General features: G+C 50.5%; 14 protein-coding genes, 1 long non-coding RNA gene and 1 other non-coding gene across 55 annotated transcripts in view; 11 read left to right on the top strand and 5 right to left on the bottom strand.

The window, feature by feature from the left end:
- Positions 1 to 11,097: 11,097 nt before the first annotated feature.
- Positions 11,098 to 14,072, top strand: LOC114231698 (uncharacterized). 13 transcript variants are annotated; one of them, XM_054726975.1, is made up of 6 exons: positions 11,098 to 11,196; positions 11,454 to 11,555; positions 12,907 to 12,986; positions 13,403 to 13,470; positions 13,722 to 13,781; positions 13,910 to 14,072. In XM_054726975.1, coding segments are annotated over exons 2-6 (366 nt in total). In that variant the 5' UTR covers positions 11,098 to 11,196; positions 11,454 to 11,554; the 3' UTR covers positions 14,067 to 14,072. The 13 variants fall into 13 exon arrangements, with proteins under 13 accessions (XP_054582950.1, XP_054582949.1, XP_054582955.1 ...); XM_054726974.1 differs by having other exon boundaries at positions 11,099 to 11,186; XM_054726976.1 differs by lacking the exon at positions 11,098 to 11,196 and adding an exon at positions 11,207 to 11,284.
- Positions 14,073 to 16,662: 2,590 nt separating this feature from the next.
- Positions 16,663 to 17,767, top strand: CCL27 (C-C motif chemokine ligand 27). 2 transcript variants are annotated; one of them, XM_028146168.2, is made up of 3 exons: positions 16,663 to 17,118; positions 17,266 to 17,395; positions 17,591 to 17,767. In XM_028146168.2, the coding sequence occupies exons 1-3, from the start codon at positions 17,049 to 17,051 to the stop codon at positions 17,745 to 17,747; spliced, it is 357 nt and encodes a 118-aa protein (XP_028001969.1). In that variant the 5' UTR covers positions 16,663 to 17,048; the 3' UTR covers positions 17,748 to 17,767. The 2 variants fall into 2 exon arrangements, with proteins under 2 accessions (XP_028001969.1, XP_008140390.1); XM_008142168.3 differs by having other exon boundaries at positions 16,665 to 17,118; positions 17,263 to 17,395.
- Positions 17,768 to 17,836: 69 nt separating this feature from the next.
- IL11RA (interleukin 11 receptor subunit alpha) lies at positions 17,837 to 28,092 on the bottom strand. Of its 5 annotated transcripts, none has more exons than XM_008141948.3 (13): positions 28,020 to 28,092; positions 24,605 to 24,704; positions 24,254 to 24,314; positions 22,871 to 23,040; positions 22,625 to 22,739; positions 22,440 to 22,472; positions 22,188 to 22,354; positions 21,094 to 21,257; positions 20,130 to 20,271; positions 19,686 to 19,805; positions 19,461 to 19,557; positions 19,135 to 19,217; positions 17,837 to 18,264 (listed from the first exon to the last, which is right to left on the bottom strand). In XM_008141948.3, the coding sequence occupies exons 2-13, from the start codon at positions 24,702 to 24,704 to the stop codon at positions 18,248 to 18,250; spliced, it is 1,269 nt and encodes a 422-aa protein (XP_008140170.2). In that variant the 5' UTR covers positions 28,020 to 28,092; the 3' UTR covers positions 17,837 to 18,247. The 5 variants fall into 5 exon arrangements, with proteins under 5 accessions (XP_008140170.2, XP_054582948.1, XP_054582947.1 ...); XM_054726973.1 differs by lacking the exon at positions 28,020 to 28,092 and adding an exon at positions 27,953 to 27,972; XM_054726972.1 differs by lacking the exon at positions 28,020 to 28,092 and adding an exon at positions 27,727 to 27,799.
- Positions 28,093 to 29,552: 1,460 nt separating this feature from the next.
- Positions 29,553 to 33,021, bottom strand: GALT (galactose-1-phosphate uridylyltransferase). 2 transcript variants are annotated; one of them, XM_008141949.3, is made up of 11 exons: positions 32,869 to 33,021; positions 32,400 to 32,569; positions 32,096 to 32,171; positions 31,958 to 32,006; positions 31,703 to 31,832; positions 31,477 to 31,533; positions 31,180 to 31,302; positions 30,767 to 30,899; positions 30,581 to 30,664; positions 30,100 to 30,254; positions 29,553 to 29,869 (listed from the first exon to the last, which is right to left on the bottom strand). In XM_008141949.3, exons 1-11 carry the CDS (start codon positions 32,957 to 32,959, stop codon positions 29,789 to 29,791), a joined length of 1,149 nt encoding a protein of 382 aa, XP_008140171.2. In that variant the 5' UTR covers positions 32,960 to 33,021; the 3' UTR covers positions 29,553 to 29,788. The 2 variants fall into 2 exon arrangements, with proteins under 2 accessions (XP_008140171.2, XP_028001973.2); XM_028146172.2 differs by lacking the exon at positions 32,869 to 33,021 and adding an exon at positions 32,661 to 32,700.
- Positions 33,022 to 38,298: 5,277 nt separating this feature from the next.
- SIGMAR1 (sigma non-opioid intracellular receptor 1) lies at positions 38,299 to 41,198 on the top strand. Of its 2 annotated transcripts, XM_008141952.3 has the most exons (4): positions 38,299 to 38,587; positions 38,722 to 38,922; positions 39,054 to 39,146; positions 40,147 to 41,198. In XM_008141952.3, exons 1-4 carry the CDS (start codon positions 38,437 to 38,439, stop codon positions 40,371 to 40,373), a joined length of 672 nt encoding a protein of 223 aa, XP_008140174.1. In that variant the 5' UTR covers positions 38,299 to 38,436; the 3' UTR covers positions 40,374 to 41,198. The 2 variants fall into 2 exon arrangements, with proteins under 2 accessions (XP_008140174.1, XP_054583222.1); XM_054727247.1 differs by lacking the exon at positions 39,054 to 39,146.
- Positions 41,199 to 46,925: 5,727 nt separating this feature from the next.
- Positions 46,926 to 53,331, top strand: ARID3C (AT-rich interaction domain 3C). Of its 2 annotated transcripts, XM_008141957.3 has the most exons (7): positions 46,926 to 47,237; positions 49,091 to 49,163; positions 50,876 to 51,059; positions 51,212 to 51,501; positions 52,293 to 52,475; positions 52,708 to 52,797; positions 53,231 to 53,331. In XM_008141957.3, the coding sequence occupies exons 1-7, from the start codon at positions 46,926 to 46,928 to the stop codon at positions 53,329 to 53,331; spliced, it is 1,233 nt and encodes a 410-aa protein (XP_008140179.2). The 2 variants fall into 2 exon arrangements, with proteins under 2 accessions (XP_008140179.2, XP_054583434.1); XM_054727459.1 differs by lacking the exon at positions 52,293 to 52,475.
- Positions 53,332 to 54,301: 970 nt separating this feature from the next.
- DCTN3 (dynactin subunit 3) lies at positions 54,302 to 61,036 on the top strand. 2 transcript variants are annotated; one of them, XM_008141958.3, is made up of 7 exons: positions 54,302 to 54,440; positions 56,005 to 56,089; positions 56,784 to 56,870; positions 58,552 to 58,635; positions 59,836 to 59,894; positions 60,494 to 60,553; positions 60,730 to 61,036. In XM_008141958.3, the coding sequence occupies exons 1-7, from the start codon at positions 54,345 to 54,347 to the stop codon at positions 60,817 to 60,819; spliced, it is 561 nt and encodes a 186-aa protein (XP_008140180.1). In that variant the 5' UTR covers positions 54,302 to 54,344; the 3' UTR covers positions 60,820 to 61,036. The 2 variants fall into 2 exon arrangements, with proteins under 2 accessions (XP_008140180.1, XP_054583546.1); XM_054727571.1 differs by having other exon boundaries at positions 59,836 to 59,922; positions 60,730 to 60,819.
- A 563-nt stretch (positions 61,037 to 61,599) lies between these two features.
- RPP25L (ribonuclease P/MRP subunit p25 like) lies at positions 61,600 to 64,120 on the top strand. 2 transcript variants are annotated; one of them, XM_054727129.1, is made up of 2 exons: positions 61,600 to 61,787; positions 63,276 to 64,120. In XM_054727129.1, the coding sequence occupies exon 2, from the start codon at positions 63,309 to 63,311 to the stop codon at positions 63,798 to 63,800; it is 492 nt and encodes a 163-aa protein (XP_054583104.1). In that variant the 5' UTR covers positions 61,600 to 61,787; positions 63,276 to 63,308; the 3' UTR covers positions 63,801 to 64,120. The 2 variants fall into 2 exon arrangements, with proteins under 2 accessions (XP_054583104.1, XP_054583102.1); XM_054727127.1 differs by lacking the exon at positions 61,600 to 61,787 and adding an exon at positions 62,499 to 62,566.
- A 26,361-nt stretch (positions 64,121 to 90,481) lies between these two features.
- Positions 90,482 to 121,074, top strand: CNTFR (ciliary neurotrophic factor receptor). The gene is made up of 9 exons (XM_008141961.3): positions 90,482 to 90,535; positions 103,119 to 103,203; positions 107,608 to 107,841; positions 114,492 to 114,609; positions 114,742 to 114,908; positions 115,986 to 116,149; positions 119,640 to 119,820; positions 120,753 to 120,921; positions 120,999 to 121,074. Coding segments are annotated over exons 2-9 (1,119 nt in total). The 5' UTR covers positions 90,482 to 90,535; the 3' UTR covers positions 121,000 to 121,074.
- A 16,977-nt stretch (positions 121,075 to 138,051) lies between these two features.
- Positions 138,052 to 140,126, top strand: LOC103286464 (uncharacterized). The gene is made up of 2 exons (XR_008558204.1): positions 138,052 to 138,410; positions 139,309 to 140,126. It is a non-coding gene; the product is annotated as an uncharacterized LOC103286464 (transcript).
- Positions 140,127 to 140,185: 59 nt separating this feature from the next.
- Positions 140,186 to 241,307, bottom strand: DNAI1 (dynein axonemal intermediate chain 1). 5 transcript variants are annotated; one of them, XM_054726705.1, is made up of 22 exons: positions 240,706 to 240,763; positions 219,137 to 219,210; positions 215,612 to 215,848; positions 173,213 to 173,245; positions 171,803 to 171,901; positions 171,528 to 171,608; positions 168,957 to 169,083; positions 168,580 to 168,695; positions 168,199 to 168,318; positions 167,100 to 167,159; positions 165,662 to 165,796; positions 163,345 to 163,429; positions 159,880 to 159,997; positions 159,556 to 159,599; positions 153,154 to 153,401; positions 148,346 to 148,435; positions 148,122 to 148,209; positions 147,411 to 147,490; positions 146,096 to 146,244; positions 145,879 to 145,978; positions 143,475 to 143,660; positions 140,186 to 140,483 (listed from the first exon to the last, which is right to left on the bottom strand). In XM_054726705.1, the coding sequence occupies exons 3-22, from the start codon at positions 215,651 to 215,653 to the stop codon at positions 140,385 to 140,387; spliced, it is 2,100 nt and encodes a 699-aa protein (XP_054582680.1). In that variant the 5' UTR covers positions 215,654 to 215,848; positions 219,137 to 219,210; positions 240,706 to 240,763; the 3' UTR covers positions 140,186 to 140,384. The 5 variants fall into 5 exon arrangements, with proteins under 5 accessions (XP_054582680.1, XP_054582679.1, XP_054582678.1 ...); XM_054726704.1 differs by lacking the exons at positions 219,137 to 219,210; positions 240,706 to 240,763 and adding an exon at positions 241,224 to 241,307; XM_054726703.1 differs by lacking the exon at positions 219,137 to 219,210 and having other exon boundaries at positions 240,706 to 240,794.
- FAM219A (family with sequence similarity 219 member A) lies at positions 190,707 to 241,096 on the top strand. 4 transcript variants are annotated; one of them, XM_008141971.3, is made up of 6 exons: positions 190,707 to 191,140; positions 233,651 to 233,699; positions 236,606 to 236,708; positions 236,937 to 237,017; positions 237,659 to 237,713; positions 238,280 to 241,096. In XM_008141971.3, exons 1-6 carry the CDS (start codon positions 190,724 to 190,726, stop codon positions 238,433 to 238,435), a joined length of 861 nt encoding a protein of 286 aa, XP_008140193.2. In that variant the 5' UTR covers positions 190,707 to 190,723; the 3' UTR covers positions 238,436 to 241,096. The 4 variants fall into 4 exon arrangements, with proteins under 4 accessions (XP_008140193.2, XP_008140192.2, XP_008140190.2 ...); XM_008141970.3 differs by having other exon boundaries at positions 238,277 to 241,096; XM_008141968.3 differs by having other exon boundaries at positions 233,651 to 233,750.
- On the bottom strand, positions 194,496 to 196,431 carry LOC129151555 (uncharacterized). The gene is made up of 3 exons (XR_008558205.1): positions 196,415 to 196,431; positions 195,448 to 195,647; positions 194,496 to 194,650 (listed from the first exon to the last, which is right to left on the bottom strand). It is a non-coding gene; the product is annotated as an uncharacterized LOC129151555 (long non-coding RNA).
- Positions 241,308 to 241,513: 206 nt separating the features above from the next.
- On the top strand, positions 241,514 to 251,489 carry C15H9orf24 (chromosome 15 C9orf24 homolog). Of its 7 annotated transcripts, XM_054726708.1 has the most exons (8): positions 241,536 to 241,617; positions 241,715 to 241,790; positions 245,296 to 245,440; positions 248,022 to 248,137; positions 249,081 to 249,156; positions 249,398 to 249,632; positions 250,807 to 250,893; positions 251,334 to 251,489. In XM_054726708.1, exons 1-8 carry the CDS (start codon positions 241,598 to 241,600, stop codon positions 251,437 to 251,439), a joined length of 861 nt encoding a protein of 286 aa, XP_054582683.1. In that variant the 5' UTR covers positions 241,536 to 241,597; the 3' UTR covers positions 251,440 to 251,489. The 7 variants fall into 7 exon arrangements, with proteins under 7 accessions (XP_054582682.1, XP_008140195.1, XP_028001982.1 ...); XM_054726707.1 differs by having other exon boundaries at positions 241,514 to 241,790; positions 248,025 to 248,137; XM_008141973.3 differs by having other exon boundaries at positions 241,515 to 241,790; positions 249,398 to 249,627.
- A 4,476-nt stretch (positions 251,490 to 255,965) lies between these two features.
- Positions 255,966 to 258,545, top strand: MYORG (myogenesis regulating glycosidase (putative)). Its single transcript, XM_028146178.2, has one exon. It carries the CDS (start codon positions 256,332 to 256,334, stop codon positions 258,471 to 258,473), a length of 2,142 nt encoding a protein of 713 aa, XP_028001979.1. The 5' UTR covers positions 255,966 to 256,331; the 3' UTR covers positions 258,474 to 258,545.
- Positions 258,546 to 266,520: 7,975 nt separating this feature from the next.
- Positions 266,521 to 277,259, bottom strand: part of NUDT2 (nudix hydrolase 2) — a 13,271-nt gene continuing 2,532 nt past the window's right edge. For 2 of the 5 annotated variants that reach the window (XM_054727536.1, XM_054727537.1), the window contains exons 2-4: positions 276,170 to 276,244; positions 269,001 to 269,141; positions 266,521 to 267,071 (exon numbers count right to left, since the gene is read on the bottom strand). In XM_054727536.1, the coding sequence (XP_054583511.1) occupies positions 266,755 to 267,071; positions 269,001 to 269,127 (444 nt within the window). In that variant the 5' untranslated portion in view covers positions 269,128 to 269,141; positions 276,170 to 276,244 and the 3' untranslated portion in view covers positions 266,521 to 266,754. Of the gene's footprint in view, positions 267,072 to 269,000; positions 269,142 to 276,169; positions 276,271 to 277,259 lie in introns of all 5 variants that reach the window. The other 3 variants (XM_054727533.1, XM_054727535.1, XM_054727534.1) reach the window with 2 other exon arrangements.

Genomic DNA, 277,259 nt, shown 5'->3' with positions numbered 1-277,259 from the left:
TTAGATAATTGACTAAGGTCGTAAAGGGTGCTGACTATAGATAAAGAATATGGCGGTTGAAGGGCAACTATGGAAAGAATGCTTTGTCCTCAGGCAAGAGGAAGTGGGCCTAGTTTCAGTAACTTACTGAAGTAAGGTCAGAGTTAATCCTTTGACCAACTCTTGGCTCCTGACAGGCCTTGAGCTCAGTGCTCAGCCATCAATCCCACAATCCTGTTTCCGACCCTCACTGTTCAATTCTAGGCAAGATTTTTCCTTACCACCCCACCCCCCACCCAAAGCCTTAGTTCCCCCATCTGTCAGGTGTGTGTGTAGGTGGGGGGGGGGGGTGGCTTAATTTTTTAGTCCCTCCAAAGACTTGACTCATGAAACTTTGGGTCCCCCCTGTGGTTCATATGGGCTTCCCCAAAGTCACACGTGTTCATAAATGTCGCCACCTCCTGGGGCCACAGGGAATCCCTCTGGGAACGTAGGAGAAACAGAGACTCGGGAAGGGAGATAATCCAGGAGCTGGCGAGAATGAAGAATTTAGAGGAAGTCTGGGGGCAGACACCAAAGTCCCCGAGAGAGTAGGCATGCAGCCCTCCCCACCTTTTCTCTACCCAGTGCCTTTCCTCCTGGCTTGCTCCCTTCCTTTTGGACTCGTGCCCAGCCACCAATCCTTCCTGAGCACCGGGTTTGTCTTCTTATCGCCCACCAGAAACATGAGCGCTTGGCCCAGCACTTCAGGACTTGTCCTGACTCACCCAAACATTCTCAGTTCTGTGACTTCATCTGATCAACACCTGCTCTCTGTTTCACTATAATTCACTGGTAAGTGTGGCGTCTTTTTTTCCAATATGTTTTTATTGTTGTTGTTTTGCTAATATATTTTATTGATTTTTTTTACAGAGAGAAAGGGAGAGGGATAGAGAGTTAGAAACATCGATGAGAGAGAAACATCGATCAGCTGCCTCCTGCACACCTCCTACTGGGGATGTGCCAGCAACCAAGGTACATGCCCTTGACTGGAATCAAACCTGGGACCTTTCAATCCGCAGGCCGACACTCTATCCACTGAGCCAAATCGGTTAGGGCTGTTTTGTTTCTGTGTTTTTTTAGAGAAAGAGAATAAGGGAGAGGGAGAGGGAGAGGGAGAGGGAGAGGGAGAGGGAGAGGGAGAGGGAGAGGGAGAGGGAGAGGGAGAGGGAGAGAAACATCCATAAGAGAGAAACATTAATGAGAGAGAAACATTGATCAGCTGCCTCCTGCAGGCAACCAAGCATGCGTCCCAACCAGAATCAAACCTGCAAGACACAGGATGACGCTCAACCAACTGGGCAACACCAGCCAGGGCTGTGGCATCTATTTATCCTGAGTTCTGGTGGGCCAGAAGCCAACCTGCCTCCCTGACAATGATGAAGCTACCAGCCTGCTGAGGGGTGGTGTGGACTCCAAGTTCCCCAACCAGGATACAGGGTACAGGTAGCCTATTGCTACCTGCTTATAAGTAAACACCTTTCTCTCTAGGGCAATGGGTCACCAACCAGTGGTCCACTGGTGGTCCATGAGGTCCGAAAGGTTGGCGACCGCTGGTTTAAGAGAACCTTTCACATGGTGCCTGCTACAGGTTTAAGGCCAGCAGCCGAGTGATACCTCTCTACCCAACAGCCAGCATCTCCCTAAAGGGACCTGGCATCCCTGCCCAGGGAGCTGCCAGCTTCATAGGTGGATAAAAAGCTCCCTGTCCTGTCTTTTTTTTTTTTTTTAATTTATTGTTGACAGTCCCTGTCCTGTTTATTGATAAAGTTCCCAGGGCTGGCACAGAACAAGCCCCAGGACTTATCTGAGTAACAAAACAATGGAATGAGCATGGCTCTTTCCCACGATGCCCCTCCCACCCACACCTGGACCACATCCAGTTCTCACAGCGGTGTTGTGGGTGTTTGATCAGAGCCAGCCAGCCCCATGCAGTTTTGATCATATTTTCATCATCTCCTGTCAACTTCTTGGTAAACCCCACCCTTGTGCCCCCCTTCTCTGGCCTCCGGGAAACTCAGAAACAGCCAGAAAACCTTGGAATTAGTCTCACAAAGGGACAGGATTCCCAAGTAGGGCGTTTCCTTCAAGAGCCCCTCTGTAAAATTAAGCAGGCACCTCTCTGATTAGAGAACTGCCTCGATGGCCCCTAAGACTTCACCCACGCGGAAGGAGATGGCTCTGTAGTACCAGTTAATTCACCACTAAGTGCTTAATAGGTGCCGGGCACTGCTTTCGGTGCGCCTGACACTCGCATGTAACTTACCAGGGTGGACAGCGGGTAAAGCCGCAGAGCGGAGGGTCCTCGCTGGGTAGTTTGGCTTCAGAATCGGTACTACATAGACTGCCTCTCTTAGTTGACCCATCTCCTAAGTAAAAATGAGGGGCAATACAGCAGGCCCAGGTCTGAGGAAGCGGCCCTCAGGAAAAGAGGGAAAGCCGTTATTTTGAGGTACTGACCATGTGTCAGCCTCCAAGCTGAGTCCTTTATGTGTATGACATACTGCAGCCTTAAACAACCCTGTAAGTTGGGGATCACTGGTCCCATTCTATGTCTGAGGAAACTGAGTCATGGAGAGGTAGAGTGACAATGCTGAGATTGCAGCCCAAGTCGGTCTGATGGGTAGCACTTGGGAAGAGGGCTGGGGTCTGGGATGTCCAGTTGGGGTGGAAAGGCTTGACCTGCTAGGAAGAGTTGGGGGAAAAACAAGAAGAGGAGCTAAAGGCCTCAGGCAAGATCCCAGTGCTTGAGGCAGACACAGAGATGCCCCCTGGAGGGCCTCCAGCCTCCTGGGCCTCTCCAGCAGAAGGGGAACTGGTTTCCCCAGAGTCTCCAGGAGGAAGTAGGCACAGTTTCTTGAGGCCTGCCCAGGCCTCAGTTTCCCCAAGTGGAACAGTGGAGAAGGGATCAGGCTACAACTATGCCCACCTTCTTATCTCCATTCTCAGGGAGTAACAGAGGCCAGGTGATGTTGCAATAAAAATGGGAATGAAGGGACAGGGCAGGGTTGGGATCCGGAGGGTGAGAGTAGGGGCAGGACCAAGGGGCCTGTGGGCAAGGCTTCTAAAAGGTGCAGGCCTCGCGGGGGCGGGGGGGGGGGGGGGGGGAGGGGGTCCTGAGCCAGCCTGGTTGGACCTCTGCAGGGCAGAGCATCTCACTGGGATGGCTTTAACCCCCAGGGCTCTGGATATTAGAACCGTAGTCCCTGGAAATCTGTAAATCTGTAGTCCCTTGAAAGACGCTTCTGATTGGACAAGCTTAAGTCATGTGTTCAAATCCTCAAGAGTGGGATTAGACTCCTGAACGACCCACTTCAAGGACCACTTCTATCTCCTGAGGGGTCAGGAATAGGCAGGACAGGGGAGAATGACAAAGATTAGGGCAGAGACTCTGAGGATCAGAGTAGATGAGTGAGTCAGACACCCAGGCCTGCTTCTGTTCCTAAGACCCATGGCTCCAGGAAGGTGAGGGGGGGGGCACGCAGAAAATATGAGCTGCCCTGGGCTCCAACCCTCCAAAGTGGGTGGCTTTAACCCCCAGGGCTCTGGATATCAGAACTGTAGTCCCTGGAAATCTGAACCCAACACTTACCAAAACCCCAATCACCTTGCCGATCCCATACCTGTCAGACCATCATTTCAAGGATCCTCCCCCAAAAGGAGGCCAACCCTTCCCACAGGGGCACAACACTCAAGCCCTCCATCAATTCAGGAACCCTGACAGGACCTACCAATACCTATTGGTGTCCCCATTGCTGACAGGACTCCAATAATGTCAACGTCCCCCCATTACTATCAGGCCACCATTCCTCCTGGGAAATCCTAGCACTGTCAGGAACACCCATGCCTGTCAGGCAGGACAGCATCACTGCACACTCCAGGGACACCGTTTTCCCTGGAGTCTGTGTAAATGGCACCTCCTGGCATGGCAGCCCTAAGTATCAGAGTGGCTGTTAGTGTGGGGCCCTCAGCAAGCTCAGAGCTGCCATGATATAGAGTTACCCCAATCCATAAAAAGGGCAAATAAACAAATGTATCAATCAGGATTCTTACTAGATGATTTAAACAGAAAAAAAGTAAGTTATTAAAAAAATCCCTGAAGGTACAGAAAATGAAAGAATAAGGGGGCTAGGCAGCCAGAACCACTGGCAAAGCATGCAGTAGAGCCAGGACAGTCCAGACAGCCCTCCAAGACAGCGTGGTGGCACAGAAGGGGGTGCCAAATGCCAGTACCACCCTAACATCCAGATAACTGATGGAACAAGGTCCCATGTTTTAGGGGACCTTGTTCCATCCCTCTTCCAGTCGTATCTCTGGACGTAGCATAAACAGTACTCAAGGTTAAGGGCGCATGCCCACCTGGAGCAAGTGCTTCTCCTTCCAGACCACATTTCAGGAACTGAGAACTGGAGTATTTTCCCTGCACAAAAGGCCCCAAGCAACTTCAAGAATCCACGCAGACCTCTTCCTTAGATCTGTCCTTCCCATGATAGACTATGTCATTGCTGTGTACACTACGAGGTCCAGAGAATGACCAAAAGGTAGCTAATGCCAGATAACATGAGAGAAACTTGTATGTATGGGGCTGGAGTGTCTACATCAGGTATATGAGACCCTTCGTGGTGCAATTGGAACTGAGGGTAGTAAGGGAAGGAAGTGGGTGGACAAGTTGGGACTGGAGCTTGGATCTCCCCTTGCCACATCTCTCCATCAAGGAACTCCAAGGATTCCAAGAATTCTAAATTTAAACCTGGTCTTCAAGTTGTTTTGAAAGTATGTTTTTCAAGGTAGTAAGAGAGACATTTTTATTTGGCAGTCTGTCAGCTTGATTTGTAACTTTTAAATATTTAGGTATATGCTTTGTGGGCCTCCATTTGTACTGTCGTCACAAGCCCTTCAAATATTGGGTGATCAGCCTGCCAGCTTCCACTTCTAGAATCACAGCTCAGCTGCCCATGAAAAACAGACATCACCTCTGCCACCACTCCTACCACCATGAAAATCGATGTTCTACTAACCCTGCTCCTTTGCATTACTACTAGCTTCCCATTCACAGTCCTTGAAAGGCACTTCTGATTGGATAAGCCTAAGGCATGTGCTCAAATTCTAGCTGGAAAGGAAGCTAGGAATATTAGTATGTGACCCTTAGGGGGTTCTACCATATGTTGGAAGGTAACTAAAACTCATATAATAGGAAATTCCTTAAACCATAGAAAGGGGTTAAGTTTGTGGGCAGTGAAAAAAAAATCTCTATAGTCCACCCTATGGCTATCCTACATCAACATACATCCTTCTTCCCAAATCCTAGACTCCTTAAAAATTTAAGGATATCACCTAACAAATATCTGCCTCAGTCAGCCTAAGCTGCCATAACAAAATACCATCAGCTGTGTTCTCTAAATAACAGAAATTTTATTTTCTCACGGTTCTGGAGGTTAGAAGTTCAAGATCCAGATGCCTGGTGAGAGCCCTCTTCCTGGCATGCAGATAGCTGCCTTCTCACTGTGTCCTCTCTCTTCCTATTCTTTTAAGGCTACAATCCTATCAGATTAGGACCCTACCTTTATGACCTCATTTAACCTAAATTACTTCCTTAAAAGCCTATCTCTAGATACAGTCACATTGAAGGTTAGGGCTTCAATTATGAATTATGGGGGGGGGGGGGGGGAACACAATTCAGCTGGGAGCAAAATCCAATTCTAAATCCAAGATCTCAGGCTGACATCCAATCCTTTTCTAGTATTGTTATAACCTCATCTCTCTATTCTGCAATACCTGAAAACCACCACCACCAACACAGCTGATTGGTCAGGATAGATTGAGTTATGCTACAGTAATAAATGACACCCAAGTCTGAGTGGTTTAACACAACAAAATTCTATTCCCCATACATACCAAGCCTGCTGTGGGTCTAGGCGGGTCTTTAGTGCAGCTGTAGTCCATGTGGTAGTTCAACATTCCAGGCCGCCTGGATCTTTTGGCATGCTCCTTCTTCTCAACAAATGTTTCCATGGTCGTTCCAGCCCGGTAAAACAGCGAGGAGAACCTTGGTTTAAATGCTTCTATCCACAAATGACACATGCCACTTCTGCACACAGTTAATTGGCCAAAGTAGGTCACACAGCCATGCCTAACTTCAAGTGGGTGACTGCCAGGAAAAATAAACCACAGTCTTCTATTTTATTGATTTTTTACAGAGAGGAAGGGAGAAGGATAGAGAGTTAGAAACATCGATGAGAGAGAAACATCCATCAGCTGCCTCCTGCACACCCCCCACTGGGGATGTGCCAGCAACCAAGGTACATGCCCTTGGCCGGAATCGAACATGGGACCCCTCAGTCCGCAGGCTGACGCTCTATCCACTGAGCCAAAATGGCCAGGGCTAAACCACAGTCTTGATGAGCAGAAGTACTCTTACCACAACAACCTATATTGAAGAATGGAATAAAGGAGGATGACAGAAAAAGGGAATCAGTTAAAGAAATAGTGACATTTCACAACCTGGAAGGAAGTAGGAATAAAAGCTCTAGTCAACAGTTCTGAAACTGGTCCTGGGACTTAATTAGCATTCATTCCTTTGTTTTTATATTAGTTTTCTATTTCTGTATAACAAATTGCCACAAACTTAGCAGCTTCAAACAATCCAAGTTTATCATATCCTAGTTTCTGTGGGTCAAGAGTTCAAGTACTTGTTGACTGGGTCCTCTGTTCAGGGTCTCACCAGGCTGAACTCAGGTATCAGCCAGGGCTGCAATCTCATCTGAGGCTCAGAATCCTCTTCCCAACTCACTGGGTGCTGGCAGTAGAGGTTGTAGGACTGAGGCCTTGAGTGCCTAGAGCTGCCTGCCACGGCCTGCTGCATGGCCCTCTCCACAGCAAGCCAGTTTGCTTCTTCAAGGCCAAATAAGAGCATTTGCTGCGGCTTCTTACTTCTTATCTCTAGACACTTTTTACAAGGGTTCTCCTGATTGGGTCAGGCCCACCCAGGGTAACCTCCCTTTTGAGGAACTGAAAGTCAATGGATTAGAGACCTTAATTACACCTGCAAAATCCCTTCATTTTGCCTTATCTAATCACCTAATCCCATCATATTCAAAGGTCAAATGTCCAAAACAAAACAAAACAAAAATCCCTTCAAAGCAAGATTATACAGGGCATGCACACCAGGGGGCAGGGATCTCAGAATTCTGTTGACCGTACTTTCTCTATAACTCATTCCCTTCATCCCCAACTGGCACTTCAGCTGGCTGACATTCTGTGCTGCTAAGGAACTCAAACCTTCACACTCAAAGGATGTGAAGCTCCTAATGGTCCTGCCTGATTAAGGTTACCGGAGTCTTCCATTAACTTTGACCACTGGGCCTGGCATCACTAGGAAGTATCCCAAGTACCCCAAGGATTACCCCCATACACATAGCTTCTTTCACCAATTACCCTTCCCCTGCCTCACCCACACTGGGATTAGTCACAAACCCCTGTCCTTCCTCTGAGCCTTTGCTTCCTGTTCATTCAACCTGGAATGTCCTCCCTCCTGCCTCACCCATCTTCAAGGCTCTTCGGAGCTCCCTCCTCCATGAAGCCTCCCCTACCTTCCCTCTGAGCTGATGGGGCTCCTCATCTCCAGCCACATAGCTCACCTTCTGCTTTGGGTTCAAGGACCCTTGTTCCCTGCATTTCTCCCAAGCAAGATTGGTCCAAATCCAGGAACCCTGGATCCAGAGTGGCCCCAATTGCAGGAAGTAAAGGAGGGGGTTGTTAAGGAAACTCTGGCAGTGATTTTACTTCAAGCTCCAGGGGGTAAGGAGGCAGGGAAGGGCGGTGTACTATTGCTCAAGAGTTACCCCATTCTGATGTCCAGTCACCTCTGGAAGTCCTGTGCAATGTTCTACCCACACTCTGGCTAAGGACTGCCCCTCTGGCTGGCCAGCAACCTCTGGTGGAGGTTTTGGACAAGAATGGAGTGTGAAGCAGACCTCTTCCCAGGATCGGGGACTTTCAAGAGCTGATTCATCTGTTTTCTTACTCATTTCCAGCTCACTCCTGGAACAAGACAACTCAGACTTCTCAGGCCAGAGCCCCCCTTCCACAGCCCAGGAGTCGCTCATCCTGTTTTCTCTGTTTACCAGATGCCCTCTGCAGGCCCATGAGATTGAGGGAGCCCCATATCCTCTTTCCCTTTGCATTGGACGACCCCTGCAGGCGCTATGAGGTTGAGAGCCACAAAGTGATGGATTGAACAAACAGCTAGCGGGCACACACACAACACACACACACACATGCACGAGCATGCGCGCTCCAACACTTAATCCACCTATGCGTCTGTCCACACAGTCAAATAATCAGTCACACAATCACTTACATACACAAGGACACAGCACAGATAGTTAAGCATATACATTATCACAATACAGATACAAGGGTATAGACAGACACACAGACATAATTACACACAGACATGGGCACACAGACACTCACTCACACATGGACACAATCTTTTCTCCTAGAAAGGAGTATTTGTTTGGGGGAAATAGGTTGAAAAGCTATCTGAGAAACAGGGCAATATCCTTGAGTGGTGGACTTAAGAAAAAGGTGGCTAGAGCCCGGCCAGCGTAGCTCAGTGTTTGAGCGTCGACCTATAAACCAGGAGGTTACAGTTCGATTCCTGTCAGGGCACATGCCTGGGTTGTGGGCTCAGATCCCCAGTGTGCAGCATGCAGGAGGCAGCCGATCAATGATTCTCTCATTATTGATGTTTCTATCTCTCTTTCCCTCTCCCTTCCTCTCTGAAATCAATAAAAAGATATTTTTGTTTTTGTTTTTAATATATCTTATTGATTTTTTACAGAGAGGAAGGGGAAGGGATAGAGAGTTAGAAACATCGATGAGAGAGAAACATCGATCAGCTGCCTCTTGCACACCCCCTACTGGGGATGTGCCCGCAACCAAGGTACATGCCCTTGACCGGAATCGAACCTGGGACCTTTGAGTCCACAGGCCGATGCTCTATCCACTGAGCCAAACCGGTTAGGGCTAAAAAGATATTTTTAAAAAACAGCCAAATGAAAAGATGCACAGGGCGAATTGTGAGAGGGTCTCTCTCAAATGCTCTCTCCTCTTGGAGACATGCAGGGCACATCACCCTCCCAGCACATTGCTTCATTCACCGAACAGGAAGTTCCATGAGCTTTGGTGTCCAGAGTTTTTATGGAGATTCCATTACATAGGCATCATTGAGCCACATGACTGAACTCAATCTCCAGCCCCCTTCTTTGGAGGATGGGCTGGCTCAAAGTCCCACTTCTCCAAGGACATAGTTGATCTTTCAGTGATGCGCCCCCATCCTAAGTCATCTCGTCTCCTAACAAAAACTCAGGTGTAATCCAAGGGGCTCATAAATAACAAAAACACTCCTATTACTTGGAAAATTCCAAAGATTTAGAGTCTCTTGCTCAGAAACCAGAGACAAAGGTCAGTGGAATCCTCTCTCTATATATAAAAAGCCAGTGACCGGAAGGCTATAACGACCAGAATGACCGGTCGCTATGACACCCACTGCCGCCAGCAAACTGGCCCCATCAGGAATGGGTCCAGCCAACCTCTCCCAGCCCCTCCCCCGGCTGGCCCGCTCCCAATTGGCCTTTCCCACCCCGATCAAGGGCAAGGGTGATGGCCAACCCCCCCATGGCCCCTCCCCCTGGTCAGCCCCACCCCAGGTCACCCCCCAGCCCCATCAGGGGCAGGCTGGCCAACCACCTGTAGCCCCTCCCGCCAGCCAGTTCACCCCCGATCAGGGGTGGGGCTGGCAGGGCAACCTCCCACAGCCCCTCCCCTGACTGCTGACTCCCAATCGGCCCCCCTCACCCCAATCAGGGGCAGGGCCCACTGGCCAACTGCCCTTGGCTCCTCCCCCCAGTCGGCCCAGCTCTGATTGGCCAATTAGGGCAGGCCAGCTGGCCAACCTTCCATCTCCTCCTCTCAACAGGCCGGGCCCTGATCCTCCCCAATTGGGGCCAGGCCAGCAGGACCCCATTTGTGCACGAATTTGTGCACTGGGCCTCTAATATTATATAACAGAAGGGAAGAAATTCCTGGACATAAAGAATGAAAGCTTCAGAGGGCCATAAATAGACAACATCTACAGCCTCACACAGGCTCACACACACACACAGCCACAGGACCATCATGGACTCCCTCACCATCACTATCATTCTTCTGCTCACTTTCCCCATCCAGCCTCACAGTCTCACACAGGCTCCACACAAGCAGAAAGACTCCTGCAACCCATACACTCACTGCTTCCAAAGATTCTGCACATTTGTCCATCTCTGGCTGTCCTGCATGGCCTCCTGCACAGCACCGCTCCCCTCCTCAGCATACTGATTTCTAGGTCTCCCTTGGAAAGGATAGAGGGTAAATGGTCAGATGAGGGGCACAGCTGGCATCTGGGAGTCTGTGCAGGGGACTGTGAGTTTAAGTCAACACACAGGTCCAAGTGAACCTGAGAGTACACATGTACCAAATGGATGTGCCCTTGTGATTGTGTGTCTCCATGTACCGTGGGTATATCTGTGCATCGTGTGTGCTCCTATACAATCTATACGTGGGCTTCTGTGGTGTGGGTACCTATGTGATGTAGATGTGCCTGTGCCCCAGGTGTTCCTATATGTGTCAGTGCCTGAATGGGTCCAGGGGCCTCTGGCTATCCTTCTTACTAGAGGCTCTGTCTCCTCTATCTTGGTTTCCAGAGGAAGAGAACAGTGTACATTGGGGAAGGTGGAGAGAGAAACACTAAAGCTGTGGCACTGGACACAGGTATCCTGAATTTAGTCAGGGCTATGAGCTCCCCACCTTATAGTCCCTCAAGCCCTAACACCAATACCCACTCGCTCCCAGTCCTGTGTGCCAACAACCCTGAGGACACTGTCTCTTGGTGAACCAATACCCAATTCCTGGGAACATTTGTGGTATCTTTTGTTCCTATCTCCTCCTCGAGGATTGGCTGCCAGGCACTGTTCGCCTGTGAGTGGGGGGTGGAGAGTAACCTGTCTCCTCCTCCTAGTCACCTCTTTTATCACCATCTTACCTTTCTTCTCCTTGAGCATGACTGGAGCACAGCTTCTCCTCCACACCTTGCTGAGCCTCTTCCCACACGGAAGCCCCTGAAACAGGTTCCTAGAGGTGGACTTCAGTTTCTACCCTACACACCCAGACCTTCCAGGAAACTGACTTCCACAGCTGCTCTATTCTCCCTGACCTCTGACTCCAGGTTCACCATGCTGGAGCATGCGCACCCCCAGACCAGGCCTGGGGGACCACATCCAGAGACGGCAGAAGAACTCTGCCAAGACAAGCCTGCCCTCTCCAGCCCTGCGTCCTCCCTCTGAGCTCCTGCCCAAGACCCCAGCCCATAACTTTGCCTCTCCTTCCTCCCCCAGAACAAGTGCCACAGCGTGTAGCCCACGAGAGCTCCAGAAGGAGCCTCGTGACCGAGTGAAAGGATGTGAATCACTGCTGCCCTGGGGAACCAAAGATCAGAAGTGAGAACCAGTTCATCAGCTCCTCTGCATCGGACCTGACCCAGCCTGGGCAGGACCTGGAGTGTGAGTGTGAGTGTGAGTGTGTGTGAGGGTGAGTATGACTGGAGCACAGCTTCTCCTCCACAACAGTCTGCAATGCTTCCAGTAAAGCCCAACTGGTACCCACAGATCTATCTGTCACCTGTCTGTGGCCCAGGCAAGGCAAGACAGGAATGAGAGGGAGAAAGGGGGCGATGCAGGGAGAGAGTAGATATAGCCATTCTCCACACTTCAGGCTGAGGGAACTTTCACTTCACTCGTTTCTAGTCACTCTCTCTCCTATAGTCCAGCCACAGAGCTCCCGTCCTCCCTCCAAAGACCATCTGGGGCAGCTATTCCCAACCTCCCACACTCGGCTAATGGCTCCTTCCGGGCTCTGTCACAGCACCCTCTACTGCGCCTGGCCAGTCTTCCGGGTTTATTGTCTCTTTCAATCCCCCCATCTCCAACCCAGATGATAAGCCCTCTGAGGGTGGAGACTGTGCCTTTCTTCTTCTTTTCAAATGTTATTTTAGAGAGAGGAAGGGAAAAAGAAATATTGATGTGAGAAACATTGATCGGTCGCCTCCTGCACACACCCGACCTGGGTATGTACCCTGACCGAGAATAAACCTGCCACCTTTTGGTGTATAGGACAACACTCCAACCAACCCACACCAGCCAGGGCTGTGCCTGTCCTCTTTACAGTTGTATCCCCACACCCAGCACAGTGCCTGCATGTAGCAGACACTCGATAAATAGCTGTTGATTGAATGACTGTAGGAACAAAAATCACAGGAAGGTAGGTCTCAGCCCAGATAGGAAAGGCTTTGACCCTCTGGCCATTAAGTGACTTGGCCAAGGCCACTCATCCGAGAAGTATTTTCATAGCCTGGCCTGTCTAGACTGAGCCCTCTCTGGAGGCCTATTCCTCCTCAGCCCAGGGTCACACAAGTAGAACAGGGCAGACAAGAAAAGGCCATCGTCAGGGCAGAAGCCAAGGAGATTGAGAGGAGAAGAGGGAATTGAGGAAAACAGCACTGGACAGCGTCTCAAAGCTCTTTTCTTTTTAATATATATATATATATATATATATATATATATTTTTTTTTTTTTTTTTTTTTTTTTTTTTTAATTGATATATATATATATATTTTTATTGTTGGTAGTATTACAGATATCTCCGATCCCCCCACCCCCCAAAGCTCTTTTCTTGCTGCCTATTACTGAGGTCTCCATCTCCCAGGGTAGAACTCCAAAATCTGACTCCATCCTTACAAAGGAGAGTCCAGAGCCTCCCATCTTGGCAATAAATACCAACTTGATCCTTCAGTGATCGGCCCTGCCTCCACCTCCTGGAGACACTTTGACCCCGCCTCCTCTGAAGAAATGCTCTTACCACGCCCCTTCCGGGTAAAGGGAGCCCCGCCCCCGCTGCGTGGAGTCCCTGTGACGTCACGGTAACGGTCTGTTTCCGGGGTGGAGCCAGGGAGGGCGGAGTTTAGGCTGCGCCGACCCCTCAGCCCCCCTCCAGGTGACCCAGCCCCCGAAAATCCTCACCTGGGGCCCCAAATACCCCAACCCCATGACCGCAAAGCCTGTCGCCCTGACCCCCTAACTGCCGCAGGCCCCTGCGGTGACCGACCTCCTAATTCCATAACGTCTCGTGCCTCCGAAATCTCCCTCCCCACCCCGCCCCGATGTGCAACTGAGCCTTCCCGGGGGCACCTGCCTCAGGTCACCCGAGAGCAAGTCAGGCCGATCCTGAGAATGACAGAGAAGGGGGCCGGGAGCTGGGAAGTGCTTGATCCGATCATTCCGCCCCCCAGGAGACGTTCGGAGCCCGAGACATGCCGGGATTGAGGAGATACGAGGTGGCGCTGGAGGCGGAGGAGGAGTGAGTGGAGGCGGGTTCTGCGGGGGAGAAGCTAGCGGCTCGGGGTGGGGGGGAGGGCGCGAGTTCTCCGGGGGCGGGGGGAGTGGAAGGGGTGGGGCCCCTAAAGGGGCGTGGGCTGGGACGGGAGCCGCCTCCCGGAGCGGGGCGGGGCGGGGCGGGGCCTCCCAGGGGCGGGGCGGGGCCTCCGGGAGACACGCGGAGGGTGCGGGGTCAGCCGCCCCGCCTGGCCCGGCTTTGCCTTCTCTCTGCAGGATCTACTGGGGCTGCTTCTACTTTTTCCCGTGGCTGCGCATGTGGCGGAGGGAGCGGAGGTGAGGGGGCTGCGATACCGCGGACCCTCCCCGGGCACGGACGAGGCTCAGTCTCGGAGCACAGATCTGGGCGGGGGGCATCCGGGAGACCCCGCCCAGCCTCACGCCCGTGTCGGGTCGCCCCACAGCTCGGCACACCCCCGGGAGCCGAAGCTGGAGCCTCTGCGGGGCCTGATGAGCTGTCTGTCGAGCGGCCTGGGCCCTGTCCCCCAGCGCTCGGGGCTTGCCCTCCCCCGCCGCACACCCGCCGCCACTGCCCAGCCAGCCAGTGCATTAAAGGTTTAAACCGCAGCCACCGCGCGTCCCTCCTGACTGCCGCCGCTGCCGCCACGTTTACGCTGGGAGCCCCTCTCCAAGCTGGCTGTGTCCTTAGCTGGCAGGGCCTCTCTTCTCAATAGGGTGCCCCTGTTATATCTAAGGGTCCCCCATCAGTATCAGGCCTTCATTACTGTCAGTGACTGCCCTTCACCCCCTACACCTGCATTCATCACTGAGTGGCCTGTGTGGAGGGTTGGTCTTCCTTCCAACTTTATTCCCACATTCTTGTGTTCTCACAACCCCAGCTCTCTGTCGGCTACCACCGTCCTCCTCGCTAAGACTGTGCCCGATCTTCTTTTCCTAGGAGTGGATCTAAAAGATCTTAAGGCCAGGCTTGAGGAAGTAGGCTGTGAGGGGAGAGAAGGAGTCCTAGAAGCTGCCTCCCTCGGCCTGCCATAGGGAAGAGACTTAGGACTGTCGGAGGGCTTTCCCTATAATTAATGCCCCAACTTCCAGCTCCTCCGTCTGATCCCAAGTTTAAAGACACTTGGCATCCACCCACCTAGAAGTTCTTACTGCTCCTTAGGACAACCTAAGGGCCACTGTCCCCTGTCATCCCTTTCTCTCTTGTGACCCAGTTGACCCACTATCTCCTAAAGTGCTGAGGGTCAGGGACTCCAGTAGGCCAACACCCCCATCAGTTAGGGACTGGCCCCCCGGCACCAGAAAGGGCACTAAAGGATTAAGTTAAAGAGACAGCCCAGTTTGTGGGTTGGGGGCAAAGCTAACTTTCAGCCTGGCGCTGCCCCTGCCACAGCAGGTTGTGGCTGAGGAGACTCGGCCCTGTCTATGGAGAAGCCAAAGGGAAGAGATGGGTACGTACCTGGAAGAATTCATTTCTTGCCGTCTCGGGTCTCTGGACTGACTGGTCCAGGAGAGACCATAAAGTGTATGGCAGACAGACCGCTGACGCAGATCGGTGACAAGACGATGGCCCCTCAATCACTGCACCCAAGCTCTGGGCCACAGGTCCAGACTGGAGGGTGGAGAGAGCCCCTAAGGCCTCTGGCACTAGAAGTTCAAGATGTCTCTGGGTTGTGTCCACCTTCAGAAATGGACCCGGGTCTTGAGCCATTTTATCACAATGTCTACATCAAGAACCCTGTCAAAAGGGAGTACCCTGTCTAGCCCTGGGCCTATACCTCACCAGGAAACTGTCAGAATTCCCGAGTATCCACGAGGCAATTCCCGGGAAGGGCCTTCAAGTTCCACCCTGGACAGGAGGGAGAAGCTCCAGTTGTTCAGCCTGAGAGGGGGACTAGTTTCTGCTCTTGGAGACGATGGTCCCTCCTGATTGCTGCAGCAGAGCAAGTTGCCCAGCAAAGGTGTGAGTCCCCAGGCCAAGAGAAGGCCTGCCCCATAGAAGGTTAAAACAGCGGAAATGCTGCAGACGGCACTCCTGCTAGATAAGGACTTGATTACTGGGTTATGACTCAGTTTATATTTCAAATACTGAGCAGGACTTGAGGTTTGAAATCCCCAGACCTGGTGTGGGAAATTCTTCAAGTTGCCAGGGGCACTAAACACCCTAGGCCAGTGGACGGCAAACCGCGGCTCGCGAGCCACATGCGGCTCTTTGGCCCCTTGAGTGTGGCTCTTCCACAAAATACCACGTGCGGGCACGCACATACAGTGCGATTGAAACTTCGTGGCCCATGCGCAGAAGTCGGTTTTCGGCTCTCAAAAGAAATTTCAATCGTTGTACTGTTGATATTTGGCTCTGTTGACTAATGAGTTTGCCGACCACTGCCCTAGGCAGTTCCCAGCTTCCTGGAAAGGACAGCAGGAGGAGTTTCTCTTTGAGGGGTAAGGGGAAGCAGGGAGTGAGGGCTGGGTATGGGATTAGGAGAGAAGGGACAGGAAGTAGATGGGAGGTTGGGGTGTTAGCAAGAAGATGGGATGCAGAGGGCGTAGGTGTTCCTGGGTATTACTGAGCCTGGGTGGGGAAAGGGAATGTTTTCCCAGGCCCACAGTGGAGAGAAGCTAGAATTTGAACAGAACAAAAGAGAAGTAAGTGAGCTCTTGAGTCTGATGTCTCAATAAGCCAAGGAGGGACTGAGTATGGAAACGCCAGGCCAGGCCCCTTTTGCCAAGAAGCTGGCATTTCTGGGACAGGACTAGGCAAAAACAGAAAGATTTCTTGTGGGGTTTTTTGTTTGTTTGTTTGTTTTTACCTTAGCAGCAACCTGGCACCAAAGAACTTTTATCTTCCCTTATCTACCCTCCTTACCCACCCCACCCTTCCTTCCTGTCTCATCTTGCTAGAGAAAGCAGCCCCCACCTCAACCTCTCCAAGGCACCCCAAATACCACCAAAGGGGCCTTCCCAAACACGCCTGCTGAGGGACCTGTTCCCATCAATTTCTCCTGATAAGATAAGCAGGCTAGGGCGGGAAGTGGGGAGGGGAAAATGAAGGCAAATTGTGCTGGCTTGCCCTCAGCTCCACCCTACCCACAACACCCCCATCAGAATTTGTGTGTGCTAGTCTGACTGGAATATTGTGAAAACAGCTGTGTGGCAGTGGGATTTTGCGTATAATTGGGGCTGCATAATTCTGTCTATGGTTGTCTGACCACGTGAGGTTGATCGAGTGAGGTGTGACTGTGCATGTGCAGCTATGGGTATATGACTATGAATGTCCATCCTTGGATGCCACGGAGGATTCTTGGCTGCTCTTATTCAGTCACTGTACCTTCAGGCCCCACATCATGCACTATCCCTCTCCCCAGCTTCTCTGCCCAGGGCTTAGGAGCCCATGGGAAAAGGCTTTCCTAAAAGAGGAAGGGGTCTCTGGCACAGGGGTCTGTGGCAACCAGAGCCCAGGAGTGTCACAGGATGAGAAATCCATCCTCACCTGCCTCTGACTCACCTGGCGCCCCAGGTTAAAGGTATCCAGATAAAAGATAGAGGAGAAGGAGGAGAGAGAAAGAAGTATCCAGGCTGCGCAGCATGAAGGAGCCCTCACCCACCATCAGCCTCCTGCTGCTACTGTTGCTTCTGATCCCAGACTCGGGAGCAGGTCAGTGCTTGGGGGGCTAGAAGGCCAGGGATCTGGGTGAATGGGATGGAGGGGAAAGGGGCCCAGGAAGTCCAGCTTCCAGCTGTCTGATTGAGGGGTTTTCGGTCAGGAGCCCTCTGAACATGTGGCCCCATTATTCCCTAGCAGTGCTACTGCCATCCAGCACTACCTGCTGTACTCAGCTCTACCGACAGCCACTCTCAAGAAAGCTACTGAGGAAGGTCACCAGGGTGGAACTGCAGGAGGCTAATGGGGACTGTCACCTCCAGGCTTTTGTGTGAGCTCTGACCCTGCCCTTGATACTGATCCCTGACTCTGACCCCAGTCCCAATCCCTGACGCAGATCCCAACCCCAGCCCCAACTGCTAATTCGGATGCCAGCTCAGGTTGTCATCTGGCCTCTGCCCCTAATCCCTGGACCCTAACCTAATCTGCCAACTATGACCATGGCTTTGGGCCATTCCTTTCCCAGGCTTCACCTGTCTCGACGCAGTGTCTGCATCCACCCCCAGAACCGCAGCCTGGCTCGATGGTTTGAGCGCCAAGGAAGGAGGTTCCAGGGGACTCTGCCCAATCTGAATTTTGATCTAATAGGGAAAATGGGCCGGGACCCCCAACAGTCAAAATAATAAAGCTGGATTGAACAATAGTCTCTGGTTGTGGTCTCCAAGTTCTATGTATTCTCCTGTGAGCCCTGAACCTGAAGCTGGGAGACATGTAAATAAAGAACCTCCTCATTCTCTTTATTCACACCTTCACAACCCCCACCAGGGGCAAGGCAAACAGCAAGGACCCACACACACTCCCCAGATATGTACATACATACATACATGCAGAGAACACATGTTCCCTGCCTCACATACACATGGGCATACATGGACACAGATATACACATCTATAAACATTCCACTGGTGAGCCTCTAGCTCTGGGATAACATCAGAGGTCCAGGTACCTTTCATCTGGCAAGTTGGAACAGATAGTCTCATAGAAATGAGCTCCAAACAAAACTTCAGCTGAGACACCTCCCCTCATGAGGATCCACTGTCCTGCCTGGGTTCTATCTGTCCATCCATCCAAACCAGCAAGACAGAGTTATAGGTGGAATTAGCTGAAGTCTTCCTGGGTTCTCTATAGGTTTGGGGCTCCTAGAAAAAGGAAAAGTAAAATCAAGGGAGATAATAGGACTAGATTTTGGCCCGGACACCCTGAGTATGAGGAAGGAGACCCAGCTCTGAGCTTAACATTCCTGGAATGAATAGGGGAACCTAGCTCTGAATGAGCTCCAACACCCTAAAAATGAGGGAGAGGACCTAGCTCTGGTGCAGGCACATAAAGAATAAGGGAGAAGCCAAAACCGGTTTGGCTCAGTGGATGGAGCTTCGGCCTGCGGACTGAAAGGTCCCGGGTTCGATTCCAGGTCAAGGGCATGTACCTTGGTTGCGGGCACATCCCCAGTGGGGGGTGTGCAGGAGGCAGCTGATCGATGTTTCTCTCTTATCGATGTTTCTAACTCTCTATCCCTCTCCCTTCCTCTCTCTGTAAAAAATCAATAAAATATATTAAAAAAAAAAAAAAAAAGAATAAGGGAGAAGCCCTGGCCAGGTAGGTCAGTTGGTTAGAGCAACGTTCCAATACACCCAGGTTGCGGGTTTAATTCCCCGGTCAGGGTACATGCAAGAAAATAAAAATATAAATAAAAATCAGTTTTAAAAAAAGAATAAGGGAAGGAGGGACCCAGCTCTGATCCAAGACACCCCAAGAGTAAAGATAGATATCCAGCCCTGAGCCTAGCACACTGAAAATGGGGATGGAGTCAATCTAGGAGCCCAATACCCTGCAAGAGAGGGAAGGGATCCAACTCTGAGCCCAGGGACTCAAGAATGACAGGTCCATCCCTGAGCCCAGACATCATAAGAATGAGGAGACCCAACTATGATTCCCAATACCCTTATGATGACGGGCCTACAATGAGGGCACACATCTCCAAGGCCAAACCTCCTGGAGGTCCTACTCACCTGGAAGCTTGTCCACTGGAATCATCGGGCCCAAGAAACCAGGCTTCTGGGGTCCATCTTTCCCATCTGGTCTCAGCCTCAGCCTGGAGCATAAAAAGGCAGCTGTTTTCCTGACAATGTGGGGCATCTCAGTCTCCTCCAAAAGGGTTTATTAGGAAAGGTTAGGAGAGGAATCAGTGAGAATCATGAAGTTGAGGAGAAGAAAGAAAAGTAGTTCCAGAATCATGTTCAGTGGGAAGTCATGAGGGGTGGGAAAGGGTAGGGTCTGTGGGTATCTGAGCATCTGTGTGGGATCAGAGCCTAAGGCACCAATGACAGTCACTTACCAGAGCCCCAGTGCCAGGGCCCCAGCTGCCAGTCCCAGGAAAGAGAAGATTCCCAAAGATGCTAGGACAGCTACCTGCTCCAGAGGGTCCCTGTGGACTGGAGGGGCGGGCGGGGGGGGGGGGGGGGGGGGTCACATGTGAGAGTGAGCCTGACCAAACTCGGTGCCCCCTTCTCTCTAGAACTTTCCCATCCTCTACCACCTCTGCCCATCTACCCAAGCTCACCAAGTGGCTGTAGGTCTGGCAGGAGGGAGGGCCTTGGGGGAGCAGGGCTGTCTGCTTGAGGCTCCTTCTCCAGCTGCATGTATGGCTGACCCCCAGCTGGTATCTCCTTAGGTAGGGGCCCTGAAGAGAGGCAAGACCGGAGAAGAATTGTCCACACAGGGTAGAGGCAGAGGCCAGGGCCTGCCAGTTGAAGCCAGGGCCTGGCTTGGACACAGGGGCACGAAGGAAGCAGAGCCTGAAAGGCCAGAGGCAATTTCTGGAGATGTAACAGGGGTGGAGGCTGAGGAGCAGGGCTTAAGCTAGGACAGGGCTGCAGGCATCCAAGGCTGAAGCCTGGATCAGCAATTGCCATGCCTATGTGGGCGGGGCATGTGCCACGCAGCCCTGTTCGTGCCAACCTGTCCAGCGGAGGGACAAGGCGCATTCCTTGGTTCTGTCTCTCACCAGTGCTCGGAGTCCCCCAGGCCTCAGGGCTCCAGGCGCTCCAGGTGCCAGCATCCAGAAAGTCCCGGGCACTGACCCGGACAGCATGGGGCAGCCCAGCCACAGCATCTGTGATCACCTCCTCCAATCCAGCTGGCTCCACCTGGCGGTGAAGATGGTTCACCATTGAGTTACCCAGATTATAAGCACTGAGCCTCCCTGGCCCGGGGCCCCAGTCTGCAGAGTACCCCTTCCTCCCTGTCCTGTCCCTGCCAGCCTGGTAGAGCCATTTGGGCCTCAGGTAGAGTGGCTGGTGGTATCAGGTCTACACACAGTGTTTGGAAGACAAAACTACGTAGTGTTTACATAGACAGGCTGTGCTGTCAGACTGCCTGGGCTCAAATCTTCCGGGGTAACCTTGAGCCTCTCTATGCCTCAGTTCCTTCATTTGTAAAACAGAGGTGAAAACACCTCAGTGAAATAATGCATATACAAATGTGTGGCTTGGTGCCCGGTGGGCAGACAGCGCTCAATGAATATTGGTTATTATCTGAGGCAGCCACTCCCCAGACGTGATGCGGCCAACCTCTGGCATCTCCCGAGGTGGGAATTCACTACTATCTTTATCTGGGATATGAGTGTTTTGTATCTGGGCATATGGATGAAAGACACTTCCAATTTTAGTATATGTGCTGCCCAAGTGAGCACGACACTTCTTTTCCTAGAAAAGTTATTTTTAAAAAGCCACTGCTGCCTTCCCACAGATAGGCTTACATCAGAGTTACATCCCACAGGACAGAGGCTTGGTTTATTGCTCCCTGCTGCACCCCCAGCACCCAGCACAAAGCCTGGCCCAGGGGAAGCCCTCGCTATGGGGAGGCAACAAGGCTCCAGTGACCTGCCAATGCCAGAAACCCATGCAGAACACCAGAAACATGAAACCAGAGACAGGACCCGCAGCCCTGGGACACACTCCAGGCCTCACCATGGACCAGGTGGGATGCTGCACTGGACGGTACTGCAGCCGGAACTTGAGCAGGAAGTGGGGCTGGCGGGGCCAGGAGGCAGGGTATGTCCAGCTGGCACGCAGGCGGCGGGGGTAACCAGGTACTGACTCTACCCGCAGCCCCTGGGGTGGGTCAGGACGCACTGCAGGTGGTGGAGACACAAAGTCAGGGCAGGTGACAGGTACCCATCCCTTACCCACCACCTCCCAAAGGAAGGTGTGTGTGTGTGCTTAAAGGTACCTGAAGGAGGCACTTCCAAGGGGTTGGGGAAATCTTAAGCTTGGTCATCCTTTAGACTCAGGACCTGTCTGTTATCCTTATTATAAAATGAGCTGAGATCTGGAGACAGGTTTTTGAAAGCTTTGTTGAGTGTTTTTTTTGTTTTTGTTTTTTGTTAATCCTCACCCGGGGATATTTTTTCCATTGACTTTTAGAGAGAGTGAAATGGAGAGGTAAGAGACAGAGAGAGGAAAACATTGATGTGAGAGAGACACATCGATTGGTTGTCTCTTGCACATTCCCTGACTGGGCCAAGGATTGAGTCTGCAACCAAGGTACGTACCCTTGACCAGAATCGAACCCACAACCCTTCAGTCTGAAGGCCGACACTCTAACTACAGAGCCAAAACAGCTAGAGCTGTAGAGTGGATTAAAAAGTAACCCTGCTTTCCATCAAGGAAGAAGATGACTTAGCCCAAATTCCAGCCAGAGCTTTAGTGCCCTCATCCCATGTACAGATCAAGAGGAAGGAGGGGCCAGTAATGGCTTCCAATGGACAGGGAGGACTTGAGACATGGCTGCCTTCAGCTCAGAGCTCAGAAGCAGAGAGACAGCTCTGAGGCTAGGCAGCTAGGAAGGACTTGTGCGGAGTGGGGAGTGGCAACAGCCCTGGGCTCTGATCGCCTTGGCTTCTTGGTCTCCACAGGGGCCATCTGTGTGCTGAAACAGGGGTCCATGTTGGGAGGGAACTGTCTGGGCGCTCTGGGGAGTTCTGTGTTGGGACATCTGTACTCTGGAGTCTGTTGGAGTCTCTGCGCTTGGGATCTGGGGGACTCTAGGGCTGGGTACTCACAGATGCTCTGCAAGCTCACATCCAGCAGGCGTGTGCTGGCTCCCAGGGGGTTCACCTCAGTCACATTGATTCGGTACTGGCTCCAGAACTCTGCCCCATGGACCACACAGCGGGCAGCCCCTGGGGGGTCCTGTGGGCACGGCCAGGGCCCTGTAGATGGACTTGTCCTAGGAGAGAGGAAGTGGTCTTGGGCTTTGGAAATGCTCATTGTGGGATCCAGCTGCAGCCCCCAGCCTCTCCCTCAGGTCCTACCTCTGGCCATCAGCTCCTGGCACTGTCTTCTTCCTGGCAGGGAGGGGGCCATCTGAGGTCAGGTAGGAAAAGAGGGTCCTCCCTCTTTCTAAGGCATTCCTCGGAACCTCCCTCCCAGCCTCCCATACCCACGTTGTGCTGGCACACTTAAATGTATAGACCCACACACCCCATCACGCACACACCTGTAGGAAGTAAGGTAGCGGGTGGGTAAACCGCTGACCTGGCTGGGACTCCAAGCGCAGGAGAAGTTCTCATAGTCAGCTGCTCGGCAGGAGACAACAGGCCGAGCTGGGGGGTCTAGAGGCAGAGGGTGCAGCTGGAGACTGAGAAGTCCCCAACCTCCCATCTCAGAGGGCTTACTCAGGACCCTGATTCCCTCAGGAGCCCCATGTTCATCACTGCCACCCAATACTCCCTCCCCAACTCACAGCCCAGCTGCAGGGTCACTGTGCCCCCAAGTGCACCATCCAGGGTCCGGCAGATGTAGGTCCCTTCGTCAGTGCTGTCTGCCCGGGCTAGGACCAGCTCATGCCCCAGCCCAGAGTCAGGTCCCTGGAGCAGCCTTGTCTCCCCGTCCCGAAACCAGGACACGGGGGTCCTGCGGGTGAGACAAGGTGATGACGATAGACAGAGGAAAGGTTTCAAGTGTAAGTCGGACCATGCCACAGCTCTCCATTGTCTTCTCACTCACCTGCATTAAAACCCACACTCCTTTTGCTGATTCACAAAGCCTCTGGTAACTTAGCCCTTCCATTCCTTCTTCAGCTCCTCCTTCCACCCCCTCACCTACTGTACTCCCATCCTGTCCAGTTAGCCTTTTTTCTGTTTAAGAGTGTTGAGCTCCAGTGGATAGAGCGTCAGCCTGCGGACTGAGGGGTCCCAGGTTCGATTCCGGTCAAGGGCATGTGTCTTGGTTGCGGGCACATCCCCAGTAGGGGGTGTGCAGGAGGCAGCTGATCGATGTTTCTCTCTCATCGAATGTTTCTAACTCTCTATCTCGCTCCCTTCCTCTCTGTAAAAAAATCAATAAAATATATTTTAAAAATAAATAATAAATAAAATATATTTTAAAAAGAGTGTTGAGCTCGCCCAGCTGGTGTGGCTCAGTGATTGAGCGTCGACCCATGAATCAGGAGGTCACGGTTCGATTCCTGGTCAGGGCACATGCCCAGGTTGCAGGTTCCATCCCGGTGTGGGGGCGTGCAGGAGGCAGCCAATCAATGATTCTCTCTCATCATTAATGTTTCTATCTGTGCCTCTCCCTTCCTCTCTCTAAAGTTAAAAAAAAAAAAAAAGTGTTGAGCTCATTCCCACCTCAGGGCATTTGCACTGGCCTTTGACAGAAATGCTTCTACCTCGATCTGTGCCTGGCTGCCTCCTTCCTGACCTTCACAAACCAGCTTCAGTGTTACTTCTTCAGAGAGGCCTTTCCTGATTACCAAGAAAAAGGAACCACTCAGTGATCCTCTTCCAGGGCACTCTCTTTTAATTTTCTGCCCAGCAGGTATCACTAGCTGGCAAGATTCTTATTTGCTTATTGTCTGACTGCCCCACTGGGATGTAAGCTCTATGAGGGCTGACGTCTTGCCTGGCTTGTGCACTGCTGTATCGCAGGAACTAGAAGAGACCCGGCACTTAGCGGGTGCTCAATACATGTTGGTTGAAATTGTCTGCTGAATAAGGATGGTTTGAAGATTAGGACAGATACAGAGGTGACGATAACAGACACCGGGCGGGGGGGGGGGCATGAGGACTGGGCAGGGTCAAGAAAGGGTCATGAGTGTCGCCCCAACAGGCAGGAGGGCACTTACCCAGCAGTCACTCCAGGGCAACACAGCGTCAGGGACCTTCCAGGCTGTCCATACTGGACCCCTGTGGAGGGCACTTCTGAGGAGAGGCTCTTCCTTTCCCTCTCCCCAAACACCCCATTTTATGAGCGTGAAGGGGTAAGGAGTAGACTTTTAAGCCCTGGGTAGAGTCATTGGGTCAGAGTATCATGTTATAATGTGGAGACAGAGGTCCGAGGACAGGTTAGAAAGGGGATGTTGCCAGGTTGAATGTCAGGAGTTTGGGGGTCACAGATGAGATTTGGGGTAGGGGGGGGCCACCTTGAAGGTGGCAAGCCATACATCAGAGTTGGGTTCATGCAGCGGGGTTCTCACCTGGGGGGCCCCAGGCCTGGGGACAGGAGGAGGAGGCGGACACTAGGGCTGCAGCCACAGCCACCAAGACCCTGCTCAGTCCTGAACAGCTGCTGCTCATCTGTGGGGGGGAGAGGCAGTTTCAGCAACCCCGTACCCCCCGAGATAAGAGGCTAACTTCAGCTTCTTCCTCTAAACTGTGGCTTTCTAGGAGGAAAACTGAGGTACCAAGTTGGGGTAAGAATGTCAGAAATCACTGGGGGATCTGATCTAAGCTCCCCCTTTCCACCACACATCCCTGTGCTGTGCATATGCCACACACACACACACACACACACACACACACACACACACACACAGAGTGCTGTGCGCGCACAAGCACACAAACACACCCTCAGTCTCCATCTCAGTCCTGGGCTTAGGGCCCAGAACAAAAGCTGGAAGCGACAGACTGTGCCAGCACCACCCCCCTGCACCACCCTTGGCGCCCACCCCTGGCACCAAATGCCAGCACCGGCTCAGTCATTCCTATTAACTCCTCCAATCCAGCTGTTAGGAATCCTGGCATCCACCTGGCCCAAAGCTAATCACGGCCTCTGACTGACCTGAGGCAGCCCTCACCATGGAGCTGTCATGGTGGGTCTAAGCCCACCCTGTACTCCTGCCATGGAGCCTAGCCCTGCTCTAGCTGCCAAGCCTTTTCTCGCCTGGGCCTGCCTGGCCTCCTGCTCTGGCTCCTTGGGCCACTCATCTGGCCCGACTCTGGAGTCTTGTTGGTCTCAAGCCTGTGAGGCTGGATGGGGCTAGGGTGCAGGCTCAGGCTGTAGAGTTAAGCAGATCCAGATGCCCTGGCTGCTGCCAGAGGCTGGGGGCAGGCGAGGAGCCAGCAGATGGAGACAGGGTGGCGGGAAAGGGAGAGGAGGCTGAAGGGAGCTGGGAGCCTGCAGGGACAGGGGTCTGGGGTGGGGTCCACAGGACCGGGAGATACTCAGAGATCAGGACTGGGCAGGTGGGACTCCGTGAGGTGAGAGCTGAGCTGGGGCAGCAGGAATTCAGGAAGGCAGAGGAAGTAGCCAACTATGTGTGTATGGGGTTTGGAAGGTGCTAAGAGAGAGGGATTCTGGATGGACAGGAAGCAGGAGGAGGAAGGCAGTGGGGAAGTGGCCATGGGGACAGGAGAAGGGCAGATGGGGAAAGGGCCCTGGGCAAGGGCTACAGACCCCTCCCAAGTAGAGCAGAACAAGGACTTCCATGTGTCTGGGTGTCTGCCTGGGTGTCCAGTGGCTCACCCCAGGCTTCCCAGCCACATCTACCCTGCTCAGCCCCACCCTACCTCGGTGATCCCCGTGGCTAAGTGTCCATGGCCTCCAAGACTTCCTCCCACCAGCTACAGCACCCGTCTGAGCTCCACAGTGCTGAGACCCCAGAATCATCTCCTCCTCCCCCTTCCCCGCCCCCGCCCCTCTGAGTGCTGGATCTCAGCCACTCATAGCCAAGCCCCCTCCCCCCTCCTGCCTTCAACCCCATTCTCCTCCCTCCTCCCTTCCCACCCTCTTAACCTCCTCCCATCCGAGGCCCTGGGAAGGGAAGAGGCCTACCCCCAGTCTGGAAAGGAAGCCACAGGCGCAGCCAGGACCAGCGAGAGGGAAAGGAGGGCTGCTTATGTCCCCATCAGTGACCGATTCCCTACGTTTCCACAGAGCCAGACACAGCCACACTCACGCGTGGACTCACCAGGCGCAGTCAACAAAAAGATACTCCCCTTGCACAAACATGGACACAATCAAGTGAAAAATCAGATACCCGTGCGCCCACTCTTTTCGCTCCCCAGCAAAGATTTCCTGAGGGCGCAGCCAGGGCATGTGTTTGAGGGGAAGGGAGGCCCCAGGTTGGGGGATATAAAGAAAAGCCAAAGAGTCCAGTTTCCCCTCCCCTGGATGTTCCAGCCATTTCTCACCTCCCCCTCCACTCTTTGGGCCCCAGCACCAGGAAATGCCTTTGGTCCCTTGGTGCCAGATACACAAGACCCACGCTTACCCTCAGACACACACTCTCAGATACGGCCACTCACAGTCACACCAATGTACTCAGATATCCTCACTCAGACTCAGACACTTGCATTTACACAAACCCACACCCTCACACAGATACACACATCTTACTCTTCCTCCCACAGTCACATGCACACACTTAGCATTCTGTCTCGGGAATGGGGTCATAGCATTTCCTAAAGGCAACTTCTCATCCTTCTCATCGTAGTTTAGGCCCCATCTTCCAGGAAGCTCTTATCACGGCAGATCCCACATCTCATCACTGTCACAGGGCAGCAGGTAATTGAAGAGACAAGGGTGAACAGGAAAGTCAGGCATAGCAGTGCTGGGAGAGACAGAGATGAAAGGACCGGAGAGGCAGAGTTATAAAACAGATACGCAGATACCGGAGGAGACAAAACTGTGAAGAGAGGCAGAGAGCCACAGTTCTAGGAAGACAGTAGCAGGGGGAGAAAAGGAAATAGAAGGAGCCCAGCGGCATGGCTCAGTGGTTGAGCTCGTCCTGCGAACCGGGAGGTCACAGTTCAATTCCCGGTCGGGTTGCAGGCTCCATCCCCAGTGTGGGCCATGCCAGAGGCAGCCGGTCAATGATTCTCTCTCATCATTGATGTTTCTATCTCTCTCTCCCTCTCCCTTCCTCTCTGAAATCAATACAAGTATATTTTAAAGAGATAAATATAAGGAAACCGAGTCAGACAGAGAAACAGAAAATAAGAAGCAATACACCAGCGACAGGGACTCTTGAGCACAGAGAGGAGGGGAAGCCCGATGTGTTGGGAATGGTTCAGTCTATGGGGACCTCGGTGGAAAGGTCAGTCCCCTTGTGTTTATATTGATCCCCCCAATATAAACACAGCTCCGCTCCCACGCAGTCTAACACTCAGGACACAGGACACACACAGAGTACAACTCTCGCTCTACGACTCCTTGCTCTGCCGTTCCTGAAGTCACACTCTGGCTTGCACAAACCCAGCCACCCCCTCTTACACTGGCAGAAACGATCTTAAACCCCGCAGAGACCTGCCCAAAACACATTCCCCGATGTGGTCACAGGACCTCTCACACGCACCCACCCACGACCCAGTCCCTCACCAAAAAGTTCACATTGACACAGACACGCTTAATCCCCGGCACAGCCACATGCACAATGACAGTTACAATAGCGGGCACTTGCAACAAGTGACACACTTGCGGAGCTTCACACAGATATCACACACACACAGCCTCACAGACACACACACACACACACACACACACACACACGCACGCACGCACACGCACTGACAGTCCCTCAGTCACACTGAGCCCTTCATCGTACTTCACCCTGCCCGGCCCTCTGCTGGCAAGGCTTCCCCGTGCACGCCCACGGCCCCACCAGGCCTCACCTTCCGCGGCCTCCGCCGCCAGCGCCCTCCGCCCTCGCCCTCTGCCCCGGCCTCTACTCCCTCCAGCCCTGGGGCCCGCTATGGGGGTGGCTCCGCCCAGGCACCAATGGAAGGAGAGGGGTGAAATAGGGGGGGGTTCCGGCCCATTGGAGCCTCCAACTGCCAATCACCTCCTCCCCCACCTCTGCCGGACACTTCCTGTCCCGTCCCGGACCGAGGAGGCTGCTAGGGGACAGAGGCCAGGGCTGGATTCCTGGGTCTTTGCCTGAAGGCTTCTCCTCCAGGAACAGCAAGACTGAAATCTTTCAGGCCCCTCCCCCTACCTACTGTCCGAAAACAAAGCCTTAAGTTCAGTGGCTCGGGAGCCACTGGACAGGTGACTGGACAAGCTTAAGGTGCCCCTGACTCCAAATAAGGAAAAACGGGGTAGGGCAGAGGTTCTCAAACTTTGCTGAATATTGCGGTTTTAAAACTGCAAGCCACACTCCAAACCAATTAAATCAGAAGCTCTGGAGGCTGGACCTAGGCATCAGTATTGTTTAAAACTCCCCCAGATGATTCCAAAATGCAGCCCAAAGGTGTAGGGAATGGTTCTGTTTAAAACTTCTGCGGGGTTTAGGCGAGTGCCTTAAGGAACAGGGTCCACTCTCCAGTCACTGGGGACTTAAGGAAAATGTGTACCATGTCTGTCTGCGCTCCTTCCAGACCAGGGCAACACTCCAAGTCCCAGACCCTTCCCCTCAGGGTCTCAAGAAAGAACCTTGGACGGGAAGGCAGGGTTCTCCTGGGCCAGGTCACCGCTGTCTGGCCTTGGCGTGACTCCCCCTCCCAGAGACTCAATTCCCTTAAGAGAAGAATGGAAACAAAGAGCCTTCTGGCCATCCTTGCCTTGTTCACAAGCCCTGTCCTCGCCTGAAAGTTTGAAGGACACTCGGTGGCATCAGGGTCTCCTGGGTTGCACGGCCTATTGTTCCCACACAGTAACAGTCTTCCCAAGGAAACGGGCTAGACTCCAAAGATCATCCCACCCTTCCAGGCCCTGGGGCTCCTCACTTCGGCAGCCTCTTTCCTGCCACAGCTGTTTATTACCCTGTGCAGTGCTGAGGCACAGGGAGGGACCACAGAGGTGGGTAGAGCCTGCACATACATGCTGCACATGGACGTCTGTCTGGAGAAGCCAAGGATACAAAGCCACGTACACGCTCCCTACCCGCCCCTTTAGCCCCTGTGGGCTGGAGCGGAGCCAAGCTGCAGCCACTCCACAAAGCCAGGGTTCTGGCCAGCAGCCCATGGTCTGGCCACTGACCACTGGGACCAGGATCCTGCTCACCCGCTCCCCACCAAACATCCAGGCCCAGGCTTGGTGAGCTGACACCCTAGGCGTGGTGGTGAGGGGGCCTCTGGCCTTCTCCAAAGCCTCAGCCACAGACAAGTACACAGGAGTTTTCATCGTTTTCTTAAATTGGGATGCTTTTGTTACTCCAGGAGTAAGAGCATCCATTAGACAAGACATAACACTGAGTGTTAATTTTGTTCAGAGATTTAGAGAAGATTTTTATCCTTAAGTTTTTCACATCTGTAGACAAAGAAAAGTTGTGGTTGAAGCTGTGCCTTCCGCCGTTAACCCAGACTCCCGAGGGTTAGAGTTCACACTCCTCTGGCATTAGAATAGGTGATTAAAGTTTGAGAAGAACAGTTTTATTGATCCCACATCTGCCCAAACCATAGGCTCTGGTTCTCTCAGGCAGAAAGCCTTGGGGTCAGCGTGGTCAGGCGATGGCTGCTGTCTCCCTGTCCTTCTGTCTCAGGCGGTAATGAACTTCAGGAAGTGCTCTCAGTCTCTCCGCAGCCTGAAAGGGGAAGAGGGAGGGTGAGAGCTGCCCAGAATGGTGGTATGGAGCTCTGAGTGATAAGGAGGCTGGTGACAAGGATTGCTGGGATAACCAGAGGATGAAGGAGCTGAGCAGCTCCTGAGGCCTTTGGAATGCCTAGGTTATAGGGATTCTCGAGGTCCTGATTGCTGGGATCTTTTGGAGGAAATGGGAGAGAAAAGGGGACCTAGGATGCTCCGAGTCTTGACCTGCTCAGGAGTGAGGTCCCTCTGAGCCTGGGCAAGCATTTCGTAGCCAACCATGAATTTCCGAACAGTGGCAGAGCGCAGGAGTGGAGGGTAGTAATGAGCGTGCAGCTGCCAGTGGTCCCAGTTGGCTCCGGCCTCTGATCCTGTGGGAGCCCCTGAGAGGAAGAAGGCAGAGATGGTCGAAACGGCCCTTTCTTAGTTCTACAGCCTCGCCCTGACACCCCCTACCCCATAACTAGGCTAGGTACTCGCAAACTCTATTTCCCAGCATTCTCTGCGAGAGAGCAGACCAGGCATTGGAAAGCACACTGGAACATATGTTTACCAAGTCCCTGCTCCACCCTCAGGCCTAGCAGCCCTGCTCCGGACATTTCCCCCAGCAAGAGTTCAAAGGCCTGCTAGGGGTTGCAGTCCCCCAGGCTGGGCCGCGGTAGCCCACAGATGATGTTAGGGCTAGATATGGGGGCTCACAAAGCCTCACCGTGCCAGCCCATGGAGTAGGGAAAGGATGTCTCAAACAGGTTGTCGTACTTGGTCAAGAGCTTCTTCATGATGCAGGCTAGATCTGGAACCAAAGCCTGACTCTCAGCCTGGGGCCTGGATGTTGGCCCTACCAGAGCAACCCCCATCCAGAGCCTGGCCCCAACATCCCAGCCGGGAGGCTCACCATCACGCTCGGCGGGGGTCAGCTCCGGCAGCCGCCGCACATGCCGGCGGGGGAGCAGCAGTGTTTGGAAGGGCCACACTGCCCAGAAGGGGACCAGCACTAACCAGTGCTCACTGGTTAGGACCAGACGTTCCTGAGCAAACCAAACGGAGATGCGGTCATCAGGCGGGTGTTGGTGGTCAGCAAACAGGCAAGGGAAGCAGAAGGAAAAAATGTACCCAGAGTCTTATAGCTTCCCACCACCGTCACCATTATCACCCTAGTCTAAGGCACCACCATCTTTCCTTTAGGTTACTGCTATGGCCTCCGGACAAGTCTCTCTATTTTCCTTCGACCCTTCTCCTTCACACACCTGTCTCTTTCGAGGTGTGAGGTTAGAGACTCCTTGGGGACAGGGCCTAGCTTTCTCCCACCTTCCTGAGCAGCTCCTGGCGGCCATATTCCATTAACAGAGGCTCTCCATGCTGACTCCGATAGGCTTGCTGAGATTTCTCCTCACGCTGGGCAATATCTGGCAGGAAACTGCTGGCCCACACCTGCCAAAGCATAGAAGAGAGAGAGAGAGAAAAAAAAAAAAGGCAGGTCCTTCATCCCCAATCCTCCACATCACTAGCATATTCCCTCTGTCCCATCTCTTACTTCAGTTCCCCTCCCCACAGTGCTGGCTGAGACTCAGCCTAGAAATGTACTGGAGCCCCTGACACACCTACCTGGCAGTGGGGGTGAGGGTTGGAACAGCCCATCATGGCTCCTTTGTTTTCAAAGATCTATCAAGTAGAGGGGTGCGGGGTGGGGGTTAGGGAGTTTTAGTAGCCAAAAAGACACCAAGTCAACCCTTCCAAACCACACCCTGTGGAAACAGAAATGCCAATTCCCAGAACCAAAGCTGCACCACCCCCTCCCTGCTCATCCAGGGGAGGGGGTAACCTCACAGACCTGTACCCAAGGGTACCGGGCACCCAGATCCTCTGTGACTGAGGCCCACACATCGATGACAGTCCGGATCTCAGGGATTGACATGAGTGGCAGTGTCACATCCGACCAGGGGTGGAAGCACAAGACCTTACTATGTAGTGTGGGAGGGAGGAATGACAGAAACATAGGGCTTGGATGTGCTAGGGGCAGGGTCCAACCCCAGCGCTCGGTCTAGGACATGGGTTGAAGGTTATAAGAGAGGAAATCCATAGTTACCAAACGCCTCGAGCAGCCTTTGCTTGAAAAAGAGGGTGATCACTGGGTCCTGAGATAAAAGGGTATCATTCTCTGCAACAGAAGTCCCCCCAAAAGGTCCAACCTCCTTTCCCCCCAAAAGCAGCAGAGCCGAGTTACCTGGACTGGGGGCATCAGGCTGCAGAGCTGGAAAGTCATTGTCGAACAGGAAAGTGCCGTCATACTGGGGATTCACCTACAGACAAGGGTGGGCTAGAAGTAGTCACTGCCCCATACCACCAGTCATCTGGTGGGCTTCAATGGCGGACAGGGTACAAGAGGGTGGGGAAGGCCCACTCTGGAGTCAAAAAGACTTGATGAGATATGACCCCGAAGGAAGTCCGCTACCCTCTGGGTGAGGGGCAGCTCTAAGTGGGAGCACCTCCCCTGGCCCAGCCTGCAGAGGTGGGCTCTAAAGGCTCACCTCCCCATTGGCCCGTGTGGCCCCCGGACACAGAGGGTTGCGGGGGTCATGGCGGGGCACTGTCTCCAGGAGCGAGGGCTCTACTTGCCCCTGCCAGGGTCGCTTCATGCGGTGCGCTGACACCAGCACCCACTCATCCTGCAGCGGGTTGTAGCGGATATGCTGATGCTCTGGGGGCAAAGAGTCAAGATCAGTCAGCACAGTTCTCTGTCCACCTCTCCAAGGGATCTCACCCACCCGCAGGCCCAAGCTCGGAGGCACCTCCTGGGCCCCGTCCGGCTCAGGAACTACAGGACCGGGCTTGGGCGTTCCCGGTGCACAGTAGCGTGCAATCCAACAAGGGTGTGTCTCTTCCCCGCTCGGGCCTGGCCGGGTGGGCGCGCCCACCTGGGCGTACGGACGACAAGGTCCTAAGGAAGGAGAGGGCTTGGCTCCGCGTCCCAGCGCGTCCCTGCCGCCCTCACGTTACCGCTCGCCCGGAAGGTGGCGGTGGCGTCCGCCTCTGACGCCGGCCGGCGCTGCTCAGGACTCGCTCCGGGACCCGCTCCGCTGCGCGACATGAGGTCAACGTGGGGGATCTTCTGCAGCGTCTGCCCCGCTGCCTTGCACCCACCTTGGTCAATCCAGCCCCGCCTCGCCCCCGGTGATTGGCCAGTCGCCAGCACGTGACTGTCTGAGGGGCCGACCGGCCACCAAGGGGCGGGGCTCAGGACGACCTTGCACTACAGGGGGCGACTTGGATAATTCCGTGGCCAAAGTCAGTACCCTGGAGAAAAAAAAAAATCTCTGTGAAAGCTGCTTACTGCCGATCCCTCGGCTCCGGACGCTTGCAAGATTTCTTGACTGCTTTCAGTCATTCGTTTGGTCATTCATTCAGCAAATATTTACTGAGTCTCCACCCTGTGCCAGGCACCTAGGCTGCGTGTGATGCAAGGGGATGCCCCTGTGTCAGGCATGGCCTCTGCCCTCCGGGAGCTTACGTTCTAGGGCACAGGAAAGGTATAACCCTGGACCCACAATCCCCTCACTTACTGCTCCGTGGCTGTGGTGGGGAGGAGAGGCCCAACTTGGAGGGATGGGGGCGGGTGGTGATCTGCTTCAACGGAACCCTGGCCTCAAGCATCACCCGGAGGAGTGTGTTCTACACTATCATCATCCCCACCAGTCAGCAGAAACAGGTTTGGGAAAATAGGACTAAGTAACTGTGAATGAAAAGGGGGCTGTGCAATAAACCTGGCAAGTCCCAGGGTGGAAGGTGCACATGGCAGCCCTGACCAGTTCAGTGACTGAAAGTAAGTACACAGGATGGTCTGATCACAAGTTCCTAACTGGACAGTTTCTAGCGGGTAGTCATGTCCCAAACCTACAGCTAAAGGTCAACCTTTACCTTCAGTGAGCTCTGTTCATTGTCCTTATGCATCTAGGATAGCTTAACTTTGAAATGTCAGAGTAACTTTCTTTCCCAGACCCCTTGAAGGCACAACCCCAGGCCCCAGAACACAAGACCATCAGACCCATCATTGTCACCTTGCTCCTGGAATACCATCTCTATGTACAGTGAATGTTAATTATTAGCTATACTGTACCCACCAATGTACAAGAAGTATGTGTTTCTCCAATTTGCTTTTTATCCAGTCCTGGAGATTTCCCTGCTTTGCTTTCTCCTGCCTCCTTAATCTACCACCAATGGATGGAATGTAGCTTCTTTACATTTCTCCTTTGATTCTAAATGCTTAAAAGGAGCAGCAAAACTGCCATTCTGTTGAGCATTTTCTCAACCCATTTAGATTTTACTTCCAGGCACATCCTCAAAATTTGGCTTGAATAAACTCTTACAAAACGTTTCTCAGCCGAGACCGGTTTGGCTCAGTGGATAGAGCGTCGGCCTGCGGACTGAAAGGTCCCGGGTTCGATTCCGGTCAAGGGCATGTGCCTTGGTTGTGGGCACATCCCCAGTGGGGGGTGTGCAGGAGGCGGCTGATCGATGTTTCTCTCTCATTGATGTTTCTAACTCTCTATCTCTCTCCCTTTCTCTCTGTAAAAAATCAATAAAATAAAAAAATATAAAAATAAAAAAATAAAGGCCTTACAAGGCAAATACTATTAAAAAAAAAAAAAAAAAAAAAAACGTTTCTCAATGTTTGAACATTCTTTTGTTGACAGAACCATCTCGCGTGCGCTCTCTCTCTCTGTCTTATATGCACACATCAAAAGCAAAAGAAGTGGGTGGGGTAAGAGGGCTATAAGAAATCTGAACATGTGAGGAAGACAGGACTATCAGTAACTCTAGCCACCATCTGGGTGGGATCGAGAGGTTTACACACCCTTTTCCCTTCTCCAACTTTTCCCTGAATCAAACCAATTGGTTAACATTAGAATAAAATTCAAATTAATTCTTCACTGGCACTTTTTCTTTTCTTTTTTTAATAAATATTTTTATTGATTTTTAGAGAAAGAGGAAGGGCATGTACCCTGAGGGGAATCGAGCCAGCAACCTTTTGGTGCACAGGACGACACCAAAAAAAGACATCTAAATATTGGCTGAACATTTTTCCCATTTCATAGTGGGAAACAGAGACTTCAAGGTCACCCAGGGGACAAGTGGCCAACCTAGGACTTGAACTCAAATTAACAGTCTCTTCCCACTGCTCTAAAATGCCTCTGAGACTTAGGTGATACTCAAGATAGGAAAATAGTGAACTAGAATCTGGGCAGTATCAGGAAGGCCCCTTCCCCCAAGCCAGACCAGGCCAAGCCAGATGTTTTGTGGCTCAGACACAAAAACTGGGCCATTGGTCATTTACCTAACCTCTGCCCTAGGGTCCTCTGACTGAAATCTGAAGAGGCCACCAGGCAGGGGGCAGGAAGCAGGGAGCTAAAGAATGGGGGTGGGGAGTACCCATCCCACTGGCTACTCCTGGTTGGAGGGGAAAGGGATAAAAGATCTGCTTTTCTACTCTCTCAGGTGTCTTTGTTGTTTGAGTGACTGGATTTCAGAGGCAGCCCCATTTTCTCAAGAACACAGTGCTTCAGTGCCACTCCCAGGGTCATGCCAACTAATTCCTGACCCCTTCAGAAACATCTCTTCAGGACTATCACCAAACCTCTCCTTTCTCTGTGTCTCCCTGAGGTCAGGTTTTGGGGGATGTGGAGAATGTGGGGCCCATCCAGCCACTTCCCTTCAAGATCCCAGAGGTGTGATCTCTTCTATGATATTTAGGGAAGGTGTGTGTGACTCCTGACCACTTAATCCCCTTCCTTAGACCCTCTTAAGGCTATGGGGTGGAAGAAACTTTCCTCTATCCTTCTAGGTTCTTCAGGCTGGCTTAATAAGAGATGGATTAACAAGAGAAAATAATGCAATTTAATTACATATGCACATATAATATGAGAGAGTCAGAGACCCCCAGATACATAAGAGGTTCAGAGTCAGCAAGTTAAAAGGAGGTATATATGGCATTCTGAGCTAAGGATGAGGTAAGGCACCTTGGGGCTTCAGAGGGGAGGAAGGTCATTGCAGGATAGAGCAGATGTTCAGTAATTAGAAGTGTGCCCTGCCATATAGATAGGTCATGAAAAGTTATTTCTGGTAATAACTCTTATTATGAGCAAGGCCCCAAATTCAAATTCTTTAAGGAAGAGGTAATAGTTTTCCGTGAGCCCACAGGGTCTCGATTACCTTTAGTTCATAATAATTCACGTATCAAAGTGACATACCTTGGGGAGTCCTGTTCTGAACCCCTTCAAGGCCAAAGGACAATTGGGTTTTTTTTTGTTTGTGTTTAAATATTGTGTACAGGAAAAGCTTTCTGAAAGACCACGTAGGGGAGCTGCAGGCCTAGATAGTCCCATAAGGCTTTACGTAGAACAGGGGGGCAGAGGCCAGATTTTTGGGCTAGTCCTTATTATTTGAGGTTCTTAAAGAATGGTCAGCTCAGAAGTATCACAGAAGCTAGGGTCAATTAAAAAAACACACACATTTCCTCACTTCTGCATTCTTCTCTAGATAATCACTTCATTATCTTCCCTTCTTGGCCAAGTTTCTCAAAAAATAGTCCAACTTCCCAGCCTCTACCCTTATCTGCACAGTACACTGTAACATGACTTTTGCCCTGTATTAATCAGGATAAGTAATCTTAGTTGCTATAACAAAGAATACCAAAGCTCAGTGGCTTAGCACCATACATAATCCATTGTGGGGGAGAGAGAGAGAGAGCTCTAGCCCATGCAGCATTCAAAATTCTCCACTAACTAGTTAATTCAATATAACTATGAAAATAGGTCAGGGAAGAGAGAGAATGTAAGAAATTTAACAGATCATAGGAGCCAGAACTGGAAGTGGCATACATCATTTCTGCTTATACTTCATTAGCCAGAACATAATCGCATGGCCTTATCCAATTACAGAGTAGACTATGGAATGTAATCTGGCTTCATACCCTACTGAGAAAGCTAACGACCATTTCTCATCATTGTATTGGATGGAACACTCAATTACATTTGACTGTGTTAACCCTTCATTTCATTACTCTCATGTATGAGGCCATGCCCCTCCAGTTCCCTCCTCCTTTGTTTTATTTATATAACTAACACACATGACACCACATGCCAGATACTAATTGCTTTAAAAATATTAACTCACTTAGTATTCATCACAATGAAGGTATGTACTATGAGGTAGGTACTTTTTATTCATCCCATTTTACTGACGGGAGAACTGAGTCACAAGAGCTTAAGTAACTTGCCCAACATCACACAATTAGCAGGTGGCAGGAGCCAGGCTTTTGATCCAGTCAATCGAGTCCAGAGATTTTTTCTTGACACTGCACAATGCTGCCTCTTTTCTCTCTTTTGTTTCTCCTCTGTTTTATCACTCCCCCACCATCACAGTTGTTGGTTTACAGGGACTCCTCTCACATTTTGTGCTTCAGAAGAATTCATTGTGGGCCCCTGGAGGCCCAGGCTTCTCCTCGTTGCCTTTGCTCTTGGAGTAGGTCTCAACGGCTGGAATGCCCTTCCCATTTCTCTCTCTCTCTCTCTCTTAAATATATATATATATTTATATATATATATATATATATATATATATATATATCTTGACTTCAGAGGGGAAGGGAGAGGGAGAGAGAGATATAAACATCAAAAATGAGAATCATTGATTGACTGCAACCCAGGCGACTTGGAATCGAACTGTGACCTCCTAGTTTATAGGTGGACACTCAACTACTGAGCCGCGCCGGCCAGGCCCTTCCCATCTTTCTTTCTTTTTTTTTTTTTTTTTAAGGTATTTAAAATAATTTATCATTTTTTTTTGTTTGTTTAAGGTATTACAAATAGTAGTACGTATGTCTCCTCCCCCCCCCCCCCCCCGTCACTGACCTCCCCTCCCCGGCCTCCCCTCCCCGCCCCCCTGCACTTGCCCTCGTCCCCTCGCCCCCAGTGTCTAGCGCCTGTTGGTTGTGCTTATAAGCGTGCATACAAGTCCTTCGGTTCCTCCCCATCTTTCTTAAAGACCCCGCGCAGATGTCACCGCCTCCAGAAAGTCCCCCATAACAATCCCAGGTTGAAGGGCCCCCCTTCCACCCTCTGCGCTAGCAAAGGCGGGCCTTAAGCCTTAGGAGTCCCGGAAGGCTCCCGCTTCCGGGCTCGCCTGTTTCACTAGTCAGGGAGTCCAGGGGGGCGCCCTTGCTGGGTCTCACCGCCTCCAACCCCTAACCCACGTGGGATGGCGCTCCGAGAGGTTCCACCTGGAGGTCCTAATGTGGGCAGCTGGGAGGGCCTGGATTCGCCCCCTTGACACTGTGCCCGCGGCGCCGCCCCACGCCCATGGGTGCTCCCCGCTCCCCGTGAGAATGTGGTACAGCCCGAGGGGCGGCGCCCGGATGCCCGGGCAGTTCCGATTGGCCAGGGAGAGCCGGACCACGGCGGTGGCGGGGGAACGGGTCCCGGACGGCGGGCCGCTGGCTGCCGGGCAGTGGGCAGCATAGCCTCAGGCCCTGCTGGCTTCTGCGCCGAGAGGTGTCCGCCGCCCGCAGGGATGCAGTGGGCCGTGGGCCGGCGGTGGGTGTGGGCCGCGCTGCTCCTGGCCGCCGCGGCCGTGCTGGCCCAGGCGGTGTGGCTGTGGCTGGGCACGCAGAGTTTCGTCTTCCAGCGCGAAGAGATCGCGCAGCTGGCGCGGCAGTACGCGGGTGAGCGGGCGAGCGGGCTGACGGACGGATGGAGGGCTGGGAAGGCCCGGTCCGAGCCGGGGGTCCCGGGGACGTCGTTTCCTAGTTCGGGACCGGTGCTGGCTCTAACCGTGCGACTCTCCTGCCCCCGCCAGGGCTGGACCACGAGCTGGCCTTCTCTCGGCTCATCGTGGAGCTGCGGCGGCTGCACCCAGGCCACGTGCTGCCCGACGAGGAACTGCAGTGGGTGTTCGTGAACGCGGGCGGCTGGATGGGCGCCATGTGCCTTCTGCATGCCTCGCTGTCCGAGTACGTGCTGCTGTTCGGCACCGCCCTCGGCTCTAGAGGCCACTCTGGTCAGTGCTGGCGGCGGGCCGGACTGGGAGGCTGGGGGTGTGCCAGGGCCCGTGCCCTCCTTTCTGTTTGGCCAGCCCTTGTAATTGGCGCGGACACTCTGATATTCGGTGTCCATCTGATTGTCCCGCAGGACGCTATTGGGCTGAGATCTCCGACACCATAATCTCTGGCACCTTCCACCAGTGGAGAGAGGGCACTACCAAAAGTGAGGTCTTCTACCCAGGTGGGTAGGGAGGTTCTGTCAGACAAGTGGCTTCCTTCGTTGTGGTATGCTCCTAGTTGGGGGAGGGAGCCCTGGCATGGGAAAGGGGTGCATTGAGGGACCCTCTCCCTTGTCCCCCATCCTCTAGATAAGCCACAGGTAGTTAGTTGAGGCAGGACTGAGGGCCCCAGTTGCTTTCCTCTGTCAAAAGGAAACAAAACATAAGAGTTTCTTGTTAAATGTTGTCTGATTTTTATTTGCTAAGACACTTTTGTACTCATTATATTCCAGCAATTGTTGGGGAAACAGTTGGGTGGGTAATCAGAAATGTTTTCATATCTCCAAAAGCAAGGCAGACTATTGTCTTCCCTTTTTTAAAAAATCCTCACCCGAAGATATGTTTTTATTGATTTTAGAGAGAAAGAGGGAAAGAGAGAGAGAAACATCCATTGACTGCCCCCCAAACTCACCCCGACTGGGGATCGAACCCACGACCTTTTGGTGTACAAGACAACACTCCAACCAACTGAGCCACACTGGCCAGGCTGTCTTCCTTTTTTTATATAGTAAAATATTTTACATAAAAAGTAGAGGTTTGGATTTCCAACTAAGTCTGAGGTTGTGTTAAAGCACAGCAGGCATTGTAATTGAACAGTTACCTTTCTCAGAAAGCCTCACAAATCTTATAACCACCCCTCTGTATCTAACTGGCCCAAATTTAGCTAAATTTCTGCTTGGCATGACTGAGGCTTGGGAATGACCCCTGTACAATGGCCCATAGTCAGTAGGTGCTCCTCCTTGGCTTCCTTCAAGAGGACACGAGCCAGGTGATGCCACAGAGGAAAATTTAGGAGTCGCCATCTTGGCCTCTTACCCCTCCAGATAGGGGACTTGGCCAATGAGGTCAGACTTTTTCCTTTCCTTAAACCCTCCTTACCATTAGATAGCCCATGGGCCAGGGAGGGGGCAACAATGGAAGGACAAGGCTAGGCTCCTCATGTGGGTGCTCCCTCTCCCCCAGGGGAGACAGTGGTGCACGGGCCTGGTGAGGCAACAGCTGTGGAGTGGGGGCCAAACACATGGATGGTGGAGTATGGCCGGGGCGTCATCCCATCTACCTTGCCCTTCGCGTTGGCTGACACAGTCTTCAGCACCCAGGACTTCCTCACCCTCTTCTACACTCTTCGCGCCTATGCCCGGGGACTCCGACTTGAGCTCACTACCTACCTCTTCGGCCAGGACCCCTGAGTAGCCAGGCCTGAAGGAGGACCTGTGGATGGACAGGAGCGGGCAGGCCCGCACACATCCACTTGCTGGAGCCCACGTGAAAAGATGGACGTACAACATATGTGGATATTGAGTTCCTGGTATACAAGTAGGGACATACATGCTTATACCACCAAACACAGAGACTTATGGGAACATATGGGACACACATTCAGATCATGAATTCCCCATGTATACCAGGGGGTCCAGTCATGTTCAAACATAACACAAGCTTGACTCATTAACTCAGGCCTTTCTAGAGCTTCCCTTCCCCCAGTCAGTGCTCTGGAGTTAGGGCTGGCGGGGTATTATACTCTGCCTGGCTTTTACCCCTCAACCCAGCAGCAGTTGAGGAAGGATGAGGAAGAAGAGGAGTTGCCTTTGGAGGTCCCCTTCACCTGCAGCTACGATGCGCTTTCCCTTGATCTCCCTGTCCTCACCATATGCCTTACCCCTGTTCTGTTCCCCTGCTATGCAAGTCCCTCATGGCCTGTCCCCCACCCTCTCAGCAACCAAGTCAGTTGGGGAGCCAGAAGAATGGAGAGTGCTGAGGTCAGGGTCCCTTCTATCCTGAAAGACCACCATTCTTCCCTCAGGAGTATGGTGGGGAGGCTGACCTCAGCCTAGGGCCCACCCTGATGAGAAGACCTGAAGATGTGGGCCCAGATCCAAGGGATCATCCCTGGCCTAGAGAGAAGGCCTTTTTCTGCGTGCACACACACACACACACACACCCATCACAGCTTTCAGACACTACCTGCATTTTCTGTCCATCTGACTCTGTTAATAAAGACTTGTTGAACAGTTCCATTTCTTTGTGTGTCTGAGCAGCAAGAAAACATGCTGTGTGATTGAGTTTGGAGGCTATATACTTTAGTGTGCACAAAATTGGCTGGCTATATACTTTAGTGTGCACAAAATCACCTAGGAGGCTCATTGACTCTACAGATTACTGTGCCCAAATCCCCAGAGGTTCAATTCTGGATTGAGGCCTTGAGATCAGTATGTTTAATAAGATCCTCTCCACAAGTTTTGAATGTGACAGTTTAAGAAATTCAGGGCTGGATGAGGTTTGTATCTTGGTCTTGCCTCTGCTATTGCAGGTCTGGAAATAGCCTTGGGAGTCCTGCCCTGTATGGCCACGAGATGGCAGTGTGCACTCACTTTTGAGGTGAGCTAAAGGAGGCCTAGTCATTCTCCATTTGCTTGCCTCTGTTTCCAGATAGAAGTTTCTCTCCAGTCTGCCTTCTCCAGGACCCCTCACTTCTATGGGGAGGCTCCTGGGGGTGGAGCGCAGGTGGTGTCTGAGGTATTGTGAGAAAGAGGTGCCCTAAGGTGTACTCCCAGGGACCTTGCACTTGCCCTCTTAGATTTTGTGCTCTGGTTGCATCACTTGTCCCATCCTGCTGGCCCTGCTCTGAGGGTAAGGCCCAGATCACTCTTAGAATTCCTGGTATATTGAAAATGAAAGGAACACGATTACAAAAATTGTGTATTCTAAAAAGTTGACATTCTAATGAACAAAAATACAGGAGACTACATGTATAACCACTTGTAAGCAACATCAAGTCTAAATTTGTGGATCTGAATGAATATAAGGTTCAGGCAAGATGGCCATCCTGACATCTGTCATAGCCACCACCATCTTGGCCATGACAGCCTGGCTGGGGCCTCTGCATAGATCATGGGTTGCAAAGTCAAGCATTCAAGGACTTCTCCCACCCTATAACCCAGCTCTGCCTCTAGGCTCATCCCACATCTGTCAGGGTGCTCCAGCTCCCCTGTCATCCCTTCCTCCCACTAAGACTAGGTTCCCAGGGTCCTCCCCATCTCTGTTAAGCCCAGAATTGTTTCTTCCCAACTTTCATTTGACACAATCACTCTTAAAACACTTGTTTTCCAGTACATTACTCCTTTGCTAGATCTTAACCTGTCCAACCTCTGTTGACTTGCCAGGCCTTAATCCTCAAACTTCTGTCTACACCCCTCCCTGGTGCTTTCAATCATTTCAAGACTAAATCGCATCTATGTCTTCCCTACTCCCAGTTTTATTGAGCTATAATTGACATATAACATTAGTTTAAGGTGTACAACAGTGATATACGTATACATTGTGAAATGGTTTACCACAATAAGTTTAGCGCCTCACAGTTACATTTCTTTTTAAATGAGAATTTTCAAGATCTACACTCTTAGCAACTTTCAAATATATAATGTAGTATTAACTATAGTTACTATGTTGTACATTACATCTCCAGGACTTATTTCTCTTACAACTGGAAGTTTGTGCCTTTTGACCACATTCACCCATATCATCCATCTCAGGCCTCTGGCATCTACCAATGTTGTTTCTAAGAGTTTGTTCTTTTTAGATTCCACATATAAGTGAGAACATAGAGTATTTGTCTTCCTGACTTATTTCACAGCATAATGTCCTCAAGGCTGAATGGATAAAGAAAATGTGATCTATATGATGGAATATCATTCAGCCATAAAAAAGAAATCCTGTCATTTGCAACAACATGGATGGACCTTGAGGACCATCTATATGTATCAACTCCTAATTTCTTGTCTCTGCCTAAACCTCTTCTCTGAACTCCAGATATCAGCTTCATATATCTGACTGCCAACATCTCCACCTGGTTGTCTAGTTGGCATCTCAAAGTTAAAATGTCCAACATAAACTGATTTCTCCCAATCCTGTACCTCCTGCAGGCTTTACTGTCTCAGTTAAGTGTACCTCCATTTACCCACCTGCCCAGGCCAAAAGCCATGGAGTCATCTTGAACACCTCTTATCCTCTCACATCTCATATTCAGGGCATCAACAGAGCATGTCAGCTTTATCTTTGAAACATTCAGAATCTAACCACCTTTGTTCAAGCTGTCAACATCTCTTGCATGAATTACAGCAATGGCCTAATTGATCCGCATGCTTGTGTGCTATGTGGAGGGTTCACCACGCAACAGCTAGATTCAGCGTTCCACTCTGTGCAGACATTTCCATCAGCTTCCCACTCATTCAGTGTTTTTACTGCCTCCAGGAACCTACTCCAAGGCCCATGTTACCTTTGACCATATATCTCACCACTCACCTCAGCCACCCTGTTTAGCCCAGTGGCCTCGCTTTCTTTCTGACACATCAAGCAAACTTCCACCATTGGATATTTGCATCTACTATTCTGCCTGCAATGTTCTTTTCTAGGTATCTTTCTGGCTCTTTTCTTCCACGCCTTCCCAATTCAGTTCCTGCTCTGAGTCCTTCCCTTAATTTGTGAATTAGAAGCCCTTCTGTGGTGGTTTTTAAATACCTCCATAGCCTGGCCAGTGTGGTTCAGTGGTTGAGCATTGACTTGTGAACCAGGAGGTCACGGTTCAATTCCTGGTCAGGGCACATGCCCAGGTTGCAGGCTTGATCCCCAGTGTGGGGCGGGCTATATACTCTGGAGTTAGGGCTGAGAATGATTCTCATCATTGACGAGAAGGTGATAGAAATGATTCTCATTATTGATGTTTCTCTCCCTCTCCCTTCCTCTCTCTGAATCAATAAAAATATATTTTAAAAAATAAAATATCTCCGTAAGTATTTTTATATTTCTCCCTTTAAGAGATGAATCTGAATTCCCTTACCCTTGAATGTGGGCTGGACATAGTTATGTTGTTGGGTTTTTTTTAATATATAAAAATCTCTACCCTCTGCCCTCTAGTCCCCCAGGAGACTCCCAAGCCATGTTTGTCTGCCTCTGCACATTCAGTGGTTCTCCACTCTGTGGGCTCAGCCTTAGAGAGGGCTTAACTGCCCCAGAACTCACCACATAAAGCTATGTAGGGGAGGGCATCAATACTGACCGGATCACCAAGGCTTCCTGGGGTTGGGGGGGGGGTGCGGAGGGTGTCTGACACTCAGGTCTGAAATCCGAATGGGAGGACCCTGGAGTGAGCCAAAGGTGTGAGCAGGACTGAGCCTTGGTGTGGCCGAGGGTGGGTTAAAGAGAGCAAGGACTTAGGACCACAGTGGGATCCAGGCTGGGGACAAAGGTAGAGGCTGGAGATAGGGAGAGCGAGGGTCAGCCTGGTCTGAGAGGAGAGGACTGATTGGGGGCAGGGGAGAGGAAGCAAAAGTCACACCTGAATTTCTGCCTCTTGGGGAATCTTGGCCATGGGAGGAATCTTGCCTCACTGGGTATGAGGTCAGGGGATGATCCTCTGTGCTGGGTTTGAGTTTGACAAAGCAGTTTCACACCCATGCCAGGTGTCATCCATACAGACATATGTTGTTCTCACACGACATCACCTCCAGGTGGCCCTCCTGCTTTTGGTAGGGTGATTCCCTTAGGTACAGGAAGAAACTGGGATATATACGAGGGTGCCAGAGAGGAATGGGGTCCACACTGCTCAGAGCAGGAATTGTGACCTGCCATCAGGACCCCCAAATAAGGAACAGCATCTGGGGAAAATGGGAGATAGGGTAGGCCTGAATCAGTGGGCAGAAGGGGTCTGGAGATACAGACTAGGGAGTCACACACATGGGTGAAGATGGCCAAAATGCTGATCACTGTTTAAATGTGTGATGAGTATCACTCTTTTTGTATATGAGCTTGAAGATGTCTGTAATAGAACGTCCAAAGAGCTTTAAAAAAAAACACAAAAAAACAACCTGAAGAAAAACAAAGCAAATTCCCGGCTGGCTTGGCTCTGGTTGATCATCGACCTATGAATCCCTGTCAGGGCACATGCCTGGGTTGATCCCCAGTGTTGGGTGTTCAGGAGGCAGCCAATCAATGATTCTCATCATTGAAGTTTCTATCTCTCTCTCCCTCTCCCTTCCTCTCTGAATAAAAAATATATTTATAAAAAACCTGTGTGGCTGTGTATCTCCACGTAGTATGTGTACCTGCGGCAGGTATGGAATCAGTCAGCGCAGAGACGTCCGAGTGTGTGTGCATAGGTGTGAGTCCACCACCATAAGCACATATTGTGCAAACTGCAGCACTGGGCAGAGCACGGGAGAAGTTTCAGTTCTGTCCAGGCCTTCCACACTCACCCCAACATCCTGCGGAGTGATTGCCCTCATGAGCACAGCCATGGGCGCTGTAGTGGTGTCCTGCAGTATCCCATGTAACTCAGTATGTGAAACCGGGCAGCCGTGTGCCTGACCTTTGACAGGGTATGTTGGTGTGTGGACACAGTTGTCTGTGTGTGAATGCCAGGAACTCACTAAGTGTGGGTGTATGAGCACCCTGGTCCCCAGTCCAATAGCAGTAGATTCCTCATTCTCTTTTTGCACGATTCCCACCTGCTCCCCAGCGCCCCCTCCCCCGAATCTGGCTGTGTGGAAGGTGGGAGACACCTGTTGGGGGCTGGGAGCGGCAGAGCCCACCGGGGCCTCTCTCCTTGCGTCCCCTCCCGCCCTGCCCCGCTCCGGTCCCGCCCCCGCGGCCTCTCCTAGCGAAGCTGTGTGAGCGCAAGGCGGCCAGAGGAGCGCACGGCGGCAGGAGCGCACAGTGGGAGACCCAGCGCGGGAACCGAACGGAGGCAGGGGCCGCCCCAGAGGCGGGCGTAGAGGGAGAGCCGTGGAGACGCCGGGGGCAGCGGGCCGCGCCAAGCTGGTGAGTGCAGCCGCGGGGTGCCAGGAGCCAGAGAGCAGGCGTCGAGACCCCTCCGTCCCCTGCCCACCCTGTCCGGGGCTCTGTGCCCGCCAACCCTCTATTCCTGCGCTTCGACTCCTGGGTTCTAGTTCTCTGTGTCTCTGCCGTGTCTGTTTTCCCTGTGTCTGTCTGTCCCCTCCACTGCCTCGCCGTATCTCTTTTTTAATCTCTCCTGTCTCTGTCTCCTGCAGCGTCTGTCTTTCCCGTTCTCTCTCAAGCCCTGTCTCCCTAATTGTCCCTCTGTCTCTGTCTCTCTCTGTGGACTGTTACTCAGATCTTTGATATTTATCTCTTGCTCCCCTCTTCCTCTTACCTCCCCTGTCTCTCTACCTAGTATCTGTATCTCTGTCAATCTCATCTCTGTCTCTCCATTCTTAAATCTGCCTGATATCTCCATCTTGGTCTCTCTCAGTCTCTGTCTCTTCCCACCTTTGTCTCTCTGTCCCATCTTGATTTCTCTCACCTTGTCATATTCTCTTCTCTCTCTCTCTCTCTCTCTCTCTCTCTCTCTGTCTCTCTCTGTCTGTCTCTCTCTCAGATGGCTCTCTCTCACTGTGCCCCATCCTCTCTCTGTTTCTTGGTCCTTGTCATCCGCTTTGGCTCAGTCTCTGCCTGTCCTCCATCAATGCCCATTCCTGTCTCCTTGGCTTTGTCTCTCTTGCTCTGTCTACCTCTCTGTCAATCTCTGAGAAAGCTATCTTTCTGTCCTTTTCCTTATGGCCTCCCTGCACTTCCCTGAACCCATGACCATCTCCTCTTGTGTTGGAGGTTGCAGGGGCAGCAGAGCCCAGCAACCATAATGCCCTCTCCCACAGGCGGCCCTTTCTTCCGGGCCCCGCCTGGTGCCAGCTCCCCCACCAGCGGGGGGACTGCGCCTGGAAGCTGTGATGGAAGCCCTGCAGAGGCAGCAGGCAGCCAGACTGGCCCAGGGGATGAGGCCATTGGCCCCTCCACGCCCACCGCCACCACAGCCTCCCTTGTCTGGCCCTGGGATTCCGCAGGCCCTTGAGAGGGCCTCGGGGAAGGTTGGGGCTGAGAAAGAGGAGGATACCGGAGAAGATGAGGAGGGGGAGGAAGCTGGAGTCGAGAAAGAGGCAGCTGAGGAGAGTCCTCCAGGAACCCAGGGTCCCAGCTCACCTTCCAACCAGCCCCCTGGGCCTCATCCCCATGAGTGGACCTACGAGGAACAGTTCAAGCAGGTAGGAGCCCCTTAATGTCAGGCCCTCCTCTCTACCTCCTTTCTGAGCAAAAGCAGAGCCTGGTCATTAGTAGCCTACCCACCCCGGCTGCCCTCTGCCCTCTACAGGATGGAAAGACAGAGACAGAGACAGAGACCTGGAGAGAGACAGTGGAAAGATTGAAGGATAGTGACAGGAAGGAAGAGATAGGCACCCAGAGACACAGAAAGAAGTGCATAGGCAAATATTAAGAGGTGCAGAAGACACCCAGAAACATGGAGGCCTACAGATTGGAGGCTTTTGGTGAGGTTAGAAGGGAAAGTGGGAGGGATGTAGGAGCCCTTAAGAATTCTTCTGAGGGTGGGGAATCTGGGGACTAGGCATTCTAATGTCAGCAGCATCCTACTCTAACTTCTCACACACCAAGTCACAAGGTCATACTTTAGCGACCTGTGGGAGTGTGTTGGGCTGCCTACTTCTGTCTTTGGAAGTAGAATGGAGGGTGCCACTCTTTTGGTATCCCCGTCATCTCTTCTCTGTCACATTCCCCCCATCCCAGTCCTCTGACTGCCTGAGTTCTGTGAGTGACAGTTCCCAGCCTGTGATGGCCACTACAGGCGCAGTGTGACTAACGGGCCACTGTGCATCTGGGAACGACAAGATCTTACTCATAGGGCCGTAGTTGAGTTCTTCCTCCCTGCAGAGCCCATCTGGATGTTATTCTAAGGCACTACTCCAGGCTGTCACTGTGAAGTATTCGTTAGGCAGGGCTGTGACTCTAGGTGTGCTATTCTGGTGGTGTTACCTGTAGGGCGAGCATGTCAAACTCGTGGCCAGCGGGCCGCACGCCTCGCTTAGTTAAACAGTATAGGGTGTTAGTCTTGGGTATTTTCCAGAAATGTTCATCTGTGTTTAGTAGTCTGTGGCATTAGTGTATAAAGGAGTGTTACTCAGGACTGTGTTACTCTGAAGATATGGCTCTAGCGACTGTCTCTCCTGGGTATAAATCTGGGGATTATTACTTAGAGAGTGTGTATGTTATTTGTGGGCATCCATCTAAGGGCTCAGTGCTTGTGGGATCATAGATCTAAAGGTGAATCTCTGAGGTTTGTTACTAATGGGGGTTTTTACTGAGTTCTTATTGGGGGATGGAGTGTTACCTATAGGTGTTACTCAGGGACTCTTACTCTGGGGTAAATGACTATTGCTCTAGGGATTGCTCCTCCTGGGTGGTATTTGGGAAGTGATATTAGAGGTGAGGCTCCAGGTGACTGGGAATGTGTGGGATTACCCCCTGGGCTTTTCAAGTCCTGACCCCACCGGTCCTGGGTGGTGCAGGGCCATTGCCTCTGTGGCAGCTTCTGTAGTGGGAAGGTCACTGTCCCTGGAAGGAGATCAGACTAGATGGTGGGGGCCCTAGCTTTCAATCCAGGAGCTTCTGAGCATCCATCCTTCCTGAGGGATGGGAGAGAGTCATTATCCCCAACTCTGGCAGAGATGTGAAAGGCAAGAAGCCCTTGCAGGAATGACCAAGAGTGAATGAGTGCCTCAGATAGATCTGTCAGTTTCTGCAGTGTGGAACACAGCTCCAGTTTGACTCCCTCCCTGCACTCTGTGCACTCCGGGGAGGGCAAGCCGAGCCTCCACAGCTTCCTCTCTTCCCCTCCTCCCCAGATGGGTGTTGGACCTGCCCAGGGCACTAGCTATAGAGGGCCTCTGCACCCAGGGAGAGAGAGCCCAATGTCTGGGAGTTCACATTTCAGATCCTACTTACCCCTTCAGCTCGGGACCCTTATTCAGGGTACAACCTGGGTTGGGGTCACAGGGGGAGGGAGGTTAGCAGAGCTGGAAAATGACCTCAGTCCTTCTCCCAGCTGTACGAGCTCGATGCAGACCCCAAGAGGAAGGAATTTCTGGATGACCTGTTTAGCTTCATGCAGAAGAGGGGTGAGTGTGGTGACGTAAGGGAAAGACCTCCTTTTACCAGGTTTGAGGATGGGAGACCTCAGGGTTCAGTCCCGAGCCTGGGTCCTCTCTGCAGAGGCCTGAGCTGGGCAGCACCTATCCTTTGGGCCCTCAATAGCGTCTTTAACCTCTGACCCTGCCCTCCTCCTCCAACCAGCAATTAATTAGTGGCCAGCCCACTGGCAGGTTAATGAGTGTGGGATCAATTGGGAAGGTGGGAAGGGGAACTGGTGGGGGGCTGGCCTGATTGGAGGGGGGCTTCCCAGGACTAGGGGGCTGGGAACGCCTTGGTCCTCTTTGGCTGACCCTTCTTCCAGCCTCGTCTCTCCCCAGTTTCCCCTTGCTTCGGGCAGGGGACACCCAGTGTGCTCTGCAGCAGAAAGGACTGGGATTAGACTGCAGGAAGGACTTCTCAAGGGGTAGGCTGAGAACCGTGTGAGTTGGGGCTGTGGAGGAGGAGGAATCAGGGTGGGTGGCAGTCCATCACTTAGGCTTCTCCCCAGATTCATGGGTCCAAAGACTGACTCATTATCTCTCTCTACAAAGCTAATTAACTCACTCCGAGCGTGGCCTGATAAGCTGCTAATTAACTGGCTGCACGGAGCCCCCCTCCCCAGTGCAGAAGCTGGCCAAAGTCCCACAGGCCCCCACCCCAGGCCCAGCACCCCTGAGGGTTCATTCCTAAGGAGGGACCCTCACTGGGGCCCAGATCCTTTTGTCCCCAGGGAGGAGACCTAGTCACTGTGGTCCCAGTGAACCCTCCCTGCCCCTTTCTTGAGGTCTCCCCTCCACTGGGGTAGGCTGGTCGGAGCAGACCCTATCACTTCCCCCACCAGGCCCAGAGCTATGCCTCCCTCAAGTCTTCCCTCCCTCGAGTCCTGCCTCCCTCCGCTCCCTCTGCAGGGGGAGGGGGTCTCCCGGGGCCGATAATTTCCCCCCATTAATCAGGCCGCAGCTAATTGTTCGGGTCCAAAGGCGGCCGCGGAAGGGGACGGGATCGGTAAGGAATTAACTGGGGCCCATCGCTCAGCGCAGACAGGCCCCTTTGTCAGGACTGGCCGGCGGGGGCGGCGCGGGCGGCGGAGTTGGCCAGCCGAGGCTGGGGCGCTGCTCCCACCCACCATCCCTCGGCCTCACCCCCGCCGGCCCCCGCTTAGGGGAGTCGGGCTGCTCAGCACCGTCAGGCGGTCCTTCTTACGGTCTACTCCAGGGGTCGGCAGACTGAAGCTTGGGGACCAAATCCAGCCTCCCGCGAGTTAAGAATGTCACTGCATTTTTAAATAGTGTAAAGACCTAAAAGACAACACTCCCAGACGTGTGAAATTCGAATTTCAGAGTCCGTAAAACGACGTTTTATGGGATCACGGCTGCACAGCTGCTTTCAGCTACCAGGCAGGGCGGAGCCGTTCTCAAGAGACCGTCAGGCCCCTAAAGCCTGAACCTTGCACGTCGGGCCCTTTACAGAAGTTTGCCTACCCCTGGCCTAGCCTCCTGCTCCTCCTCGGAGCTCTGCGGGCTCTGCCGGGCATACCACCTCCCTCCCACCTCTCCTTCTCCCTTTCCTTTCTCGAGGTCCCGCCCTGTACCCCGACCTCTCCCAGCAGCTTACTCCTTCAGCCACCCCACCCCCCCCGCAGGATGCCCGTAGGCAGGGTCTTCTCTGGGGGCCTGACTCTCCGCTCACCCCCCACCAGGGACGCCGGTGAACCGCGTGCCCATCATGGCGAAGCAGGTGCTGGACCTGTACGCGCTGTTCCGCCTGGTGACGGCCAAAGGCGGCCTGGTGGAAGTCATCAACCGCAAGGTGTGGCGGGAGGTCACGCGCGGCCTCAGCCTGCCCACCACCATCACCTCCGCCGCCTTCACGCTCCGCACCCAGTGAGGCCAGGCGGGGCGCCCGGCGGGTGGGGCGGAGGGAGCGCGGAGGGGGGCGCCGGGGAGGGGCGCGAGGCGGCTCCCGGGGGGGGGGGGACGTCGGGGTGCAGGTCCTGATCCCCAGCGCACACATCCATCCCGCCCCCTGCCCCCAGGTACATGAAGTATCTGTACCCCTACGAGTGCGAGACGCGGGCGCTCAGCTCCCCCGGGGAACTCCAGGCCGCCATCGACAGCAATCGGCGCGAGGGCCGTCGTCAGGCTTACACCGCCGCCCCGCTCTTCGGCTCCACCGGGCCGCCCCCTCGGGGCACCCCGGGCCCCGCCTCAGTTCCCGGCTCCGCCCTGCCAGCGCCCGCGCCCGGCCCCCGCCCCGCCCAGGTCTCCGCCTCCAGGCTGCCGGCGCACGCCTGCGCGCAGCTGAGCCCGAGCCCCATTAAGAAAGGTGTGAGGGGGCGAGGGGCGGAGGTTTAGGGGTCTCTGAGACCCAGGGGTACGCTGAGGTATAGGGAACATTGAAATAGGGGGACAGTGAAATGCGGGAGGCATTGAGGTATGGGGCAGTAGGGACTGTTGGGGCCCTGAGATTTGATGCACTCTAACTAACCTTAGGGGTCCTGAGGTTTGGGGTCAAGGAAGCCTTGGGAACCCCGGAGTAGGGGTTACTGTGGTACGCGGCTGAAGGTCCTTTATCCAAAGCAATTCCATTTTACACCTGTCCACCCAGGGTTCCTATTTGCACGTGGTTTGTGCCTTCTGTGACCTGGATTATTTAACAACTGAGAACAGGAGATCCTCCAAATTTTGGACCAATTTAGACATATATTGGCCCTTTGGGTCCTGGCCGATGTGGCTCAGTTGGTTGGAGCGTCCTCCCGTACTCCAGAGGGTGGTGGGTTCTATTGCTGGTCAGGACACATACCTGGGTTACAGCGGCAACCAATTCTTTCTCTCTCTCTCCCCTCTCCCCTCTCCCATCTCTCTCTCTCTCTCTCTCTCTCTCTCTCTCTCTCTCTCCCCTCTTCCTCTCTCTCTAAACAACAACAAATCAACATAATGGCCCTTTGGGCTCTCCAGTTTCAGAGCCTCTAGGCTGAGACTCTGGATGGGAGTGGAGATTGAACTTGGTGCTTGAACTTGGGTGACTGACCTCCCTTGGTGCCAGGCCTGGGGAGAGAACTAAATGCAGATAGTGACTTGATTGGGTCAGGGGAGCTGAATTACCTGTTTTTCCAGAAGAGAGTGGAATTCCAGCCCCTCGACTGGCACTGCCTGTGGGCCTGGCTTTGGGACCTGCACGGGAGAAGTTAGCACCAGAGGAGCCTCCAGAGAAGAGGGCTGTGCTGATGGGGCCCATGGAGCCACCTCAACCTGGCGCACCTCCAAGTTTTCTGCCCCATGGCAAGGTTCCCCTAAGGGGTGAGGAAGGGCTTGTTGCTGATAGGGTTTTGGGCCTGTGCACTGTGGGAGGTCAGACCCATTACCTGATAGGCATTGGAGGTGGGGCAGACAGACTCCTAAATAGACAACTGTGTGATTACAGGTGTGAGGCTGAAGTCGAATGGGGGGTATCGATGGGGATGGAGGGGGGAGCTTGTAAGTCTGAAGTGTGATTCCCAAAAATGTGACTCCCCTGCCCCCTCCTGGACAGAAGAGCGGCTGGATGGGCCTCTCAATCTGGCAGGCACTGGTATCAGCAGTATCAACATGGCCCTAGAGATCAACGGGGTGGTCTACACAGGTATGGGTACTGCATGCTGTCTGCACTGGCATGAGGGCAGGGGTATTTACATTGGCATGGGGATTTTAGACTTTTTCTACTTGCATGAGATTCAGGGATATCCAAACTTGCATGGGTAATATGGGGTTCAGGGGATTGCTACATGGCATGGGGGTCAAGGCATGACCCCTGTATGGGTACAATGGGTACCATGGGATGTCTGCCTTGTCATGGGCCTATATATCCGTGTAAATATTGTTTACCTGTTCGAGGGTATCTATGTTAGCATAGAAGTCTCTGACTGACCCAAGGGGTTTGTCCTCATTGGTTTGTGGCAGAGGTATGTGTGTGGTGTAGCAATCAGGTCACTAACTTTCGTTTCCTTCTTCTGTTTCCCTGTCATTCCCTCTCCTGCTTGTATTTTCCCTCTACCATCTCCTCACCCCTTTGCCAGGCATCCTCTTTGCCCGCCGCCAGCCTGTGCCAGCTTCCCAGGGCCCAGTTAACCCTGTACCCCCAACCCCTACAGGGCCCCCTTCCAGCACCTCACCCTGAGACCTCCCACTTTGAATGAAGAGTCCTAGCCCATTGCTGGGAGGGGGGGGGTGACACCCCCTCCACCTTGATTCTTCCAGAGGGCCCAACCTAGGACCCAGACCTGGGAGGTGACCACTCCCCCCACATGCCATGTGGACTTGAAGCCAAAGAGTTTTCTTTTGATGTTATATCTACCTCATTGTAAAGGGAGGGCACTTCCTCTCTGGCCAACTCCAGCAGCATCTACCAAAGAGTCCTGCCCCTAGTAACCCCCATCATCGCCTCACTTTGTCGATGTCACGTCTAGGACTCTACCTTTTGGAGTCAGACCTGCTTCTTCTCTTCAGGAGCCATATGAAGGGTTGGATTGGGATGTTGTGAAGGAGATGTCCCTCAGGTCACATCTGGATAATAAAGCGGTAGTCCATCCCTCCCTCCCCAGTGCCTCTTCTTATTTGTATCTGGGGGTTGGAAAAGGAATTGTGTGGTTTACAGGCTGCATTGGGCCAAGGGTTCTCAGAGGGAAGACAGAACAGCAAAGGCCTATGAGGGACAGAACAGCAAAGGCCTATGAGGATAGAAGAGCTCGGTCTCATGAGTCAGACTGCCGGAGTTCAAATCCTGATTCTGCCACTAGAGTACTGAGTGGCCCCATCGTTTGAACCTTATTAGACTCTGAAAGATTATGGTATCTATTGATCTATACTAGGAATGGACCAATCCTGGAATAATGAGTGTATTTACATGTGCAACTTCGGGGAATGAGGTGGAGAAACCTCTTTGGTACCCTGAAACGAGAAGAAGAAAGGTAAAGGTTGTCTTGACAAACAGGAGTGGCCGTTGCCTAGGTAACCAGACAGCTTTTGACTCTTTTCGGCCGGCCCAGCCGGCCACTTCCGGCACTGAAGGCCTGTGTCGTGACGTCACTTCCTGAACGGAGGGGAGCCCGTGCACTCCAATTGGCTAGCCTTCTCTATTTGGACGGACGTCCCGCCCTCCAGCTGTTCCCCGGCTGAGGCGGGGCGGTAGCTATGGCGGCTGTGACCGATGTGCAGCGGCTGCAGGCCCGGGTAGAGGAGCTGGAGCGCTGGGTGTACGGACCGGGTGGGTCGCGCGGCTCGCGGAAGGTGAGCGATTTGGGTCCAGGGGTCCCTTCCTGAGGCAGAGCAAGGGCGGGCTGCTGGCCTGTGCCTCGGGATGGATGCCGTGCCAGCCCCGTCGCCCACAGTCCGGCCTTTGAAATAACAAAGGTCCGAGACCTCCCGGAGCATTTTGGACCCTTGGGGTCTGTGCCCATGCAGGGAACTGCGGGGTATTAGGCCCGTCTGAAATGGGCTCGGGATGAACTGTGACTAAGACTCTGCACCTGCCAGCTGGGGAGACCTGACACACTCGGGAAGCTGACTAAGGAGAGTTTCAGTAAGAGCTGCAGTCCACGAAGCCCTTTGTCACGAAGCCCTGTGTAATTAATAGCTAAGTGAATTGTGCAGAAGGAGGTCCATGGGATTAGAGGAGGCAGAGCAGAGGTGCTTACGGAAGGCTCCGGGGCGCGGGAGGGTGTCGGGGCGGGGCGACGGGGGGGGGGGGCGGTAAGAGATGAGGTCTGAGAGGACTGGGATGAGGAGGGGAAGGGATTGGATACTGGGTTTTTCGATATGGACTGGCACTTCTTCACACCAGTAACTGAATTTTGACAACTGTGAAGCCCAGTTGTCCTCTTACCCCCTTTTTACTATGGGAAGACCTTTTCCCGAAGGTGGAGGGTCATGGACATCCTGGATTTAAGTGCATCAGAGGTAATGATATCTGTACACCCTTGTGGAAGTAGTGGGTGCTAGCAGATTGTGCCCCATTCTGGGACTGACTTCTCAAAACATTCTCTCCCTTTGACGTCTTTGATGCTAACCCTCATGGTGTTCCTTCTACAAGAATGGCTGTGCTGCTCAGTTTTATTTGCCTCCCCATATATTTGACCCTTGAATTTTGGGTGAGATCATTCCATTGCCTCTCCCATCTATTCAGCCCTTTAATATTGGGATTCCTCATCCTCTACCCTTAAAGTCTAGGTAGGTTCAGTCAGAGAGGTGGGAACCAGAGAATATACACTGAGTGGCCAGATTATGATGATCTCTGAACACATAATAATCTGGCCACTCAGTGTATATCCTATATAATAAAAGGCTAATATGCAAATTGTCCCCTTGACCAGGAGTTTGACCAGCAGGCAGGCTGGCCAACTGCCCATGTCCCCTCCCCCTGGCCAGGCTGGCCGGACCCCACCCATGCACGAATTCATGCACCAGGCCTCTAATATATATATGTATATGTATATGTATATGTATATGTATATGTATATGTATATGTATATGTATATACACTGAGTGGCCAGATTATTATGTGTTCAGAGATCATAATAATCTGGCCACTCAGTGTATAGTATATGCCAGTGTCCCATAAACTGTAAAATAGTTCATTATCTCCCCAATCAAACTAGAGTACATGATTATCTCCCTGTTCACACTGAGGATTCCTGGAAGGTAGAGTTACATCTCCTTTAATACAAGAGAAAGTGACCAACCTAGGTTTCTGGGGCAAAGAGGTTTGGGAGTCTGAGGGAATGAGGGTTCTTTATATCTTCCAAGCCTTGAACCAGGTGGTGTATCTTGGAAATAACTTTCACTCCCCTTACAGGTGGCTGATGGCCTGGTCAAGGTGCAGGTAGCTTTGGGGAACATTGCCAGTAAGAGAGAGAGAGTGAAGATTCTGTACAAAAAGAGTAAGTTTCTGTCGGGTGCCTGCCTGCCTTCTTCTTTTCCATGCCTGTACTTCCTGAGGACCGGCCTGGTTCTCCAGCCCGTTAGGTCACTGGAGTTGCCCTTTGGGGATAGAATGTGAAGACATTTCCCTGCTGAAATGGTGAATCGGGGTATGCTTTCTATTTTGTGGTAAAACTTCAAGCCCATGACAGTGCCCCAGGTGATGGGATAAGAGCTCTGTCTGAGAGATCCCTTTGGTGAAGTATGGAGAACAGGTATGGGATTTCCACAGGCAAGGTCCTGAGGCAGGAAATTAATTAGGCACCGGAGTCCTAGCCTTGGCTCAGCCATGCCTTTTTGGTTGTGTCAGAGCTGGCAACCTGCTCCGTAATTAGAAATCCAATAAAGCTCTGGTTGTCTTGGTGGCACTGAGGGGCAAGGGGCCTTCCACCCTTGGTGAACATAGGTCAGTGGGAATACTGAGGGCCCCAGGATACTCCAGGCTCTACAGTTTGAGGTCGGCCAGCAGGTGATCAGAGGGGAGAGACAGGGAAGTAGGGGTGGGAGCCCTGGTGGAGGCCTGCTAACAGACACTGTAGGCATCAGCCCCTCACTGAAGGCTCTCCCCAAGGTGGACCATTCCCCCAATATCCTTCATAAAATAGACCCTCACTCCCCAACCCTAATCCATTTTCCATCTTGCTACTTTCCTAGTTGAAGACCTGATCAAATACCTGGATCCTGAGTACATTGACCGCATTGCCATACCTGATGCCTCTAAGATGCAGTTCATCTTAGCAGGTATGCATGTGCCTCTGGGGATGTGGATTGTGGGGGGAATTTGGGCACAGAGATGGCCTCCCTGCCAGGGCTAATGGGTAAAGCCCAGGAAACTGCTGCCTGGAGTTCTGGCCATCGTCTGGGCTGCAGCTGAGGTGGTCCCGTGGTTCTGAGTCGCTCTGGATGTGGTACACTTCTGAACCACCTGGAGGCCATGGTGCTAGCCACAGTGCGAGTGACTCCAATGTTCTACCAGTGGTTTACCTCCAGGCTTTTCCTTTAGAGTCTTTCTCACTTCTGCTCACAGAGGAGCTTCTAGGAAAGGGTAGGAGCAGAGAGCATTGCATTTGGGAGAGGAGAATAGTGGCATGAGTTTCTACATCTTTTTTTTTTCATATGAGAAAGCGCTGGGATTTCAGAGTTCTAGGCAGTGTCTGCTCATCAGATAGTCAACCACTCCATGAGGCAGAGTTTGCCAAGCACCTGTGCTTGTTCATTCATTGAAAAGATGTTTAATAATCATCTACTGCATCAAATTCAGGAAATCTTCTCTTGCACTAACTTTTTTATTTTTTTAAAAAATATATATATATATTTTTAAAAATATATTTTATTGATTTTTTACACAGAGGAAGGGAGAGGGAGAGAGAGTCAGAAACATCAATGAGAAACATCAATCAGCTGCCTCCTGCACACCCCCTACTGGGGATGTGCCCACAACTAAGGTACATGCCCTTGACCGGAATCGAACCTGGGACCCCTGAGTCCGCAGACCGACGCTCCATCCACTGAGCCAAACCAGTCAGGGCCTCTTGCACTAACTCTTGAATCCAGCCTCTCCATCCCTCCCTTTGGCTGCTGCCTCAGTGTTTCCCCACTCACACATGAACTGTTACAGTTTCCCAAGTCCTCTTCTTGACCCTAGCCTTCCCTTCTTGCATGGGGTCCAGTGTCATCTTTCCAAAACACATTTCCAACATGCCACTTGGTCTGCTGAGGAACGTCAGTGTCTCTCTCTCTCTCCTTGCCAGGATAAAGTCCTAAACCCTTAGCCTGCCACTCCCAGCCTTCTGCAGTTTGCTGCATCTCCCCTCCCATCCAGCCCTGTTTCCTGTGCTCTCCTTTGGCCAGTTCATCAAGTTAAATTCTTTCTCCTCTACTAATTGACAAGCACTCCTGCCTCCAAATGTTTGACATAACAGTCCTCCCTTCTTCGGTGCCCTTCCCACTCTTTGCAACCATTGAAATCCCCTGCACAGGGCCATGCTCCTTATTGGACTCTTCTGTTACTGCCCAGTTCTTCAGAGCCACTGAGCAGAACCGGCCTGGCAGCGGCCACGTCTCCTCTTTCAGACCTTCCCTTCCCAGGAGCCCTGAGTGTGGGGTCCTAAGTCTGAGGTACTTTGTCTCCTGTGGCCTCAGAGGGGCTCACTGAATTTGTTGAGGCAGAGGCCTTCAAGCTAAAAATTGGAGAAAGGTTGGATTTGGAGAAACTTAGAGGCTCCTTGGGCTCAAGATGGGTCAGACCAGAGGCATTCAGGGCGGTTGGGGGCAGAATGGGGGAATGTGCATCTTGAGAAGGGGGCAGTGTCTCCAAGCTCTGGACCCAGCCATCTCCCCTGCCAGGATCTCAGCCTCTTGCATTGGAGTGGCAGTGCCTAGGCTTGCCTCACTGCCACTGTCTTGTCTGTTTACACCTCAGAGGAGCAGTTTGTCCTCTCCCAGATTGCACTTCTGGAGCAGGTGGAGGCTTTGGTGCCCATGCTGGACAGCGCGCATATCAAAGGTACCCCTCCACTCTTCTGCTTGGGGCGGTGGGGGGATGGGCAGGACTTCCCTGTGCCTCAGGTCCCCTGGGCTCAGGCTAGGTCTGCTCCTTGTCTTTATCTTTTTTTTTTCCTCCCATTTTTAATCCTTATCCAAAGATTTTTTTTAAAAATTGATTTCAGTAAGGGAGAGGGAAAGAGAGAGAAACATTGATTGGTTGCCTCCCATACACACCCCGACCAGGGATTGAACCCACAATCTGGGTATATGCCCTGACCAGGAATTGAACCCATGACCTCCATGGGATGACACTCCAACCAACTGAGCCACACCACCAGGGCCCTTATCTTTATCTTTAACCTGGGGGGTACTTGCCTTCTGCATTGGGATTAAAAATTGCCAAGGCAGAGAGCTCAGTTTCAGAACCCTGAGCAATTTTGGCCTAAGGATAGCAATGTAAGCCCAGCAGCCCCAACTCTGGGGATTCCTTCTGCCTTTTATCCCACCTCTCAGCATCTGTCTTTTAGGGTGCTGCAGAGCCCAGATTTTACTGTCAGATTCTCTCTGCCAGGTATGTGAATGTGTGTGAATTCTTCCTGCCACACTGCTGAGAGCAGTCTCTATGCCTGGGTTTTGACAAGCAGACAGTGACTTTAATTGAATCCAGATATCCATCCTGTCTGTCTCTGGAGGTATTTTTCCCAGCTCCCCCTCCCCTACCCCTGATCAGCTACCTGCTGAGCATCTAACAGCCTTAAGCTTTGGGCCTAGCATGGTGGCCAAGGCTTTGGGTATTGGATTTCAGGTGGCCAGCTTAGGGACCTGCATTTATCCTCAGCCCACCTGCAGGCACCTTGTTCCCTAGGTCAGGCAAACCTGGTCCCACTGGCCGAGAGCAAAGGGACAGAGTCCATGATAGGTAAAGCTCTTTTTACCTGTCACTGCTTATGATACTGGAGTGGAGGTATGGGGAAACTCTGGGCACCCCAAGGTTTTGTCCTCTAGGGGCCTGTATCTTCCCCTCCTTTTTGGGTCCTAGAATATGACTGGCGTGAGCAGGGAGTCCTACCACCTCCTCTAGCTGCAGCGGTCGATGAAGCCTGGCGTTTGTTTAGTTTCTCCACTCAATACTCTAATCCTGCCAAAGACCTAATAGACTATTGAGCAGTCTCGGGGGAAGGCACAAGCATCATCGGGCAGTGTGCATTGTGTTTTACAGCCGTTCCTGAGCATGCCGCCTGCCTGCAGCGCTTGGCCCAGATCCACATCCAGCAGCAAGTATGGGAGGGGAGAGAACTGGCAGGTGGTGAGGCTCCTAGTCCCCACCCCAGCCGCCTGGGGAAACAGCCTCAGGCTACCCTGATATCAGCTCCAGGGGAAACTTGGGGGTCTGTCCTTTATTTTCCATCAGCCTTAGAGAGGGGAAGGGACTTGCCTGGAGCCACATCCAGGTCTCCTGCCTCCCAAAATAGGGTTACTCTGAAACACCAAAAGGTTGAGTTGGGAGGTACCCAAGAACCCCTGGGGATGGTGTATCCTTGACTGTGGGTGGAGAAGCTGTGTGTGTGTGTTTCACTATTCCCAGGCTCTGTTGTAAATTCAAAAAGGGTTCAGAAATAGGGGAGGGGGTTAGGTGATATATACTAGTGGAAATGTTTCCTTATATGTGCGGTCCATTCCTCCTTCCATCAGCTTTCAAACTGCTATTTGTGTACCCATTTTGGAGCCTCCGAGTACCCCTTTAGAAATTTGCTTCTTTTGGATCTGGGGTTAAGCATCACCTCTATGGGGGATGAGGATCCCTGATGAGGCAGAAAGGTTGATGGGAAATGAGGGCTTTGTCCATCTCCTTTCTTTTCCACACCTTAAACCCACAGGACCAGTGTGTGGAGATCACTGAGGAGTCCAAGGCTCTCCTGGAGGAATACAACAAAACTGTATCCTTTCTGCTCAGCCAGGCCCCTGAGGAGTTGTCCAAAGCCCTTCCATCTCTAGCTCTGTCTCTCCTCCCATCCCAACCAGCTCTATTCCCCTGCTCCCCACATTTTTGGCAGATGCAAAATATCTGCACTACCTCACTCAAACTCCTGTTTTCACCTTGACCTGCAACTAGACAATGCTTCTCTCCAAGCAGTTCGTGCAGTGGGATGAGCTTCTTTGCCAGCTAGAGGCCGCCAAGCAAGTGAAGCCAGCAGAGGAGTGATGGCTGCTACCCATCCCACAGTGGGCCAGGGCAGCCAGGCTCTGGGGCCCTGTGCCAACCTCCCCTTCTATTAGGGCAGAGGCAGCTCTGTATTTATTGGATTCACAGCCTACCTGTCCGCACTCAGGTGGGGCCCTGAGGTCACAGGTCAGGCTACTTTGCATACCCTCCCTCATCAGTATCCTATTCCAGTGACAATAAACTGTATAGATCACTGGAGGAGTGTGCCGGATTCTTGGTCTAGGATGGGGATGGGATGAGGATGGGGGTGATGGAGGGCAGTGTTGTCAACCTTCCTAGTGGTTGAACCAGGAGCTATACTCATCCAGGTCTAGCTTTCTGGGAGGTGTAGGGCTCTCAGGACAAATGCTCTCATTTGATTGGTGTGAGTGGAACATTCACTTACGTATCCATTTATCCCACATTTCCCAATTATCCCCCTTTATGTAAGATTCCATGCCAGGTGGGGAGGATACAGTTAGGGTCCACCTGATCTCTGCTCTGCACAGGCTAGCTGTGAGATAGTCATGGAAAAGGGCAGTCCCATCAGGTGGACACAGAAGAAAAGGATGGAGGAGGCAGCCTTAGGCGATATGCAGGGTCTTTGAGAGCCCAAGGAGCAGCAAGTGCAAAGGCAGAAAAAGCCCCTAAGTTTCTTAATTGGTAGCCTTCTTGGTGCTATTAACCGACAAGGGGAGCACAGAAGAGATTTGGACCCATTAAGGAATGAGAAGGACACATGAGAAAGAGCAGAGATTAAAATTGTCACCTCATTCCACCAAGTGTTTGCTGCCCCCTTGTGGCCTCAGGGAGTGCTGTGGCTCCAGGCTCCTATTCAAAGGCCTGCCCTGTCATCCCACCTGCGCCGTCTCAGGCCTCTCAAATTCAGCTTGTCCGAACCAAGTCTGAAACTGGGAGTCCTCCTAGACCCTTCCCTCCTCTGTCCAAAACGTCGCCAGCTTCTCACCGTGCGTACCTCCTAATATCTCCCAACTTAATCTGCATTTCTCCATTCCCACTGCCATTTCTCTGCTTCATTCACTAAATAATTTAACAAACATTCGGGTGCCTGTTATAAGCCCGGCACGGACGTGTCTCAGTGGCCACACCCCCAGGACCCAGGGGCCTGTGAAACACTAGCGATTGCGGCCAGATTTTCGCGCCCCCTCCTCCCCGCCCCTTCGCTGCAGCCAGAGTGAGCTGTGCACACGAGCTATTTTGACTGGCCTCTGAAAAAAACAAACCCGTGGCCCGCCAGTGCCCACGGAATGAGGTCAAAGCGCAGAACTCGGCGACCAAGGCTCCGCCCGCGCAGCAGCCACTCCAAACGGAGCCTCGTGCCCTGTCCAAAGTGAAGCCCGCAGCTTCGCCTTTGCTATTGCGGTGTGCTCAACTAGCAACGCCACGCCTGCCGTCGAGCAAGGGCCAAGCCCTTCCCGTCCTTCGGGCGCGGGACACCTCCGACGGCCCCTCCTCCCGCCCCAGTAGGAGTGCCCCTTCCCCAGGCGGGACACCATAGACGGAGCGTGCTTTGGGTCCCCGGCGAGCTCACTCCTACACTTCCTGGTCACCCAGTTTTCCCGCGGAGGCTCCGCGGGTCCCGCCCCTCAGGTCCCGCCCCGCCCCAGGTCCCGCCCCCAGACCAAGCCCCGCCCCACCGGCATGCGCGGTCCCGCGGCCTCGGCGCGCTCCCGGCCCGCGCGCCATCTTGGCTCTGGATCGAGCTTGAGGCGGTGCAGTTACGGCGGTGAGAGCCGGAACCTAGCGGGTTGGGGGTCACCCGGAGGTGGGGGGCGGGCAGGAGAGGCCGGCTTCGGGCCGTGCGGCCTGCAGGACGCTGGGGCGACCTGTGGCGATAGAGGCGGCCGAGGCTGGCGGGCCCGACGCCTGGAGTTTCCCAAGCAACCGTCCGCGCCCAGCCGCTCTTCCCCTCATTCCACTGGGTTAGGGGGAACGACTGGGAACCTCGGGGTGAGGGGTGCTCGACCCTCTCCTGGGGCTCTCGGTGCGACGGAGGGGTTAGTTCTGTCTTTGAGGGGTTTTTAAAAAATAATTTATTGTTGAAAGTATTACCTCTGCCCCCTGTTTCTCCCCATTGACTCCTAGCCCGCCCCGGCCCCAGGCCTTCCCCACGCTTTTGTCTGAGTTATGCATATGCACACACAAGGTCTTTGGTTGATCTCTTCCCACTCACCCTTGAGGGGCCTTTTGACCTGGGCTCTGGTCCCTGCCTCGGAGCTTGAGGGGATTTGGACCTTTCTTAAAGAGCCCAGTGTTCTGGGAATTTGGTTCAGCCTCGGGCAGAGGGAGGGTTGTGGCCCTGTCCAGGGTAATGGGGTGTGTGAGGTACAGCCCTTCCCTGTTGTCCTGTCCCTGGAGATGGGGGATGAGGAGCAGGGCTGTGTCTGGGAGAGCCAGGGCACATTGCTGAGCATTCATCTGATTCTTCCTTGCAGTGGGCAGTGAGATTCAAGGCAACAGCCAGCAGGATGGAGCACTACCGGAAAGCTGGCTCTGTGGAACTCCCAGCGCCTTCCCCGATGCCCCAGCTACCTCCTGATACCCTGGAGATGCGGGTCCGAGATGGCAGCAAAATCCGCAACTTGCTGGGGCTGGTGCTGGGTCGTTTGGAGGGCGGCAGCACAAGACATGTGGTGTTCTCAGGTTCTGGCCGGGCTGCGGGGAAGGCTGTCAGCTGTGCTGAGATTGTCAAGCGGCGGGTACCCGGCCTGCACCAACTTACCAAGCTGCGCTTCCTGCAGACTGAGGACAGCTGGGTACCAGCCTCACCGGACACAGGCCTAGATCCCCTCACAGTGCGCCGACATGTGCCTGCAGTGTGGGTGCTGCTCAGCCGGGACCCCCTGGACCCCAATGAATGTGGCTACCAGCCCCCAGGGGCACCCCCTGGCCTGGGCCCCACGCCTAGCTCCAGCTGTGGCGCCCGACCCCGAAGAAGGGCTCGAGACACGCGGTCCTGAAGACCAGCTGAGCAAGCTGTTCTCCAAGCCTGAATGTCTAGGATGGCTGTGCCTTCTCTGAGAAGCCTCTGTAACTGCTCAGCATCCCCAGCAAGACTTGAATCCACATAAGTGGGCCTCCCTGTTCTGATTCCCCTTCCCTCTGGCATATGGAAGGGGGCTGCTCCAAAGAGTGACAGGTGTGGGGTCTCAGCTGGGTTCTGGATTGCTTGAGAAGGGCTTACTCTGCCTTCCATCGACAGTGCCTCTGATCTGCCTTCAGACAGAGGTCCAGGGAGTGGGTTAGGAAATAAAGGTTCTGCCGTTTGTCTGTCTGATGAGCCTCCCTCTGCTTGGTCTGCTATGTGGAAATGGGGTTCAGGGGGTGGGGGTCCCTGCCCTTGTCCCCCAGGAGCTCACAGGCCGGACGGAGGCAGGAAGAGTAGGCTCAGGCTATTGCTGGGAGGATCCAGAGTCGTTAACAAGCCTCAAACAGGAACCTGACTCTATCTAGATCTCTGGGTGGGCCTACTGGGTGCTTTGGGCTGGTTTACGGACTCTGCCAGGGCAGGCATTTTTCTCCGTCTGTGGCATATATAATAGTGGTTATGATTATGGTCCCAGGCACTAGACTGTCTAGATTTGAATCCTGATTCTGCCTCTAGATTATTAGTAAGTTACTGCTTTGTGCCTTAGTGTTCTCATCCATAAAACAGATATAGTGCTTACCTCATAGGGTTTTTATGAGGATTGAATGTAGAAATACACACATGTAACTCTTAGATACTACCTGGGCATGTAGTGCTATGTAAATATGAATTGCCTAATTATTAATGACTCAGCTCACAAATGTGCTTTTTCCTATTTTAAAAACATACCTTCATCTCATATCTCCCCTCCAGGTTTCATCTTTGCTTTTTTACCCCTGGCTGCTCCTTTTCTGTCTCACATTGGCTTTAGACTCTTAGATTCACCATGGTCAGGTCAGGGGCATGAGGGAAGAGGTAAAGATTGCAATGGTGGTAACCAGGGGGCTGCAGGGACCAGAGCAGGATTGTGGGCAGTGGTGGACTTAGTGAAGAGTTGATGTTCAAAATATTAGTTTCAAGTATAAAGCTTAGTGGTTAGACATGACTTAGGAAGTGATCCCACTGGATTTTGAGGTCTCCAATGTGTCTAGTAGTCTGGGTGTTCAGTCACCAGGAAAGCACAAAGTTAGGGTTCTTCTGGGCTCATGTTGTAGCAGGGTGGGCTCAGCCATTTGAGTATTGAAGTGATGTTTGGCTGAGTGCGGGCAGGAGGGGTTGAGATGTTGGTGAAGACAGAGTTGGGGGACTTGAGGCCTCAATAGGGCTTAGAGCAGGGATGAGGAGACCACAGGACCAGCAGGTTGTGGTCAAAACCTTGACCACTGAATCACCCTTTGCTTTCCGAGGTATGTTCCCAGAGTGATGTGGAAGACGCTGAGGGAGAGGCAGGTGATGGAGATTCAGGGGTTATTAGGAGAGATGGGGGAAACTCAGCTGCCTGGCCAGGCCTCTCAAAGGTAGAGGGTCATGAGGCACCCAGTACACCCCTAGGGACTGTGGTGGTGACTCCGGTGTCTTGCTACCGGCAACTGCCTGACTTCTCCCTATTCTCTTTGTGGCTAATTCAGGTTTTTTGCTTCCTCCCAGTTTCTGCATATTGTCTTTTCTCTGAGCACCTCCACTGGTGTGTCTTCTACCATCAGCAGCTCTTTGAGTGTCATTGGTCCCCAGAACTTTGGGACCAGGCTACTTGCAGACTGTTGATCTTTGGCTCAGCATCCCATCCTGATCCACCCTACTGTGGCCAGAGTGGAATGATCGTGTGGAATAAGCATGGTGACCTGTGCTGAAGGAATGATTCAGTAAGGTGGCATCACAAGCTCTGAGTGTTTTAGGAGGGGGTCCCAATTAGGTAGCTCCTCATCAGAGGACCACCTGGGATCTCCAGGGTGATGGTAGGGGTAGTGCGGAGAGAAACTGAGCTGGGGTCAAGATCTCTTGGGAAGAATAGTGTCTGCAACTCAGAGAATCAGGAAATAGGCCACAGGCTGAGGAAGGGATGGCTAGTGATTCTGGGGCTTTTTCTCTCCTTGGCCTTTGTAGAGCCCAACGGGGGCCTCGAAAAGGAAATGTGGGGAGGGAGCAGTGAGAAGTGAGGCCTTCGGAGGTCGGAAAGAGCGTAGGAAGGAGCTGGAGTTGTGTATAAGTGCTGATTCAGGTATTTGGGGTTTTGTGTTTTGTTTTTTACTTTCTACTCTATTGTTAAGCCACTGCAGTATGGCATTTGCCTCCATTTTTTTTTTTTTTTTTTAAAGAAAAGGTTATGCATGCCAGCTGGCATGGTTCAGTGGTTGAGCGTCAACCTAAGAATCAGGAGGTCACAGACACATGCCCGGGTTGCAGGCTCAATCCCCAGTGTGGGGTGTGCAGGAGGCAGCCGATCAATGATTCTCTCTCATCATTGATTTTTTTTCTCTCTCTCCCTCTCCCTTCCTCTCTGAAATCAATAAAAATATATTTTTTAAAAGGAAAAGGTTATGCCACTTCTAAACAGCTCTTTCAAGAAGTTGGATTGTGAATTAGTGGAGAGAGGTGGTAAATAGACTACAGAGAATTTTATTTTTAATGAGTTGGCAGAGATTTGGACATATTTGCAGGCTGATGGACAAGCTTCTGATTTTCCTTATCCTGCTCCCCCCCCCCTTTTTTTTTTTTTTTAAATATAATTTACTTCTTTAGTGTTCTTCTTTATCTGTCTCCTCCTGATGAGAATGTTAGCTCCAAATGGGCAGGAATTTTTGCTTTGTTGAGTGACGTAACCTAAGGATCTTTTTAAATTTTTTTGTTAATCCTCACTGGAGGACATTTTTTTCTGTAGATTTTCAGAGAGAGTGGAAGTGACGGAGGCTGGGAAGAGAGACACAGAGAGAAACATCTGTGTGAGAGAGATACATCCATTGGTTATCTCCCGTACATGCCCTGACCAGGGAAGGGGATCGAGCCTGCAACCGAGGTATGTGCCTTTGACTGGAATCGAACCCAGGACCTTTCAGTCCACAGGCTGATGCTCTATCCACTGAGTCAAACAGGCTAAGGCTAACCTAAGGATCTTGAACATAGTAGGTGCTTGATAAATGTTTAATGAGTGAATGAATGAATATTGAGCCTCCACATATGTCACCACACCCAGATCTCATCCCATGCCCATTTTAGAGGGCAAGATCCAAATTAATTCACTGGATAGCCTTAAAGGATCCCCTTGATTGGTCACTGCCATGGCTCAGCTCATCTTTGGTTTGATCCCCTTGGACCCTGGGCTCTGGTCACATTAATGCCTCACTCTTCCCACGTGACATGAGATTTTTCTGCCTCTTTGCTCTTCCCATTCTGTCTGGAACTCATCAAGAATGTTCAAAGGATACCAGTGCTAGGCTTTGAGCATTCCTCAGGGCCTACCTCCCCTTCCCCCTCGGTTTGTCTAGATCACCAGCCCGGAGCTCATGGATCAGGCCTAGTTCTAGTATAGGCTATCTTATCTCCAGCTCCCACTTGGGTGTTTGCACTGGGGTCATGTCTGGTTGCGCTTCTTAGTCTGGCCACGAGGTGGTAGCATTCTCAAAGGGATAGCCCATCCCTTCCCTTGGCTGTCTGCAGAGGTCCCCAGGAATGTCAAGACAGAGAGGATAGTCTAGGATTGAAATTTGGCCTTCAGTGGGCACAGTGACCTCTCAGTTATTCAACAAATAGTTAATGATCACCCATAATGTAACAAATATCACTGGGTTTGGAACCTCCAGTCCCATGAAGACTAGAACCACATATACTAGTACAGATAATTTCACTATTGGTGTGATGAGTTCAGAGATTAGGGAAGTTCATTAGACTTCAATGGTTCAGAGCCCCTTGTCCAGTCTTTAGAGACAGGCAAAGAAGAAGAGGAAGTGATGCTTGTATAGAATCGGGAGGAAGAGAGAAGTGGAAAGGGCATTCTGGGTAAAGTGCAGGCATGAACTAAGACATAGAGGTGAGAGGAGCATAGAAGTGATCACTGGAGTTTGAAGTTCAAGGCAGGAGCTTGAGGAATGAGGCTCAGACGTGAGTGGGGACCAGACTGGAAGGGCCTAAGTGCCTGGCCAAGGAGCTTGGACTTTTTCTTTAGGGAAATGGAAAGTCACTGAAGGCTTTAAGAAGGAAGTGATGTCAAATATAAGATTAGTATTAGATAGCTCTGGCTGCTATAGTGTGGAAGGTGGATTGAGGGCACAGGGCAGGAAGAGCAGTGAGGAGGCTGTCATAGGGATCCAGGGGGAGATGGTGAAACCAAAATAGGGCTGTATCAGGCCCCAGAGAAGCCCCGCCCCGCCCACAAGAATTTTCAAGACCTGGCACTTTGAAAGGATTTTTGGCCCAGCACCCTCTCCCCCACCATTTGAGCCACCGCAGTCCTTCTGTTCTTGAGGCTCCTTTTGGCTCTATTCTAGCTCTGATTATTCTGGCTAGAACCCGGGGCTGTCAGTTTCCATAGGGAGGCCACAGTGCTCAAGGCTGACAGATCTACAGAGAGGAACCTACTGGGTTTGTAGATCTATCAGCCTTGAGCTCAGCCTATACCCCAGTGATCCTTTCATGCACTCTCTTCTTTGACAGAAGCACCCAGATAGATGTGTGATTTAGGAGCCTCTTCCACCAGGGAGCCAGGGTGAGCATTGGTCACTCCCTGCACCAGAGTTCATGTGTACACACATGTGAGTACATGTGAGTGAGTGCATGTGTACACACATGTGAGTACATGTGAGTGAGTGTACCATTGGCAATACTCATGCTGAGGGAAGGGCATCCCAGGCAGGCAGAGGGGCATTACCTGAGGAAAGGTGTGGAGGTAGGGGAGTGCAAGGCATTGCTTGGGGAGTGAGGGGGAATGCTGTTAGCAGGGTCTGGCAGGGACAGGTCAGAGCCTGTGGGGGGTGGGGCGGTCTGGAGCCATGGCCACGTCCTACATGCAGGGAGCACCAGAGCCAGGTTTTGAGCAGGGACTGGGAGAGTCACCTTCACTCACAGTCTCATGAATATGCACAGAACCTGTTGAATTATGCAGAAAGAAAGGATGTAAATGTATATGCAAATTTGGTGCTGCCCTCCCTGTTGCTATGGAAACCAAAGAAAAGCAAGGGGGGCCCAAACCCTGGGGAAAGGGGGCTGGAGAGACTGGAGGAAAGGAGACTCGCCCCTGTCCTTCGCTCTTCCCATTCCTGCTGTTTTGATCTCTTTCTTTGCCTGACTCTGTCTTTGTCTCCCTTTGCCTTGCCCTCTCTCCATTTCTCTGCCTCTATGGATCTTTCTGTCTTTATTTTGTCTCTGTCTCTCACTGTCTTCTCCATCTCTATTTATCTCTCCTGTGTTTTTATGTGTGTGTGTGTGTGTGTGTGTGTTTTGGGGGGTGTTTGTTTGTTTCTCAATCTCTGTCTGTGTCTGTATATCATTGACTCCATGTCACTGTTGTTCTGTGACTCTGAGACACTGTGTTTCTCCCTGACTTCAGGTGTCTCCCTGTCTCTGTGTCTAGTCCCATGCGTCTCCCTCCTGCATCTCCCGGTCTCTGTGTCTCTGACTCACATCTTTCTTTCTCTGTATCTCTATTTTGGTACCTGACGGTCTCTGATTGTGTCTATTTGTTGGTCTCTCTCCCAGGTTCTCTTGCCTCTCTTTTGCTCTGACCTGTCTCTTTGAACCTCGTATCCCAATGCTTGTCTCTAACTGATGGGAAGACCAGGAAGCTGCATATCTGTCCTTGCCTGATGGGATGCTCCACCCCGGGCACAGCTGCCCACATGCTCAAGGATTCCTTGGTACTATCCCCACATAAAATCCTGTTTCCGGTCTGGCCCGTCACTGCTGTCACAGGAACTCTGTGACGGGTCCCGGCTGGCTGCCAGGACACAGGGCTCCTGTCCCAGCCTGGGCCTGCTGAGTGACCCTGCCTAGTGTTTCTCCCTCTCTGGATCTGTAGTCTCAGCTCTCTCCTTGAAGTTGGTGAGCACCTTGAGGCAATGATGCGTAGGGAATGGGAACTGAGAGACAGGTCTTCGTGGTTCACACATCTGGCCCTTTGCCCGAGGGCTGACGTGAGGGGTCTGGCTGGGGCCCAGGTATTGGGGTGTCTGGGGCTAGTTGAGACCAATCCTGGCCCCCAGAGAAGACTCTTTGCTGAGCAACAGAGTCAAGCAGGAGTCTTCCCACAGTCTATCCATGCTCCTGCCTGCTATAGTCTCAGCCATCCAATTCCCTATTTGAGGCCTTTTGTGTGCCTGCCTTCATTTTCTTTATAGTTCTAGAGCACCTATTTTGTTTTTTATTTTTTCCATTGTGAAGATATTTTTCCGTTAATTTTTTAGGGAGAGGAGAAGAGAGAGGGAAAGGCAGAGAGAAACATTGATTGGTTGCCTCCTGCACGCCCCTGACCATGGACCATGGACCATGGCCCAGGCCGGGGAGGAGTCTGCAACCAACGTATGTGCCCTTTGGTTCACAGGCTGATGCTCTCTCCACTAAGCCAAACTGGCTAGAGTACAGAGCACCTGTCCTACACCATCCTCTGCCTTCACAGGTCCACAGTGATATAGAAACTACATCTGGACTTTCCATGTCCCCCCTCCTCCACAAGAAGAGGCTCTTTGGTCCAGGCGAAGAACACAAGATTCTTCAACCCCATAGTTTCCTATTCCTGGCAGCCTCAGTTTGAAGATATAAAGCATATGCAGCTGCCAAAGTTATGGATCAAAGTTAATAGAGAAAGAGATAGAGGGAGAGGTAGATAGAGAAGCTGGATCTATGGAGGCAGCATGCCTCCATACAGGGTTTGGGATGGGGTCTGGGAAGCTCAGAGCAGGACTTGGGGTGAAGATGGGCCAGACTATTTTGAGGGCAGATAAGCCACCTTAGGTAGAGGTGGAGGGCTTCTCCTTTTGGTTCTGGACTCTGGGCAGGTTGCCTTACCTCCAAGCAGGCATTAGACATGGGGGGTCTGGCTTGGGCCCAAGTGTGGGGGCGGTCAGTGCAGTCAGGGCAAGTCCCCCTTCCTCCAAGAGGCTGCCAGGCTGAGCCCCCAGCTTTCCTCCCCTCCAGAAAGAACACAGACACAATCACTCTTCCCATCGACTGTGATTCACCCATGTTCAGGCCCAGGCGTGATCTTGCTTCCAGGAATTCCATGTTTGAATTAAAAACCTCCCAGACATCCCATTCCACCCCACCTGGGCCAGTTGTGCCAACGGGGGTTGGAGCAGGGTCAAACAGGGCTTTCTGGGGGTGGGTGGTGGGCCTCACACAGAGCCAGATGCAGGGAGAGAAAAAGGATCAGGAGAAAGGTGGAGAGAGAGACAAAGACGGAGAGGCAGAGGATAATGTAGATAGAGAAGATGGGGAGAAAGACAGAGAGAAGGAGAGACATAGAGACATCAGTGGGGAGAAAGCCAAAGCCTGCAGATGAAGGAGACTCTAGTACCCACCAGGCTGGTGCTAAACACTTGACTGGATTACCTCATTTAATTGAATCTTCACAAGAGTCTTGGGAAATATGCACTGTTATGATGCCATTTTACTCCTGAGGCAATTGAGGCACAGAGACATTACATCACTTGCCTGAGGCCACAAAGCCCGTAAGTGGTGGAGTTAGGTATTGGAACCCTTTGCTCCACTGAAGAGCCAAGGCCACAGACAGATACAGAGATAGAGGTGGGGACCGATTCTCATACCAGCACTCCTGGGGACTCTGGAATCCAGGAATCATCTGGCAGGGGGAGGGCTTTCCCACCAGGCCCACAGACATGAGGCTTCCTGTTCTCTGTTCTTTCTGTCAGAGAGACACAGAGGGAGAGAGACAGAGAAAGACATCAGAGCCGAGAGAGAGAGAGAGAGAGAGAGAGAGAGAGAGAGAGAGAGAGAGAGAGATGGCAGGGGAGCTCCAGGCCTCAGAATCCCTTCCTTCTTCCTGCCCAGAGAAAGACATCAGAGCCGAGAGAGAGAGAGAGAGAGAGAGAGAGAGAGAGAGAGAGAGAGAGAGAGAGAGAGATGGCAGGGGAGCTCCAGGCCTCAGAATCCCTTCCTTCTTCCTGCCCCGCTGGCGTGCAGCCTGTCCTGTTTGTGCTTCGGACCCGGCCCAGCCAGCACCTTGTTCGGGTGGTGCCCAGGCTTTGAGACGCACTCTTTCTTCCCACACATTTACTGAGCACCTGCTCGTTGGGCGGTACTCCTGCCCTACATCTCCTACCCTTCTCTTCCCTTTCTCAATTGAAAAATCCTTTCCATTGTCTAACTTCAACCCCCTGGGATACGTTCTGCAATAAAAGATTAAGATTAGAATTTGGGGACAACTCGATATGGGGGGTGGGGATTAGTCTTTCATACACTGAGGTTGTCTGAGCACAGAGAAGCGGTCCCGAAGGCTGGCTTTGGGTACCTTCTGGTTTGGAGGCTCCTTCTCATTGGTTTGGGGAGAAGGGTCATTGGCCCAGCTGGTGGGGGCCTGGAGAGCTGAGCTGTCAGCAGCCGGGAGGATGGGGGAGAGAAGAAAACCAGGAGCTATCCTGGGGGAGCTGGGGAGTCCACGTTATGGTTTCTAATGTCTTAGTCCTGGTTTCAATTACCGCCAGGGCCCCCAGGATTCCCTGACCACTGTAGGCTCCCAAGCTAGAGGAAGGCTCAGGACCCTCCTGGGAAGGCCGGAAACCAAGGCTCAGGGATGGAAGACTGGGGGCAGGGCAGCTTTTTTCACCCTTTTCTTACCTCTTGGTCTGAGAGAGGACCCCAGACCAAGAAGGGCTCTGGGGACAGCAGGAAGGCTGGGGAAGGAGGGGCCTGCACTGTGCTCGTAGGCCCCCCCCCCCCACCTCCCCAGCCGGTGGAGGGTATACATCAGCCAGCTCCATTGCACCAACTCGGTCCCACTGGCCCCATCTCACTCCTAGCTGCTAAAGCCCAGGGCCCATTTTGGCCTCACCTGGCTTCTTTTTGGTCCTGTGACAACCCTGACTCCTGGCTCTCCTTGAGCCTCTCTGTCTTCTTTTTTAAAAATCCTCAACCAAGGATATCTTTTCATTGATTTTTAGAGTGATTGGAAAGGAGAGTGAAAGACAGAGAGAAACATCGATGTGAGAGAGACACATCAATTGGTTGCCTTCCACACGCACCCCAACCAGGGTTGGGGATCAAGCCTGCAACTGAGGTATGTGCCCTTGACCGGAATTGAACCCTTCAGTCCATGGGCCGACGCTCTATCCACTGAGCCAAACTGGCTAGGATGAACCCCTCTGTCTTTTAATCACAGTTCCCAGGATTTCAGCTGCAACCTCTTCCTCCCCTCCCTTTCATCACACCCTCTCCCTGCTCCCAGCATCTGCATGGTGCCCAGTGTAAGACTTTGATGAATGCCCATGTAACCAGCACTAGTACAGAGGGTACTGAGGGCACTGAGAGCTGTTGGACAGGGACAACACACCTTCAGCCATCCAGTGAGCCCCTCAGCTTCTCTGTTCTTCCCTCCTTGCCCCTTCTGGCCATCACCCCACAGACCCTTCAACTGGACATGTCAAGCCCCAACTCTCTCTCCAGCTCAGTGAATGGCACTGTCATCTCCTAGTCTCTCATGCAAAAACCCGAGAGTCATCTGTGCTTTTGTATACAATGTTCCCTCTGTGCCTGGCGCACAGTAAGTGCTAATAAATGTCTGTTAAACTGAATTTAATTCTCTTTTCTCTTTTGGACTCCCTGCCCGCCCCCCCCCCCCACCCCAACTCCCACCGCCCATCTCTATCTGTTTCCCTGGGCCTGGGTATCTGTGGCATTGTCTTCAATTCTCTAATTTTTCTCTGTCTAGCAAAACACAGAAGTTTGAGTTTCAAGGTGGGGTGGGGTGGATTGAGAACCTCTTTTCTTCCCCCCACCCCCACCCCCACCCTCCAACCCCCTCGCCCCAGGAGAATACAGGCTGGCTGGGAATGGAGCTGTGAAGGACGAAGGGAGGGAACCAATCTTGGGGCCACATGGCCACCAGTTCATCAGTCCTGTTTGGAAATCCCAGCCCCGTTATCAGGGAGGCAGCTTTACAGCGCAGGGATCAAGACCAGACTCTGGGCTGGCACTGGAAGGGGACAGTCCTTTGAAGACATATGCCTCCTCCATGAAGAATGGGTAGTGAAGGAGATCAGGGCCCACTGGGGTGGGAAGGGAGGGAAAGAAGGAGGGAGAGAGGGGGAAGGGAGGGACTTTGTGCTTCTGAGCAGGGAATTAGTTGCATGCAAATTTTTGCAACACAAAATGAAAAACTGCATCTGTGATTTTGCAAGTCTGTGTCTCTGTTCCCACCTTCAAACACACATACTAGTAGGCCCCTAGTTTCCCCATCCTCCCTTGTGCCTCTCCTCCTCTGGATCTCTACCCCTCCTCTGACTATCTGCTTCTCTTTCCAAACTTAACCCAGACCACAGGCTCACCCAGGAGGAGGGTTCTTGGGAGAGCAGACAGAACTAAGTGTCTTGGGGCCTGTTCTCTATGTAAAGAGTGACACGGGGTTCCTCCAGGGTTCATGGCAGCAAATGGAGACGATGAATCTGAGTGCCTCCTGTCCTCTGTCGTGAGCCCGATGGCCCTGCCCCAGGTCAGGCTGGAGGTCTCTCGCCCATGGGTCACTGCAAATACCTCCTCCCTGGCAGCCGCACTTCCAGCCTTAGCCTTTCTCACCACCCTTTCTCAATGTTCTCTCTAAAACAAAAATCAGGTTCCACTCCTCACCTACTTTATGCCTTTCCAGGCCTGCGTAGCCTTGGCAACAAAGGTGCTTCAGGATGTGGTCTCTGAGCCACTCAGCCTGCCTTCTGGGTCTCTGTTTAATCCCGGGCTCGATACCAAACCCTGTTTCCCACCCCTCGAGGCTGCGAAGCACCCAGATGGGCTTCCTCTCCGTGCCCTGGGACTTGACTCCCAGGTCCATGTTGTCCTGCTTGCTTGCTTGCTTGCATCATTCATTATCTGTTTAAACCTATTTTCAGTGTCAGGAGTCCCTGTTCTATGGCAGACCTAGCTCAGAGGTTTCAGAAGATGGAGCTCACAGGCACCACACAAGTCACTAGGTAGCTAAATGCCATACTGCTATAAGGAAAGAGTATGGCGCTATGGGGGAGGACAAAGGGGCTTCGCCTAGGCTTCTCTTAGAAGACATTTAGGCCGTCGCCTGTTGCCTGAGGGGGCTATGGAGTTAGCCACTGCATTCTCACATGGATGAGTTATATACTCACCTATTTTGGTTAGTATATAACTTATCCATCTTCCCTGACTTTCTAGTGAGTCCCATGAGAGCAGGGGATTTTAAAATATTTTTTTAGGCAAAAAGTAAACAGCAAAATGCACAAAATTGAAGTGCACAGCTCAAATTTTGACATATGTTGTACACTGTTGCACGCCCTCCCCCCACCCAAAGATAACTGCAATTCCAACTTCTATCACCATAAATGAGTTTTGCCTGTTTTTGAGCTTTATATAAATGAAATAACTCAATATATATTATTTTATGTCTGGTTCTTTTTTTCCCCATTTGCTTAACATTTTGTCTGTGAGCTTTATCCAGTTTTGTTGTGTGTAGCTATAGTTGATTCTTTTCCATTGCTGTTGTTATATCACAATGCATGCATCCATTTGAATTGTTTCCAGTTTGAGGCTATTATGAATAAAACTGCTATGAATGTTCTTTGTGAATGCTACAATAATTTCTTTTGGGTATATATCTAGGAGTGGAATTGCTGGGTCATAGGGTATACATATGTTCAGCTTAGCAGATCTTGACAAACAGTGCTTCAAAGTGGTTGTAACAACTTATACTTGTACCAGCAGAGTGTGGAGTTCTAGCTGCTCCACACCCTTGATAGGGCAGGGATTTTTTATTACTTCAGTGCTGTACCCAATCACTTAGATCAATGCCTGGCATTTAGTAGGTGCTCAATAAATATTTATTGGCTTCCTTATGAAGCGGGGAGCCATCAGCATTCCTGGGGTCCTGCTCTGGCCCTGGCACTAACTTGCTGTGTGACTCTGGGCAGGTGACTCTCCCTTTCTGAGCTGTTTCCTTATCTGTAGCTCCAGGAGATCAACACTAGAGGCTTTGCCTTCCATTGCCAGCTGTGTGCTGTGAAAGCTAGATACCTGTTTATTCATTCACTCCGCTTGTGTTTATTAAGGTCCTACTATGTACCAGGATGGTGAGGACAGGATCTGCGACAGCCTCTTTCAGGTTAGCCAAAACCAGGGGTCACTGTCCATCTTGTCCCCAAGTCATCCTCCTGGAGCCTGCCCCACCTTCTTCTGTCCAACCCTGACCCCAGGGGGAGGGGGTCTGGAGCAAGCTTGTGGATGGAAAATGTGATTAATAATCAAAAAAACATCCAAGAGGAAGAGACCAGGAAAACAACTTGGAGAAGGCTCCTTGCCCAGGGGAGGGGGGCCATGTCCTGGGCCTTGGGACAGCTCCGGCCGCCCTTCCTGCCGCCCTTTCTGGGAAGCTGCCACAGGAGTGGGTAATTTTAGCCAAAAGTGGGGGAAAAAAAAGCGACCCTAATTATTTATGAAAAATATGCCCCCCATGTAAATTATGCTTCCCCAGGGGCTATCCCCTATTCTGTTATTTCCATCCTAGTGGTCCCCCTGCTTGGGCAGGCTGGGGGACCCTGGAGACACTGGGCTGGGGGCAGAGGAGAAATTTCAACATGAAATGTTTTGTTCATTAACAGAGAACTTAGGGGGAAATTCCCTTTTTGCCTGGGCCTCAGCAGCCCAGGCAGATACTCAAAAGCTATTATATTTGAAAAATAAAAAAGAGTCTGGGCTGCAGAGTGGGGTGGGGGCTTATGCTGGGGGGCAGGCATAGACGTTCTCTCCCCTCCTCTTAGACTCCTGACTTGCAGGGGTTTCCAGAGGCTTGATCCTTCCTCCTTTCGGAGATTTTTATCCTCAGTGTCTCAGGTTGCCCCTCAAGCTTCCTTCTTTGCAAAACAGAAGGAACTGGGGTTAGACTAGAGTTAGAACTTCCAGCTAAGGAGGGAGGAAGGATGTGAAAGAGAAGGCGGGGAGGCCTTGGATCTCTCAAATAATTTGGAATTCTGAGAGAACATCTTGGGATCCGTTGGCAGCAGATCTGAGGGGGGGGGGGGGCGGTCTGGAACAGGGGTGAAATCACCTCTTTCTATCAGGGTGGTTTTAGAGGTGAGGAGGGAAGAGGAGTCAGCTCCAGGGAAATTAGGGGCAATTCCAGGCTGGCTGCTGGCATTCTCCCTTATGGCGTTAGCCCTCGCCTATCCTCTACCTTGAGGGAATCTTTGCTGTTTTCTGGTGCCAGAGGTTGGAAGGTCAGGGCACACTTAGGTGGAGGCTCAGATGATTCCAGAGGATGGGTGTGTTGTGAGTGGGCCCGAGGTGCTGTCCCTGGCTGGTGCTGGGAGCCGTCTCAGGATGGAAGTGAGTCGTCCCAGTGGGGGCGGGGATGGGGGGGTGAGATGGGCTGGACCCTGAGTGTGTGTGTGTGTGTGTGTGTGTGTGTGTGTGCGCGCGTGTGTGTGGGTGCTCTGGGCCCCCCCTCCCTTGCTCGGCCTAGGGCTGTGTCAGGATCGGATTTCTCGGCGCCTGGAGCCTCCGAGAGGCCGAGCTGTTCCCGGGCCTCGGCCAAGCCGCCCCGGGCGCTGGCACTGCGTGAGGAAGCAGGGGGGTGGCGAGGAGGAGCGAGGGGGAGCTCTGAGGGTGTTTACGTAACCGCCTCCTGGAGCCCGCCCCAATCCGCCAAACCCCGGCGTGGGACTCTGTGTGACTGAGAGAGTGTGTGGCTCCGCGTGTGCGCCTGTGTGACATGCGGTGTGCATGGCTGTGAGTACGTGGCTGTGTGACTGTGTCTCTGTGTGCGCATTGAGGATACGCGTGGGGACCGGGGAGTTTCGCCCTTCTGGGACCTCCAGCTCCCAGCCCCAAGCGGGGGACCCTGACTCCCAGGGTGCCACGTCGAGGTTAAATACAGGCGTTTGGCTCCGTGAGACTGGGCGTGTGACTCTACCTGAGGATGTGCTTGACATTCGTAGGAAAGACACAGGGCCTATGCGTGCGTGTTTGTCACTGGGTAGCCAGGTATGTATGTGCCCCAAGGCACAGCAGGTTAGAAAGAAGCACCGTTTTGGAAGGAGAACTGGAAACGGCAGACATGGGAGGAGGGGCTCTCCTTCCTTTGGGACACACATCAGTAGGAACGAAGAAGGGTCCTTGCTACCCAAAGGCTTGGGGTGGCACAGTTGATTCCTAAGGGGGGGGGGGCGGTAAGAAGTTGATTCCTGAGGGTGAGGGGTGAGAAGTGTTCTAAATTTAGGTCACCTGCCAGGGTGGAGACAAAAGTCCTGCCACAGAGCCTTCTTTAATGGTGAGTATAAAACTCCAGAAATTCTGAGTCAAAGAGAACTTCCCCCAATTTCCCAAAGGCCTTCTAGGGTTATCAAATATGAGACCCCCATCACTTGCAGGGCACAAGGGCTTCAAATTGGGGGCGTTATTTCCTGCTGCCCCTTATGGGAGGGGCATGGTGAAGATGGGATGGGACTGGGGGAGGGTGTCAGTTAACTGGGGTTTGGCTTGAGGATAGGTAGAGAAGGGGGCTGGTGCAAAGCTGGGGAGGCCGGGGATGGGGGCGCCTAATAAAGCTGGAGAGGAGACAGGACCAGATCCTGCCAGGGCTTTTAAGCTCCGCCTAAGAAGCCTGGCTTTGCCCCCAGGGGCAGTGAGGTCCCCGGAGGGTTCAACAGGGAGGTTTAGGAAGCTCAGAAGCTCGTGTGCAGATAAGTCACTGGAGGCGGCAGGAGCGGAAACCCAGGAGTGATCTGTTGTCCAGCTCAGGTGGGAAGAGGATGGGTTGTAGGCCTGGTGCTGGTGGCGAGAGGGGCGCGGGCGGGGCGGGGGGGGGGCGGGGGGCGCACCCTGGTTGTTTCATAGGTTGGCTGTTGCCTCTGTGCAGGAACCGCAGCCAGAGGGGGAACGCGCGTCCGGCACCGCCCGCCAGGTGTCGCTGCGCCCCTGGGGAAGCGCGCGGTAGCGGCCGCGGGGTGCTGCGCTGGGAGGAACTGCGGCTGGACAAACGCCCGGATCCCGTTCGACCTGCGCCTCTAGTCCCGGCCAATCCTCGGACACACCTACATGTCCGGCTCCCGGCCCCCGGTTGCCCCGCGCGGGCCCTGCCCCGGCACCCACGGATTTAGGCACTGCGGACGGCAGCCTTCGGGTCCCCAGGCGGAGACGGTCGGGGCGGAACTCGCCACTGCTCTCAACCTGGCAGCAAGAGGCAGAGTCCGGGACCTGGAGGATCCCGAGGTCAAATCAGCCCACCAGCGACCCGTGGGTCGCGACGCCTGCCCTCCCTCTAGGAGAGGGCAACCCCCTGCGCACCTCGCCACGCCCACTTTCGGTGCAGGGGAAGGGGCAATGTCTGACCCCCAAAGATTCCGTCGCCTCCGCTCCTTCCTGGCACCCACCACCTCGTCCCGGTCTGCGACCCAGGGGCCTGGAGGCCGGGGCCCGGGAGAGACCGGATAGGGGACACCTAGTATGGACGGGGGTGGGCTGGTCTCAGCTGGGCGCCGCCATTCAGGGCGCTGTGTGTCCTTAAAGCCCAGCCGGCCCTCTCTGAGCCCTGACGGGTTGCATCGAGGGGATTCTGCGGCCACTGAAGTGAAAGTGGAAAGCCCGGACGGTGGCAGGAAGAAGGTTTTTTCCTCTGCCATGGGAGTCCCTGAGGCATTTGTTGGGAAAGGGCCCGGGCGCTCTGGGCAGCCTGCTGGGGAAGGGTGTGAGGAAACGGCGAGATCGTTCTTTCCCCTCTCCCGCCCCCAGCCCGCGAGCAGCTCCCCGGAGGTGCAAGGCGCAGGGATTATGGGTCAAAGGTCAGGTGAAAAATCCGTGGGGTGGAGATGGGAGTGGGCCACTCGTACTCCGCCTCTGGCATTCCCCCTTCCTGGCGCGTTCTCTCGTGGCCTCAGAAGTTGGTCGGGTTGTCTAACCTAATCCCTCCCCCCACTGCTGTACCCACGCGGGAGGCCCGGGGGCCAGTGAAGTGAGCACGCCGGCCCCTAAGAGGCCCAGGCTGCAGAAGGAAAACTCGAGCCCCTTAATCCCAGTGGAGGTTTCTCCCCAGGCCAGGTGTGGGGTGGCGGGGGTGAGGAAGGAGAGGGTGGTTGTGCTAGTGTCACGGGAGATTTGGTGGGAGGTGAGGACCTGGACTCCCAGCCTAGTCCCTGAAAGATTACGGGAGCATAAAGCCCCCTCCCCGCCTCTCGAGGGGAGTGTGTGTGTTGCCGGGGCGGTAGGAACAGGGGAAGGGCGGAGACCAGTGGCCTCCTCTGCCCAAAGTGGGGCCTGGGCGCTCTGGCGCGCGCCCTTCCGATGGAGATGCCGGCGGGAGGGCCCTGAGAGTTGGCTCGGTGTGCCAGGGTGTCGGTACGAGGTAGTCAGGGCCTAACCGTGCGGGAGTGTGCGCAGCAGAGACCTGGCCAAGGCTGAGCGAGGAGTGTGAATGAGCGACCCCGGGGGATGGGTGCGCGCCCGGCAGCCCTAGGGAACCCAGCGGAGTGGGTGTGGGTATGTGCGCGCGCGCGTCTTTGAGACCCGCGGTCGGGGCTGCGCGTGAAGCGCGGGGGGGTCACAGCGGTCTGGAGGGCGTTCCCGAGAATGGGCGAATGTGAGGGGGCCACGCGTGCCAGTGCGGGCAAGTGTGTCAGCGGGGTGGGGGTGGCGTGTGCCAACTCGAGGAGACCGGGAGGGGGCTCACAGGCCCGCGCAGAATGAGTGTGCCCGCGCGAGCGGGCTGCGCGTGCCAGGCACGGGAGCGGGCCAAGGTGGGAGCGCGCGGGGGCCGTGGCCAGGAGGGGGTCGTGGCGCGCGGCCGCGGAGGCGCGGGGAGACAAGGCGGGAGGGGGAGGGGAGCGAGGGCGCGCGCGGCCGAGCGGGCGCCCGCGGTCACATGGGCGAGGGAAGGAGGGAGGGGACGCGCGAGGGAGGGAGGAGGATGGGGGGGTTAAAGCGGCTGAGCGCCGAGGAGCCGGTGCAGAGCGGGCGGCGGCAGCGGCGGCGGTGGCTCCAGCCGGCGCGGTGCAGGGCTCGGCAGCGGGATCCGGCAGCGGTGTTAGCTCCGCGCTCCCTGCCTCGCTCCCTGCCGGGGGCGATAGAAGGACGAGGCGCCGAGTCCGGGCTGTCCGAGGGCGCGGTGAGTATCCCGCGGCGGATCGAGCGCGGCCGAACCCTCAAAAACCCTCGGGCTGACCGACAGACCCGCGGCTCTTGTGCGCGCGGGAAGAGGGAGGGACACGCGTGGGCCCTCAAACGGGTTGGGGAGACTGGAAAGTTCACAGGAAACTTTGCCCGAAAACTCGGGGGCTGGGGTGCCGGAGAAGAGGCCCCCCCACGTCCGGGCAAGCAGGGGGGTTGGGCGTGGTGGTAGTGGGGGCGGACAATCGGCTTGGGGAAGGTGGCCCGGGTGGATTGACCTAGCGCCCCTGTTCTCCCTCACCCCTCAGCAGAGCGCGCGGGGTCTGGGAAAATTCCCGAGCGGGGGTCGCAGTGACCCCCGCGCGCCCGGAGGTAGCTTCCTTCTCCGGCAGAAATCTGGACCTCGGAGCGTCTAGTGGTTTGAACGGACGCGTCTGCCAGTGTCTGTGTGTCCGTGTGAATCCCCGGGTGTGTGTGTCTCGGCATGAGCCTCTCTCTGTGGTTTCCCCGTGAGTGTGCCTGGATGTCTCTCCACGTAGTGGGTCTCCTCCAGTGCCTCTTTGTAAGTCCTCCAGTGTGGCGTGTCCGTGTGAGTCCGTTTGTGGTGTATTCGCATCTTTGTGAGTCCGCCGGTGTGTGTCTCCTCCAGGGCGGCTCTGTGGGAGCTGGCCTGAGTGTCCCTGTGTTATTCGGAGTAGTGTGTCTCTCGTGCGTGGGGGCTGGGCCGCAGGGAGGTCACCAGACGGACAGCTCTCCTCTCCGGAGCCTCTCCTCCTGCGTCTAGCTCTCGCGCAGCTCGCTCCCTTGGCCCCCCTCCCCCCTTCAGTAGCTTCAGGCGGGCAGGACTATTTCACGCCTTGTTGAAAATTCAGGATTTTCTTTCTCTTTCCGACTAGTCTCTCTTTGAGAAGCGTCTGTGTGTGTCTGTGTGGCTGACAGCTTGTCTGAAACACTGGGTGTGTGTCTGCATGCCTCTTTAGGAGTGTTGCTGTAACATTAGTTATTTTGCCTGTAATACTTGCTATAATTGTGTTTGTGTCAGGAAGGGGTGTTTGGGTGGCTGTGATCAGTGAGGTGGTGGGAGTCCAAAATGCTGGGTGTGTTTGTGTATCTATAATTGCTGTATGTCCAGGGGCTCCGAAACAGCCTGTTTTTGTGTGTCTAATTCTGGGTGTGATGGCTACCATTGCATGTGTAAGGATGGGGCTTGAACAGTTGTATAGTCCTATGTCTGTAGGGCTCGCCTGGGCTGGGGGTGGGGGTGGAGGGGCCTGTATGTCTTCAATAAACTAAGCCTCCCTGTTGCCACTGTCCAAACCCACACGAATCCTCTGGTGGTTCTTGGGGCTCCTGGTCAGGATTTGTGACAGGGAACTAAGGTTCACACTCCATCAAGGCTAATACTCCACCTGGGACCCTAGCCTTATCCAAATACTAGGAATTTAAAGTTCACATTCAAGACTTCTTGGGATTCTGGAATTCATACTCAGATTCACACTGGGACTCTTAAATGCACATGACTCACACTCAGAATGACACCAGGACAATGGACTCACACTCGGATCCACACCGACATTCTGGGGTTCATATCCAGCTGTACCCTTCAGTCCTGGAGGTTGCAGTCAGACTCACATGGGGACTCTATGTTCACACTTAGGTTCACATTTTTATCCTAACTTAGCTTACAGACTTCCATGGAGACCTAGAGACCATGCTCAGAATCTCACTGGGGTCGTAGGGCTCACAATTGGACTCTTGCTAAGACCTTGGAGCTTACTCCATTCACACATCCTAGGGCTCACACTCGGAGTCACGTTAAAACTAGGGGCCCAGTGTTATTGACAATAGCTAAGCTCTGGAAACAGCCCAAGTGCCCATCAGTAGGTGAGTGGATTAAAAAAGCTGTGGTACATTTACACAATGGAATACTATGCAGCTGTAAAAAAAGAAGGATCTCTTATGCTTTGTGACTGCATGGATCGACTTGGAGATTACGCTAAGCGAAATAAGCCAGTCAGAGAAAGACAGATATCACATGATTTCATTCATATGTGGAATCTAAGGAACAAAATAAGCTGATGAACAAAATAGGTTCAGAGGCATGGATGTCTGGAACAGACTGACAGATTTCAGAGGGGAGGGGAGGGGAACAGGAAGGGATTGACTAAAGAATGTATATGGACACAGGCGGCCTGGAAGTGGGGTGGGAGCTGGGTGAAGGGGGGAAAATGGGGGACATCTGTATTACTGTCAACAATAAAAAAATTACTACAAAAAAAAAAAAAAAAAAGACTAGGGGCTCACACTCAGACTCATATGAGGAACCTGGGGCTCACATTTGAACTCGAGGCCCCACATAGGGCACGGGGTCAGACTCACACTTCCATCTTAGAGCTCACACTCAGATTCAAACTAGAGCTCTAGTGATCACACGCAAGATTCTCACTTCCATCCTGGGATCCCTTAGGGACCGAGTGTTCACACTCAGACTTACAGATGAACCCTAGCATTCACATTCAGAATGCCCTTGAGACTAGGGGCTCCACTCACACTTACTCTAGGACTCTAACGCTTATCTATACTGACTTGTTGGGAATCCTGGAACTCACACTTGAGTCCTGCGGCTTGGTGTCAGAGCATACCGTGACTTGGGTTCACACTCATACCTATATGTCCATCTTACAGTTCACATTCAGACTAACACCCCTGGTGGTTACATTAAACTCACCCTTATACCCAGAGACACACTAGGGCCCCAGTGCTCATACTGAGACTCACTGCTTCCATGTTGAGGTTCTCATACTCACATGGGACCTTCGGTTCACACTTAGAATCATATCCAGTCACACTTTTATCCTGAGGCTCAAACATTCAACTGCACACTGAGACTGTGGTTTTCACACTCCCAATGGAATTTAGAACTCATATTCATACACAGCCATGCTTTCTTTTGTTTTACGGTGTATATCAGGGCAGTTGGGGTGAGAAACCGAGACTGCTACAAGATCTGTCCCCTCCAAAGGTGGGATAGGGAGGGCAGGGATACATGTGTGGTCACATCCCTCACTTGGGAAGCGGGCTAAGGGAGAGGGTGATGGGAAAATGTTGGCATGGTAGCTGGACGGCACAAGGTGTTAGACGGGTAGGATCAGACTGGACCTGGGTTCAGCAATCTCAGTACTTGAGTTCTGGCTAGGAAAGAATTCAGAGCCAAGACTCCAACAATTTATTTAGAAAAATCACAGAGGTGATTACAGAAGAAGTAGTTTGTAGAAGACATGGGTTTAGGACACAAGTTATGGAGGCAAAGGACAGGCCTTTGGAGCTTAGAAAGTGAGGAAGATAAAAGGTGAAAGGGGCGGGAAAGAGGAAGGGGGAAGGGAAAGGTGTGGGCATGCTCCCAGGAGGGAGAGCGCACTGGGTCCTCCATCCTAAAAGCTTTTAACGGCGGAAATCTTAGGGGAGGTCCCATGGGAGGATCTCAATAGAATATTCCTTTCAGGGTCAGGGTCTCCACTGATGGATTGGTCTGCGCTCCCCGGGGCAGGGGGTCATTATTCAATGCCGCTGGTCCTGAGGTCACCCTTGGTGTCCCTTGTCTGGTTTTTCTGCTTTTCTGAGCCTGGAGCTGAAATTCAACTGAAGCCTGATGTTATCTCTAAGGAGGAAAGGTCAGGGGGTCTAAACTCAATGACCAGTGACATGCTAGGGGAGGAAAGGTAACCCTGGGGATGAGATCCCCCACTACAGTTATCTGTTGCTAGGCATCCAGGGGCTTTTCACCTGGTGACCTTCTGTACCTGGCCCATCGTCCTTGCTCTGCTCATATCCGTCTAACCGCCGACCCCAGAAACACTGACCCAGTTAAACCGTTCTGTCTTTACTTCCCCAAGGAGGCTAGGCTCTTGGCAGGAAGGTCTGAGTAGCTTTTTGGTAAAGGGATGGTATGTACTCTTAGAGTCTCCCCTGTGCTTTGTTCATGCACATCCCTTCTGTGTGGAAATAAGACTCATGTCCTCCCACGACATCTCCTCCATCCCAGTCATACTTATCATGGGAGGGGTACGATGATGATCTGGTGAGGGGGTAGGCCTCTGGCTCCGTGGACCCTCTAAGGGTGTTGAGTTTCTGATTCTAAGGGAGGTTGTAGCCCCTGAGAAAGTAGCTGGAGGAAGACACTAGATTGGAACCCACCCTCTCTTCTCTGCCCTGGCTGAAGAGGGGCAGGGGCCAAGTTATGTGATAGCACACAATGGCTCCTGGAATACCTGTTGGGCCCTTTCCTTGTCTCCAGGGAATGCCCAGGGTTCTCCTCTCTACCCCTCAGAAGAACAATAGCCCTAGAGGATGGGGGGGCTGTGTTGTGTTGGGCTAGGTCGCAATCAACCCTAGCACTCTACCTGCCCTGGGAATTCTACTTGGCTTTACATGCCCTCCCACTATGGGGCCAGCGGGTGGGGTACCTGAGAGGTATTTTCACCCCACGGGAGCCCCGGAAGTCAGGACCTGGCCCTCAGGCTCAGATGATTGGGCTATAACAGCTCCTGTCCCTGAAGGGGACACATGCTCTCCAGCCCTCCTATGAGGGTGGGGGGGCTTGGAGGAAAGGCGCCCTGCTCTCTGCCCCCCCATGGTGAGTTGAAGTGTAAATGAATCGGAAACATATGGAGTGGATTTTCTTTGAAATGCAGATGGGTTGTGTGGGGGGGGACCATGTGTGCCTGGTTTGTAGGGGGGTGTCCCAGAGAGCATGGAGGCTGAGAAGAGAGAGCTGACCTCCTCCTCCAGGCCAACTGTGGGATATCAGCTGTGTAAACTCCCGTGGCCCTGAGTGACCACACCCACCAGGGCTCCTGGCTTCCTGTGGGGAGGAGCTGGGAAGGCAGGTGGTCCCTATGGGCCAGGAGCACTGAGGTGATCACCCCCCACCTCCTTTGCCTCTGCCAAGGGCAGAGAGGCCCCAAAGAACAGAGCCATGCTGGGTTGGGGGTCATCAGAGGTGGGAGCTCTGGGGGACGCAAGGGATAGAAGGAGGAACTGGTGCAGATGTGGGGACAGATTTATACCGGGCCACTGTGGGAACCAGCTCCCAGAAGCTGGGGCTAGAGCTATAGTGGAAGGAACTGAAGTTAGGTTATGGTGGTGACTTCTAGTCAGTGCAAGGGCTGGTCCTGGGGTTTAGAAGTGGACAGAAGAGTCCTCACTCCTGCAGGAGGATTGGTTTTCCCCAACCAGAGCAGTCCGTATACTCCACCAGACGCTGTGCCTTACCCTCACAACACTCAGCAAGGTTGCATGGTCATTGCCTGTGGGCTCTGTGGGACCCAGGGACTGGGTCTGCTTTGCTCCCCTTGGTACCCTGCCCCTGGCACAGACCTGGCACCTAGTAGAAGGGCTGTGTTGATTAAACAGCGCATCTTTTTCTCTGCCATCAGACTGAGTGCTCCTCATAGGCAGAACTGTAACGCCAACCCCCAGCATAGTGCCTGAGAGGGATTAGGTGCTCAATAAATGTTGAGGAATGAACAACTGTTGAGTGGGACAGACCACAGGGAGGTGCGGGGGGGGGGGGGGGGCTCCCTGGGGTTTCTGGCTTGAGACATAACAGCCTCTCAAAGGACCCCTGAGTAATTTGTAGGCTAGTCCACAGGAAGGACTTCCTCGTTCTTAGGGAAGGAGAGCAGAGGAGAGGCAGCTTCTTCCTTGAAAAGGTTTGGGTGATGGGGAATGGACAGGGCAATGACCCTGGTTTTGTGGCCCAGGTCAGAGGCCACCTCTGTTCTTCCCCATGTTGTTGTGAGCATGTCCCGTTCTCTAGGTCTGGGTGTTTGGACTCCAGCCGAGGCAGTGGACCCCATCTCTGAGCTTCTGAGGCTGGGCTTTGAAGTTGTTAAGCTGTTGCGGGCACCACGGACTGTCTGTATTGGTTATTAACGGCTGTCTGAGAACACAGGGTTCGGATCCTAAAAATATCCTGTCCAGCCAGAGCCTAGGAGTTGCCAGTGTTGGCTGGTGTAGCGATGGCTGCATCTTGATCAGAAAGACACAGGGCCAGGAGAGGCCGGGAGAGTGGGGAAACTGAGGCAGCCTGAGCAGGAGGGGCACAGGAGACGGGATCTTTGTTTTATATGGAACAAAGATTTATAAAATTAGTGATGCCATTTAGTCAAGTTACGGGTAATCTGTTATCCTACACTGCAGAGAATTTCCTCCTGAGATGTATCAGAAGATACGTCTGATATCAGATATGAAAATCAAGTCGTCAACAATAACCGTTTCAAGTCCAGCTTCAGGATGTTCCAAAATAAGTGTGTGGCAAAGAAAAAAAATCTTCTCCAAGTTGACTTTTCTTTTAAAAGATGGTTAAAATTGACTTTTAGAGAGAGAGGGAGGGAGAGAGAGAGAAACATCAGTGTGAGAGAGAAACATGGAGCAGCTGCCTCCTGCACGTCCTAGGAATCCAGTGGCAACCTTTCAGTGCACAGGACGACGCCCAACCAATTGAGTCACACCGGCCAGGGCCAAGTGACTTTTCTGAGCGACTGTCCCCATCTCTACCTCCTAGAACCCTCTCTTACAGCCCAAGTCCTAATAAGGTTCTTGCAGCACCCCCCCCCCTCTGGCTTATACGCCCCCTCTACCGGACCTCTGACTCTCAGGCCTCTGTGTAGCGCCTCTCCCCTGGAGAAGGGAGCTGCACAGTGGTCCCACAAAGGCAAAAAGAGCCCAGCTCTGGAGGCAGATGCCCTGTGACCTTGGTCCTTGAGCTGACCTTTCTGGGCCCCTTAGTGGAATCATGGGATGGGGGGCTGGGCCCTGGCCCAGGCCCGGAGAAAGCGCTGTTTTGGCATCCATCCAGGCCCCTGACGTCAATGACTCTCCAAATAATGGAATCAATATTGGGTGGGGTGGGGGGGCAAGCGTGAACCAGGCCCCAGCGATTAGAAACAGATCAGCACAAACCCGCAGCTGATTCTGATAGAGCTGCCTTGGAGAGCTAGGGTGGGAGGCCTGGGCGGAGGTGGACCTGGGTGGGAAGAGGGGGGCTCAGGAATGGGAGGCAGAGCCCCCGAGTGTCCAGACTGTGAGGATACACTAGTGGACAGACTGGAGCTGCTTGGGTGGGAATGATAGGGTGGGGATTCCTGTCCTGGCCCCTTCCTCCTCTGAGCCTGTGGGGTTCCAAGGCTAGGGGAAGTTTGTGAATGGAGACTTCTTTCAGCCAGTGAGTGATAAAGAATGGGCAAGGGAAGTTCAGAGTTCATCTTTCTGCATCCCAGACTGGGGCCCCTAGACTGGATTGTATTATGGGTCACAGGTTATATGCCGAGGGTAGAGAGAGAATTCTGAGTGAGACCTATGGGTGATGACCTTTTGCTTGGAGGCAGAAGGCATTAATCTAAGGTTGAGAAATGGGTATTCCCCCTCAGATTGGGAGTGTGGCCTCCTCCATCAACTCATGTCCTCTCAGCCTCCTAGAAGGCAGCAGGTGAGGATGGAGGGGCCACAGGGTCCATAGAGGGCTGGCCTGGCGGCAGCTGACAAAAAAACAGGAAGAAGGGCTGGGGGAGCAGCTGTAATTATGGGGCATTTATTATTAATCAGATGAAATTGCTGGAAGCAGCTGGTGTAATCTGCGTAGCGATAGACTCTGCATGCTCCCCCCAACACACGCGTGCCACACACAACCTGAGCCTTGTTTGCTTTCACAGATCTTTTCTTGTGAAGGTTGGATGGCTCTCTATGTGTCTCTGTGTCTGTGTATGTTGGTATGTATCTGTCTGCATTTTTTCATGTCCACCTGTACCCTGCTCTCCCTCTATTGTCTTTTTTTCCCAACTACCTCTGTCATTCTTTGGCCTGATGTGTGTCTCTTTGCCTCTGCCTCCCTCTCTTTGGGCCTATCTCTTGGTATGTCTGTATCTGTTACCACCAGCCAGCCTGTCTCTTAACACCTCATTTTAGTTTCTGGCCATCTCTCTCTGGTTGGTGGTTTCTCTGCATCTCTGGGCAGAGTTGGATGACACGGAATCCCTTTCTCATGAGTATGTGTTTAGGCACCTGATCATGCCTTTGGGGCCAGTTTTGGGGGAAGAAGAGCAAGACCCAAGGATCTCCTAGGGCAGTGGTCGTCAAACTCATTCGTCAACAGAGCCAACTATCAACAGTACAACGATTGAAATTTCTTTTGAGAGCCAAATTTTTTAAACTTAAACTTCTTCTAAACGCCACTTCTTCAGCATAGACTCGCCCAGGCCGTGGTATTTTGTGGAAGAGCCACACTCAAGGGGCCAAGGAGCCGCATGTGGCTCTCGAGCCGCAGTTTGCCGACCACGGTCCTAGGGTCTTGTAGAAGGTGAGGGCTCTTGTTACGTGGCTGGAGCCTACAGAAGCAGTGATGACTTTTAAGATAGTCCTGAGTGCGATGCCAGCTGCCTTACCAACTATAAGTTGTGTGACTTTGGGCAAGGTGCTTTTGTTCTCTGAGCCTCAGTTTCCTCACCTGTGAGATGTAAAACAGAATCACCTCCGAAGGTTATTCTGATGATTTTGTGCAAAAACGTCTGTTAAGTACTTATCCTGGTATCTGGCTCATTAAAGAGCCTGAACAATTGCTAGCTGTTACTGTGTTATTGGAAAAGGCACCGAGCAGGTAAGAGAGATCCTCAGAGACAAACTGGTATAGAAGAAAAAGTCTTCATTCTGGAAGGAAGACGCAAATCTGTGTTCTGGAACTAATCAGCTATGTGGTGTTGGGCAAGTTCCTTAACCTCCCTTTAAATATCAGGTGTGTTTTTTTTTCAACTGTCAAATATGAATAGTACTATAACCTACCTCATGAGAAGTTTAGAAAATTAAATGAGATAATGCATATAAAGTGCCTAACACTTCCTGGCACATAACAAATGCTCAATAAACCAGAGTGGTGGCGAGGCAGAGGAAGAGGATGGTAAGATGGTGAGTGTGTATGCCCTGCCGGCGGCCACGTGTCTCTGTGTGAGTACGCATGTGAGAATGTGTGTGATAGGGAGGTACTTATGCCTGTGAACTGGTTGTGTGGAGATTTTGGGGTGTCTGGGTGAATATGAGAGTGTATATCTATCTGTCTGTGGTGTCAGCCACTAGCTTCTGGCCTCCCTCTGTCCCCGTGGTTCAGAACCTAAAGTCAGCAAGGGGTGCCAGACGGACTTGGGGCTACTCCCAGCTTTTCTTCTTCTGGATGCTTCTGCTGCCTGCCCGAGTCTCCCCTTCTTACAGTGGGGCTGTGAGTATAGAACAGACTCTGAGTTGGACTGAGGCCTGTGGCTCCTCTGTGACCTCTGATCTGTGCCCTTTGCCCTTCTAGAATTCAGCCTTGTCACTTCATCCGCCCCCTTGGTTTTGGAAGTCTCAGGAAGAGTTGGGTCCGGAGGAGGAGGACATTGATGTGCTCGGTGTGTGGCCGGTGGTGAAGAGGTATGTGCTGGGGACCCAGGGGAGGAGGTCAGTCTCGGGGCATCGGGCAGATATGGTAGGTGGAGCTGTAGGTCAGGGGGACGCCAGTGCAGGAGGGCCTGAGATCCCTTTCTTCTTTTCCTCCGTCTTCTTCCTCCCGAGGCCTTTCATGCTCTCATCACAGGACTGAAAAGGGGGAGAGACTTACCCACAATCACACAGGCGAGAGCGCAGCCCGTACAGAAAACTGGGTTCTGCATGAGGGGACTGAATCCCGGATGTGGGAGTATGTTTTTGTCTCATTGTCAGGCTCCCTCTCTGCCCCCAAAGCATCTCTCTGGCTTGATTAGGGAAGCAGCTGGGTTTGGAGGAGATGGAATGGGGGTGGGGTGGGGGGGGTCAGAAAGTCTAAAATATTCTGGGGCCAGCCATAGGGCTTGGGTCTAACTCTTCCCGCCTTTCATTCAATCCAGGCGAGGCCCCTGGATTGGCAGCCCGGGGGTGGGGTTGTCCAAGGAATTGAGGCACTGGAGCGGAACGGACGGGCCTATTGTCCAAAACCCGCCAGAAGCCCACAAAGGCCAGCCGGGCTTTTCATCTCAGCTCCCAAACAGACTGGCCATTTTCCCGGCTCGGCTCGGGAGTGGCGGGGACTGGCCCCTCAGAACTAGGGCTGGGGTGCTGTTCAGTGTGGGGTGAGGTATCCCAGACACATGGCCGTTAAAGAGACTTAAAATGGAGCTGGGGTTCTGAACAGGAGGAAGGGAGGCTCCAGAGGGCTGTAGAGAGGTAAGCTTCCATCTTCACTGTTCCCCAGAGGACCCAAGGACATGGAGTGGGGTGTCTGAGAGAAGTTCAGATTTATTAATAGCTAATAAATATTTATAGGGGACACACCTGGGAGGAGTCTGATGGCTTGTTGGGAAAGTGAGCTACTGAGCTGTGAGGGCACATAATCCACCCCCCCACCCCCCACCCCCCCTTAGACTGGGAACACCTTAGGGAGCTGGAACAGGAGGTGGAGAACGCAGGCTAGTGGTCAGGCAAGAGAATGGGCTTCCTGCAGCAGGAGGGATTGAAGCCAGACAGTAGAAAGGACTTCCTGCCAGTGAACAGTAGCACCGATGCCCTGACCCTGTCCCCAGGGATCCCAGAGGATTACAAAGAGCAGGGGAGCTGGAGAACACCCCTGGGGGTGGGGGTGGGGGGTAAGGCTGAGGCAGCTTCTGTGAAGGCTGAGGAGGCTGGGAGGAGGACTTGGCAGTTCTGTCCACCCTCCCCCCGGCAGCACCTCCAGCTCCACGTTAAAAACGGCGTTTTAATTTAACAAAGTGGATGAAAAACTGTTTTTGGAAATAAAAGATATCTGCTGTCTCCCAGGCTGGACTCAGCCCTTGCAGAGAGCCTCTCTCTGGGTTTCTCCCACCACCAGTGGCTCCTTTCCTCTCTCTGTCTCTGTCTCTATTTAGTTTTTTCATTTCTGCTCCTGGGCCCCCTGGCTTTCCTTGGGCCTCCCAACACCCATCTCCCCCATTTTAGCCTCTGTGGGCATCTCATCCCCAGGTGCATATCTCCATGTCTCTGCATCTCCTTCTGTCTTTCTCCCAGTCTCTCTCTTCTGGAGCTTGTCTCCCCCCTGATTTGTCTCTGTCTCCCTGCCTGTCTCAATCTCTCTCCCTTCCCCCCTTTCCTTTCTCCCCCAACCCCTGCTCTAAATGGGTCTATTTAAAACACCCGACGCTGCCAAGTCAGAAAAGCGTCTCCTGATAAAGCGCATTAGGCAGAGGGAGGGAGGAGGGGGGAGGAGGGAGCAGCAGGCGGACGGATTGATCCAAGCCCGTAACCCCATTAATCAGGCATCGTGGATCCCCCTCCCTCCCCCAGCTTCAGCCCCTTCAGAGCTAAAAGCCCCTGAAATATTTATCACCCCTCCCCCATGGGGACGAGGGGAGGGGTGTGTGGCCCTTGGTGTGAGCATCCCCAGCTGCTCTCCCCCCCCCTCCCCGTGTGTATATGCACATGTGTGCATGTGCTCATGTCTGCACGCCTGGGTGTGCACACCTGACAGGCCCAGGGGCCAGCTGCCTTCTAGGCACCCCCAACATGGTTCCCTGGGCAGCCCCTGGAGACCCTAGAGTCTGGCTGGGCTCCTGCCCTGCCTGAAAGGTTGGGCATGCAGAATAGGGAGACTTCAGGGTCAGGTGGGGGTCCTCATGCCCCCCCCCCCAAATTGTTGTAGGACTGGGTAGCATTGCACTGTCCTTCTCAGGTGAGCTTGGGGTTCAGCGCTCAGATTCCCCCACATTTCCGGTGTGAGAAGTAACTTGGGGAATAGAATTGGGGACTCCATGCTTCTGGATGCACGAAGGGAACTTGAAAGGCTAGTGGAAGTCCCCCCTTTATCCTCAGAGGGCGGGAATATGAGGCGAGGTGGTTTGGGGGTCTCCCGTTACCCTAAAAAATGCAGGGAGGTGACGTGGGCCTGGGAGGGGTCCTACCATCACCCCAGAGAGTAAGAAGGCGGCCACGCCGGCACTGATGTGGAACTGGGTCCCACGTTCAGGGCTTACCGATTCCCCTGGCAGCAGAGGTCAGTCCTGAGACAGGCAGGGGTCTGCCCGAGTTGGCCCCCGTCAGCCTCGCCTTGGGCGGGGTCCCGGAGGCCCCCCGCTGCCCCTGGGTTCGATCAGGGGCCCCCCAGCCCGGATCCGGGAGGGTCCCTTCCCCCTCCCATCTCCCCGCATCAAGTGCCACATCTCCTCCTGACTCAGACAATTAGATTCAAAGGATGACCTCACTGCCTGCCGTCCCTCACTCGCTCACTCCGCTCGCTGGGCTCGCTCGCCCGTTCGCTCGCGGCGCGCTCCTTCCCCCTCCTCCCGGCCCGCTCGCCGCCCCGCTGGCTCGCTCGCAGCTCGGCGTGGCCCCTCGCCCGCCCGCCCGCCCGCCCGCCCGCCGGGACTCTCGGGAGGGGGGCGGCTTCTGCCTCCCGGGCCGCTCGGGCCCCAGCCCCGAGCCCGGGGGCCCGATGCCCGCGGGGGGCCGGGCGGACCCCGGGAGCGCCGGAGGCACCGACGGGGCGTCTGCGCGGGGACACAGGTCAGGGGCCGCGCGGCCACAGGGCCACGGAGCTGGTCACCTCGGCTGCCGCCGCCGAGACGCCCCCGCCCGCGCCTGCCAGCCAGCCCGCCTCGGCGCTTCCCGCTCCTTTCCCGGCCCCCGCCCCCCGCGGCTGCTCCCCGCGCTCCCCCTGCCAAGCTGTCTCTCTTCTCTCCGCTTTCTCCCCCCAGCGCCCCCCTGCCTCCCTCCGCAGCCGGTGGGAGGGACCGGGACTTCCTGAGGTCTCAGGGATGGGGCCGGGGGCCGCCGGCTGCAGCCGGCCCAGGCCTCGGAGGAGGGGGCTCCGACTGTGTCCCTTGGCCTGGGGGAGGGGACCACCACCTGGGTGGGAAGGGGGCTACTGAGGGAGAGGCCCGGGGTGGGGGGGTGACATCTAGACCGAGGGTTGAGCTCCTGATACCTTTCTTTTCTCACGGCCTGCGGGCCTCTTGCCCGGCTTCATCTGTTCCCACCTCCTGGCTCACTTTAGTCCCCACTGCCTGGCTTCATTTGGCCCCCGCAGCCCGTGTTCTTTTGGGCCCCGTCACCTGGTTTACCCTGAGACCCTGCTGCCCGCCTGCTTTTGTTCCTCCTGCCTGCTTTCCACAGGTCTCTGTCACCTATGGGATTGCCCTGCCTTTTTTCCTGAGGTCCCGCTGCCAGGTGTTTGCTCCCCTGCCTGGTTTCCATGGAGCCCTCTCAGGCTCCCTGTAGGATGGGGATTCAGGGTCCAAGCTATGCCTGGAGTGGCAAGTGGTGAGGATGTCATCAGCGTTTCCAGTGGTTCCCTGGTTGGGGCCTGGCCAGCACAGCCTAGATTCCATTCTGCCTGGACAGCCAGCCACATGGTGTCCTTTCTTGTCATGGGGGGGGTGGGGGGTGGGGGGGACGGGAGGCAGGGTCCAAGGACATTTTAGGATTCTTGTCCTCAGTGTTACTTAGAGGAGTAGGGGAGTACCAGCTTGGCCAGTGCCATCCCCATCTCTCTTTGGGCCTGACAGTGATGACAGTGCTTTGGCTGGGGATTGAGGTTGAGGCCCCATCTCTTTCCCCTTCCTTCCCCTCCTGCAGCCAGGCCTAACATTCCGTGCCCTATAGACAGTTGTGGGCATACAGCTTTTGAAAAATTTGTTGACACGATTACAGATGTCCCCCCCCCCCTTGGTCTCCCCCAGGCCTTGCCATGTTATTGTCTGTGTCCATGGGCTATGCATATATGCACATGTTCTTTGGTTAATCTCTCCCAGTCCCCCCCCCCCCCCCAATCCCCTTCCCTCTGAGATCTGTTTGAAGGGGCCTGGGATCACACAGCCTGTAGCTAGGCTGAGAGCTGCTGCTGATTCTCATCCTAGAGAAGAGGGGGTGAGGAGGGAGACATAGGGGCCTGGGGAGTAAGCTGGTTTCTGGGGTTTTCTGCCTCCTGCTCCTACCAGTGCAACCATCTCTTCACCCAGGGGCTTCTTCCCTCCTCGTGTTTGGCCTGGAGGTGCCCTCACTCCCAGATGCTGGTGAACGTGGGTGGGGTTAGGGGCGGAAGTAGCTGCCTAGGTCAGCGATCTTCAACCGGTGTGCTACGGCACACGGGCGTGCCAAAAAACACCTTCAGACATGCAGTACCTGACTATTTAGTCCGAGGCGCTGACGTTCCCCCCTTAGACCGTCAAATTAAAAAAAAAATAATGACAAAATAGCCAACACAACAATAGCCATCCGGCATGAATGAATCAGAATTATACCTACCGGTATTTCTTTTGTCAGATTGGCAGAAAATAGATATTTTGGAGTTCTGCAGAGTTTTAGTAATTAGTTTCTGTGTGCCATGAGGTGAACTAGGTTGAAAATCGCTGGCCTAGGGAATAATCAGTTATTTCCTTACTTTTCAGGGACCGATGAAGGATTTCCCTTTTCCTTCCTGCCTTAGCTACCCTGAGCTTTACTCTCTCCCCCCAAGTGCCGCCTGGGCAACCCGAGGCCCCAGAATATAGAGTCACTGTTCTGAGTGTGGATCTCTGTTTCCCACTGCCGGCTGGAGGGGTGTGCGAGGCTGGAGGTCACTGGGGTGGGGCGGGGGGCATCTGGAGGTGCAATGGTATCTAAGTGGAAGATCGACTGTTCTGAGTGTGTGATGGTGTCCATATGTGAGAACATCACTGTTCTGAGTAAGCGCATGTGAGAGAGTCTGTGTGTGCGACTGTCATGTGTGTGTGCACGCACACCAGCGTGTATGAGGCTGTGGCAGCGGGTGTCCATGTGGGAGGCCGTAATGTGTGGCCATGATGGTAGACTCTGAGTGCCAGTGTCTGCAAGAGGCTTTCGGGTGTGTGTCTTTAAAAAGCTCTGGCTGTGTGTATGCGGAGGTGGGGACTTTGGGGAGGTCTGCCAGGTGGTCGTGAGAGCCCACGTGCGTGCTGGGACTCCGGGTGAAGTGAGCACTGGGTGCCGTTTGACCCTGAATCGCTGGTGTGTGTGTGAGCATGTGTGTGTGCGTACTCATGCCTGTGTTTACCCATCAGGAACAGATTGCTCTGGCTTCCCCACTGTGAGGAGGGGAGGAAGGGGGAGGAAGGACGGCTTGCTTTTGCCCAGCAGACCAGAAGCTTCCTCAGAGTGTGCGCAGTGTACGTGCATGGTAGGGGGGTAGGGAGAACAGGACACTGTTACACGAAGACAGTCGAAGTTTCTGTCCGCCCCCCCCTACCCCCCATCTTCACTTCACGTGCACTGCCTCCCTAGCCCTCGTGTGTGTGTGTGTGTGTGTGTGTGTGTGTGTGTGTACACACAATCTTACAAACATAGGCTTCTGTGTATGTATTTGAGTGTATCTGAGTATGTGTCTGCACCATAGCAGTGATGGGGCCAGGGGTGCGGCGTAGTGGGAGACGCTGAGGCAAATAGGTCTTTGTTCCAGCCCCGAGATCTGGAAAGCTATTCTGTCCATTCTTCTGTCTTCATGGAAGGCCCTGTAGCCTCCATCCTGCCCCTGCCTCCTTGTCTTTCGAGCCCTCTCCCCATCAGCCAAGAGACGTCTCATTCAGCCCCATGGGGCCTGCCCATCGCCACCTTTCATGGAGTTCGTTCTTCCAGCTGTCCAACCTGCTGCGGCATTCTGTCCCTCCAAGAGGAGCAGTCCCTACTTTCCACAGAATTAACCTGACTGGTGTGTGGGCCTTTTCGAGGTAGAGGGATCCTCCTCATTCTCGTAGAAGCCAGAGGGACTCAGGGCTGGGGTGAGGGGATGGGGGATTTGGTGCTTGTGCCCTCAGGTTCTGTGATGCTGTCCAGAGCTCATGTGCCCAGAGGGAGGATAGGAACTTACCTGTCTCTATCTGCTCCCCATTTCAGAGGCAGGACCAGTTGACTTTTATATATATATTGATTTCAGAGAGGAGGGGAGGGGGAGAGAGAGATAGAAGCATCAATGATGAGAATCATTGATCGGCTGCCTCCTGCACGCCCCCTACTGGGGATCGAGCCCACAACCTGGACATGTGCCCTGACCAGGAATCGAACCATGACCTCCTGGTTCATAAGTTGATGCTCAACCACTGAGCCACACAGGCCTGGCTGGACCAGTTGACTTTTGAGGGAAAAAGCCCAGACCTTTTGCACCTAGAGGGCTGCATAAACGCAGGCCTACATGTATGTGCATCTACAAGCCCATGCCCAGGTGGCCAGGCAGCTCCCATCTGGAGCGGAGCTCCACATTCGGGCACAGGCTGGTGGGATTTGGATTCCCACCTCTTCAGCACACCTCCCAGCTGCCCATCCAGGCTCATCATGGGAGGGCCCCAGGTTTCCCCCACAAAACACCCCCACACACGTGCAGCAGGGCATGCACATGCTGATCTCAGGGTCCCCATGGTGCAAGAGGCTGGGGGTGGGGGGTTTGAGCACTCAGAGTCCAGGCTGCTGCCAAAATCCATCAGAATCTTGTCCCCCCCAGGCCCTCATCTCTGGCTTCGGAGGTCACAACAGCAGGTGCGGATACACCCCCCCTCCAACTCACTCACATTGGGCTGCCTCCTTTTCCACAACCTCAGCCAAGGGCTAGAGCTGGGGGACCACTCCCCCTGCCTCTCTCCTGGCCCCCCCCTCCCACTGGTGCTCAGCTTCTCCTGCCCCCTTCTATGGGGGGGAGGGGAGTCTATGTTTGGGTGGGATCCTTTCCCCTGGGGTTTGCCCCTGGCGTGAGTGGGATGGTGGTAGCCTAGGAAGAGATAAGGCATGAATCCTGAACCCAGACATGGCTTTTTGTCCTATGCTCCTTGGGGTGGGGATACTGAGAGCTGAGAGGAAGGCCAGGTCTGAATTCAGAGCAAAAGGAGAAAGAGCCAGAGACAAGAGACTCAGACGGGAGGGAGCGACGCCACAGGGAGTGGGAGCCTACCCCATGGCCAGCCGCCCCAGCCCAGAAGCTGGCCCCTGACCCGGTCCGCCCCCTCCCTGGTGGGGGGCCTGCAGCCAGCTGCCAGGGGCCAGGCCTCCCTCCATGGCCTCACCCCCGCCCCCAGCCTCTGGACAGCTCAGGCCGCTGCCCCCGCCCCCACCGCCCACGCTGTCCAGGCTGCCTAGGCCTGGTGGGATCTGGGGGCCTCCTGGCCTCAGCCCCTCCTCCCGCTCCTGGAACTTCCCGCCAGCCAGGACTGTCTCTCCCAGGCTCCCCTTCCGCCAGTACTATTCCTCCCTGCCCACCACATCCTTGTCCTCGGTCTCTGCCCCTGCTCTGTCTCTCATTTCCTCTCCATCTCCAAGTGTCTCTCTCTCCCTCACTCCACTCTAATTCCTCTTTAGGTCCGAGGCCTCTAGAAAACCTCTGACCTTTGCATTAGTTCATGCTGTGTCCTGTCCTGAGCTCTTGCCTCATTCAGGACGGGGCCTCTAGGGCTGCTGTGGCGGGGAGTCCAGGCCAGTCAACTTCCTTGGATCTCAATTTCGTGGAGGTACCACATGAGGCCTCCCTGCTCACTCACTGTCCAGGCAGATCGAGCCTATCTGACCATCAGCACACCCACACCATCCAATACCTGGAAGCTCCGAACACAGTCTGTGGCACATCAGCACATACACCGTTAGAGCTGGGTCAGTGGCGCTAGGAACTTCCTATCTTGGGTTTGTATAATCTGACCTGTCTGCTTCTGCAGGGAGGAACAGGGGCTTTCCAAAACTCATCCTTCCCCTTCCTCAGGGTCTGCCTTCAGCTGGGCAGGGGCTGAGGGGGGCGCAGGGCAACTGGGACCTTGCTGGGCCTGGCAATGCTAGAGTAGGCAGATAGGAAGATATGAGCTGGGAGAGGCAGCTGGGGCTTGGAGGAAGTTGTGGGAGATGCAGCAAATTAAAAATACACGATGGAGGTGACAGGCCCCTGTGTGAGAAGGAAAGAGCCCCTGTAGGGTGTGGTCTAACCAGTGGCACAACCCCTGGCGAAGGAGCCTTATAGTTTGAAGATATATTTTTTGAGACATGAGGGAGGGGATGACTTGCTCCATGACTAGGGACGTTCCAGCCTGGGGGTATAAAGCGTCTAAGCTCCCAAATACTGGGGCACTTGGTTATCTCTGGCCAGAGACCACCCCAAACACGGCTGGATCCCACGCCAGACTCAGATCCTAGGTCACCGAGGTTCCTGATCTGGAGTCTGTCGTTGTATCTGTCATTGTCACTGCTGGTGACTGTCAGCCTCCACACGGTGTAGACTATTACTGAGTCTTATTAACATCCCTGTAGCACTGTGAATGTCACCATCATTGTTGTTCTATGTGACTGTCAGTCTCATTGCATTTTTTTATTTTGAGATTCCTGTCACTCGTACTGTGTCAATGTCAGCAGGTATTGCCTTGTATGTTGGTGTCATTGTATGTGACTGTCAACACCTGTGTGTCATTGTCAACTACGTAACTGTGTTATTTATACTGGGTGTTGTTAAATGTGTAATGGTGTCTTTGTGTCACAGTGGGACAGTGACAGTAAGTTGGGGGCCCAGGATTTGTCTCTCTCTCTCTTTTTTTTTTTTAAATCCTCACCAGAGGATATTTTCCCATTGATTTTTAGAGAGAGTGGAAGAGAGAGGGAAAGACAGAGAGAAATATTGATATGAGAGAAACACATCGATTGGTTGCCTCCTACATGCACCCCAACTAGAACCCAGGCCGGGGAGGAAGCTGCAACCGAGGTATGCGCCCTTGACCGGAATTGAACCCGGGATCCTTTGGTCCCCAGGCCGACGCTCTATCCACTGAGCCACACTGGCTAAGGCCCAGGATTTGTCTCTTGACGTGTCACTTGTATGTGTGTATAACGATGACCCTGGGGCTGACAAAGGGTTTGGGCTGCTGGCATTCGGCTCCTTTCTTGCTACTGGTGTGCCCTCTGTTCTCTTCTCATTCTGGGGCTGGGGCTGGGGCTGGGGCTGGAGGCCCGGCTGGCCGCTGAAGTGGTCTGTAGGGAGCCTGGGTCAGTTTGCATGGCCCTTATCTGGGGCTTTGTGGGATTTATTCTCCAGATCTATCCCAGAGCCATGGGTGTGGACTTGGAAAATTCCTGGGAAAGATGCTCTTTGGCCTGGGATGGGTGGCCTGAGGTGAGCGAGGGCAGGGTGGAAGTGTAGCCTGGATGCCTCTGGCCTCAGCTTCCCTACCTGGGAATGGGCCCAGCTGGGACTTTTTGCGGAAAGGAGAAATGAAACTGGCCTGGGGTTTTCTGGGTTTATGGGACAGAGATCCCCTGGGGCCTGGGCTACTGGACCCCCAAAGAGAAGTCCTGCCGTCCCCAGGAAGGCCCTGCTCCTGACGCACGTTGGCCAGGACTGCTGCCCTGACACTGCCCCTCCCACTGGAGGAGCTGGGCAGGTGTGGAGAGATGTTCTAGGGTGGCACAGGGACCCTGCCCGTGTCTCTGTCATCTCTCTCGGTCTGTCTCTCCTTCTGCCCTTGAATCTCTGCCCATCTTCTATTCCCTTCATCTCTCTTTCTAAGTCTTTCCTTCCATTTCTCCCTATTTTGGTCCCTTCTTGTCCCTCTGGGTCTCTGCTCACGTCTTTCCTTCTCTCCCTGCCTCGGTGTTCCCCCCTCCCTTTTCTGGGTACCCCAACCTTGCAGTGTCTGTCTTGGTGCCCCATCCCCCACTCTCTGCAGTGCGCGCTCTCAGCAGCGCCCGTCTCCCATGGCTGCAGCCCCGTTGGCCCAGGGCCCGGCCCTTACAGTAACTCATCGGGCTGATGGAGACGACTTTGATGAAGAAGCCACCCCTCCCCCTGCGGGGATCCAAGTGTGTGTGTGTGTGTGTGTGTGTGTGTGTGTTTGCTTGTATGCATGACACCCATGCTAGGCCCTCTCTTCCCCTTTACGATCCCCCCAAAACTGGGACCAGGAAGGAGCTAGGAGCAGAGGGCCACCCGGTCCCTCTCCTCCCACCCTGTGATCTAATCTCCATCCACTCCGCCTGCCCAGCTGCCTCCCCGTGCCAAGGTTCCTGCTCCATGTGGTGGGCAGTGGGTGGCACTGAGGTGGAGTATTTTCCTGGCTGTGAGGAGAAAGACGGGCAGATGGCAGAGATGGCAGGGGTGAGTCTGAGGGCTACCTGCAAGGGGGGAGGTGGGAACCAGCTCTTGTCTCTCTTTCTCTAGCACCACCTATACATTCTGACAGTTTGGGGTTCGTTTCCTGGCCTCACTACTTGCTGACTGTGACTTTGGCCACCGTCTCCTAGACCTGAGGAGTAACTGAAGATGGGGGAGTGGCTGAGGGTCAGGAGCCAGGCCAAGTGGTAGCTGAGGCACAGCCAAGGCCACATGGGGCCTAGAGAGATGAGCTGCGCCAGGGAGGGGCAGTCAGAGCACCTATGACCGTGGCTGGAGGAAAAGCAGGGCAGATGGGGGACTCGCCTGGTGAAGGGCAAGTCTAGCAACAGGCAGGCAGGCACCCTCTCCCATTAAGGAGCCCCACCCACGGGTTCAGGCTCACACCCACGTTTGTCTCCTCCTGCTTCAGCTGTCTGCAGTGTCTCTGGCAGTATTTCTGACGGTGGCTCTGGCTGTACCTGGCAGTGTGTCCGACTGTGTGTGTGAGTGTCCCTGGCAGTGTTTTGAGCGGTGCGGATACTGGCTGAGCATCTGGCTGTGTCTCTGGTTCTCTCTCTAGCTGTTTTTCTGGGTGTTTGCCTGTTTGTCTCTATCAGTTTCTCTGGTGTTTCTCTGCTTGTGTGTCAGGCGGTTTCTCTGGCCTGGTTTCACACAGTGTCTCTGGCTCTCTGGCTGTGTTGCTGGTGGTTTCTCCGCTTGTACTTCTTGCTCTTTCTCTAGTGCTCTGTTGGCTTGGGTCTGGCTGAGTCTTTTACCCTGTTTCTGGTGGGTCCCTTGGTTATGTATCAGCTGTTCTCTGGCTTTGTCTGATTCTGCCTCCCAGTCTCCCAGGACAACTCCGACTGTGTGGAGTTGCTTCTTTGGGGTTCTGTTTAGCTGTTGTGGGCAGTGTCTCTGGCCAGCGTCGTTGCTGTGTGTCCGGCTGCACCTTTGACAGTGTCTGGCAGTATTCCTCTCTGGGTTTCTACTTCTGTCTAGTTGACAGTCCCCCTTCTCCTCAGTCTGGGTTGGGAGAATCATAGTTGGAGCCATTTCTGCGGGAAATAGTTCTTTCCCTCAGGTGTAGACGCTCTCAGGTGTAAGCGTTTGCTGGGGTGGGACAGCTGGACCCATTCCAGGAAGCAGGACAACAAGTAGAGGGGCCATGGGATTCTTCCTGGGTTCTGGGGACATGTCCTGAGTGTGCTTTATGTACCCACATGGGTGTGTGTCGACACTGATGCACATCTGCTGGGCTGCAGGTCCCCGACTGCTGGGGCATGTGGCTAGGGTGAAGGATGGGCTGAGATCCCTAACAAGGACCTCTATGTGAAAACCTCTCATTCTCCTCTTGATCATTGCTGCACACTAAAGCAAAAGCCACATCTGACCTTCGTCACACTGGACCCGTCTGCTCTGAACTTCCCAGGGCCAGTGGCAAGGCTCACTGGTGGGCAGAGCTGAGGGCTCCTGAGCATCCAGGTTTTGGGCTCTCTCCCCAGGAGCACAGCAAGGGACCTTCCATTCAAGTCAATTTGGAGAAGTATAGACCTCCAGCTAAGTTAAAACATCACCCGTTCATTTTGCGACGTTTATAGCTAATTAGCCAACCTCACCAGTAAAGTTATTATTTTTTTTAAAGAAAAATGGTTCTATAACTCATCCGCAGTTGACTACATCCTGCAGCCAGCAGCCTTAATCAAGCAGCAAACTGCTGTAGATTGCCTTCTACCATCTTAGCAAACTTTTGCGTACAGATGCCAATAATGTTTTCTATTGCTCGAAAGAGGATCCTGAGCCCCATTAAGAAGGGCATTTGGGGTCAAGGTGCCCGGCTCTAGGGCTGGGATTTCCTAGTCTTGCCTGAGAAGTGGGGGGCTCCTAGGAGGTTCCTGCCTGGGCTGATGCTGCCCCTTCCTCCCTTCCTGCTACCCCTGTTTCTCCCGACAGATGGCTGTTCCTGTCCCGTGGGCCTGCTGTGCTGTGCTTGCTGCCGCTACGGCCGTTGTCTACACCCAGAGACACAGTCCTCAGGGTGAGTGCTGGCGGGGGGGGGGGGGGAGGTGAGGGGGGGAGAGTGTTCCCTGCTGACCCTCTCCCAGAGCTGAGGATGAACCTCCCTTGGCAGAGCTGTATGCACTCACCTGAGAGCCACACACTGGCACGTGCTGGCATCATCACCCATGAGCACCCAGAAGGACGTGAGTTATATGACACTGATGTGCAGGGGGACCCACTGATGTTGTATCATAGGCATGGTCCTCCAGTCCCTCCTGGGTAGTCTCATGTTGATGGTATCTCTGGCTTGAGATGATCTGTCCCTCTTCCCACAAGGACGGATGTAGGGTACAGACAGGTGGGATGGAAGTTGGGGGCAGCTAGCGCCAAGGCCCCCGTATAGTATCTGGTGAAATGGAGTCTCCTGGGGCCTTTTGGGACAGGCAGCAGGAGAGAGACAGTGGGCAAGGGACTTTGGAGACAGAGATGGTAGATGGAGAACAAGAAGGGGGAATGGGCAGGGTGACAAGTGGGAGAGGCTGGCACGCTGTTAGGGGACTGGTCAGTCAGCTGGAACAGAATGGCTGGAGGAGGCAGGTATTATTCAGGTGGCACCATTGGCAGCCTCCTGCCCGCCCCCTACCAATGGCCAGTGGGAGCTGCTGGGAAACCGGCGCCCTCTTAGCTTGAACACGGGCCCCTCCACTGCACTTGAGGCAGCACCTCAAAGAGCCACATCAGAACAGGGGCTGATGCCGAAACCGGTTTGGCTCAGTGGATAGAGCGTCAGCCTGCGGACTGAAGGGTCCCAGGTTCGATTCCGGTCAAGGGCATGTACCTTGGTTACGGGCACATCCCCAGTGGGGGGTGTGCAGGAGGCGGCTGATTGATGTTTCTCTCTCATCGATGTTTCTGACTCTCTATCCCTCTCTCTTCCTCTCTGTAAAAAATCAATAAAATATATTAAAAAAAGAAAGAAAGAAAGAAAGAAGGAAAGAACAGGGGCTGCCCTTGAAACTCCTCAAACAAGGCTCCAAGGATGGGGAGCTCCCCTTTTGGAGGTGTCCTGCACCACCCGCCCCAACCCCAACTGGCTTGGGTAGAATCAGAGAAGTGGAGGGCATCTCTGAGGCCCAGGCCAGAGCTCTGCCACCCTCAAGGCTATGGGTTCAGGGAGGGCAGTAGGTCGAGGCTACTGTGGTCTCTTCCCTGTGAGACCAACACTGGATGAGACCCAGAGAGCCCAGCCTGCCCCAGGGCTGCTCCCCAATGGGCAGGGACCAGAGGGACCACCGCCAGTCCAGCCCCTCGACCTCCCGCCTGCTCTGGGCTCCTGTGCCGGCCTGACTTGCCGGGGCCTGCAGCGGTCTCTACCAGTGGCCTGGTCCCTACCCTTTGTATAAAGCAGAGCCACGTGTGACCAAGGCCGCCTCCCTGCACCCGTGTGAGACTGTTCTTGTGTGCTCGGCTGTGTTCTTGTGTGGGAGAGACCGTGTCCCTGTTTGTGTTTCTCTTCGCATCCTTGCGGGCTGGGCCTCGGTGTGACATTGTCTGTGCGTGTGTGGCCCTGCCTTTCGTGGGTCTGTGTCCTTGCGGTTGAGACTGTAGGATAGCCTCTCTCTGTTTCTGCCCGTGTGCTTGTGCCCCTGTTAAGCTGTCTCCCCGTGTGTGAGGCCATGCCCCCACATACAGTATGTATAACCGTGCCTCTCGGGCATGGTGCCCTTCCTGTGCGTGCACGTGATCTTGTATCAGGTGTTACCATCCCTGAAGTGGACACGTCTCTGTGTGGCCTTGACCTTGTGGACTGTTGTCCTGCTGCGTGCGCTTGTTCTTTGTGGTGATTGTCCTCGTCCTGTGTGTGTGGCGATGTGAACTTGCTTAGGGCGCCCAGGGAGACTGTTTCCGGCATGTGGTCCCCATGTGAGCCTGTGTGCGCAGGTGTGAGGGAGCCCTCAGCTCTGTCCCTCTGTGTTCTCTGTGTCCATGACCTCATCCTGTCTCTGTCTCTCATCCTGGCTTCTAACAACCTTTTCACAGCTGATTCCTTTGGAGCATTTGTCACCGCGTCAGGGCCAAGAACCTCATCCTCCCCCTGCTGCTTGATTTAATTTCTGAAATGGACAGCACATCAGTAGGGACACCCATGGGGTGGGAGGAGAGCTGTCCAGAGACAAAGGATTAAATCACTGCCATGTTTGGAGCTGTTGCATGGCTGTGCGTATGGCCATTGCTGTGTTACCGTAGCCGTGTGGCACCGTGTGATTGTCATGTCACGTTGCCCCCCCTCTGCCTCTGCCTTGTGGCCTGTAGTTGTCTTCCGACATGGTCGCTTTTCATTCCTGTCCTGCCCTTACGTCGTTGGTTTGTCATTGTCGTTGGGTTGTGCTTCCGTGCCCTCTGGGAGGGGGACAGGGTGCAGTGAGGAAGTGTTATCCCACTGCCACTGAATGTGTTGTGCTGATGGGTTCCAGTTTCCTCATCTTATAGCTGTACCTGCCCCCCCAGATTAAAGGGCCATCCTGGGTCCATGTTAGTTCTGAGCTGCTGTTGGTCAGTGTTGATGTGTTGCTGCTGGGACCATGATGGCCACTCCCCCTCCCCATCGGTCAGTTTTCAGCCTCCTCCTCAGGCAGCTGGACGCAGAGTCTCTGCTGGGGGGTGGGGTGCAGAGAGAGGGGCTTGGCATGTTTCCTGGAAGCTCCAGGTTTTTGGAAGGGAGGATGGAAGGGGGCTCAATGGCTAGGGCTGGTGGATTTGGGGGGGGGGTGCTCTATGGCTTGAGCCTTGGACACTGGGCCTCTGGTCAGGGGGAGGCCCCCATTCAGTCTCTAGTCCAGCCTCACAGCTGTGGCCTCCAAGGCCCCCAGCCGCCGCCCTTCCGCCCCGTTCATCCTCCGTTCGGCTGGTCCCAGGCCCCACAGACGAATGGTCAGGGCTGGCTGGGTTTCCTGCTTCCCTCTCCTCCGACAGGGCCGGGGAGGCTCAGAGAGGGGCAAGACGGAGACAAGCAGCGGGGGAGAGACCTGGAGCTATGGAGAGACCCCAGCACAGGGAGGCCGACAGAGGCAACAAACAGGGACAGATGTTCCAGCAGCACAGAGAAAAGCAGGACGGGGAGGGGGCTGCGATGGAGGGAAGGGGTGGCTGGTGACATAGGGGGATCCCTACCCCCTGCGGTCCTGGTGGTGTTAACAAGTCTAATTAAGAGGCCACTGGCCCAACTTAATTGGCTCGTTAACAGGAGCTGCCTCTGAAAATTTCCTAACTCAGTGGGGTAGCTCTCTGAGGGGAGACTTGAGCGAGTGTTAACGAGGGATCCCGCAGCCCCCCCACCCAGACTCCTCCCCTTCCCCCCCTTCTTCTTACCCTCACTCCACAGATCTGGCTGAGACCAGGGAAGCATCTGTCCTTCCAGACTTGGGGGGCAGGATGCAGAGAGTAGATTTGCATCTCCCGGCTAGGCTCTCGGTGCCTGTTTCTCTGCTGGTGTCTGTAGATGGGTGTCTGGGACTTCTCTGTCCCACATGCCTCCCCCACCTAGCGCTGCCTCTCGACAGGTGCTCCCTCCCGCCCTTCCACTCCAGTCTCCTGGGCTCTGTCCATCACGCCTGGGTTGCTGAGGCCAGGGCTGGGGTTTGCTTTTGGCTCTGACAGGCCCCTCCTGGGGGCAGGAGAGGAATGGTCAGAGAGCTCCCTCAGTCCCAGCACTCCCCCACCCCCACCCCAAGCAGTTCCTGCCTCATGAAGTTGACAGCTGCCAGGAGTTCCCTAGGGCTCCTGTCCTCCACCCAGCCCATTCTCCCTTCTACTGCTGCCCAAGCCCTGGATGTCTGCTTGGGGGTGGGGAGGTGGGGCTTGTCAGGAAGGCCAGAGGGGGAGAGAGAGAGAAAGGCAAGACAGAAAGAGATAAGGATGGGGAAGAGAAACAGATGGGGAAAGACAGAGAAAGGAGTCCAGGAATGGGGCCCCTCAGCTCCAGCTTGCCTGGGTAGCAGATGTCAGTGACTGGGGCTGGGCCTGTTGGTGGTAAGAGGGTTAGGGTCATGGGGTCAGGAAAATTTTTTAAAGGACCTAGGGACTAGAGGTGAACTGGGTTTTCACTGAGTTCTAAAATACTTCCCAGTACTCTACACAATCTCTCTCTCTCTCTCTCTCTCTCTCTCTCTCTCTCTCTCTCACACACACACACACACACACACACACACACACACACACACAGAAAATCACTCATTCAAACACAGTTTTGGAGACACTCACATACCTGTGCACTTGCCCAGCCTTGGAGACATTCTGCACACCACTCCTCTCCCCAAGACGCTCACGCCGTCAGACCCAGAGCGTCTTGGCCTGGACTCCTCACTCGTGCACATTCACGGGCTCTCACCTGGGCACGGCTGTGACCTGTTCCTTTTGCTCTGTGTCCCCCCCACCCCCACAGAGGCACCCCACGTGCAGTACGAGCGCCTGGGCTCGGACGTGACTCTGCCATGTGGGACAGCCAACTGGGACGCAGCTGTGATGTGGCAGGTAAACGGGACAGACCTGGCCCCTGACCTGCTCAATGGCTCTCAGCTCGTGCTCCGGGGCCTGGAACTGGGCCACAGCGGCCTCTATGCCTGCTTCCACCGTGACTCCTGGCACCCGCGCCACCAAGTCCTTCTGCATGTGGGCTGTAAGTGTTGCTCCCAACCCCTCATCCCATCTCCTACTTCACTCACACGGGTTGTCAGTGAGGCCCAGACCCTTGGCGTAGATCAAGTCCCCTTCCTGTTGGTGAGGGGAGGAGGGCTGCCACATCCTGGCCCTTGCCCTCTGATTCCATCCCAGCCTGTTCTTCTGACTCTGAGCCAAGTCTTGCCCACTGAGTCCGGACCCCTGGCTGTTTTGCACATGTATCTCCCCCCCTGACCCCAGAAGTCTTTGAGATCCTGAAATCCTGTTCCTATGTCAGGATGGGTAGAGGAGGGCTGGTAGGTCGTGGCCCATTTGGGGCCTGGTGGGGAGTAATCCCGGGGTCACAGCTCAGAGCGGGAGCAGTCACATTGCACTGTATGCTCTCAGGGGATGGCCGTGAGAGCCTTACAGAGGGAAATAGGGCCTGGGGTTATACAGGTATAGTTACGGGCACTAGGGGAGACCCGGGAAAGGAGGAGTGGAGGTGGGGACAGGAGAGCAGAGCAAGAGGAGTCAAGACAACTGGCGGTACCAATCACTGCAACAAAGACACAGTAGGAGGGTCCATTGGAGCAGAAGATAGTAGGTTCCGTTTGGACAGTGTCTCTTGGTTTCCCTGGAATCGGCTCCCAAGATGAGAATTCATATGCCAGTAGTTTGTCAGGTGACGGAAACACCTGAGGGCAGTGGTCGGTGTCATACACTACCCTTTACCTCTTTGCACACAATATGCCACAATTGCCTAAATCCTCACAGCTTCCAACTACACGGTAACATTTAGTCTAGTCCAGTGGTCGGCAAACTCATTAGTCAACAGAGCGGCAAACCGCGGCTCGCGAGCCACATGTGGCTCTTGAGCCGCGGTTTGCCACCCACTGCCTTAGGGGAATGGGAAAATGATAGGACGTTAAGTTAGTCACTAAAAAGTTACCAGCCACGAAGTCTGGGCCACTGGAGCTTAATCCATTGGGGGAACTCTGGCCGCCCAGGCAGAACGTGAGCCTCGGAGGTCTCCTGCCAGGGGGCTGAGGGAGCTTGGGTGCTTACACACCAACTCCTGCCCATCCTTGGTGGGGGATTCTCCTGGGGTGGGGGGCGGGGATGCCGTCCATTCTCCAGCACTTTTGGCCTGGTGCATCAGCAGGCAATGCAGGCTTTGGTGGCCAAAGAAAGCTCTTAGGCAACTAACTGCAGTAGCACCGCGTATGGGTGAGGGATCTGTGGCACCGTCCATACCCGCTGTGGACACATGTGTTGGGGTCCTTGGGCGACAACCAGGAGTTGATGGCTGGTCGCCAGTGAATCTAATGGTCTGGGATTCAAGGGAGAGATCTGGGCTGGAGATGGGAATTTAGGGAGCTGTCAGCGTGCAGGCCATGGGAGGGATGAGGTGGCCAAGGGAGAGATTGTGGGATGTGGAGAGAAGAGGACCCAGAATGAACCCCGAAGACGATCACGGTGCAAGGTGTTGATGGAGAGAAATGAGCCACAAAGAGAGAAGGAGCCAGCAGGCAGGTAGAGGGAAGCCCAGGTGAATGGGGTTTCGCAGAAGACTTTGGAGAAGTCGGAAGGGTGAGGTTATCAGTGTTGCTGAGGGTCAGCATCGAGGTCCCAGCTAGAGGCTGTCATGGACAGAATAACTATGTAGAAACAGCTTTATTTATTTTCTCCTTGAGCCAAAGATTCAAGCTTCTCTGGCCTCATGCCAATTGGGTGACGCCCCCTCCACTGTAAAGATGGTTTCTTTACCCTCCCTGGCAGCTACTGAGGGGAGGAGATGCTTGAGGGTCCCGGGAGCAGACCCTTGCCCCCTGTCAGGAGATCGGTGTGGAAAACCAGGGGGAATGTTAGATTGAAGGGTTGCTCAGGGTCCTCCACAAAAACACGGACCCCCCAGTAGGGCTAGAGGAGGGGTGGAATATGTTTTGGTGGGGATGTTCCTTTCCTCACAAAAGCCTTTGTTTGATATGTTTAAACTCTAGAGAAGGCTTTCCTTGCCAAACAGCTTAGTTGTAAGCCAGGAGTGGAGTGACCCCTGTTGTCCAGACCTAGAAATGCAGGACCAGCCTAGAGGAGTCCTCCACGACCCACCCGACCCACCCCAAGTGGAGAATTCAGCCCCTCCCCCACCCCCGCCCCCCCCCCCCCCGCCTTGCTGGAGGTTGGGGTGGGGAGGTTGCATATACTGAGTGTGAAGCAAGAAGGATGAGGCCAACTTGGCATTGTCACTCACACTCCTGACTTCTCAGTTGATTTCCCCCAAGTCTTCAGGATGGACAAGGCTGGCAGTCATGGCTGGGCCTTGGGTGACACTGGGCCCCCATTCCTGATGACTTGGTCTTCTTTGAAGGAATTGGTCTAGAAGTCATTACTAGAGTCCGTACACACAGAACATGCCCACAGCTGCCCTGTTGTGACCAGAGCCCAGACTTTTACATATAGTCCTGACCACTCCCAGGCCCTGCCTGTCGGAGAACAGCTGGCCGTGAATTGGCTGTGGCATTAGTAACAGGTACTTATCTCCCATTGCCTTATTTCCTCCTAAAGAGCTGGCCAGAGGAATAGGGGACATTAATCATGATTGTCTCAGTCACTTTCTATTAGTAACAAGAGACTGGGTTTGGCAACACTCAATATCAAATTATCCTTCTTGCCAGCACTCAGAGAACAGGACACATTTACCCCTGATTTGTGGGTCATTCAAAACAAAAATTATTTAATGTTTATCCTAAACATACATGATTTTTAAGTCGCTATTTCCACAGGAACCTGATCATAAAAATATTTTGTTGAGTCCTGGGCGGTTTTGCTCAGTGGATAGAGCATTGGCCCATGGACTGAAGGGTCCCGGGTTCGATTTCAGTCAAGGGCACGTACCTCGGTTGCAGGCTCGACCCCCTGCCTGGTTGGGGCACGTGCAGGAGGCAACCAATGGATGTGTCTCTCTCACATCAATGTTTCTCTCTGTGTGTCTCTCTCCAGCCTCCCTCCCTTCCACTTTCTAAAAATCAATGGAAAAATATCCTTGGGTGAGGAATAACGAAAACAATAAAATAAAATATCCTGTTGAAAGTCCTCTTAATCAGACTGATCCCTGAATTGCTTTCTCTTGATCCACCTTCCTGCCCTCAGGTGGATCCCCACAAACAGCCCTGGGGAGTCTCCTGCCTAGGGCAATGAAGGCGCCCCCCTCCGCACTCCCCCCATTAGTAAATAGGATCACAGGGTTCCCTTTAATAGTCTTTTGTTTACTAGACACAGCTGATGCAGTGTCATTCTGTTTTTAAGCTAAAACAAATCCAAGATTAATCCGCCAACTTTAAATTGGACAGTTCCTTATCCAGTTTTTTAACATTTGTGTTTGATTGGTCAGGATGGAGGCTCCAGACCCCCTTTTCAGCATTACTTTGCCCTCAGCCCTGTTGGCTGGGAAGGAAAGAGCAGCCTGTGGGAGGTGGGGGGGGAGGGGGGAGCATTTGGGAGTCCAGAAGTTGGGGTATATCAAGGGATGCCACAAGATGAGGTTGGGACAGGCCATGGCCCTTGAATGCCAGGCAGGAGGAGTGTGGGTAGGGCCTGGGCAGGGCTGGAGCTGGAAGGGTCCTGCCCTGCCCAGCCTGATCTGGGCTGGCCAGGGTTGTGGGCCGCCTGCCCCTCCTTCCTCTCTGGGCCTCGGGCAGGCCTCGTGCATGCCGGGGGCTCCAGCCCAGGCGGGCTGGCGAGATGAGAGGAAAAACATGCGGTTTGGTGGGCTGGACATGGAAAAACAAGCCAATTAGGAGGAAAACAAACAAAGCCCGGGCCAGCGAGGGCACACGCACACACACGCGCACGCACACAGAGCCCCGCGTGGGACCCAGGGACACCCTGCCACTTGGACGGCATCACTTGGACATCTCAGGAGTCCCCACAAGAGGCAACGCGGGATGCCTGGGCATCCGGAACACGCCCAAGCTCATAAGATATGTATGCATGTGAGCTCTTTCTAGCACGCTCTCACACAGTGTTCAGCTCATACATGTGAACACACTTAGAATTCTGGGCACCTTCCCACACCCAGTTTGAAAAATACATTCAGGCTTAGACTCCATCTTGCATACAGTGTCTCAGGTATGCAGTCTTGCTGTCACTGTGTTCCAGACCTGGCAGCACATTTACACATGCACTTGCAGGGTGCCCCCTGCACAGCCTTACACACATAGACGGTCTCAAACTCGAGCAGCCTTTCCCTGAGTCACACACACAGCCAATCACACAGTTCCACGACTGCCCAGCGTCTCAGTCACACACATGAAGCCTCTCAAGAGTTACACACACAGCCTCACGACTGCACTGTCTTAAAAAACTGCACTCGCAGCAGGCCTCCTGCTCGCACACTGTCCCACAGCCTCACACTTGGTCTCTCGCAGCACCCCCACCTCCGCCCACCCGGCCCCTCAGCTGGGCTCCAGCTGCAGCAAGTCACTCCTTTTCTTCCTTTTCTTTGTTTTTCTTTCCTCCTTTTCCCTCTGAGAAACCTGGTCCCTGTCAGGAAACCCAAGCCCTTCCCTACTCAGGGCCCAGGGCCAGGCAGGAATAGCCAGATGACAGACAAAGCCCTGCCTGGCCCCCCAGCCCTCCATGACCTGCCCAGTTAGAGAGGGAAACTTGTTTGAGGGGGAGGCTGGTTTGAGGGGGGACGATGGTCTGAGGAATGGGAGAGGCTGGTCAGTGGGGAGGCTGGCCGGGGGAGGGGGCCTGTGAGGCCAGTGCCATGGCCCGCGCTGCCCTCCCGAGAGTCCCAGGCGGCAGGGAGCTAGCTGACTCTGCAGGCTTCAGTCCCCACCCCCCCACCCTCCCCCCCAGCGCCCTTCTCCTTTGAAGCTGGGGGTGAGGGGGGGTGGCGGCAGAAGGGAGGAGTGGAAGCTTTTCAGCCGACCTCGGAATGTCCTTTCCTCCTGGGGTGGCTGCCAACTCTGGCCTGGCCCACAGGCCCCCACAAGGCACTTCCTGTGTCCTTGGCCGCCCCCCACCCCACCCCCACCCCACGCCTCTGTGCCCCTGGGCAGATAGGGAAGGGATACGAGAGGCACACAGTATGAACATGAAACAGACATGAGATGGACACGGGGCCAGGAAGGCTTCCGGGGGAGGCAGACAGCAGGGAGCAGAGTGCAGGTTGCCCCTCGTGGGGGCTCAGCTGGGCTCCGGCTTTCCCTCGCGGGCCTGGGGCGTGCAGCTGCCTCTGCCATGGCATTGCCCACTCCACCTGCGACACCGGAGCTTCCCGATGCCTCTCAGAGCCCCTCCTCTCTCCGGCTGCAAAGCCAGACGGGGCGCCGGGGGGTCAGCACAAATACATACGTACATACTCACACATGCTGGACATGTATGTACACAAAATCACACTGAGTCACTCACGGTCACGTGCACACTGTGGACGAAAGCCCACAGTTCCCCATGTGTCACCGTGGCCACTCAGCAAGCATAGGCATGCACTCCCCCTCACCGCCCCTGGCTTATTGAACTGCCCCCTCCTATTTCCTGTCCACCTGTCAGGCAGGGGGCGGGGAGGGAGGGAGGGGGCACGGCAGGGAGGTGTCAGTGTCCCTGGAGCCACTGAGGACATTCCTTGCCTGGGTCGGATCACAGAAGCTGCCTCCTTCCAGGAACCTGAGCCGGCTGTCCTCACGCCTTGCCCAGTGCCGGAGGGTGGGACAGCTGGGCTAAGTGCTCATGGCATCGGAGTGTGGTTAGACAGCAGAAAAGACGCCCCAAGTGTATTTGTGTGGTCCTGTAGGTGGTATCCCCATCCGGGGGTACAGGCCCAGCTTTGACTTGCTGTGTGACCCCAGGCAGGTCCCTCTCCCTCTCTGGGCCTCCCCTTTTCGAAGTGAAGACAGCTGCTGACCATGTAAAGGGCTTCTTAAAGGGTCTCTGATGGAGAAGCCAGGGCGAGGGCTGGGATGAGGTCCCCACCAAGGGAACAGCAGCTTCCTCTCAATAGGCAAATGCACACATGCAATCATATGTGGGCACACTGAGAGCCATGCACATAGGTGCTCCTACACGTGTACCTACATCCCGTCACGGGTCACTTGTTCGTGTCATACATGGAACACATGCCCACGCATGCAGACACGTACAGATACAAACGTGGGCAGCCACCCAATGCTGTTCTTCCTGTGGAACCACCAGGCCTGTCCTCATGTTTCTCATTCTCTTCTGAGAGGAAGCCTGGGGTGTCTTCTCCAGGGAGTGCACCCTGATCATCCCAGCAACCAGGCTCCCTCCGGCCTCTGTCACCCAGTTTGGGGATGGACACAGTGTGGCAGGAGATGGGGTTGGTCTGATTCCCCCAGACATCACCTCCATCCTGTGATTGATGAGCTGAGGCCCGCAGCCCCCTGCTCCCCACAGTTCCCGCCTCCATTGAGCAGGTGGGGGGTGCTCCCTCTCCTTACAGCCCTTGTTTTTCTTTAATTAAACATCTGGCTCTCTGTGGCCTGGGAAGCCTCAGACCCTCGCTGACAGTCCCCCCGCCCCAACCTCTGGCATTGCTGATGGGTTGGAGGGGGAGAGCTGGGGTTCTGGGGCCCACCTGTCCCCATACCAGTCCAGGGGGCTGGGGGCTCCAAGAATGCCTTGACCATGCTGTCTTCACCCCAGTGCCGCCACGGGAGCCCGTGCTCAGCTGCCGCTCCAACACTTACCCCAAGGGCTTCTACTGCAGCTGGCATCTGCCCGTCCCCACCTACATCCCCAACACCTTCAATGTGACTGTGATGTGAGTAGACACGCCTGCGACCCAGTTACAACCCTGACCTCTGACCTCTCCCAACCCCCCCCACCCCCGCCCCACCTGACCCTTGATTTTGGTAACAGTGCCTGGGCCTCACACCCCCCCGCCCCGCCCCAGGCACGGCTCCAAAATCATGGTCTGTGAGAAGGACCCAGCCCTCAAGAACCGCTGCCACATCCGCTACATGCACCTGTTCTCCACCATCAAGTACAAGGTCTCCATAAGTGTCAGCAACGCCCTGGGCCACAACGCCACAGCCATCACCTTTGACGAGTTCACCATTGGTACGTGGGAAGAGGGGGTCCCCGCTGCCTACTTCAGTGGGAGTGTGTGAGTAGGTATGTGCCAGAGGCATATATGAACATTGGTGGGATGTTCACACTTGCACACAGGTCTATATGGTATATATACACACGTGTGCATATATGCGTGGCATGTGTATATACCTATAGACATCGGAGTGAGTGTCCTTTACCTGCAGGGGCCGAGAGACCTCTCCAGCAACTCTTCCCATCATCTCTCTGGCTCCCACAGCATTCAGGAGGGGGAAGGGGGGGGGCTGGGCCAGACCCTTGTGCAGCTGCAGCCTCCACCCCCCCACGCACACACTAATAGCTTCCTTACGGCCTGTGATGAATGAGGTGTCAGAACAGGAGACAGGAGTGGGACAGATACTGCACTCTCCCCAACCCCCATCCCAGCCAGACCCTCTGCCTATCTCTGCTCCATCCCGGACAGACCTCCTGCCTTCTCTTACTGCTAGCCAGACCCAGCCAGACCCTCTGCTTGCCTCCCCACCCCGTGGTTGGGTCCCCAGGCAGACCGTTTCTACATGAGCTGGGCCCTTATATGCGCCCATCAAATCCTCAGCCTACCTCCAACCCAGATCTGCACACCTGTGGACTGTCTTTCAGCCTTGTCCCACAGAGCAACTTCAAACCCAGACTCTTCTAAGGGAGGCCATGTCTCAGTTTGGAAATGGGAAAGTTGAAGTGAAAAGCCAGGCTTGGGGGGGAGTGTATGATGCCGGTGCAGAAGGGGGGTGATCCAGGTGACGATGGGGGTGCTGGCAGAACCATCATATAGGCTTAGTAATTGGGATACTGGTCATCATAAGGACGGGTGGGGATGATGGAATGAAATTTGGGATGTTGACATCATGAGCTAGTGACAGTGACTATAATACAGTCATGTGAAGTGAAAGGAATGAAATGGCTGTTAATGGTGTTGCCAGACTTAACAGAGAAGAGGGATGGCAACCGTGATGATGATGACGGTGGTTGGTGACGTGAGGTGGCGGACATGGTGGCCGGGTCGTTCTCAGAGATTAGTGTGGTAACAAAGCTATGTCTCCTGAACAGTGAAGCCGGATCCTCCAGAAAACGTGGTAGCCCGGCCGGTGCCCAGCAACCCTCGCCGGCTAGAGGTGACATGGCAGACCCCCTCAACCTGGCCCGACCCTGAGTCCTTTCCTCTCAAGTTCTTTCTGCGCTACCGACCCCTCATCCAGGACCAGTGGCAGCATGTGAGTGCCCTCCCCTCCCCTGCCCAGAACCCATGTGAGTGCCCTCCCCTCCCCTGCCCAGAACCCATGTGAGTGCCCTCCCCTCCCCTGCCCAGAACCCATGTGAGTGCCCTCCCCTCCCCTGCCCAGAACCCGAGTGCCTGTATCCCCCCTGGTAACTGTTCCAGTGTGAAGCCTGAGGGCAGTCAGAGAGGCTTTCTGAGGGGGGAAGCCACCAGGCGGGCCTGGGAGGGTGGATGGAGCTGAGGGAGGTGTCCTCTCTACGGCCCTGAAGGGTTCCTGGTGGCTCCAATGAGATGGGAACACGTCTGTCTTTGTGGCTCCCTAGGGTTGTAGAGAGAGATGCTGGAAGGGAGGTGGCAGGCAGGGCAGGCAGCTTCCTGACTTCTGGCTCTCAGCCCTGACCAGGCATCTCCCTCTTACACTGTGGCCCAGTCTCTGGGCCTGTGCTGGACCCAGCGTCCGGGACAGCCCCGTCCTCAGGACTCACAGATGGGCTCAAAGGGTCAGAATTAGGCAGTGGAGTCAAGTTTGGTGCAGGGTGTGAGTTCAGGCCGTGACTAGTGTCAGGACTCCAAAGTCAGATTTAGCGTAGGGGTCAACTTAAGGTTATGGGGCAGAAGGTGGCCTGGGCTGGGAACTAAGCAGTGGACAAGGGATAGTGTGGGTCAAGCTGTGGTCTGGGATGTTAATCAAGCTATGATGGAGCGCTCTGGGGAGCAGACAGGGGGTTTGGGACATACTTGAGGTTCTTTCTCCTTGAGAGCCCTGGGTCCATCGGGTTGTGGGCGCTGTGTTTGGCCCACGAGGTCCATGCGCTAGGACTGGGGCTGGGAGGGTGCCCCATGGGGCAAGCCAGGCTGGCACCTGGGGGTCAACTTGTATCCCCACCGCATCCACCAGGCTCCAGCCCCATCTCCTCATGCCCCGCTCCCAGCTAGCCTTTAAAGTGCGTAATTCGATTCCAGGATGCCTGTCCGGGTTGCAGGCCTGGCCCCCACAAAGGCTGCTCACACGCTCACATGTTCCCTGACAGAGTCCGGAGTCCCTCCCGCCTGGCCAGCTGCCCAAGCCTAATGCATTGCTAATAACCAGGGTCTAGTTTCACAAGCCCCCCTCCCCGGCTAACGAGCTACAGGCAGCAGCCCCGCGCGCGTCGCGGCGCACACGCCTTGCAGTGGACCTGGCATACTGCCCACCACACACACGGGAACATGCACACACACACGTGGTCCTCAGGAGGAACCACGCTGCATACATGCATGTGACTAACACTTCAAAGCCGCGCACTGGCTTGCACCATGGGCAGGGTCGACCCCACACGGAGGTGGGCAGAGCAAAATGCGTGGGGCTCTGTGGCACGAGTATGTGTGGCCTGTGGCACATGCTAGCCCTATTCCACGTCTCATTGGCATTGCGGTTGGCCAGATTTATGGCCTTTTTGAACTTGCGTTTTGCTCTGAATAGGATCTTCTCTCCCCGATTCTTGATCTTAGAGAGAGGCAGGTGTATAATTGGGGGTGGAGGGTGTGGAGGGTGTGGAGGGGGAGAGCAGAGAAAAACATCACTTGGATTTTCAGGAGGAAATGAGAGATACAGTCCAGGAATCCATGGGCACCATGAGGCCTGGCAGGAGCTGTCCTGCCCGTGGACAAGGGGGAGGCAAATACTGGGACCCAGCTTGGGTTTCCCTTCCCAGTGTCTTCTGCTCTGGCCCTAACTCGGCAGGGAGGACGGGAGACTGGATGGAGGACTCAGGGGTGAGGCCAAAGCCAGCTACTGGAATTCCTGCCAATTGAAGATCCATTCTCTTAAGGAGGTGGATTAAGGGATTAGTGACAACCTAGCAAGAAGGGCCCAGGCCTAGGAGCTGTGGCTGCTGCAGGGCATTGGGCTTCTGGGACACATTCCTAGAGGTATGGTGCCCACCATGGGCCCACCAAGGGGTAATTTGATCTGCTCCCCATGGCTCTTCCTTTGGGGAAAGGCAGATGTGGAGGTCTGGGAGACAGTCAAAGGAGGGGCTTGGGGGCTGAGTCCGGTTAAGAGGAAGGAGGAGCTGAAGGAGCCGGGGCTGCTCAGCCAGAGGGAGTCTTTGCAGAGCAAAAGGGGACTGGGGACCAGGGATGGAACTGGAGCCCAACTCCAGGAGAGGAGGGTCTGGGGGGCCCACCTATCTTCCAGAGCTGGGCGATGGACTTACTAAGCCCAGATCTGGGCCCAACGTGGTTCTCACCCTGACCCTGACCTTGACCAGTGCCTCTTGCCTCAGGGCCACAGGCTCAGAGGGAATAGGAGGGGCTTCCCACTTCACTTGGACTGAGCTGCACACACACAGATACACATACACACGCATGCATGCATGTACTCACAGCCTCTTAGGGCAGGTAGCACAGACCCCAGTTTTCTAGGATGGGGTGTAGCGGGGGTGGGGGTGGGGGGTGGGAGGAGATTCGAAGGGGGACCAAAGAAGCCCAGAGGCCAGACGTGGCCCAGAGCAGCCCCCTCCTCCGCCACCCCCACCGGCTGCCCCTGTTTACGAGGCGGCTTAATGAGGCGGCGGGTGCCGCTGAGATGAACCAGAGCTCCGCCTGGGCCTGGGAGGGGCGCTGGACAGGCAGGCAGGCCGGCCTGCAGGGTGGGGATGGGGAGACCTGCTTGATAAGGCCGGCTGGGGCGGGGGTGGGTGGTGATGCCTCGAGGAGGAAACGGAGCAGCTGTCCTGCTGTCCTGCCACCCTGGAGCCGCCCCCACCCTTTTCCGCCTCAGGCAGGGCCATAACCACATTGAGGCCTTCTGGAGGGGAGGCCAGATGGGGCCAGGCTGGTGGGTGCACTGGGCACTCGTGACAGAGCTGACGGAAGTCTGGTGCTTCCCATGTGCGTGAGTCCTCATTACAACTCTGCGAGATGGGTCGTTAACACCGTTTTACAGATGAGGACCGAGAGGCCTGTGGAAGTCAAGTGGCCTATCACCTAGCTGGTAGGGAACGGAGCTAGAATTTGGACTGAGGCAGCCTAGCTCCTCATCTGTGTTTGTGAACTGCTCCTTCCTCTGAACTGCTCCTGGGTGGGAGCAGGCAGCACAGTGCCGTCCTGCCTCACCCTGTCACTCTCGTCACCTCCAGGCTGGGACTGAGGACAGGTCTCGGGCGGGGGTTTGTGACCGAGCTGGGATGACCGCAGAGCCCAAACACCGATGAGAGTTCCCCTTTATTCTCCCCTAGGGGTGCTTCCAGTCACCCTGCAGATTTCCTCCCTCTCCTTCGGACCGTCTTCCCCCCTGGGGGTCTCCTCCTGAGGTGTCTTTATTCTCCCGCAGGAATATTCTCAATGTCCCCTCACTCTCCCAGGGGAATCTTCATTCCTCCCGGGGGTGTCTTCACTCCTCTCCCCAGAAGCGTTCTCACTTCCTCTGGGGGTGCCTCACTCTCCTGACTCCCAGGGGTCCCTCCCCCCACCCCACCCCCACCCCTGTGGTCTGGCTGCAGGTGGAGCTGTCGGATGGCACAGCACACACCATCACGGATGCCTACGCTGGGAAGGAGTACATCATCCAGGTGGCAGCCAAGGACAATGAGATCGGGACATGGAGCGACTGGAGCGTGGCGGCCCATGCCACACCCTGGACCGAGGAGCCACGACACCTCACCACGGAGGCCCAGGCTCCCGGTGAGCCTGTCCCCACCCCCAGCCTGCACTGCTGCCTGGCTTTGTCCTGCTCCCTCCAACTCTTCCTGGGCCTTGGACCCTCTGACCCTCAGCTGTGGCTGCCACATTTCCACTTGTCTGTCCAGCCCCTACTGTTCCTGGTTCTTTTTTTAAAAAAATAAATAAAAATAAATAAACACACACAACACACACACACACACACACACACACACTGAGTGGCCAGATTATTATGATCTCTGAACGTATAATAATCTGGCCACTCAGTGTATATCCTATATAATAAAAGGCTAATATGCAAATTGTCCCCTCGACCAGGAGTTCGAACAGCAGGCAGGCCAGCCAACAGCCCATGTCCCCTCCCCCTGGCCAGGCTGGCCAAACCCCACCCATGCACGAATTCATGTACCGGGCCTCCAATACACACACACACACACACACACACACACACACACACACACTGAGTGACCAGATTATTATGCATTCAGAGATAATAATCTGGCCACTCAGTGTGTGTGTGTGTGTCTGTGTGTGTGTGTGTAACTGATTTCAGAGAGGAAGGAGAGGGAGAAAGAGATAGAAACATCAGTGATGAGAATCACTGATCGGCTGCCTCCTGCATACCCCCCACTGGGGATCGAGCCCCCAACTCGAGCATATGCCCTGGACCGTGACCTCCTGGTTCATAGCTCAATGCTCAACCACGGAGCCACACCGGCCAGGTTGTTCCTGGTTCTTGCTGTCTGGACGTTCTTGGTGGAGGCCGTTGGGTAGAGGGATCATCTCTAAGCCTCGGGGAACCAGAATCTGCCTGATGGGGGAGGCAGGGGCGGTCTGATGGGGAGTCAGCGCTGGGGTGATGCCGGAAGCAGGAACAGAGCTCCTCACGAATCTCCAGCCCCGGCCCTGCCCTGAGTTTCCCCCATGTTCCCCAGAGACCACGACCAGCACCACCAGCTCACTGGCACCCCCGCCCACCACGAAGATCTGTGACACCGGGGAGCTGGGCAGCAGCGGAGGACCCTCTGCACCCTTCGGGACCAGTGTCCCTGTCACTCTGGCCCTGGCGGCCGCTGCTGCCATCGCCAGCAGTCTCCTGATCTGGTGAGTGAAGGGAGGCTGGACAGCGGAGGGGAGCCCACCCCTCCCTCATCCCTCACAGCCCCGCCCTGTCTCCCCAGAGCCCGGCACCCTGTGAGGACACGCCAGCGCACCTGCAGAGGAGCAGGAGGCCGGAGCTGAGCCCGCAGACCCCGGTTTCTATTTTGCACACGGGCAGGAGGACCTTCTGCGTTCTTTTCAGACACAATTTGTAGAGACCCCGGCGGGCCCGGGCCTGCCACCTCCCATCCCTACCACACCCCACCGGCCCCCGACTCTCCCCCAGAGGAGGAGGGCCACGCAGCTAACCCACCCACCAAAGACCACCTCACCCCGACCCTGCCCCCTCGGGCTGGACCCTCCAACGCCAGCGACTCCCAGGAGCCCGTGGGGGCCTGAGGGGAGCCCCTCACATCCACAGTTTCTCCTCCTGCTCCAGCCTCCTGTCTGTCCCAGGGTCTCTGTTGCCACCATCAGATTATAAGCTCCTGACACTGGGGGGGCCCAGCCATCCCCCTCCCCCCAGCGCCCATACTTTTCAGTCTCCCACCTCTACTCCTGTTTTGTACAACCCTCCCCTTTCCCTGCTCCGACCCCACAGTATTTAATGCCCTGTCAGTCCCTTCTAGTCTGACTCAATGGTAACTTGCTGTATTTGAATTTTTTATAGATGTATATACAGGGGAGGGGAGTGGGGGGGTTCTCATTAAACGTCACCATTTCATGAGTCCTTGGAACAGACCTGCTTTGGGAAGGTTTTCCTCTTCCAGGGACCCCTCCTCTCAGGCCTGGAGGAGGAAGAAATTACAGTTGGGGAGAGACTGCTTCTCTGTAAGGTATGGCTCCCTGGAGGTCAGGGGCAGACTTGTGGGGAATGAGGGGTCGAGAGAGGCAGGTACCATATGGTGTCCAGTCAGTCCTGGAGGCTCCTGGGTCCTGGCAAGGCAGAAGCCTGTCAAGGGTCGTCTCCAGAGCTGCCCTCCAGGAGTGCCCAGGCCTGGGCGTGACCCACTGGGGCAGAGAAGCAAGGAGGTGCGGCTGTCAGCCCTGCATCCAGGAGACACAGTCCAGAGGTTCTAGCGGGTCAGGCCTGGGGCTCAGCCAGGCCACAGGGCTCAGCGTGCAAGCATCCTGGGCCTGGGCAGATGAAGGCGCCACTGGAATGTGACCAGGGGTCAGACCTGTGCTTCAGGACGGGAAGTGTGAGGACAAGGTTTACCCGGGGTTAGATGTAGTGAGGCCACGGTGTGAGCCCGGGGCGATCGGGCTTTGGTTTTACGGGGTGCCCAGTCCATCTCCACAGCCTGCCCACACCCTTCCGGTTCCCAAACTGGGACTCCTGGGTCCCTTGATTCCTCAGAGGCAGGCCCCTGGCTGCCACAGGCCTGGCCAGGTCTGGCCCCTCCTGTAGAAGCCGCCTCCCTGTGGACCCTCAGCTGAGAGTGCCCCGGGGCTGGGGCCGAGTGGGTGGGCACCTCTGGCTGGGTGGGGGCAGTGTGAGACGAGAGCCCTGGTCTGGGGAACGAGGCATGGCTCTGCTCTGAGTGGCTGGAACAAGAGAGAAGTGGGATCAAGGCCATGTGCAGTGAACCTGGGCATACACTGCCCACAGCAGGTACGGACACTGCACTCCAAGCTTCGAATCCCCTGTCACCCCCTCCCCACCCCAATTCAAATCCTTTTCCTCCGACGGGTTCAAAAATGGACATTCCTTACCGGCCTCGCGGGCCTGCCTGGGATCGTGCTCTGCGAGGACAACCACGGTCCTGAGCACTGATGAGCCGGGCTGGACAGGGTTTGGGGCCGGGCGAGGGTCTCACGTGAGGTGGCTGGCTCTCCTACGGGACTAGAGGAGAGGGGTGTCCCAGGCGGGAGACCCCATGGAAAGCAAAGGCCCGATGTCAGGGTAGAAAGGCCTGTGGCTCCTCAAGTGGTACAGCCCCAGCGATGGGAGCACATGGCTTCTTGTTCACAGAGAGAAGCTTCCAGGGTGGACATCTGATGAGTGGCTGTGGGCCTGCCTCTGCACCCCAGACCCCCAGTTCTGCCTGTCTGTGTGGTCCCTGCGAGGTGTGGCTCAGGTGTGAACCTCAGGCCCAGTAGCAGTGGAGGGAACGGGGACCACCAACTCTTGCCAAGGACATTGCATCCTGGGGTGGGTCTGAGCCTCCCTCTTCCCTGTCCTCGAGGTAACGGGGCTGCATTCGGGGGTCTCTGGCCTGTGCTGCCTTCCTGCCTTGAGAGCCTGGGTCAACCCTGACCCACCAGCCGCCCACCCAGGGCTTGGGCATCAGCAATCTGGCCTCCATTAGCAACATGGGAAAGCAATTATGTGGGGCCTGGGGAGGAGGAGGAGGGGAGGGGGCCTGCTGGAGCCTTGGAGGCTGATGGAAAGGAGGACTGGGGCATCTCCCTGCCCCCAGCCCCGAGAGAGACCAGCCCCTTCTCACGCCTCAAGGTGGCTGGAAGGCCAGTGTCATGCCTCTGACCAGACCCGGCCTGGGCCTGGATGACCCGTCCTGCCCTTGACCTCCCAGAGGCTGCTGGCCTTAGAGGGGCTTGACTGCTATCTGCTGCTGCCTCTGAGTGCTCTTCCTTCACATCCAGTATTTCCCATGGTGGTTCTGGGGAGCGGGGGTAAGTACAGACATCATTTTTTTGGAGCTAAGTCTGAGTCTGAGAATTAAAACTGCTGAAGAGGGCTGCTGGGGAAGGGTTGGATCCCAGGCCCAATGTGCTTAGCAGCCCAGCCTCTCAGCTCACTAGTTCTTGTTTTTGCTAGGTGCTCTGGGAATGGGGACCCCCACCCGTCTATGCCCCATTCCTATAATGCTAATTTGTATCTGCCCCTTTCCTATCCTCGCTGAATCCATTCCTATCTCTGTCTCTGACTCTCCCATTCCTACCTCTGAGTATGTCTTTTTCTGGTCCCTATTGTTGAGTTTCTCTCCTTATGTCTCTATCCCATCTCTATCTCTGTCTCCATCTCCTATCTCAGCTGTCCTCTTTGTCTCTCTCTAGCCATCTCCATCCCTGTCTTTGCCTCTCTGTTGCTCCTCTTTGTTTCTCAATCTTCCCTTTTCCTGCCTTTCTCCCTCTGTCTCTGTGTCCATCACCATCTCAGAGTCTCTGTGTCTCTGTCTCTTGCTGTATCTCCATCTACATCTCTGTATCTCTGTGATTCTGTCAGTCCCTCCCTCTCTTTGCCTTCCTCTGTGTGTTCCTGCGCTGGTCCGGACCCCAGCCTATGGCCACTGTGCCTCTCTGACCTGAACTGGGGGCTGTACTGGCTTCTGCTGCCCCCTCTCGGCCACCTGCCTGCCCTTCATTCCTGCTCCTGGACAGGCCTCTATCCACAGGCCCCCCACTCCCACCCCCGGCCCCCATCTGCCTCCCAGCAGCCAGCCAGGAGGAGGAGGAGGTGGTCGGGAGACACTAGGCAGGAATCCCTCCTGAGTAGCCTCCGGCCCCCGAGAACACCCCAGAGCTGCTGAGCTCACTCACTCCCTAGGCTGGGACTCTGAGGAAGTTCACTCTCACGTGGAGAGAACGGAATGTTTGGCTCCAGTCCCCAGCTCTGCACCCTGCACCTGTGTCTCTGTTTTGAGGCCCACATGTTCACTATGCCCACAGCCCAGAGCTACTGAACCTGACCCTCCGATGGTAGCACCTGTTTGGGGGGTGCAGGGCTAAAGCCCTGGGGGCAGAAAGGGTGGGGGTGATCTTTACACCCTTCCCTCTCCTGGAGGAGGGCAGAGGCGGGGAGGAAACTGGGGAGGGGGGGAGAGAGCCAGTCTGAGGAGAGAGGCCGGAGGGGACCCTCTCTGACAGGGTCACTCTGATGAGGAAGGCTAATTTGAAGGTGAGTGGGCCTGAGAGGGCCTGCGTGACACGATGCTCTGAAGGGAGGCTGGTCTGGGACGTGCTGCTGAAGAGACCTTGTTTGGGAGGGCCAGTCTGAGGGCTAGGCCCATCTGGAGAGGGTCTGAAGGGTCCGGTCTGAGGAGAGACCGCTCTGAAGGCACATGGGTCTGAGAATAGGATCAACAACTAGTCCTAGCTTGCCAGGACTTTCTCGGCTTTAGCACTGAATTCTCAAGTCTTGGAAAACCCCTCGGTCTCAGGCAAACTGGGAGAGTAGGCCACCCTATTTGAGAAGGCCTTGCCTCACAGCACCGTCTGATGGGGGAGGCCGATCTACTCTGTTCAGGGGGTCCTGGCCTGACAATGCCAGTCAGAGGGAAGAGGCTGTTCAAAGGTGGAAGTTCCTTTGGGCAGAATCAGGCCCAGAAGCGGGTGGATAGTTAGGGTCCTTCCAGAAGGGCAGTGGCTTGGGGAGTGGCCACCAGGGGGCAGGGCAAGCTCTCAGGAGAATCAGAGGCCAAGGCCCCAGAGCAGGAGCCAGACAGTGTGCCAAGTGCGCCTGCAACCGCGTGTGTCACTGTGCTGTCATGTGCTAGTGTGTGGTGATGGTATACAACTGTGTAATTATGTTTTTGCGTGACCGGGTGACCAGGGGCACGTCTGTGGTGTGTTAGTATGTAGCCTGTGATGGAGAGTATACCTAGTGTGGTCATGGCAGAGGCCTTACCTGTGGCTCTTTTTTGTTGTTAATCCTCACCCGAGAACATTTTCCCATTGATTTTTAGAGGAAGTGGAAGGGAGGGGGAGAGACAGAGAGAGAGAGAAACATCGATGAGAAAGACACATCAACTGGTTGCCTCCTGCATGTGCCCCAATCAGGCCTGGTATCGAGCCTGCAACTGGGATACATGCCCTTGACCGGAATCAAACCCAAGACCCTTCGTCTATGGGCCACTGAGCCAAACCAGCCAGTGCTTTTTTTAAAAAAATTGATTTCTGAGAGGAAGGGAGAAAGAGATAGAAACATCAATGATGAGAGAGAATCATTGATCGGCTGCCTCCTGCATGCTCCACACTGGGGATGGAGCCCGCAATCCGTGCATGTGCCCTGACCAGGAATCGAACCGTGACCTTCTGTTCATAGATCGACGCTCAACCACTGAGCATCTTGGGAAACCAGAACAGGGAGGCAGTGGAGGTGAGGCAGTCAGAGAAAGTTGAGGGGCTGAGATGGAGAGGAGAGACAGGATTCAGGCTTCCTTACCTATGCCTGCCCCTGACTCTCCCTGAGTCCAGACCAAGAGCTAAGTGCTTTGCTCACACCAAGGGGCAGCCCCAGGCCAGTCTCCATGCCTAGGCCCTGCTTCCTCCCTCTCCAGCTTCTCTCCTCCCTTCAGCTGGCACTCCTCCAGCTGAACCCCTCCTCCCCCGCCTTGTTCCCCTATCATTGTTCCTATCTCTCCTACTTCCACACCCCCGTGCCCTGCCCTCTCCTGTGAAGCTTTTGAGGTCCCTCTGATGTTGCCTTCATGAAACACTCCCTGCTCATTCCCTCTTTACCATGGACTGAACACCCACTATGTGCTGAGGCCTAGTCCTGTGGGCCTCTCTCACCCCAGGGACTTGAAAGGGCTGAGGACTGGGAGCTCTTGTCCATAGGAGGGTCGGAGAGGAGAGGTGTGGACCAGCCAAGGCTAGGGATCTTTGGGTTAGGACAGCAAAGTGAAGCCAGCACAGAATCACTCCACCCCGACCTACCCCCACTAACAAAATGAAGAATAGCCAAACAAAACAAAACAAAACAAAAATGTCCACCCAAACAAGGAAATTCTTTTTATAAACCTTAAAAATATGATAGCCAACCCTGGTCAGGTGGCTCAGTTGGTTGGAGCCTTGTCCCATACACCAAAAAGTTGGGGGTTTAATTCCAGTCAGGGTACATACTTAGGTTTTGGGTTTGATCCCCAGAAGGGATGTTTCTCTCTCTCTTTCTCTCTCTCTCTCTCTCTCTCTCTCTCTCTCTCTTCCTCTCTCTAAACATATCTTCAGGTGAGGATTAAAAAAAAAAAGTGCCCAGCTGGCATGGCTCAGTGGTTGAGCATCAGCCTATGAACCAGGAGATCATGGTTCGATTCCCGGTCAGGGCATGTGCCTGGGTTGTGGGCTTGATCTCCAGTGGGGAGCGTGCAGGAAGCAGCCAATCAATGATTCTTTCTCATCATTGTTGTTTCCATCTCTCTCCCTTTCCCTTCCTCTCAGAAATCAATTAAAAATATATATTTTTTAAAAAGACACACTGCCCTGACCGGTTTGGCTCAGTGGGTAGAGCATTGGCCCCTCTGACTGAAGGGTCCCGGGTTCTATTCTGGTCAAGGGTATGTACCTTGGTTGCAGGCTTGATCCCCAGTAGGGGGCGTTCAGGAGGCAGTTGATCGATGTTTCTAATGGATGTTTCTAACCCTCCCTCTCTGTAAAATCAATAAAAATATATTTTTTAAAAATACACTGATTGCCGAAACCGGTTTGGCTCAGTGGATAGAGCGTCGGCCTTAGGACTCAAGGGTCCCAGGTTCAATTCCGGTCAAGGGCATGTACCTTGGTTGCGGGCACATCCCCAGTAGGGGGTGTGCAAGAGGCAGCTGATCGATGTTTCTCTCTCATCGATGTTTCTAACTCTCTATCCCTCTCTCTTCCTCTCTGTAAAAAATCAATAAAAAATATATTTTTTAAAAATACACTGATTTCATTACCAAACTTTGAGGATAAAATAAGAATTTGTTTTTATGCCTAGGTTTAGGAACCTAGGCATAAAATGCAAGTCACATACAGGGGGAAATTCAATCTGATCTCAGATTTCTCCAAGGTAACATTCAACAAAGATAATGAAGAATCTATCTATCTATCTATCTATCTACTATCTATCATCTATCTATCTATCTATCTATTCATTCATCTATTTCTTTTGGTTTAAGGCAAAATCACTTTAACTCCATGAGCCTCAGATTCCTAATCTTCATTCTGGGGGTAACAAGATTTACCTTAGAGGATGATTTGAAGATGGTGAGATAATATGCCATCCCCCCTTGTGGTAGGCTAAGTAATGGCCCCCAAATATGTCAGCATACTAATCCCCAGAACTTGTGAACGTTAATTTATATGGCAAAGGGATTTTGCAGCTGGGATTAAGTTAAGGATCTTGACATAGGAAGATTAGCCTGGATTATCAGGCGATCCCAATGTAATCACAACCAATCTAATAGAAAAGAGGCCAGAGGAGATGATGGGATGATGGAAGCAGAAACTGGAAGATGGAAGAAGGGTCCGAAAGCCAAGTGCTAGAAGCTGAAAAGGCAAGGAAATCAACTCTCTGCTCAGAGCCTCCAGAAGGAACCAGCCCTGCCCACACCTTTACTCTGGAACCCAATGAAACTGGGCTTCAGACTGTAGAGAAGGAATCTGTGTTGTCTGAAGCCAATAAATGTATGGTAACTTGTTAAAACAGCAACAGGCAATTAATACTTACAATTTCCTAGGAGCTGTTCTCTTGGCCCAAGTTGACCTCCCCATCCATCTCTTTCATTCCAACTCCTACTTGTTCAATATTTGATTCAAGTTTCCCTGACACCACCTACCTTCCAAGGCTGCCCAGAGGTGGATCCCCCATCACAGCGCTCACCACCCTGTGTTATAGTTGCTGATGGGTAGGTCTCTTCCTCTCTGTCTACCCAGCCCAGCAGAAGACCCAACTAGTTGACTGTTAAATGAACAGATGAGTAAATGAGGGCTGGGTAAGTAGTTGCTACAGTATAAATAACTATTTCTCTCCTTGATATCAGGATCTCTCCTCCCTCCCTCTCTCTCTCTCTCTCTCTCTCTCTCTTTCTCTCCAGCATGTCTTCCACATATACACACTCCCCCGTCTCAGAAAACTGATGTGTCTTTATCTCTGACTTCTTTCTTTAGTCATTGGTCCAAAACATTCACTGTTGTGTAAGTCTGTCAGTACGTTTCCCTGTGTGTGTGTGTGTGTGTGTGTGTGTGTGTGTGTGTGTGTGTGTGTGTGTTATGGAGACCTACTTTATGTGTATTTTCTGGGATATGTGACATGTGTGTAGTGCGTGTTAGACATGTGTATCTCTATGTGTGTGTTTTCATTTGCATGCCTGTGTCTGTGGGCAGACTTGTTCCTGTATACATGTATCTTTGCTTGTATGTATGTGGGTCCGTGCCTTGTGGCTTATGTGTATGCAGGGTAGTTTGTGTCTATATATTCAGTGAAGGATACCTTTTGATTTCCGCCCCCAAGGGATTTGACCGCCTGAGGCAGGAGTTGGTGTGCTGGGATAACTTCCTGCCAGTCTTCCCTTTCCTGTCTCAGCTAGAAGGCTGGGCCTTTTTCCTCCCTCTTGGGATGAGGATCTCAGGCCCAAGGCAGAATCAGCCACAGACATCTTTCTGATTCTGGCCTCTGGAAGCCTAAGCTTCTTGAGGGGATTATGCTAAGGATAGGGGACATGTGGCAAAGCAATCAAGAGAGTCGCCTCAAATGAAGAGGGGGTATATCAGGTAGGATCCACAAATATTCCCTAATGGTGTCCTAGGAGTGGGGGCAGGGTGGGCTTGGGAGGGAGGATCCTGGACATTGAACTCCCAATCCGGGCATCTGAGCAGGGACCATGTGAATCACAGCATAAAATGCCCAGGACTTCTGCACAGCTCGGGAGGATGGGGTGAGGAGGAGCCCACAGAAATGACCTCCTTGCTGTCTTCGGGACCTGGGACCTGGGAAAGGAATTATACTTAGTTTTGTTTTGCTTTATTATTTTAACCATTTTTAAGTGTACAATTCTATGGTCCTAAGTATATTCACATTGCTGTGCAATATACATTTATCTAGCATGTATATTTTTTATAAAACAGAGAAACCTGAGCACACCCACCACTGGGCTCAGTGTCACTGGAAAAACACACACCAGTGGGTGAGAGGGGGCACTGTGGAGCGGCAGAAGACACCTGCGCCTGGGGGAAGAGCAGGGAAGGATGGGAGGAAAAGCAGGAAGGTGAGGGCTTTCCTGTGGTCGGTCCTACACAGTGGCTGCAGAGGAGGTGGGGCCAGGCAGTCTGGGCTTTGAAAACCAAGGGCTCCTGCCCAGTGTCAGGGGGCCTCCGGGAGCTGGGGACACCTGGTCAGATTTGTGTTTGGGAAGATGGTTCTGGGCGCTGTGCAGAGGAGGGTAGGGAGGGAAAAGAATGTGGAACGCTTGGTGGCTGAGAGTGTGAGCAGGCCTGAATGAGGTGCTTTTAATGAACAACGTGGGAGGCCTGAGAGCAGGTAGAAGAACTAGGGCCGGGGCAGTGAAAATGGTGCTTTTTCAAGCACATAGTCACCAAGTCTTGATGAATGTGGGGTCAGGAGAGAAGAGTCTTGTACAACCCCTGTTGACTGAGAGATGGTAGGACTATTTATTGATCTAGTTAGCACAGGAGGACGGCAGGTTTTGCAGAAGTTTATAATGACCATGGCTCAGACATTCAGTCACTTGCCTACAATCACAGAGCAAATAAGGGGCAGATGCTCTCAGAGGTAGATGTGTCAAGTGTACCTCTCGGGGCACCTCTTGGTGGAAGTCATCTGGTCAGTAGTTAAAAGAATGGATGCTGAAGTCAGACAAACCTGGGCTCCTGTTGACTTGGGACAAGTTAATTAATCTAAGGTTTAGTTTCCTTAAGTGGAAAATTGGAAGACAGTACCTACCTCATAGAGTCATTGTAAGGATTAATGAAATGATATATATAAAGAAATTAGAGTGGTGCCTGCCATGTTGAAAACACTCCATAAATCTTAGCTCTTCCAATAACCATAGCAGCAGCAGCAGCAAATACCAGTCTGGGACTTGGGACTGAACTGAGGTCTGGGTTGGTGTTAAAGCATTGTCAGCACAAAAATGGGCACTGCAGCCACAGTGCAGAGGAGATCACTTAAGGCGATGAGAGAAGGTGGGTGCAGAGAGCACAGCCAGCGAAGAAGCCGAGGAGGAACCAGAGAGGTAGAGACAGACAGCGTGCTTGAGTTAAGGGCATTGCAGCAAATCTGGGTTTTAATCCAGATTCTATCGTGGCTGCTCTGGGCACCTTAGAAAAATGCCTTGAGCCCAGCTGGTGTGGCTCAGTGGTTGAGCATCGACCCATGACCCAGGAGGTCACAGCTCAATTCCAGTCAGGGCACATGCCCAGATTGAGGGCTTGATCCTCATTAAGGGGCGTGCAGAAGGCAGCCAATCAATGATTCTCTCTCATCATTGATGTTTCTATCACTCTCTCCCTTTCCCATCCTCTCTCTGAAATGAATAAAAACCTTTTTTTTTTAAAAAAAAAAAAGAAAAACGCCTTGATTGCCTTGAGCCCAGATTCCTTCATCTGTTCCATGGACCTGTCTTACATGCAGATGAGGAATATCTATGATGATGTAAAACTCTGACAGGCAGTTAATAAACAATAGTTGTTTTAGAAGGAGAAATAAATGTTCCCAGAGAGGGTGGAAAGCAAGGGAAGATAGAATTTCAAAAAGAGATCAACAGCCTCAATGCTATCAAGAAGTTAACAAAGGTAAGGCTTAAGAAGTATCCATTGGATGTGACAAGGAGGTGAAAGTGACCTTGGTTATCCAGCTTCAGGAAGGGTGAGAGCGGAAGGTGGAGGCAATGGCTGACGAGCGGTGGGAGGTGAGGAAGTAGAGAAAGGAGGTGACAGCTTTGCAGGGATGATGAGGAGTGAGCACGTGGGCAGGGGCAGGGACAGGCAGTTTTGAGATGGGGAGATTGACATGGCAAGTTTGCCTGTGCCAGGGTGTAGCTGCTTTGTGTCCACCCTGCCCCCACCTGCCAAGGATTGGCTCCAGCCCTGGGACTCTCTGTTCTCCACACAAGGCCTTTCTGTCTAGGGATAGACCATGGTGCAGTCCCAGAGCCCTGGGTCACCCAATGCCGAGGCCGGCACCTCCTCTCTCTGCCCTACTTTCCAGTGTGGCCTGGGAAAAGTTGAAACGTTTCACACCTTTTTCTGAGGCCTCAGCTTCTGTCCCTCTCCTTGCCTGCCTAAGTCTGCACAGCTCAGGGGAGATGGACAGTAATAATAAAAAGAGCTATCAATTATATTCTTTCTCCTGGTTCCTTCCCGTCAGTACTTAAATATGGCTACATAAGAAACATATAAGAAATTTTTAGAAGTGAAAAAACTTCCTCTGACTCCACCTTCTTCCAATCCTTCCATATTTATTCTCCTTTCTCCTAATTAAAAAAAAAAAAAAAATATATATATATATATATATATATATATATATATATATTATTGATTTCAGAGAGGAAGGGAGAGGGAGAGAGAGATAGAGACATCAATGATGAGAGAGAATCATTGATTGGCTGTCTCCTGCATGCCCCCTACTGGGGATCAAGCCCACAACCCAGGCATGTGCCCTTGACCGGAATGGAGCCCGGGACCCTCCAGTCCGCAGGTCAACATTCTATCCACTGAGCCAAACCAGCTAGGGCGCTATATTACATCTACTTTTTACTCCCTCTTGAAACAACTAAAATCTGGCATCTACCACATACCCATCTCCATTGCCCACTGGAACTACTTCTTGCCAAGACAATCAACAAGCTCCTTGTTCTTAAGTCCAGTGGTCCCTTTTAAATGACACTACTGGACCTCTCTCTGACATTTTGGATTGCTGACCCCTCCCTCCTTGAACCCCTGTCCTTTCTTGGCTTCCCTGAAACTATGTTCCCTCCCAGTTTTCCTTCTGCCTCTCTGACAGCTCCTTCCTTATTTACCCCGCAGATTTATCTTTTCCCCTGTGTCCATAAGGTTAGCAGGGTAGACTACTTTATGCCTGGTTTGAATTGCCCTCCCTTCTGGTGGAAACTACTTTTCATTCATATGATTATCATGGGAACCACTATCTTCTGACCCTCCCCTCCCAACACGGATCATTGGTGCAGGGAATGGCAACTGACCAAAGTCAGGCTGCTGAGAGCAAGTCCCTAGGAATTTTGGAACCGGAACTGAGAAGGATAAGCTGGAACTAGAACTGAAAGAGATGAGCCAACACCTTGTTGGGTACCTGGTTGAAGCTGTAAAGTTAAGAATCATCAGAAACTGGGTTAATTACTGGGGGGACTGGAGAAGCATAGGAAGCTCGTCTGGAGAGAAGAAAAGGAGAGAGAGGAGGCAGGGTGGGGACAACAAGCAGGGCTTCCTAATCAGGCCATCAACAGAGAGCAGCCAATAAACTCAGCTTCTGCAATTCAGCAAGGCACCTATCAAGACTGAAACACATTTCCTTATCCAAGTTAAATATTTACTCTGTTGTCCCCTCACTGCTTACAGACCACCCATTTGGATGTCCTACCCTGCCAGGCAGATGTGATGGTGTCTCCCATCGTAAAGTGAGTGAGCTGACTGGAATGTGAGTGAGGCAAGGGCATCATTCCAGGGCAGGTTGAGGAAAAACTACCAGCCCTGTCACTCCAGCCAATGATTTCCTATGAAGCCAGAAGGCAGAGTCAGAGGGATTGAAAGAGCCCCTAGACATAGTGCTTAAAAAGAAAAATCAGTCCTCCGAGAGCTTGGGCAGGCCCTGTATCGTCTTGGCAAATCTGGAAATTCAGAGAGCATGGTTCTACAAAATTCTAGTGTTGATTATGGTAGTAGAAATAGACTGTATTCATGGATGTCCTTCACCTTTTAAATAGTTTTCCTATAAGGGAAAATTCTCATTTTAAAATCCAGCCTCCTCAACCCTGGCTGGTGTGGCTCAGTTGGTTGAAGTGGAGTCCCAGACACCGGGAACATCATGGGTTCAGTTCCCGGTCAGGGCACATACCCAGGTTGTGGGTTTGATCCCCGGTTGGGGTGTGTACAGCAGACAAATGACTGATGTTTTCCTTTCTCTCCTTTCCTGTCTCTCTAAAATCAATAAAAACATATCCTTGGGTATAGATTTTTAAAGAAAAAAATAATCCAGCCTCTTCAGTACAGAAGTCAGAACTAAAGTTCCTAGCATCCCTTGCAGCTTGTTTACAGGCATACTACTTCCCCCAACTGAAACGTGAATGCAGAAATGAGGAATACGAGTGGAGTAAATATTGCCAAAGTTCACCAGTAAGGGCTGTAACTGCTATGTTACCTAGCTAATCCTGACTGATAGGAAGGAAGCAGGTTGGACATAGGGCTTTGATTTCTGCTCTTGCTGGTAGTACCACTACTGTTGGGCATGGTAGTGGTAACAGCAGTGGTTTCCCAGTGGTTGCAATATTGAGTTCCTCCCACAGAAGTGCCATAGAGCTTGTAAAGTTGGCAAATTGAACTCTTGGTAATTATTTGGAATGGCAGTGGTGTGGTTTCCTCATCAGGTTGTGTGGTATGGTTTGGGTATTGTTCCTAGAAATTTAGCCTCAAGTCCCATTTTCCCAGCCCTCCTAACAAGTCTGAGCTAAGTAATATCTTTTAACAAATCCCTTTTAAGCTTCAACTATCCAGAGTTGATTCTATTATTTGTAAAAAAGAACTCTGACGGGTAAAATTACTATATTTAAAAAAATCTCATGTTCCATCAATTATAAGAGTCAAGTTATTTTATGAACTACTAAGGAAAAACAGGCTAAAAAAACATTACATGCCATTCATTGAAAGACATATTCTGATTTCAGAGTTGTTTAAACTAGGGAAAAAATGTGCTTTAGGGCCAATGAAATATGTTATTAGCAAAAGGAATTCTCCCCCAGATGAAACTGACAGCTGATTATGGTTTCTTTCTTTCTTTTCTTTTTTTTTTTTTTTTACTATGGTTTTAAAAGAACTGTATCATCTGGGAGGAAAAATAAAACCACACCCAATCCTCATAAATGCAGAGATCTAAGTTTGCTCAACCCCAGAACAATCTCTAAAACACCATCAGGAAGTGTAGTACTAATCAGTACAGTGCCCCACAGAGAAATCCTCCACAATGGAGCTCTCAGAACACTGGAGAAGGGATCTCATCCTTGCGGGCAAGACCTTGGGGCAGCCAATCAGAAACTCCATCGCCAAAGAAGTATGTCAACAAGCAGATGCCCGGAGATTTCCTAGTCCCATCATTTTCATTGTTATTTGTGGTCAAAAGACTAGAAATGATGCTTGGGATCAGTGACCACTGTACAGTGCTTTCTTTTTATTCCATTTTATTCTCTATTTCTTCCATCTCTAAATATAAGGAGGTTTGGGTTGGTTTGTTTTGTTGTTTTTTTGTTTTGTTTTTTTTTTTGGGGGGGTTGTGGTTTAAAGTAGTTCAAAGACATTTTAAACAAAGGTAATAGGGTTATTAGAAGCCATGTTCACACCTTGTAGAGATTAAATTATAATTAGAGCACAAAGGGACATTACCCAGAGAACCTATATTTGAAGAACAATGTCCTATGAGATAACTTCCAGAAGCAACAGCTGGATGTGTCACTGAACTGCCCTCGTTAGGAGAGGAGGTGAATTTACTGGCATATGTATATAGGATAGTTGGATCATGTATGTAGGTGAAGGCATTTTTTCAATATATGTGTTGGGCAAAGGGTGAGCCACAGTGAACACCTGCCATTCTGCTTTTTGAGGATCTCTCTTCTCCTGGGAACCCCACCACCACCCCAATGTTTCATGGGCTTATCTTGTGGGCCCTGTTAGGCAATTTGATCCTCATTCATTCCTTGACCACAGTTGATTGGTCCCAAGTTGGTCTAATTAAGCTGAGCCAATCAGAGGAATTTGCAAACTGCAATCAAGAAAAAAAAGTGAGTGTCTGGTTGGATACCTCAACAATAAAATTTTAAGCTTTGGGATTGTTTGAAGTCAAGATTTTCAGCCTGTGGAGCAGAAGAGCATTGGAAACCAGTCTGTGGGTAGGGATGACAGGGGCTGGGGTGGGGGCAGGAGAGGAAAATGAAGGCGACAATAAATAATAGAGATGACAGGTGGAGAGGAAACCTAATGGCTTTTAAGTCTATTAGTTCCAGTTGTTCCTGAGGCATCCCTGTCTTTAGGTTTCAGTATCTGATTATAAATGTACCGTTTTTGCTTAAACCAGGTCTTACTTCTCCTGGGTGAGCTCATCTACTTTTCTGGTTTGACTACTACCCTTTGCTGTTAACTCACAAAATGTTAAATTCAGCCTGGACCTCTCTCCTGAATATCAGACCTGTTTGTCAAAATATCGATTGAACATCTGAACTTGGGTGTCCAATTGGTACCACAAATTCATCATATCCAAAACTGAATTCATCTTCCCTCCTCCCCCAGCCCCTGATGAAACTCACCCTTCTCATGTTCCCTATCTCAATAAGTGGCATCACAGTAACTCTAATCATCAGTCTGGGAGTTATCCCACATTTTCCCGTCCTCTTACCCCCATATCCTATAAGTGTAGGTCTCTAAGTCGTGCCAATTGTAACTCTCAAATCTCCACAATGCTCTCCTGTTCTCTCCATTCCTACTCCCCTGCATCATTTCAGTCCCCGTCATTACTCATTGCCTTCACTCTCAAATGCTTTCAATCCTTCCTTCCACAGAGCTGCTCAAATCATCCTTCTAATTTCTGGATATGATCACATTACTTCTCTGCTCAAAATTCTTCAGTGGCTCCCCACTGTTTTCAGTATGAAATCTGAACTCCTGCAGCTGGGTCACAATTTCACTCACATTATACTCAGATGTACAATGATATAAGTCTCCTCTGTTTCCTAGAACGGATTTGATCTTGCTCACAATGCCCCCACCCTGCTGGGTAACAGGGGCAGCAGAACTAAAATTAATCCACTCTAGTGAACTCAGTGGGGTAAAAAAAAAATTTTTTTTAGACAGTCTCTAATTCAGGTTTGGATGACTCCATATTTCAGGTTAGTTTACCCTTCCCATTCTCATTTTCAAGATAGCATTTGGATTTATAGGAATCTCATGTGAATTTCATGGCATTTGGGGAAGGGGTCCTTCAGCCATGTAGTCCTTGGGGTTGTATCAGTTGGCATTTACTGAAATGTGGTTGGTCTGGTGTATCTGAATTAGTGAATTACAACCCTTATAGGAGCTATTATTATAACCATTTTACAGACGAGGAAGCTGAGTCTAAAAGAGGTTAACAGCCTTGGCCAGGTATCTGTTGGTTAGAGCATAGTCCCAATACGCCAAGGTTGCAGGTTCGATTCCTGGACAGGAAGCAACCAATGACTGCATTAATAAGTGGAATAACAATTCATTGTGTTTCTCTCTTTCTGTCTCTCTCTCTCTCACCTCCCATTTCTTTCCCCCCTTCCTCTTTCTAAAATCATTTTTTTTTAAAAAAGGTTAATAACTTGTCCAAAGTCACAAAGTTGGGTAAGTGGCAGAACCAGGAATCAATGCCACCCTGATTCTGGTAGGCACTTGCATCTGAGTTTAGAATTCCAGAAATAAGTTAAGCTGGATTTGAGAGCACTATCTTCATGGTATAGCTTCAGGGATTTGCTCATCCATGAAGAATATGTAGAATGGGGTTGAGAAGAGGGTCCAGTTCAGAACACTTAGGATTGTGAGGTAGGGTAGGAAGGCATGCCTGATAGCGCCTAAGCTGATCTTTCCCTCTGGACAGGATCTAGGATGGAGTCATGCCTATTCCAGCTGGTGCTGAGCCATTCCCTCAGAGTACTCCATTCCTCTGTCCCAGGCTCCCCCACGGCAGCGCAAAGCACACACCTCAACCACTACTGGGTGGGAATTCAGTGAATGTGTCCAAAGAACTTCTGTTGGACTTGAGCTGCTCACATCCCTCTGGAGTGGGGGGGCAGGTTCCACACCCAGGTGTGGACGTGAGGGACCTTAGGGAGTCTTCAAGATGAGGAGGTTGTCTCTTCCCAGCTGTGGGGAGGCAGAGACCTCTACCAAATGTGGAAGGGGGGGGCCTCCTCGGATATGGGGTCCCAGAAGCTTTGGCCTTTCTCAGATGCTGGGTGTGGAAGGTGCAAGTCCCGGCAAATAGGTGGGCCCCGCCGCCCCGCCCCGCCCCGCCCCCTGGGGAAAGGATGGGGCAGAATGGCCCTCAGCCCCCGCCCGCCCCGCCCCGCCCCCCGCCTGCACCAGGCCAGGCCCGCCCCAGCGCAGGGCCAATGGCACGTGGGCCTGGAGCCGCCAGCCAATTGAATGGCGGCAGCGGCTGGGGATGGCGGCGTCCCCCACAGGCCGCCGGCCGCCAGCCTCCCGGGAGGCGGGGCTCTCGCGGTTTTCGCCGTCCGCCGAGCCGGGCCGAGCCCGCCCGAACGCCGTGGAGCCCAGCTGGACCGCGTGCCCGAGTCGCCGCCGCCGTCGCCCCGCGAGCGAGCGGCCCCGCGGAGGAGGCGGCGCCCCAGGGGGAGGAGGCGCCCGCTCGCCGCAGACCGCCCGCGGCAGAGGCCACCGGGTCGCGCCGCGGCGGGAGCGGCCGGCAGAGGCTGCGTGGCCGAGGGGGAGGGTCGGGGGAGGGAACGTCGCCCCGACCCGCCTCCCCCACCGGCCGCCCGCAGGCTCTGAGCCTCAGTCGGCGCCCAGCATCTCGCTGCCCTGGACCCTGCGGCGGGCGTGCACCGGGCTCCACTCAGGTAAGGGGGCCCTTCTCCCACGGCCGCGGGGGCCCAGACCCGGAGACCCAGAGACGGAGGTAAAAAGACCCTCACAGAGCACAGAGACAGACACAAAGACACAAAAGAGACGCACGGAACCACAGAGACAGACCCCACAGAGAAAGGAAGAGAGACACGTCTGCAGGGACAGGGGGACACACAGCCATGAAGAAAGGGAGAGACACGAGACACACACAGAGACAGGGAGAAAGACACACACAGTCTGATGCAGAGATACACAGAGAGACAGCCTGGGAGAGAAACGAGGCATGCAACAGACACTCACAGATGAGCACACACAGACACATAAATAGAGAGGTGGGTCTGCAGAGGCAAACACACACAGACACACACACCTGACCTGTAGAGACAATCCCACACAGAGGTCACACCTAGGTACACAGCCTCGGATACACAGCCCCACACACCCCTGCCAGGGCCTCCACCAAGTTCCCTCTGTGTGAGCTGGCGCCTCCGCACGCCGTCTCCTGGGCTGGCTGGCTGGCTGGGGTCCGGAGCGTGGGGAGGTGGCTAGGCCCCACTGAAGCTGATCAAGGCCTGGGCTACCTGGGCACACCCACTCACAGTGCTTTAGAGGGCTGGAAGCTGGGTGGGCAGGGCCAGAACATGCCCACCTGTTCTAAGGAGAATGACACAGGCTGCCTACTCCAGCTGCCCCACTGTGGCTACACCCCCCTCCAGGTGCCCAGAGCCAGGCCTGAGCATGGGGTATCGGCTCTATGGAGTATTAGGGCCTACTGGGACCCGGTCCTCTGCCAGGGAGCCAGAGGTGTGGGAGGGGGCTCTTTTGTCTCCTTTCTTAGGCATCACCCTGTCCCTTCTCACCATCCTTTCCTTTACTCTGTACCCCCCACAGGCTCAGCACTGTAGGTGGACATCTCTACTGCCCAGGAATCATTGAGTGTGTGGACAGGACAGCCTCCTCAGAAGACCGGCTATACCAGAGTCCCGCCTCGGCATGGGCCTTGCCATTGAGTCAACCCCGCTTTTGGCTCCGCTGTCTGTGCTGGTCTGAGGGTGCTGCCCATCATGGGGGCAGCCATATCCCAGGGCGCCCTCATCGCCATCGTCTGCAACGGCCTGGTAGGCTTCTTGCTACTGCTCCTCTGGGTCATTCTCTGCTGGGCCTGCCACTCCCGCTCTGCTGACATCGACTCGCTCTCTGAATCCAGTCCCAACTCCAGCCCTGGTCCCTGCCCCGAGAAGGCACCCCCACCCCAGAAACCCAGCCATGAAGGCAGCTACCTACTGCAGCCCTGAAGGCCCCTGGCCTAGCCTGGAGTCTGGGACCTAAGTCCACCTCATCCAGAGCCTGGAATCAGGATCCCAGGATCCAGCCAGCCTGGGGTCCAGAACTCAGAGTCCAGCCTGTCCGGAGCTGGACCTCGCAGCCCAGAGTCTAGCCAGCCTGGCTCTAAGAGGGGCTCTGGTGGCCGTGGGTAAACAGGCCCAGGTTGGGGGTTCATGAGTTGGTGCTAGGGCCTGGGCCATCTGGACTCTGTTCCATCTCAAGGGCCAGGGGCTGGGTCCACTCTCTCCTTAGGCCTAGTGCCTCTAGGCCCTCTCAGTTGGGAAAGCAAACTGGAATCCTTGGCAATAATGGGAGGGCGTCCAGGCTGGGCCCCTCCTCTGGTCCTCCCACTGTTTGCTGGATAATAAATGGAACTATGGTTCTACCCTGAGATGTTCTCCTCTTCCTGAGGGCCCTGCATTAGCAAAATTAAAGGTGGGGGTGGGTTTCCAGACAGGTTTATTTGTGCAAAGTAGGAGTGGATAATGGTGAATGAGGGTCAAGTCATGGGATGAGGTGCTGGGACCAGGGCTGAAATGGGGACCTGATCAAGGGTGGGGTCACACATTAGGTGCTAAGGCTGGACTTGGTACCAGGGTCAGGGGCTACAAGTATTGGGTTCAAGAAAAAGGACAGGGACCTTAGGTTTTGGGTTTCACTTCCCTCACCAGGTTCAGCAATTTGTCCAATTTTGCGATCTCCACAGCTGGACCCTTCTGCACTTCCTGCCCTTTCTTTTCCTGGGGAGAAGGGAAGTACACGGGGAGGAACGGTGAGGGACGGGCCACCTCTCTCTGGGTCCCAGCAATGCCTCTGCCCAGCCCGCCCCACCTGTGCCTTGCCCCTCCCCTGCCCAGTTAGAGTCTAGATCCTGCCTTCCCCACCCCTACCTGATCCTTCCCCAACTCAAGATAGGTGACACAGCGGCCCAGCTGAAGCTTGCAAGAAGCATCCAGATCTGGCTCTGAACCTCACATAGACATAGGGTCTCAATGTTGGGGGGAGTGGGGGAGGGTGTCCACCCACTGACCCTCAGAGGAACAAGCGTTTAAGCCAGGGGGAGCTGAAAGCCTGGGAAGAGGTAGAACTTATGACTATTGGGACTACCCTTCCCACAGGAAGGTCCCTGCGTTCGGACATGGAGCTAAGAGGTGTGTGTTTGAGGGAGAGGGGTGTGAAAAAACCACAGACACCCTTCACCTAGCATTCTAAGCCAATACTTTAGGTCAGGTTGGGAGTGGGGTGCTATTTGGAGCCAGGCCTGCTGTGTCAGACATACCCAGGATCGGGGGAAGGTATCAGGAGACCCAGGAGGGCAGTTGGAATATGCCATATGATTCTAGATGTCCTTCAGCTGAGACTTCCCCAGAGAAGCAGATCCTGGGTGTATGACCCCTCACCCCTTCTACAGAGCACTCTAATGCTTTAGCTGGTAAGCTGAGCCCTGAGAAAAAGAGTTGGGACACTGGGGTGTGTGTCACTCTCAGGCCTCGAGAGGTCCTTGGCAGACGAGCACCAGTCCTATCCTTTCTGTCCAGAAAGTGGGGTGTGGGCTAGGCTGGGGCTGCCATTTTCTGCCTTCCCTCTGCTCCAAGCCCCTGCCCTCTCAGCCACCTGTGCTCACTGGCACCTGCCCCGGCCTTGCCTGCTGAGAGCCCCGCCTGGATCTGGCCTGGGCTGTGAGGTGGGAGAGAGTGCAAGGCCAGCAGCCCCTTCCTGGCCTCATCCTGGCTGCTGACACCATTTGGAGCTCTGATTTCCTCCTGGTGTGACCCCTGCACCTGCTCCCAAACCTGTCTTCCCTCCCCTTGCGGGCCACTGCCTTTGGTATGACCCAGTTTACCTCTTTACTCTCAAGGCAGAGGACAAAGATGTCTTTTTCTCTCCTTCCCACACTCCCAAATTAAGTTCATGTTCTCTTCTTGGCCTCATCCCATCCCCTGGGAGGTAGGGGACCTGGCTTTAGTTCCAGCTTTGCCATTAACCCCCTACATGACTTTGGGCAAGTCCCTTGCCTTTCTAAACTTCCATTTCCCACCTATACATACAGTAGTTAGGGCAAGATAGTCCTTGACCTTTGACAAGCTTCCCATGGAAGCTCCCTGGGCCAGAAGTTGGGCCTGTGTGGCCAGTCCTGCTTGGGAAGGGCAGGGGGCTGCAGCCCCAGAGGAGGGTCAGGAGCAATGACCAGGGGACTTCTGTCTGCACCAGTCATGTGGCTGCTGATAGGATGGCAGTTTCACAGGAACCTCCAGTCCACCCAAGTATCAGCTCTCAGTTGGCACATACTCAGGTCCTCTAATCCCAAGGTACCCATGTTCTCAGGTCACCAGATACACAGAGCCCAGCTCTCCCAGGCATGACACGCTTGCTCTGAGAGGAGTTGGATCTGACTGGGAGATCCTGGCCTCTCTGGGTCAGAGTGGGCAGAGCAGGTCCCACCCAGATCTACCACCCTCATCTCATGAGGACTGACCCCCTACCCCAAGAGATGACCATCATGTCTCTCACAGGCTGTCCAGCTCTGCCAGCTCAAGCCCGGGTCTCTCTCCTCAGTAAATTAAGAGCAGATTTTATCTGTTCCACTAATTGTGCTGCCTCCTTCCCTCTCCTTGAGGCCAACTAGCTTGGGCTCAGCAAAGAACTTGGCCACACCCGACCACCCCACCCCCAGCCCCAGCCCACCACAGCCTCTGGGCCACAGCTGCAGGCGCTTAGCAGCCTTCTGAGTATTTATAGCCAAGTCCAGCCCCTCCCCCAGCTGGCTACAATTACAGGCCGGGCCAAACTTCCAGCCCTTGCCTCCCTGGCCTTGGAAGGGAAGAGAACAGGCCAGCACCAGAGGGATGGTGCAGTGGCCTCTGGCTTGGTAGGGGTGCAGAGGGGCAGGTGTCAGTTGTTAAAAATGACAGGCCCCTGCCCTTGCCTCAAACTGCAGTAAATGCCTCAAATTGCAACGACAAAGTGTAGTCATCAGGGCAACTTGGCCCAGCCCTGGCTCACCTCTGCTCCTGGCCCAGAAAACAAGCTCCATTTCCTCTCTTAGCAACCAAGTGGGCAGGACTGAACTCTGAGCTCCTGAGCTTTGGTTTTTAAGTTGGGCCCTTGGGCTCTGGATTCTAAGCCTGGGTTCTTAAGTCTGAATCTGGACTTTGGAGATCTACCGTAGACTTGGAGATCAGGGCTCTGGGCAACATGGCTTGTATTTGGGGCCCTTGGGCTCTGAGTAGGGTCTCCAGATCATTAGATATCTCGGAAAAGAACCAGAGCTCAAAAGGAGGACTGGCTGGCTGCTGACCTAGTTATCCTCCTCATGGCTCATTTCCTTCTTCCCTGTGTGGTCCCACAGTTCCCAGCAAGGGACCGCTGGAGCTGAAGCCTGTGTAAGCCCAGCCAGTGACTAAGCCCCAAGCACCCTGCCTGGGTGACCTGGTCTACACCAAACAAGCCGACGGTGCCCCTGTGCTTCCTCCAGGCTTCAGACCCACATGGTCACCTACTCACTGGATCTGCACCTGGGGCCCCACAGGAAACTCAGGTTCAGCATGTCCAATCATTGTCTCCCCACAAACCTGTTTCTCCTATGCTCCTCATGTGGGCTGTGGCATCACCCTTACCCTGGGTCTCTCAAGCCACAAACCTGGGGATCACCCCCTGGCTCCTCCCATTTCTCCCATCCCCCACTGCCCTGGAGACTATTTCTTTTGGTAGCCCAAACTTCCCAAGCATACCTTTGGCATCTTGCGCAGATTGGGTGAGAGTTTGAGGCAGGTGACATGCCCACGGTCATCGCCCACAATGATGATGGGGTGGACGGGATTGAACCGCACATGGGTGATCTTGTTCTTCTTTTTGGCCACCACAGGCTGATTGCAGATGGCCTCGTACTTGTTGATGGATAAGTCAAACACGTGGGTCTGTGGAGAGGTGGGTGTCAGCACACTTAGGGCTAATGGGGCTTTAGGGGCTCATGGGCCTGTGTGGCCAATCCTGCTTGGGAAGGGCAGGGGGGCACCCCTGGCCTTTGGGGAAACAGGATAGAAGCCTAGCACACTAGAGCTAGAAGCTGTAGAGAGGGAATTTGTGTCTCTTTATGTTTTTCCTGTGGTTGAGGAAATGAAAATAAAAGTTTAGGAGAAAATGTAAGTCTATGCAGAATTAACAATAATAGCAGCTACCATTTATTTATTGAACACTTACTATGTCCTAGACTCTGGGTAAGCATGGTACATGGTTTGTGTTATCTAATAATCCTCACAGCCACTCTATAAGGTAGATTCTGATATCTCCATTTTATAAATGAGGGGATAGAGGCTCTTAAGGCTAACTTGCTAGTAAGTAGCAGAGTCAGGGTTCATACCAGTTAATATATGTAAGGTATTCAGATAGTGCTTGTCAGATAAGTGCTCAACAAATGTTTGCTCTTGTTTTTACCAGGCCCTATGTCCAAACCATTAGCACCTTCTGCCTGGACAGCTGTGGCAGTGTCCTAACCGGACTCCCTGCTTCCACTCTTGCCCTCCTACTACAATCCCATCCTCCATGCAGCTGCCAGACTTACCGTTATAAACAATCTAAAATCCTCCAGTAGCCTCCCTTGGCACTATACATAACATCCAGATTCCTTTCTCGAGATCCTCCACTCTCACCTCATACTCTTTCCCCTTTGTTCACTAGACCCCAGCCACACTTGCCTGCCTATTCCTTAAGCCCCTCAAACGCATTCTCACCTCAGGACATTTGCACTAGCTATTCCCACGTGTGGGATACCGCTGCTCCTCCCTTCCCCCATCTGCATGTGGCTGGAGCTTTCTTGTTATTCACCTCTCAGCTTGAATATCACCTCTCGGAAGAAGCTTTCCCTGACCACTCTATTTAAGAGACCACCCAGTCCTTTTCTTTTACATCACTCTCTTGCGAAAACATAACAGCTTTATTGAGATATAATTCACCCATTTAAAGTACAGAATTCTTGCTTTTTAGTATATTCAGTTATGCAGCCATCACCACAACCAATTTTAGAACATATTCATCACCCCAGAAAGAACCCTTGTGCCCATTAGCAGTCGTTCCCCATTTTCTCCCATCACCACCCCCAACCCTAGACAACCACAAATCTACTTCCTGTCTCTATAGATTTGCCTATTTAGACAAATATAAATAAAATCATATAATGTGTGGTCTTTTGTGACTGGATTCTTACATTAAGCATATTTTCAAGGTTCACCCAATATTGTAGCAGGTCTTGTTATTGCTGAATAATAATCCTTTTGGATATACATTTTGTTTATCCAGTCATCAATTGATGGACATTTGGGTTCTTTCCACCTTTTGACCATTAAGAATGCTGCTATGAACATTTGCATGCACATCATCCTCTTTTAATTTCTGCCTAGCACTTAAGGCTATGGGAATTTGTTGTTGCTTTTTGTCTCTTCCCTTCCTTAGAATATACGCTCCATGAGAGCAGGGACCTGATTCACCAGGCCCTGGCCTGGAGTGGGACGACAGAGTTGGCCCTTAGTAAGCATCTGTTCAGCACACAGATGACTGACAGACTTTAACAGGATGCCTTAATCACTATATTCTTCCCTTGGGTAGGTGCCTCTCAGTTTATATTAAAGTCCACAAGGGAAATGGGACTGCATCTCACAATTTTCTTACAAAGTATTTTTTGCTGAGCTCTTACCAGTTCTCGGTGTTGAACTCCCATCTCCCCTTCTCAGACTCAACTCGCACACTTCCAGGGATGGGGACTTACCACCTTTAGACACTATTTTAATCACAGGTCAACTCTGGCTCGTAAGTTTTTCCTTACGTCAAGCTGGTACTTGCCATCTGTAGCTCCCACCCAGGGGCCTCAGAGAAGATAACTGCTCCTCATGGCATCTCATTCCCCAGAGTCCTCTCGCCTTCAAGATGAATAGCCGCATTTTCTGCTCGAGGCCTCATGGGATGAAGTTTCTCTTCTGACAGGGCCCTGGGTGGCCTGGCCCTTGAGTATACACAGATAGTCCTTCCATCCTGTCTTCCCCGACCTGGGCTGGGCACAGAGTGTGCTCCCAGGAGGAAAACCATGGGATACTTCATCCTATCTCCAGGAGCGGCTCAGCAGGTCAGAAAGAAGACACTCACCTTCCCATTGGTGCTGACTGCAGCAAACACAGTAGAAGAGTATGGTGCCCAGGCCACATCACCCACGGCTGAATTTAGGTCATAGATGAACATGGGGGTCCTGCAGTGGTGGAGGGGTGGAAAGTCCATGACACAGAAGGTTCCCACTGCCAGAACCCATAGGCCCCAGCCCAGGGTGGAGCCTGAGGCAGGGCACGGCCAGGGGCAGGCCCCTCACTTGACGGTGTGGTCCCAGATCTTCACTGTCCAGTCGGAGCTGCAGGATATGAAGACCTTGCTGTGGTATGGGTTCCAGGACACAGCATCCACTGCCATGTTGTGGGCATCATAGGTATCCAGGAATTGGCTGGAGTAGGATTTCGAGCACTGGGGGTTGAGTAAGGGGTCAGGGGTCAGGTATGAAAGAGAGGTCAGCAGCCACACTTCCTTAGAGTCCCTGGAGGATCAGAACCTGAAACTTCTCCTGTCCTTATCCCACCTCACTATCATAGAGAAGCTGGGGCTAAGCCCTAGCTGCTCTTCTCACCCACAACACATCCCAGAGAAAGAAGGGGCTTAGCGGCCTGTGGGTTGGGGTGGGCGGGGGAGCCTTCCTGGAGGGTGGGGGAAAGTGCTGTGTCTGCCCAGCAGATTCCAGGCCAGGAGAAAAGGCCTTTTTCTCTGAGCCAAGGCAGAGTAGGTCTGGAGGTCCTGTGTCCAGGCCAAGGCCTGTGGACAGACAGAGCCCTGGGTTCATCCGCAGCCCACAGACAGAATCCTTCAACAATGACAAACCTCCCACCTTGCCCAGGTAAGAGCAGGTGCAGAGACAGGAACAGATCCCCATTTCATGATTTCCCATTCCGTTTCTTGCCCTGACCAGCAAGTCCCTAGACCCTCCCTCCTGGACATGTGACTGACTAGTCTCATTCCCTCCTGGGCCACCACTGGGAGGGGTGGAGAGGGGGTGGGGACCTCTTTTGCATTCAGACCAGCTCTGGCTGGGCCTCAGGGGCTCCCGGGAGGCTGCCTGTAATTAACATTCTGGTCTCTAAGCCTAAGGAAAGCTTGCAGTAGAGTTATTTCTGGATGGATGGAGAGGTTCAAAGGATGTTCACCTACTAACACAGACCTGCGGAAACTGGCCATGAAGTTTCATCCTGGCGACTGGGACGCACCCGATATTCAGAGATAATTTTTCTTGTTACTTGGCCTTCAAAGCTCAGCTCAAGTTCAGATCTACGCCAGGAAATCTTCCCAGAATGTTCTACTCCCACTCCCACCTCTACCCCTTCAGGAAGGGAGGGCGGGCCCTGAGGGAAAGATGCTGAGCTGGGCTAAAGTCACCCCGGTTCTTCCTCCCCTTTCCTGCAGCCAGTCCTTCCTGCCACCCAATCAGCTCAAGAAATACATTCTCTTCCCCCAAGAAGCCTTCTAGAACTGATGAGCACGGAGATCTGTCAGAATAGGATCTGTTGAGAATGTTAAGCTCCGGGAGTATTCAGGTTTAAGCCACCCTGTAAGGAGCTGGCACAGGGGCCAGAATGCCTCACCTTGTAGATTTTTCCCTCCTCTGTGCCCACTAGGAACATGTAGTCGATCTCTCTGTGGAAGTCAAAAGCAGTGCCACAGCCTTGGGAAAAGAGGAGCAACCTTAGCCGGGTCCTGAGCAGGAGGCACCTCCCCTCCACAGCAGGCTCCCAGGACAGCCTGAGCCAGCCCCTGTGAGGCTGTGGCCAGCAAGGCAAACAGAAACCGGCCCTCTGGCCTGCTGCTGGTCCCAAGCAGTTGGGACTCTGCAAACGGCCAGGACTTCTGCAGACAGGAATGGGGCCTGGGTAAACAAGGCAGGGATTGAGTTTAACAGGGTCAGGGTCAGGGTAAACAGGGACAGGGTCTGCAAACAAGGACGTTGTCTGTGCAAACAGGGATGTAGTCTGCATAAACAGGGTGGGGATTGAGTAAACAGAGACAGAATCTGGGAAAACAGGGGCCTGATCTGCATAAACAGGGTTGGATCTGCATAACAGCACCTGATCTGCATAAACAGGAACAGGGGCTGCAAGCAGGGATGGGACCTGCATAAACTGGGAGGGTCTGCAAACAGCCAAGGCCTGGGCAGACCAGGCCAGGCTTCCCATTACCTCCAGTCCTAGCTCCAGCTCAAGTGGAGGAGGGAGTACTCAGTACTGGGGAGGGCCCCCGTCACTGACCGGCCTGAGTGCTGTGGCCAGGCCTGGATGTGAGTGAGCTGAGGCTCCTACCCACTGTGTATAGCTGTAGCCCCTCTGGACCTTCCAGGGTGCTGCCCTCCACCTTCAGCTTGATGACATCTGTGTGAACCAGCTCACTCTGCAGTCACAGAGAGGATGGGGAGGGCACATAGACAGGGATGGATCAGCAGGGTTGGGGGGTATCCCTTTTCCAATCAGCTCCCCTCCCCCATTCCCCATCCACCCCCGCGTTACCCCTTCTGGGAAACAGGCACCTTCACGAGCGTCCAAGACACGATCCTGCCATCAGATGACACAGAGAAGAAGTTAAGGTTGTTGTCCATGTCATCCTTCTGCCACTTGACCTGAAACATTCAAACTGTGAGCTCTGGGACTCCGAGTGAGTGTTGTGTTAGGCCTGTGAGCTGAGCAGGGCTCCCTCAAGAACCTATCTGAGCTTCAGAAGCAAGTTCTGGAAGCCCATTTCCCAGCGCCCCACGATTGGCCCACCCTCCCTCCTCCCCATCCCTGTCTCTCTTATCCCTCTCGCCCTGACTATCCCGGGGCAACAGTGCCAAGTCAGGGCACTGGCCTGTCGGTGGAGGTGCCCGATTCCTCCCTGGGTTGGTTCAACCTCCTCCCGTAGACAGGGCCTGGAAAGGACAGGGCCCCCGCCCAGTTTCCTCATTTTTGAAACAGGAACCGTAACAGCACAGGTTTATTGTAAGGAAACATTAGATAATAAACGTGAAGCCCTTAGGTCAGAACATGGCATATATTAAGTGTTCAACAAATGTTAGCTGATGTCCTCATTATCATTATCATCCTAGGAATTGGGGTGCAAATGTTCTGCAGCTGGCTTCCCCTGTTTCCCCCTCCCCGATCTCCTCTTCCAGGCTTAGCCTTTTCTAGGCAGTCTTTCCTCTCTTCTCACCTTCACTTCACCACTAGCTCCTGCTCCCAGAATCTTTCTCTCAAAGCTCAGATTTGAGCTGCATTTCTCCATCTGCAAATTGGGGTTAATAATCCTGCCCCACCCATCTTCTCAGGGCCAGAAGCAAACATATGGGAAAGTGTTTTGGAGACTGAGCTGTTGTCTTATGAAGATGACACGCTTGAGGCTCAAGTTTCTGTTGCCAGATGTGGAGGCTGGGCTAAGCCATGTCCCAGAGGGCTGGGGAGGGGCCGGGTGCCTGAAGCTTTCCATCCTCCTGCTCCCTCCAGACCTCCCATGCTGGGACCATGGTCCCTTCCCTTGTCTCAAGCAGAGGCCCAGTGAGGGAGGGCAGGAACCCAGTGCCATGCTTGTAACCACAGCTGTCACCATGACTGTGGAGGGGTACTGACAGGGGAGAAGGAAGGGACTGCGCCTCCACAGCCACTACCCAGGCCTGGCTGATCGGAGCTGCAGAAAGGCAGCCACTCTTTTGCGCTTTCACTGTGGGGCCTAGAACACCACAGAGCCTGTGAGCCACAAGTCAGAGCTAGCCCTGACGCTGAGACCACTTCCCCTCTGTGTAAAGGTAGTCTCTTTAAAGAGGGGAGGGAATGGGGGTGTCAAAGGCCAGGCTGTAATAGGCGCTAGGGAGCTGCAAAAGGAAGTGTTTAATGAGCAGCCGCCAGCATGCATGGAAATTGTATTTCACACCCCACTTAGCAGCCTGATGCCCAATGGGGGGTGGTGTGTGCATTTGCAAGTGAGTGTGTATGTGTGTAAGTGTGTGCAAGTCACACACACACTCCTGGGGTAGAGGTGGGAGGGTAGGAATAAAGTGTGTGGGGGTACAGGTAGTGAGTGGGGTTAAGAGAATGAATGAATGCCCAGGAAGCAGGTGGTAGGGAGGAGATGGAGGCTGCTTAACAGCTTCTTTCTCTTCTGCCTTATCTGATTAGGGCAAACCTGCTTGACCCCAATTTGTGCTCATTTATCCTTTTTACCACCTTCCCCAGTGCTGTACAGAACACACACATACACACACACCCAGCAAAGTGTGGCTAGTTGAGGCTTCACAGTGGGGCATGAACAGGGCTGGGCTATTCAGGCGGGCTCCCCAGGGAAGTAGCCTGTGTCATGAGACAGGAACCCAGTCCTCTTTAAATGGACAGTTTTCTTCCTGGCTCCAAAACCTTCCATGACTCCCTGCTGCCAACAGAACAAAGTCCATCTGCCCCAGCCTGGCATTAGAGATCCAAAATAACCTCCTTAGTATCCCTGAGACACAGTCCCTTTGAGAAGGACCTAGGCTCTGATGTCTCTTCTATCTCACTCACCAGCCTGGCTCTCCTTCAAGCTCCAGGTTCATATGGCCAACTGGCTGTAGGACCCCTCCTCTGGCACCTTGTATTAACTTCTGGCCAAACCTGTTCCTCTTCTGCATTTCCCACTTCTACAGATGCCATACTGGGCACCCCAAACCAAGTCCTGGGCACCATAAATCAGAGCTCCAGGCAGCATCACCAATTCTTCCCTTTCCCATATGAAATCAGTTGTTTCCTTCTATTGGTTTTACTGCTTCAACAGCTCTGGACTCTATCTTCTCATTTCTCTCTGCATTGCCTCTGTCCTAGCTTGGGCTTCAAGATTTCTCATGCAAGAGCCAGAGGAAATCTCCCAAACTCAAACATAACTGCATTACTCCTCTGCCCAAACTCCCCTGATGGCTGGGCAGTGATTTTCAAACTGTGTTGGGGGGAAATCTCAGGAGTCTGGGGAAAGCACCTCAGGGGACAGGGAGTGACAAGGGGCCCTCAAACAAGTGGGACCCTGATCCTACCAGTGCAGCTCCACTCTCATCTTTTTAACATATTGGGCTTCCGTACAAACACTTCATTTGCAACCACCAACATGCAAAGTCCAAGGTTCTAACCTGCCAGAGAAGCACACTTGTGGATGGTATCTGTGCTTGTCCCAGGTCCTGCTCCCCGTCCCTGTCTCTCACACGTGCGCCAAATGATGTGCTGTTGTCCAGCAGGCCACTCTGCTTGATGCCCCCGTGTCATTGCACCTGTGACCCCTTTGTATCCTTCTTCATCTTACTAATACTTTCTCATCCCTCACAATTCCGCTCAGGTGTTGCTTCCTCTAGAAAGACCTCCCTGGCTCTCTTGGCCCTGCTCCCCATCCCGGACAATCTGAGTGCCCCCTCCTGTCCTGCTCAGCCTGTGGCTATGGTTATCTACCCACTAGGAACTCCAGAGAACAAGCCCTTAAGCATCCTCAGCTCCCAGAGGAGCAAACAGAGAAGAGTTACCAAATGGATGAATGAGGAAGGCTGCGGGGGGGGGGGGGGAGGGGGGGCGGGGGGGGGGCATGCTGGGAAATGAGGGAAAGAAGGAAGCAGGAAGTGAGTAAACTAGTGAGAGACAGGCAGGCCCCTCCCATGTCCCAAGCCATGATTCCAGCCAAGAACTCTGAGTCTTCAGTTTTGCAAAGGCAGCAGCCCTGTTTTCCTGACAGGATGGTGGGAGAGCTGAAGGCCACCCTCTCCAGATGGGTTCCAGTCTCCCTGGCACCTGCCCAGTGAGAGGGAGAATGTGGCTTCTGCATGCCCCGTTTCTTTCCCCAACCTGCTATTTGACTTAGAGAACATAGCAGAGTGGGAGCAGGGTGGTTGGCCTTGGCTCCTGGCCTTCTCCTTGGCTTGAAGAGGGTGGTCAGGCCAACCAGAGATGCTCCGTGCTTAGCCCTGGACTATCTGAGAGCATAAAAACCCTGCAGACATCTCTGGATGGAGACAATGAACTGGGAGGTGCGTTTTTAATAGAGAAACTCCGAGGCTGCAAGCTCTGCACCCCTGGAGAGTAGTGCGTGTGTGTTGGGGAGTATGTAGTTGGGGGGGGGCATTGTTTCCCTCCCGCTGCCCCGGCTCTGGGTGAAGGATGAAGCTGAAAGAGCACCATGTCCTGTGCCTGGACAGTCCTCCCTCTGCTCAGGCCTGTCTGAGAGCTGAGAGCCAGTACCTGGAGCAGGTAGGTGTCCACATGACTCAGGGAGCTCAGGGCCAGAAGAGGCAGGGGCGCAGAGCCTGACTGCAGACTGTGTCAGGGCAGGGGGCAGAAGAATATGAGAAGACGGAGTCCCAGCACTGTCTGATGAGCCAGAGGCCTGGGGCAACTTGAGGCAAAAATCTATCCCCAGATTCTCCCAGACCTGCCCATGAGGTCAGGGTACACAGCCTCAGAAGGAAGGGGACCTTGGAAAACAGTGAGGAAGGGCCTGGAAAGCCAGAGCCATGAGAGCAAAACCATGAAATGAAATCCACTCCCAGTGTAATAAGATGGGGTGAAATCTAGACCCCATGTCCAGGTAATGGGCCCATTCTATGTCTGTCTGGAGAAGTGTGGTGCTACAGAGAAGCCTCAGGGTCAGACCTTGCCTACCAGGCCTTATAGTCCCACTCAGAGGGTGGGCAATGGGCAGCACCCACCCCTGTCTGGGAGTTCCCCCAAATCTAGCCCAGATGGCAGAGGAGAGCCTTGTGGGGAGTTGAGGAACCCCACAGACAGGGAACTGGAGCCCTAGACATACTCAGCAGAGGCCTGTCAGGCCCTGGAGGCTTCTAGCCACAGGCTCTGGTCACTAATCACCATACCTAAGACAACCTTAGCAGACAGATGGGCCCTTTTCTTTTTAAATCCTCACCCGAGGATATTTTTTCCATTGATTTCTAGAGAATGAATGGGAGGGAGGAGAGGGAGATAGATAGATAAACATCAGGTGAGACAGACATATCAATTAGTTGCCTCCCACCCTTGCCCCTACCAGGAACCTGCACCCATGACCGGGAATTGCACCCATGACCCTTTCGTCCGTGGGCTGATGCTCTAACCACTGAGAAAAACTGGCCAGTGGATGGCCTTTTTGATGGGAGCTCTGGGGCAGCAGACACAGCTCTTACTGCAGACCCTCTTACCTTGTGACTCTCACTTCTGCCCTTCTTTGCCCCTTCTCACACCCTTGGCCTCTGTTATCCCCACCCCCTTGTCTGTGGCCCTCTCCTCCCCAAAGTCCCTTCTTCAGTGGTCCCCAGGCCCACACACTACTCATCCATACCCACGTCTCCCCTCCTGGTCTGAGACTGACCTGCCATACAGGGTCCGTGTGCTTGCCAGACTTGGCCGAGCTGCGGAAGATGGGCTGGGAGTGGGGCTTCTTGAGGTTGTAAATGGCCACGTTGCCGTCATAGTGGCCCACCACCACCAGGTAGGGGTGGTCCATGTGCATGTCGAGACACATGATGCCGCTCTCGCTGCTGAAGGTGTATTCAGGGAAGCTGGGGTTCTTCATGCTGTAGAGCAGCAGCATGCCCCGGCTCTGCTTCATGAAGTCATCTGTCCCGGGGAAGATGGGCCTCTGCGGTTGGAGCATCCAGCTGCCCTGCCAGGAAGCCCCTGTGCCCCTTCCCCACCAGATGGACAAGCCTTGCCCTGCTCTGCCTCTCCAGAGAGTGGGCTTCTTCTCTGGCTTCATCTTCTCTGTCTGTGAAATGGGATCATAAGACTTGCTCTACCCTTTCTCAGGGTTCCTGGGAGGATCTAACGACCAGTAAAGGTGACCAAGCTTATCTGAGTGACTGACCGTCATTCTCCTTATTGTCCCTGGGGTACAGGAAAGGATGCAGCTCAAAAAATTGCTACATGATGAATGTGGGCGGGTTTGGGAAGGAGCAGTATCTTCAGAGCAGGTTCAGATGCCTTAGGCAAGGGGCAGGCTGCTGTTCTTAGATGCCTGCATGATGCCTATGTGGCTCCCAGACCCCCAGCCAAGGACAGGGGTTCAGTTTGGACTAACATGGAATTGTCTATAGATGTCTCAAACTAGCCACCTCTGGGCATTTCCCCATACCCCCTGGCCCCATAATCCCCAGTTGCAGCCTGAGCCCTAGCTCTAGGCATGCTCCCAGAATCAAGAAGTCCCAGACCAGCCAGTTTGGCTTCCACAGGCCACGGTGCCATCCTTCTGGCCTGGGCACAGCTTTTGGTGGTCAACCATGGACCACTCTGCAGAGTTCCTCCTCCCTGGTTGCCCCATGTCAAGGGAGAGCTTCCCACTCTGTCTTTCATTCTTTGCACACTTGGTGCCCATCCTGACAGTGCAGTCACTGAACAGAATCCAGTCCCAAGCCCTCAAGTCCAGCTCTCCTGCCACCAGCCCAGGACCCTTTCCAAGCTCAGAAGAGCCAGAGCTGGGCAGGGGGAAGGCTAGAGCCACCCTCCATCTTGGGGGCCCTATGCTAAGGCAGCCTTTGGTTGAGAAGAGGGCCCTCTCCCCCAAAGGACGGAGTAAACATGGCCTGCCAGGGCCCAGCAAGCTTGCTCTCTCCAGGGGGAGGGTTGCCTCCTGCTAACCCTGCTCTGCTGGGTAATCTCTAAGGCCTCTCTAACTTGGTCTTCAATGATCCACAAGATTTGGAAGAGGAGAATCAACCACCTTCTAGCACAGTGATGGGCAACCTTTTGAGCTTGGTGTGTCAAACTTCGCCAAAAAACTGAGCATAACTCGGGTAGTGTGTCACTTTGAGGAAAAAAACTAACTCCAAGACTCTAGTCGCAAATGTTTCATCCTCAGGAGCAGCAAATGTTTCATCCTCGGCATGCGGCCGCGTGTCATCAGAAATGGCTACGCGTGTCAGTGCTGACATGCGTGTCATAGGTTCGCCATCACTGTTCTAGTGCCTCATCTGGCAGTTCTCAGAAAGCCATAGCCTCAGGGGAGGGATAGCTTAATTCCACCATAGACCTCTCACTGCCCTCAGCTCCCTCTGCTAGGGCCCAGTGAGGAGCATGGATGGATGACTTCTTGAACTGGCAATCACCAGTGGGGGCCTCAGCCCCCCAGCTCTATCTTTGCCCTGCAAGTAACCACTCTACATCGTAGAGAGTTCTGGCTGTCAGGAGAAGCCTGGGCTCCTGCTCAGGATTCAGGGAGAGCTGGACAGGCAGAGGGCATGTTGGCGCATCAGGCTAAAGCCAGGTCAGTGAGCACAGGGAAATAGATGACAAGCTGTAAAGACAAGGATACTGAGCCAGCCTCAGACAGCAAACCCCCTCCTCTCTTACGTGGCCTCCCATTCAGGGCTGACTCTAAGGCAGCAGCTGTTTAATGACTCCCTTTAAAGTCATACAAGTGGCACATGGAGGGGGGCTGTGGTAGGCTGCATAATGCCCCCCAGAGATATCCATGTCCTAATCCCCAGAACCTATAAATATGTTACTTTGTACAGTAAGTGATTTTACAGATGTGATTAAGTTAAAGACCTTGAGATGGGGAGATTATCCTGGATTATCTGGGTGGACCGAATGTAATCACAGGGGCTCTTATAAGGGAAAGAGGGAGGCAGGAGAGTCAGAGAAGGAGATGTAACAACAGAAGCAAATGTCAGAATGATGCAATTGCTAGCTGGAAGGGAGCCACAAGCCATGGAATGTGGGCAGCTTCTAGAAGCAGGAAAAGGCAAGGAAATGGATGTTCCCCTAGAGCCTTCAATAATGAAGCCCTGCCAATCCCTGATTCTTGTTCAGTGAAATCCATTTTAGACCTCTGACCTCCAGAATTGTGAGATAATAAGTTCATGTTGTTTTAAGCCATGAGGTTTGTGGTCATTTGTTATAGCAGTAATAGGACACTAATTCTGTAGGCATTTGGGGAAGGCCGACCCAAACCCCACTTTTAAAAATCAGAAGAAGGTGCCCCCATAGATGGCACCTTTTCCTGGGGTGTTTTGGAAGCTGTCCCTCCAGAAGTCAGGAGAGTGGATGCAATGATCCTCAGCACTTCCGATGACAATAATGAAATCCTCCCTCGGTTTCCTACACCCCAGCCCTGCCACCTTGGACTTCAGGAACAGAAATGCCCCTTGGGTTTCATAGTCCCCAAAGGCAGGGTACCACCCCAAGGCTGCCCCAAGAAAGGACATCAGTGCGAGAGGGTTCCAACCCCCCAGCATGGCGCAGAGGCCATGGTGCCAGGCTGGGCTCAGCATCCCAGGCAGCTGGGCTTCTCCAAGCACTCTCATCCAATTAGAATTCATATTTAAACAGTGTGGGAAGTAAGAGCAAAGCCTTGGAGACAGAATACATCAAGCGGGACATTTAATTTGATTTAGGGAAAATGAGGCAAACATTTGAGAACCTAAATAACTAACCAGTAATTAAACTAACAACAGCAATGCCCTTGCACTACAACCCAGCAAGCACAGTGGCCTTTATGGACTGTATTTACAAAGAGACCTGACAACATAATTAGTCCTGTAAATTTTACGCAGCCTGCAGCCGAGGAGTGATGGATTTTGTGTGTGGAGGATGAACAGGGAGAAATGAGGTGGATGAATTTCCATTTTCAGTAAATGAAATTAACATTGCTTAATTAGTGAAGCTGACAAATAAATGATCAGGCAAGATTTAAATCCCTACAAGTGTATCTTTGGCCTGGGCAGGCGCAGGGACAGGCCGGGCGTGATGTGACTGAGTGGGAATGGGTTTAGTGCTGGGACTCAGGCCTGGCTTTAGCTCCTTTTGATGGTGCGGCCCCCAGAGGGAGGCTGGGCTAAGGGACAGCTGGGAAGTCAGGACCACACAGAGTTCCTAAGATCTGTTCCATCGTCCCTGCCTGACAGACCATAAGGAGTCCCCATTCCCGTGCCATGAACTGGCTAATGAGCTGGAAAGGACCCCATCAGTGCAGCAGGCTGACATAATTGCAACCCAGCTTTGCCCCTCTTCCTGGACTAGCTTCCTTTGCCCTCCAGTGTTCCTCCATCTGCTTTCACTTGCTGATGCCTCTTTCTCACTCTGCTTGGAACATGGAGCCTGGCCCTAGGAGGCGCCCGGGCTCTGCCCTGTTCGCAGCCAGGCATGACCTTCACCTGGCACCCAGCAGCGCCAGAGCGGAGGCAGGTGCGGATGCTTCTGTGCTGCTGCAGGCAACCCCTTTCCCCACCAGCTTACTCCCGGCCTGGCTCCAGGCAACCTGCCCTGTCCCCCAAATGGGGGCTTGGCCTCCGTCCTTCCTTGGGTACGTGGCTACCCCTGCCAAAGTCTTATTTGGCTGGGTCAGAGAATAAACGTCCGGGAATTCCAGGCAAAAGGAGGCCGGGGCTGAGATCCTCAGGGTCAAACCCAACGACAAACCCAAACGTTCACTCCTGTGTTTGTTCACATGAGGCAAAATCTGATGGCGGAAGGCTGGCAGTGTGATGGATGCTGGGGAGCCAGTTGCTCCTCACAATGACCCCGTCCAGTAACTGGGGTGCCTTTGGCCTGCCTCAGCGTTGCCTTCTTTCTTTCAGGGAAGCACCTCTTTCTTTCAGGGCACTCAAGAGCATGGGACTCCCGGGGCAAACTCAGGAGTGAATGCGGGGGCCCTCCTGAGTCCCAGCCCAGCGTGGCTCTGCTCAGGCCTCTGCAGAGTCGCCTAGGACATGCGGGCTCTGGGGAAGGATGCCTGTCTGAAAGCTGGTCAACAATGGTGCCAGCAGCATCAACAGCAGACGCCAGGCTGCCACCAGGCCCTGCTCTCTAAAAGAGAGGCAGGGGTCGTCTGAGTCCCCTCTGTCCCCACAGCCTTCTTTCTCCTGAGGGTCCGATAGGAAAGCTGAGGGAAAGACCAATAGACAAATCAACATGATTGTCCTTTGCATGTGGGTGGTCCCCCAGCTTACAGGGCACATTTGCCCCCCTTTTTACAAGTGTGCCTCACAGTAGCCCTGGGTTGGAGGGCCGGCAGGCGTCAGGCTCTCCCTGTCACCAACGGGAAAACCAAGGCTCAGAGAGGCTTCTGCTTCCAGGTCAGTCCACTGGAAAGTGATCCTCCCGCAGCTGAGTGGCACCTCCCAGGCATGTGGATGTGGCTGAAAGGACCAACAAAGGACCGAGAGGCCCTCCCTGGTGAGTGCCTGTCCAACGGAGGCTGCTGGGCCTGTTGGACTTTAGGTCACCTATTCCTGGGGGGTGGGTTACTCTCCTCCACTGCTCCTGGCAGAGGCAGCCTCCATGGACAGTCTCCACAGGACTCTGAGCAGCCGACCCTGCTTCTGGCCCTGGGTGGGAGGAGGATGGGGCTAGAGCCCAAGCAGCTTCTCCTCCCACCTGCTGGGGAGCCCCCCACACCCCCACCTCAGGCCTGGGCAGAGAGCCTGGGCTGAAAGCAGCCTCATACCCATTCATGTCCACACCCACTCCTGGGAGGGCCTGCCCAGCCCCCCAGCCCTGTTCCAGGCCCAGTAGCTGCAGCAGAGAGGGAGGAATGTGCTAGTTCCCTGCCAGAGGGGGAGGGTGCTTCCAGCTTGGCAGCAGCCCACCCGCAGGAGTAGGGACACAAAGCGGGCATTTAGGGCATCCTCAAAGGCAGCCCCAACCATGAAACTGGGAGCTGCTCCAAGATCTCCTCCCTGAGAGGAATGACAAACACCAACTCCTCCTTGCCCTGCCCGCCCCCCAACTCCCCACCCTGGTCAAAGAATGGGCAGACAAGCGGTCCGAGGGGCAGAGACCAGGAACTTGTAAGCGTGCCAGCCAACAGCAGCTTGGAGAATGGAAAGGTTTTCCTGTTCACAGAAGCTGATCCTCCCAGCTAGAGAACAAGCTGTGAGCCTGGGAAGCTGCAGCTAACACGAAGTGTGGGGCCCTCTCCTGTTAGGAAGGGGGAACGTCCAGTCCAGCAAGGAGGTAGGGGCTTCTGCAGGGACCCAGGAACATGGAGGGGAAGCAAATTACCGAACAATTACCACACAGTGCAGTCTCCTGCTGGGGGGGGGAGTGGGAGGAGGGACAGGAGCACCTTGGAAAACAGTGCTCTCCTAAACATTGCCCCACCCCTGCCTGCTCCAGGGTCTGGTCAGGAACACTCCCCTCCCTCAGCTCCCCTATCCTATCCTTCCTGTCCATCCCATCCTTCCCCAGGTCTGGTCCAGTATGCCTTCTCATGCTTTTCAAGCCTGCTTCTCCATTCCCACTCCATAGTCATGGTTCAGATCCTGCACCAGTCTCTTAACTGGTCGCCCAAATCCAGTCTCACACCTGCAATTCCACCTACACTGGTCGTGTCCCTGCCCTTCTCAGCTTCCTTCAGTGGTTTCCCTTGGGAGAAGGTCAGAAGACTGTCCTCAGGACAAGAGCCAAGCTTCTTGGAATGGCTTACCAAGCCCTTTCCCCCAAGCTGACCCTGCCCCCCTCAACAGCTTCATTTCCTGCCATATCTCTGGTGCCTCCAGACCTTTGCACATGCTGGTCCCTCTGCCAAAAGTGATCTCCCCTTCTTTCTTCACCATGACAACTCCTTCAAGCCTCATTTGGCATAATTCTTCACCCAGCAGCACTAAGTGCTGGTGTGGATTGTCAGTCTTGAGACAACTGACTATGAGCCCAAGGGCAGTGACTGTATCCTAGTCATCTCTATCTTTCACACTTGGCAAAGAACTCTGCACTGATTAGGCACTTAGTGTTTGCCAGTTAAGTGAGCAAATAAATAAATAGCCAGATTACTTACAGGAGCCATGTCCCACTGCAAACAGATCCTTGTACTTTGGATTCCTGCAAAAGAAATATGAACCCATTGACCCAGGAAATGGACATGACTCTCACATGGACACAAGATTTCCCATGAACACTGGTACCTATCTACACTGCAGACATCTACTGTTGAGCTTAGAGACTTGGTCTTATCCTACAATCCCATAAGAATCCCAATCCCATTTTTTCTCATAATGCTGCATGTCACCCTCAAGATGGCTAAGCACAGACGTGAGCTGCTTAGGGCTTGGCAACAGGAGGCACTCAGGGGCTCTAGGTTTGCTGCAATGCCTACACTTACCAGCAGAGGGCGGTGACGGCCAGGCGCTTGGCTTTGTCAGTTTGGAACTTCCAGAGAGGCAGCAGCGTACCCTCCTGGTCCCGGTATTCATCAGCAGCATCCTCATAGTACTTAAAATCTTAAACATACACAAGTTGTCAGCCCTGGGACTGCCACTTTATGGCAAATCCAGGTCCACCACCTTCTATCTGTACCTCCTTGGACAAGCAATTAACCTCTGTTTCAGACTGGGAATAGTAATAGTACCTATCTCAAAGGACTCTCCTGAGAATTAACAGTAAATATATGTAAAATGCTTAGGAAAAATACCCTGCACATAGTAAGCTCTCTATCTGTGTTACTGTTATTGTCACCATTGTTGTTGGAGATAAATTACAATAAGGTGGCCAGGTCTGCACGGGTAAAATCCCAGGTTTGCCCATCTTAATAGCCACGGCCAAGCCCCACTATAGTGAAACTGCCCGGATCCCTCAGGGGTTCTCTGAACTGAATTTCATCTCCTGCCCTAAATTATCCTGCCTCTCCTTTCCTCTAACTTATGTAGAAGTCCCATCCATCCTTCTACTTGTCTAAATCAGAAACATGGAGAATCCTTGACTGATCTCTTTAATCTCTTATATTTTCCTTCTGATTATCTTTTAATCCATTCACTTCTCTCCAAACCCTTAGCCACTGTCTACGTTCAGGCCCCAATAGCTATCACCTGGATCATCACACCATTTTCCTAACTGGTCTCCCTACCTCCAGTAACTCCTCCTCCAGCCCATGTTCTGCAGAGCTACCAGGGTGAGAAGGAATAAATCTCCTCACCATACACCTCCTTCAGCCCCACTGAGAACTCCTCAATGGCTCCCCTTGCACAGGGGCTCCTAGTCAAACCAAGGCTCCAGCCACTACTTCCATGTCATTTCTGGCCCGCTGTTCACGTATCCTCTATATATCAAATGGTGACTAGCATGTCCTACTCCTCTGTCTTCCTGGAAAATTCCTACTCACTCAAGATCCAGATCAAACTGCTCCTCTGCTGTGAGGCCTTCATGTTCTTGTTGAGCAGAGTTCATTTCTTCCTCCGTTCTAGCCTGTGCTTCTCTACTGAAATGTCTGACACACTATGCTGCCTCTGTTATCCTTGGCCTGTCTCCCCACGAGACAGCTTCTAGAGAGCAGGAAGCACGCGATTATCAACTCTGGATCCACAGTGCCTCACAGGACCAGCCACAGAGCAAACAACCAAGGACCGTTCAAAGAATGCAATGGCATAAATCAACAGAAGTAAATGGTACTCAGTCTTCTCTCCAACCAAGGGTGACCTATGAGAAAATGAACCCTTTCACTCAACATGGTCAAGGACATGCTCAGGCATGGCCCCAACTTCTTTCACAATGTCCACACCTTGAGACGGAGACTACATTCAAACCCCAAAAATGTCTCAGAACAAAAAAGATTGGAGTGGTCAGAAGCATGAGCCTCGATCACATCAGAGGTCACTGAGCTTAGACTATCTTTGAAAATGCCTCCTTTCAGAGAGGCTAATTGGTAACACTTCTCTGTTTTCACTTCTCCTTCATGATTATACTTTCCCAGAGGGAAAAGAGTATGCAATTAAAAAAATCAGAGTTCAGTGCATTGTTATGTTACTGTGTTCTCATAAATGAAAAAGGTTCACCAGGACCAATTTATCCACGGATATTAATCATGTTTGCCGCCCTTTGGTGGGCTAGTTGCAGAGACTGGGTTTCAGGAAGCCAAGCTGTGTGAGTGACAAACGCATTCAGAGCTACTGTGTACTTTGACAGCTTTGAAAAGCACTCAAGGTCACTTTCCGGCCTGAATGATAACAAGGGGGCTTGTTTAGGCTTCTGGTCTTGGCAGCCCTGGTTTCTATGTCCCATGGGTGAGCAATGAGCATCAAGTCACCAAGAGGAGCCCTAGGCTGTCAGCAAAGGAGACCAGCCAGCAGCAAGAAGCTGCCAACTCTGGGGACGCAGCTGCTCCAAATAAATGCACAACCTCTTAGGGAAATACAAGCCACTTGGGAATGTGCTGTACATGCCCTGGGAAGGACTCTGTTTTCCTGGCTCTGTCAAAGACACAAGAATTTCCCAGGCCCCCAGGATTTAGGCGTTTCTGAATCAATCTCTTTCTTCACCTCATCACTAATTAATCACCAGCATAGACCTATTGAATGTTTATTTGAAATGTCTCTTCCAGCTCAGTGGCTCTGTAGTCTCGTGCTGAAGTGCTTAGGCTATGGATCCAAGGGGCCAGTGTTTAAGCCCTGATTGCACCACTCATACTTCACACTAGCTGTGGTTTTGAACAAGTGCCAGTAATACAGCCTGAATTTCTCATTTATAACATGGAGATGATAATGGTATTAACCTGAGAGTGTGACTGTCAGGATTAAATAAAATAATACATGTAAATAGCACAGCATAATGCGTGGCACATAGGCCATTCTCAGGGATTGCTGGTGCTTGTTTTTTTGTTTTTATAACTGCTCCTTTTGCTCCATCCCCTTGATGCAGTCTGGGCAAGGTGTGGCGAGGCCCACTCCACCCCACACCTGAACCTCACCTTAACCTCTGTCTCTGTATCCTGCCCAATCACATTCTCCCCCAGCCCTGCTCTCATCGGGCTGCATCCCTGCCTGGATAATATCTTTGAACTATCTGCAGAGAAAGCTCAGATTCCCTGTGTGACATTCAAGGCCCTCCATTAACTGGCTCCAACCACCTTTCCAGCCTGAACTCTCATCACTTTCCAACAAAGCCCCTATTTGGTCACTGAGCCTGCTGCCCGGTGTCCCCAGAGTCCATTGCAATTCATTTTCACTACCAAGTCACTGTTCATGCCATCCCCTGCCCAGAACATCCACCCTTCTGCTGATTTGCTACTCAAACTCTGCTTATCCCTGGGCATCTAGCTCAACCCTCCCTGAAGCCTGCCTTGACTGCTGCCATTCATCCCTTACTTCCCTTCCTCCATGCTCGAGGATCCCCAGAGAAGTTTCTGTCTCTATCCTAGCATTTATATTGTCCCCAAGCAGGACAGAGTAGAGAACAGAGCACAGAATTAGGAATTTCAAGGCCTAGTTTTGGGACCTCTCTGCCATTCACTAGTCAGGTGGCCTTGGCTTGAACTCCCTCATGCATGAAGTAGGGTTAATAATCTTGGCTCTGCCTGCCTCCCAGGAATTCCTGGAAGATGACATTGATTCACTAATGTGCAGGTGTTTTTTGCTGCACCATTGTCAGATCTCATAACTACACACATTTTTTCTTATGCCATTTTCATGGCTGACCTGTTTAAGTCTTGTCTTCCTAGTCATATTCAGAGGAAAGAGGGATTATTTGTTCTCCTCTCGCAACGATGGGACCTACCATAGGACACTCAAATACTGACCTTGTATGAGGGATTTTTCATGCAGGCTATAACAGTAGTTGCCAGAACTTCAAATCTTACCCTGAGCAACGTCATCATATGTGTTCTGGTTGACCATCCGCTCTACGATTTTAGCAGCTTGCATCACTTTGGTGATATCATCACTCTGTGGAGAGGGAGAGGCGACAGGTTCTCTCATAAGCCAGCACATGAAAGGTCATGCCCTGAGCCATGGCCCAGACTAGCAATTGGGTCAGCAATGCCTTTCTGACACCACTTACCCCAGTTAGCTCTATAAAGGCATCTCTTCATGCCTTAAGGCCCAGCTCACCCCATCACAACCCCAACCCCATCACATCCTTCTGGAAACGCCTAGCTCACAAGTAGCACAAGGAGTCTACACTGCCACACCTGGCTCCTGGGCAGGGCCTGCTTTGTGCTCTTTCATTCTGAGCTTATTCTGGGTAAGGAATATCTTTGAGCACAAGACATGGTCTTGAAGAGAGGCCAAGAAGGGTACTAAAGCGGAGAGTGGACAAGGCCAGGTGGGAGGCTTCTTTGCTGGGGACAGAGATATCTCACCAGCTCAGGCAATGACAAAGAGTCCCATTAAAGGCCTCAGAGATTTAGTCAGAGTTGAGGAAGACACAGAGGTCAAGAAAGGGGAGAGAGACATGCTTGTACACAGGGAGTATCAGGCAGAACTGACGCCTAACCCAGGGCCTTCTCCACTGCCCACACCAAAAAGAAAGCAGGAAGTTTCATGTCAGAAAAAAAAAATGACTCATTTTGAACCAAAGGACAAGATCATCATTCTGTGGAATTCCACAAGTCCACAAGGTGAACCACCTAGCAGGTTATTAGAGGATCAAAGAGTTTGGGGCTGGCAAGAAAAACCCAAGAATTTAGGGCAGGTGGTAGGAGTGAACCAGCTGAGTGGGCAGTCCTCCAGAGTGGCTCAGGAGGGTCAGACCCCTCTCAAGGAAGAGATTTCCCAGGAGTGGCAGTATCAGGAAGTGGTTATTAAGAGAATAGGTTCTGGAGCCACTCAGACCTGTATTCCCATCCCATTCCATGGATTAGAAAAACCCAACTAATAAGTGACAAAGCCAGGATATGCACTTATGTCTGTGGAATCCAGTGCCTGTACTCTCAGCCCCACACAGAGAGCCAGTTCCTCTACAAACTGACCACCTTCCAGTTAAGGTTTCTATAACCATGGTCCCAGCACAGAGCCCATAGCCAAACCCCTGATGGATCTTCAAGTAAACCCTGACCCAGGCCAACAGGCCCTCTGAAGCCCCTAACCTCTAAGGGAATGGTGCAGGGGAAGCCAAGGGTCTGGACAGGGAAACCTGAAGGACAGGGGCTTCATCTTTCACCTCCAGTATCCAGCATGGTCATAATCACCAAGTACTTGGTCTATGGTTGAATGAAACGGAATTGGGGAAGTTTATATTGAGCCAAGGCAAGGAATCCTCAAACTTCTCCTAAAATGTGTTTTTTATCAGGATCAGAGAATTGAGGTGGAAGTGGGCATACATCAGACAAAGGAAGCAGAACTTCCCTTAACCAATCTGGCTTTTCTATTCTGGGGTGGAGCAGAGCCACTTTTTCCCAGGGCTTTCTGGGAGCTCTCCAAGGTCCTGAAACCAGATCAACCAGATCCTAGTTTCCTGTGAACCTTGTTCTTCTCACCCTATTGCAGGCCAAACTCATCCTGATTTCCATACTGGGCCCTGTACTGGTGAAACTCCTTGCAGTGGCCTCTTACTGTAACTCCCAGGATGATGGCTAAACCTATGCTGGCTACATCCACAGTGAGCCCCCTAACCATGACCTCTGTAACAACTCCTACATGGCTCTTCATGGTAAATCCATCCCAGAGTGGCCACACCCATTGGCCTGGATTTGCTTGTACTTTCAGGACCTCTGACTGGCTTCTGGTCCTGAAGACTCACCTAATAATTGAGTGCAAATATGCCCAAGGACCAAAAGTCAAAGAGCAAATCACTGTCCAAACCCCATGAGCCCCTGCCCATGAAGAAGGTCCCCTATTCTCACATCCCACCTTACCCTGGGAAAACTCCCCAGCTCTTCCAGGGTGTACATCAGGTTTTCAATAGCATTTCTATCTTCTGTTGTCCCTTAGCCCGACAATACTGAATCTCTCCTAACCTTCAGATCTATATAAAATTTAGGGAAGGTGTGGAATGCTGGAGGCAGTTGTAGCTCTCCTCACATCTTCTCACAAGGAAAGAACTATTCATACTTCAACATTAGCCCCACTTCTTTGCCTGTCTGTGAAGTCCTCCCAGATAGCCAGGCTTATGTTTACCTAGGGGCCAAGGTCCAACTGAATCATTCTCTAATAGAGCCATGGTAACCCTCACCAAACCTGGGACTCCATAGATGTCATCTTCCTCATGGCTATCGTCCCCATTTTTTTAGCCACTGGTGTCTTTGTCTTCTCCTTCTCTTTGGTCTTTTCCTGCTTCTCAAGTTCATCTATGTAGGCATCATAGATCTCCCACTAGGCAAGGGCAAAATGAGAAAGATCAATGCAGGGCAAAAACTTCAGCCAGTCAGGTCCTATTCAGCCTTTAGGTCTTGAGGAATTGATCACACCAACCCCTGTCACATGCCTCCACATGTTGGCTCACTGTACTTGGCCCACTGTAATTATATATTCAACATCTGTCTTCCCTTCCAGCCTAGGACAGGAATGAAGGAGCTCTCAGGACATCTCTGGGCTGGGCTTTCCGTCCTGCGGCCCAGGGGCTTGGTTGTCAGCTGGAGATCAGTATTGTTCCAGCCTACAATCCCCACCAGGCAAAACAAATGGGCAAATATCAGGCTAGCTCACATTGTTCTTGTTGATTTATACAACTATGAACTAGGAATTTTTTTTAAAAAAATCCCCCATGGAGATGGGATAAACTTATTGGCTCAGGCCGGCTGTCCACAGCACTGACCATACCTTCTCAGCATAAAAAAGATAAAGAGTTAGGGAACCACTGCTAATTGTATCTGATAGGAAGAGAAGCCCAAGAATAGTAGCAGAGGAAGCAGCAAGGGCCTGAGGCTGGGCAAATGGCCTAGATCACACGGTGTGCTCTCCAGAGTTGGGCCATCACTGCCACCTGGAGGCCAGATAGGCACACCTTACATTTAATAATTCACCTACGGCCAGTACTCTGCACTGCCATGTACTTCAATGATATCTCAGTCTGAGCCCTCCAACAACCCTGTCAGGCTGCTTGTGGTCCTCATTCGACAGAGAAAGAAACAGGCATTAAGGATGACATGGTTTGGCCAGGATCTTACAGTATGAGAGCAAAGTTGGGACCTGAACTCAGTTCTCTTGGCACCATATCCTGCCCAAATCAGCATGCCTATCCAGTAGGACTTGGGGGAGGTGGGGACAAGGGTCAGCAGGAACACTGACGTTTGTTGGAAGGGCAGGGTTAGACTGTTAATGCTTCAGTCAGCCACGGGGTGCCATGGGTTACAGAGAGCCCATGGGAAGACATGTTTTCCCTTGGTCTTAGAGGAACTTCCAGAAGCCATGCCTCCTTCCCCCTTGGTTAGCCTTGCCCTGAGGGGCATGTGACTGATCCAGGGCTCACTGTGTGGGGATCTACTGTCTGATCTAGAGATTGCTGGGTAGGAGCCTAGTGTCTCATGTGCATGGTGTTCAGAGACTGAACAAGGAGCAGGAGGTGGATGGATGAGGAGGGTAGACTTTTTGTTGCCAAGCCAGACAAGTATGCATGGGCAACAGGGCAGGGGGGACAGGAGAAGGTGATGATTTTTAGACTGGTTCAGGGTCTCACCTGATTGGCCGTGGCTGAAAAGTTTGTCCTGGGAGGAGGTTCCATCTGGCATTCTCGGTCCTAGAGAACAATGACAACAGGAAACCTACAAGAAGCCCTTAGCTCCTTCTCACTTATTTCAGTGAGACCCAAATATCCATGGGTGAAGCATTTCTGCTGGAGCTGAGGGCAGGGTAGGACACAGAACAGGGGAAGTAAAGAGGGCCAGGGCCAGAGCCAGGGAAGTAAAAAGTACCAAATGATGCAGTGAAAGCCTACATTTTCCACCCAAGCCTCCTTCAGAAGAAGCCTAAGCTAGAAAGCAGGGGTAGTGAAGCCTGATTGTGCCAGTTTCAACCAACAAAAACTCCAAGCAGGGTATGGACGGACCTGCAATAAATCAGGCCTGTGGCAGCTCCAGACCAGGACAAAGAGGTCTGCCTCTGGCATGCCGTTGGGCTAATTAATAACCCTCACCCTGAGAAGTCTTCTCCCTAACACTGGGGTCTCTGGCTCCACCAGGAAAATATACTCCCTCCCATTGTGTACCACCTAGATTTCCAAGTGTCAGCAGAGGGACTACAGAGAGTGATTAAGAGCTGCCAAAAACCCACCCTGTAGACCTCTGGCCTCCACTCACAGACTCATTTCTGTAGAACACTGCCTTGCACATGTGAATCTCTCGCCTGAAATCCTGAGAGGTTCTTTCATCCTGGTGCTCAGGGCCCTCCTCCTCCTCCATGCTTACGAGCCAGGGAACTTGTCTAGCCCTTTGCAGCTAGTCTATCACAAAGACTCAACTTTGGTCAAACTGGCACCTAGCCTCACCTCCTGGCACATCTGGCCTCCTGTCTCTTCCCCAGATTCTGACCTCTTCAAGGCCAATTCAAGTTTCACTGTCTTCGTGGAGGGCTTCAGTCTCCTTGTTACTCCCTCTGAACTCCTGCCTGGATGACTTATAGACCTAAACACATGTTCCCAGCTCTTCTTGGAGAGAGTAACCATGGTGCCTACCCTGTCACCCTGCCAGGCTGAAGTTGAGGCTGGGGCCAGGCCTGCTTCTTCCCTCCCATGCACAGTGCAGAGTTGTGAGATAAAGGGGCCGGGGTGGGGGCTGTACCCGGAGAGGGTTGTTGAAGGTCTGGGAGGCTCTCTCACTGAAGTTGAACTGGTTGGTGAGCTTACTCTCCTTGGGCTGCTTAGGAGTCATCAATTCTTCTTCAATCACTTTTTCAGATGCCTGGCGGGGGGTGAGGAGGGAGAGACCCACAGGATCAGGACTTAGCCATGAGAAAAAGGTGGCAGAGAATTGGGAGTGGGGAGAAGTCATATCCTAGAATAGGATGGTAGTGGGACAGGGTGATGATGCCAGAGGCACTGGTACTTGCAGCCTCTGACTTCTCACTTTCAGCCCCACCCGCAATAAGTCAGCCCTGAAGCCTCCATTACAGCTGGAGCGGGAAGGGGTAGGTAGGTTGGAGAGCAATACTACACAGTGTACCTCAGTTGCAGGAATATCTGTTTGACTCCCAGCTTCAGCTTCTCCTTCCTTGGTCTCTTCTTCTTCTTCAAGGTTTTCTGTGTCTGAAAACACCAACCTGGCAGACTCCTGAGAACCTTGGTAGGATAGTGGTAATGAGCTCAAAGTTCAGGCCCACTTCCCCATCCCCTTCTGGGTTCCTGCCTTTCAGACCCCACCTGCCCCAGGGTTCTCCTCGGCCTGAGCCTCATGGGTTAGCTTCCAGACCTATCCAGGGCAGCCAGCTGTTGGATTTTACATAAGTAGATACTCTGAAGATTTCTGATGTAGTAATGTACTCCCTAGAGGAGCCAGAGAAAGGGGACCAAGCTGCAGCCTCAGGCTGCCCACAGGCCTACCTGTTGCTAACTCATCCTGGTAGTGCTGCCGCCGTCCTTCATCTGAGTCTTTGGGGATCAGGTTCCCCACGTGGCTGTAATGAACTGCTAGTTGGTTCACAAAACCAATAAGCTTATAAGTGCCTTCCTAAGAAGAGATGGGGCTGAGTCAGACCAGGTGTCCTCAAAAGGGCTGGAGTCAGAATGTAGTCTGCCTTCATTCTCTAAGGCCTAAATCAGTTTGTTAACAGAGCTATAACTCACCAAATCCTCAGTTAGCCTGAAGTTGTCACTGCATTCCAGTTTAAAGAAGAGGAGGAAAATGAAATAAAGTTTGCTTATTTTTTTAAGTTCTCATTAAAGATGTATTTTTAAATATCTCTCCTTCCAACTTTGAGCACTTCTGGATTTAACTGTCACTGGTTCCTACATCTATGCCAAGAGACCTGCTTCACCACATACCTCAGGTCACTCAGTCATCAAAAACACCTGGCCTGGCCTTCTTTCCCCTGTATTTAGTGGATGCCCGGGGTTGGAAAGAACCTTTGAGACACCAAATCCCTAATTCCCCTTTTGCATAAAAGAGAACCAAAAAATTGTAGAAAAAGTTGGGGTTTGGCACTTGTTCAGGTCACATAGCAAATTAGAAGCAGGGCTAAGCTTAAAGCTCAGGCAATCTGGTTCATTCCTTTTTCAACAAATAATTTTTTAAAATATATTTTATTGATTTTTTACAGAGAGGAAGGGAAAGGGATAGAAAGCTAGAAACATCGATGAGAGAGAAACATCGCTCAGCTGCCTCTTGCACCCCCCCCTGCCCCCCCGCCACCACACATACACACTGGGGACGTGCCTGCAACCAAGGTACATGCCCTTGACCGGAATTGAACCTGGGACCTTTCAGTCCGCAGGCTGACACTCTATCCACTGAGCCAAACCGGTTTCGGCAACAAATAATTTTTGAATAGATACAATGTACCAGTAGTTTCTAGGTTCCAGGGATATAAAGCTTAGCAAAAGCAGACGTAACCCCTACTTTCATAGAGCCTATAGTCTCGTTCCTCTAGATCAGCGATTTTTCAATCTTTTTATCTATGACACACATAAACTAATTACTAAAATTCTGCCACACACCAAAATTGGTTGTGGTGATAGTTGCACAACTTGAGAATATCCTAAAAGTCATTGAATTGTACACTTTAAATGGATGATTGCATTGTATGTGAATTATATCTCAATAAAACTGTGGGATTTTTTTAGAGAAAAAAACTATTAATAGTGGTGGTCTCTAGAGAAAGGGACAGGATTGGGGAAGGTTTAGTTTTCATTGTACTTTTGAATCTTTTGAAATTCATACCATGGGTTTCTATTATGTATTCAAAATAATTATAGATATATATTTTAAGAAGGAATGTAATGTTGCTTTAGAGTCAGACAAATTAGTTCAAATCTTGCTTTGAATCCTGGTTGTATGACTTTTGTAATTTGTTTTACCTAGATTAACCTCAGTTTCCATAAAATAAAGATAAAAAATAGTTCCTGCCCTGGCCGGTGTTTCACAGTGGTTAGAGCATTGGCCTGCACACCAAAGGGTCTCAGGTTAAATTCTCGGTCAAGGGCATGTACCTGGGTGTAGGTTCCATTACCAGCCCATATAGGAGAGTGCATATAGGAAGAAATCAAGAAATCAATTGATGATTTTTCACGTCTCTCATCTCTCTCTCTCTCTCTCTCTTTTCTCTCTCTCTCTCTCTCCCTCCCCCCCCTTCTTTCCCTCCCTCCCTCCCATTCTCTGGTGAGGATTAACAACAATGACAAAAAGTTCTTATATTAAAGGAACCTGAGGATTATTTGAGATATATGTAAAAGATCTAATATAGCACCTATCCCTAGCACACGGTAAGTATGGAACAAATGGATCTTAAGATAATAAAAAACACACACACTTCCACCTTAGCTCAGATTGTGCTTGGAAGTTTTCTTCAGTCAGTACTCACAGGAGCTGACTTTGCTAATGGCTGAAAACAGTGTTGTCCCCCTTAAAGATGTGCCACATAAGTGTCCACTAAGTGAGAATGTGCCCATACCACATGCACCAAGGGAAGGCCCTGATGGAGTCAGCTGCCTACCTGGATGAGATGTCAGCAGACACTGAGAACAGAGCCTACTGGGGCTTTCTCCCAAGCAGGAATGCTGGGGGCAAAGGCCAGCTCCTGTCCAGAGGGGAGCTTGCACTCCACCCAGGTGTCTGGCTGGAGGACGACTCAGCTTCCAAAGACCCAGTAGTTGATTTAGTGGGAAATGTATTATACACATTGGAAACATATTTTTCTAACCAAATGATTGACTTCAGGCTCCTTGAAAAAAGTGGCTCTACAAGGTGCTTAAGACAATGCAATTAGCAAGACTGCAAGGGAGCTTCAAAAAGAAATTTCAGACATCTCTGGAAAACTCCCTGTAAAATCTCAGAGTTCCAGCCAAAGAGCTCAGTTTAAAGCCAATCTCTCTAACAGCTGAGAGGCTTTCTCAATGCAGCAAGTCACTGGCAACCAAGGAGCACCTAGAGGTGCCTGCCCCAGAGGGATGACTTACTTTAAAGCTGTACCTGACGATGTTCTGGGGTGCATGTGGGTTGTTGGCTGTCAGAATTCGGGTAATCTCCTCCTTTAGCTCCTAAGGAAAAGAAATACCAAGAGGGTCATACATGGAGGGCCCCACCCCGCTCTGAGGCTTGGGAGGACCCCCCAAGGGGGCGAGCAGACATCTCACACCCAGGTTCTGCGCAGGCTCATAATCAGTATTATGGAACAACACACTCTGAAGCTGGAGGAGGTGGAAGGAACAAGAGTAGGATGCTACTAACTCACCGCATCAGTCAAATCCAGCTGGTCAGGGGGTCTGATCGTGGCTTTGGACTGGGCCCAGTCATCTGTCCCTTCTCCCACATCAGTTCCTGAATCTTCATCCTGGACAAAAACCTCATGAGGATCAGGAATGCCCGATCTGCTTGGGAAAGTGAGCATGCTGCAGGAAGCCCCTCATTCAGAAACCCCAGAAGCCAAGCTCTGCCCTGCTACATAGAATACAAAATATACAACAGACCACTCATGAAAGAGCCCAAAGCAAATGCTCAGGCCAGAGTTCACATTGCCTTAAAGATCATGGCCACCTCAGCCCGAGGAGTCAGGGCTTAGTGGTGGGCCCTTGGCCCCCGTGGTGGACCAGAAGAACTGGCTCCTCCTTACTGTCTCCCACACAGCCCAGAAGTTGATGGCCAGGATAAGCTGCCAAAGACAGGGCTTTATCCAGTATGAAAGGAAACCGAGCTGTTCTTTAAGCTACTTCAACTTTCATTCCTATTTTACCTTCCAATTTGCCACCTTAAGGTTACTCTTACAGCAATACTTTCAATACTTGGTAACTTTAAGCCTCATCAGATCCTTGGAGCAAAAAAATAAAAAATAAAAGAAATAAAGCAAGGACTAGAAGTTTTTCCTTTCCCTGATAGACAGTTGAACGCCTTGCCAAGGTGGTCCACGACATAATAAAAAATATTCACTGTCACAAGCAATTAAAGATGTACAAAATAAGATAATGCAGTTTTTAACTATAAAACTGGTGAAAACTAAAAATGAACACCAACCAAAAAAAAAAAGAAAAGAAAAGAAAACCAAACAAACAAAACTAATATCCAAGGTTGGTGAGGCTGTGAGAAAATGAGCACCCATAAATTATCACGCCCATAAAAGAGCAATTTGGAACTACTTATCAAAAGCCCAATAAGTGTTTATACTCTTTAAGTCAGATTTCTATGCATAGAAATGTATATTAAATAAATAACCAAATATATGCCCAAAGACTTAAATGCATGAATGTTTGTTGAAGGATTGATTGTATTAGTGAAAAGGGGGAACATCACATGGATGAACTGATTATGGTATGGCCTTAAGGAATATATAATGAAATACTATGCAGTAATTTTAAATGATGCTATAAAAGTATATTTATTGGCAAGGAAAGGCACTCTAATATATCATGTAAAAAGAAGATTATAAAATAACATATACAGTTTGAAATTCTATTTAAAAATAAATACATGTAATTTTATATATGCATGGAAATATCTGGGAGAATATAATATCATATATTAACTAAGAGGTTCCCGGGTGGTAGGTTTAAGAGTGATTTTAATGTTCTTTTTGCTCATTTGAATTTTCTAAAAAATATATAGTGCTATTTGCTTCTTGTTGAGAGATTGTGATGGTTTCAGTACTTACTCTCTTCCTGGATCCTTTGCCCGTAGTGATGCTCTGAAAGAAAGAAAACAGGAAGTAAGTCATAAGCGAATCTCCCAGGGGGTGTCAGAGACAGTAATACAGGGAGGCTTCTGCCCAGGGACCTTGCAGAGAGGGGACACTGAGCTTTTCCAAATCTCAAAAACAGTCCTCTCAGTGGCAACATGTGCTTCTTAGCCCAGCCACGGAACCCTTGTATCTCAGGCAACCCCATTCCACTATCAGTGGGACTGATCCATGGAGAGCAGCCAGGTCACTTAGCACTGGGCACATCTTACTTGTAGCTACAGTTCAACAAAACCTTTTTTTAAGCCTGTTTTAAGTGCTCAGCTCTGTACTAGGCATTAAGGGGATTTTTAAGGGAAGACTAGATTCCTAAACACTTGGGATGATTGTAAGTTCTTTACGAGCATGGACTATGTTTTGTACACTGCTGGCTCATAATATAGTAGGTGTTCAAAAATACTTGTTAAATAAATGAATGAATGCCATCAAGCCCATTAGTAATCATGATCCTGAAAAAAAAAAAAATGTTTTTCCTCTCTGGGCCTAAGTTTCCTTATCAGTAAAGTGCATGGGATTGGATGTGATGACCTTCCAGTGCTAACGTGCTCAATTTTTATGTTCTCAAGAGCAGCTCGCTCAATTCAGCTTGCTAAACATTTGTTTAGCATCTATTCATGTGTCAGGCACGAAGCTAAGCAGTGGGACAAAGACGAAGAGAGATGATGTCCCTATCCCAGTTTGCTCAGGGTCTGTGGAGGGCAGAGTGCTCAGCATTTACTTACTCACTTACTCATTCAGCATATGTTCTTTTGGAAGCCTGCTCTGTGCCAGTAATAGAGATATGTACGCACAGCGTGCTGTAGGGATGCATGGAGGCACCTACCCAGCCTTAGGTGCACAAGAAAGGCTTCTAGAGGTGGAAATTTCTTAGCTGGGTATCAAAGAGCAAGTAGGGGTATCCAAGTGGAGAAAACGTTTTTCAGAAGGGCTTTTCAGAAGAATACAGCATGTGAAAAGTCAAGAGGACGACAGAGATAGTAAAAACAAACAAAAACCCTGCAGTAGCTACATAGAACAATAGGTGTTTCAGATGATCCAACAAGAGGGAGATCAGTGAAGGCTGGAAATGTGAGGGAGGGGCTCTTGGAAAAAGCCAGCCCAGAGCACTGGGGGCAAGGTAGCAGAGAAGCCAAAGGGCACATGTTGGTGGCAGCAGGGAAAGAGACCTCTGCTCCCAGCTCTCTGACTACCTGTCTGATCTTGGGGAAGTCTTTGGGCCTCAGTTTCCCAAACTGTAAACTGTGGGCATTTGACTAGATGGACTCTTACAGCCTTACATGCTAGGGTCTGTGGGAGAGGTTTTGGTGGTGGAGGGGAGAAAGAGGATTCCGGGGGGCAGGGCCGGGGGGGGGGGGGGGCGGGCGGAAGTAGAGTATGTCTCAGCTTGAGCTGAGATTGTTGCTGCTAGGGCAGGCAGCAGGATTCAGATTTCTGCCAGGTTACCAAGGTTTCCAATGATGGGAACCCTTCTCTGAGGCTAAGCTGCATGAGCCAGAAAGCTGCTTTCCCTGGAAGGGCCTCTGATCCCTACAGTAACGAGATGGAAGCGCCACAATGCCCAACAGCTTTCTGGCCCACATCAGAGCACTGGAGGGCCAATCCCAACCCAAACTGCCAGCTTTAAATAGAAAACGAGATCCAGTTACCACTGCCCCCATAAATATGTCTGTAAAACATTTATCTGGCAATAAAAGAACTGACAAGGCAATTTGAGTGTAATTGTTTTTGGCAGTTGGACATATTTCAATTAACACACTATAAAAGCCACACTATAATAAATGCAAAACAGGCCAATGAAATCAGCTACAGCCCTGACTTCCCAACCATGGCGGAGATTGAATGTCAGGCTGCCACTTTGGGCCCTTGGTCTTCAGAAGGAGAAGCCTGAGACAGACAAGCCTGAATTCCTGAGGAGTTTTTGATGATTCCTCCCAGAAGCCATCAAACCACGGAAGAAGGAAGTCCAAACTCTCCTCAGAACTCTACCATCTGGCCACAAGTCTCCGTTCCAGCCTGCTCTCCCACCCTGCATGTGCTAGGACTTGAAGATGCCCAGTGAGGCTGCTCACATTTCCTAAGCTTGGCCTGTGCTTTCCACCTCTATACTTTGCTTTGACCATTCCTCCTTCCTAGGAACGCCATCTTCCCCCTCCCCCTCCCTGCGCCCACTGTCTCTGCCTAACAAAACCCTACCCAACTAGCCTCTACTGTCCTTCATCTAACCCTGACATATTATCACCTTCCTCCTCCCTCCCTCTACTCCTCCCTTCTCACTTTGAGCAAAGCTCTGCCCCACCTTCCATTACTACCACAGGAACTGGTCAAATAGACATTCTGTTGTCTCTGGGTTTTGGTCTGCAAACAGGGACCATATTACAAAAAGGATCACAGTACTGCAGTATTATGTATAGACGGAAGCTTGGAAATTCCAGCAAGGGAGGTCCACCATTCTATACTATTAACCAAAGAATTCCTCTGCTGTTGGAGAGATCATTCTATTTGGCCAAGGAGTGATGCAGGAAGAGGAACCATGCCCCTCCACCCCTCTCCCCCACCATGGCAGCCAAATGAACCCAAGTGATCAATGGGATAACAGATGTCCCAGCCTGAATTCCTTCTTAGTAGAGCATTTATTTTTCTATTCCTGTGTGAGCATCCTAAGGGCAGCAATTGGTAACAACACAGCTGCCTAGTAGTCACTTCTCAATTCTCTTACAGGATCTGACATTGCTGAGTGCTCCCTCACTCCTTCTTGAAACTTCTCCAACTTTGTTTCCATGTCACTAACCTCTCCAATAGTTCTTCTCAACATCCTTGACCCCTCTAGGAATATGTGCTTGACCCTATAGTCTTCTTATTCTACACTCTCCTCTCTTGGGGAGTGTGTCGAATATTCCCACCCATAGCTTCATCTTCTACCTTATGGTAAAGCTCACATCTATTTCTGTAGCTTGGATTTCCCAGAACCTCACATTGAAATTGATGACAGAGTATTCAAACTCAATATCTTAAAAACTGACCTTACTATGTTTTTTATCCACTCCAATCATCATATTCTTTTTTCACCCCAAACTTCTATTTTTTTCTAGTATTTCCCATCTCACTCAGCACACCACCATCCATTCAGTCACCCAGGTTGGAAATTGGGAGCCATCAAAGAAACCTGCCTTTTCCTCACCCTCCCATTAGCATCAGATTTCAAAGTCTAACAATTCTCTTTTATATCTTTCCTAACTATCTTTTCCAGTTATACCCCTCTTAATTTAGGCCCTTACTATCTCTTGCCTAACTACATTTGATTTCCCCGACTTTAAAGATAATTATATCATTATCATCATGCTGAGCTATTGGGTACTTATTCTGGGACAGTCACTAATTTATATATTTAAATTATCTCATTTAATCTTCACAAACATCCTATGGGGCAGGAGCTACCATTATTCACATTTTACAGATGAGGAAACTGAGGCATAGAGAGATCAGGTAACTGACTAACAATAACCAGGATTTGAACCCTAACTAATCACTATTTATAAGTGATCTTTCTAAAACAAATCTGATCATGTCACTCTCCTGATTTAAAGCCTCCAAAGACGCCCTCAGTCATGAGATGAATCCCAAGTTCCCTAACAGCATCCACTTCACCTCTGACTCTTTTCTTCCCACAGCAGTGGGAGGATGCTATGGAAATAAAAGTTTTGGTCAATGTAACATGATTATTGTTGCCACCCATTGGGCATTTACCTGCACTTAGAGCTGTTTTGGTATATGACTCATAGACTAGTATAAGCAACTCATTTGTCCCTGAGCATATTTTAGGGGTAAGGAAATAAAAAATTCTTAGCTGTTCCTAATCATGAAGATTTATTTTTTTAAAGTAGGTGTACCCATGAAGCCCAAATGTGGGCTTTGAAGTCAACTATACTAGGGTTTGAGTCCCCACTCTGTTAGTTCTATGACTCTAGATTTGCCTTCTCTGAACCTCAGTATCCTTACCTTTAAAATAAGCATCATAATGACACCCTTTCAGACAACCATAGGCTTGTTAGAAGGATTAAATGAGTTGATGCACAAAAAGTTCAGAGTGTTGGCTGACCAGAGTTTGTGTCCAGTACATGATAGTTGACAGCATTATATTTCCATTTTAGGCCCTCCCTGCTCTGCCCTCAGCCACACAGGATCTATGTGGCCAGTACCCACCATAGGGATGACTAGACCCTTCACCAGTTCACATCTCCACGGAAGAGTTCAACACTGAAACATGATTGTTCCTGGAAAGAGGGGCTCTTCGAAGCATGTAAACCCACAGACAATGCATCCTTCTGCCTGGAGCCCAAGAGACTTCCTTTACCATTTCAGTTGTCTTGGTCCTTATTTTAAAACTCACTAACAGGTTTCCATTAAGCTAATTTGAAACTAAATACCTCACCAGCTTGCAGTTTCCTGTTTCTAAAAGGGTAAAAGCTCTTAGTCCCAAAGGAGCAGTAATTCACCAACAGATCTTCCTCTTACTAAACAAACTGCATTTCAACTTTCTGAGCCTAGTACAGTGTCTAAAGCACACAGAAGGCACTTAATAAGTGTAGTGGGAAGAGATCTCTAAATTTTAAAACACTTTGAAACAGGCACCATCATACACTATTTTGGAGGCGCCAACTGACACAAACTTTTTATAGGGTTATTTGAATACCTATTAAGCTTAAATGCAGATACCCCTGAACTCAGTAATTCCACCTTCTTGATATTTTTCTGTAGAAATATTCATACATATGCATAAGATATATGTACATAATTGCTCACTGCAGAATGAGAGCTTTGCAGGGTAGAGTAATCTTGGTTGTAGGTCCTTACCATTCATCACTTTGAATGTTTCTTGCACTCGCATCTGGCCTGCAAAGTTTCTGTTGAGAAATCAGCTGACAGTCATATGGGTGCTCCCTTGTAGGTAACTAACTGCTTTTCTCTTGCTGCTTTTAAGATGCTCTCTTTTAACCCTTGGCATTTTAATTATGATGTGTCTTGGTGTGGGCCTCTTTGGGTTCCTCTTGTTTGGTACTCTCTGTGCTTCCTGGACTTGTAAGTCTATTTTTTCACCAGGTAGGGGAAGTTTTCTGACATTATTTTTTCAAATAGGTTTTTAATATCTTGCTCTCTCTCATCTCCTTCTGGCACCCCATAATACAAATGTTAGTACCTTTGAAGTTGTCCCAGAGGCTCCTTACACTTTCTTTATATACTTAGATTCTTTTAACTTTTTGCTCTTCTGATTGGGTGTTTTTTGCTTCCTCATATTCCAGATTGTTGACTTGATTCTTGGAATTCTCTACTCCACTGTTGAATCCCTGTAAACTGTTCTTTATTTCATTTGGTGTATGCTTAATTTCTGATTGGTCCTTTTTCATGTCATTGAAATTCTCACATAGCCTGGCCGGCATGGCTCAGTGGTTGAGCATCGACCTATGAACCAAGAGGTCATGGTTTGATTCCTGGTCAGGGCACATGCCCAGGTTGCAGGCTCAGTCTCCAGTAGGGGTCATGCAGGAGGCAGCCAATCAATGACTCTCTCATCATTGATGTCTCTCTCTCTCTCTCTCTCTCTCTCTCTCTCTCTCCCTCTCCTTTCCTCTCTCTCTAAAATAAATAAAAACATATATTTTTTTAAAAACATAAAAAGACACATTATGTTTTGTTTTTTTGTTTTGTTTTTTAAATATATCTTATTGATTTTTTTACAGAGAGGAAGAGAGAGGGATAGAGAGTTAGAAACATCGATGAGAGAGAAACATTGATCAGCTGCCTCTTGCACACCCCCTACTGGGGATGTGCCCGCAACCAAGGTACATGCCCTTGACCGGAATCGAACCTGGGACCCTTGAGTCCGCAGGCTGACGCTCTATCCACTGAGCCAAACCGGTTTCGGCAACACATTATGTTTTTTTAAAAAAATCTCACTAAGATCCTTAAAAGCCTCACTAAGTCCCTTGAAGCTCTCATGAAGATCCTCCCCAGTCACCTGACCTGGGCACTCTAGGTACGCCCCTGTGTGGACTGTGTGCACAGCCTTGTAGTTGAGCCTTGATTGCTGTTGGCAGCTCTGGGAGGGGTTGATCTCCAGGCCAGTTGGCTGTGAGGACCATCTGCAACTACAGTGGGAGAGCTGCTGTGCAGGAGGTGAGGACCCGCTGTGAAGCAAGGCAGGCTGGTGCTAGAGCCTGGTCTTGGGCCTTTTATTGATAGGTTTGGGGCACACTGTCACCGGCTGCAGCTTGAGATTTTAGCAGTCTGAAGCTTGAGCTAGGACAGGCCATTCATATGGAAAAGCTGCTGCAAACGGCTTGGGCAGGGCTGCAATTTGGATGGAGCGGGGTCTCAGGGAATCCCCAGGGTGGAGCTAACAGTGTGCTCCAGGCAGATTGAGACTCTGATGTGGCTGCCAGTCAGCCCTGCAACAGGGGAGGTCTCAGCACAGGAACCAGGACCCTTGTGAGCACCCCTGTCTGGGAGAAAGCCACTCCTGAGTTCCTCCCCGATGCCAGACACTCCAGTTCCTCTCCCAGAGCTGCCTGGTGCTGGAGCTCAGAGGTAACAAGTCTGAGTAAGTTTGTGCACCGGCCCTTGAAATGGAATGCCTGGGTCTCCAGCAGCCTTGTGTCAGTCAGCCACAATCCCTGCTGGTTTTTACAGCCCATAGTTGCAGGGACTTCTCTTCCCAGTTCTGGAACCCTGGGCTGGGTGTCTGGTGTGGGGCTGGAACCCCTAGCTCCTCACGTGCAGCCTTTGCAGAGATGATCTCCCTCCTGATTGAAAAAGCAGCATAGCCCTAACCGGTTTGGCTCAGTGGATAAAGCGTCGGCCTGCAGACTGAAGCAGCATAGCCCTAACCGGTTTGGCTCAGTGGATAAAGCGTCGGCCTGCAGACTGAAGGGTCCCAGGTTCAATTCCGGTCAAGGGCATGTACCTTGGTTGCGGGCACATCCCCAGTAGTGGGTGTGCAGGAGGCAACTGATTGAAGATTCTAATTCTCTATCCCTCTCCCTTCCTCTCTGTAAAAAAATCAATAAAATATATTTTAAAAATCCCAACCCCTCTGACCAATCCAACAAAGGTAAACTGCATTTATTTTTTTAAAAAAAGCAGCACACATGGGTGTCGGGCCACCCCATTCCGCACCTCCCACTAGTCTCAATGTGCTTTCTTCGTTACTTCTCTAGCTGTGGGACTTCTAGTTAGCTTTCAGGTGGTTCTGAATGATAGTTGTTCTGTATTTTAGTTGTAATTTTGATGTTATTGTGTGAGACAGCGAGTACAGGCGGTTACCTACACCGCCATCTTGGTTCTTTGTCCTATTCATAATATTTTAAAATGTAAAAGCACAAATACTCATCAATGGAAATCTAATTAAATAAATTATTATGGCATAGAATGGATTATTATGCATATTATTATTTTTTTCCTTATCCTCACCTGAGGATATGTTTTTACTGATTGATTTTAGAGAGAGAGGAAGGAAGAGAGAGGGAGAGAGAGAAACATCGATTACTTGTCTCCTGTACATGCTCCGACCAGGCATCAGGGAATTAACCCATAACCTTTGTGTGTATGGGACCACTGAACCACCCAGCCAGGGCTTTTATGCATATTTTAAAAAGAATGACATAAACTTGCATGCATTGTTATGGAAAGCTCTCCAAGATGTATTATTAATTTTTTAAAGTGACAGGCATAGACCCATCTGCTTACTTTAAAAATGTGTGTATGCCTGTTGAAATGGCTGTCTTCAACAAATCAACAAACAAGTGTTGGCAAGGATGTAAAGAAAAGGGAACCCTTGCGCACTTTTGGTGGGAATGCAGATTGGTGCTGGGAAAACTGGACACAACAGGGGGATGACAATAGAAATACTTTCCAGTTATACTGGTATAGCATCTTTCAGTTTACTAAACATTTGCAAGTATATCATCTTATTTGACTCACTAATATTTTGTGGATTAATGTTGAATTTTGTCAAAATTTTTTCCTGAATCTATTGAGATGTCATCCTTTTTTTCTATTAATGTGAAGCAGTACCTTGATTTTTTTTTTTTTTAATGTTGAGCTAAGTTTGCGTTATTCAGTAAACCCCACTTGGTCTGATATATTCTTCTCTTTATAGATTGCTGGAACAGATTCACTAATATTTTGTTGGATGTTTTACATCTATGTTCATGAGGAATATTGGCCTGTCATTTTCTTTGCTTATAATAGCTTTCATTTTGTCATCATCAAATGAGTTGGGTCTTGTTTAGTTCTCCTCCACTTTCTGTGAGACTTTGTAAGATTAGTGCTATTTATTTCTTACATATTTGATACAATGAAACCATTTGGGCCTGGAGTTTCTTTGTGGAAAGGTTTTAAATTATGAATTCAATTTTTTAAAATAGGTATGGTGTTTTCATATTTTCCATTTCTTTCTGTGTCACTTAAGGTAAATTGTGTTTTTTTAAGAAATTTATTCATTCCATCTAAATTTTTAAATGTATTGACATAAAGTTGCTGATAATATTCCCTATTAAGGATATTAATCCTTTTTAATGTCTGAGGATTTATAGTGATATCTCATTTTTCATCCCTAATATTGGCTGTTGTACTTTCTTTTTTATCTTGATAAGCCTTGCTAGGTTTTACCAATTTTATTAATCTTTTCAAAGAACCAACTCTGGTTTTGTTAATTTTCTCTATTATTTTTCTCATTGTTTCTATGAAATAATAAAATAAGTGAATAAGTCAATAAAATAAATGGAATTGATTAAATAAATCTTGCTTTTATTACTTTGGATTTAATTTGCTCATCTTTCCCTATTTTCTTAAGGTAGAAACTTAGAACATTAATTTTAAATATTTCTTCTTTTCTACAATAGGCATTTAAAGCTATATATTTCCATTAAGCACAACTTTTGCAGCTCCCCACAATTTGTGATGTTATATATTCACTAGAGGCCCGGTGCATGAAATTTGTGCATGGGTAGGGTCCCTAGGCCTGGCTGGCGATCAGAGCCTCTCCCGCCTCCACAGTAGCACTAAGAAGCAGTGAGCAGGCAGGCAGTAAGAAGCAAGGGTCCTGAACTGCAAGAGGGATGTCTGACTGCTAGCTTAGACCCGCTCCCCATGGGATTGAACCCGCAACCAAGGTACGTGCCCTTGGCTGGCAATCAAACTCATGACCCTTCAGTCTGCGGGCCCAGGCTCTAACCACTGAGAAAAACTGTCCTAGACTGTAGTATGTATCTTTTCATCATTCATTTATTTACTCAATAAATTCATTCAGTCATTACTCATTCATCCAGTATTTATTAGCACTGACTATGTGCTAGATACTAGGATAATAGCTAAAGAAGAACCAAGGTTGAGTTAATCCCACTTCAAGGGTTCTCAACCTAGGAGGTGAGATAAATGGAGCACATAAGACCACCATACAAACCAGAATCCAGTGACTCCATAGTAGGACAAAGTATTGCGAGACACAAAGCAGTGAAACCAAAGTTTGATCAGTAATTGTGTCCTTTGCTTGCTTCTTCCGTACAACTCTGTCTCAGCAATTGGGAAGACTGAGTACTCCCTACAACTTCCTAAGTGACAGAAAACAATTTCATGTGGCTTGCTCACAGCTGAAGCCAGAGAATCAAAATTACTCTTCAGCATTAGCTTGCAGGCTGCAAATCCCAGGGATAAGCACAAGAGCTCTCTGCCTTTATTATTTGAGTACCTGGCATGCACTGAGTACTAACAATGTACTAGGCTCCACAGCAAACAGGGGATGAGACCAAGTTCTGGCCTCAGATGCTCACAGCTGTTTTGTAATCTGATAATTGTGCATGACAAACCTCAGACTGTAAATCTGAAAATAGCATGACTGTAATCATAACAAAATGGAACAGCCATTGGCAAAATTTGTTTTCTAGTTATCACTTCCATAAGGAATTCCATAACACTGCTAGAGGAAGAGAAGAAAAAACTCTCAACTTCCTGCCACCAAACCTCTGAATTGTCATCGTTTGCATGCAAACCTTTCTCCGTTCTCCTCTCCTGTTACACTGTTCCACCTTCTGTCCATAACTCATCCACTCCCACCTCCTCAGAGACTTGGCTCTACCCATTATTTTATCTGTCTCCTTCATCTTGAACATCTTCAATCTATGCCAGGGTTCTTCCCCTTGGCATTTAACATATTCAAGTTTCACTTTCATCTCTAAAAAATCCTATCTACGTGGTCTTTACTGCCTTTTTAGCTCAATTCAGTCTGGCTTTTACCTCTGAAATTGTATTTTCCAAGTTCCCCAATAACTTACTAATTATTCTATGCCTAGTTCTTAGCTTCCTTGAGCCCATACTGACCACATACTCTATAAACACTATAAACTCATAAACATGCTCTTCCTTAGGCTTCTAGAACATTTTTCTTCCTTTGTCTTCTAACTTCTATTCTTACTCCTTATCCTACATTTTGGACTCCTTTGTCTTTCCAAACCTTCCATCATGTCATTCCTCCTAGAAGTATTCCCTGATTCCCCCAGAATCAGTGTTAGGACCTCCTACCACATGCTTCCATAGCACCCTATGCTACTTCCCCAACCACGGTCCATCATCCATTCAATAAGCATTCATTGAGGTTAATGTGATGGCCACTGTGCTAGGAACTAAGAATACAGATGTGAGCAAAAACATCCACAGGCCCTGCTATCAAGGAGCTACAGTCTAATAAGAGACACATACAGTAATAATTACACAAACAAGTGAATAATTATACACTGTGATGCATGCTATAGAAGAAAGGATCAAGAGCAATTAGACTATATAATTGAGGAACCTTAACCCTATCATCATTAACAAGGCAGAAGGCACTGGAGTGGGTTGTAGAGATTGATGTGTGGGCTGAAATCTTAGGAGTGAGTACCTGTGTAAGGGAAGGTGTGAAGAGTGTTTCAGAAAGAGGGAACAGCACATAGAACTGAAGTACAGCGATCATAGGGAAAAGTGGTACAAGTGAAGGCTGAGAGATCCAAGTAGGCCTTGGCCCATATAGGCACCTGAAGAGTTATCTAAAAAGTTAGTCCTTGTCATAAGGGCAATGGGAAGATACTGAAGGGTTCTGAGGGAAAGATGACATAATCAGGTTGATAGTTTGAAAATATCACTTGATGCAGTGTAAAGAATAGATTGTAAGGGGTGTGAGTGGGTGAGGGGAATACCAATTACAAGGCTTTCACAGCACTCTGGGTGAGAGATGATTGTAGGTTGGGCTAGAGGGGTGGCAATGAGTATGAAAAAATTGGTTTAATTCAAGAGATATTTAGGAAGTTTAGGGACAAAGGTTTCTCTTTAGGACTTGAGAAAGGAGAGAGGTATAAGGATAATACTAAAGAGAAAAGTCACGAGAGTGAGGATATCATACTTTGGACATATAGAAACATATCAACTTCTCTTAGATTCTGCTCACCCTCTCCTGTCCTCTCTTCTATGGATCCCAGGCCTAGTCACCAGATTCAAAATCTCTGAATTATCTAATACTCTCTTTTGGCCTTGTATCTATTCTTGGCCACTCGCCCCTACCTAGTCAGCCCTCATCAAGATCAATAGTACTACAAGTATTGTCTCAGAGGGGTCTCTGGAGGGACAAAATGATCCAAAAACGTGAGTCTTTTCTTTAGCTCTTACAGGCAAGTGATGCAAAATTCTAGACTTTCAAATTTTTTATGGTAACCAACTGAGTTATAAAGAAGTACTAAAATTTGTTAGTCATAAACTAAAATTAGCTTTTAACTGGAGTTCACAGAAGACTCTAATTCAGTTCTCTACTAAGAAGTCTGGCTGCCAGGCACTATTTGGCAACTTTGCAAAGTTCCTCCTATACATACACACATGCAGCTAGTTAGAATTCTCGCAATTTTCAGGAAGGACACTTTGTTATTGGGGCATTACTAGTGATGTTTTGAGCTGGTCATGGTTTATGGTGCTTGACATTCATGCATTTTAATGACACATTATTATTCATGGAGCTTCATCATGATCAATTTAATATGCCATGAGTTATTTGATTAACCCTCTGGGGTAGAGGGATACACTTCTCTGAACTTATTTCCTGCCACTTCCCTCCTCCCATTTCCTTGCTGATCCAGAACATGTGTAGCAAGCTCCTATCTCAGGTTCTTTACACTTGCTGTGCCCTTTGTCTGGGATGCTTCCCCCCCAGATATCACATAACTAACTCTTTAATTTCCTTCAGTTCTTTCTCAATGTCACATGTATGAGGCCTTCCCTGACCACTATATTTAAATCATAATCTTCTGAATCCCTGAACTTCCTAGTCTATTTTCCTGTTTTATTTTTCTTCTTGACACCTACCACACCATCTGACAAACTTTATATTTTACTTATTTGTTTATTGGCAACTTACCTCCTAAAAGTTAAGATCCATGAAAGCAGGGGTTTTTGATTCTTTTGTTTGTTGCTCTATTACTAATACCTAGAACAGTACCTTGTACATAGCAGCACACCACAAATAATTGTTAAAGGAGAATGGCTATTTATCATCAGAATTTCTGATCTCTTAATCTCCGACACCCAACTTTTAAGGCATGGGTATATGTGGTTCAAATATTAACCATCCATAGCCCTGTCAAAGCAGATATTAACATGAACCTGGAAAAACATGCTTCTGCTGTGACATTCCCTTATTATCTCTCCCCACTTGTCTCCCCATCCCAGGTTCATCCCTTCCTATCCTTCAAACACTCAGAGCAAAATTTCCAAACAATGGTTTCCAAATTTTCCAAATTAACTCATTTTCAGAAGTTAATATATTCCAGGCATTGTGTTAGGTTCAGGAGAATGAACATGAACAAGACAAACATGATCCTTGTCATCACAGAGTTTATATTCTAGGGGGGATATTACCTGACCCTGCCTCCTGAAAGGGTACTTAATCCTTTGTAGGAGAATATGGTGGCAAACCTGAGACCTGATATATGAAGAGGAGATAAAGGAGAGATTTGGGGTGCAGTGGCATGGAGCAGGTGGTAACAGACAGAAAAGATTGTACCAGGCAGGCAGACAGACAGAGGAAACAGCATTTTCAAAGGCCTAGAGGAGAAAGAGTGGATGGCACTTTCCAGAAAGTGAGAGCAGTTCAGTGTGCTGTGGCTGTGGAATTTTCACAGAGCTATGGTGAGACCTGAAGTAGGGTAGGTAGCGAAAGCTAAACCTTGCAAGGCCTTGCAGACCATACAAAGCAAGCTGGACTTTTGGGACTTTTTCCTAAGAGCAAGAGGGAGCTACTGAAAGGTCTGATCAGTGGAGCAACAAGAACAGTGTAGTCTAAACACTTCTCTGTCCCCTAACAAACCCAACACTGATCTTCCCTCTCCACTGCAGGCATCCAAGTCATAGCTGCCTCCTTCCTAAAGCTTTTCTACTGCTCCAACCTGCATGTCTCCCTCCTCAGCTCCAGGGATCCCACTCGCTTATATTTGTATGCTTGGGTTCTGTCTCCCCTCATTAGACTGATTTGCTCGTCACTGACCCAGACTGGGCTTTACTGAAACAAGAAGGTGATGAATACAACCTCGCACAACCCAGCCTTTTCTCACACCTCACCCACCAATATTTACATTGCACTAAAACAGCTATTGAGGGTGGGGGGAGGGGGATGCATTGGTGTTTGCAGGGCCAGGTAACCTAGGTTTCTCTGCTTCCTGTCTGCAGCCACTTCTCTCTGCTCTCAGTGTAATTAGCCTCTAATGTCTCCCCTAATGGGCTATAAAAACTCATCCCAAGCTTGTTCAAACCGCAAGTGCTAGAAAAGACAAATCTAACCTGTAGTGACAGAAAGCAGATCAGTGGTTATCTGGGGTGGGGGGTTCAGGAGAACTGACTGTGATGAGGCACGGGGGAACTTATCTGGGTAGAGGAAGTGTCCTATATCTTTATTGTAGTGGTGGCTCACAAATGTACAAATTTGTCAAACCTTGTCAACATGGACAACTAAAATGGTCCATTTTATTGTATGTAAACCAGACCTCAGTAATGCTGAACTTAAAACAAACTGGACCCAGACAATAGTGTGGGGAAGGCCTGGGGTAGGGTGAGGGCTGGGTGGAGGGGGGAAAGGGGGAATAATGGAGGATATCTATAATAATAAACAAATTAAAAAACAATAAGTAGGCCCAAACACAGTACATATATGAGCTTCGAAACAAAAGTTCAGCCCTAACCGGTTTGGCTCAATGGATAGAGCATTGGCCTGTGGACTGAAGGGTCCCAGTTTCAATCCCAATCAGGGGCACATGCCCAGGTTGCAGGCTTGATCCCCAGTAGGAGGCAAGCAGGATGCAGCCAATCAATGATTTTCTATCATCATTGATGTTTCTATCTCTCTCCCCCTCTCCCTTCTTCTCTGAAATCAATAAAAATACATTAAAAAAAAAAAAGTTCAACCCCAACATAAGACTAGGGCATAGCCATATGGGAAAACCAGCCTCCTCATGGTTGCAGAAATCTAAGAAATATGAGTCCACCTGCTATGCAAGCCCAGGTAAAAGATGCAAGGAACAAAGACTAATATGGAGGAGGCCAGACCAAAATACAGTATGGACAAATATTTTCTCTCCAAACCTCAAAATACTAGGCATGAGTGAGGGAAATCCTATCTAATAAAAGATTAATATGCAAATTAACCATCACTCCGCTACACCAACAAGCCATGCCCATAAGCCAATCAGGAGTGGGTATGCAAATTAACCCAACCAAGATGGCTGCGGCCACGGAGCGAGCAGGAGGTTTGGGTTTCCTGGCAATGGAGGAAGCCAAGCTTTCTGCACACCCTGGCAGGCCTAGGCCTCCACTCAAGGCTACAAAGTTTCAATTATAGAAGATAAATAAATCCCAACAAAAATGGCAGCAGCCAAGGAGCTGGAGAGAGCAGGAGGCTTGAGTTGCCCCGGCGATGGAGGAAGCCAAACTTTCGCAGCCCTGGCCTTCCTTGGCCTTCTCCACTCAAGGCTACAAAGTTTCAATTATAGAAGATAAATAAATCCCAGATACCAGGGCTTCCGCTTGGGTCGCCAGAGGGCATGGCTGGCCTGCAAACCACCACAGGCCCCTCATCCAGGCCACCCCATGCCCCAAGGGAGCCCCCACCCTGAATCCGGGACACCCTTCAGGGCAAACCAGCTGGCCCCCACCCATGCACCAGGCCTCTATCCTATCTAATAAAAGAGTTATATGCAAATTGACCATCACTTCAACACACAAGATGGCTGCCCCCATGTGGACACAAGATTGGCCAGCAGGGGAGGGCAGTTAGGGGCGATCAAGCCTGCAGGGTAGGGCAGTTAGAGGTGACCGGGCTAGCAGAGGAGGGAAGTTGGGGGTGACCGGGCCTGCAGGGAAGGGCAGTTGGGGGGGACCCAGGCCTGCAGGGGAGAGTTGGGGGGACCAGGCCTGCAGGGGAAGGCAGTTAGGGGTGACCAGGCCTGCAGGGGAGGGCAGTTAGGGGCAATCAGGCTGGCAAGGCAGCAGTTAGGCATCAATCAGGCTGGCAGGGGAGTGGTTAAGGGGTGATCAGGCTGGCAGGCAGAAGTGGTTAGGGGCAATCAGGAAGGCAGGCAGGCGAGCAGTTGGGAGCCAGCAGTACTGGATTGTGAGAGGGATGTCCAACTGCCAGTCGGACATCCCTCAAGGGGTCCCAGATTGGAGAGGGTGTAGGCTGGGCTGAGGGACACACACACACACCCCTCCCCTCCCCCGTCATGCACAAATTTCGTGCACCGGGCCTCTAGTTTAGAATAAATACGTAGAAGTCCTGCCTCACAGAGCCAGAAACTGCATATTAGTATCAGGGTGTTAATTCATAAAAGGTTTGGGAAAAGTGATTTTTTAAAATACATTTTATTGATTTCAGAGAGGAAGGGAGATGGAGCAAGAGATAGAAATATCAATGATGAGAGAGAATCATTGATTGGCTGCACCCCACATTGGGGATCAAACCCACAACCCAGGCATATGGCCTGACCAGGAATGGAACAGTGACCTCCTGGTCCATAGTTCGACGCTTGACCACTGAGCTATGCTGGCCAGGCGGGAAAGGTGATTCTTGAAAGATCGAGTACCTTCACCACAGAGGGCTCCTCGAGAAGCTAGGCCTTACCTCACCTTCTAGGTGATGCTGGGGAGGAAAGCTCTCTGTGCTGAGTGGGTAAGGGGGGTGACTCTTAGGTTTCCTGTCAGAAGGTATGACATCAGGCAACAAGAACACAAAGTTCACACAGCTGGATGGACCAGGGGTTCACAAGGAAGAGAGTCATATGAGGCTCCAGAAATAGTTGGGGGGAAATGTTTGGGGTATGCAATGTGTGAATAGGGGCAGGGATGGGAAAGAGGTCTCTTTCCTCTTCCTCTTTACCTGACCTGTCTCTCTTCACAAGTCTCCCAGCACAGAATATCTAAACCAAACTCTGGTGCATAATCTGTCCTGTGTCTCCGGTACAGTTCTCTTATACTCCCTTTGTGGGCTCCCACAGGTCTGTGTCCACACACAGCCCAGCACTGGTTCACACAGCAAAGTGCTGGAAAAATAATTTCTTTGGGACACGAATGTGAGGGTAATAGTTGTACATGTTGACCTAGTAGTGGGAGTGGGGGTGGGGAGTTAAGGAGGATGGGCTGGTCAGGATGGGTCAGTGGAGTCGAGTGAGGTAATGGAATGGTGAGGGAGGACAAGTGAAATGTAGGAAACAGTGGATCAGTGGCAGTGTGGGAGAGAAGGCTAGGATTAGTAGGAGAGAACAGGAAAGGGTCAGAGATCCTGTGGGGACACCGGCCAGGGGTCACAAGGAGAGAGAAGGTTAGGGGTCAACAGGGAAAGGAATTTGAGGGACCAGTAGGAGAGGTATGATCAGTAGTCACTGGCGGCGAAGGTCAGAGTTCTCTCGAGGGCAAGTTGGAGTGTTACCGGCTTACGTGGCTGCGGTTTGTAGGGCATCTTCAAAGACGCAGGTAGCACCTGAACACTTGGAGCGTCTACAAAACGCGCCCTTTCCTGAAGACAGGAAGCTTGTCCGTCCCCTCGACCACGCACGGGAAATCCGGATTCACTTTCACTTCAATTCCCGGTCCCAGGGGTTCTTTGGGGGGGGACAGCCGTCGTTGTGGGTCTCCCCACCTTTGCCGGAGGTAATCGGCTCCTCCCTGACGCGGTTACCTAGCAACCAACCGGCAGCCAGGACGCAGGCGCTTCTGACGCCCCCTAACGGCTTCAGGGGGTGGAGGGGCCGGGCGTGCGAGGAAGCTCAGCTCCACTAAGTCCCGCCCCCTCAGAATGACAGGACCCGCGGCCGCGCGCTTTAGTAACCCCTGCATGTGGGAGGGGCTGGGGCGCCCAGATACCGCCCCCTCATGAATAATGCACATTCAGGCGGTGCCCGGACCCGGAAGTGGAGTTGCCGAGTCACCGCAGTGGCTGAGCTGTTGACAGGAGGCGGTGGCGGAGGAGGAGGCGAGGCCCGACCAGCGGCTCTGCCCCGCCACAGCCGCGGTAGTGCTAGGCAAGCCCACGGAGCCACGCGGGCCTCAACCCGCCAGCGAAACTCCCGCCCCGCTCCCACCCGTCGGTCTGCTCGGCCGCCCGCCCGCCCTCCTCGTCCAGGGCGGCCTAGTCTGCACCACCCAACCGGCTCCTGGGGCTGCCGCCCCGCGCGGTCCCGTTGGCGTCCCTGGCCGCGCCCGGCCTGGGTTCGCTCGCTCGCCGGCACCATGATGGAGGAGATCGACCGGTTCCAGGTGCCCACCGCGCACTCGGAGATGCAGCCGCTGGTGAGGGGGCGGGCGGCGGGCAGGCCAGGGCCGGGAGGGGGCGCCGCCTGAGGAGGAGGAAGGGAATCAGGCCTCGGGAACTAAGGGAGCGCCTTCTATGGGGCAAAGAGAGCCATGAAAACACATCACTGGGGAGGGTGACCTGCAGGACCTGAAAACCGTGGGAGAATCCGCGAGGTGACCGCAAAGGAGCCTGTAAGGGCGGGGGGCACAGTCTGAGGAGGCAGGCCGAGGGAGCTACGGGGAGCTCTGTCGGGTGGAACCGAGAGGGACACAATGGTGCACACCAACGGAGGCCCGTAGCTGGGAAAGAAAGGGAACTGTCATGGAGCGCCGTGGGCGGCAGGCCCGGTAGGCTGGCTTGAGCGATGGGAAGGCGTTTAGCCCTGGAGGCCTGTGATGTTCAGAGCGGGGGAGGGGACTGGAGAGCAGTCGGCTGAGTGGTACTGGGAATAGGCTTGTAGCGGAGGAGGGGCCGGCCCGCCAGTTTGCTGGATGTGGATGGGAACGCGGGGGCAGGGATCCGTAGGGGCAGAGGTCGGTGCAGGACCCGGGAATTCCCTTTTCCGGAGGAGAGCGCAGGTAGTCTAAGCCGGCGGCACGGCAGCCGGGAAGGAGAGCGCGCAGAGACGTGATGGAGAATCTGAGGCGCGGATGAGAGGGGCTCCCGAACCGACAGGCGAGGAGGGGACAGGGCTGCGCTGGGGCCGTTTGGAAGAGCCCCCTTCATCCTAGGCCTCCGTGTTTGGAGCCCTTGCTGGGCGCCGATCCGCCCGCCTGTCCGCGATCCCGGAGTCTGGGAGGAATGATGTCATCGCTGCCGGCGCAGAGGGGATGGAAGGGGGAGGGCAACGCGGGCGCACCGCGGCCAGGCCTAGGGCAGACCGAGCCCGCTGCCCACCGCGGCGGGGGGAGAGGGGGAGCACCTGACTGGCTTGCCCGCCGCCTAGTGGAAGAGAGGCCTAGAGAGAGAGAGAAAGAAAGAGAGCGGGGATCCAGGGAGCGCCCTGGCTCTGTTCTCAGTTCGCTTTTCCTTCTCCTTTCCCCCTGGAGCCTTAGGGGGAGCTGGAAGGAGTCAGGGCAGGCCAGACACCTAAAGGTTGGGTGCCCTCTTCTCTGAGTTCTACTGGAACCTAGCAGAGCTCTCCAAGACTTGCAGATATTGGGCTCCCTAAGGCTCCTCCCTCTGTGTTAGGCCAGGAGGTGAGGAACAGGTTCTATGCTTGGGCCTCTAGGCCCCTGGCTTACAGATGGGCTTTGTGGCTTCCTGAGCAACCTGCCCATTACACCAGCCAAGACAGACGGTGGTAAGAATCCATGACCTACTCTAAGCCACACTTTTTGGGAGATGGTAGAGAGAATCATTAGAGGCTACCTGGCAGGAGATAAAAGTCACTTTCCCCCTTTTGTGACTACTTAGACAGTTCCAGAAGCCAAAAGAGAAGCTGCACAGAAGTGTACCATATTAAACTGGGGAGAGAGATGCTAGCCTGATGCCATCATTGGATTAATTAGGGGGTCAGAAAAACTTGGTGACAAGTTTATCCCATAATATTGAAGAACTTTGGGCTGGGTTAAGAGGACTTTCCTTTCTGGATTATTTTTCCAGCCAATCTGGTTTGTCAAACTAGATTACCTAAGCATCTAATCAAGAACCCAAAGGGAGGGTGGATGAAGGAGGAGGAGGAGGATGTCCAAGTGAGTCAGAAGAGTGCAATGAGTTGGTTCTTGCCTCCCATCTGGGGCTCCTGAAAAGGGAGGCAATAACTGTCCAGGGAAAGGGGGGAAGGAATCGAATCACTAGGCTCTCTCAGTAGTTCTTGGTGCCTCCATCATTGCCTAAAGTTTTTAATGATGGTTTGAGTGAGTAGTGGTTCCGGAAGACTCCCAAGCTGTGGCTCTGGAGTAGAAGTTCAAGGAGACATTTATCAGAAAAACTAATTGCCTTTGGACCTTTTTCTTGAAGCCTAAAGGAGTCCTTCTCTGCTAGGGGCTGCCTTGTTGCAGTTGAGTGAGAGCCTTAAGGAAGTAGCAATACAGCCACCCCCCATTTGAGGGCCATAGACATTGACCTGCAGATTTCTGTTACTTGATCGTTGTTCCCAGGTTGAAGCCCAAAGGACTCCCAAAACTCCTTAAATGCTCTGTATGTTGTTGAGACCAACAGGACTTTGTGTGGCGTTTCCCCAAGAACCCTCATTTCAGGGTATAAGGAATCAAGATGGTATACCATAGAAGAGAAAGGCAAAATGGCTTGTTAGGAGTATTTGGGTGGACCATAAAAACTAGCGTCCCAGGCTTGAACTCAGCTGTGACCAATTTTATTTCTTGCCATTATTTATTGAGACCTCTATCTAGGAAGTCTCTCCTCTTCTTCGGACTTAGTTTTCCCATTTACTAAATGAAGACAAACGATCTCTTTAAAGTTTAAACAATAGCTCCTCACTCTCTCTTCCAAAGAATCTCATAGGGACTTGATATTACTGATTCTGAAAATTCATCCCCCTTATATTTATTGAGCATCTGCTCTGTTCTAAATACTACACTAGGTGTTAGGAACACAGTGGTTAACAACAAGATGCAAATATGGCCCTGCCCTCCTGAAGCTCACAGTTCAACAGAAGTTTATTGTTCTTGCTTACTCCCTCAGGGTCAGCCTCTCTGAGGGCAGAATGGGGGCTGTCTCCTTAAACCCTAAAGGAAATAAGGCAATGCTGGTGTCAGGATCATTCCCTCTTTCTAGACTAAGCTGTACTTGTATAGTATAGGCCTGTCATATGGGCTCGATCATCAAATAAACCTCCCCTACTCACAGTAGTGGGAAGAATCCAGAGGCCATCCCTCACTTGGAAAAATGAGCTCTGAGGGGAGAGTATCTTTATTTTTTTTATCATTTACTTGAAAGAGAAACTTGAGCTTAAAAAGGAGGCCTAGAGGAGTGGCATGAGCTGGAAGAGAAGGCACAGCCAGCAGATCTGGGTGTTTCCAAGGTGCTAATTTAAGCATTAGTTCTCAGTTTAGTGGGAAGAAGAGATCCCTGCCCTGTTCATGTTGCAGCTGCAAGGAGCCTTCCTCTGGGATAGGAGTTGGCCTGAGGGCGTGGCCTCCCTCTTTTCCCCATCACACCAATTATTTAATTGGCCTGGCGGCATCTCAGCAGCTGAACCAGGCCTGGGCTTATCTCTGAGAGCTCCCCAGGGTCTCTTCCTGTCTCCTTATGAAAGGAATGAGAGCTCCTCTTGGAGACGCAGTCGCTGGGCTCCACTCCTGCTCTCTCCTAGATAATCCTTAGTGTTTTTGAGCACAGATTTTCCCAAAGAAACTGCCAGGAATAGGCACATCTTGTATGTCAGTTCTGTGTCCAAGCCACATAACTCACTGATCTGGGGACACACCCATCTGTCCAAGGCTCTCTGTTGAGCAATTGGGTTGAATTTGGCTATTGTTTGTGGCTCTATTGTCTGTCTGCTGGGCTGGTTGGTGCAGTCTCACAGTCTGTCTTCTACTTGGCTACAATTGGAGAGGAAGAGATTTGTGGAAAACAAAACACACAACAAATGGAGCTTTTAAGCACTTAATTGTGTTGTGCAAAACCCTGTCTCCTGTGCTTTCAGAGACCAAAAAATGGCATATGGCACCAGACAGGGTCTCTGTACACTTGACCGAAATGCTAGCCTGGGCTCCCTGAAACCTAGGTTGTCTGTTAACTCGTTTGTTTGATTCATGAGCATATGCTCAGTTCCAGGTACTTTAAGGACTAAGACAATGAGATCTCTCCAGTGGTTGGCCAGAAGGATGGGCTCAAATGGCTATAGGAAGGTTTTAGGTACATGCCAGGAAAGAATGGAGATCAATGGAGAGTGCTCCTGAGAAAGGGTGATACCTCCCTTGGGAGAAGATGAAAAATGCTGAAGTTCTGATCCTTTGACCAGCTGAGTCTTAAAGTAGTTTCAGACTCCTCCTGTCTCTGACACTCAGGGGTGGGGATGGTCAGGACATTAATTTAGTGAATGGACCACAACAGCTCCTGAAAAGTGGCGAGAGCCACTATGGAAAATTAACCTACATGTATTATGTGCTCAGGGAGCCTTAAATTGCCTCCTGGTGGTCAGATGGCTTTTCAATTTAAGGGTGGACTCTTCTAATGGGTCCATATGGCTTATGACCTAGTAGTATTTCTCAGGTTCTGGAATGAGGCCCTTTTCTCTTTTCCTGTATTGCAAAGTGAGGATCAGGTTTACTTAGGCCTCTATCTCATCCCTTACTACTTTACTCATCACCTCAATCAACAAATACTAAGAACCTACCTTCTGCCTGCTAGATGTTGTGCTGGGCTCCATAACATAATTTTGCTCCAGGGATGTGCATAATCAAGATGGGTTGAGGTACAACAGAGTAATGAGCACTGCAAAAGGAAGAACCAGGTCCACCAGGGCCAAAGGAAAACAGGAAGGGCTTCCATTAAGTGGTCAGAGAAGGCTTCACAGAGGAGTCATTGCTGAACTGACTTTTAGAAGAAGTGTAGAAGGTTGGCAGATGAGACGAGGTCAAGAGTTCCAGGCAAAGGACATGGAGGAAAAAACAAAAAGGTGCATTTAAATGATTGAAGGGTTTTTCTTAAGGGAATAACATCATCAAATTTGAGTTTAGGACTAAACTTCAGTAGTGGATAAGAGATTAGACAAGGTAAGATTGGAGGTCAGAAAACAAATATGAAGGTGGGTACAATAATAATCCAGGAAGAAATTATTTCAGCCTAGAGCTAAAAAAGAGGAAAGGACACATCTATATATACAAAAGCCTAAGCGACTGTCCAACTGTCCGACCAGACGCTATGATGCACAATGACCACCAGGGGGCAGATGCTCAACGCAGGAGCTACAGAGCTGCAGTGACTTGGCAGCTGCATTTCTCGGGTGATGCACCCAGAACCAGAGAGGAGGGAGCCCAATTCCAGGGTGCGTCACCCGAGAACCGCCCTCTCACAATCTGGGACTCCTTGGGGGATGTCGGAGAGCTGGTTTCGCCCGATCCCCGCAGGCCAGGCCGAGGGACCCCACTGGTGCACAAATCCATGCCCCGGGCTTCTAGTATACAGATATTAATTAAGTGGAATAGGCAGGATGTAGTACCTATTTGAAGGTGGGATGGAGAGTTTGGTAGTGAAGGATGCATCCCAGGTTTCTGGCATGATATCTGGATGCCAAGAGGCACCATCACCACCTCCAGAAAACTCAGAGGTTTGTGTATCTCTTGGCTTCAGGGACTGCTTACATGGGAGAAGGTTGCTGTTTTCCTTTGCTCTGTGGTTGGAGCTGCATTCTTGGGGCTATGGGGGACTCAGAGTCCTAGAAAGCCAAGGAGCAGAGTGAGACCGGTCCCACAGCTTCAAAAAGGATACAGAGAAATGCCTGCCAATGAATACTTTTCCCCTGTGATGAATGCAAGTGAATTGGTGACAGCAAGGAGCCATGGTGTTTTATTTTGTTTTTGTTTTGGTTTGTTTTTCTGGCAGCACTTTGGTAAAGAAAAATAAAATCATTTCTTGGCTAAGAGAATGTTTTATGCTTTAGCCTTTTACCATCATTCTGGTCAAATCTACGGTTTTCTGACTGATTGGCTGAGCTGGGCCCTTTTACTGATTTCTTCTAGAATGAATGTATGAATTACTGCTTCACCTGCAAGAGTCAGAATGGAAAAGGACACATACCTTCTTTCTCTAAGACCAGCCTGGAAAGCTTCAATTGGGATAGAAGTAGTGCCCAAACTGCTGTCTTCAGGCAAGGTGTGCCAAGGGAGCAGACTTCTGGGATAGATTGCTCAGAGGTGACTTGGCTATTTAAAGGCCCCTCTGTAGTCAGGCACTTCCATGGTAGCTGGGAGTCAGGCTGAGTCATTTCCATCCTGGAGCTGGCCGCTGCCTCCCTGACTATAGCCCAGAGTGAACAGAAATGTAAATCAGAGCTTTCTTCAGTTGAACCTGATTAGCCCCAGGGACTCTCTCCCCTCCTTGAAAGGGCAAATGGAGCCTTGTGTCTGGAAAGGGAACACGGGAGACTCAGCTTCTTGGGCTCAGCAGGCTCTCAAGGCATTGTTTCCTAAGGAGACTCTGGTGGGAATCTGGCCATCAGGGCGCGAGAAAGGAAGGAAGGAAGCAGGCGGAGCTGGAACCAGCTCTGATCTGACTCTGCTCTGGAATTCAGAAGCTGGAACTTGACCAAAGGCCTCACTGTGGGGCAGCCTAGTGAACTAGGGAGGGACTCTGGAGTAGTGAAGTAGTGGAGGAAGGAGGCCTAGAGAGTCTGGCCTGGGGGAAGGGTAGATGGGGATATGTAGGAGTTCCCCCTTTACATTCTTAGAAGCCAGTTCAAGCAAATATGTACTTGCATTTGTTGTTGTTATTCAAAGATATCAAATTGAGGATCAGATGGTTGTACTTTCTCTCTCTCTCTCTCTCTCTCTCTCTCTCTCTCTCTCTCTCTCTCTCTCTCCTCTCTCTCTCCCCTCTCATCCTCACCTGCCAATATTTTCCATTGCTTTCAGATAGAGAAAGGAGGTGGGACTGAGGGAGAAAGAGAAACATCGATGTGAGGAGACACATCAATTGGTTGCCTTTGATCAGGAATTGAAACAGCCACCTTTTGGTGCACTGGCCGATGCTCTAACCACTGAATAAACTGGCCAGGACTAGTTGTGCTTCTTGAGGGTCAAGTTTCTGTGATGATGATGATGATGATGATGATGATGATGATGATGATGTATGAGAGTGCGTGCACAAATAAGAGGGCAATAATGGCCATAAAGGGTGTTCTCTGAATGACCGTTCTAGCCCTGAGAAGTATAACTTTGACAAGAGGCCACATCCAGGCAGAATGAGTCCAGCTACTGTGGTTCCTGGCCTGATTTTGCCTGTTTTCATCACCAGACTCTTGGCCGTCATAACCAGAGTCCGCCCCATCTATCTATTTAGAACAATACCTGAAGGGGCACTTTAAGATTTATTGTATTAACTGTACCCAAACTGTGCAATGGGAACCATATATATTTTACTATGTAGTTAACTTAAACATAATTATGTACAAGCTATAAATTATTTATATTTCCCATATTAATTTCTAGTTTTAGCTTTATAAAGGAATTGGTGAAGCCCTCAGCCAAGCATGGCTTAGACCAGTATTGCCTGTATTATATCTTTAGGAATATTGTTCCTTTGAGATACTTTATGGGAGAAAAAAAGAATCTGTAGACAAATTCCTTTGGGGAACACTACACACTATCCCATCACAATGTTTACTAGCATTTTAAAGGCTCTGAGAAGTTCTTCAGTAAAGAAACCTTTCCAGCTTCATTTAACCCAATGTTTCCCAAGATTATGTAATCATGGAAATGTTTTTCATGTTATATCTATTAATATCTTACAGAACCAATGTGTTTCAATGTGTTTTTGGGAAACTCTGTCTTAGAAATTAGTGTTTCTTCTGATTCAGTCTGGAATTATAATCTTTTAAATTCTTTTGAGCCTCTTTTATAACCCACACCATTTTCCCCATGCTAGTCTCTAATGTGATGTTGCTGCTTTGCATCAGGGTCTGAACTATTGCCATCAGTAGGAAAATTTTAGTGAACTTTGGTCAGGTGCAGAAGCCAATACTAAGTGCCTAGTTTTTCTCAAGATATTCTTTTTAAGGGGGTTTATTTCCCTTCAAGTTCCTCTACTAACTGTTGATGTGGCAGCATTTTCACCATTAACTTTTTTTGACAGCTTCATTGAGATATTATTCATATACTGTACACTTTACCCATTTAGTACTTTGAGTTCTAGAGTGGCTGCTGCATGCCTCAGTTCTGTTTCTCCTTTTTTACCTATGGGGTATGCTCTGCCCTTTTGTGTTCTGCTAAGGAGGAGAGAATATAAAGATTATAGTCCAAAGCTCTCATCAGGAAGAATCCATCTTAGTTGGAATTTAAACTGAAAAATGGATTCCCTGATTAGGGTTTCTCAGTACTTCCTCTGCAGTACTATTAAATGTCCCCGCTGATCACAGCAGCTCAAGAGGCATTCCTGCATAATCATTTTACATATGTAAAACGTGGCCTACTTCATGGGCTATAAAAAGCATAGGTGATAAGCAGATTTCATTCCTTATGCCAATGCCCATTGACCAGTAGTGGCTGCCTGGAGCATGTATTAAGGTGGATTCTGAGGCAGAGTCCTGGTTCAGTGAGGAAGAATGACATGGTTGGTCTTCCATGTCTTCATGGTCTTCGGCAGGGGAAAATCACTTCTAGTACTCTGCTTGCCATCCTGGCAGCCCTGAATCATCATAGTTATCCTAGGCAAAGAGCATAGGAAAGAAAGACTTTAGGAGATGTTAGCTAGCTCAGCTTCACTGAGGGGCTATACTCATGATGTAGCTCTTTAAGAAACGAATGGAGAAATGATCTTTCCTGCTCTGACATTCAGCATGGGTTTTTGAAATATTGACTTGATACAAAGTTAATCCTATATAATAAAAGGCTAATATGCAAATCAACCAAACAGTGGAATGACCTGTCCCTATGATGCACACTGACCACCACGGGGCAGACGCTCAATACAAGAATTTCCTCTGGTGGTCAGTGCACTCCCACAGGGGAGCACCACTCAGCCAGAGCCAGGCTCACGGCTGGTAAGCGCAGTGGTGATGGCAGGAGCCTCTCTTGCCTCCGCAGCAGCACTAAGGATGTCTGACTGATGGCTTAGGCCCACTTGAGCGGGCCTAAGCCGTCAGTCGGATATCCCCCAAGGGCTCTCAGACTGCAAGAGGATGCAGGCCGGGCTGAGGGACGCCCCCCCACCCCCGCCAGAGTGCACAAATTTTGTGCACCAGGCCTCTAGTCTTTCATAAATAGATAGGCCAGGTAAGAGAGAGTATCTTTGACTCTGCTTTATACTGTACACTTTATCCAGTGGACCCTGCAGAGCAGATAAGAGGGGGAGAGAGACAGATTCAGGAAGAAATCTCATAAATATCACATAAGTGGTTAGCCAAATTTAAGGTGAAAATATAAGCCCTGAACAAAGTGACAAGAAAAAGGAATAGGCTACTAGAGGAGACCCTTAAGCCAGCAGTTACTGGAGAGGAAAGGCCCAGCCATGGGCTATACAGCCTTAGCACTCTTTACCCCCACCCCCACCCCCAGGCTTAAACAGGCCCTGTTTTTTTCCTCTACCATTTTCTGGGAGATGGGTTTCCAAATCCCCAGTCACCCTGGCTGCTCTAGTGGGTACTTTTGAGTTTCTCACTGCTGGAACTAGACACAGACCTCTCCATGTGACTTGATCAGCCCAAATTACTGTAGGACTGCCATTCTCTATAATAATGGTATTGTACTTCTTCTATTGTCAGTTGATGTTTATGATCATATTTAATAACTGTACCTATTGTTAGAGTGAACTTAGGGCACATCTGAAATAGGCAAGAACCTGGAAGGACATCTTGGATTAGGCTGGCTGCTAATACAAGTAAGGGTCCACTGGGGATAGTGAGGTGGTGAATTCATACTTATTAGAAACTATGCCACTTGTGTGTGTTTTGGCTCTTATTCTCAGAACAGTAGCTGGCTGAATTCAGCAATGGAATTTAAATAAGAATCTAGGTAAAGCTATGTGGTTGGGCAGCCTACAGTAGACCTTCAAAGAGAGGTGTGTTTATATGGACAGAAAACTTGCATAAGTTTACTATATGACATAGGCTCCAGAAAAGTTAATGTGCTGTTAGGCTGCATCAATAGAAGTATAAAGTTAGGTCCCAGGATGTGATAGTCCTACTCTACACTAGTCAGCGTTATCTGAAGTCCTGCACTCTATGCTGATGTCATCATTCAAGAGAGGAAGTGACTGGTATGACGAAAGGAATCAAAACCATATCGTGTATGGGGGGGATCATATCATGTGAGAACAGTTGGGAAAACTGAGGCTCTTCAATCTACTTAATAAAACAGTCTCAGGGAAAGCATTTTATGGTTTTTAAATGCTTACAAAGGACTGGAGTTAAGAAAGGAAAGATGGCTAGACTTTTTATTACTTATGGCTACACAGGGAGGAACCAGGGCCATTGGATGGGAGTGTGAATATGCTTTTACCTCTGAACTTCATTGCTTCCTGTTCCCTGTGGTAGCAGTTTTTAAACTGAGCTCCTGCAAAGAGCCACGCTCCTTCTAAAGTAGGAGCTAGGAACAACATTTTAGCAATAAACATTGCTTATTATGTATGTATAATATAAACATGTCAAAATATCCACTGTGGAACTTAGTATTGGCACCAAAGGGAACCAGTCAGGAACTAAGGTTTGGCCACCAATCAGCCTCCTTTAAAACTTCCTGATAGAATCTCATGTTTCAGATCCTTCATTTAGTCAGGAGCTGAACTACAGGAGTGAGGCAATCTCTGGGAACTCCCATGAGAGGAATTCATTTGAGTATCCATGAAGGGGTGTGGAGATCAGGGTGAACTAATGAGGGGCATGGGCCTCAGGGCAGGAAGGGGCTGTGTTCTGTGGTTGTAGGAAGTTGGCTAGTACATTCTAGGTCTACCACTTTTGTTCTGACCTTTGTCCAGGCTCCTAACCTCTTTCAGGCTATTTATAAAATAAATAAGATCATGTAAGTGAAAATGAACTGCAAATTACTGTATCATTTCTGATCTAAGGGTTGATCCTGTTTAAGGGAATAGTGATTTCCATTTCTATTTGTTTGTTTTTATTGTCTAAAGTTTTATATATGTCTCCCTTCCCCCCGCCCCCCCCCCCCCCCCCCGATTGCGCCCGCCCCCCTTGCCCGCCCCATTTCCAATTTTTGTCAGTGTTTCCCAATGGAGCTTTTATGGGGAGAGGGTAAGAAGATGGTTTATTCTTCTCATTACCAAATGAGAAGAGTCCTTAGCCTACTTGATACCACCATGATGAGGCTGGGCTAGAGATGGAAGTGCTTTGTGTTTCCATTGATTCCCAGAGGGGGTTCCATTGAGTGGGTCTGGATTGGAGGAGGCCTTGTCCCTGCCCCTTCCTGCCATGGCTGTTTCAGAGTCCTGTTGGAGTGGAGTCTTCCTGAAGCACCCCACTCCTGATGCCAGTGGAATATGTCCTTCTGCTGTTACTGCTCCCAAAGGCCAACTCTCATGGCTCAAGAAACATTTGAAAAAGTCCACATTGCTACTATGGCTACTACCCTCCCCACAGAATAGTAGGCTAGAGAAGGAGGCCATTTCCATCCAGTCTCAGACCTTCTTCAAAATTTTGAAACATTTTGTCATGGAAAATTCTAATGTATACAAAGTAAAGAAAAGATGAAGTGAACCCCCTAGTACTCATCACCCAACTTAGACTTATCTTGTTTCACCTCTACCCCACCTACTGGATTACTGTGAATAATTACTTCATCTGTAGTTCTCTGTCTAGTGTATTTTTTAAAAAAATATATTTTATTGATCTTTTACAGAGAGGAAGAGAGAGGGACAGAGAGTTAGAAACATCGATGAGAGAGAACCTCTTGTACACCCCCTACTGGGGATGTGCCCGCAACCAAGGCACATGCCCTTGACCGGAATCGAACCTGGGACCCCTCAGTCCTCAGGCCGACGCTCTATCCACTGAGCCAAACCGGTTTTGGCTCTGTCTAGTGTATTTATGCAAACTGCTAATTAGATCTCAGGGTTTGATCAGATTCAAATTTAATTCTTATGTGAAGAATACTTCTGAGTGTGTCCTGTGTACTTCCTATTGCATCACATCAGGAGGAACAGGACATACGTTGTCCTACTTTTTGTGTTGTTCAGATTGATTAGTGGTGTAGTTAGCCTGATCTCTTCATCACAAAGATTCCCCTTCAGTCTTTTCTAATGTTTTAGCAGCGAGGGATAGTCATTGCCTCAATCCATTATTTCATCAGGAGTTCCCTTCACATTTAGACAACAAAGAGCCCCTTTCAATATTCTGCCTTCATCCCTCAAGGTATCACATATATCTCTAGCACTTTCTCCTTGGGTCTCCTTTTTCTATCACTTCTTTTATCCTATACCATCATTTCCTTCCTTATCAACCCAAGATGGCCCTAGAAAGTCTTCAGGCCACATGTACCCACCCTGCTTCACTGCAGACCTGTGTTTCTGAGGGGGAGAGGGTGTCCTTACTTGGCATCTTTTGTCACTGAGACAGCATTATGTCCTCCATGAAGCTCTTGGTTCTGCTCTGTGAATTCTGCTAGGGCCGTACATGACCATACTGGGGAGTAGTGGCAGCTCTCCTGGGAAAGAGTAGAGATTTTTCTCTTGTGGGAGAAAGTGTAATAGGGCCTGGGTTTATTTTACCTTCCCAGGGATTTCTGAGCAGCTTTCTTCTATGCTGAAGAGGGTCTTTCTCACTTGTTTCCTGAACTTTCTGCCCCAGCAGGAGCCCTGGCAGGTAGCCAAGCCCGGTTTCCTGTTTAGCGGGGCTGTGGTCTGGGAGAGGTTGGAGGAGGGGTGGGGTGGGCAGCTCTAGCACTCTTAGGTCCTTTTCTCCTTCCAGCCAACTTCAAAAACCTAGGAGGACTAGGAAACAGCTGCCACCTTCTGGTACTAAAATTTAGCATTCCTGTGCTGCCCAGGATCTCCACTCCTAGTTTCTGTCTTCACATAGGAGAGAATGTGGAAACTATGGCCTTCTGTGTGTGCACATGCCCCCAAACAAACAGTGCATGTACCAAGGGCACTGTGAACCAGCTCACCAGGAAGGCACACAGAGGCTGAGTGCTGCTTCCTGCAAACCTGAAGCCCTCCCTCCCCCCGACCCAGGCTCTGTGTCTGCCCACAAAAGTGTTGCACCTCTATCACCCCAGGCGAATAGCTGTTAGTCCCCTTAGTTATTATGTCCAATGCACTGAAGCATCTGAAGGGGCAGGAAGTCTGAGATGTGGAGGCTGACTAGGGACTGGTGCTGCACCTAAAAAACATTAGGGGTTTTATAGTTACAGCCCATCACCCAGTATAGGATTTCTGATCAGAGCCTCACAGCCCTGGATGCCCCACTTGCATCCCTCCACTTATCTAATTCTTCTTTGGGTAATGAGGATGCCAAGGGACTCATTCTGTTTTTGGAAGAGACCTGTTGTAAATTACTTCTTTGTTCCCCTCTCTTGGATGGCCACAGCAGAAATTGTGTGAAACCCTCTCCCATTCCTTCCCATGAAAGGAGATATCAGAGCCTAACTGGTTTGGCTCAGTGGATAGAGCGTCGGCCTGCGGACTGAAAGGTCCTGGGTTTGATTCCGGTCAAGGGCATGTACCTTGGTTGCGGGCACATCCCCAGTAGGAGGTGTGCAGGAGGCAGCTGATCGATGTTTCTAACTCTCTATTCCTCCCCTTTCCTCTCTGTAAAAAATCAATAAAATATATTTTTTTTAAAAAAGAAGAAAGAAAGGAGATATCAGAGCAACGTACTGCCAAGTAGCAGGGATGCCCAGTGCACCCCCTTACATTTCAACAGCTGCCCCCTTGCTCTTGTTCTAAAGATTCTAATCCTTAACGTGGCCTGCAAGGCCTTATGTGGTCCAGCTCCTGCCTGCCTGCCTACCTCTGCAACTCGGTTCACATCACATTAACCCCCATCACTGCATCCAACCTTACTGGCTTCTCCTCCACTTCTCTGATGTTCCAGGTTCCCTTCTGCTTTAGGGCCTTCCTTTTTTCAGTTGACTCCTACCCATCTTTCAGATCTTAGCTTAGCTAGAATTTCATCACAGAAGGATTCCCTTAAACTCTAGACTTTGTCAGTAGCCTTATTCCTATTGCACTTTCATATTTATCATTTTACATATGCTTGTATGATTAGTCTACTCACATGGATACTTCTGAAGGCCAAGTTTCATGAAGGCAGAGACCATATCTATTTTTACTTCCTATTATGTCTCCTGTGCCTTATAAGGTGCCCTATGCATAGTAAACCTTCACTAGACATCTATTAAATGAGTGAATGAATTAGCTGAATAAATTCAATCTTTTATCTCCTTTACTTGGTAACTCTATGTCATATCTACCATATTCAACCATACACCCTACAGATGCGTGTCCTGTTTATAAGCACTTACTGTGTATCTGCCACCAGACACACATTCATTTAATCCTTTCAACAATATGAAGATGGCATACCCTTAATCAACAGAGAAGGCAAGTGACACCCAAGGTCATGCAGCTAGTAAGCAGCAAAGCCCAGTTTCAAGTCCAGGTGTGTGGAGTCTAGACTCATGTTCTTAACCATAACACTACACTGCCCCCTTTTGGCAGTTTGGAGAGTTGTCCCTGGAAGCCTTCTGTCACAACCTTGGTTAATTTCATCCCTAAATCAGTACTTTTTGGAATTTAAAGCTCCAAGAAGCCATGATCCAGTTTCAGCCCTCCTGGTTTTAGGAGGGACTGTGGAAAGACACAGGGAAGGGAATTTAACCGGGACTCGCCAATGTCCCAGGGTGCATGCGTCTCAGGGTCTGCCTCCCATCTGTTTTCCATGGTCCCTTTGTTGCCTTCAGGGCTTAATGAAATGTCCTGTTTTAAAGACCAGAACATTTCACTGTTGAAATGGCCTGATCAGCAGTGTACTGGAGAGTAAGAATGGCCTGATTAAGATCCTAAGAAAGATCATTGAGAGTGGGAGAGTTTGTCTCTGTGATTTAGTCACTAAAGATAGAGCTCTGGAAATTGGCTTCAGTGCTTTCCTGGGGAACTCAGACTCAATAAGGGCAATATCTCTTGCTGTTGGTTAGAAAAGCTCTTTTTGGTGGCTAGAGAATTTGGGACTGATGAATACTTTAGACTGGATGGAAACAAAGTAAATGAGGAGAGAGCAATATAAAACAAAAAACAGCTACCATTTTGTTGTGTCAGGCATACTGCAAAGCATTCTACATATATTATTTCATTTAATTCTAATACTAGCCCTGCAAAGTAGACAATGTTACACCCATGGAAAGGCAAGAGACATTAACAAAGATAAACTGCCAAAAGTCAGACAACCAGCTGGCCTTTAGAATTAATCCAGGTCTTTCTGACTTCAAAATTTGAATAACCCCTCCCCCTCCCAATTTGTGAGAAATATAGTGTCCCCCAAAAAATTTATATATACACTTTGAATAATTATAAAGGCAGTATTTATTAAAATACATTTCATTTTCAAAATTGAACTATCAGCTGTTAAAGTGTGTATACATTTTTGGGGGGCACCCTGTACATTGCCACATCCTCTCTGGAAAGAAAACCAGAAACAGAATGTGTGCATGCCCATTGATCCCCTCAATGATTCCACTTCTAGGAATTTATTGATCTGAAGAAATTGCCAGACAAGTGTATAAAAACTTTTTAAACTAGACATAATAGCTATAAATAAATATGCTACAGTGTTATAACATTATATATATATTTTTTATATTTTATTGATTTTTTACAGAGAGGAAGGGAGAGGGATAGAGAGTTAGAAACATCGATGAGAGAGAAACATCGATCAGCTGCCTCCTGCACACTCCCCACTGGGGATGTGCCCGCAACCAAGGTACGTGCCCTTGACCAGAATCGAACCCGGGACCCTTGAGTCCGCAGGCCAACGCTCTATCCACTGAGCCAAACCGGTTAGGGCTACAGTGTTATAACATTATAATAGTTGCAACATCATGATAGTGAGAGGGGAAAAAGCAAATAATATAAATCTCCATCAGTGGAGACTGATTAAATAGGAAGGCTTTTTTTAAAAGTCCTCATCCGAGGATATGTTTATTGATTTTAGAGAGAGAGAGAAACATTAATCATTTGCCTCCCATACATGTCCAACCAGGGATCAAACCTGCAAGCTGGGTATGTGCCCTGGTCAGGAATCGAACCCACCACCTTTCAGTGTATGGGACGACGCTCCAAACTGACTGAGCCACACTGGCCAGGGCCATATAGGAAGCCTTTTATAAGGAGGAGGTAAAATCTAATATAGATATAAAAAAGGTGTTCAAGATATATATTTGTTTTTTGTGGTAAAATGCATGTAACATAAAAGTTATCGTTTTCACATATATTTCTGATTCATCTATGCTTAAATTTGTGTATATAAATATACATTTTAAAAGTCTGAGAAGATATAATAAACGTCATCATTCTGACTTACAGGAGAACTTTCATGTTATTTTTTGTATTTGAATTTGTTTACCTCAAAGTGTTTGAATTTATGACAAACCAATATTATGTTTTCTCTAATCATTTTTTCCATTTTAGGAAACAAATGATCAAAAATCATGCTCTTTCTACTGTATCATGCCTACCCAGGAGATAGCTTTTGCCTCATAATTCCCATATTTTTCAATCAGGTATGCACACCAACAAATTGGCAAGATGACTTGGCTATGGAAATGCTGCCAAATACCTGTATGTCACTTGTCTGGCCAATCTTATTCCTGCTGGGCACCACCAGTGGTGACTGGCCACATCTGACTCAATTCTATTCACTTCCTTCTCACGTCTGTAGAACCCTGTAGCTTTGGGAGGCAGGACATTTCTTTGCAAATAGAAAGCCTCCACACTGATCAGATACATTCCTGTCTCTTATTTCCTATTTAGAGATCTCCTGCAGTCTCACCTTCACCATAAAAGAGAAGCACAGGGACAAAATTATTCTCACATTCCCTGAGGCAAAGCCATGGCCACTGATGTGTCAACGGTCTGAGTGATTCCCTTTGGCTCTGACCTCTGCTATTAGTGTTGCTGCTCACTGCGTTATGGTTTTCAGTATGGCCTTTTTATGTGGTAAAGTAGGAAAGGGATCAGGAAACTTGGAACCAAGACCTGGCTAGGTGAGGGGAGCTGCTCAGCTTTATAGGGTATCAGCTTTTTACTCTGTAAAACTGGGATAAATAATACATGCTGGATGTTTAGGACAATGAAAATATTCTGTATGACACCATAGTGATGGATGCATGTCATTTTACATTTGTCCAAACCCATAGAATATACAACAAACACAAAAAGTGAATCATAATGTAAACTGTGGACTTTGGGTGATTGTAATGTGGCACTAGGTTCACCAGTTGTAACAAATGTTCCACTCTGGTGGGGAATATTAATAATGGTTGAGGCTGGCTATGCATATGTGGATGCAGGGGGTATTAGGTAAATCTCTGTACCTTCTCCTCAATTTTGCTGTAAACCTAGAACTGCTCTTTAAAAAGTTTTAATTGAAAAAGAAGATACTATTTCTCTCTCTTAGGATTGTCAGAGATTAAATGAGAAAATAATAAGGAAAAGGCTTTGAAAATGTAAGTTACAAACATAAAGATCTGTTTTTCTGAACTTAACCTTTTATGTATGATTTGCATTACAAATTCTTTTTTTTTTTAAATATATTACATTGATTTTTTACAGAGAGGAAGTGAGAGGGATAGAGAGTTAGAAACATCGATCAGCTGTCTCCTGACACCCTACTGGGGATGTGCCCACAACCAAGGTACATGCCCTTGACGGGAATCGAACCTGGGATCCTTCAGTCCGCAGGCCGACGCTCTATCCACTGAGCCAAACCGGTTAGGGCTGCAATACAAATTCTTAAGTCAAAAAGCATGTCTCAAAATCTGTTGCTATGATGTAGTAACTTAATAGGAGTTAGGAAAGATACTGAAAAATCTGAAAAGGTCACTTCATTCTTAAAACCAACCTGAGGAAGGCAGGAAGAGGAGAATCAGAGACTTATTTTCTGTATTATTTTAATTTATCTCATCAAATATGTATTAATTTTGTAAGTTAAAGAAATCAAGAAAGATTTTTTGCAATATAGTCAAAACTAGAGATAGAAATTGGAAGTTATCTGCATATAGGGCTGAAAGCTGGAGCAAAGAGAACAAAGGTTATAGAAAGACGATCAATTGAAAAAGCAGCCAGATTGGCAAATTGGAGCCATGTTGTTAAAACTATTGAATGTCAGATTGAGTTTTAAGTGGTGAGAGCCATTGAATGGTCTGGAGCAAGGGATACTGTAATCAGAGTAGTATTTAATTCACAGGAGAGTAATTTAAGAATAATGTACAGGATGAGTTGGGGGAAGAAGAGGCAAGTTGGAGAGATGAGAGCGTTACCACTGCGGGGGTCCTAGGACATGTTACTAAGGACATGAAGCAGGATGCTGGCTGAGAATATGCAAAAAAAATAATTAAATGATAAAAAAGATGAATGTCAGATATTTTGAAGAAAGTGCTACCATAGGCTCATGATTAGTTTACCCGAGGAATAAAGGGGAAAGAGGTAGGTCAATAGGAAACAGAAGCCAACTTGAAATGGCTCCCAGAGGCCAAAGCTGGAACAAGTTGAGCAACTTATCAGTATGATAATATTGGATTATAGCCCTAAAAGAAAATATACATTAATCCATACTGATATAAATAAATGACTGGATAAGTGAATAAATTAACTGGAAAGAATGGACAAATTATTCATTAGAATATAATTTTTATATATGAAAAGTTACTTATTAAAATGTATTTAAAAGTTTTATTTGTAGAAAGAATGAAGTAAATTTAAAAAATAGCTTTAGAACATCATAGTAATAATTGCTGCTGGCAAGACCCACTGAATGCCAAAGGGCTGAGGCCCAAAGCTCAAGAAGTAGAGAGAACCTTGACCAAAAGGAGGGCCCTGCCGTTTTCTGGCTGCAGAGTCAGCCTAAAAGCTGGACGTCCTGAGTCAAAGGTTACTTTTTTTCTTTCTGAACTAGGAAGACATTCTGTTTTCCAAATCCCACTGTGGCCTAGAAAGTTAAGCCACACAGAAAATGAAGTAAACTGAATTTATTTATCCTGTTTTCAATTTTTATCTGAGATAGAGAATAATTTGTGCATTACAGTTAGGCATTAAACAGCATTACAGAATGATTTCTATAGGGTATACAGTATATATGTGTAATAAAAGCTACCCTTTATTGACTACTTACCATGTATCAGGGACTGTGTATATATTATGCCATTTAATCCTTCCAAGAACACTATAAGATGAGTACTATTATTTTCCTCATGTTAAAGATTAAAAAACAGACCTAAAGAGATTAGAAATTTGATCAAGATCACACAGATAAAGGGGGAAGTGAGGGGTTTCAGTAATACTGACCAAAAAAAATCACACAGATAAATGGCATAGTTAGGACTTACTCCAAAACTCATATATATATATATTTCAGAGAGGAAGGGAGAGGGAGATAGAAACATCAATGATAAGAGAGAATCATAGATTGGCTGCCTCCTGCACACCCCCACTGGGGATCAAGCCCACAACCCAGTCATGCGCCCTGACCAGGAATTGAACCATGACCTCCTGGTTCATAGGTCGATGTTCAACCACTAAGCCATGCCAGTCAGGCCAAAACTCACTTTTAACCACTGCTCCATACTGCCTCTTACAAACACTCACATATGTGTGTGCACATGGACACACAAGAACCTGGCTATGTGCCAGGAGGTTAACATGAGATATAACTCTGGATGGTATGACTAAGGGTGTGGTTTTTTAAATATTCTTTTGTTCTTATCTTGATTTTTATGGTAAATGTATTCCTCTTGAATTCATAAAAATAAATCAGTATTTTATTTCATTTATGTAAGTTTTAAGTTCGGGTGCTCTTTGCCAAAATTCTGTAATACCCATAATGGGAACAAAGCAGGTGCATTCTGCTCAACTGCAGACAAAGGAGACTCTACCTTCTCTGCAGCAGTACAGGCTCTGCAGTGACAGGACGGAGAATCTGGCATGTGTGTGTGCGTGCATGCAGGTGTGTGTGAGTGCAGCGGCTGCGGAGGTAAGGGAGGAGCTCTCTGAGGATGTGCCAGAGGATGTGAGGAAAACTCTTTCCTTCACCTACAGCCACCTTGTCCCTGAGCCAGGCCCATTTAGTCCTGAGCATCCAGGGGTACTGGAGATATTTTTCACACATACCAAGATCCTCAACTTTACCCTATATTGAAAATCTGGCCAGGGAGCCAGGCTGCTGGCATAAAGCACAGGCTGCAGCCATAGTGATTGGAGTCATTCTGGAGCTACTTCAGGCCATGCAGGATGTGATCCAAGCAGGCAGTTGGTATTAAGAATGGGCAGAGAGGAACCAGCATCATTTAAGGTTGGCATTAACCAACAGGTGAAGCTCTTGTCCAAAGCTGCCAAGGTCTTCAGGTGGAGACGATTCAGTACCCTGGATAGCTCCTGGAGAGGGGTCCAGTCCTTGCCAGGTCTGAAAAGCCTAACTGCCTGAATTCTTAAGGCCCTTGCTTATTTAATTTTAAACAGCCTTCCTGCACATGTCTCTAGCTGTGAAATGGCCTGCCCTCCTCCCTTTTGAATAAGCCCTATGGATCCAGGGACCCCCCCCCCTCTTTCTCCCTCTAGCCTCTGTCCCACCTTCCCTCACAAACAGCTAGTCTGACTGAGCTCTCTGTTGAGGTTACCATCACTCTGAAGGTGAAATAAGCCTTCAAGACAACCATGTCAACTCCTGAGGTGTGCTTAGCCAGGGCCTAACACCTTGATACCTCAAAGCTGTGAGATTCTGGGGGTCAGTGTACATTCCTGATAACCTATAATTAAGTCACTACAAAAAAAAAAGATTCTGGGGAGAGGGTAAGAGTAGTGGAACAAGGGAATGTGAAATGGGTCTTTGTCTTTAGCGCCCCTGCACTGCCCTCTTCAATGTAAGAATGAGGAGTATGAGGCAGGGGAAACTAAAGGGAAATACTGAGCAAGTTTCAAGGCCTGAAGCTACAACTTTGCATCACTGTACCGTTGGCCTGACATTGGGAATACACTTGATTTAAAGACATCATTTTCAGGGGAAGGACATTGAAAATAAGGTGGAAGGTGGTAGATGTAGCAAGTAGAAGCAGAAATTAAACTGGTGAGTCTGGAGCCTCACAACCTGCCACCTCCTCCCTAGCCATGCACATGGTCCCTAGAGAGAGGAGAGTTAAATTACCACTGTAGAGGGGTTCTCCCCAATTCCCCCAAATCATCTAGAGGATAAGTGTGTGTGAGGAGTCTGGAAGGGCAGAGGAATCATAATCATTTACCAGGGATTTGATTTTCTAGTTGAAATTTCCTCCTCTACCTCCAGGCCTCTTCCATGGCTAAATGAATCGGAACCAGCAAATGAAATTACTATGCTCTCACTTTGATTGTCTGCCTGGTGAGTGAGGAGGAAGGTAAGTCTGCCTAAATTGAAGCTGAGTGAAAAAACTCAGGTTCCCATCCCTGCCAAGCAGCCCTGCTCTGGGCCTTGTGCAAGGCTCTTCCATTGCTTTCTTTGCCTTTTAGAGGCTCATGGATCCCTTATTGAAGGCAATCTCTGAGCCCAAAGGCCATTTGACATGCCTTATACCTCAAAGAACTTTCTGGCCAAAGAAATGGATGTTAAAGCAATAGTGAAACTGCAGGCAGGCTCCCTCTCTTAGCACCAGCCAGTCATAGTGGGACAGGAAAGAGCAGGGAGGAGAAAAGAATATCTGGTGTTTCCTAAGCTATGAGTGGACCTATCAGAGTTTGAGCTGGAAGGACTAGGGTTGCCCCTACCCCTGACACACCTGGAGATGGGAACATTAACAATGTAGTAACTAATTTATTGATGGAAAGATGCTAAGAGGATCTGGATCCAGACTGTATCTCAACCTAGCTCCTCTCTTGCCTCTAGAAATAGTGTATTCCAGCTTCCAAGAGAGGCCCTTACTATGGAATCAAGCACAGGGTTTTTGATATACAAGGAAGCCTGGAGAAAAAAAAAGAGAGAACAGATGAGGACTGTCAGATTCCCAAGAGAGTTATTTGTGTTGGTTTTTGTTAAAGTAGAACAGGCCTAACCTGATCCACAGCTTGTTTTGGCCTGTTCTCCCAGGGGCAAAGGTGCCCACCCCCTCTACATCCCCCATGTTTGCCTTCCTTACAGCGGATGCTCTGGAGTCATTGTTTTATTTAGGAGCAGTGATTATGTGACCACAAACCTTACTAAATTGAATACAATCCTGAGCATTCAAGAGAAGAAACATTTCAGGACTCAGGGGAGGGAACAGCTGGCTGGAAAGAAGGGCCCATGAATTCTAATCCCAGGACTGCCATCTGGCATTGACCTGGGACAACTCATTTACTTTCTGCCCTGGAGGCTCTTTCTAGAATCTCAGGGTGTAAATAAAAACAGACTTGTGAGCTCAGAGAGTGAAATGATCTGTCTAGACTCTCAAAGTCAGTGCCATTCACAGGCAAAACCGGAATACACAGGCCTACTCTCTAGCCAGAGGTTTTGTTTACTGTTCAGGGAGGTTTCTTCTGTTTTCCTTTGCCATCACCTTATACCCTTATACCTGAACTCCCAAGGGCTTCCCTGCTTCATAAACATGGTTGCACATCCCACACTGTCAAAAAGCTCTTTGAACAAAGGATCAGAGCAGCCCTATTTCTCTATCCCTCCAAAAGATTTCCTGATAGTTTACTAGTAGCTTCCAAGTTGGCTGCCCACTCCTCTAATACTCAACAATGAGTTAGGCCTTACTCATATAAAGGCCCAAGTAGGAGTCCATATCTGATCTGCAAGCAAAATCAGAGCTTGGCCTTTGAGTCACAGAGAAAGCTCTGTCTGCTCAGCTGGTGATTAGTCCTGAGAAGAAGTTTACCTGGGGTTGAGCTGCTGCTTTGGCCATGGACCTTAAGTGGGGTTTAAACTAGGCCAAAACCTCAAGTAAGCAAGTGAGTGAAGGTTTTGAGGACTCCTACTTTGGCTGTTCTCCAAAATAATTTCCTGGAAAGTAATCTTTCAGCCCCTAGCCAGAGGCTTACATAGATGAAGTGGCACTACCAGAAGTACACAATGCAACATCTATCTGGGACACCATTAGACAAGCCCTGGCGCAGCCTGGCAGGCCACTGGCTTTTCACCACCTCTCTGTTACAGGAATATCATTGCTGTGGCTTCAAACAAAGTAGAAGGAAATCTGTTTATCTGTCAAGATTATGGCCCTTCATTCTCTATGCTAGGCACTGGGGGATACAGTGAAGAAAGGCATGGACCCTGCCTTTATGAAGATTTATCCTGTATAATAAAGAGGTAATATTCAAATTAACCCTCACACCCTCACAAGATAGCTGCCTACGACCAGGTCGGCAGGGGGCTTAGTGAGGGACGACCAAACGACTGAACAGCAGGCTGTGTGGGGTGACCAGGCCAGTAGAGGGCCCGTGAGGGGGACCAGGCCAGCAGGAGTGGGCAGTTGGGGGCAACCAGGCCATTAGAGGGCGCAGTTGGGGGCGACCAGTCTGGCAGAGGAGGGCAGCTGGGGGTGACCTGGCCATCAGCAGGGGGCAGTTAGGGGCAATCAGGCTGGCGGGGGGGTGGTGCAGTTAACGGCAATCAGGCCAGCAAGCAGAGGCAGTGAGGGGCAATCAGGCCGGCAGGAGGGGGCAGTTAGGGGCAACCAGGCAGACAGGCAGGCAGGTGAGCAATTAGGAGCCAGCGGTCCAGGTTTGTGAGAGGGATGTCCAACTGCTGGTTTAGGCCCGATCCCAACTCGGACCTAAACCGGCAGTCGGACATCCCCCAAAGGGTCCTGGATTGGAGAGGGTGCAGGCTGGGCTGAGGGGATGCCCCCCCCCCCCACCCCGTGCACAAATTTTATGCACTGGGCCTCTAGTTAAACAAATAATTATACAAATAATCATTTAAGTAAAATTTGATACATGTATGAAATAAATGTATCGGAGGGAGGGGCTGTGAGTAGTATATTATAGAGGGGCCTGGTATTGATGGGAAACTTCTTTTAAGGGGTGATGTGTCACCCAAGGCCTGAAGGATGAGTAAGATCTAGCCATGAGGTGGGAAGGTTATCTACCAGGAGCAAAGAAGACTGGTGATAGAAAGTATACGGAGGTGGGGGAAGAGTGCAGGAGATGAGGTTGGGGAAACAGAGGGGAAGGCGAGTGACTGCTTCTTTGCCACTATTCTTAGCTTAGTTTGAATGACTCCTTTCAAAAACAGGGCTAGTTGAGACCCACTTAAAGTGCCATGACATGCCCTTGCGGGAGGCTGGTGCTTGTTCTGTCTCCATAGCACAGGGGACTCTCACAGGAATGCTCATGAGAGACACTTCTAGCCTCTACCCCCCCCCCCCGCCCCCCCACTCCCCCCCTCCCCCCCCGCCTGGGGTTCACACAAATGGAGTGGTCCTCACCTGGCAGCACAGCTCAGAGGAGGGATGAGGGAGGAGGCAAGAAAGACTAGGTACTTATTTTCCCTACAATTCTCTCTGTATGTTTTTCCATTGCTTTGAACTGTTTATTAATACATGAAATAAACCACTTCCCTATTTAAATGGTTCCACTGGGAATTCCAAACCATCGCACCCCCTCCTGAGGTAGATAAAAAATGTCAGCTTTCAAGATTTTATACTTGGATTTCAGAAACTAAATTACATTACTGCGTCCGGTGAGACGGCGCCATTGCCTGTTCCTATCTGCATGCTCCAGGCACTGTGAGTCCGATAACATCAGTGTGTCGAAGCAGCTCGATCCAGACAATCTGCAGCTGGCTGGAGCCAGGCCAGGGAGGGGTGGGGGTGGCAAAATTCTTTCAGAATCCAGAGCAGCCCAGGGTTGACTAGACTGGGATCCGTGAATTTTCAGGTTCTTTCCATAGACCATCAGTTCTCTCCTGTCTGTAGAGAAAGAACTAGAATAAGTCCTACCTAGATGAACAAGGAGTTGAAAATTACTCTCCTAAACACTGGAATAAGATAAAATCACCGAGGATCCAATGCTCAGGTGTTCATTGAAGTGAAAGATAGGAGGGGAAAGTGGAAGTTATCAAGTGAACAAGGCAGGTTTCTACTTCCTGTGAAATTAGGTGTTCATATAAAAGCCAAAATATGAACCATGCCTGGAAATGGTTATTCTGTGCTTCTTTGAAGCCCAGATGTGAGGCCTTGTAACTAACCTTCTGACTGCTACAAGGCTGTGGAGTGAAGAGAAAGCATTGTTCCCCTGCCAGGAAATCCAGGAACTTTTAAAGTTTCCTTTCTAATTGTAACCAAGATTTAACCCTACAGAATGAGCATCCTTTCACAGCAAAATTTTAAAAATAATAAAATAGGGGGGAGGGGGTTGATGACAAATATGTGATACCTTAATCAATAAAGTAATTAAAAATAATAATAATAATAAAATAAATGAGCTTATTTCAAGTGCATCAAATAGCATAAAACATTCATTCAATTCCGGCAGCATTTTCAGACCTATTTTTGTAAGTAGCCAAACACAGTCTCTCCATCCCCAAAACATGTTTTCAAAAAGCAGTAAGCCCCCAAGGTCAAGATTTTGAGAGTGGTCAGTCTGACCTCATTGAGGTTTCCAGTCCTCTGCCCTAATGCAAACCTGGATTTAATATACCTCAGTGTCCTGCCTGCTCACCTGTAGGTTCTAGCGTTTGGATGCAGGAGACAGAAGAACTAGGATCCACCCCAACTTTAACTGCATGATTCTTAACTTTTCTCACAGTGGAGTAATGCAGTTACTGACTCCATTACTACACCTGAGGGATGGATTCATAATGAAGTGTTTCTTCAGTTTTACTTTGTTTTTACAGAAAAATATTATTGAAGGTTTTTAAAGTGAGAAATCATAATCATCACATAATTATAATCACTTGGAGTATAGGTTCCCAGGTTGAGCCTCTGCTGGATATTCATAGTTGGTGGAACAGGTATTCAGGGTTCTAGAAAAATCTAAATGCAGCCTGCTTTACTGTCCTGGATTCCCAGGCTGCTCCTGCTAGGTCTGTGTAGGCCTCCTGCCCCAAGAATTAGAAGCCCAGGGTCTTTGCAGGCTTTTTGCCATTGTCTGGGGTGGATGATGCAAGGCTAAGTCAGGGGACTGTGATACAGCCAGAATTTGGGGCAATTACTCACCTCTCTTCTTGCTGTTACTTCAAGGTTGGCCAGGCCCTGGTCATCCTCCCTTGCCTTCAGCCCACCCTTGCCCACACTTCTTTATATATACTCCCTTCCTTCTCCCTTCCTCTCTGAAATCAATAATATACATATTATTATACATATATACATATTATTGATTTCAGAGAGGAAGGGAGAGGGAGAGAGAGATAGAAACATCAATGATGAGCCCTAACCGGTTTGGCTCAGTGGATAGAGCGTCAGCCTGCAAACTGAAGGGTCCTGGGTTTGATTCCGGTCAAGGGCATGTACCTTGGTTACGGTCACATCCCCCGTGGGGGCTGTGCAGGAGGCAGCTGATCAATGTTTCTCTCTCATCCATGTTTCTAACTCTCTCTCCCTCTCCCCTCCTCTCTGTAAAAAATCAATAAAATATATATTTTTTTTAAAAAGAAAGAAACATCAATGATGAGAAAGAATCATTGATTGGCTACCTCCTGCACGCCCCCTACTGGAGATTGAGCTCACAACCCGGGCATGTGCCCTTGACCAGAATTGAACCCGGGACCCTTCAGTCCACAGGCCAATGCTCTATCCACTGAGCCAAACCAGCTAGGGCTTGCCCACACTTTTTAAGAAATAGCAGACCTGCCATGATCTCTGGACCATGGCTGGACTTATCTACTGAATGGCTTCTCTCTGTGGAGAGTCTCAAGCCTCCCAAGGATCAGACCCATAACTCTTAAGAACAAAATAAAATTCTTGCTAAAAACTCAGCAAACTGGAGAACAGTGTGTCTTGAGTTCTTTTACTTGATGTCTTCAAACATCTGGTCCTTCTCTGCTGGTTCTTTCCCCTATGCTCACCATCCTCTAGTTTCTCCCATCATGAGTTCTTTCCTCTGACCCTTCATATCTATAGACATACACATACCCCTGCACAAAACAAAATCATTAGAACTTGCTCTTACGTCTGTTTCTCTCTCTTGTTTGGTGGCATCACAATTCACCCTGTCACCCGAGCCAGGAGGAAATCTGGGAGTCATCTTTGCCTGGGTCTTTACCCTCAAACCCAGATCTAATCAGCCACTGAGGCCTGGCAGTGTGACTTCCCCTTTTTCCAAGTCCACTGACTCTGACTTTTTAAAACTTTTATCACCTCTTGCAATGCCTCTTATCTGGTCTCCTGCCCACAGTGTAATCATTCCTTCCCATTCTCTTCACATGGCCCCCAGAGTGATCTGTCTATAAAAAGCTGACAATGAAAAAATATCTGACAATGGGCTGAAAATCCTTCAATAACTCACCATTATTTCCAGTTAAAGTCCAAAGCCTCAGACATGACTTATAAAGCTCTTCATGGTATTAAGCCTTCCTCCTGTTCTAGTCTCATCACCTTGCCACTTTACCCACTACCATTCCAGCAAAATTGAGCTATTCCTCTTGCCAGCTGTATAGTCATGCATGTCTTCCTCCTCAGTTCTTTCTTTTCTTTTTACTCCCTTTTCCTTTCTTCTTCATCTGGTTCATTTCTACCTTCTACGCATCCTTCATGCCTCAGCTTTCTTTGAAGAAGTCTTCCCTAATTTCCCAGGATAGGATAGGTGTTTCTGTCCTGTGCACTTACAACACTCTATACAAACCTGTGTTCTAGCACTTGGCATATTATTAAAATTACCTGCTTATTCATTTGCCCTACTCACTGGTCTATGAGCTCTTCATGGACAGAGATCATATTACCTTTGTATCCACACCATCCATTATGGTGCCTAAAATATAAGTGCCCCTGAAATATGAGACCAGAACTGAATTTTGGTGGATGAAACTTTTTATCTCCTTTTCTTGTACTTCTCTCTCTCTCTCTCTCTCTCTCTCTCTCTCTCTCTCTCTCGCCTTCTTGAGTTGACTACTTCAGTGGCTTCAATATTTCCTTCCTATGGAGAATTCATTGAGCAGAAAGTTGGTGAACAGAAAGCATCCATGTCATTTTCTAAAGTGGAGCTCTATGTGTGTGTTGAACACTGAAGACATAATTAGACTAGTAGCAGCCTTCAAGTACCTGCTTTACAAAACAGCAGTTCTATAGTTGTGTAGTTCTGATATGCTATTAAGCTCATGACTTTATCCACGTCTCTGAGGAGGGAACAAGAAATGAGCAAATTAGATTCAAATCCTAGTGTTATTACCTTCAAGGTGTGACTTTGAATATATTACTTTATACAACCTGGTTCTTCACTTTTAAAATGGGAATGATATTTACCTTACTTAGTCTTTTAGGAGGATTGAATGAGAAAATATATATAAAGCACCCAGCACCATAGCTGTACATATAGCAGGTATTCAAGCAATATTATCTAAATGAGTTGATAAATTCTGGAAGAACCACACCGGGGCTAAGTTGTTTTGAACTCTTCCCTTCCTGGGCCCAGCCAGAGCTCTTAGCAGAGCTGCCTCCCCAACATGAGCTTTGGGTGGTCTCCCTACCTCCCCTACCAAACCATGTCCTCTTTTCACAATAAGGATATAACCAAATTAAGGTTGGGGAAGAGAGGTCTTTGAGGGGCTTGTCTGGGATGGTGTGGTTGTAGAGGCTGGCCTAGAGCCCTGCCATTCAAAGTGTGGTCCCTGTGCTGAGAGCATTGGGCCAGCATTGAGCTCCTATGAAATGCAGACACTCGGGCTCCACTCCAAACTTACCGAATCAGAATCTGCATTTAAACAATATCCCCAGGTGACTTGTATGCACATTAATGTTTAAAAAGCACTATCCTAGAGATACATAGAAAGGCTTAGCAGGTGCGAAGTGATGCAGGCTGTGCAGGTGTGTCAGAGCTGTCTAGAAGTGAAGGCAGCACAGGTGGGAAGGACCTGGGTGGGGATGTAGTCAGAGCAAAGGAGGTATTCCTCAGAGGTGTGGGCTGCTGAGCAGTAGGGGAGCTTTTTGGGTGGGTGTTGGTTATTGGTTGTTCCAGGGCCTCTTCCTATGGATTCCTCAGGAATGAGGTTGTACCCTTGAGTTAGCCAGTCAGTGTCACTGCACCAGACAGAAAGTGACAGGTGGGCAGGGAAAGGCTCTCTATCACCCTGAGTCCGGGACCCCAGGACCATCTAGCTTAACAGATGAGTATGCTTGGAGAGATGCATAGCTTCATGGCTAAAAACTTGCCTTGAACTTGTGCTAGGCTAGAATCTCCCTTCCCCCTACTCTTCCCTCACCAACTGGCTCCTCTCTCTCTCTCTCTCTCTTCTCTCTCTCTCTCTCTCTCTCTCTCTCTCTCTCTCTCTCTCTCTCTCAAACACACACACTCACAAACTGACCTCTTGGTTAACCCTCTCCAACCTCCTTTACTTTTGGACTGAGCCTCCAGGGGCCCTTAGCATTGACTTCCCTGCTAAGCAAAGCAGGCCCTGGTGACATTGATTGCTGGCCCTAAGCTTAGCTGGATGCAGTGAGAATTTGTTTCAACAGAGCCACATATCTCTCTCTTAAACACTGTAGGACTGAATCCCTATTTGCCTTCCCAATCAAAACACTTCCCCAGCCACCCACCTAGAGCCTCTTAACCCTTCTCTGTGGGTGGCTTGTTGGTGTATCTCAGCGGTAAAGGAAAGCCCCTGCTGCACTCTGCCCACCCTTGTGGCAGAGTAGGGGTTGTAGCAGCAGCAGCAACTAAAAGTAGCAAAAATAGAGTCTGAGCCCCAGAGCTGAGCCAGTCATTGCTCTAAATCCTCTTGCCAAAATACCCAGTTACCTAAGGCCCAGAATTCTGGTTTAACCAGGCTTCTGCCCAGGCCAGACCACACTTCATGCATTCCTGCCTCTCACGCTCCTTCTCCGCCTTAAATATGCTAGTTTGTGTGCTTATCATCTCCCACCTTTAGACTGAAGTCTCCTTGGCAAGAATCAGGTCTTGATGTTTTTCTCTCCCCAAAATACATTGTGCCCTGCCTGTCCCTTATTGGTGTTCATGAATATCAAGCTTTTTTAACATGCGGCAAGCTCACCAATGTTTAATTATTGGGATGACAAAAAGGGAAGAATAGGAAGCTGCTCTGGCCAGAGAACTGAGCTTTAGAGCTGTCTTTGTGAGCAAAAAGTGGGGCTTGCCAGGCATAATGGAGGTGAGAATGTTAGAACAGGCTGAAAAGGAGAGGAAGAGCAGGAGCAGGAAATGCCACAGGGGAGAAGCTGTTCAATACCAGCCCTCCAAGTCCATGGTTCATTGAAGACAAGTAGCTCTTTACTCTTCCAAGGCCAAAGGAAAGGGATCCGAGATGGCAGCTCTGCAAAAGCATCCCATAGACTGCCTGACTCTTACTTTGCTTTCTTGGGAAATCAAGGAATCTAAAAGATTAACGAACCAGTGCAGGCCAGGCATAGTTCTGTGAGTAATCAAAATGACCAAAATCCTCACGTGGAATGTGGGACCAAGATCTAGACAAGGATCTATAAGTCAGTCTAGCCCAGATCAAACATTAGTGTCTACTGACATTTCTCCTGCTTCAGCTTCCTACCATGCACAGGGCTGGGCACCAGTCTCAAGGACTCTCCAACCAAGTACCCTTTATTGATTTCTGTATAGCACTCTGCTCAGTGTCCTATGTCTCCTTTCTTACCTAGGGAAATGTAATCCACATCTTGGAAGGAAATGGAAAGATCCTCTGGACAATGCTCCCTAAAGCTCTGTTAGCCCTAAACATCTGGTTCCCTTCTTCCCCTCCTCTGGGCCCTGAGTAAAAGGCCTCCAGAAACTCAACCCGGAATCCCCCAGACCCTCCAGCTCCCTTGATTTTAGTATAATTTCCCCTCTCTTATGAAAGGCCTCATCCCCAAAATCTGTGTAAGCTGAACCTGAATAAAAAAGAGGAGAATGGACTGCTTTCTCCCCACCACTCATCCACACATCATTTTCTCTTCCTTCAGGCCCTGCCAATTAATTTTTTTTTCATTTTTTTATTGTGGTAAAACATACACAAAATAAAAATTACCATTTTAACCATTGTTGATTTATTTTTTAAAAAAAGTTTACCTAGCCATTTGGCTCAATGGATAGAGCGTTGGCCTGCAGACCAAAGGGTCCCACGTTTGATTCTGGTCAAGGGCACGTACCTTGGTTGCAGGCTCCTCCCTGCCCTGGGCCCTGGTTGGAGCAAATACAAGAGGCAACCAATCGATGTGTTTCTCTCACATCGATGTTTCTCTCTGTGTTTCCCTGTCTCTTCCATTCTCTCTAAAAGATCAATGGAAAAATATCCTTGGGTGAGGATTAACACACAAAAAAATTTTATACCTTCATCCCTTTGTCCATTAAGTGATATGGTCTTTTCCTAAAGAGGTTGAAATGGGAAGAGGGGGCTGAGTGGCAGGATGTGGGGCTCAAAAACCTTTTAGGTCACAAGATTATATAGGCCAACATCTATGTCTCTAGCTGGTCTAAGGTAAGGCAGGAGCCTCCTCAACATCTGGCTCAGTAGATGAGCTTAAGGGTGGGAATTGAGGGGCTAGGTTAAGCCAGGCCTCTCAGAGGAACCAAGGTTTCTCAATTTATTGCTCTGGCTCCTGCCACCTGGGTCATAAGACTTGTCTCCTAGGCCTTTATGCACAGGCGTCCCTCAAGCCACAGCCGCTACAGTGGGGATTCCTGAATTGAAGTATTTGTCCTATATCCCAAACGAAGGCTTCCTGGTTATAGGGATTCCCTGTGGGTGGGAACAGGAATGAATAGCAGAACATCAATCTAGAAAAGCAGTCCTACCCATGAAGAAGGCAGAACAGGATTCTAAATCTCCTTTTTTACAACTCACTGGTATCTTGTCTCCCTGTTTCTTTTTTTTTTTACAGAGAGGAAGAGAGAGGGAATAGAGAGTTAGAAACATCGATGAGAGAGAAACATCGATCAGCTGCCTCTTGCACACTCCCTACTGGGGATGTGCCTGCAACCAAGGTACATGCCCTTAACTGGAATCAAACCTGGGACCCTTGAGTCCGCAGGCTGACGCTCTATCCACTCAGCCAAACTGGTCAGGGCTGTAGCGTTATTTCTTATAGTGAAATTTGCAAACAACCTGAATGTCCCAAATAAGTGAATGGTTAAAAAGTTATTGTATATCCCTTCTATGGATTTTATGCAGCCATTAAACTGATGCTTACAAAATTATAGAGAGATGATTATTTTCTAATACTAATTTTTAAAAATACATAATGTGCCGAAACCGGTTTGGCTCAGTGGATGGAGCGTCAGCCTGTGGACTGAAAGGTCCCAGGTTCGATTCTGGTCAAGGGCATGTACCTTGGTTGCTGGTACATCCCCAGTAGGGTGTGCAGGAGGCAGCTGATCGGTGTTTCTCTCTCTCATCAATGTTTCTAACTCTCTATCCCTTCTCCCTTCCTCTCTGTAAAAAATCAATAAAATATATATTTTTTAAAAACTCACCTCTCATCTACTTTTAAAAACAAAATACATAATGCAAGATAGAGTGTGGTATATTTTTTAAAATGTTCTGTGTACATGTATTAGTTGATACTCTCAGGTTACTGGAACAAAATCCAACTCAATATAGTTTAAGCTACAAAGGAGACTAGACTATAAAGACACGAGTTTCTCATAGTGTCTAAGGTCAGGCTTGTAGGCAAACCTTGGAAGGGTAGGGCAAGCTCTAGAACCAGAGCCTAAAACCCAGTCTGGAGACTGATTGGCTCCACCTAGTCCAAGCTGGGGTGGGACCACATAGAACCAACATGGTACCTGGAGGTCCACCTCTGTGACCACGAGGCCCACCACTGGCTCCCAGAGAAGGGAAACCCCAGTGTGTTGCTATATTAGCACACACACAAGACTCAAATACACTAGGACAGTGGTCGGCAAACTGCGGCTCGCAAGCCACATGCGGCTCTTTGGCCACTTGAGTGTGGCTCTTCCACAAAATACCAAGGCCTGGGCGAGTCTATTTTGAAGAATTGGCGTTAGAAGAAGTTTAAGTTTAAAAAATTTGTCTCTCAAAAGAAATTTCAATCGTTGTACTGCTGATATTTGGCTCTGTTGACTAATGAGTTTGCCGACCACTGCACTAGAACATTAACAGAGGTTATGTCAAGGTGGTGAAACTAAAAGTGACTTTTTAAAAGTTTTAGCACGTATTACTTTATAATAGATCTATTAAACTTGCTGTGCCTAGAGTTGATTGTTAGTAGACCTGGGTGAGCAGCACCTTCCTCCATTTTGGTTTTCCCAATAACAAGTCACCACAAAAATACTAAAGCTTGGCTGAAGCCGGTTTGGCTCAGTGGATAGAGCGTCAGTCTGCGGACTGGGGGGTCCCGGGTTCGATTCCGGTCGGGGGCATGTGCATTGGTTGCGGGCGCGTCCCCAGTGGGGGATGTGCGGGAGGCAGCTGGTCGATGTTTCTCTCTCATCGATGTTTCTGGCTTTCTGTCCCTCTCCCTTCCTCTCTGTGAAAATATCAATAAAATATATTTAAAAAAAAATACTAAAGCTTGGTGGTGCTTGTTTTTAGTAGTGAATTCTCTCCTAGGAACTGTTTAAGGACGCAGAAAATCCTCAGCTACTTACAGGGCCAATTATAGTTCTCAAACTCCATGCCAAGCATAAGAATCCTTTTTACTTCTTTTTGACAAACTTTACTTTGTCCCAAATGCTCTGCAGAAGTGTGGTATGTATAAAGAAAGAGTGCTTTCCTCCTCTGCATTCTGCTATCAGCGCCCAGCCCAGAGCTGGAAAGAAACTGGACACTGGTGTTTTGAGTTTATTTGAATTGAGTCTTCTTTTAGAGAAAAGCCTAGAAGATTGAGGAGATTTAGATTGATGAAAGTGCCCTAACTGGTTTGGCTCAGTGGATAGAGCATGGGCCTGCGGACTGAAAGGTCCCTGGTTCATTCCAGTCAAGGGCATGTTCCTGGGTTGTGGGCTCGATCCCCAGTGGGGGGCATGCAGAAGGCAGCCAATTAGTGATTCTCTCTCATCATTGATGTTTCTATCTCTTTCTTCCTCTCCCTTCCTCTCTGAAATCAATAAAAATATGCTTAAAAAATAGACTGATGAAAGAGGCCTCCCTGAGCTAGGCAGGATCCTCTGCCTCCTCTCCCAAATTCAGGCTTCACAGATTTTTCTCCAGCTCTTCTGTTTTTGTTTGTTGGTTGTTGTTTTTGTTTTTGTTTTTTGTTTTTCAGAGAGGAAGAGAGAGGGAGAGAGATAGAAATATCAATGATGAGAGAGAATCATTGATTGGCTGCCTCCTGCACACCCCCAACTGGGGATCGAGCTCGCAACCTAGGCAGGTGCCCTGACTGGGAATTGAACCATGACCTCCTGGTTCATAGGTCGATGCTCAACCACTGAGCCACACCAGCTGGTCCAGCTTTTCTGTTGTTCTTCCCCTTTTTGTAAGAGCCACTAACATTTGGAGAGACTGTATCCTTTATGTTTCCATGATTCTCCTCCAGACCTCCCCCCAAAGACCTTCCCCTTGTGAGAGGTCTTTGTACTTCCCTATAAGTGGGACCCCTAAGACTCTTAATATGCCCCCAAGGGATGCAAGTCCTGGCCAATTGCCTGGCACTGCAGACAGCTCCTGGAGAAGGGGAGGTAGGAAAATAATAGTGGGAGTTGCCCAACAGTTAGACTCAGAAAACGGGACTCAGGACTTCAGGTCATACTACAGAGTAAGAGCTGTCATTGTCCAAATGATTCTCATGTTGAGGTGTGGAGTCAGAGACAGATGGGAATTCCTTAGAGGCTGAATGAACAGCCATCTTCAGGAAAGTAAAGAGGTCTAACCAATGCCTACATTGCTACTGAATATTCTTGGACAGGAGATTAAGATTCTGCCCAGCCATGGACATTGGACATAAAGGCATTGTATATCTCTCTAAAACATGTTTTCTAAACATGCTTATCCCCATCCACTGCCAAAAGATATTTTGGGAGAGTGACATAACCCTGAACAGAGGAACCACAGCCCCAGGTAGTTTCTGAGCTGACCTCTGGACAAACTGTGACAGAAACAGAGTCAGTCTGTGCTCACCTGTCAAAGAGTGGTCTGAGCTCCTGGTCTTACCTGCTTTTCCGGTTCCTTATCAGCACTATCTGTCTTCCTGGCCCTGGTTATGCTCTAAGTCTGTCCTACTTCCTGCTTATGCCCAGGGGAACTGAACAGGCTATAGACATGACTCTATTCTAGAAGTAGCCTTCCAGCATTTCACAACTCCGAACTGCCTCTGCTCCTAAAACTAGAGGAAAAGTCATGTGTGTTCAGCAAAGAAAGGTTAGATAATGTTTGTACAATTGCTCTGCCTCTTCATACTTCATTTTAAATCCATTTCAATTTCCATCACCCTGAGAATTAGTGCTTGGAGGCTAGGACAGAGGTTGCCTTTCCTGTGGGAACGCTAAAATGGAGTCATGTCTCTACCCTGAATCATTCACGGTCACTCCACAAAACAAAGGCAGAATTGTTCAGCACCACGGAGAGCATCTTTCATCCTGTCGAAGATCAAGGGTGGGTGAAAGATGAGAATTTGTAGCTGGGAGCCCAGCCAGTCTGATCTTCCATTCCTGGCCAGCCACCAAGTATCCCTCTTTTTCCATCCCTGTAGTATTCAACTCCTTCCTTTACCTAACTAGGCTTTTAGGAATGAACGCCCTTAACCTACCCCCCATCTTTCCGCCTCCATATTATCTGCACCCCCCACCCATCTTCACCTCCCTTCCATTTCAGTGAGGAGCCTTCCTCCTCTGATCCATCTCCTCTTGTTCTTGTTCCATCTCCTCTTGACTCTTCAAAGATCATTTCTCATCAAACATCTTTTCTACCCAGCTTCTTTCCCCTCAGCCCAGCACAGTGGTGTTCCATGGCTCCAAAGAAATCCTTCAACTCCAAAGCCTCCTCTGGCTGTTATTCATTCTCATTTCTTCACTTCTCAGTCTGGTTGAAAGAATAGCCTGTGTTCCATTTTCTACTTCTTTATCTCCCATTTCCTCGTAAATCCCCTATAATCTGGACTTGGTTTCTACCCTTTAATTAAAACTGTGCTTGCTGAGGCCATCTATGGCTTTGTTATTTCTAAATATTGTCTTTATCTTATAGATCCATCTGTTTATTTGACACTGCCGATTTCTTCCACCTTGAAACTCTACTTAAATGGCTTCCTAGCTGTTTTCCCACACCTCATCTTTCTGCTTCTACTCAGTCTCCTTCTTCCACTCATTCCCTAAAGTTGGATATGCCCCAGAGTCCCATCCTTGATTCTTGTCTTTAATCACTCTCCTCAGTCTCTCTGAGGTGGCTTGTTCTCCTTTGTGGCTTCCATCACCAGCAGCCATTATCTCTTTTCTGAGATCCCAAACTTCAAATGCTACTGACTAATGATACCTTCTGATGTCCAAAAGACACTTTTTTAAAAATCCTCACCTGAGGATATGTTTTTTAAATTGAATTGAGAGAGAGAGAAAGAGAGAGAGCAAAAGACACTTTAGAAATCAACATGTCCCAGCCCTGTTGGAAAGAGCATCGGCCTGTGACTGAAGGGCCCTGGGTTTTATTCCAGTCACAGGCATGTCCCTCAGTTGCAGGCTCAATCCCGGCCCTGGTTGGGGGCATGTACAAAGGCAACCAATCAATGTGTCTATCACATTGATGTTTCGCTCTCTCTTCATCTTTCTCTCCCTTCCACCCCTTTCTAAAAATCAATGGAAAAATAGCCCAGCCCGTGTGGCTCAAGGGTTGAGCATGAACCTATGAACCAGGAGGTCACACGGTTCAATTCCCAGTCAGGGCACATGCCTGGGTTGTGAGCTCGATCCCTAGTGTGGGGCGTGTGGGAGGCAGCCAATCAATGTTTCTCTCTCATCATTGATGTTTCTTTCTCTCTCTCTCTCTCTCTCTCTCTCTCTCTCTCTCTCTCTCTCTCCCTCCTCTCTCTCTCTCTTTCCAAAATAAATAGGTAGATGATAGATAGATAGATAGATAGATAGATAGATAGATAGATAGATAGAAAAATATCCTCAGGTGAGGATTAACAAAAAAAATTTTTTTTAAACTCAACATGTCCCAAACAGTATTGTTTTCTCTACTTTTGTGTAAGTTTAATAAATTTCTATAATGAACTCATCTGATTTTTCCTGGCAGAGTAGCTATGCCTTCCCCTTCATTGTCTGTCTTACTAATTAGTATCCCTTTCCCAATTACTCCAGGCAGAAAACTAGAAATGTCTGGACTCCTCTTTCTACATTTTATCTTGAAAGCCCACCAATTTTACCCTCCTTAACATCCTCCTTTCTGTCCTTTTATCTTCTGCTTCTGCTCAGTGCAAGTCCCTGCCATCTTTTGTTAGCACTGTTGCAATAGTTTCCTAATTATCCTTACCTCCAGTCTCATTCCCCTGCCATCCATCTTCTGCGTGGCGATCAGAGGATCCTTCTACATCTCAAATCTGATCATGTTACTCTCCTGCTTAAGGCTTTGTTGGTTTCCCGTTATCTTCTGAGTAAAGAACAAAGTCAGGGCCCATCTTCCACTTCCATCTGAGCCCTCCTGACACCATGACTTTATTTCCTGCCACTTTTCATCATACCTCTAGGTTTCAACTATAACAAACTGACTTTCCTGTGAATATGCAATGTTAGTTCTGCCTCAGAGCCTTTGCAGATGTTTCCTGAATGTCCTTTCTCCTTCCTCTTAAGCTAACTGGTGAACTAATGTTTTGAGAACTATTAAAGTGGCTTCCTCTGTGAAGTTTTCTCTGATCACCCTGTTTGTTACTTTCCTCTACTTTTCTATGGCTTCAGTTGCCTTTATTGATAATTACTGGGAGCTCCTTAAGAATGGGCCTATTTTCTATTTATCTTTATGAACCCCGGGCCTGCCATTGTTAAATAAGTGAGAGACAATTGCAGCATAGTGGAGTATGGAGAGAAAGGAGTCAGAATGCCCCCTTAGTTAGGCCCCTCCTCACCCTGTGGGGAAAACACCTTTTCCACAGATACCTTCCCACATAAGCCAGGCCCCAACCTATGTGGTGCCAGGGCTGCAGCTGTGGGCAAGTCACTCCCAGGGCACACTGTCCGGGATTGTGTGGGCCAGCACAGATGGAGTGCTCGGTGTGTACTATACTGAGTGCTATTCTAAGTGCTTGCATATATTAACTCATGTTAGCCTCACAAGAACCTTTGGCAATGGCATTAGAATTAGTACCATTTTAATGATGAGGAAATTGATGCCCAGATCACATAGCTAGTAAATGGAGGAGCTGGGACTTATAAAAAGAATGGGTTGCCGAAACCGGTTTGGCTCAGTAGATAGAGCGTCGGCCTGCGGACTGAAGGGTCCCCGGTTTGATACCGGTCAAGGGCATGTACCTTGGTTGCAGGCACATCCCCGGTAGGGGGTGTGCAGGAGGCAGCTGGTCGATGTTTCTCTCTCATCGATGTTTCTACCTCTCTATCCCTCTCTCTTCCTCTCTGTAAAAAATCAATAAAATATATTTAAAAAAAAAAAAAAAAAAAGAATGGGTTAAGTTGATATGTGTTGAAGCTAAGGATAGTTAACCGGAATCTCACTATACAGTATTGTTTTCTCTACTTTTGTGTAAGTTTAATAAATTTCTATAATAAAACATTTTTTAAAAACTAGATTGGATTAAATCAGTGGGTTTTAACTTTTTTTTTTTTTTTAAGCAACAGAACCCTTTCTGCAACCAAAATCCTGTGGAAAGGCTGATATGTAAATGAAATAAAAGTAGATCTACTCTGGTTTAAGAGAAGCCAGGCCACCTCCTATTGGTCCCTTCTTGCACTCAGCCCCTCCCATGGCACAGTGTTAGGGAACATAGTTTAATGAAAATTACTGGACTGAACTAAGTCTAAGAATTCTTCTGGCACTTTTGCCTTCCTGTAGTTATATTGGCTCTGCACTGGCCATTAGCCTATATATATCCCGTTCCAGAAACAGTAAGACAGGGCTATTAATCATTTCTATAGTCGGTGGAGAATTTGAAGGGTTGCAGAAACATGGGTTGCTATTAGAGATGAATTTCAATGTCTGTCTCTGCTGAGTGTTTATTAATAATCTTGCTAATCCCCACTCTGGTTCCCGGATCTAACTCCTGTCAGATGTCCTTGGGGACATTTTAAATTCTCCCTGACTTCTTGGAGCCAGATGCTTCCTTCTGCCTGGGTTCCTCTCTGATACTTATATTCATGAATATTTCACATTTAATCTCCCTGATTACATTTCCATGTGATGATCATAGTGCATTGGCTACATCTCTCAGGAAAGACATACAGGAAGCTCACAGTAAAGGCTTGAGTTTGCAGGCACAGTGCCCAAGATCTTTGTTTTTGCCACTCAGATGGCCTTCCATCATGGACAGTGACTGGGAGACGCTGCCTGGTGGGCTTTGCATGTGGCCTCTTGGTCTAGGGCTTTGCACCCTGGCTCATGACCTAAAGGGACTGGCATTATCACTCAGGGATCAAATGGCACCAGGACGCGCCCAGTGTCCTCGAGGACCACATGTGGGTCCCTGTGACCAGAGTTGCTCAATAGCTTCCCAGCCCCCAGTCAGGCCCCATCCTTCCTGCAATGTTATCATTGCTGCCAAGTACCTCCAGCCTGAGAGAAGAAACTGATGAACTCATCTGTACTGGGGAGGAAAAAAATAGCCCCAAATGCCCAAAGGCTTGTGTTTTAAAAGTCAGCCCAGGGAAACGACAGTGAGGCTTAACACTCTCCTGGGATGGATGGGGTGGAGGGTTATGGAGAAGATGCATGGTTGGAAGGCTATAGATTTAGAAGTCACCAGTGTAAACATGTTAATCCAAACTGTAGGAGATATCAGGGTTCCCCAGAGAGAGAGAGGAGGACTGAGGGCAGGACCCTGCAGAGGAAGCAAAGGACTATGGGATGAGGTAAAAATGAGTGCCCTGAAAGCCAGTGAAGGAAACTACTTCCAAAAGGATGTGGTATGTGTGACAAGTGACAAATGCTACAGAAAAAGGAATGTGACTAGGAAAGTGTAAATGTGCCAATGCTTCCCTGGTAGGGTCCCACAGTACCTTTGAGAAGCCTCCTCAGGTTGCTTTGGGAGTGAGCCCTCCCTGTGGCCTGAAGGGAAAGCCAGAGCCCAAACTGTCAGGTCTCCATGTTTCCTACCGCTAGCCCCTGCCAGGCTGTTTGGCTGCAGAGAGGCATGTAAGGGCCACTAGAGGCCTGCTTCTCCAAGGCTTCAGGGAACGGGTGCTGTCGGTAAGAAGTCTCCCAAGGAGGAGCTGAGCCACGGAGGCAAAGGGTGAAGGATTGGGAAGGTGTGTGGCATGGGAAGTTTCTTGAGATGCAGCCACTGCAGCACACAACCTTTCCAGCACAGAGCCTCCTGCCGGGTCCACCTCAACCACAGCTAAGGGTTGGCGGTCAGAGCAGAGGACAGAAGCCCAGGTTCTGCCCTCAGGAACTTGTGAACACAGCCCACCCAGGGCCTTGTGCTCTAGGTGCCTTGAAGGAACACAGATAAGGTCAGGATTTCCCTCCCAAATATTCCTGATATCTCCTACAGTTTGGATTAACATGTTTACACTGGATTTCCCTTTCCCCTTGGTGACAAGCATGTTTTCGTTTCCACTGCCTCATTCTCAAGGGAACAGAAGCTACCATAATGAGTATACTAGGTATACTGGTTAATAATGCAGATTTTTTCAATAGATGGAGTTACACATATGTTGATATATATATGATTTGATATGTATGCTATTTTGTTGTATTGACAACAAGCTTCAAAACTTCCTATGTCAAATTTTCTGAAGGTGTGAACATCATAGATATTTTTACACTTAAAAATGTCGAATTTCGTGCCAAGAAAAAGAGCACTTGTGGGAAGTTTTAATTCATTACTTTATTTTGAAGAAAAGTGCTGCTGAAAGTTATCGTATACTTTGGGAAGCTTATGGTGAACATGCTCCATCTCAAGATACTTGTGAATGCTGGTCTAAACGCTTTACAAGTGATGATTTCGATGTGAAAGACAAAGAACGTCCAGGTCAACTGAAAAAGTTTGAAGACCAACAATTACATTATTGGATGAAGATGTGTGTCAAACTCAAAAACAACCTGCAGAAAGATTAAACGTTGCTCAGCAAAAAATTCCCGATCGTTTACAAGCAATGGGAAGGATTTTAAAGGAAGGAAAACGGGTGCCACATCAACTGAACAAAAGACAAATGGAAAACCGAAAAGTCATCAGTAAAATGTTGCTTCAACGGCACGAAAGAAGGTCTTTTTTGCATCGAATTGTGACTGGCAATGAAAAGTGGATTTATTTTGAGAATCCCAAACGCACAAAATCATGGGTTGATCCAGGTCAACCATCAACATCGACTGCAAGGCCAAATTGCTTCGGAAAGAAGACAATGCTCTGCGTTTGGTGGGATCAGGAAGGTGTGGTGTATTATGAGCTTCTAAAACCAGGTGAAACCGTTAATACTGATTGCTACCGACAACAAATAATCAATTTGAACTCCATCTATTGAAAAAAATCCAAATTATTAACCGGTACACCTAGTATATCCTTCCCTTGCTGAGTCACCAGTAGCCACTCAGATCTCTGGGCCTGACACTGTGGGGCTGTCCTACAGCATTCTACCTGCCTCTCTGTCTGCTCTCTGCATCCCCAGAGACAGAACAGGCACAGCCTTGGATCCACTCTGCAGTCCTCAGATTCTGTAGTTCTAGGCGGATACCTTGGATGGCAGTACTCATATCCACAGGTCATCAGTTTCTCATGGAGAACGTGAATGACTCCTTCCAACTGACTGAGGCAGGGTGGGCCAGGGCCCTGGATCTTGTAGCAGAGGTTTGTGGTGTTTTGGAGGGAAGAGTGAGACTAGATTAATGAGCAAGCAACACAGGACTAACTCACCACCAGCTGATTTGTCAGTATTTGTCTTCTCACCTACCATACACAGCCAACGTTTTAGCTTTCGAGAAGACATTTTTAGGACTCATCTGTGAAACAGAGAAGTCCTCATGAGAACTCTTTTTTGTATGGCCTGGTTGGCCAGTCAGTTCTCTGGATCCTGTGAAGGGACCTGACCAGTGCTAGAGGAAATGGGTGGGGGAGGGGAGGTGAAGGCCTGTCTTAGGGAGGAGCTACTCTGACCTTAATGCAGACTTACTCACAGGAACCTAGAAAGACCTTTCCAAACAAGTACATGGGAAGGGCCCTGGGGTACAAGCAACTAGTATGGGAGGTTGGAGAAGGAGATCCTGTGGGTTTCAAGAATTGCGGTGGGCTTTCTACAGGAGGCCACATTACCCAGGACTTTGAAGATAGACATCCAGGTGAGTGTAAGTGAAGCCAGGATCCTTGGCTCTTCTACCCAGTTCAGGGTCTTCCTCTCAAGGTGGACGGGTCTGCCTCTCCCTGAATCTCCTGCCTGCTGTCAGGGGCAGATGCCCTCAGAGGTCCAGGGGTCAGGTGGGAAGGCCAACTTCAGGGCTGAGAGCAGCAGCCTCCTGTGTTCACTTCCTTAAACTTCCTGTCTCTCTGCTTTCTCCCTGCCAGGACCCAGCCGCCGCCTCCATCTCAGACGGAGACTGTGATGCCCGGGAGGGTGAGTCAGTAGCCATGAATTACAAACCATCCCCGCTCCAAGTAAAGCTGGGTGAGTGGGTCTGGGGGGTGAGAGAGATGCGGGGAATGGACAAGGTGCTCTGGGCTGGGTCTGCAACATGGTGCCACAAATTAAATCACCTAGAGCCAAATGGTTCCAAGACTCAAGCCACCAAGTCACTGTCACTGCCAGGTACCTTATTTCTTGCAAGGCAAAGAGGGACGTTACAGTTCTCTGCAGGACCCAAAACTCTAGGAAGCATCTCTGAGGCCAAGATGGCTCCAGTTATTTCAGGGGAGAGCTGTAGGGATAAAGGCATGGCAGTCCCATTCAACCCTGAACCAGGCTAAGAAGCTGCCTTAGAGGTGGGGGGCAGTTGCTATGTCTGAGGGGTAGAAAGAATGAGGATTCCAAAGCCTAGAAGCTGAGCCCCTCACCCCATTCCATCCTCGGCCCATCTGGACATCTCAGAGCCTAGTGGGCTCCAGTTTTGGGGAGCTTTTTCTTAGTGTTTTTTAGTAAACTCAAATATCTCTCCCCCTTTCCAGGGTCACCTTTCCCTTGGGGTTTTTCTCATGTCCATTCTGAAGTCAGTTGATGCTACAGCCTGCTCTTTGAAGTCACTTGGATCCCAGCCACTGCCCATAGCTCCAGCAGCTGCTGTTCTCACTTCACCCTAGGCCGAACACTGCCCCTCTCTCTTCAGGGACCAAGGCTGCTTCATATAATAGACTTTTATTTAAAAAATTGGTTTGTTAAGAGAAATTACAACACAGTACATCCAGGAGAGTTTACAATTAAATGCAGGTAATCACTAGCCTTCAAAACTCCTCTGCCATTCCTTTCTCCTCAGGCTCCAGCTGCCCACTGAATAGTGGACCCCTCAGCAGTCCTAAGAGCCTAAACCTCCTATCCTAAACCTTCTCCCCCTGCAGCTGCCAGGACTCCCTTTGCACGGAGTTCTGTTCTTTTATTTTTTTTAAAAAAGTTGTGTGTTTTTTACCTTGCTTTTCTCCTTCCAGACCACAGCTAGAGAACCCCCAGGCTGTTTTTCTAAACAAGAGAGCAATTCTCTCAGTGGAATTTGTTCCTCTTCCAAAGATATCAGACTCAAAGTACAGCAAGTTTTGTATATTATTGTTTAATTTAACAATACAAGTGTTTTAACAAGTATAACTTCTTTTACTCTCCTTATCACATCTCCTCCCAAGATAATCATTCCAAGTTTTACTTTAAAAAAAATATAATATATATATATACTTTTATTGATTTCAGAGAGGAAGGGAGAGGGGGGAAGAGAGAGAGAGAGAAACATTAATGATGAAAGAGAATCACTCCCCCCAATGGGGATGGAATATGCTCTGACTGGGAATCCAACCATGACTTCCTGGTTCATAGGTCGATGCTTAACCACTGAGCCACTCCCGTCAGGCTGTCTTTTAGTTTTTGTTGTATTTAACATAAGTGGTACCATACTGTACACATTTTCTGAAACTTCTTTTGTTTTTGTTTTCCACTTAATGTCTTGGAACTTCTTCCAATGTCAGTATATAGAGAATGATTTCATTCTTTTAAGTAGTTGCATAATAGACTGTAGTTTGGTTTTGCCAGTTTATTCTTTGCATTTTTTTCACTTTCAAACATGCTTTTAAAATAACAATTTTTTCCTTTTCCGTTACATTACCACCAAACTCCTCATTAAAATTCAAAACCTTGCCCAGTAGCACTCAGGGGAAAAAATCACCACCACCACCTCCAGGAATTTTAAGGCAAATTGCACCCCCTAGAGGCTTGGAGTGGTAATGGTAGCTGCTGCCTGCTGAAAAGAGGCTGGGGAGAAACTGAAGGAGTCAGATGACCGGTGGCAAAGTAAAGAGGGTCAGCCACCTGGAGATGAGAGAGTCAGAGGCATGGCAGTCAGAGGAAATTCCAGAGTCACAGTTGCTAGCAATGCCCACCCATCCTTCCTCTCCAGAGCTGTGGTTATTTTATGAGCGCTTTCCCCTAGCATCCCTCTCCACCCAACAGTCCCTTTCCCCACATCTAAGCTCTACTTGAGATGAGTAGAAAGGGGTAGACAGGCCTCTTCCAGGGCCCCGGCAGATTGCTGGTTCCTGGTAACAGTGCCACACACCAGACAGTAGGTCACCTGGTGGCCAGCCCCATGAATCTGGTGGGCTCTGGAGCCTCAGAGAACTCAAGAGGCTAGAGGAGAGTCAGAAGTATAGCCAGAGGGGCTCCTCCAGCCTCTTGCCCCTTCGCCTGCCAGCCCCATTCTGCCTCTCCTATTTTATAACACTTGGTGGCTCCTTTTCCTTCCACATTAATCCCAAACCCCTCTATCTGGCATTCAAGGTCATGCCCTGAGCACAGGTCCTGGGATTGGTGACACAGATGTTGTTAATAAACAAATGACTGAATAAATGTATCTTACTTTTTCAACCTGTCCTCCATCTTCACCCTCCATCCCATCCAGATCCACACTTCCTATGCTCACTTCTACTGTAGATGCACTTTTGTAGACACTATCCCTCCTTCCTAGAATGCCCTGCTCTCTCCAGTTCAAGATGTCATCTGTAGGAATCCCTGACAGCCCCAGCCTTCTGCTCCATCTCTCCCTCTCTAACCTTTCTCTGGCATCGAGCACACACTAACTGCTCCACATGGGAGTACAGCTCCTGGAAGACAGGGGTCAGCTTTCCCCTGTTGCCCCTCACTATATGTCTAGGTTGTGCAGGGCCAAGTAATGTCTCTACCGAGCAGCAGAACCTGAAATTAAGATCCCTGCCACAGTTCTTACAGAAGCAAAGAGTTTCCCAATGGAGGCCCAGCCTAGGCTGCCCTGAGCAGTAAGGTAGGGTGGTCCTGGGGGCAGGACACAGCTTCCTTCCCATATTCCCCTGCAGAGAAGCAACGGGAGCTGGCCCGGAAGGGCTCCCTGAAGAACGGAAGTATGGGTAGCCCTGTAATCCAGCAACCCAAGAAGAACAATGTCATGGCCCGGACAAGGTAGACACCCCCACACACACACCCCACCTGGACCCTGCCAGTCAGCATCTGTCCTGAGCCTTTCCCTCTTCCCTCCTTCCTCAGGCCGAGCTCCTCTCTGAGAGCAGAGAATCTCAACAGAATCCAAGGGGGAGGGGGAAGGGAAGTGGTGGGGCAGGGCCCAACACAACTCCTCACCAGGCTTGTATGTTCCCGTTGCCAATCCAATCCCCCAAATTCTCCATCCAGGCTGGTCGTTCCCAATAAAGGCTATTCCTCGCTTGACCAGAGCCCAGATGAGAAGCCACTGGTAGCCCTTGACACTGACAGGTGTGTACGGGGATGTTGGGGCAGCTGGGAAAGCCACAGGAACCTGTGTGAGCATACAGGTGGACTGTACAGGCCACACCTGTTATAGTGTCAGAATTGAGATATTCCTCAGACAGCCAGGAACTCTCCGAGGATGAAGCCCCCAGGGACTGGAATATTTTACCTGGAAGTGGGGAAGAGCAGAGAGAGGAAAATGGGACTGGTACAATCTATTGCTATTCTGGGACAACTGATCCAATGGCTGCCCTGAGAATGGGCACTGATTCAATGCTGAATACCCTGCCCCCTGCAAGGGAGCAGCCCTATGGCTGGGAACACACCTGGCTAGACCTGGACTTTGGGAAAACTCAACAAGCCAGGGTGATTTGAGCCTAGATAAAAAGGGGGAGGGCTGGGGGGAAAGGAATAGCATCTCCACTCAGAGGTTAAGGGTGGCAATTTATTTAGCAAGGTGGGGCTAGGGAACTTGTCTTAAAACTGCATTTGTACAGCAAGCAGTTTTCATTTAGATTGTGCTGTTTATTTGGAAGTGTGGGAGAAGAGTGGGGTATTGACTGGTGGGGGTTAGGGGGGCGGTGCCGGGAGTTTTCTATTTAATTTCCAGGAATCACTTCCCTCTGTCTCCTTTTCTCCATGGCCAGCGATGATGACTTTGACATGTCCAGATATTCCTCTTCTGGCTACTCCTCTGCTGAGGTGAGGCCCCAACCTTCCTACCCTAGACACACCCCTCCAAGCAGGGATGGGCCAATGCCAAATCACACCTGAGGGGTGCTATGGGCAAAGCTAGGCAGAGCCGCTGTGGGGTGGGTCCTAAATGGGGCAGGGCTGAATAAAGGTGAGGCTGTTAGACCTTGGCCTCAATTTAGGGGATCCTGGGATTAGGGGTGGGACTTGAACCCAGGGTTGTCACTTAAATAGAATGCAACGTGAAAAACAGACCACACTTTATGGGGATGTGCCTCAAGTAGGAGCAGGACCCTAATAGAGAGAGGGCCTGAGGTGGGAAGTTACCTGTAGAATGGATAGCGGCGGCGGGGGGGGGGGGGGGGGGGCGGGGGGGCGGTTCTGTCATGGGACAGAGCCTCACAAGGAACTGCCTGTAAAGAAAGTGAGGCCAGAACTGAATTAGGGGTGAAGCCAGGGGTTTCTGGAGAGGCCTGGGATGGGACAGATCTGGGGGAGGCCTGGGGATGTGGTCAGGCTGTGGGTGGTGCCCTGAATCCTTGGAGCCTGACCTCCCTCCCCTTTGTCTACAGCAGATCAACCAAGATTTGAACATCCAGCTGCTGAAGGATGGCTACCGGTTAGATGAGATCCCCGACGACGAGGACCTGGACCTCATTCCCCCCAAGTCCGTGAACCCCACTTGCATGTGCTGCCAGGCCACGTCCTCCACTGCCTGCCACATTCAGTAGTGGGTGGGGCCGCCGCAGCCAATGGAGCCGGGCCACCGGGGTCCAGGTTAGACAGGGCAGGGGCGGACCCCTCCCCAGCTCTTCTGCCAGCCCCCCGGCCCCGCGTCCCCTACAGCCGCCAACCTCGTAAAAGTCATTGCTTCCTCCTATGGTAGGACGTGTACCTCTGTGTGTTCATGGAGCCGGAGAAACCAAAACCGGGTCTCTCTCTACCCCAGAAACTGAGGAGGGGAAGGGGCTGTTTGTTCAGTTACTTGGGGGACTTTGCCCAGCACCTTTTTGCTCTCCCCGAAGCTACACTCCAGTGGGAGAGTGGGGGACTGGACAGCAGGGAGGCCAACAGTAATGAGTGGGAGGGATCACAAAGCCAGGGGCTTGGCCCCACCCCATGAAGCCATGAACCCCCAGCCCAGAAAGGAAAGGGACTCTGAGGTAGAAAGGCCCAGTGGAGTGGGGTAAGGTCTAGGACCTTGGAGCCCCTCCAGCAGCCCCTTGGCCATGTACCTATTTGCATTTCTCCCCTCATCTCCAGATGGGAAGCCTGGCAAAGTTGCCCAGTGGAATGTTGTCCCCTACCTATCGGATCACTGCCTACTTCCTCCTCTTTGCCCCATTCACCCCTTCCTTCCTTCTTCCTTCCTTGTTCTCTGAGTTGAGGGTAAGAGGCCTTAGAGACAGGCCAGAGTTTGGGATGGTTGGGATGGTATGATCTGTCCTCACCTGCCCCTAACCAATGTATCTCTCTGCCAACCCCTACACACACACACACACACACACACACACACACACACACACACACACACACACTCACACTCACACTCACACACAAATGCTTCTGTTCATTGGTCTCTGTCCCAGGCTAGAAGCAGGAGGTAACACTAGCCTCGAATGTCCCATTCCCATCTCACTCCAGCCCAAGATTTCAAGTCCTTCTTCCCAGTAAGAACCTAAGAACTTTCAAGGGAGCAAGCTGAGGAGAATGCTATGGCTGCCTGTGTATGGTAGGGAGAGCGTGATAGGATATGTGTGTGCCTGAGGCTGTCAGGGTGTGTGTCTGTCTCTGTGTGGGCCTGTCTTTTTAGATGGTGAGGAAGTGACTATGTGTTCTGTTAACAGTGTGAGAGGCTTTTCAGCAGTGCAGTGGACTGAGAGCCCTGGCCTGGGACTCAGAGCCTGGTTCTAGCCCCAGCTCTGGCACTGCCCCCGTGGTCTTCAACAAGCCACTGTGTTCCCTGGGTTTCAACTGTCAAATGAGCAGCGTCTGAAAGTTCTGAAGAAACTTTTTCATAGGAATTTCTGTGGAGGTGCATAGGGAGGTCTCTGTGTGTCTCTGAGTACACCTAGGAGGCTTCCTGAGTTGTATGTCTGTGTGAAAAGGAGAAGGGGAAGTTCCTATGGGACCTGTGTATGTTTGAGTGCATGTAGATCTATTTGGGAATACATGTGTGTGTGTCTATGAATGTGTATGTGTGTGAGTATATATTGTGTATGTGGGTGTATGGGGTGTCTATGAGTCAGAATGTATGTACTGCTGTCTCTGCTGCAGTTGCTGGGGTGGGGAAGATGCCAGAGAAGCTGATGATGAAAGTCAGTGTCCTCCCCTGGGACTGGGCAATGTAGACCTGCCCCATGTAAAGAAAAATGAAAGCACAGTTAGCCTAAGACTGTTCTGGTCTATGCCCCAACATCCCCCATATCCCAGGGCCATGGTGTATACTCTCCAGTCTTCCATGCTGCCACCTCACAGCCCATTTCCTGGGAGGTGGAGCTGGAAGAGGGGAGAGGGTAACAGAGAATAAGGCTGCTAGCTTAGGAAGGGTAGTAGCTCTCCCTGTACTACACCCAGGGGCTGCCAGCTCCAACGTGCTAAGGTGAAGCGCTCCAACCCCCAACCTACCCCTACCTCCTCTGGTACAGGGACCCTTGTTAGATGATGAGAAAATGCCAAAGGAGCAAGGACAGAGACAGTATCTTCAGGACCCACAAGGCCCATACCAGCCCCCAACTGTACCCATTTCTCCTACCAAGGTCAGATCCCTACACCCTGTCATCTGGGCCCAGAGCCAACCCTCCTACTACTATCACCACCAACCTGGGTTTCTTGACTCACTCTTCGAGAACATGGGTACTTCCTCTTTTCCAAGTAGGGCCCCACCAAGGCTCATTTAGACTGCTACCTTTGCTGCTGATTTGCTGTGTGACTATAGCCCACTGCTGAACCCCTCTGGCCCTGAGGAACCAGGGAAAAACTCCCTCCCCACAGGACATACCTTGTTTCCTGGCAGGCAAGGACTTCCAACTGAGGCAGTGTACAAGTGGCGGAGAGAGGTAGGAAGCTGGCAGCCAGCACCTCTGGGTCTAGGAAGTGTGTGGTTCCTTCCTCCCCTGTCTGGGAGGATGGAGGGGAGGAATTGAGGCCTTAGCTTGCCCCCTGCCACTCTTCCCCCTTGTAGATACTGCCTTAACACTCCCTCACCCCTCAGCTCTGGCTGCCACCCAGCCAGGTTTCTCCGTGCTCACTAATTTATTTCCAGGAAGGTGTGTGGAAGACATGAGCCGTGTATAATATTTTTTTTAACATTTCCATCGCAGTATTGACCATCATCCTTGATTGTGTATCGTGTAACACAAATAATGATATTAAAGGCATCAAACAAGCCAGCCTCAGCTCCCTACCTGGGGTGTGGGCAAGGGGCAGGTGGGCTGGAAAGGGGAGAGAACGGATCCTCTGAATGCACATTTCACTCTACCTCCACTCGTGGGTTCCCAGGCCAAGCCTGCCACTGACCTGCTGCATCATCCTGGTGAGTCACTTGACCCCTGGGAACCTCCACTTCTCTTCATCCAAGTGAGAAGGTTGGCCTAGAAGATCTCCAGCGGCCCTCTGAACTCTTGGAAACTGGGTTCTTTTGAGAAACTTGAGGGAGGAAAAGGCTGGAGTAGGAAGAGAATTGGACCTCCTCACTTCCTCAGGGCTGGGACTAAGCCAGGTGATATCATAATGGGCAGTGCCCATCCTGGAGGAGGTAGCAGGGTGGGGTAGGAGCAGGAAAGCTGTGAGAGAGGGAAGTTGAGAGTCCTCCCATAGAAGGGGGAAATCACAGCAGCTAAGGGCACCTGCTGGGCTGGAGGTGTGGGCGATCTGGGAGGGGGGGATCACTGATGGTTTGCAGGAGTCCTGGGTAGGTAGAGCCCACCTGGGCATTCCCTAGACCCCACTATGTTCCTCTTCTCCCGAAAGACCAAGACCCCCATCAGCACCTACACTGACTCCTACAGGGCTCCTACCTCCATCAAGAAGGTCTATAACGACCCACCTCTGTGGGCCTGGGAACCCAACAAGTTTGTGACCCGGGTAAGTAGAGGTTGGGGTGGGGGACAGGGGTAGGCTAATGTGTATGGCCATGCATGTCTGGATGACTGGCAGTGTGTGGTTATAGTTATGTTTGTAATTATTTGTAGCGTTGCATGTGTGTTTTTTATTCTTTTGCCTAGGTGTGGAATTTATAATGATATATAAAATGCAAGAGCCCGCTTTCATGGTGCTCTGCTACACCAAGTTAGGAGATGTAAAGAGTTAGATAAGTCAAGAAATAAACAAGACTTTTATGCTATAAAGGAAGTAAACAGGGTAGTGGAAATGGAAAGTAACCAGAGAGAGTTACTCAAATAGAGGTCATAGAATACCTAGATGAGAGCCAGGTGAAGAGCTGAAAGAATAGGGTTCCAGGCAGCATGATCAGAACGTGCAAAGGTCCTGAGACTGCCTTGAGGGATATGCCAGAAAATGTCAAATAGTCATGTTTTTTGTGCATGCATATCAGTCTCCTTGTATCTGTCTGTGCCACTTGCACAAAATGGAGAGATCTGTGAGTCTAATTGTGACTGTCTAAGGGAATTTATCTGTATGCACCACCCAACAAACTTCGTTGGGGATCTACATGTGCCAGGCTGTCTTTCAGGAGCTCTCCGCAAACAAGTGAATAAAGTAGGGTTGTGCTGTGTGGAACATGCCCCAGCAAAGACATGGGCACTGGTCCAAGAGCCGGAAAGAGGAGAGCATTCCTGGGACTTTAGGGCAGGTCTACTAAGAGATTCGGGGGGAGGAGGTTTCCATAGGGCAGCCTGGGGGCAGGGGCCCACCAGGGACTGAGAACTACTAGTGCAGAGGGAGAGGCTAGCCCTATGGTAAGAGAGGAGCCTGCAGACATGAAGGGCCTCCGGCTGTGTTAAGAAATAAGGACATAATGCTCCAGCTTTTTAAATCTGTGAGTGTCATGATTAGATTGTGAGTTATGCCACTCTGGCTACCGTGGCAGGAGATTGAAGGGGTTGGGGCTGAGGGCAGGAAGCAGAGTGAGATGGCAGAGGATGTATGTGGAAGATAAGGATAGACTGTGGCAGAGAAAAGGGGAATTTGTTGCTTAATGCAGAAAATGGGGATAACTCAGAGGCACAAAGAAAAAAGGCCTATAATCTCACTACCCCAAATAACCACTGTTAATTTATTATTATATGCCCATTTAGGAAGCAAATATATTTTATGAAAATTGTATCATATTGTATACTAATATTTTGAATCTTGCTTTTTTTGTATAGCCATATAGCAGGTCATTTTCCTTGTGAAACATAATTTTAATGACTCTATACTATTTTATTTTATGAATGTACCAAGAAGTCATATGTTATTGGAAGTTTAGATTATTTATAAAATTTTGCTAATATTATTCTGTATATATCTATCTTTTTATGCATCAACTGTTCCCTAAAGAGAAATTCCTAGACATGAAATTGTTAGGAGAAAGGACATGCACGTTTAAAAAACATTTGATATATACTTCAAATTTCTATAATAAGGTTTGTAATCATTTACATGCTGACCAGCAAAATATGAGCATGCCTGCCTGCTTTTCCACACTCAATAGAAAAAAATTTTAAGAAATAGATCAACATGTCTTGGTCACCATCCGTATATAAAGAAGAGGGGAGAGATTAGGATGATTCCTGGATTGGGGGCTCTGGCAACTAGAGGAATGGATAGTGCTACAAATTGAGACACACACACACACACACACACACACACACACACAGGATTAATGTATGTATCTCTTCTATGATGAAAAATATTCTCAATGCATGTTTCCAGGTATCCTTTACAATAAGGCCAATCAAATCTGAGCTCAAGAGATATAAGGAAACAAACCACCATGTGACAGTCAGCAGAAACAACCGACTTAAACCTCCAAGGACTTCAGATATTGAAATTAATAGTTAATGAATACAAAATAATTATGAATTTGTAAAATAAAATGTGATATTATTAAAATGAGCAAACAACAGGAGATTGTATTTTTAAAATATCAGACAAATGTAAGAAAAGAACTGAATAGGAATTTTAGAAATGAAAACCATATGTGTTAAAACCAAATATTCATATTGGGATACTGGATGAGTTAAAGAACAGATTAGACACAGCTTAAAAGCCTCACTGGAATGAAAGATAGAAATTTTCCAGAATGCAGCACAGAAAGACAAAGAGATAGGATATATGAAAGAAACATTAAGCAGTATGAAAGATAGGAGAAAATTCACACACATCTACTTGGTGTCCTAAAAAAAAGAGGGGGAAAAAACAGAAAGAATAAGCATTATCTGAAGAGGGAAAAGCTCTGAATTTTCCAGAACTAATGAAAGAAATGAATCCACAGCCACAGAATAAATAGAAGGAATTCCACATTGAGATGCCTCGCAGTGAAACTGCACAACACCCAGACTTGGGTGACATTGCAAATCTGTGGGGGAAGATAGATACTTAATGGGACCACTGGTTATCCATATAGACAAAAATAAAATTGATCCCTAAATCACACCAAACCCCAAAAGCAATACCTCACAGATGATTAAAGGCTTAAGGAAAATAAACTGTGGCTTATATTAGAGGAAAATATATGACATTATCTCCATTATCTTAGAGTGTGGATGGATTTCTTAAACAAATCACAAAAGCACTACATAACAGGTTAATAAATTCAACTATGTTAATATTAAGAACTGTTGATCATCAAAAAAATACCACAGAGAAAAATGAAGATACAACAAGCCAAAAACTGAGAGGAGATATTTGCAACATGTGACTGACAAGGAATTAGTATAAAGAATATATAAAGAATCACAGTTTTCTGAGTTAAAATTAAACACAGGCTGTGTACAATCTGAAGAAAGAGGACAGGAGCTTCCAACTCTGTCCTTCAGAACCACCAAGTCAAAAAAAGGACAGAAAGGAAAACATCAGAAAACCACTCTGTCTGAAGTCAAGTGCCTGGCTCTAAGCCCTAGTCTTAGATGAAAAGAAAGAAGCAAAGGGCAATTCAAATAAGAGAACCATTCAGAGGGGACCAAGGCTGGCGTGGGAATCCTCAGGCACAGGTGGTGGTTTTGAAATCTCGGACTTTTTCTGATTTATTTTTCTTACTTTTGGGGGGAGAGAATATTCAAGTGTTGTCCTGTTTTTTTTTTTTTGTTTGTTTGTTTTTGGGGGGTTTCTTGGTAGAATTTAATTATTTTATACACACATTCACCAAATACCTTGGCATTTCAAACAAAGAATTTTCCGTAGCTTTTTAGTTTGCCTTTTGTTATTTCTAATATATTTTGTCCCTGATACTCATCGTGCATGGCCAAAACTGTTTGGTTTATTAAAATGTAGCAACTTTTCAAAGTAAATAAAATTTTAAAAAGGGAGGCGGTTGGGAGACCCACCTGGGCTGACCTTCTCAATAGTGGCTGGATCTAAGTCCAATGGGACTCCAAAGCTGGAGTCTCTGTGCACTTAGCCATTTCCTCCCTCTCCCCTTGCACAGGGCCTGCCTAAGACTTTTCAGCGCAATGTGGATCAGGAAGCCCTAGAGAAGATGGTTAAATGTGCTGTGCGGGACTACACCTATAAGAGTTCCATACCAGGCCACCCCTACTTGCCTGAGAAATACTGGCTCTCTCGAGAGGAAGGTAGGGCCTCACCCCTTGCCCAACTCTGACCCTATTTAGTGACCCCAACAATGACACTCCATCTGAACCCAACTTAGATCCTGACCTCTACCCCAATCATATATCAGTCCTATCTCCCCCATGACCGGGGCTTCTTCTCTAACTACCCCCACTCCAGCTTGACTCCCAAACCACTTGACCTGACATTAACCTTGGAGGAGATTCAGTCCTGTCTTTTGGGAGCTCCTTGTCTATGCCAAAGAACTGGAACAGGCCTAGCTCTTATCCCCAGAGAGACAGAGGAAGTATTAACCTCCTCCAAACAAATCCAAGTGCCATCTCCTCCCAACTTCTTAGTGACCCTTTTTCATCAAGCTCCCCACCTCTCCTGCATCCCTCTGCCTTACCACACCTTTCCCTTCCACCTGGAAGTCTTTTCCAATCTCTTCCTGCCTAAAAAGTCTCTCTTTCTTCTCCCCTTCACAACCAAGACTTTCAGAAACAGTCTATACTCACTGTTTCTATCTACTTCCTCACTCCTTCTTACACCTTATGAGAAATTACCTTTCTCATTTGATGTTAATGATCTGTTGCTCTGTACATTCCAAAAGAGCAGGGAGTCATGTCTTAATCACAGCTGTGCCCCCTCCACATAAAAAAAAAAAATAGCACCAAGCTGAAACCGGTTTGGCTCAGTGGATAGAGTGTCGGCCTGCGGACTCAAGGGTCCCAGGTTTGATTCCGGTTGAGGGCATGTACCTTGGTTGCGGGCACATCCCCTGTGGGGGGGGGGGTGCAGGAGGCGGCTGATCAATGTTTCTCTCTCATCGATGTTTCTAGCTCTCTATCCCTCTCCCTTCCTCTCTGTAAAAAATCAGTGAAATACATTTTTTTAAAAATAGCACCAAGCTTCATAAGTATTTGTTGAATGAATTGATGACAAATCTTCGTCCAGTTGAAACTGGGCCCAGGTCTGCATCTTCTACACTCAAACATTAAAACTGCTCTTATGTGGTTCTAACTACCACATCCAAGATACTCTTCAATCTTTACCTTATGAGACCCACCTTAGCATTTCACTCTCTGACCACTCTCTACTTCTTGAAACTCCTTCCTTACCCAGCTTCTCTCATGCCTCAACTTCCTGGGTATTTTGTCAACTAGCTCTGGAAAAAATTGGGTCCCTCCGAGTGCTAATCTGAGCCCTCTTCTCTCCTTATTCCTCTTCTGTGACCCTTTCAACATCTTTACTGCCAACTCCAAGTCTTTATTTCTAGCCTCGACCTCTCATCAGAATTCCACTCTCCATCTGACTATGGTCACCTTTACAGGAATGTCCCAAACTCAATATGTCCAACCCACCAACCCAGAACTCCAAATCCCAATACCATGCCGCATACACACACTTGCCCTTTCTCTAGGGCTCCTGCACCTCCTTTCCTGATGTCTCTCATATGTGTTCTTTCAGACTGTTAGGAGAGCGGATCACAGAGGGCCTTGTTGGACAAACTTAGGTGATTAGGTGAATAGGGCTTTGAAAGGTTTTAAGTAGGGAAGTATCTTGGTCAGAATTACAACTGTAAAAAAAGTGCCAGAGCTTTTGTGCAGAGATTGGATTGTGGGATTTCAAAAATGAGGTAGGGAGACCAGTAGGCTAATAAAATAATAGTTTTCTAAGTTCCAAGTATTTACATATATTAATTCATTTCAATCTCAGAACAACCCTATAAAGTAGACAGTACTATTACCCCACTTTAAAATTGAGTAAACAGATACAGTGAAATTAACTCAGTCAAATTAACACACAGCTAATATCTGGCAGAGCTGAGATCTGAAGACAAGCAGCCTGTCTGCAGAGTTCATTCTATTGATCACAACATGGTATGGTCTCTGGGTTAAGGCACTGCAGAGACACCGAGAGATCATGGGAGACTGGAAGAGGGGATAGATTCAAGTGGTTTTAAGGAAGCAGAATAAGCAAACTTGGGAAACTAAACGTGGAAGATGAGAGGGAGCAATTGGAGAGAGGCCCAGTTTCCAGATTGGCTCATTCCGAAAGGGTTGTGCCAAGATAAAAAGCAATCAGCTCAAAGCACCCAGACCCACGTAGAAGCAAGCGTGAGGTAGAAAATGGGCTGCAGCCCTAGCTGGTTTGGCTCAGTGGATAGAACATTGGCCCGTGGACTAAAGTGTCCCCGGTTTGATTCCAGTCAAGGGTCAAGGGCATGTACATGGGTTGCAGGCTCAACCCAGGTTGGAGCACATGCAGGAGGCAACCAATTGATGTGTTTCTCTCACCACAATGATGGTTCCTGTCTCTGTGTCTCTCCCCCTCCCTTCCATTCTCTCTTTTAAAAAAATCAATGGAAAAATATCCTTAGGTGATTAACAAAAAAAAATTAATTAATTAAAATAAAGAAAATGGGATGTATCTCAGTGTCTAAGACAATTATGGGGCCAGGCTGGGCTTTGCCTGGCCTGAGGGAAATCAGGGAGAATCCAGTTTTGTGCTGGGGATCAAAGGAGAAACATTTAGGAAGTCTGGGATCCTGGGGTAGAATGAGGAGTAACACTGTCTTACGTCTCCACCCTTATAATCCAGCAGACAAATGCAACCCCAACTATTTGTGTAGTGACTGGGGTAACTCATGGAGAATGGGGCCTTACTGCTGCACTGGCTGGAACAAGTGTACCACATGCCTTCCCCGGCTGCCTAAGGTATCTACTGGGCTCAGCACACATGGTGTCTGGGCACACGCACCTCCACCTCCCAAACCACAGTGACATGTTTCACATTGATTACTCATCCCTTTCCCATCAGCACTGCTCCAGGTCTCTCTCCCGTCCATGAAATTGTGAAACTAGGGTTTGTATTTTCCAGGAGACAAAGGAACCCAGGAGTGGAGCTGTGCTAGGTTCACTGGGTCCCAATTTCTGCCTGGGTTCTATGGGGATAGGCTAGTGTGCACTCCTTGACACTATACTCCGGAAGCTTGCTGCTTGGCTCCTCCCACTCGTCTGGCCAAGGAGGCAGTGTTAGGGTGTCTACCTGCTCTCCTCTGCCCTCCTTTGTGATGTCAGCAATGACAAAAGGAGGGAAAATAAGGCCCCTCAGAGGCAATGCAGATAAACATAGGGGAGTGACCCCAGGAGAGAAGGAGGAGTCCACGGCAGCCCCGGGTCTGAGGGAGCGTGGGAGACTCTGAGGCCTCTGAGGCTCTCGCTGTAGGCTGATGGCTGACCTTGGGTTGACTGAACCCTTTTGAATCAGAACTTCCTCGAGAAGCAGAACTTTTCACAAATCCCCAGGGGATTCTCATGGGCAGGCAATATTGAAAACACCCTGTTAGAGAGACGCAGAGACATAGCTAGACAGCGTCAGCTAGACAAAAAGGGGTAAAATCAAAGGCAAACGCTGAGGTAGGGTTGTCAGACGCTCAGGTGCCTACCCGGTCCAACTAGTTTCCTTCCTTCCTCCCTCTCCTTCCCAGGTAGCGGAGTAAAGGCGAAGCCCGGTGACAACTCCAAACAGGGCGGGGCAGAGAGGGGAGCGTCTGGAGGGCGGGATTAGGCGGGGCCTGGGACTGGCCTGGGGTGCTGGGAGGGAGGACCCCAAAAGGGGGTCCTTCCAGGTCAGAGCTTGAGTGTGTGCCATTTCCAGGAAGCCGGGATGGAGACAGCAGTTCGAGGAATGCCCTTGGAGTACCCTCCTAAGCCGGAGCGACTCAATGCCTATGGTAACGGAGGGGGGGTGGGGGCGGATGGGAAGGGAGAGGAGAGGAGGGGGGACGGGTATCAGGAGGCCATAAAGAGTGGGATGGGGACCTGTGGGACGAGGTGGGGGCCGAAGGCCCTGGAGAGGGTGTAACCCTGTCTCTGTCTGTCCCTATTTTTGTCTCTCTCTATCTCTGACCCTGTCTCTTCCCATTCTTGTGACTCTCTGTCTGGGTCTCCCGGGCTGGGGACCTGCGGACCCAGAGCGCGAGGTGGTGGTGAACATGCTGAACTCGCTGTCACGGTACCAGACGCTGCCGCAGATCACGCCCCGGTGCGGGTGCGTGGACCCGCTGCCGGGCCGCCTGCCTTTCCAGGGCTATGAAAGCCCTTGCTCGGGCCGCCACTACTGCCTGCGCGGGATCGACTACTGCGTCACCGGGGCACCGTGCACGGAACGCCGCCTGCAGCCTTTGTGCCCCATGCAGCCCACTGTAAGGTTCGCAGGGCCCCGCCCAGTTCAGCCGGGCCCCGCCCCCAAACCAGCCGGTCCCGCGTCCAGCCCTCCCCGCGCGGCCAGCGCTCCGTCCCGAGCCCCTTCCAGCCTCCGCCTCTGCGCCAGGCCCCGCCCCCTCCAGCCCGCTCCGCCGCCCAGCTAGACCCCGCCCAGGCCCGCCCTCGGGCCCCTAGGCTGGAACCGACCGCCGAAGCGGCAGAACCTGCGCGAAGATTCCCCCGAGGTTCCGATCCTGTCCCTCCGGAACTGTGACCGAGGTCACCCTAGCTCCTGTATCTGTTCTGGAGGGTTCTGTTAAGAACACCCCCGCACACCAGTCGCATCCCCTTCCCATGCCCGCCAGCCCCACTCCCTACCTGGACACCCGCTCCTGGGGACGTGTTCTCAGAAGTGTCCTCTATTCCTGGGCCTCGGGTCATCGTCAGTAATGGGCAGGGTTATTGCTGAGTGCTCAATGGGCGAGGCAATGGTGACCGGGCGACCAGGAGGACCCTGGCCGCCTCGGAGCCCTGCACCGCCTCCGGAGGTAGACAACCTTGTCTGTCCCTGCAGAGTAAACTGAGGCCCGAGCGCTCAGCCGCAGCCCAGACTGTAGTGCAGTCTTCTCTCCGCACCGGGCGGCCGACAGGGCGGGCTGAACCTGGGAGAACGCCAATGTCCCCATCCGTCTCAAGAGCTGTGCAGGGGGTGCTCTGCACCCTGTCCCTAAGCCCCTGGTGATCCCCTCCGCCCCTCCCTTGACAGAGAGACTGATTCCTTGAGTGAGACTGGGTCCTATCCCTTACAAGGGAATGGGGGGAGAGAGCAAGTTCCTGAGGCTCAGAAACACCACTCCCTGGATCGATAGTGTGGAACAATTGCCGTCCCATGGCGAGGACCCCGGGACTCCCAGGCCCGACCCTCGCTAGAGTCCAGGTGCTTCCCTCCACGGCGCAACTAGGCTGCAGAAACGAGGCCTTTACAGGGAGGGGACTTTCGGGGGGCTTCCCAGAGGCGATGCTCCGACGGTGTCTTGAAGGGCCAGGAGACCTGAGGGGAGGATCTCCGAGCCGTAGGACTGACACCCGAGGCGTCGACCAGAGTCCCGGTCTGGGCTTGGGGGTTAGGGGAAAATCAAAAGGCCCAACCTCTCCCTGCCGGCCGCTTCCTCCTCCAGGAGTGTGTCGCCCTGCGAGCACCGGCCCGGGATGCACTGTGCTGTAATAGCTCCCCGGCGGCCGTACTACCCTTGTCCCAACCTTAGGTAAGTCTGGCGCGGTGGAGAACCCGGGGCGAGCGGGGGTGTGGGGGTGTGGGGGGGGAGTTGGGGGTGGATACTGTCCGCTGCGATGCACTGACTGAAAGATGCCACCAGGAGGCGCTAGTGCCATGGGGAAGTCAGGACTAGCAAGGAGATGGAGGACTCCATGAAGGCGTGGAGGCCAGCACGGAGGGGTTACAGATTGGCAGGGGGTGGGCATAGAGTCAAGATTTTCAGCGTATTAGGTTCAGGGATTGAAGTAGAGGGTAAAATGTCAATGTTAGGGACTGGGTATTGGAAATAAAAAATTTGACCATAGAACCTGAGGTCAGTGTTGGAGCCTAGGGTCAGGATTAGGGGCAAAATGTTGGGATAAGGTTAGCATTGAGAATTGGAATCAGACGGATAAGGGTCCGAAAGGGCTGGCCCATCTCTTCCCACAGGTGGGACACAAGTCACTTTAAGAAGACTGGTGGCTACCAGAGAAACAACTATGTTGTCCACCCTGAGTTTTTGTCCGAGAATTACCCTGGCTACCCCTACTGGTAGAGCGGGGACCAGGCCAAGGGAGCTGAGCAATAAATAAACTTTTCACCCCATAGGCTGCCTTTGACATTTCCACATATTCCTCTGCCTCCTGTGTCCTCATCCAGCAAGATCTGGCAATGAGGAACCAGTTACTCAGGCCTCTGCCAAGTCCCCCATGCTAAGATGCAGTTTCTCAGAGCCAACCCGCCCTGAGCCCTCCCCACTCCCATTACCTCAGCATTGCCCTCCTGACATAAAAGTAGCCCTAGGTCCACCTGGTGTCCTCCTCCCCTCCACCCCAGAGTCCAAACAAATGGGTCCACCTAGTCATGCAGAAAGGGCCCTCCAGCTAACATTCCTCTAGTATCTCCTAAACTTAGATGCTTCTCACCCCAGAATCCTCCATTCTGCAGTCAGAGCCCTGTCCCTATACCCAAAGCTCTTGATCTCTACTCCGGGAGTCTCCATCACAGCCTATGTTCTTACTGTCCTTTCCAACCCAAGTGAAGGGGCCCAAAACAATTTTGGAGGGTTTTATGACCAAGGAAGTTCAAATTACAAAACAAAGCCCTGCTTTTATGTCCCTCGGGGAGCAAGGAGTGGGGTGTTCTGGAATCTCTGGGATCTTCAGTATTTTGCACCCCATTCCTCCCTGGGGCAGGGGTATAGCGGGACACGCTCACTTCCTCGTAGTACAGACATCTCCAACGCCTGTCACTGGGGAGTGGGGGGTGCGGGGACGCTGCAAAATACTCCGGGGGAAGCCAGTCTTCTAGGTCCCTGACCTCCATGCTGTAGGTCTGGACTGGTGGGAACCGACAACTTGGGCCTCCCTGCTGGTGAAACCAAGGTCCCTCCGTGGAGTCCTTGATTGGATCCGCCTTATATGGGGCCGCTGAGATTCTCCAGGAATTCCGTTACCATTTTCCCATATATGAAACTTTTTTTTCCCATATGGGAGAGCTGGTAAGAGCGTTATACCGAGACCACCTCCACTTGCCCAAATCTGGAGGGGAACGAATCCCTCATACACATCCCAAATTTAGCTTGGAGGTGAAAGAAGCCTAACATTCTTCAGCTGCTCCTTCCTCCAAACCTACATTTCCCTGCAGACCTGGAGCAGACCCTCCCTCCTTTCTCCCCCTTCCCCCCCCCCCCCCCCCCCCCCCCGCAAGCGGGTAAGCAACGCCCCAGTGGGGCGGGCCTGCAGGCGAGGGCGGAGCCGGGAGGCACTGGGCTTGCTGCTGGCCTGAGATGCCGGGAGCTGAGCCCAGAGGAGTAGGAGGAAGGTAGGGGCTAAGGAGCGGGGCGTCAAGTCCGCGTGACGATGCGGGAGGAGGGGTCCGGCGTCTGGGGCGGGGCTGGACTCCTAGGCCCTGGGCGAGACCAAGAGACCTGGGCGTGGCCAGACAGCCAGAGGGCGGGGCCTCAGCTGTCCCCTAACTGGGCGGCGCTCCGCTTTGCGCGGTGGCAGCTCAACTCTGGCTAGCGTGGAGATCTGCAGGAGCCTACCTTCACCCCCACTTTTGGGGTCACTGCCGTGAGTGAGCCCAGGGGGAGGGCCTTGGGGAGGGCGGGTTCTGAGGAAGCACACTTAACTTTTGCTCCTATTGCTGAGTGAGTGAGGAGAGTCTGGACACCTGAGTCGCCTTGGTTTCCAGTGGGAGACAGGCCCCTTGACCTCAGTCTGTCCCTTTGGACTTTGCAGCTGTTGGGCGGGTCACTGAGGGTGGGGGTGGAGCATTCCAGGCTGTAGGCCCGGTCACTCGATCTCCCGGATCCCTCCGCTGCTGAGCAGGGAAATGGGCCGGATCGAGTTGCCTTTGACATTTCCACATATTCCCCTGGGAACTGTGTTGGAGAGAAACGAATCCACTTGGAGTGGCCTCCCCTCAAATGGGCCTGTCGGGTGGTCCTCCTCATACCCGACTAGGGGCTGGCAGCCAAGATTGAGGTTGACCCTAGCCAAGTGGGGAGAAGTCTTGGCTAGGGACAAACCCACCTGCCAACATTAGCCTGTGGTTGGTCTGGCGGTGGAGGCAGCAGATTACAGGAGTCTGTATCGCCACCGGTAACACTGGAATCACTGTTCTTCCCCCATAGCCCCGGTACCAGATGCTATTAAAATTGCCCCTTTCCCACCCTCAAGAATCCTTCCTGGAGCAAGCAGCAGCAGCAGCCCTTGGGAAAACAGGCCTCACCGTGCCCACACCCACTTGATAGAAGCCTGTCCCAGCCTCTTGACCACAAAGCTCCTTTCCTCTGCTGCCTTCAGCCTGTCAGACCATTATGTCCTGTCTCCTAAAACTGAGGCTGTGGAGGATTAAGTTGACTTTTTGGATTGAGGCAACCTACTGGGGTGACTTCAGACAAATTCCTTTTTTTTTTCTGATTTGGCCACTGTTTCCTCATATGTACAACGGGCACTGTAGCTATGCCTCTTTTTTGGCATTACTGTTAGGGTGGGTGCTCTGCTGGCATTTGGGAGACCAGCACAGGGCCTGCATGGAGTGGGTGCTCAGGCCTGTAGGCTCCTGTCCTTCATCAAAGGACCTCCAAATCCTAGGAAGTTATGCTTCTCAGAAATTAAGTGTTGGAAAAGGCTTCTAAGGTCACTTTGGTGGCCTCGCCATGCCTCCAGGGGTCATGAAATGGTCTGATTTAATATGAAAGTTTTGAGAATGAGGGGGCCCTATCCAGCTGTGGACCTTTCCCTTTTATTTCCTTAGTGCCCAGAATGGGGCCTTGAATGAATGAATGAATGAATGAATGAATATAAATATATAGCAGCTCTGGCCTGGGCCACCTAAGACCTCCTTTGGGTTTTGTTTAGCTTGAGGTCATCAGCAAAAGGTTACTGCCTGCATTTCTCAGGAGAACTTCTCTAATTTGTACCTACAGGAAAGGGAATCCATACTGGGGTGGGGGGTTTGAAAGCTAAGTTAGGGGGGCTGAGAGGAAGGGAATAAGAGGCTCTTCCAGACCAGCCAGAACCAACTAGCTTAGGGCATTGGGGGGCAGAGAGCACAGAGAATGAGGCCCTGAGACAGCACAGTGGGGAGGGGCTGTATATTGAAATCTGGGATCAAAGTTCTGATCTGTAGCTGGCAGTCTCTTCAAGAGAGTGGTGCGGGTGGTAAAGGTCCTGAACAGTTCTGACATCTCCTGGGGGACTTAGAAACAGACACTGGCATCTGGGAGGAGACTAATTACTGTTTGCCAGTCTCCCTCTCTCCTTTCCCCTCGCTGGTGCAGCTGGCTGGCTGGCAGTGTGTATGTCTGTGTATGCACCTGGCTAGGGCTATTTCTTTGTTGGACTTTGTCCTGAGGGCTAAATCAGGAAGAGTCAGTGGCCTTGAGCAGCAGATTGCAACACACACCTCCCCCCAAGTCTACGTTTCCCAGTCATATCTGGGCGTTTAGCATACAGTGTGTGAGAGTATATGTGTGTAGTTGGGGAGGGGGGCGCATCTGATCCCTGGAGAGCTGGTAGGTTGGGGAGAGAGATGTTGGCCCACAGTGGATCTGTGAAATCTCCTAAAGCAGGTGGCCTGAGGGATTTAGGTTGGAGGAAAAATGAGCTTGGTAGTCATAAGACAGGCCTGGCTGGACACGGAATCAAAAAGGCAGATGAGACCATATCAATGCCTTGAACCTCAGTTGCAAAATTTGTGCTTCTGAACTTCATCCCAGGGGTCATGAGAAGCTCTGTAAACTAGGAGGAGATGTGGTCGGATAAGTTGGGTTTTTTTTTTAATCCTCACGCAATGACGTGCTTCTATTGATTTTGGAGAGAGAGAGGAAGGCAGAGGGAGAGAGAGAGAGAAACATCAATGTGAGAATGAAACATCAATGGGTTGCCTCCTGCATGTGCCCTGAATCCACCCTGACTGGGATTCCAACCCACGACCTTCTTGTGCACTGGACGACACCCCAACCAACTGAACCACACCTTCGGAAGGATCGCTATGGTTGCTATAAGCAGAAGGCATTGGGGGAAAGAAATTAGGGCATGGAGGTCTATAGGGGAAGTATTGCAATAATACCAGGTACAGGGGAGAAGAGACAGTGTCCAAAACTAGGGCAGGGGCATTGGGATAGTGGCTGAGTGGCCGAGACAAAGCTAGGTGGCAGCTGGCCAAAGCTGTGGTGCTGGGAGCAGAGCAGGGAGGTGGGCAGGGAAATGGGTTGGTGAACAATGGCTGAAAGCAGAGTAGAATTTGAGGACAAAGACGGGAAGATCTGAGAAGCCAGCCACCAGGCTCCTGACCCCAGCCCTAATGTCTGAACCCAACCCTGCCTCCCTCCAAACCAAGCCCTAGGACAGAACTAATCTCCAGATTCAATCTGGCTTCTGATTAAATTCCATGCCTGAGCTGTTTCTTTCTTCTTGCTCTCTCCTCTCCCCTTCTGGGGACAAGGAAACTCATCCTACTGCCCTATGATGCCTCCCCTCTCCCACCATGGCACATCTCTGGGGAACCATTCCTCTCCAGATCCCTCCCCTTCCCTTCAGCTTGAACTGCTCCCATGTGTGATCCCATGAAGTCTGATAGTCTGTGATCTGGACTTCTCCCTGACCCTGTGTGGGTTTGTTTCTTCCCCACAAAGATGGGATGCATGCCATCTGCCCCTCCCCATTCAGAGTCGTGACTAATGTCGACAAACATTAGGGCCCTTGAGAAAGGGTAAGATACAAATTGTCCTCGTCTCACCTTTGCCATTTCTTAAACCCTTATGTCCCCGAATGCACCTTTCCAAAGTGTACACCTCTTCTTTCTTGCTGCAGCAAATGGAAATACTATGGCGTGAGAAGGTCCATTCCGCCTCTCCCCCTTCCAGACTCTGGCAGGCCAGGTTCAGATGGGCTTTGTCAGGTGCCCACTGCCCGCTCCTTCCTTAACTGAGGGCTGATGCCCCAAAATCTGGAGAAGAGCCAGGCCTACCCCCGCCGACGCCCTGGGCGCCACACAGGCCTTAAGAGCCCCGAGGCTGCCTCAGCCACAGCCATGTACACCTTCCTGCCTGACAACTTCTCGCCTGTGAAGCCCAAAGCATCCAAAGAGGTGAAGCCGCTGCTGGGCTCGGCAGTGCTGGGGCTGCTGCTGGTGTTGGCCGCGGTGGTAGCCTGGTGCTACTACAGCGCCTCCCTGCGCAAGGCTGAACGTCTGCGCGTGGAGCAGCTGGACCTTAAACTTGGAGGTTTCTCCATCCGCAACCAGAAGGGCGAGCAGGTCTTCCGCCTGGCCTTCCGCTCCGGTGCATTGGACCTGGACTCCTGCAGCCGCGATGGCGCCCTGCTGGGCTGCTCTCGCACGGCGGATGGGCGCCCGCTACACTTCTTCATCCAGACGGTGCGACCCAAGGACACCGTCATGTGCTACCGCGTGCGCTGGGAGGAGGCGGAGCCGGGGCTCGCCGTGGAGCACGCCATGTTCCTGGGGGACGGGGAGGCGCACTGGTACGGCGGCGCCGAGATGAGGACCCAGCACTGGCCCATCCGGCTGGAAGGCCAGCAGGAGCCGCAGCCCTTCGTCACCAGCGACGTCTACTCCTCGGACGCAGCGTTCGGAGGCATCCTCGAGCGCTACTGGCTTTCGTCGCGCGCGGCCGCCATCAAGGTCAACGACTCGGTGCCCTTCCACCTGGGCTGGAACGGCACGGAGCGCTCGCTGCGGCTGCAGGCTCGCTACAGCAACACGCCCTACAAGCCGCCCGCCGGCCTTCCCGCGGCTCCCGAGCTCAGCTACCGGGTGTGCGTCGGCTCCGATATCACCTCCATCCACAAGTACATGGTCCGGCGCTATTTCAATAAGCCGTCGAGGGTGCCGGCGCCCGAGACCTTCCGGGACCCCATCTGGTCCACGTGGGTGCTGTACGGGCGTGCGGTGGACCAGGACAAGGTGCAGCGCTTTGCCCAGCAGATCCGACAGCACCGCTTCAACAGCAGCCACCTGGAAATCGACGACATGTACACGCGCGCCTACGGCGACTTCCACTTCGACGAGGTCAAGTTCCCCAACGCCAGTGACATGTTCCGCCGCCTGCGCGACGCCGGGTTTCAGGTCACGCTCTGGGTGCACCCATTTGTCAACTACAACTCGTCCTCCTTCGGCGAGGGCGTGGAGCGGGAGCTGTTCGTGCGCGAACCCACGGGCCGGCTGCCGGCGCTGGTGCGCTGGTGGAACGGCATCGGCGCCGTGCTGGACTTCACGCGCCCCGAGGCCCGCGACTGGTTCCAGGGGCACCTGCGGCGGTTGCGCTCGCACTACGAGGTCGCCTCCTTCAAGTTTGACGCGGGCGAAGTCAGCTACTTGCCGCGGGACTTCAGCACCTACAGGTCGCTGCCGGACCCCAACATTTGGAGCCGGCGCTACACGGAGATGGCGCTCCCCTTCTTCTCCCTGGCGGAGGTGCGCGTCGGCTACCAGTCGCAGAACATCTCGTGCTTCTTCCGCCTGGTGGACCGGGACTCCGTGTGGGGCTACGACCTGGGGCTGCGCTCGCTCATCCCGGCCGTGCTCACCGTCAGCATGCTGGGCTACCCGTTCATCCTGCCGGACATGGTGGGTGGCAACGTGGTGCCGGAGCGCACGGCGGGCGGCGGCAAGGTGCCGGACCGCGAGCTCTACGTGCGCTGGCTGGAGGTGGCCGCCTTCATGCCCGCTATGCAATTTTCGGTCCCTCCCTGGCAATACGACGCCGAGGTGGTGGCCATCGCGCACAAGTTCACCGCCCTGAGGGCCTCGCTCGTGGCCCCGCTGTTGCTGGAGCTGGCCGGTGAGGTCACGGACACGGGCGACCCCATTGTGCGCCCCCTCTGGTGGATCGCGCCGGGCGATGAGACGGCTCACCGCATCGACTCGCAGTTCCTCATCGGGGACACGCTGCTGGTGGCACCAGTGTTGGAGCCTGGCAAGCAAGAACGTGACGTCTATCTGCCCGCGGGCAAGTGGCGCAGCTACAAGGGTGAGCTTTTTGACAAGACCCCAGTGCTGCTCACCGATTATCCCGTCGACCTGGATGAGATAGCCTACTTCATCTGGGCCTCCTGACCCAGCCCAGAACCCCAGGACCCCACAGCTCTAACCCGTCTTTATGCAGGCCTTTTACCCTCCGTCACAACCACCCCGGGTATCCCCAGGAAGTCCCCACCTCTGTTCCACCCACTCCTGCAGGACCAGAGGAGGGGCACGGAAGCAACCTCCCACTCCTGCGCACAATCCTAACAACCCCCTTCCCTCCACTCACCCTTGTCTACAGAAACCTCCACTCACCCTTGTCTATGGAAACCTTCCTCTGGGGTGGGGGGGTGTGAGCTCCGAGAGAAAAGGTCAGTTCCTGTTACACATGGTTGGATTTTTAAAAGCACAAAGAAAAACCTCACTCTACATTCTGGCCTGAGTGGCCATCTTATCCTTCTGAAGTGGGGACTTGATCCTCTTTCAGGTCCCAAAATAGCCCCCTGCCACACTTAGAAAGGAGTTGGAAGCCAGGTCCTGAGTTCTCAGCCCTGGCCTGAACTGTGACTGACCTGGTCCCACTCCAGCTGCTGAGAAGAGATGGGGGTACTTGGCCAACTGGAAGACTTGATTCAGCACAACGCTATCATCATTGTCCCTTATTTGTGAAGAGACTCCTAACACTGCACTAACCCATCTGTGTGCACACATGCACTCAGCCTTGTGCACACATATGTGCTCAGCACAAAGACTTGCAAGACCATGCAGGCTAGACTTGGTGCCTTACCCCAAGACCCTGTGTGTGTGTGTGTGTGTGTGTGTGTGTGTGTGTGTGTGTGTATGAGAGAGAGGGCGAGAGAGAGAGAGAGAGAGAGAGAGAGAGAGAGAGAGAGAGAGAGAGAGACATCATGTGTCATCCCTGGATCTACAGAATGAACACAACACCCCTGAGACTAGGTAACCCTTGGAGGTAGGGGGCAGGGAGCTAATTTGAGGCTTTGATTGTTGAGTTGGCCTCTTCCCAGGCAATGTCCCTGGAACTCTGGTAGGAAATAAACATCCCCTTCAAGATTGCTCAGCTGCCTCACTCCCTGCACAGGTGGCAGGGGTGTGGCCTAAAAGGAAGCCATAGTCTTACTCTGGTGGCGGTGTGCTTCACTCAGCACACGCACCGCACGTGCACATCTCTGCCTGCAAATACACATACAGGGTAAGGTCTTTCATTTCAGCCATTTTTCCGTCCTAAGAAGATCAATCTCAGCCAGAGCATTTTTTTTTTCCTGACTTTTCAGCTAAGTCTGGAGAAGTGCCTTGCCAGAGCCCGGAGGTGGGAAACAGGGCAGGACTCAGCCTCCTTCTACAGCTTGGACAGCAGAACCAGTCCCTCAGCCCCTAGAGAATGCATCTCTTTGCCCAGCCCTCCATGCCTCTATTTTCTCAATGTGAAGAATGCCTAATACAATTTTAAGGGAACTCACAGATGCCTATCTCCCATGCTGGCTCTACCACTCTTCAACAAGCTGTGTGACCTTGAGCAAGCTGCTTAACCTCTCTGAGCCTCAGTTTCCTCATATGTAAAATGGTGATAATAATGCCTAACTCCCAGGTTGTTGTTGTGGAATTATAAGTACAGATGTATGTAAAGTGCCTGGCACAAGTAGGTGCTCAATAAAAGATAGCTATTATAATACTATTTCTTGTCTTCTTTTTTATAAATGACAAGGATTTTTCCAGGTCCCAGCTCCCAGCCCAACTGGCTTCCTCTGGGCCTGCAGGTGACATCCTCTTCCCAAACCTCTGTGCATAGCATCCATTGAGGTGAGTTTGTATTCCAAAGGACACTGTCGAGGAGAAAGGCAAGAGAAGAGATATGTGAAAGTAGGATGTTGGAAGACAGGATTCTGGAGTCCCCAGATGAGAAGTAAGTGGAATTAGCTTCCTTCTCCTTTTTGCCAAGAGCATGTATTAACCAGTACCCAGTGATGAGCCTCCCTGGACCCTGGTGCCCAGCCATGTGCTATGGAGTGATTGTAGACTCAGACTGCATCCTGGAAAGTTCCCTAACTGGCTGGAGAGCATGACTACAGCTTGACTGGCCCTCCAGCTTTCTATGCAACCTAAAGCCAGTTTACCCAACCTCGCAAGCCTTCATTTCTTCATCTTTAAAATGGAATTTCTAGGATTCATTGAGATGTGTCAGTAAAGCACTTATGCAAAAACTGGCAGAGTAAATGCTCAATGAATGGTAGCTCTTATCAACTCTTATAAAAAAGACAAAAAGGAACAAAGCATAGTCCTGCCTAGAATCTGTGCTGTCCAATATAATAGCCACTAGCCACATGTGACTTTAAAAATATATATATATTTTTATTGATTTCAGAGAAGAAGGGAGAGGGAAAGAGAGATGGAAACATCAGTGATGAGAAAGAATCATTGATCGGCTGTCCCCTGCATTGCCCCACCCTGGAGATCAATCTACAACCTGGTGATTGAGCCAGCAACCCGGGCATGTGCCCTGACCAGGAATCCAACCGTGACGGCCTGGTTCACAGGTCGATGCTCCACCACCGAGCCACGCCAGCAGGGCGCCACATGTGGCTTCTTAAATTTAAATTAAGTAAAATGAAATATCATTTAAAAAACATTTCTTTGGACATACTAGCCATATGTCAAGCATTCAAAAGCCACATGTGACTAGTGGCTAACATAATGGACAGCGCAGATTACAGAACATTTCCATAGTTGCAGAAAGTTCTGTTAGAGAGTCCAGGACCAAGCAGTATGTGCTATCTGAGAGGGAATAGGGAGGGATAAAATAATCTGTAAGGCCTTCCTCCCTGGCAGGGAGCAGGAGGAAGAGCCCTTGAGAAGAGCATTGAGAGCAGGCAGCAGTATTTTACAGCCTTAGATGGGGGAGGGGCACACTGTGCACTCACTGTCTGCGGGGGCACAGCCAAAGGGAAGAGTGAGTGCCCTTGTCTGGCCATTACTAGCAAACTGGCCCTTGGCTTTTGATCTGGTTTCTAGTCTGGCCTCTGCCATTGGCCTGGCTATTCACAAAAGCACAAATGAACAAACTGAAGCACTAAGAGAAGAGGGCATTGGCCTGAAGTCACACAGGAGATTAGTAACCAACATTGATTGGAACCTGGTGTTCTGCATCCAGATACCTAGAACCTCCCATCCAGCATTCCCCTTCCAACAGCATGGCTCAGCCCTGGCCTGTATACCTCCAAGGGTGGGAAGCCAGCTGAATGTGTGTGTGTGTGTGTGTGTGTGTGTGTGTGTGTGTGTGTGTGTGTGTGAAGCTGCCACCCAGTGGGCCTGATTCTAGGCCAAGAAGTGTTTTCCCTTCCCTCATTGACACCATAAAAGAGGGATTCAAGAAGTTGAGGTGGGGGTTGGAGCTGGAGTGGCAGAAACTGTGAGAAAGAACTGACTCTTGGGGGCAGGATGAGGGGAGGGAATTAGGCTGGAAGCAACTGCTACCCCTATTCCACAGGAACGCTGGCCCCTTCCGGCCTTGTCCAACCCCCCTCCCTGCCAGCACCTCTTGTGCATTCCAAATTTCTCTCTCTCTCTCTCCACATCTGGGTTGGGGCGGGGGCTCCCCCTCCTCCAATGGAGATTTCAGCAGCCTTTTATTTTTTATTTTTTTTAAATATATTTTATTGATTTTCCACAGAGAGGAAGGGAGAGGGATAGAGAGCTAGACACATCGACCAGCTGCCTCCTGCACACCCACCACCGGGGATGTGCCCGCAACCAATGTACATGCCCTTGACCGGAATCGAACCTGGGACCTTTCAGTCCCCAGCCCAACGCTCTATCCACTGAGCCAAACCTGTTTCAGCTCAGCAGCCTTTTAATGGCCAGAATTCTTCATTGGTCTCCCCTTTACCTCTGGGCTGATGGGGAGCGGGGCTGGGCTGATACAACAAAATGGGAACTCCCTTCTCCAGAGGTAATGGAGAGGAACTGAGTGGCCACTGAAGGAAATCTAGGGCTGGGGCCTAATATCCTCATTCTGCGGCCTTATGCGCTGTGAGAGTCTGACTCAGTGTCCCGTCCAACACCACATGAATCAGCTGAGCCCTGGCTAAGCCCTTTCTCTGAGAGCAAGATGTGAATTTTCTGGAAGGGTCTTTGCCCTTGTTCCTCCAGATTTGGGTAAAGTATTTCTCACTCTAGCTAACTCCAGAGCAAGTCTTCTTCTGCTGGTTCCCCCCAATGAGTTTTCTGGTCCTTTCTCCCCTCCTTAAGCTCAAGGTCAGTGTTGACCTCTCTATCCCCTGGTCACTACCCCACATCAAACCTTATCAATTCTAGCCTGGACCACTGCAGTGGCCTCGTAACTCTTTCTGCTCCATGACCCTTCAACTCAATCCACATAGTATCCAAGGAACTCTTTTTGAAATTTAATTATGTCACATAGGCATTAAATCAAGCTCTGGTGTTCAAGGCCTCTAAGATCTGAATCCTCACCTCTTTTTCCATTTTGCGCGCGCGCACACACACACACACACACACACGAACATATTTTGAAAAGCATTTGAAGAAACACTACCTTCTGTTTTTGGAATAGCTCCATAGTACATCCTAGCAAGGGGCGGCCTGCCTAGACCCAGCCTTGAAGAAAACCGCAGCGGCAACTGGGTGATTTCCTTTCTTTTTTTTTTTAAATTTCCTTTCCTACCATTGTCTGACTCAGTGGGACTTCTACTGACACCCTCCCGCCCCTCTCTGACACACCCCAGTTCCCAAGGAACAACCTGGTTTTTATCTTAAGGCTAGTCATTACTTCATGATACCCAACAATCTTTCCAGCAGCTTGAGCGGAGGGGAAAATTCTTTTTTTTTTTCAATGTACTTCACCATTTTAATAGGGGAAAACAGAGGCTGATATCTCTGTTAATTGAGCTATAATTGACATAACATTGTATTAGTTGCAGGTATACAACATAAGATTCAATATTTGTGTATATTACATTACTACAATAAGTCCAATTAACATTTGACAAGAAAAAACTTTTTTCTTGTATAAAGAACATTCAAGCCCTAACCGGTTTGGCTCAGTGGATAGAGCGTCGGCCTGTGGACTGAAGGGTCCTGGGTTCGATTCCAGTCAAGGGCTTGTACGTTGGTTGTGGGCACCTCCCCAATAGGAGGTGTGCAGGAGGCAGCTGATCGATGTTTCTCTCTCATCGATGTTTCTAATTCTCTATCTCTATCCCTCTCTCTTCCTCTCTGTAAAAAAAATCAATAAAATATATATATTTTAAAAAGAACATTCAAGATCCACTCTCCTAGCTACTTTCAAATATGCAAGACGGTATTATTAACTATAGCCACCAGGCTGTGCATTACATCCCTATGTCTTACTCATTTTATAACTAGAAGTTTGTCCCTTTTGACCCCCTTCACCTATTAAGGGAGGGGAGAATTCTTGGCCTTATGTGGCAAGCCCTGACTTTGGCTGAGGGTGAGGTTAGGAGAGGAATGGGAAGGAAGAGGGGGAGACCCTGTCCCTGGAGTTCCTGGTCTTAAGAACAGGAAGAGGTTGTGTCTCTGTGTTTTGTATCCTTGTGCAGTTTTCCCCTCCCTAGCCCCCTTTCCCCTCCTCAGAGAGCCCAGTTGGGAATTTCCTATTACATAATTCTGAGCAGGAGGTGGAATGGGAGGGGAAGGGAAGGGAAGCAAAGCAAAGCAAAGCGGGAGGGACGGGGGCAAGTTGGGAGGAAGGGAGAGAGCAGGTCTCTCTGGGCACCTATAGCACAGTGGTAAGGTAGCAGCAGCCTGGCGGATGTGGCTCTCCTCTACAAAAGAAGGCAGGCTGGGCCTCAAGCTGGACCCATGGAGAAGTCAGCTTCTTCTTTCCAAACGTTTGGAAAGTCAGCAAACAAGTGCCTACTGTGGGGGTGTGAGGTGTTGCTTTTGGGAGGCAAGAAGGCACTTTGGGTTTCCAGAGCCTCTGTTAAACCCCCCTGTTAGAGGGGAAACTTAAGACCACCCTAGTGGGGATAAGTCTATTAGCTGCTTCTACACCCTGGGGTGGTGGCAGTGGCTTTGGGAACAACAGGTGGAGTTCCAAGGGGAGCCTCTTTGGGTGCAGGTGGGGGAACTAGGATGGTATTTATGGGGTTGGTGGTTATTAGGAAAAACTTCCAGAAGGAGATGCGCTGGAGCTTGGAGGGCCTCAGATTAAAGGAGAAATTGTGACCTCAGACTCACAGCTCTTGAACAAGCCCAGCTGGCGAGAAGCAAAGTGGTGCTGACAACAAAGCCGACTCCCCTGCCACATCCGTCTCAGTTCCACTCTCTCCCACCCTTAATCCACCTCCCACAACTTGCCTAGTCCCATGCTGTTAATTCTTCCTGCAAAGTGAGCAAATGAATACAATTTAAGGCCTCCCCTTTCTCCAAAGAAGCTGTGTGTTGTTTTGTTTTTGTTAATCCTCACCGGAGGATATTTTTTCCATTGATCTTTTTAGAAAGAGTGGAAGGGAGGGAGGGCAGAGAGAGAGAGAGAGAGAGAGAGAGGTGAGAGAGACACACAACTGGTTGCCTCCCACACATACCCTGACCGGGTCAGGGATCAAGACTGCAACCAAGGTACGTGCCCTTGTTTGGGAATTGAACCGTGACCCTTTGGTTCATGGGCTCACGCTGTAACCATTGAACCACACCAGTCAGGGCCAAAGTACATGTGTTTTAATGGACAACTCTGTGAGGCCCAGAGGAATGACCCCAAAGCTGTACAAGATATTCTAAAGCAGTTTTTCCTCTGGCACCCCATCCTCAAAGCATACCTTCTTAAGCCTCAGTTTTCCCAACTATAAAAACAAGCAGCAAAATCAGGTCATTTTCCAGATGCCTTCCAACTCTGACAGATGAGGTCTTAGCATCTTGAAATTCCACAGCCTCCCATGCTGAGAGCACAGGGCCGGCCAGCCCTTGTTAGGAGGCAGCTAGTCTGTGGTTTGGCACCACTGCCCAGCAAGGCATTTATTAAATCAATGGGATGTGGTCCCTGCTGGCCAAGAAAGAGAACATTAAGCTCCAAAAACTTCCTGCAGCAGGCCTCCTTCAGAGTGCTGCTCAGAGGGGTGAGGAACAAAACCATTCAGGTCCCTGGCGGTGCTCCAAGATCCTGTTCACTAATACTTTTGCCCTGTCTGCACGGAGAACTGGGGACTGAAAACATCTGGGAGCCGCTTAAGACCTGGGTGACTTCTCTTTCCTTCCTCTAGAGGTGGTAGTTCTTGACCCTGGTAATCTGGGTTGACCTTTGCCAATGACCCTTCCCATCCAATCTTCTGAACTTCGTTGGGCAACAACCCTCTAATAAAATCCACATGAATTCAGCTGCTAACAGCTTCTGGAAGGGCTATAGGATCTAACACCTGCCCCACATTCCTTGAGCCCTAGTAGCAAAGGAAAAGAGGGCTGAGACCCAACTCTTGCACCTCTGGGTCTTACAGTTGAGTTGTGGAGAAAGGGAGTAGGAGGGAAGAGAGAAAAACTGATGATGAGGGGTTGCTAAAGGTGGGGAAGGCAGCTGCAGGCGAGGAGTGCACATGTGTAGTGACAGAGCTGCTGGGTAGCACAGCAGAGTCCCTCTGGCCTGGGTGTGCTTCTTGCCAGTGACCTCAGTCATGCTGACAAGGCCCATGCTGACTCTGGGAGGCAGGACTGGGCCAAGAGGTTGGAGTGCATGTGTCACTGATGTGGTAGCCCAGAGTTGACTGTCCCTCTTCTCCCTGCTGTGATCTGGACTATGTCCCCAAGTTGCTTTGGTCTCTAATTATTCTAGAAAAAATTTACTGAGCACCTACAACATGTGTGACTGGTGCTGGGTGAGATACATGAGTGAGCCACACAGACCCCGTTCTTGTGCTCTAGTTCCACTCACTTGCATATCCCATCCGACTACAGGTAGAAAAGTCTCAGTGGAGGTGGGGTGAGAGTGCTTGGAGTTCCAGAGGCAGGAGAGCCCCACTCCCTTAGCTTCTCTGGGGTACAGTGCATGGATACAGGGTTCCTTCTGGCTAAGGCCAGAGCTCCAACTCACTTTAGTGTTTCTCCCACCAAGAGCAAGAGTCCAAGAAATAAATACAATAGCTTAAAGGACAGATAGGCTGCTTAAGGTTTATTGTGTACAAGGATGCCTTTTTTTAAAACTCCTCCTTCACCTTCCTTTCCACCCAGCTAAGATTTTTGCCTGCTTGCCTCTGTGTGTGCTCAGCTGATATACTAACCTATCTGTTCTTTGCTATGATGAGCCAAAGACCAGCACAACCTTCCCTGGAGCTGAAGGTGAGTTCATCTCAGGAAGGCCCTCAAGGATCCTACTGAGGCCAATGACTGTTTCAGCTCAGGCCACTGTGGAGCAGAGAAACTGGTGTCCTTCTTGGAGCAATGCCTCCATATCCTTGAACTGAGCCAACTGGCAGGCCTCCTCCAGCCCCAGCCAGCGGTAAGCTTGGTGCTCATGGGAGAGGCGGATCTCTACGTCATAGTCCTTCACCTCTGCCAGCCAGTAGATGACTGTTTTAGGCTTCTTCCTGGCCACATAATTGAGCTCCCTTCTGAACCCCTCAATGATGGTCAGCTGGCTTGCTTTTAGGCCTGCTTCCTCTTGAGTCTCCCGCAGGGCTGTTTCCAATTCATTTTCTCCGGGTTCCACATGGCCTGGTTAGGAGAAAATAGAAAGAGGAGGGGGAGATCGTCTTCAACAAAGCTGGATTTTCCAGGTTAGATGATTTAAAGATGGGATCTTTGGTGACTTTTCTAGCTGTTGCTAGGCTAAAGGAAGTCTAGAGATTGGTAATATCTGAACATGCCTAGGAATGGGGTGCAGGGCAGGCAGTTCAGATATTTGGCTCTGCAGTATCTGGGAAACCCCTCCTCCTCACCCCATCTTCTCTACAGAGAGTGAAACAGACCATGTGCTTGGCAAGTCTGGTCTAGAATACTGCTCCTTTGATGGTGAGAGAGATGGCCTCCCTTAAACTTCGGCTTTCTTATTCTTTGGAGCTTTCCTCATCCCATATTCTTAGGGAGACCTTTCCCTTGGAGACCTTAAAGTGATTTTCCCAAGGAGGGGCAGTCCCTTCTTGGCAGATGGGAGCTAGCTGAGAGTGAGCACTTTGCCTAAAATCCACAGTGAGGAGTTAACACTGTCTGCAGTTGGTCTCTAAAGTCCCAGGGCCAACAGACAGGCTCAAAACCATGCACTGCAGCATCAGCAGCTGTTTCCAAGTAGCTATCAAGGCTTTTCCAAATTGTTTTCATCTTTCTAACTGAGCAAGACCAGATTCCAGTTTCACAGGGAAAGTCCTGATGGGAACTTAGACTAAGGACAAGCCGAGAAACAGTTCTAAGAAAATTTGTTGGCAAGACCTAAACCCAAGCAGACAGCTGCCAAGAAACTGTTGTAGGAGAACTTGAAGCTCTGCAGACTGGGAGCAGCCCTCAGCTCTGCCGCTAGGCCCTTCCTGCAAATTCTCAGTTTGCCCAGAAGAGCCAAGGACTGGGGAGAGTCTGGCAGCCTCTGTCAACACATGGCTCCAGCAGTTGCTGGGGGCCTCCTGGTTTAGGAGCTCATGGGGAGCAGGAATTGTTAGCTGTTCCCTTCTTGGTTCGGAGACAGGGCTATCGTCTAGCCTTCCTCGTTCCTAGGGTCCTCATAGCACTGCCCTGAGTCAGCTGCCGCTGCACAGCTCCGACAGAAAGCAACCAGCCGTTTGGACTTAAAGACCATTTGAGCTCATGGCTTCTGGAGAATTTTCTCTGTGTGGCACCTCATATGGAGTCATGCACACAAAGACAGGGAGGTAATGCATCAAAGGACGAAGGTGAGAGGGGTGCTGGTGGTGGCAGAAGTGACTCTGATCCAGGATGTCTTACCTTCCCTCAGAAGTGTGTGGGAGTCTCTAAGCACACCTTCCCAACATCAGCTATTCAGCATTCTACCCACCAACATTAACAGGGCAACTTCTCCCCCAGGCCCAAGCCTCTCAAAATTTGGAGGGTTCCTTTGAAATCTTTCAGTGTGACATAGGAGATCAGGAGACAAATGTGACTATTCCAATACATAGTATTTGTAACATTTCTTTCCCTTTTTGTCATCTTGTCTTTCCTTAGTGAAACTTAAATGTGCAAATTTTATTTATTGTCCCCATTTCCTTGTTTTCCTCCAACCATGGATTCTTTTTCACCTCCCCCTCCACTACCCAATTCTCCCATCCTGCTCCCTTCTGTCTAGGGTCTGTTCACTCGGAGCTCCTGACCTGTAGCCCCAAGGACCTCAATGCCCAGCCTAGTGCCTTTCCTCCTTCCCAGCCATTCATCAGCGTCCTGGCGCTCTGGTGAATGATACTCACACAAAAACTAGGTGCTGCTTCTGTCCTGGGCTTCAGTCACAGAGTTCTATTTCCAGCTCTGCTCTAACCTAGTATGGAGACCTTGTTTGTAGAAAGGATCAGGGGCTTCTACCCACCTCACACCCTCCTGCTGCACAGTTACTGGGAAGCAAGACTTGTATGGAGCCTAGCAAGGTGGATTTCTGAGTAACACTTGGGCATTTCCCCAGGAGCTAGCCCCTCTGGGTACTTGTACCTTTAGGAGGAGTCCAGTGATGAATGCCATCTGATGCCTGCAGCAGCAGAAACTCAATTGAGGTGTTGTCTACCTTGGGAATGAGGCGTCTTCGGAAGATGATCAAGCCACATGCTCTCAGGGCCATGGTCTGTTTGAGAACTTAATAAAGAAGAAGGGGACATTGGGAAGTTACACAAAGCCGGAAGATCCATTCTGGGGGAGCAGCATTCTGGTGCTGGGGAGTAGCACAGACCAACTAACAGTGACCTCATCACCTACAGAAAAAGGCAGAATGCCAAGAGCCAATGGGGGGAAACCAGGAATCAGAGATAGGCCTTTGTGTCTAACTGCAGGACGTTGGCCCTACGCTGTCAGTGTGGCTCTATCCCAATTCCTCCAAGTCTCCCTGCTAAAACACAGGGCTGGCGTGTGTGTGTTAAGAGACTAGAGGTCCTCGGAAGCAAACCCACTGAGACTGGAGAGATGCTGGGAATGGGAGAGATGCAGTACAATATTATCATCAAACCCATAATCCCATTCTCCTCAGCCTCCAGCCTGAGTCTCTGGAGCAAAGAGATCCCAACAATGTGTTATCTGATGGCTTAACGGGGGTCACTTAGGAAAGGTAGGTTGGTGTACACTATTTTTGTCATGGATTTTTTAGTCTTTTATCCATGTTTTGGAATGTTATACATTCACATGGTTCAAAATTTAAAGTTCGAAAAGGGCACACATAGTAAAAAGTCTCTTTCCCACCTCATCAGAGGTAAAACTAGCACGGTGGTCAAGAGTGAACCTAGAGCCTGGGTTCAAGTTCTGACTCTGCCACTTATTCACTGTGCAGTTACCTCCTAAGCCTCAGCTTCCTCATCTGTAAAACAGGATGATAATAGTTCTACCTCAAGGGTTGCTGTGAGGACTGCATGACTTAACTTTTGTAAAGTGCTTTAGAACAGTGCCTTGGTATGTACATGAATTTCAATATGCATAGAAAAATGTCTGGAAAGACATCATTAACAGTGTTTTCTGGAGGATGAGATTATGAGGAGACTTTCATTTTCTACTCCACATATTTCTGTATTGTTTGGAAATTTACAGAGAACATTTACTAATTTTATAATAAGCAATCAATAAAAACTGAACTTTTTAGTCTTTTCCATTTCATGTAGTCTTTTTTTCTATTTCAGAAAAATATGTCAACAACAATAAAAGGAAGGGAGAACAGTAGAAATATCTGCAGAACTGAAAAGAAAAAATCACCATCTGAAGGGGAACATGTAATCAAGGTAACAAAAATTTTTGGAAGATGTTTTATGTAAGGCCCTGCTAAGAAAAATCTGTGTCATTTGTTCATTCAACAAATATTTATTGAGTACCTACTATGTACTTACTAAGTACTATTCTAGGCCTTTGCCCTCATGTAGTTTATATTCTAGTGGAAGAGGTAGGCTTTAATTAAATAATTAAGCAAATTAAAAAATAATTGCCAATGAAGTATGTCCTACAAAAGAAAAATGTATGATGGGCAACCTGACCTTGTCTAAGGGATCAAGGAAGGATTCTTGGAAGAAGGGATGTTTGAGCAGAGAAGTAAATGAGGAGTAAAAGATAAGCTGGCAAAGGGAAGGAGGAGAGAGGCATGCTCCAGGTGGAAGGAACAGCATAGACAAAGGTCCTGAGGTGGATGGCAGAACTGAAAGAAAACTAGGTGTCTCAAATGCAGCGAAGGCCTAGGAGAGTGTCCCATGCAGGATGCGGCCTGAGTCAGAGGGCCTCATCTGCATGATTCCAGGGCCAAAGAAAGAGCTGGTGCTCACAGACAGCGGAGCTAACTGCAGAGAGGGCAGCTGGGGTAGGAGCTGATGGTCTTATAGCCCCTTTGTTGGTGCTTAATCAAGATAAGCTTGCATCTATCAAAGGCATAAAAATCAGATCCAAACTAAAACCTGTTTCAGGGTAATTCTTAGGACTGCCAACAGATGGTAATGTTACTCTAGGGAACAGCAGTTCCTTACCAGAAAACCAAACACACCCAACACTGAGACCTTTCCAAACCTGTAATGAGCGTTTTAAGGACTGGAACCAATCTCAAAAGGGCTTTTTTTTTTTTTTTACAACTATTTTTTTTATTTATTTATTTTTCTTTTTTTTTTTTTCCAAATTTTTTAATTAAGGTATTATATGTGTACATATTTTACCATTGCCAACCCCCACCCCACTCCCATATATGCCCTCACCCCCCAGAGTTTTGCATCCATTGGTTATGCTTATATGCATGCATACAAGTCCTTTGATTGATCTCTTATCTCCCCCACCTCTCCCTAACTTTCCCCCTGTAATTTGACAGTCTGTTTGATGCTTTACTGTCTCTGTATCTATCTTCTTGTTCAAGTTTATAATGTTCTTTATTACCCATAAATGAGTGAGATCATGTGATATTTTTCTTTCATTGACTGACTTATTTCACTTAACATAATGTTCTCCAATTCCATCCAGGTTGCTGCAAATGATGAGAATTCCTTCTTTTTTATGGCAGCATAGTATTCCATTGTGTAGATGTACCACAGTTTTCTGATCCAGTCATCTGCTGACGGGCACCTAGGCTGTTTCCAAATCTTAGCTATGGTGAATTGTGCTGCTATGAACATAGGGGTGCATATATCCTTTCTGATTGGTGTTTCTAGTTTCTTCGGATATATTCCCAAGAGTGGGATTAATGGGTCAAATGGGAGTTCCATTTTCAGTTTTTTGAGGAAGCTCCATACTGTTCTCCACAGTGGCTGCACCAGTCTGCATTCCCACCAGCAGTGCACGAGGGTTCCTTCCAAAGGGCTTTCTAAAATGGCCTCTGCTATAATACACTGTTGGTGAGAGAGTAAATTAGCATATCCTCATAGGAGGGCAATTTACTTATGAATATCAAGACATAGCATATTCCCTTAGACCCAGAAATCCCATTTCTAGGCATCTGACATCCAGAAATATATGTTTAAGATGCACACACAAGGATGTTCATTACAACTTTGTTTGTAATGTCAAAAAGAAAAAAAGGCAAAAACAAATATCTATCAATAAAGGAATAATGAGATAAAGTACAGCATATCTACATGATAGACTCTCTTTTCCAGAGCACACCCCTGCCTCTCCTCCCTCTTTCATCCGTCAAGGTGTATATCTCTCTCCCTCTTTCTCCTAAGCTCCAAGGGCCCTTCTACTACCTCTGTCACCTTCTAAATAAACTTTCCTTTATAGTTTGGAAGAAAATAAGAAAATTATGAAGCCATAAAAAAATGAGGTAGAGCCAATGTGCTGCTTGTAAAGGTTTTTATTTTTTTTTTATTTTTTTTTTTTTGTTTTTTGTTTTTTTTTTTTTTTTATTTATTTATTTTTTTTAATATTTTTATTGAGGTATTATATGTGTACATATCTTACTATTACCCCCCACCCCACACCCACACATGCCCTCCCCCCCCAGAGTTTTGCGTCCATTGTTTATGCTTATATGCATGCATACAAGTCCTTCGTTTGATTTCATAACTCCCCCACCTTTCCCAAACTTTCCCCCTGTACTTTGAAAGTCTGTTTGATGCTTTACTGTCTCTGTATCTATCTTTTTTGTAAAGGTTTTTAGACATACTAAAAAAATATATGTTTTAGAATAGTATGTATAATGTGATTCTGAGTTTAAAAATTCATTTAAACTGAAAGTGGGTTTTATTAAGTATTGTGTTCTATTTCCCTGGTCTCCCCATTTATGCTGAGAACTTTCCCCATTCTGGAAGCCAGAAATAAAGGTTTCAAATTACTGGTTCCAGGTATAGGCAGAGACAGGTGTCTGATCCCATTCCCTGTCCCCTCTCCCCCAGGGCCCATCAAGATGCTTGGAAAGTATTAGCAAGTTATAAGTGCAGGTTATAAGTGTAAGGCACCTTATGCCTGCCTTGGGTGGATTCCCATGGAATAAATGTTAGAATCCCTAGATAAGCTCTGCAATCCAAGACTACAGGGCACAGTCCCCTCCCTGCCTGGGACAGGAAGCCCCAGAGCATTCCTTCACACCACGGCCATCCCAGCACAGCCTCGGGAAACAAAGATGGAGGAGCCAAGAAAGACAGGCCTGGCGTGGCCTCGTGGAGCCAACGAGGAGAGGGGAACAGGCCAATGTTTTCCTATGGGGAGGGGACTTAGAGGAGTATCAAGGGTGCACCCTAGCAAAAACGTATCTCAGTAGGTACCATTGCGCAGGAGTGATAACATCTACCAACAGTTCATCTTAATGAGACCAGAAGAGGTAAGATCAAGAGCTAGGATTAGATGTTCTATTTCTATCTATGCTCTCGACTCATGGAGGAGGTATGAGACAGTTCTAGAAAGGCAGAACTCCTATTTTTCCTTTCAGTTGCTTGGCTTGAGCCAACTTTTCTCTGGAATTTCTCCCTCCTTTTCCATACACGTAACCTTCTGCTCATTCTTTCAGAAGCAGCTCAGATGCCACCCATCTTTTGGGCCCTTCGCATGGCTTGAATAAATTTCTACTATAGGGTTTGATGAGAGAAGCCAAACACTATGAGCAACAGAAAATTAAGGATTTAGTATAGGAATTAGACCTTGTTCAAGTATGGAAGTTGAGGGAGAAATCCATGCAGTGCTGCTGCATCTGCATCTGCTGTTGGGCCTGAAGTCTCCATAGGTCAGCAGGCCAGCAGCTGGGAAGGGAAGCTGGCTGTGGAGGAGAGCAAGGAAAACTGGAACCTGTGAGAACAAATCGGAACTAAAAGGACAAGTGGAACTCATGAGGACAAACTGAAGCTTGCAACTTCCTTTCCCCATCTGCAAGCTCATTGACGCAGGTGACTTGCAGAAGCTGGAGCTCTTTGCCACAGAGCTGAGCGTACACCTGGCCCAGGCCTCAGAGTAGCTGAAGGAGGGGATTCAGTGGAGTTGCGGAGCTGCAGGCCTCGGTGGGTGGCTGTGCATAAACAATGTGCACATCAGTGTCAAGGGTTATGCACTGCCCCCATGCCTGATATCCTGCTCTGCCCCCTTCACAGTGTACTGGGAGCTACTTCATTTCAGCTTTACAAATCTCGAATAAAATTTTCTTGAGGTCAACCCTAACCTGGAACCACACAGAAAGGGAATCCTGGGAAACCTACTTCCAGCTTAGCTAAGTGGACACAGTACAAAGCCACAGGCATGCATACCTAGTAGGGTAAATCTCTAGCTCTAGCAGGGAAGAGCAACATCATGAACTCTGTCTCCTTGGGACGTAGTGGAGCAGCCCTCAACAGATGTTCATTGATTCACCAGAACTCTCTCTCCACACCTCTCAAACAAATGCTCAGGATATGTTCTGGGAATTTGGGAAATAGCCCAGTGTTTTTCTAAAGAGTGCCATTTACATAAAAGTCAATGGAGGTATTGTTGGAGGTTTTCTGGAGTATACTGAGCTGAAACTGTCCTGGGGTTTGAAAGCATCTCTCTGTCTCTCTCTGATACACACACACTCCAAATGATTTCAAATCTCAGGAGGTTAAAGAACACAGCATCCAATATGCAAATATGCCTGCAGCCATCACTGAGGTGAGAACGCCAGGCCAGAACAACAGCAGGCAATTCACACTTCAGAAAAGTGGCAAAATGCCTTAGGTGGTTAAAATAACCTGAACAAAACCAAAAAACACCCCTCGATGTCACTAGAAGGTTCCAGGAGCTAAGGAAAAGTGCCTTGGCTTTCTCTATATATACAACTCCTTCACACCTAGGAGGTTCAGGATTTAGGTGCCAAAAAATAATTTACAGATAAATGGCTATACTGATGTGCTGTGTTTCTGGTTTTTGTTTTTGTGTGTATTTTTTTTCCAAATTAATCAGAGTGCTATTGCATAGCTCAACCCCAAAGCTCTCAAATATGCCCTTACATATAGAAAGAGCTCCCCAAATCCTCCCCCAACCTGTATTTCATAGCCTAAAATCCCTTTAGTAGAAATGTTTCATGCCACTACCTTATCAAGTAAGCATCTACACTGTGTCAACTACACTGCACCTGTTTTTTTATATGAATCTTTTTAAAAAATATGTTTTTATTGACTTTAGAGAGGAAGGGAGAGGGAGAAACATCAATGATGAGAGAGAATAGTTGATCGGCTGCCCTCCCGCACACCCCCCTCACTGGGAATGGAGCCACCACCCGTGCATATGCCCTGACTGGGAATTGAACCATGACCTCCTGGTTCATAGGCAGATCCTCAACCACTGAGTCACACTGGCGGGGCTACGTGTATCTTTTTTAATGCTCAAAACAACTCTTCATAATAAGCATTACTATCTTCATTTTATGATGGGGAAACTGAGATTCAAAAAGGTTAAAATACTTGCCCAAAGGCATACCTGGTCTGTGAATGGTGGGATTTGAATCCAAGTAAGCCTAACTCCAAAGGCTATATTCTTTTTCCTTATACCGCACTCCTTACCATGAAAGAGCAGGGTTTGGGGCAAAAATGGCCCTGACAAGAGGATATGCAAATGACTTATAAAAATTACTTCCAGTTCCAAAATTCCCAGTCTTTGATCTATATTCATATGGAGAATTTTTAAGATGCCTGGCTGGAATCCTTTCTACAGAACGGGTTTTAGTTGGAAGGGTATGTGAATGAAGGGCCTGGTGCCCAAAGACAACCCTGGAGGGGTAGTGTAGCCTGAGGTACCTAAACTTTGCCTCTCTGATAAGGGTTTCTTTGTCTCTTCTGGCTTTTCCCTGGGAAATAGGAACATAAAACCACATGTTCAAAACCATACCCAATAGTGTGGGGGTTTCCAAGTACCAAGTGTTGGGAACACCCTTGATGCTAGCCTTGGACAAGCACACAAGCACCTAACTTACAATGCTAGTGTCCAGAAAATTTGCCCAGGCCATTCCACTGTGAGGAGGTCCAACTAGGCTGGCCCACAAGCAGCTCTGTGACTGCTCAGCTTCCCCTTATTTTCACCATCATAATGGTCTTTTCTCTGATTCTCCAACTCCCTTCTTCCCTTCCAAAGGAGTGGGCAGAAATGAGCCACCCATCTATGAATCAAGTTCTCTCTTGTAACAACAACAGCAAAAAGAGAAAAAGAAAACAGAAAAGAAAAAAGCCCCCAACCACCACGATGAAATTGAGACAATGAAAATGTTCCCACAACTGCACCTTTCCCTGGACATCTGCCACTTTTTCTTCTCAGAGACCAAGCTGCTGAGTCATCTTGCTATCTTTGCCGTTTAGCTGAGGGAGGAAAAAGGAGGTTTCACCTGCAATGACATGAATATTGGCTTCCAGGATGAGGACAAAGTCAGACAAGGTTGAGACAAAAATCATTCCTAGTGAAGGGAATTCGTTTAGTGGCCTATGAGTGCCATCTGCTGTACGATTCTGGAAAGCAAGCACGGGGAATTTTAATATTAGCCTGAAGGGATTTGTTTATTCATCTTACGTCTGTTGAGTATATCCCATGCGACAGGCAATATAACAGGATTGAAGAGTAGATATGGAGCTGAATACTACAAAACCCGTTTTCTAGGAGTTCACAGCCTAGTGAAAGTGGAAGGTATTTAAACAGACAAGTTACCAGTGTATTTTGTGCATCATAGGGGTATATGTAAGATATCAAAGAAAAAGGAGTGATTATCTTTAGGCCAAAGGGGTACCTTATAAGGATTTTGAAGGACGGCTAGGAGTTGATCAGAAAAATAAAGGTGGAGGTAATAAAAATACAGGTAAAAGGGGTGAGGGCAAAGACCCTCAAGCACAAGATGGCATTCCATTGCCAAACAGCTAAGTGTATATTCTGTAGGCAATGAGGAAGCCTTTGACAGCAATGACAGCTATAATATGGTCAGACTGACATTTTACAAAGACATTCTGGAAGCGTGTCTGGAAGCAATGAAGGTGGAAATGAATTGCAAGGAAGGTAGAAATGAATTAGAAGGGAAGATTAGAGGCAAGATCAATTGGTTACAAGTCCGTTGCCAACAGTCCAGATGACAAATGATATAGAGTTAAATTAAGGCAGAGGCAGTGAGGAGAAGGGATATATTTGAAAGATATCTCAAAGAGAAAATCAACATGATTTGATGTTTCATTGTTCAACAGAGAGAGGGGGGTGGCGTATGGTTTGGGTGACTAGATAGAAGAGAAGTAGGTAGAGTAGGGAGTAGAATGTAAGCTAATGATTTCTGTTTGGGACAAGTTGAACTTAAAGTGTTAAAGATTAACCACAAGGTAAAATGACATGGGTCTA

Source organism: Eptesicus fuscus, chromosome 15 (genome assembly GCF_027574615.1).
Source record: "Eptesicus fuscus isolate TK198812 chromosome 15, DD_ASM_mEF_20220401, whole genome shotgun sequence".
NCBI classification, from domain to species: Eukaryota; Metazoa; Chordata; class Mammalia; order Chiroptera; family Vespertilionidae; genus Eptesicus; species Eptesicus fuscus.
This window is presented reverse-complemented; position numbering and strand designations above follow the sequence as displayed.

Excerpts from the sequence above, each read along its gene's own strand:
- LOC114231698 (XM_054726975.1), top strand. Across the intron at positions 12,987-13,402 it reads TCTTACCACGCCCCTTCCGG|GAGACGTTCGGAGCCCGAGA; the intron begins GTAAAGGGAGCC and ends TCCGCCCCCCAG. Across the intron at positions 13,471-13,721 it reads GCGCTGGAGGCGGAGGAGGA|GATCTACTGGGGCTGCTTCT; the intron begins GTGAGTGGAGGC and ends TTCTCTCTGCAG.
- CCL27 (XM_008142168.3), top strand. The coding sequence starts at position 17,049 with ATGAAGGAGCCCTCACCCACCATCAGCCTCCTGCTGCTACTGTTGCTT. Across the intron at positions 17,119-17,262 it reads GATCCCAGACTCGGGAGCAG|CAGTGCTACTGCCATCCAGC; the intron begins GTCAGTGCTTGG and ends ATTATTCCCTAG. Across the intron at positions 17,396-17,590 it reads TGTCACCTCCAGGCTTTTGT|GCTTCACCTGTCTCGACGCA; the intron begins GTGAGCTCTGAC and ends TTCCTTTCCCAG.
- IL11RA (XM_008141948.3), bottom strand. The coding sequence starts at position 24,704 with ATGAGCAGCAGCTGTTCAGGACTGAGCAGGGTCTTGGTGGCTGTGGCT. Across the intron at positions 24,315-24,604 it reads CCAGGCCTGGGGCCCCCCAG|GGGTCCAGTATGGACAGCCT; the intron begins GTGAGAACCCCG and ends TGCCCTCCACAG. Across the intron at positions 19,218-19,460 it reads GCCCTGGCACTGGGGCTCTG|GCTGAGGCTGAGACCAGATG; the intron begins GTAAGTGACTGT and ends TTTATGCTCCAG.
- GALT (XM_008141949.3), bottom strand. The coding sequence starts at position 32,959 with ATGTCGCGCAGCGGAGCGGGTCCCGGAGCGAGTCCTGAGCAGCGCCGG. Across the intron at positions 32,007-32,095 it reads GCCTGATGCCCCCAGTCCAG|GACCCAGTGATCACCCTCTT; the intron begins GTAACTCGGCTC and ends CTTTTATCTCAG. Across the intron at positions 30,665-30,766 it reads GACCCCCGCCGAGCGTGATG|ATCTAGCCTGCATCATGAAG; the intron begins GTGAGCCTCCCG and ends CTTTGGTTCCAG.
- SIGMAR1 (XM_008141952.3), top strand. The coding sequence starts at position 38,437 with ATGCAGTGGGCCGTGGGCCGGCGGTGGGTGTGGGCCGCGCTGCTCCTG. Across the intron at positions 38,588-38,721 it reads GCTGGCGCGGCAGTACGCGG|GGCTGGACCACGAGCTGGCC; the intron begins GTGAGCGGGCGA and ends TGCCCCCGCCAG. Across the intron at positions 39,147-40,146 it reads AAGTGAGGTCTTCTACCCAG|GGGAGACAGTGGTGCACGGG; the intron begins GTGGGTAGGGAG and ends CCTCTCCCCCAG.
- ARID3C (XM_008141957.3), top strand. The coding sequence starts at position 46,926 with ATGGAAGCCCTGCAGAGGCAGCAGGCAGCCAGACTGGCCCAGGGGATG. Across the intron at positions 49,164-50,875 it reads TAGCTTCATGCAGAAGAGGG|GGACGCCGGTGAACCGCGTG; the intron begins GTGAGTGTGGTG and ends ACCCCCCACCAG. Across the intron at positions 52,476-52,707 it reads TGGCAAGGTTCCCCTAAGGG|AAGAGCGGCTGGATGGGCCT; the intron begins GTGAGGAAGGGC and ends CCTCCTGGACAG.
- DCTN3 (XM_008141958.3), top strand. The coding sequence starts at position 54,345 with ATGGCGGCTGTGACCGATGTGCAGCGGCTGCAGGCCCGGGTAGAGGAG. Across the intron at positions 58,636-59,835 it reads GGACAGCGCGCATATCAAAG|CCGTTCCTGAGCATGCCGCC; the intron begins GTACCCCTCCAC and ends TGTGTTTTACAG. Across the intron at positions 60,554-60,729 it reads TGGAGGAATACAACAAAACT|ACAATGCTTCTCTCCAAGCA; the intron begins GTATCCTTTCTG and ends ACCTGCAACTAG.
- RPP25L (XM_054727129.1), top strand. The coding sequence starts at position 63,309 with ATGGAGCACTACCGGAAAGCTGGCTCTGTGGAACTCCCAGCGCCTTCC.
- CNTFR (XM_008141961.3), top strand. The coding sequence starts at position 103,119 with ATGGCTGTTCCTGTCCCGTGGGCCTGCTGTGCTGTGCTTGCTGCCGCT. Across the intron at positions 103,204-107,607 it reads CCAGAGACACAGTCCTCAGG|AGGCACCCCACGTGCAGTAC; the intron begins GTGAGTGCTGGC and ends CCACCCCCACAG. Across the intron at positions 114,610-114,741 it reads ACCTTCAATGTGACTGTGAT|GCACGGCTCCAAAATCATGG; the intron begins GTGAGTAGACAC and ends GCCCCGCCCCAG.
- FAM219A (XM_008141967.3), top strand. The coding sequence starts at position 190,724 with ATGAATAATGCACATTCAGGCGGTGCCCGGACCCGGAAGTGGAGTTGC. Across the intron at positions 191,141-233,650 it reads ACTCGGAGATGCAGCCGCTG|GACCCAGCCGCCGCCTCCAT; the intron begins GTGAGGGGGCGG and ends TCTCCCTGCCAG. Across the intron at positions 236,709-236,936 it reads AATGTCATGGCCCGGACAAG|GCTGGTCGTTCCCAATAAAG; the intron begins GTAGACACCCCC and ends TTCTCCATCCAG.
- DNAI1 (XM_054726704.1), bottom strand. The coding sequence starts at position 215,653 with ATGCAGATAGGAACAGGCAATGGCGCCGTCTCACCGGACGCA. Across the intron at positions 163,430-165,661 it reads TGACATCTATGGAGTCCCAG|AGTGATGATATCACCAAAGT; the intron begins GTTTGGTGAGGG and ends CCCTCTCCACAG. Across the intron at positions 153,402-159,555 it reads TGCAGTGGGACATGGCTCCT|ATGACTTCATGAAGCAGAGC; the intron begins GTAAGTAATCTG and ends TCCCCGGGACAG.
- C15H9orf24 (XM_028146181.2), top strand. The coding sequence starts at position 241,656 with ATGTTCCTCTTCTCCCGAAAGACCAAGACCCCCATCAGCACCTACACT. Across the intron at positions 241,791-245,295 it reads CCAACAAGTTTGTGACCCGG|GGCCTGCCTAAGACTTTTCA; the intron begins GTAAGTAGAGGT and ends CCCCTTGCACAG. Across the intron at positions 250,894-251,333 it reads TACCCTTGTCCCAACCTTAG|GTGGGACACAAGTCACTTTA; the intron begins GTAAGTCTGGCG and ends CTCTTCCCACAG.
- MYORG (XM_028146178.2), top strand. The coding sequence starts at position 256,332 with ATGCCCCAAAATCTGGAGAAGAGCCAGGCCTACCCCCGCCGACGCCCT.